The 288358-nt window shown below is 46.1% G+C and overlaps 1 protein-coding gene across 2 annotated transcripts; it reads right to left on the bottom strand.

Moving 5' to 3' along the window:
- Positions 1–28880: 28880 nt before the first annotated feature.
- On the bottom strand, positions 28881–231419 carry KANSL3 (KAT8 regulatory NSL complex subunit 3). Of its 2 annotated transcripts, XM_082256923.1 has the most exons (23): positions 231260–231419; positions 206449–206710; positions 202869–203039; positions 202666–202756; positions 184571–184756; positions 184278–184409; positions 184069–184185; positions 166082–166183; positions 165830–165901; positions 161853–161927; positions 150734–150891; positions 141299–141362; positions 123379–123579; positions 105733–105862; positions 103005–103082; positions 100739–100912; positions 99026–99107; positions 81739–81887; positions 68938–69059; positions 62406–62628; positions 61087–61208; positions 60377–60521; positions 28881–29441 (listed from the first exon to the last, which is right to left on the bottom strand). In XM_082256923.1, exons 2-23 carry the CDS (start codon positions 206688–206690, stop codon positions 28969–28971), a joined length of 3309 nt encoding a protein of 1102 aa, XP_082113049.1. In that variant the 5' UTR covers positions 206691–206710; positions 231260–231419; the 3' UTR covers positions 28881–28968. The 2 variants fall into 2 exon arrangements, with proteins under 2 accessions (XP_082113049.1, XP_082113050.1); XM_082256924.1 differs by lacking the exon at positions 60377–60521 and having other exon boundaries at positions 29304–29441.
- Between the last annotated feature and the right edge of the window lie 56939 nt (positions 231420–288358).

Genomic DNA, 288358 nt, shown 5'->3' on the forward strand with positions numbered 1-288358 from the left:
TGCTCAATTTTAGCAACACATCACCCACTCTTGAAAACCAAGCCTTTTCTGTGAGTTTTTGTTTACATGAAAAAATATTTTTTTTTCACAAGAAAATTACTTTGAACATCCAAACATTATATATTTTTTTTAAAGCAGAGGCCCTACAGAACAAAATGGTGGATGTTGCAATTTTTTTTGTTACACGGTATTTGCGCACACATTTTCCAAACGCAATTTTTGCGTAAAAAAAACACTTTTTTTATTTTTAATGCAGAAATACACTATATAATTCCAAATTGTTTGGTAAAATTTAAAAGATGATCTTATGCCGAGTTCATAGACACCTAACATGACATGCTTTAAAAATTGCGCACGCCCGTGCCGCGGCAACAAACTACGTACGGTTTTAAAAGCCTTTAAAAGTCTTTACAGGTTACCACTTTGGACTTACAGAGGAGGTCTACCACAACAATTACTGCCCTCGACCTGGCGTTCACGGCGATACCTCACATGCATGCTGAAAATGGCGGTTTACATATGACACTAGACCAACGCTTGTGCGCGCATTTGCGCGCAAGCACGGGGGGACAGGGGGGCTTGATTTTTTTTTTTTTTTAATTTGCTTTCTTATGTTATTTTGACACCTTTTCTTTCATTTTTTTTTCTTTAATCATTTTTATTGTTATCACGGTGAATTTAAATTTCCTCTATGATAGCAATCTGTAGTGACAGGTACTCTTTTTAAAAAAAATTGGGGTCTTTTATACTCTAGATCTTTCCTCTGACCTTAACGCATCTGACCATACCAAAATTGGTGTGATAAAATACTTTCCCAATGGCGCTGTTTATTTCTGGCGAAACAGAAGTCATGAAATGCTCGTAGCCTCCGGCATCTTAGGCCATAGAGATGATTGGAGCCATTCTCATCTCCAATCAGCTCTATGGTTAGATAATTGAACCACCGGCTGCACTCTCGGGTTAACCGGTGGGACAGGAGAGCCCGAGAAAAACCGTGGAAGGCAGCGGAAGGCGGCAGGAGGGGGGGGGGGTCCCCTCCCACTGCATGTAAAAGCAGTCTAGCGGCCAATTATCCGCTAGGATTGCTTTTACATGTAAGCCGACCGCTTGCTGTAAAAAACGATACCAAGATGATGCCTAAATCTGCAGGCATCATCCTGGTATAACCACTCAAAGTCCAGCAACGTACCAGTACATTGCTGGTCTTTGTTTGGCATATAGGTTTTTTTTTTTTCATGCAGCCTGTGGGCTGAACGAAAAAAAAGAGAACCTATCAGAAATCAGCACAGGAATAATGCGTAGTATTACTCATCATTAACCGCCCAAACAACCACCCACTGAATTTAATGATGGGCAGGGCCGCTGATAAGGCAGTACAGCCAGCCCTCCTGTAGGGGGCCCGAGCCTCATCAGTCCAAAATGGGGCCCGGGCACCTGCAGGAGAGGAGAGCGGCTGTACTGTCTTGTGACTCCTGTGAAACCCCCGGCACTGCTGCTAGCTTTCTCCCTCTGTTCTCCAGTCACTTTATTTAACCAGCTGTTCTATGCTGGCTTTGTTCTCGGGCTGCATCCCGATTTTGGAGCAGTGGGGACAGCTAGACTATCTCTCTCTCTCTCTGCATTTGCCTTGCAATTGTTACACTGCTGGTGCTGGGTCCTGCAACTTCCCCTCCCCCTGTGATCGGTAATGTACTCTTGCAGCGAGGAAGAAGTCTTTTACCTGCCCCTCCTCCTTCCTGAATCCCGAGCTCTGCTCTCCTGACCTCACCATGCACTTTGTGCACTGTAACCTGCAGTGGCTGAAGGGCTTGAATGTTGTATGTATCTGCTGAAAACGGGGTGAGTGGGGGGGGAGGGGGTGAAGATGAAAAAAGTTCAGAATTCCTGCTGATGCACATCTCCACCAGGCCATTTCTATAAGACACCCCTGAGATCCCATTCACACTAAGCAGAGCAGGAATGCATGTTACCGCTCATATATATATAATTATTTTTTTTTTTTTTAAGCTTGTTTTTTACACATAGGGAAGCCCATTCACTTGAATGGGCTGCCCTACCTTTTGACAAACACACCATAGAAGGTCTAGAACATTTTCAGGTGTGCGGCTTTGCAAGTTTACCACATGATTAAAAATGAATGGCACCACAATCACTATGTGATTTTGCATTACATTTTTAAAATGCGTGAGAAAACATGCGTTTCCCATACACATGTTCAGGAAATGCAGAGTGTTAATGCAGCCTAAGGACTCTTTTACATGGGTGGCTGAGCCATGGATTTACTGCCACCCCTGGCTGTGTATCCGAATCCTAACAATGCAGTCACATAGGGCTGTACACATGCTGTGGCTGAAATGTTTTACTACACAGCTGCTGCAGAGTTGGACATGTAGCACCACCTATCACACTGGGTTCACACTGTTGTGTGGAGCGGCTCACAATAGGGGATCTAGTCCGTTCCTGTTCTCCATTTCAGGAATGAATCAGGCCCAAATTCTTGGCTCAATTCAGACCTGAAACAGACCAGAAAACGCACAGGACTCTTCTGCAAACCGCTCTGCAGCCGCCCCAGAGCTTTGTGAACTGGGTGCATTAAGAGCCAGTCACACTCTCCTGACATACGAATTGGATGCAGAAAAACCCACGTCCAATTCGCATCATTGTGAACCCAGCCTTACCCCCCTTTTCAGTTAAAAGGGGCTGATCTGCAACTGCAAGCCAAACACCTGACTCAGTTGCAGCGTGGTTTCGCAATGTAAAATTACCATTCAGCAATTTTAAAAAAGTATAACAAAATACAGGTGCCAGGAAGCAGAGTTAGCAAGGGTATGATTTCTGTCATGGCTGCAAAACCGCATTGTGACCATGGCATTTTAGCAGAAATGAAATTTGATATTTTTTTTTGGGGGGGGGGGCCCTATCAGGTAGGCTGTAGGGGGCCCCGTAATTTCTAACAGCAGCCCTGATGATGGGTATACACGACACTATCCACGTATACCAAAATAGGATTTTAACTGCAGTGCTGAAATCAGAAAAAATGGATTTTTGTAAGATCTTACCGTAAAATCCTTTTCTCTTAAGCTCATTGACAGACGTAGTCTTCTTGATTCTCAAGAGCTGGGTTATGTTGTCTCCGCAGGAGTAGGACTAGGCAGAATGACAAAACGTTCTGGCTCCACCCTAGGGGGCAGTCCCTGAGGGTATATCCTCCCTCTCTCTGCTACAGGGAATCAGTTCTGTTTAAAGCAGTACAGAGAAATTAACCCAACCCAACTCAATGATAGAGGGGCGGGTACTACGTCTGTCAATGAGCTTAAGAGAAAAGGATTTTACGGTAAGTTCTTACAAAAATCCATTTTTCTCTATCGCTCATTGACAGACGTAGTCTTCTTGATTCTCAAGAGCTGGGACATCCAGAAGCAGTGCCACAAATGAGGGGTGGGATTGACAAATCAAATCCAATCTAGTAGGCCCAACCGGTGCCAAACTAGAAGTTTTAAAGGCTCATTATAAACAAAGAATGAGACTAAAGAAAAAAATTTCCAACGGAAAAAACCCTCGAGGTAGACCACTGGTCTCCTCAAATTGCGGCCTGCAAAACCTTGCGGCCAAATGAGGCATCAGACGATGCCATTACATCAACCTTATAATGTTTTGAGAAGGTATGCACCGACGACCAGGTAGCCGCCTTGCACACCTGGACCACTGACGCCTGATGGCGAAAGGCCCATGACGCACTAAGTGCCCGAGTGGAGTGCGCCTTAACAGGGAACGGGGGCTCCCGACCCTTAATAGAATAAGCCTGCACTACCGTCTGTCTGATCCATCTGGAAATGGTCGCGGCAGATGCAGGCAACCCCTTTTTGGGTCCATCTGGGATCACAAAAAGTGAATCCGTCTTGCGAAACGAGTCTGTCGTTTTCAAGTATACCCTGATCGCCCGGACCACATCCAAGGAGTGCAAAGCAAATTCCCGAGGATGACTGGGCTTAGGACACAGGGAAGGTAATACAATTTCTTCATTCAGATGAAATTCTGAAACCACTTTTGGTAGGAAGGATGGATTCGGACGAAGAACCACCTTATCTCTATGAACCACCAGATATGGTGAACGACAAGATAATGCGGCCAGCTCTGACACCCTGCGTGCAGAAGTAATAGCCACCAAGAAGGCCACCTTCTGGGACAACGTGGGTAGAGGAATCTCCCTAATATCTTCAAAGGGAGGTTTCTGAAGAACCGACAACACTAAATTAAGATCCCAGGGGGGTAACGGCGCGTGCACTGGCGGAGCCAGATGTCGCACCCCCTGGATGAAATTCCGCACCAAGGAATGAGTAGCCAAAGGCTTCTGAAAGACGATGGCTAATGCTGAGACCTGACCCTTGATAGTACTCAAGGCCAGTTTCTGCTCAACCCCTTGTTGCAGAAAAGCCAATATTCGACTAATCGAATAAGACCGAGGACGGAACCCCAAAGGTTCACACCATGCAATGTAGGACTTCCATGTGCGATGATAAATCTTTCTGGAAGTCGCTTTCCTTGCTTCAACTAGAGTAGGAATAACTGAAGCTGACAAACCTTTGTCCTTCAGCACCTGGGTCTCAATAGCCAGGCCGTTAAAGCCAGCGATCGTAAAGCAGGATGGAAGATCGGTCCCTGAGACAGTAGATCCTCTCTGAGAGGAAGTCTCCACGGGACGTCCGCCACCAGTCTGACCATGTCGGCGTACCAAGCTCGACGAGGCCAGTCCGGAGCTACCAGGATTACTGGGATTCCTTCCTCCTCTACCCTGCGAAGAAGTCTTGGCAGTAACGCGAGAGGAGGGAAGGCATATATTAGCTGGTATTGCCCCCACGGGGCGATCAGTGCGTCTGCGGTTTCTGCTAGAGGATCGCGGGAGCGAGCCACGAATCTCTGAACTTTCCTGTTGAATCGTGATGCCAACAGATCCACATCCGGGGTGCCCCACCGTAGGCACAACTGGTGGAAAACGTCTGGATGGAGGGACCATTCCCCCTGATCCAGGGTCTGACGGCTGAGATAATCTGCCTGCCAATTCTCCACCCCCGGAATGAACACCGCAGAGATTGCTGGAACAAATCGTTCCGCCCAGCGAAGAATGCAAGCCACTTCCTTGGCCGCTCGGACACTCTTGGTGCCCCCCTGGTGATTGACATAAGCCACGGCCGTGGCATTGTCCGACTGGATCCGAACCGGGCTGCCCTGGAGCTGCTCGGTCCAGTGAATCAGACAAAGTCTGATCGCTCTCAGTTCCAATACATTTATCGGTAATCTGGATTCTTCCGGGGACCAAAGTCCCTGGGCAGATAATTGACCGAGAATTCCTCCCCATCCGGATAGACTGGCATCCGTGGTCACTATCGTCCAATATATTGGCAGAAATGACTTTCCCTGGCTGAGCATTGGAGACCGAAGCCACCAAACCAGAGACTCTCTGGTCTGTTTGCTCAATCGTATCTGATTGTCCAGGGATTCCGGATTCCGATTCCATCTGAGGAGAATCTCTTGCTGAAGAATTCGGGTATGGGACTGGGCAAATGGAACTGCTTCGAAGGAAGCCACCATCAACCCCAGAACCCTCATGCAAGTCCGAAGGGAAGACCAGTTGTTGGACAGTAACAACTGGACTGCTGATTGAATCTTTCGAAGTTTCCCTACCGGAAGAAACACTCTTGTCCTGACTGTGTCTAGAATTAGACCCAGATATTCGAGCCTCTGGGTGGGAACCAGAAAAGACTTTTGCTGGTTCACCAGCCACCCGAATTCCTGTAAAGAAATCATAGTAATTTCTATGTTTTGTAGCAAGGTCTGAGGAGACTCTGCATGAAGCAGAAGATCGTCTAGGTAACCTAGAATCGATATACCTCTTTGGCGCAGAAGTGCCAACATTGGGGCCAACACTTTTGTGAAGACCCGCGGAGCCGTGGCGAGACCGAAAGGTAACGCCACAAACTGATAGTGGTTCTCCTCTACGGAAAAGCGTAGAAAACGCTGATGTCCTGCGAAAATGGGAATGTGAAGATAGGCGTCCTTGATGTCTATGGACGCTAGGACATCCCCTGGATGCAGGAAGGCTGCTACCGTGCGAATGGACTCCATTCTGAATCTTCTTATGTTGACGAAAGAATTGAGTGCTCTTAAGTCCAGAATTGGACGCACTTTGCCCTCTTTCCTGGGTATTGTAAACAGGTTTGAATAAAACCCTTGAAACCGTTCTGTCCAAGGAACGTGGACTACCACTCCTTGTTGTAGTAGATCTGTGACTGCTCTCCGCAGATCTTCTAGACGATCCGGAGATAGTCGGATATTGGAAGGGAAGAATCGCGCCGGTGGGAGAGATCGAAACTCGATCTTGTACCCTGACTTTATGACTTTGCAAACCCATTTGTCCGGGATTCTGGAAAGCCATGGATCCGGGAACCGGCGAAGACGTCCCCCCACCCCAGTTATGGGTGGGGGCGCACCTTCAGGCTTTGGATGGTTTATCTTCAGGTCTGGAGGGGGCGGGCTTTTGCTTGCCCGACCAACGACCCCTGACGCCTCCTGTAGGAACCTTGGAGGACTTCGTTTTTTCACCCGCTGGACGAAAAAACCTCTTGTGAGCAGAAAAAGAAGGCCCTCGTCTTTGACGAGTTCCTCTACCTTTAAAATTTTGCGGTAAAAAGGTGCTTTTTCCACCGGTGAGATCCTTAATGATCTCATCTAAGTTGGCTCCAAATAGACGTTCTCCTGAAAAGGGGATATTAGCCAATGCTTTTTTGGAACCTTGGTCGGCTATCCAACCTTTTAGCCACAGTGTACGCCTGAGAACCACTGCTGAGACTGATGCTCGCGCCATTAATGGAGTGGCGTCTAACGCCGCATCACATACAAACTGTAACCCCTGTATCATTTGTTCCAACAAATCTGATACCGCCTGAGGGACTTCTTCTAAGTCCCGGCGTAACCACTTGGTCCATTCAGTTACAGCCTGCGAAACCAGACCAATAGCAATTATTGGCCTGAAAGCTGATCCAATCAAGGAAAACATGGTGCGAGACATAGCTTCTATCTTGCGATCCACTGGATCTTTAAAAGACGGAGCGTCTTCTAAAGGAATAACCGTGGCTTTATTCAATCTAGCAATTGGTGAATCCACCACAGGTGGTTCTGTCCATTTCTTAATAAGGGTTTCCTCAAACGGATAACGCCTGTCAATGCGTTTGGAAATATTAAAAGTGCGTTTTGGCAGACGCCATTCTTCATCGATTGGATTGCCAAAACATTTGGGCAATGGAAAAACCTTTGCCACTTTGATGCGCTTTTTAGTCCCAAAAGGGATCTCAGTTTCAGCTATTTCTGATGGAATACCCTGTAACCTTAAAGTCTCTTGAACAGATACAATGAGTGCGTTTACCAACGCTTCCTCTCGGGCTATGGCAGATGCCGAAACATCCTCCTCACTGTCTGAAGAGACAGGACCCGAGACACCAATACCAGATGAAGTACCTGCAACTGCAGAAATAGGCTCAGAGTCTGAATCCGAGGTTTCAGATAATAAGGGGTTAGGCGGGGGTCGCTTTCTTGCGCCCTGTCCCTGACAAGCCACTTCCACCCGGGACACAAAAGTTTCCATAATGGCTGACAAAGATTCAATTGTCAATGGGGTGCTGGAGGATCCCGCAGACCCCTCGAGGGGATCCGGAGGAGATACATGAGTGGCAGGGTCCATGTTAATACAGGACACTTTTTGCCAGCAATAAACAAAAAAACTCTTTTTTTTTTTTTTTTTTTTTTTTGTGTGTCTCCCCCTAGCGCAATAGCGCCCCTCAGAGTACCTGCTTCTCGATCCCAGAGAGAGAGAGAGGGACCCCCAAGGCTCACCAACCGATGCAGTGCAGTTTCCAACAAACTGCAGCCAGCGTCTGTCTTACACAGACTGGAAGGAGCTGTTTGCTTTTTCCCGGGCAGAAGGCGTGGCTCCGCCCCCTGTGTACGCCTTCGGGCGTTCCCAGCCCTCCACGAGGAAGCTGGGCTCACAAAACATGGCCGCCCCCATAGAAGAGACATAAGACTCCAAAAACATGGCGGCCGGCGTGACCTGAGGACATACATACATTCGGTCTACGGCAAAATGGCGGCGGACCGCCGATATCGTCTTCCCAGCACATCCACCTGCACTCTGCTGAGAGGTGACATATGGATCTACAGAGATACACTGCACATAAGGTAGGATTATACCTCCTATGTTTGCTGTAATGTTACAGTCTGCTGGGTAGAGTGTTAGCTCTTGAACCAAGTCCACTTCCCACAAACACATGCTGTATTACAAGGGGGACTTGTAAGTGTCAGATATATACTGATCATATATGGAGGGGCCCATAATATATACTGCCTCATAAATGAGGAAAAAAAGGGAACGTTTTACTCACCATACCGAACCGACAGGCACCCTCTCTTCATAATACCCTCTCCACCGAGGTGGGGGTTTGTGGACGCCTCGACTCTCTGGTCCTGGCGTCCAAGCGAGCTTTTAACTCGCAAAGTCAGTCCCTTTACTGGGACTCCGTCGCGGCCGACTCAGCGCACTGGTCTGCACGCGTTTTTAGGCAGAAACCGGGGTGACCACTGGATCTCACATCCAGCCCGTCGCCCGGCCCCGCATACTTACTTGAATATGTCGCGGCCGACCAAGCGCAATGCCTGGTCTGCACGCGCTCGTAGGCCGGCTGGGGTGACCACAAGTGTCGCCCAGTCCGGGATTTTTGCTTGAAGATCTCACAGGAAAAAAACACTGGAGAAAACTACCTAAAAAATGTCTTTTTCTTAAAGAAAAAAAGTCTTGCCAGGACCAAAAGATCCCAGCAAGGAACTTAGGTCCTTACTCCTGACTAGACAGAAAAAAACTGATTCCCTGTAGCAGAGAGAGGGAGGATATACCCTCAGGGACTGCCCCCTAGGGTGGAGCCAGAACGTTTTGTCATTCTGCCTAGTCCTACTCCTGCGGAGACAACATAACCCAGCTCTTGAGAATCAAGAAGACTACGTCTGTCAATGAGCGATAGAGAAATCACCACAGCTGCTATCAGCAAAGGTATCCATATATGCTGAGCGCAAACACGGTTTGTGTCAGAATATATAAAATCAATGCATGGTAGCCGACGAGTACCTGCAAGAGAAACAGGTCACAAAAGAATGAAAAAACAAACAAAGTACATTAAAAAAAAGTACATTAGGAAGAGTAGGACATATGAAATGACTGACACAACAAAAGTTTTTGGATTCTCATCATTAACCGCCCAAACAACCACCCACTGAATTTAATGATGGGTATACACGGCACTATCCACGTATACCAAAATAGGATTTTAACTGCAGTGCTGAAATCAGAAAATCACCACAGCTGCTATCAGCAAAGGTATCCATGTATGCTGAGCGCAAACACTGTTTGTGTCAGAATATATGAAATCAATGCGTGGTAGCCGACGAGTACCTGCAAGAGAAACAGGTCACAAAAGAATGAAAAACAAACAAAGTACATTAAAAGTACATAGGAAGTGTAGAAGAACATAAAAAATGACTGAGACGACAACTATTTTTGGCTTTTATGTATTTTTTTTTTTTTTTTCTTCAAACGTCGAGTTCCAGGTTTGGGTCTCTCAAAATGACGATAGCCATCAAACATCTTTTGAGACCCTGTGTAAATGTGCCCTAAACTGTGCCGTGCTGTACCCTATGCTAATAATCCACTAGTGTGTGGTAGCGACGGAAACAGTCACCGTGGCAAAGACCAGGTCGGTCAGGACAGTCGGGACAATAATTCCGGGTGTCACGCCTAAATCCGCGCTTGCTGCAGACACGGCATCTTTTTTGGGGGTATCGTTTGGTAGGGGTACTCGGGAGGTATTGCAGAAAATGCCTCTCATGCAGCCGGCTCACTGCATCTGGTTGGGGAAGTTGGGCAGGAGCACCAGCTGAATACAGAAGGGCTCTGATTACCTCTTCTTGGAATTGAAAGAAGGATAATGTTCCAGCAGACGCTTTGTATAAGACAAAAGCGTTGTAAACAGCCAATTGAAATGGGTATACAGACACTTTTTTGTACCAGCGTCTGGCCTTACGGGCAATTAAGTACGGTCCCATCATCTGGTCGTTGAAGTCCACCCCTCCCATTTTACGGTTATAGTCGTGGACACAGAGGGGTTTCTCAACAACAACACCGGTGACCGTAGTAATTTGGACTGCCGTGTCTGGGTGAATGGAGGACAGCACGTAAACGTTTCGTTTGTCCCTCCACTTCACTGCAAGCAATTCATCGCACCTCAAGCAGGCTCTCTCCCCCGAGCTCAGTGGGGCATTCACTAGCCGTTGGGGGAAGCCCCGGCGATTAGATCGCACGGTGCCACAAGCGCCAATTTGCAATTGATAGAGGTGTCTAAAAAGTGGCACGCTTGAATAGAAATTGTCCACGTACAAGTGGTACCCCTTTCCGAATAAGGGTGACACCAAGTCCCAAACTATCTTGCCGCTGCTCCCTATGTAGCCTGGGCAGTCGGGGGGCTCCACAGTGCTATCTTTTCCCTCATAGACACGGAAATGAACTGTATAGCCTGTGGCCCTGTCACAAAGCTTATACAACTTGACCCCGTATCTGGCACGCTTGCTGGGGAGGTACTGTTTGATAGCAAGGCGACCAGTAAACTTAATCAGGGACTCGTCAACGCAGACATCTTGTTGGGGGGTAAACAAGGCTGCGAACCGCTGATTGAAGTGGTCTATGAGGGGCCGAATTTTGTGGAGCCGATCATATTCAGGGTCTCCCCGAGGACGACAGAGTTCATTGTCGTTGAAATGCATGAACCGAAATATTTGTTGGTATCGAGCCCTGGACATAACAGCAGAGAACACGTACATTTGATGAATTGGGTCAGTGGACCAATATAACCGCAATTCATTCTTTCTTGTAATGCCCGTGTTGAAGGAAAGGCCCAGATAGGTTTTAAACTCCTGAATCGTAATAGGATTCCAGGCGAATGGTCTGGCAAGGGGTGAATTTGGGTTGGCGGCGATGAATTGTTGAGCGTACAAATTTGATTGGTCCACAATAGATCTGAAAAGATCTTCAGTGAAAAACAGCTCAAAAACGTTTATGGGATTAAAACCAGCTGTTTCCACTTGGATTCCGGGTTGGGCGGTGAATGGGGGAAGTACTGGCGCTGTGGAATCTGTGGGCTGCCAATTAGGATATGCCAGCGCTTCAGGGAGGACACTATGGGCTCTACGGGCCTGTCTTCGGATACGTGGTGGCTGCGGGCCACTACTCGTGCTAGCCACCGCACCAGCTTCAACTGCACTCAGGTGACTCGCCACGTCACCAGGTGATACTGCAGTGCTGGTTGAAGGTCCAGGGTGTACTAGGCCGCTCGTGCTTGCCAGTTCACGAGAAGTGTGAGCGGCACTAGTACTGGCACTCTGCTGCATACCAGAAACCTCCAGTTCTTGCAAGTCAACAACTCCAGAATGGGGTCGGGTACGCCTGACCCTAGCAGGGACCCCTCTGTCGGAGCTATCTGTCAGGGAGCCGCTGCTGTCATCTGGTTCGTATACTGACCCTGATTCTGACAGTGAGGCTTCCCCATCGCTCTCACGTGCCGCGGTCAGCATTTCGTAGACCTCTTCACCACTGTACCAACGTTTTGTCATTTTAGTAACTAAATTTACCGGTACAGTAGTGCGACTACTAGGTAATAAAAGCACCTGGTTGTCGAGGACTATTTGGTCGCTACAAAGAAAAACTGCTAGTGCCAACAGAGATCAGGCCTGACTCTGCTAACGCAGCGGTTTTGTGTGATGTGTTTTTTGGAAGTGTCAGTAATCTATTGATTACTACACTTGCCTGGGTAAGGTGGGCTGGGCAGGGGGGCTAAACGCAGGTGCTAGCAGGAATCAGTGCTGATTGTGCAAACACTGCGTTTGGGGAACACTAAATTATGAGGACGCTAGTATAGTTCTGATCAGATCAGATATTGATCTGTTCAAACACTATACTAGTAACGGTGGTGTGTGTGTGTGTTAGTGTACTTGACTCTAACTGACGCTAAGTAACGGTGGTGTAGTGGGACCCTGACGCTAACTAGCTAGCCTAAGTTGTGTCACCCGTGACGCTAATACAGTGATCGGTAATCACTGTATATAGTGAACACTGTGACAGGGAAGTGAAGGGGTTAAACTGGGGGAGATCAAGGGGTTAAACCTTTATAGAGGATAGATGGCGGGTGGCCTAAACCTATTCGGGCCTAGCGCAAGCGCAAATTAGGGTCACCAGTGACACTAAATACAGTGATCAGTAGTTATCTGATATACTGTATATATTAGTGCACTGTTTTATATGGAGTGAAGGGGTTAACTGGGGAAGATCAAGCGGTTAAAAGTTTATTAGGGAATAGGTGGCGGGTGCCCTAACCCTATATGGGCTTAGCGCAAGCGCAAATTAGGGTCACTAGTGACACTAAATACAGTGATCAGTATTTACCTATATACTGTATTTAGTGCACAGAGTAATAGGTAGTGAAGGGGTTAACTGGGGCTGATCAAGGGGTAAAAACTTTATTAGGGGATAGGTGGCGGGTACCCTAACCCTATTTGGGCCTAACGCAGGCGCAAACTACGCTCACAAGTGACACTTATACAGTGATCAGTAAAATATCTGTATACCACTGTATATAGTGTTCACTGTGAGGGGTTTGGGGGTGATCAGGGGGTGATCAGAGGTGATGAAGGGGTTAAATGTGCCTATGTGAGGTGTGTCAGTGTAGTGTTGGTGGAAACTCACGTTTTTGGTGTGTCTCTGTCTCTCTCCTGGAACCGAAAGGACTTCAGGAGGGACAGTGACATCACTTCCCCTGTCTGTGTTTACATTACACAGACAGGGGACAGATTGCCATTGGTGGGGACCGATCTACAGACACTGACCAAAAATCATTGGTCAGTATCTGATGATTGATCGGTTCCCTACCGAATGCCATCGGGATCGGGACCCGCGGCGCTCTGGAGCCGCGATCGCGCATCACGTTAATACTACGTGGCTGAGCGGTATCGTGCCGCACTGCCGCAGTAGTATTACCGCGCGCGGTCCTAAAGTGGTTAAAAAAAACTGAATTTTTGTAAAATCTTACCTGTAAAATTCCTTTCTCTGAGTCCTCCGACAGTCGCCGCCTCCTCTAAGTCATCACTATTGGGTATTGTCCACCTATTCATAGGAATAGCTAGGCATATAGACTTCGTCAAAAGACAAAAGGCATTAGCATATACACACCCACGGGGGCTGTCCCATCTGGTCAATAACCCCCCTGCATCACCACTCCCAACTCAGTTTGGTAGCATAGCAGTAGGTAATAAGAACCCCAAAAGAGGGGCGGGGGCGGCGACTGTAGGAGGACTCAGAGAAAGGAATTTTACAGGTAAGATTTTACAAAAATTCAGTTTTCTCTTACGACCTCCGACAGTCGCCGCCTCCTCTAAGTCATCACTATTGGGATGTCCCAAAGCAGTATAGACATGAGGGGTGGGAGACGCAACCGTAGAAAAGGCAACGCAGTACCCACATCAGAGAAAGGAATCTTACATGCACCGTAAGAACCAACTGGGCAACAGAAAAAAACAATGCTCAACAGGAGCAACAGCCCAGAAAAGCAAATGCCAACAGCCAGGGACCCAGAGAAGAAAATGCAAGGGTCCATCATGGCACAGCCGCACTGAGAACTTTGCGGCCAAAAGAAGCATCAGCTGATGCCAGAACGTCTACTTTGTAGAACTTGGAAAAAGTGTGCACCGACGACCAAGTCGCCGCCTTGCACACCTGGGTCACCGAGGCCCGATGCCAACAGGCCCAGGAAGTACTCAAAGACCTGGTAGAGTGCGCCTTAACAGGGAAGGGTGGAACCCGTTCCTTCAAGGCATAGGCCTGCTCACTGGTCTGTCTGATCCACTTGGCAATAGTCGCTGCCGATGCAGCCATGCCCTTCCGAGGTCCCTCAGGAAGGACAGAGAGTCCGCCTTCCGAAAGGATTCCGTAGACTTCAGGTAAACCTTGATCGCCCTGACAACTTCCAAGGAATGCAAAGCAATCTCCTTTGGATGCTTAGGCTTTGTACAAAGCGAAGGCAAGACCATTTCCATATTAAGGTGGAACTCAGTGATCACCTTGGGAAGAAAGGACGGGGGTGTTCTCAACACCACCTTATCCTTGTGAATTATCAAGTAAGGGGAGCGGCAAGACAACGCCACCAGCTCCGACACTCTGCGAGCCGAAGTGATCGCCACAAGAAAAGCAACCTTTTTCGACAGCAGAGGCAACAATATCTCCCTGATATTTTCAAAAGGAGCACGCTGCAACGCGGACAGGACAAAGTTCAAGTCCCATGGAGGTAAAGGCTCCTTCCTAGGAGGAGCCAAATGTCGCACACCCTGAATGAATGTGCGCACCAAGGAATGAGACGCCACAGGGCGTTGGAAAATGACCGCCAGTGCTGACACCTGGCCCTTTATAGTGGCCAGCGCCAGGCGCTGATCCACTCCAGACTGGAGGAAAGCCAAGATTCTCGACACCGAGTAAGAACGGGGGGGGGGGGGGGGAACCCCCTGGACTCACACCAGGTGAAGTAGGCTTTCCAGGTACGGTAATAGATCTTACCAGAGGAAGATTTCCTAGCCTTGATCAGGGTAGGGATAACCTCAGAAGATAGACCCTTGTCCTTCAAGACCTGGGTCTCAACAGCCAGGCCGTTAAAGCCAGCGACTGTAAAGCAGGATGGAAGATCGGACCCTGAGACAGGAGATCTTCCCGCAGAGGCAGACGCCACGGAGGCGCCACTGCCAGGTGAACAACGTCGGCGTACCAAGACTGAATCGGAGGAAAGGCGTACATCAGACGATACTGATGCCAAGGGGCCACCAACGCATCCGAGGCGGCCGCCAACGGGTCGCGCGTTCTTGCCACGAACCTTTCGGTTTAGCCGGGATGCGAACAGATCCACGTCTGGGGATCCCCACTTTGCACACAGCATCTGAAAGACCTCCGGGTGTAGGGACCATTCCCCCTGGTCCAGGGTCTGGCGGCTCAGATAGTCTGCCTGCCAATTCTCCACACACGGAATGTGAACTGCCGAAATCGCCGGGACATGAGTCTCGGCCCAAGACAGGATGTCGGTCACCTCCCGGGCCGCTCAAGCACTCCTGGTGCCCCCCTGGTGGTTGATGTAAGCCACTGCGGTGGCATTGTCCGTCAGTACGCGAACAGGCAAGCCTTGGAAACGGTCCGACCACTGGAAGAGACAGAGAGACAGTTTTATCGCTCGTAGTTCCAGCACATTTATCGGGAGGGAGGATTCCTCCTCCGACCAAGTGCCCTGGGCAGACAGGGTGCCCAGGACTCCACCCCAGCCCGACAGGCTGGCATCCGTGGTAACCACTGTCCACACCAACAGGCGGAAGGACTTGCCTTCCGCCACCGACGGGGACTGGATCCACCACAGAAGAGCCAATCTGGTCCGGCGACTCAAGGAGACCTCCAGATCCAAGGACTGAGGAAGTCTGTCCCACCTGGCCAGGATCTCCGTCTGGAGAGCCCGTGTGTGGAACTGGGCAAAGGGAATTGCCTCGAAGGCTGACACCATCAAACCCAGGCCCCGCATGCAGGCCCTGAGTGACGAGGACGGATTGTCCCTTGCCTGAGCAGAGTCCAGAACCATTCCCAGATAGGGAACGCTGATTTTTGAACGCTGAAGGTCCACCCGAACTCCTGGAGCGTCTGTACCGTGACGGACAGATCGCGCACAAGGTCCTGACTGGCACGCGATCTCCGAAGCAGATCGTCCAGGTACCCCAGGACCGCAATGCCCTGGGCCCGCAGGAGGCCCAGAACCGGTGCCAACACCTTGGTAAACACCCTGGGTGCCGAAGCGAGACCGAACGGTAATGCCACAAACTGGTAGTGGTCCTCTGCGATAGCGAACCGAAGGTACCGGTGATGACCCTCGAAAATGGGGATGTGCAGGTTACGCAGCCTTCAGATCTATCGAAGCCAGGAATTCTCCTGGACTCAAGGAGGCCACAACCGACCGGAGAGACTCCATTCGAAACTTCCGAACACGCACTAAGCGGTTAAGCGCTTTTAGGTCCAGAATAGGACGCACTTTGCCCTCCTTTCTGGGCACAGTGAACAGATTCGAATAAAACCCCCGAAACCTGTCCCGATGAGGCACCGGGACAATCACCCCCTGAGCAAGCATGTCCTGCACCGCTTGATGCAAGTCCTGCAGACGCCCCGGAAGCAGCTGGAGATTGGAGGGAAAGAATCAGTCCGCCGGCCTGGAAAGGAATTCGATCTTGTAACCTGATCGAACGATTTCCTGGACCCACATGTCCGATATCCGGAGCTCCAAAGGTTGGAGGAAACCGCGCAAACGTCCCCCCACCCCAGAAATGGGTGAGGGCGCCCCTTCAGGCAGAGGCGGAGTGTCCCGCCGAACCGGCATTGCCGGACTTCTGCTTACCCGCCCAGGGTTTCTTCTGGTTGCCCTGGGCCTTGAAGGGCTTGCCCTTGGATTGGTTCCGAAAGGCACGAAAGGACCCCTGAGTAGATCTAGGCGCAGAACCCCGCTTGCCACGGAAAGACTTGTTCTTCGGGTTCTGGGGTAGCATAGTGCTCTTACCCCCCGTGACGCCCTTCACCAGGGTATCCAACGCCTCGCCAAAAAGGCGAGAGCCAGCATAGGGAAAATCAGCAACAGTTTTCCACGAGGACTGGTCAGCCGACAAGCTCTTCAGCCATATCAGTCGCCGGTTAAGTACCGCGACACTCGAGAGGCGAGCCACCAAGGGGGCCTCATTTAGGGCTGCATCACACAGATACATGACTCCTTGATGGATCTGGTCCACCATTTCCAGTCGTGCAGGCGGCACGTCATCGGACACTAGGTTGCTTCTAAGCACCTTAATCCAATCAGCCACCGCCTGAGCCACCATAACTGACGCGAAAACGGGTTTGAGCAACGAACCCGCCACCGTATAGGAATGGCGGGCTAGAGACTCCAACCGCCGGTCCGTGGGATCCCGGAAAACCGGGGTATCCTCAGTAGGAACCAAGGTAGCCTTGTTCAGCACGGCCACAGTGTGATCTACCTGTGGAGGCACACACCATCGCGATTCCGTAGCCGGCGCAAAAGGATAAAGCAATTTGAACCGACTAGGTACCAGGAATGGACGTTTTAACGTGCGCCACATTTCATTAACAGTGTAATCGAATTCCGCTGGGCAGGGAAAGACCTGCGCAGACTTGCGGGTCCTGTGCGTCCCAAATGAGGACACAACGCCCGGAGGACAGGGCTCATCCTCTAAATGTAAGGTTTCCTCAACAGAAACAATCAACTCATCCATGGTCGCCCGTTCTTCGGGTGACCCTGGGGAGGATGTATCAACACCCTCCACCTCAGCCTCCCCCTCAGACCCCGGGGGGTCCAAGGATGAGCGGGACCCTGAAAAGGGCACGCTTGCAGCAGCATCCATATCCCCATCTGAATCAGACGAGAGAGACAGCCTTGGCCGTTTTCTCGCAGCCCATTCAGACATCAGCATTTCCATATTTGCCACTAAAGTCGCAACCACAGCAGCCAGATCAGGTCGCAGCGGGGCCACAGGAGAACTGGGGCCCCCCACCAAAGCTGGAGGAAACTTGCTTTCCTGAGAATCCATGGCTCCAGATAAAAAAAAACCTACAGTGCAAAAAAGTAATGTACTGTCCCCTTAAATAGCGCTGCGGAGTGCGCAGCCCACCACTACTGTCACTGTCATGAAGACCCCCAAAAGGAGAAAGAAACTGAGCCAGAAGCAGTATGCAGAAGAAGACAGAGATACACTGCAGAGCCTGCAGATCGTTGCTACCTGTGCCGTCCGAGAGGAAGAGGAAATGCTGCTGGAGGGGGCTGGCCAAAAGCCAGACCCCAGGGAAAATGGCTGCCCCATAGGGATGCATAGGAGGCTATGCCAAGATGGCCGCCGACATGCGGCCGAACCGATCGTTCCACCGCCCACAAAATGGCGGCGGATGGCGCCAAAATGAGCTGTATACTCGCCCCAGAGGGGCTATACGCTTGTGCATAGTAAAAAACATGGCGGACCGCGCGATTTTTCCCCCGCAGCGGTCGCCGCAGAACACACAAGTCTGTACCCCCAAACATGCACCTAAGGTGATACTGGGACAGGGACCCCCGGCAAACATACAGATCTGCACACAGCGAACTCCGCAGGGATCGCACAGGGAGTCACACAGGCACAGTCATGGGGACACACAGCAACACAGACTGCCACCCCAGGCAGAGGCCCCACACAGAAAGTACTTGCCTGTACCCGATGGCGTGGGGGAGCCTCTATGCACGGATAAACCTCTGTCCTCATCTGACAGGGAGTGCCGTGAGCCAGGGACATGACGCTGCAGCACCGCAGACAAGTCCTGTGAGGTAGCCACGGCTGCATCCCTGCAGCGAACAGGGATGGGTCGTTCTTAATGCCAGGGCGAACCATAGCTGAACGCTCGATGGCGGGCTGGGGGTCCATCTGACCCTCTGTGCCCTGGAGAACCAGGGCGGCCAGTCCGAATCCCAGCACCGCATGATCCATCTTCATCCGAAGAATAAACTAACACTAGAGCTGGTAAAATGAACAGCTAGTAAAGTGAGAGAAAAAAACTGACATTTAAAAGAAAATCAAATAAAAGATTTAGGAAGGCTGAGACTGAAGCCCCAGCACAAGGTAGCCTGACTATTCCTAAGCTAGGAAAACTAAAACTGAGTTGGGAGTGGTGATGCAGGGGGGGTATTGACCAGATGGGACAGCCCCCGTGGGTGTGTATATGCTAATGCCTTTTGTCTTTTGACTAAGTCTATATGCCTAGCTATTCCTATGGATAGGTGGACAATACCCAATAGTGATGACTTAGAGGAGGCGGCGACTGTCGGAGGACGTAAGAGAAACATTTTTTTAATTTGATATTTCAATTTTTCCTTTTTCACACATTTAAAAACAGTTCTAAAATTCTGTTTTCACGTTGTCATTATGGGGTACTGAATTTAGATTTAGAAAAAAAAATAAGATTTTTTAAGGATCTTACCGTAAAATCTTTTTCTCTGAAGTCCATTGACAGATGCAGCCTCATCTTTATCAGCTCTATGGGTTATGCTGACGCCTGCAGGAGTAGTCTAGGCAGGAAATAATTTACATGTACACGCCTACGGGGCTATCCCCACAGGCATAACCCACACACCCTCAGCTCAGCAAACCAATTGAGTTGCAAGCAGTGAAGAAAAAAACATCCCCAAATCAGAGGGGTGGGTGCTGCGTCTGTCAATGGAATTCAGAGAAAAAGATTTTACAGTAAGATCTTACAAAAATCTTATTTCTCTATCGTCCATTGACAGACGCAGCCTCATCTTCATCAGCTGAATGAGACGTCCCAAAGCAGTGTAGGCATGAGGGGTGAGAAGAATGCAATCAGAAGTAATGTAAATTCCCTTAGGCTAAACTTAGCCAACTGGGTAACATGAAGCTCAACCAAACAACAGGAGCTCATCCAAAAAAAAAAACCCTAAGAGAAATACATTGTTCACTCTGGCTGTTTTGTTTTAACTGGTCTCTCGGTGTTTTTCTCATATCATTCCCTCCTTTGGTGAGAGCTACATGTTTCCATTTTATGTCATTATTTCTATTTCTTACCTGGGTCTACTCTTACTGACCCTCGGTCCTCACTATATCATCAGATGTGCACTATTTACATTGATATATATTTTATTACTCTCCACAGAATGTCCTTTCAGGCACATTTAGCACCATTTTTAATGGGGACCCCACTCACATGGGAGTCTATTCACCATTGTCTGTGTTGTTTTCATGCCGCTGGCCACTGCCACAGCTCCCGGAGATGAGTCCCCCACCATGTCTTCGGCTTCCGGAACCTCATTTGGAACATTTAGCTGACCTGTGAGTCACCAGGGGAGGTTCCTCTCCCCCTTTTCACTTCTTTATCCCTTTTTTTTTTGTATTTAATACTAGACTAAAAATATACTTTATTGCAGATACAAGCATATTTACCCTGCATCGGCTCCTGATGAGTGGAAAGAACGCACGAAACGCGTAGAGCCTTTTTTGATGCTATGCAATCACTACCATCTGATGTTTTACTTGTTTATACAACCAATATCCATCAATGCATTTTGATAGAGAAGTCTAGGTCAACTTATAACACCACCCCAGTGGTGTGGCAATATGTCTTAGTGTGTGTGTGTGTGTGTGTGTGTGTGTGTGTGTGTGTGTGTGTGTGTGTGTGTGTATATATATATATATACATACATACAGTACAGACCAAAAGTTTGGACACACCTTAGCTGCTTTTTTCTTGCCATAATACAAATTCTAAGTCTATTCAGTAGGACTATCAGCTGTGTATCCACCTGACTTCTGCACAACACAACTGATGGTCCCAACCCCATTTATAAGGCAAGAAATCACACTTATTAAACCTGACAGGGCACACTTGCGAAGTGAAAACTATTTCAGGTGACCTCTTGAAGTGTGACTCTACAATTTTCACAGACATGAAAATAAAGAAAACTCTTTGAATGAGAAGGTGTGTCCAAACGTTTGGTCTGTACTGTATATATATATATATATATATATATATATATACACACACACACACACATATATTATATATATATATATATATATATACACACACACACATATACATACATACTATGTGCTATTAATGAGCAATACTATTTATTCATTGTATTTTGAAACGACTCAATATATGTATGTGTATAAACATATTTTACATTGATTTTTCACCACTTTATAGCTGTGTACTTCATTTAAAGTCCCAAACCTCCCTCCTCATTTATCTAAGAGAAACAAAACACATTCTTACAAAAACAGCAGCCTGCAAAACCTTGCAGCCAAAAGAAGCAACCGAAGATGCCAACAAATCCACCTTTTAGAACTTGGTAAAGGTGTCCACAGACGAACAAGTCGCTCGCTGCCTTACAAACTTGTACAACAGAGGCCTGATGGCGAAAAGCCCAAGAGGCCTGAACGACTGCCTGATCAATCTGGAGATGGTCGCAGCAGACGCAGCCAAGCCTTTTTGAGGACCGTACGCATGGACAAAGAGTCAGATTTTATAAAGGACTCAGTAACCGTCAGATAAACTCCTATCGCCCGAACCACATCCAAAGAATGCAAATCAATTTCCTTGGGATGCTTAGGCTTAGGACATAAGGAAGGCAACACGATGTTCTCATTAAGATGAAAATCGACACCGCCTTAGGAATAAAAGACGGATTAGGTCGGAGGACCACTTTATCCCTGTGTGAGTAATAGCCACTAGAAAGGCAACCTTCTGCGACAAGGAAGGCAGAGAAATCTCCTTAATATTCTCAAAAGAAGGGTTTTGAAGAACAGACAAATCCAGACTGAGATCCCACAGAGGCAACGTGGATCTCCTCAGAGAAGCGAGATGACGCACTCCTTGAATAAAAGTGTGAATCAAGCTATTAGTAGCCAACGGACGTTAGAAGTAAATGGCCAAGGCCGACACCTGACCTTTGACAGTGCCCAATGCCAAGTTCTGCTCAACCCCTTTTTTTCAAAAAAGCCAAAACCCTAGCTATAAAAAACAAGCGAGGGTGCAGCTGCAGCGATTCACACCATGAAATGTACGATTTCCACGTACAATGATAGATCCTACTAGATGTCAACTTTCTTCATAAGGGTAGGAATCGCTGAGTCAGAAAGACCTCTATCCCTCAATACCTTGCTTTCAACAGCCAAGCCATTAAAGCCAGCGACGGTAAAGCAGGATGGAAGATCGGTCCCTGAGACAGCAGATCTTCCCATAGAGGAAGCCGCAATGGAGGATCCGCGACCATTCTTGCCAGGTCTGCGTACCAAGACCGCCGAGGCCAGTCTGGTGCCACCAGAACGATCGGAATGCCTTCAACAGCCACCCGGCTAAGAAACCGCAGGAGGACGAGCGGAGGGAAGGCATAAATCAGGCGATACTGGCTCCAAGGAGCCACCAGAGCTTCTGTGGCATCAGCCAGAGGATCCTGAGACCTGGCCACAAACCGCTGGTATTTTCTTTTGAGGCGAGATGCAAACAGATCCATCTCCGGAGTCCCCCACTGGGCACACAGGAGGTGAAACACCTCCGGATGAAGGGACCATTCCCTTGATACAACACCTAACGACTCCGGTAATCCGCTTGCCAATTCTCCACACCCGGAATGTGAACTGCGGAAAGAGCCGGAACATTGGCTTCCACCCAAACCAGAATCTCGGCCACCTCCATGGCCGCCAGGACACTCTTGGTGCCCCCTTGATGATTGATGTAAGCCACAGCCGTGGCATTGTCTGACTGTATCCGAACCGGTGGACCGCGTAGCCGACTCGTCCAATGGAAAAAGCAAAGCTTGATCGCCACCCTCAGCTCCAGAACATTGATTGACAAGGAGGACACTTCTGTCGCCCAAGTCCCCTGGTCACAGAGCTTCCCCAGCACTCCACTCCAGCCAGACAGGCTGGTGTCTGTGATGACCAACGTCAAGAACATTGGTCGGAAAGACTTGCCCTGACACAGAACCAGTGACTGGATCCACCAGTAGAGAGCCGAGTTTGTGAGATGGCTCAAACAAATCTTCAGGTCCGTTGACCAAGGATCCCTGTTCCATTTTGTCAGAATCTCTCTGCAGAGGTCTCGAGTGAGCCTGAGAAAACGGGACCACTTCAAAGGTAGATACCATCAGGCCCAGGGCCCTCATGCAAGCCCGCAAGGAGGACTGATCGGTTTCCATCAGCAACCTGATCGCCGTTTGCAACTTCTGAAGCTTTTCCAAGGGAAGAAAGACCCTCGCCAGAGCAGAGTTGAGAGTCAGCCCCAGATAAGTGACCAGCACGGATGGCGTCAGGGCAGATTTCTTGAAATTGATCGTCGACCCGAATTCTTGAAGGGTCTGAACTGTAATAGAGATGTTGGTCAACAGATCCGAATGAGAGTCTGCTCGCAACAGGAGATGATCGTCCAGATATCCCAAAACTGAGATGCCTCTCTGACGTAAAAAGGCCAGCACAGGGGCCAGGACCTTGGTTAAAAACTCTGGGAGCGGAGGCGAGACCAAAGGGTAACGCCACAAATTGAAAGTGCTCCTCTGCCACCCCAAAGAGAAGGAATCGCATCTTTGATATCGATGAAGGCCAAAAAATCCCCCTGATCCAGGGATGCCACCACCGACCGAATGGGCTTTAATCGAAACTTCTGCACCCGCACAAAGCGGTTCAGAGCCATGAGGTCCAGGATTGGACGCACCTTGCCCTCTTATCTAGGCACTGTAAACCGGTTTGAATAGAATCTGGAGAGCGTTCCTGCGGATGAACCGGCACGATTACGCCTTGAGCCAGGAGATCCTGCACAGCTTCTGGGTACGGGAGAGGGAGACCGGGCACAAGGGCCAATTACCCGACAGGCCAGGGGGATCTTCTAGGAGGTACAGGTCCCATTATCCCCAGGAGAGGGTCCCCCCAAGGGCAAGGGGGGGGTCACATTTACTCACCATACCATGGATCGGGTGGGCTCCGCTCCGGGCAGACCTCCTCCCAACCGAAGTGGTGTGCTGCCAGCCGAGGGGTACACTGCGACTCAGGGCATTCCAGGTCATCGCGTCTTGGCGAGGCATCCGCTCACAGGCTCGTCCTAGTGCGTGACTATAACCTGCTCATGATCGTAGGCCAGGCTGGGAGGACCATAAGGATCTAGATTATCCAGTGCGAAGCCCCAGCCGGCATTGCTTGTAGATCACCAGGAGAATCCCCCTGAACACTAACGAGCAAAATTAGTAAAGAGAAATAAAATATTATGAAAATAATAAAAAAACTGAGACCGGAGTCCCAGCAGGAAACCTAGGTCCTACTCCTTCTCTAGGCAGAAACAAACTGGTTTGCTGAGCTGAGTGTGTGTGGGTTATGCCTGTGCGGAAATCCCCATGGGCATGTACATGTAAAGTTTTTCCTGCCTAGACTACTCCTACAGGGGGGTAGCATAACCCATTTAGCTGATTAGGATGAGGCTGTGTCTGTCAATGGAAGATAGAGAAAATGGATTTTTGACTTACCGAAAAATCCTTTTCGCTGAAGTTCACTGACAGACGCAGTTCCATATTCTTCATGACCATTCGGTTATGCTGCTCCCTATAGGAGTAGGACACTAGGCAGGAAAGAACTTTACCATGCCTATGGGGCAGTCCCTGAAGGCATACACCCACACACTCTGCTATAGCCTTCAGTTTTGTTGCAAGCAGTGTGTAGAAGAAAAAAAAAAAACATACCACTCATAATTAGAGGGGTGGGTGCTGCGTCTGTCAATGAACTTCAGAGAAAAGGATCTTACGGTAAGTCAAAAATACAGTTTTCTCTATCGTTCATTGACAGACGCAGCTCCATATTCTTCATGACCATTGGAACATCCCAAAGCAGTATTTGCATAAGGGGTGGGAAAAAACGCAGAAAAGAATATAATTCCCCAAAGTCTAAACTTAGCCAACCATTGAACATGGAGCTCAACTAGAAACTAGAGCTCACCAAAAAAACATACACCCTGAAAGAGAATATTTTCACTTTTTTGGGTTCTGGTAATGGCTGTGGGATGGCCCCCCTAGTGGCGTGCTGAGGTACAAAAGCCTTTTTGTATTAACCTGATAATTATCTGCCTAGCCTGCTCCTGCAGAGTGTGCCATTACCCATTAGTGAAGGCTAATACCATCGGGCGGCGACTGTCAGAGGATGTAAGAGAAAAGGCCCCAGTCTATTACACGGTGACTTGCCCTTGGCAGATTGAGGAAGAAGAGTACACTTCCCGCCTGTGAGCCCTTTGGTTAACTTATCCAATGAGGAACCAAACGACCTCCTGAAAAGGGGAGATCGGATAGAGCCTTTTTTGAAGCCTGATCTGCAGACCAGCTTTTTAGCCACACCATGCGTCTAGTAGCTACCCCCACCTCAGACACTCTGGCTACCAGGGGGGCTGCATCTAGTGACGCATCACATATAAATAATAGCGCTTGGACCATTTGGTCCGTTAGCTCCGTCAGACCCAGAGAGAGCTGTTCCGTTTCCAAGTCACTTTTTAGTAACTTTGCCCATTCCGTTATGGTCTGGGAGACCAGTGATCATGAAGATCGGTTTAAGTATTAAGCCTGCTATCATGTGTAAGTGGCGGGACAAAGACTCAATCCGTCTATCCACAGGGTCTGTCAAGACTGGGACCACAGTAAATTTGTTCAGTATGGAAACCGGATGGTCCACCTTCGGTGGTACGGTCCATCTTGCGGACACTAACATCTGTTTGATGAGCCCCCACTGTTCGTTAACAATTTTGTCAAAAAGTTTTGGACAAGGAAAAACCTTGCCCGACTTCTGGGATTTGCATGTGGCAAAAATTTTTTAAAAGTTTCCTGCACGGCTGCAGACGAGCATATATCGTACTCGCCATCCGAGTGCGATGACGCAGGTCTCTCAGGATGACATGCATCCGCAGTGGCTATACCTACCTCAGAATCTGAGGATACAGGGGAGGGCGCTTTTTACTAGTGGAATTTTTGATAATCACATCCACTTTTGACACCAGATTTTCCAAAAACTGCCGTCAAAGCAGACAGGTGTTGCGACCTGGAGGGCCCCGCAACCGCAGGGAGGAGATCAGTAGGTGAAATTTGTTCCTGGGTCTCTATTTACCCTGGAAAAATGCAGCATCACTTTAAGAAACTGCAAAAAAACGGACCGCACCGCTGCACCAGCGATACTACAAGTCCCAGCAACTAACACTGCAAATAGCAAGGTGAGTGAGGAAGACCTACAGGGATCCCAATAGACATACCACCAATCAATATGGAGGAGGACAGGATCGTTCTGCCATGGTGAAAAAACAATCTTCACAGCAAGAGAAAATACCTGGGTCATCACTAGAGTAAAGGCCTAGCTGCTCCCTGCTGTCCAGCAATCGCGGACTCTCAAGAAAATAGCCGACCAATGCATTCCTATAGGGAAACCACAAAAACATGGCCGCCCATGCATTTCAAAGGGGAAAAACTTATAATGAGGCAGGACGATTCTACAGGAAAATGGCAGCACAGACTGCGCGCCATGCGGTTTTTAGGACCCTATAAGGGGTCCAAAAGATAAGTGGCATCGGGGTGTCCCCGGCAGGGACCACCACCAGGATTAACCCCCCCAGCGGATCCGCATAGCGGCCCTGGTGTGTCCATCCCCCGGGGCTGACTGAGGTAGGTACCCTCTATGACTGATGGGAAGGGAGGCCTTGGGGAAGCCTGGCACCTACCTAGAGACAAGGGGATATGAGGGGTACCCGAGGGTCCGACTTTCCCAGGGAGGGGCCCATGTCCACCCTGAGACAGCCAGAGTTATGGGGGGGACACTTTCCATACCAATGATATCAGGTGGGGGTGCTAACGCCAAGGGGTACACTGGGACTCAGGCCAAATCAGGTCAAGTGCGTTCCGGCGAGGTGTTTCACTCGTGGGCCTGCCCCCGTCCGTTGGGGCTCTGTCGTGGCGAGGCCTAGTGTGACGGGCTATAACCTGGGCACGCTCGCTGGCTTGGTTGGGAGACCTTAAGGATCTAGGATATCCAGTCCGAAACCCAGGCCGGCTGTTGTTTTCAGTTCTCTCAGGAACGTAACTAGCTAAAAAAAAAAAAAAACGAAACTTTTAATAAAGGTTCCCTTTAAAAATAACAGAACAAGCTAAGACCCATGTCCCAGCCGGGAACTGGGTCCTACTCCTAAACTAGGCCGCAACAAACTGAAGGCTATAGCAGAATGTGTGGGTGTATGCCTACAGGGACTGTCTCATAGGCGTGGTAAAGATTTTCCTGCCTAGTGTCCTACTCCTGTAGGGGGCAGCATAACCCAATGAAAGACTTTGGAGCTGCGTCTGTCAATGAACGATAGAGAAAAATTTATTTAAACAATTGTATCAGGCTGCAACATAACAAAATTTAAAAAAAAATTATGGGGTCTGAATACTTTATCAATGTACTGTATATGTTCATGTACATATATGTATATATGTACCTATACCACATGCATTTTCAGACTGTTGTGGGTCACATGACCAGGTTATATAAACACAGTGTGAAAATTAACATTTGATTAAATTCACAAAACATGAACATGTTAATGTAAAAATTTTATTTTTCTCTCCCAAACAACAAATAATTGCTAATGAAATGGAACTAGGCCAATATATTTCCAACTCCACTATATTAAATTGGGATGAACTGGTTTATTTATAAATATTTACATTATGCACAAAGCAGTGTAACATTACATACATATAGAAAAAAAGTATTTGATACAAGTTTGGAAATCTACATTCTGAACATAGTTTACACACATCTACAACCAGTCTTTTTTTTATACAGTACATTTTCATTTAAAGGCCATCAAAACCAAGGGCTCAAATTGCTAAGTCATGAGGCACCAAGGACCACAAAATGGCAGTTTTTAGAGCACCCACTTGTCATTCCCAGATTTAGTCTTCAAACCAATACACCAACTGTTGATTTTTTTTTAAACAAATGAATAACACTTATTTACAGTCACACAACACAGAGCAAAGAATATTAAACTCAAAACCAAAAATGTAATATCTTGCAGCTTACAAATCATTAGATGTGGTATCTGCATCAGTTTTCTGGCCAGTAACAAACCTCCTACATTAGTGTGCCCTCACTCTGGATGAATGAACATGGGGACACCATCATTGTCAAACTAGGGGAGGGGAGTGTTAGATTTACTAGCAGATTTAAATACATTAACATATTAAAGCCAAACGACCAGTAAATACTTTATAGCACTTAGGCTAACCAAACATTATACAATACTCTTGTACAACTTTCCTTTTCGATTTACCAAAACCATATCATTTAAGGTCAAACCTAAACACTTTCAATTTGTATGCATTCAGGCAGGCCCTTGCACTACATAGTAGCAGGTAAATCTAAACGAAATTGAATAAAAAAATTGTATATTGCATGGCCAGCCTTGGAGAAAACATTTTTTCCTGCTGGGTTAAAGGTTTTACATAAATAAAAGCTGACCATTGTAAGCACGCCTGCCAGTGTTAAATGGTTTGTCTCACCTATATAACTGATATATTCTGTTGGAAAGCTTATTCTTTTGAAAAACAACAGACTTACTGGGCAGCCAACAGATGAAAATAAAACAAAGCCTAAAAAAAGAAAATGATTACAACCATTACATTTAAGAAATGGTAAGCTGCAATATAATAAATGTTTGCTTTTGGGTTTAATATCACTTTAAAGGTGTTGCCATATTGAGTTGTGATTTTTTCTAGTGCAGATATGAGAAAGAAAGAGGAAAATTACTGGTTTCCTTTCCTCAATTACAGAATGTTGCTAAGAAGCACTCTGTCTTTGGCTGCAATAACGTCATTAGATCCTGAGAAACAGATAAGCTGCTTGTATATCAACAAAATGACTACCTCTACCATTAGTAGGTAACATGGAAACTTTAGTATCTTGCAGCATTGCTTAGTCACTCCAAATACATCCTCTATTTACAAAACACAATGCTTTGTTTTGGATGTCAGAACTACCCAAAATACAACATGTAATGTTTGTTGTGCTTGTCTGCTGGTCATGGTCTGCTCTATACTTGCTATGCTTCCCAAAATGCGACCTATACCCCGTTTCCTAATGCCGTCTATACATTAGTCAGTTTCTCCTCAGTCAGGGACAGTCATTCCTCTGCTGTAGTTTAATATGGGCCAATCAGGAGGATTGACTGTGTAACTTTTCCATAGTTTATGTTTACTTCCAAAATCACTGTGGTTTTTGACTAGCAGGTGTTACTGTGTTTTGCACCATATTGCTAGTGCTAGATAGGGCTATCAGAGCAGGCTGCAGTAGCTGCCTGTTCACCAGGGACTCTCGGCTGTGAATTATTGTGCTGCCCTCGTCAACCACAGATGGCACTCTGCCCAGACTCTCCACAGAACCAATCAAGTGATTTCCAGATGACTTATCATTTGAATCAGTTTTTGCTAAGATAACAGTTTTTGGAGAAGCTTGCAGAACTGGACCAATCTTAGACAGCACCACCGTACAGGTTGTGTTTGATGTGTTAGCTAGTGATGGTGTTGTAAACGTCACTGCTCCAGGGGTGACAGCAGATGAACTTTGTAAGGCCATTGACTTCAGCGGTAAAGATGCAAATTCACTGCCAACAGACTTGGTGAGTGCAGAAAGCTTGGCATCCGACATGACATACAACGTCTTCGGTGGGCTAGTAGTCACTGGGGGGATATAAAAATCAACAGTAAATAAACTGATGCAGCATATCACTAGGATAACTAGGCTATTTATACTTTAGAGGTTTTAAAAAAAAGAAGACAATCTAGAAATCAAACTTCAGTCTGACAGCAAAAATACCGGTGGGCTAGTGACACCAACATGCATTTTCTTTAAATGTTTATTGGGAGACAAAGCAGACCCCCGGGCATTGCTAATACCCAATAAAACTACTTATGGTAAATTGAGGTTAACATTAAATATAATTTTTAGGGGCAACAGAAGTCTTGTGCCGTTGGGTTATGCTGCCATCTACAGGAGGAATGGGCACTGACAAAAAATTGTAGACGAGTACAGAATAACTTCTTATACTTCCAGTACACCTCACATGGCAGTACCAAGATTTTGTTCATGAACACAGAGGGGTGGGATTCGTGTTCCTCAACTGACTCCAAGAAAAGCATTTACAGCACATACAAAAAATTTGATTTTTGTAAGAACTTACCATAAAATCATTTTCTCTGAGTCCTCTGACAGACGCAGCTCTCAATGCTTCTTCACTATTGGGACGTCCCAAAGCAATGTAGGCATGAGGGGTGGGAAGAACGCAACCAAAAACTGTCAATGTATTTCCAAGACTAAAACGTAGCCAACTGGGTGACACAAAAATGCTCAACCGAAACCAACAGGAGCTTACCCCAAAAACAAAAATTGACCCCCGCAAAGAGAAAACCAAGTCTTTTTGTCAAACAGCAGCCTGCAAAACCTTGCGGCCAAAGGCAGCATCCGAGGATGCCAACTAATCAACTTTGTAGAATTTAGTAAAAGTGTGAAAAGACGACCAAGTCGCCGCTTTACACACCTGAGCAACTGAAGCCTGATGGCGAAAGGCCCAAGAGGCACTCAGCACTCTTCTAGAATGCGCCCTCACAGGGAAAGGAGGAACCTGACTCTTCAAGGAATAGGCCTGAACAATGGTCTGCCTGATCCATTTTGATATGGTCCTAGTCCTAAACTAGGCAGCAAGAAACTGATTTGAGAGCACAGTGTGTCTAGGGTTATGTTGTAAGGGACAGCCCCTATCGGCATGTCGAGTGAAAACTTTTACCTGCCTAGTCTACTCCTGTAGATGGCACATAACCCAATAGTGAAGAAGCATTGAGAGCTGTGTCTGTCAGAGGACGATAGAGAATTCTATCTTCTTTCTCATCCACTCAGGGACACAAGAAGTCTTGTACTGTTGGGATGTTTAAAAGCAGTCCAACCTAGGGTTTGGCAATAGCATACAAAATGCTAAACGGCCCAGAAAAAAAAAAAATGAAATCCAAACTTGGGGCTGCCTGCAGTTCAAAGAGCTGCCTGAAGGACCGTATGCCTGAAGATGGCATCAGGTGAGGCCTGAGCATTCACCGGATAAAATATGTGACCAGTAGACCACGTGAAAGCCTTGCAAATCTGAGAAACAGATGCCAAATGCTGAAGAGCACAAGAAGCACTTAACGATCTAGTGGATTGTGCCTTGACAGGAAAGGGTGAACATTATCCTTTAGACCAGGCATCACTAAATGGCGGCCCGCGGTCCGTTTCCGGCCCCCCTCCTTCCCCCTCCCGGACCGCAGCTGTCTCGCCATTTATCAGCCTGCTCTCCTTTCAGCTGTGATGATTTCTTTGCAGAGCCGACAGCGTGAGGCAGGACAGCTCTGAAGGGAGGGCGGGAACTGCCCGAGGTAAACAGCCAGTGATTGGTTGCCAAGATGAATGGCAGTCTAAGCAACCAATCACCATCTTGCAGCTTCCTTCCTCCAGACCTGCTGTGCCTCGAGTTCTCCTGGCTGTGTAAGGTAGGGGAGACATAATGTAGGAAGGGGGAGAGACACTGAGTACAGCAAAGAAGAGTACTCTAATGTGTGTGGGGGCTATGTACTCTAATGTGTGCGAGGGCTGTGGACTCTGATATATGTGTGGGGGGGCTGAAGACTCTGATATGTGTGTGGGGCTGAGGACTCTGATATGTGTGTGGGGGCTGAGGACTCTGATATTTGTGTGTGGGGCTGAGGACTCTGATATGTGTGTGGGGCTGAGGACTCTGATATGTGTGTGGGGCTGAGGACTCTGATATTTGTGTGTGGGGCTGAGGACTCTGATATTTGTGTGTGGGGCTGAGGACTCTGATATTTGTGTGTGGGGCTCAGGACTCTGATATTTGTGTGTGGGGCTCAGGACTCTGATATTTGTGTGTGGGGCTCAGGACTCTGATATTTGTGTGTGGGGCTCAGGACTCTGATATGTGTGTGGGGCTGAGGACTCTGATATGTGTGTGGGGCTGAGGACTCTGATATGTGTGTGGGGCTGAGGACTCTGATATGTGTGTGGGGCTGAGGACTCTGATATGTGTGTGGGGCTGAGGACTCTGATATGTGTGTGGGGCTGAGGACTCTGATATATGTGTGGGGCTGAGGACTCTGATATGTGTGTGTGGGGGCTGAGGACTCTGATATATGTGTGGGGGCTGAGGACTCTGATATATGTGTGGGGGCTGAGGACTCTGATATGTGTGTGTGGGGGCTCAGGACTCTGATATGTGTGTGGGGCTGAGGACTCTGATATGTGTGTGTGGGGGCTGAGGACTCTAATATATGTGTGGGGGCTGAGGACTCTGATATGTGTGTGTGGGGGCTCAGGACTCTGATATGTGTGTGGGGCTCAGGACTCTGATATGTGTGTGGGGCTCAGGACTCTGATATGTGTGTGGGGCTGAGGACTCTGATATGTGTGTGGGGCTGAGGACTCTGATATGTGTGGGGGGCTGAGGACTCTGATATGTGTGGGGGGCTGAGGACTCTGATATGTGTGGGGGGCTGAGGAGTCTATGTGTGGGGGCTGAGGACTCTGATGTGGGGGGAATGGGGGTTAAGGCTGAGTACTCTAATGTCGGGGGGGGGGGGGGGTGAATACTGTAATGGGGAACTGAGGACAATGTGGGGGAGCTGAGTACTGTGATGAGGGGCTGAGGATAGTAATGTAGGGGAGTGGGGTTCTGTAATGAGGGGATAAGAAGGGTGTTGATGTTAAGGCGGTATGATAACACAAAGGGGATCTTGGTGAAGGGAAGGAAACTGTGATGTGCAGTGGACAATGTGGAATAGATGTAAGGATGGGATTGTGATATGGGGCTCAGTGTCACAGGTAGGTCAGCCCATTCATTTTAATGGGCTGCACTACCCATGTGAAATGCAGGAAAACAAGTCCCTGACCTTTTTTAAATTGCACAGTACCAAGCTGTGCTGAAGTGTGGCGTGTTCCTCTGTTCCTCTGCGGGCCGGGAACATGTGCAGTTTCACCTGCATTCCCCAGCTGCAGAGATGGGACCGCCTAGGAGAGGGTGCTGTAATGTAAAGGATCTGAATCAAATCACAAACATGATTCGGACCTCCGCTAGAAGAAGATTTTACTAAGCGGACCTCCATGAATTTTAATTCAGTACCCCTGCTTTAGACCATAAGCTTGAAGAATGGTCTGAGTCACAGAGAAATGGTGGAATGAGAAAGTGTTGTCACCCTATATGGTGACCAGCAGAACTGACAATTAGACAAATGAGAGTGTCAGTCTTTCTGAAGGAAACCATGGTTGCGAGAAGCTCTAATTAAATCCAGGCAATAGAGGGAGCCTGCTAGCTCAGAAACTTGACTTGAGGTGATGACAACAAGAGACAGAGTGGGAAAGGGGAATATCCCTGGCTCAAATTGCAGGAGTGTCGAGAGAACCAAATGCAGATCCTCAAGGAGCCAGATGGGAGACACCCAAAAGAAAAGTCATGATCAAAGGATGTACTGATCCCACTGAGTCATCAGAGCATCCACTGCTTCTGTTAGAGGACCCCTGTACTTGGGGATAACTCTGCCTAGTTTGTTGTTGAACTTGGAGGCCAAAAGGTCCACATCTGGCATCCCCCAAATGTGACACAGACCCTGCAACACTGCTGGCTGAGAAGTCTGTCTGTCAACTGTCCATGCCTGTATTGTAAACAAGGACAAGGGTGAAATGTAAAGTTCTACCTAGGACAGTTTGCGCTCTACCTCTCTTTGGCAAGGCTTTGGATTCTCCCCTGATAGTTGATGTACGCCACTGCTTTGGTGAAAAAATGTGGATCAGATAACCCTCCAGTCGGGAGGTCCAGCGTTGCAGGGACAGCCAAACCACCTGAAGTTTCAGAATGTTGATCAAGGGATGCGATTCCTCAGATGTCCAAAATTCCTGCACCAACAAGGTGCCCAGGACTCCTCTCCAACCCCAGAAAAAAACTCTTCTTTTGTAAATATATTATATCTTTTCATGTGAAAACACTGAAGAAATGACACTTTACTACAATGTAAAGTAGTGAGTTCACAACTTGTATAAACGTGTAAATTTGCTGTCCCCTCAAAATAACTCAAGGCACAGCCATTAATGTCTACACCGCTGGCAACAAAAGTGATTACACCCAAGTTAAAATGTCCAAATTGGGCCAAAAGTGTCAATATTTTGTGTGGCCACCATTATTTTCCAGCACTGCCTTAACCCTCTTGGGCATGGAGTTTACCAGAGCTTCACAGGTTGCCACTGGAGTCCTCTTCCACTCCTCCATCACGGAGCTGGTGGACGTTAGAGACCTTACTCTCCTTCACCTTCCATTTGAGGATGCTCCACAGATGCTCAATAGGGTTTAGGTCTGGAGACATGCTTGACCAGTCCATCACCTTTACCCTCAGCTTCTTTTGCAAGGCAGTGGTTGTCTTGGAAGTGTGTTTTGGGTCGTTATGTTGGAATACTGCCCTACGGCCAAGTCTCCGAAGGGAGGGGGGATCATGCCCTGCGTCAGTATGTCACAGTACACATTGGCATTCATGGTTCCCCAATGAACTGTAGCTCCGCAGTGTCAGCAGCACTCATGCAGCCCTAGACCATGACACTTCGAACACCATGCTTGACCATAGGCAAGAAACACTTGTCTTTGTACTCCTCACCTGGTTGCCACCACACACGCTTGACACCATCTGAACCAAACAATTTTATCTTGGTCTCATCAGACCACAGGACGTGATTCTAGTAATCTATATCCTTCTCTGCTTGTCTTCAGCAAACTGCATGCTTTCTTGTGCATCATCTTTAGAAGAGGCTTCCTTCTGGGACTACAGCCATGCAGACCAATTTAATGCATTGTGTGGCGTATGGTCTGAGCACTGACAGGCTGACCCCCCACCCCTTCAACCTCTGCAGCATTGCTGGCCGCACTCATACATCTACTTCCTAATGACAACCTCTGGATAGGACGCTGAGCACGTGCACTCAACTTCTTTGGCCGACCATGGCAAGGCCTGTTCTGAGTGGAACTTGTCCTGTTAAACCGCTGTATGGCCTTGGCCACCGTGCTGCAGATAAGTTTCAGGGTCTTGGCAATCTTCTTATAGCCTAGGCCATCTTTATGTAGAGCAACAATTCTTTTTTTCAGATCCTCAGAGAGTTCTTTGCCATGAGGTGCCATGTTGAACTTCCAGTGACCAGTATGAGAGCGAGCGTGTGATAATACCAAATTTAACACATCTATTTACCATTCACACCTGAGACCTTGTAACACTAACGAGTCACATGACATTGGGGAGAGAAAATGGCTAAGTGGGCCCAATTTGGACATTTTCACTTAGGGGTGTACTCACATTTCTTGCCAGCAATTTAGACAATAATGGCTGTGTGTGGAGTTATTTTGAGGGGTCAGAAAATTTACAATGTTATACAAGCTGTACACTCACTACTTTACATTGTAGCAAAGTATAATTTCTTCAGTGTTGTCACATGAAAAGATATAATAAAATATTTAAAAAAATGTGAGGGGTGTACCCACTTTTGTGAGATACTGTATTGTTGAGTGCTGGTCTGTCCCAAGGGTTGGACCTGTGCCAACTGTCCCTTTATCAGGAGGTTGTCCAGATATCCCAAAATAGAAGTGTCCGGAGAATTCAGCAAGGTGAATATTTGGGACAGCAACCTTGGTGAATATTCTAGATGCAGAAACTGGAAATGTAGAGGACCCACAGCAAAGTGTAGGAGCAGATGAAAAAATTGTGGAATGCAAGTCCTTGATGTCCACAGAAACTAGAAAGTCTCCCTGATAGTGGAAGGCTATGACAGAGATGGTGGATTCTATTCAGGATTTTCTGGGCCCATGTAAAGACTTTTAGTATCTAAAATGGGCAGATACCTACTTTTGGCTTGGGAACAGTAATTTGCTTGGAGTAAACCCCTATACGGTTTTGCCACAGAAACTGAAGCAATGACACTTTGTTCCAAAAGACCCCCTAGGGCTGCATGGAGAGGATGATGATGGTGATGCAGACAGGTTGGAAGTGATGAACCAAGAAGGGGACAGGGAAGAAAACTCTGGCTTGCAGCACCTGGAAACCACTTTCCGCACCCAACTCTAAGATTCAAGTTGTCCAAGTGTCTGCAAAGGCTAACAGATGCACATGAACTGTCTTCATGCTATCGAAGATTTATCTGAGGGTTTGGGGGCTTGGAATCTCAAGGCTTGTGAGTGAACTGTATGCCAGAATTGGGTTTCAAGCTTATGAGTTAGAGCTCATGGAGCAAGGAAAAATTAAATTTTGGACTTACCGTAAAATCCATTCCTCTGAGTTCATTGACGAACACAGCTTCTCCATTATTCAGAACCATAGGGTTATATTGCCACCTGCAGGAGTAGGACACTAGGCAGAAAAAAGGAACTTGGCTATGCCTATAGGCGGTCTGAGGTGGTATACTCCCCCTCTCTGCTATAGGTCCTCAATTTTGTAACAAGCAGTGTCAGAAGTAATACAACTCCATAGAGGGTTGGGTGCTGTGTCCGCCAATGAACTCAGAGAGATGGATTTTACGGTAAGTCAAAAATCCCATTTTCTCTTTCATTCATTGATGGACAGGATTCTGAACAGTTCGGATGTCCCCAAGCAGTGCCAAACGTGAGGGGTGGAACAAAACAAAAAAAAAAAAAAAATCCCAAGGCTATCACAATAGCCAACCAGGTAAACAGGAGCTCAACAAAAAACAACTGGGGCCCAACCTGAACAATATACCCCACCAAAGAGGGAACAGACCCTCTAAACAGCAGCCTGCAAATATTTGCGGCCAAAGGAAGCATCCGCAGATGCCAACACATCCACTTTATAGAATTTAGTTAAAGTGTGCACCGACGACCAAGTGGCTGCCTTGCAAGCCTGGGCCACTAACGCCTGATAACGGAAGGCCCAAGAAGCACTAATCTCCCGAGTAGAGCGCACCGTGACAGGGAAAGAAGGAACCTGACCCCTGATCAAATAGGCCTGTGTCACCATCTGTCTGATCCATCTGGATATGGTCGCAGAAGAAGAAACAGCCTTTTTCTTGGCACACCTGTGATCACAGTGAGTCTGACCTCTGAAAAGACTCCATAGCTGCCAGATACACCCGAATCGCTCAAACCACATCTAGGGTATGCAACGCAAATTCCTTAGGATGTTTGGGCCTGGGACACAGGGAAGGCAATGTAATGTCTTCATTCAAATGGAAATCAGAGACTACTTTAGGAAGGAACAACGGACATGGACAAAGAACCATTTTATTTTTGTGGACAACCAAGTAAGGGTACGACAAGATAGCGCCGCCAGTTCCGATACCCTGTGAGCAGAGGTGATAGCCAACAAAATAGCAACCTTCTGAGACAGCATAAGCAGGGGAATCTCCCAAATATTCTGGAGAACTGAAAGCACCAAGTTCAGATCCCACGGCGGTAGGGGTGACCGCACTAGTGGAGTCAGATGCCAGACCCCTTGAACAAAGGTTCGCATCAGAAAGCGCATGGCCAGGCGTCGCTAAAAGAAGACCACAAAGGCCGGCAGCTGGCCCTTTTTGGTACTCAAGGCCAATTTCTGCTTAACAACCTGCTGAAGGAAAGTCAAAAACCGAGCCACCGAAAAAGAACGAGGGTGAACACCAATCGACACCACGAAATGTACGCTTTCCATGTACTATGGTAGATCTTCCTAGAGGTAGACTTCCTAGCCTTCAGCAGTGTCGGAATCAGGCAATCCTCTATCTTTCAGCACCTGGTTTTCAACAGCCAGGCCCTCAAAGCCAGCGACTGTAAAGCAGGATGGAAGATTGGCCCTTGGGGCAGGAGATCCTCCCAGAGAGGCAGTCCTCAAGGGACGTTGGTGACCAGCCACACCAGGTCGGCGTACCAAGACCAGTGAGGCCAGTCCGGGGCCACTAGAATGACTGGAATCCCCTCTGCCCCGATTATGTGCCGTGGCAGAAGAGAGGAGGAAGGGCATAGATCAGATGATACTGGCCCCATTAGAGGATCTGTGGTATCGGCCAGAGGATTCCGTGACCTTGCCACAAACCTCAGTACTTTTCTGTTGAGCCGGGACGCCAACCGATCCACCTTAGGGGTGCCCCACCGGAGACATATCTGTCACGTCCAGATAAAGGGACCACCCCCCTTGGTCCAACGCCTGAGATAGTCAGCATACCAGTTTTTCCATTCCTGGAACGTGTACGGAACGAACCGCTCTGCCCACCGGAGAATGCCGGCTAATTCCAGGGCTGCTAATACACTCTTTGCTCCCCCCTGGTGATTGACATATGCCACTGCCGTGGCATTGTCCAACTGAATCCACACCGGAAGTCCAACCCTCCCCCCCGGAGTAGATCAGTCCAGTGATCCAGGCACAGCCTGATCGCCTGGAGTTCCAAGACATTTATCAGCAGTCTGGACTCTTCCAGTGTCCAAAACACCCTGAGCAGAGCTCAGATCCAGGACACCTCCCCACCCGGACAGACTGGCATCCATGGTGACCACTGTGCAATACAAGGGGAGAAAGGATTTTTCCTGTAGAAGAGCCAGAGAGCGAAGCCACCAGACCAGAGACCCCCTTGGTTTCCTGCTCAGCCAGGTCGGATTGTCCAGAGACTTTGGACACTTGTCCCATTTGACCAGGATCGCACTTTGAAGGGACCTCGTAAAGAACTGTGCAAACGGAACTGCCTCAAAAAGGTAGATCTCTTCAGGCCCAGCAACCGAATGCAAGTCCGGAGGGATGACTATCTGCTGAACAGCAGGAGATGAATCGCAGCATGCAACTTCTGGAGTTTACCCAGATGAAGGAACACTCTGGCTAAAGCTGAATTCAGAGTCAGACCCAGAAAATCCAATTTTCTGGATGGAATCAGAGCAGACTTTTGGTAAGTTAGAAGCCAACCAAACTCCCTCAGGGTCTGTATAGTGATCTTCAAGTCGTCCATCAGTGTAGCAGAAGGCTTCGCTCGCAAGAGGAGGACGTCCAGATAGCCCAGCACTTCAATTCCCCGCTGATGTAGCAATGCCAGAACCGGGGGCCAACACTTTCGTGAAGACCTGAGGAGCAGAGGCGAGACCAAAGGGTAATGCCACAAACGGATAATGCTCCACTCCTATTGCAAAACAGGGGAAGCGCTGGTGATGGCACATATTGGAATGTGCAAGTAAGCATCCTTGATGTTGATAGAGGCAAGAAAATCCCCCCCGATGTAGGGATGCCACCACTGTGCGAATGGACCTCGTTCTGAACTTCTGTACCCACACAAAGCAGCTAAGGGGGCTTGAGGTCCAGAATAAGACGTTCCTTCCAGGTTTGAATAAAAGCCCCAAAACTGTCCTGAGGCCGGAACCGGGACGATCACACCCTAAAGCAGCAGGTCTTTTACCGCCCCAAAGAGAGCTAACAATCGGTCCGGGGACAGAGGCCCATTGGAAGGGAAGAACCTTTCCGGAGGATAAGAACTAAACTCGAAGCCAGACAGTATCACTTCATGGATCCATTTGTCGTTTACCAAAGAGGTCCAAGGGCCCGGGAACCAGCGAAGACGTCCCCCCCCACCCCAGTGAGGGTGCACCTTCATGCTGAAGGAGCCTTGCCTGTGGGTCTAGAGATTCCAGCTCTCAGCTTGCCAGATCAGGGCCACTTGGAACCTCCCCAGGAGGACTTGAAAGGTTTTGAACCCTTGTCAGTGGATCCTGAGGGATGAGCAAACTTCCTGTGAGCCAGGAAAGACATCTGGAACGAGGTTCCTTACCCTTTCCAGTCTGTGGACAAAAGGTACTCTTCCCCCCGTGCGACTCTTGATGATGTCATCCAGGGTAGCCTCAAACAGGTGATTGCCCTTAAAAGGTTATTCAGTCAGAGCTTTTTTTGAGGTCTGGTCCGCAGACCAACACAAGCCAGAATACACGCCTAAGTACCACTGCCGAAACAGACAGCCAAAACATCAGGGGCGCAGCAAAGAGGGATCACAGATAAACTGCAGCCCCAGGAACAACTGGTCTGCCAGTTCAGCAAAGGCTTGGGGAAGCTGCTCACCCTCTAGGTCACGGCTATACAGTTTAGCTCACTCGGTCAGAGTTTGCGACACCAGGGCAATGGTGAAAACTGGCCTAAGCGCCAAACCAGCAATAATGTACATATTGCAGGCCACATCCTCCACTTTTCTGTCAGCCGGATGTTTAAATGCCAGCGATTCCTCAACCAGAATCATGGTTGCCTTATTCAACCTGGAAACCGGGGGGTTCACCCCCGGTAAAACAGAACACTTTTAAGGAGGGACTACTCAAAGGGGTACCTCACCGCAAATCGTTTGGGAACCACAAGGGGACATCTGGACACTCACACTCTTTTGCAACAAATCTGTCAAAATAGGAGGAATAAGGAAACACTTTTGCTGCGTGAGATGGAAAAGGGGACAGCCACCTCCACTGCAGCTTCAGCCTCCATTTTTAAAGTTTTGTGCACAGATACAATCAGTGCCTCCACCAGCGCCTTCTCGTGCGCAGCTACAGGTGTGGAGGAATCATCCTCACTATCCGATATTTTATCCGATAATTCAGGAAGCATGGCAGCACTCCCCGCAGGGTGATGACCCACAGGGACCACCATATTCAGGAGTGTCTGATGGGAAGGAGGGCAACCCCCGGGTTGACTGCCTTAGGGAGGGGCCCGTGTCCAACCCAAAACCCTACTCCTGTAGGGGGCAATATAACCCAATGGTTCAGAATCCTGGAGAGCTGTGTGTCAATGAACGAAAGAGAAAAGCCTTTCTGGGGCCTCTAACAAGGGGTGAGTCTTTCCAAACTGAGCCTTAGGCTTCTTGGGCTGAGAAAGGAGTACTCTTGCAATGGGTACTATTCTTGACGAAGGGGAACCTCAGAAGAGGCATGCGGAACAAGCAATTTTAAGAGGTAGTCGAGCAAAAAAGCCCTTCTCATATTCACTGACAGGAGATTAATACATGAAGTTTAGGCTCAATGCTGCGGGGCTTCCAAATGCAATCGTGATCAGATCCCTTCTGATCAGTCAATCTGGGTTTGACAAATCATAGGTCACGGCTAAAATAGGTTGCAGTACAAGACCTGTCAGGGTGAATAGAGCCCTAGAAAGGGGCTCCAGTCTTTTGTTGGTGGGGTTATTACAGACCGGTGTACATCCCCCACAGGAATAATAAACTGCTAAAGCCACGGAGGGGCAGCTGACTTTTTAACAAAGACCTCCTCAAATAAGTGGAGGACTGATAGGTGCCCGGAAGATACAAACATCTTGTAAGGATGTTTCCAGTCTTCATAACGGAAGACTGCAAACAGCGGGAGCACCAAGAAGATTTTGGCAGTTTTAGGAGCACTAAAGAATCCCAGGCTGGTGACAGTGCTAGTGGCAACAGGCGTTTTGAGTGGTTTATACTAGAGCACTTAAGAGTTAAAAACAGTCTTTCTTCAGAGTCACGTTCGTCCATCAAGGACTGCGGAGACTCATTGTCAAACAGATGCCATCTGTCGGCGGTAGATGGCATCTGCGGCTGCAGACAAATCAAACAGCAATCCTGCGACAGAAGGAGCAAGAGTGTGCTTGAGGCCTTTGCAGTCAGGGTCAGCAAGAATCTGTGCTTTTTGATCCATAAATCCCTGCAAGACTGCAGCACCCTCACATATTCAAAGGCCAGAGGGGTGTCGGAATCTGGATTTGGCTTTTCACAGTCAGGCTGTGGCAAGGCTGATCTAGGTAGCTGTCATGTAACACAGTTCAAGCTGCAATGAAGCAGGAATCTCGTTTAAAGAAAAAAGCTAGTAAAAGGGTTAGTCTTTTTGCGGCAAAGCTGAAGAAAAAACATGTTCATCCTCTTAAACACTAGCAAAAAAAAATGAAGCATGCTGGGAGTGAAAGGGTTATTGTGGGCTACCATATAACTGATTGTTTCTCAGTGTCCAATATTCCTGTAGGTAGCAGTATAAGTTCCCGTATCCCTCAATGAATGAGAAAGAACCCCTTTTTGCCCTTTTACTGGGGGGGGCGCACAGGAAACATTTGTGTTATAAGCCCTACCCAATGGTCTGCTATGTCTCCCAGTTGACTATTTGGGAAAAGGATACAGGTTAAAAACGCCTGAATTAGTTACGCCATGACTAAAGATCTGCAATACTAGATTCAAATTATATTTTTAAGTTGCTCAAAAGAAGCCAGGACAGATCGATTATGTACTCAAGAGCTGACCCTTGATTCTATCTGGTCTGTTCAAACAGGCCTGTTATTAGGAGAGTGGAATCCACAGTTTATGAAGACACAGGCTGGCAGCTATGCTGACCCAATAGCTTCAATATATTCTGGGTCACCAACCTGGAACAAGTAGATCAGGAAAGTCAGAATAAAGTCCTTATCTGCATACATGGTAACTAACATTTTCAAAAGGAGATGTCAACCTCTGTATTTTTTTTTTTTTAACTATAGGTTTTCTTTACACGATGCTTAACCTTCCTCTAAAAAAAGGTCTCCTTTTTATTTAAACAGCAAACTAAATAATGTCCTTCAGCTATAGATAATTACCAAATATTTAGTGTAGCTGTCCCTTTAAGTGTATGCAACGCCCATGGATCAGATTAATAATGTGCAGGTGTTTCACTTCTATCAACACACAACATTCATCAAATAAATACCACAATGTGACTGTTTGCAGTTGAACCTGCAAAAAAAAAAAAAAAAAAAAAAAAAGAGGTTCAACTATACACGATAAATGTCAAATATCCCAGCACGAAGTGAAAAAATACTGCGCTTGCGATTCTTCTTTCCTCTGCTGTGTCCGTTGGCGAACCTCAGAGAAGGATTTTACGGTAAGACAAAAATCAATTTTTCTCTTTCGTTCACTGATGGACACAGCTACATGTCTTCAGAGACCCTGGGATGTCCCAAAGCAGTGTCAATATGTGGGGTGGGAAAAACACAGCAAGCAATATAATTCCCAACAAGGGTTAAACATAGCCAACCAGGTAAACCAGGAGCTAAACCAAGAACAACTGGAGCTCAGCACCAGGAAATATACACCCTCAAGAGGCAGGAGCCTCCACAACCGCAGCCTGCGAAACTTTGCTGTCGAACGCAGCTTCCCAAGATGCAAGTACAGCCACATTATAAAACTTTGTGAATGTGTGTACAGACAACCACATAGCCGCCTTGCACACCTGAAGCCGCCTTGCACACCTGAACCACAGACGCCTGATGACAGAAGGCCCAGGAGACACTAAGTGCCCTTGTAGAATGCGCCTTAAAAGGGAAAGGAGGAACCTGACCATTAATAGAATAGGCCTGCACCACTTCCTGCCTGATCCATCTGGAGTAGATGCGGCCTGCCCCTTCCGAGATCTATCCGTAAGAACAAAGAATCGTATTTCGCCAGGTACACCCTAATTGCGCAAACTACATCCAGTGAGTGTAGAGCAATTTCTTTAGGATGTTTGAGCTTAGGACACAAAGACGGCAAAACAATATCCTCATTCAAATGAAACCCTGAGACGACCTTGGAAAGAAATGCCTGACAGGGTTGTAACACCACTTTGTCCCTGTGAACCACCAGGTAAGGTGACCGACAGGACAACGCAGCCAACTCAGACACCCTACGCGCAGAAGTAATAGCGACCAAAAAGACCACCTTCTATGACAGACTGAGCAGAGGAAGTTCACAAATATTTTTAAAAGGAGGCTTTTGAAGTACCGACAGTACAAAATTGAGATCCCACCGGAAGAGCCAGATGGCGAACCCCCTGCACAAAAGTGTGAACTATGGCCAAGGCGGAAATCTGGCCCTTGATGGTGCCCAGAGCCAAACGTTGATCTACACCTAGTTGTAGAAACTCCAGCAGGCGGGACACAAAAAAGGAATGGGGAGAAACCCCCCCCCCCCCCGAGACTCACACCGCGTAATGTATGACTTCCAAACTCGATGATAAACCTTCCTAGAAGTAGGTTTCCATGCTTTCAACAGTGTAGGAATCACCAACTCCGACAACCCTCTGTACTTCAGCACCTGGCTTTCAATAGCCAGGCAGTTAATGCCAGCGACCGTAAAGCAGGATGGAAGATCGGTCCGAGGCAGAAGATCTTCCCTGAGAGGAAGTTTCCAAGGAACATCTGCTACCAGCCTTACCAGGCCTGTGTACCAAGACCAGCTAGGCCAGTCTGGCACCACCAGAATGACTGGAAACCCTTCCATCTCGATTCTGCGCAACAGTCTCGACAGAAGTTGTATTGGAGGAAAAGACTAATTGACTATACTGACCCCAGGGGGCCACCAGGGCCTCTGCGGCATCGGCCAGAGGATCGTGAGACCTTGACACAAACCTATGCACCTTCCTGTTGAGACAGGAGGCCAACAGGTCCACAGCGGGAGTCCCCCAATGGAGACACAGTTGAATGTGCACAGCAGAGAGGGCTGGAACATATAGTTCTGCCCACCTTAGGATGCTGGCTACTTCCCGGGCCACCAGGGCACTTCTTGTGCCCCCTTGAAGATTGACCTATGCCACGGCTGTAGCATTGTTCGATTGTATCCTCACCGGGCATCCCTGCAGACGATCCGTCCACTGGGACAGAAAAAGCCTGTTCGCCTGAATCTCCAGGATGTTGATTGGCAGACTAGACTCCTCTCGAGTCAAAACACCTTGAGCCTAGTAGACTCCCAAGACACCTCCCCACCCAGACAGACTGGCATCCGTGGAAATCACTGTCCAATACAGGATGAGAAAGGACTTCCCCAGGCGAAGAGTCGGAGAGCAGAGCCACCATCAGAGACCCTCTCGTACTCTGGCTCAACAGGATCAGATTGTTTAGCGACTGCGGATTCTTATTCCATTTGGCAAGAGTCTCACATTGCAGAGGTCTGGTATGGAACTAAGCAAACAGAACCGCCTTGAAGGAAGGTGGAGACCATCAGACCCAGCACTTGCATGCAATTCCTGAGCGGAGCTAATGAAGACTCTGCACACAGAAGAAGATCCCCTTCTGCCTGAGCAAGGCCAACACTTTTGTGAAAACCGAGGAGCTGAAGCAAGACCAAAGGGTAACACCACAAATTTATAGTGGTCCTCGCCCACGGTAAAAGCAAAGAAAACGCTGATGCCCCCACATATGTTGGAATATGAAGGCAAGCGTCTGATATCAATAGAGGCCAAAAAATCCCCTTGATGAAGGAATGCCACTACCGTGCGAATGGACTCCAAATCCGAAATTTCTGAACCCGCACAAAGTGGTTCAGAGTCTTGAGGTCCAAGATCCGGCGCACCTTGCCTTCCTTCCTGGGAACAGTAAAAAGATTTGAATAAAAGCCTTGAAAACGTTCAGACTCTGAAACCGGCACACTAACTTGTTGTGCTAACAGGTCCTGCACTGCCCTTTAAAGACCCTGCAGCCAATCCTGAGACAGGCAAATGTTGGAAGGAATGAACCTTGTCGGAGGCAAGGACCGAAACTCAATCTTGTAACCAAACCAAATCAGTTTGTAGACCCATTTGTCCTGAATGACCAAGTTCCACGGATCCGGAAAGAAGCGAAGACATCCCAGATACGGGTGAGGGCGCCCCCGAGGAAGGCTTGTCTGCGGAACCAAAAGGGCCCGCTTTTGGCTTACCATTTCAGGGTCCCTTGGAGCCACCTGTGAAAGTTTGAGTAAGTCTTGAATACTTTTCCTGCGATTAAGTGGGAACGAAAGGGCCGATTGTGAGCAGAGAACCACGCTTACGACAGGATGAAGGGATGCCACCACAGTGCGAATAGGTTCCATTTGAAATTTCTGAATCCGCACAAAGCGGTTCAAAGCCTTGAGGAGCAGAATGGGACGAACCTTGCCTTCTTTCCTGGGAATCGTAAACAGGTTTGAATAAAACCCCTGAAAGCGTTCCGATTCTGGAACCGGTACAATGACCCCCTGTGACAGCAGATCCTGTACCGCCCCAAGAAGACCTTGTAGACGTTTTGGGGACAAATGCAGATTGGAAGGAAAGAACCTTGCCGGAGGCAAGGACTGAAACTCGGTTTTGTACCCAGACCGAATCAACTCGCAGACCCACTTGTCTTGAATCCAGGAGGTCCACAGATCCGGAAAGAAGCGAAGACATCCCCTCACCCCAAGTACGGGTGAGGGTGTCCCTTCAGGCAGAAGCGAGCTTGTCTGTGGTCCCGGAGGGACCAGCTCTTGACTTACCTGGCCAGGGCCACTTGGAACTAGCTGCGGGGTTATGGGTGGATTTTGGTCCCTGGTCCTTAGATCACGAAGGACGAAAGGACCACTTATAGGCCGAGAAAAAAGGACCACACTTGTGATGAGTCTCTTTACTCCTGGCAGGCTGCGGAAGTAAAGTACTCTTACCTCCATGATCTTCTCCATAGAAGCACCGAACAGACACTGCCAAATCATGCGGCGAAGGATCACTGTCGTCACAGATACTCTGCCAGCCAAAGGGGCCGCATCCAAAGATGCATCACAAATGTACTGTAGCCCCTGGATCAACTGCTCTGTAGGATGTTGATCCCCTTCCAGAGCCTAGCGTAACATTTTTGGCCATTCCGTTAAGGTCTGGGATACCAAGGTGATAGCAAACACCGACCTCGAAATTGAACCCGTCACGGTAAAAAGATATTGAACCAGAGCCTCAGCTCTCTTGTCCACAGGGTCCTTAAAGGATGGAGAATGCGCCACCGGTAAAAGTGTGGCCTTATTTATCTTGAAACCTGAGAGTCCACCGACGGTGGAACCGTCAGCTTCTTCAAGAGAGACGCCTCAAAGGGATCATCTCCTAGTGAAATGCTTCGGTATTCCAATCACGCGTTTCGGGGATCCCCACTGACTAAAGACAATCCCGTCAAAATAGGCAGGAAAGGGGAACACCTTAGTCACCTTGGAAGATCTGCCGGTGCCTAACTGCACTGGCGTTGCCAACTCAGCAACAGCTGAGTCCTCCAACTTTAGGTTTCCTGCACTGACACAATCAGTGCCTCCACCAGTGCATTTTTTTGAGCGGCTGCAGTGGAAGAGAATTCATCCTCACTGTTAAAGCACTCAGGGTGCATGGACGCAGACCGCACCAGCAGCGCTGTCTATAGCAGAGGGAGGACTGTATACCCACAGGGACTCACCACCATGCACCCATAGCACCAAACTGCAACACTGTGATCAGAAAGGAAGAGGAAGAGCTGACACTGTCATTAGCGCTGACACTGTCATTACAGCCGCCAGTCACTGCACTGGACTTCAAGAAAATGGCCGCCGCATAGACTACCATGGGAAACCCCAAAAACATGGCTGCTGGACTACACAAAAATGGCAATCGAGGCTGAATACAGCCATCCATGCCAAAATGGCGGCACCTGGGACTCATGGGAATTTGTAGTCCACCAGGGGGGGAGCCCCCCAGGGACCCCTCCCCCTCGCAATAAATGCAGGCACCCCTAAAGCGGCACACTCCCACCGCCCTCCAGCCCATCACCTAAATAACACCCCCACCCAGGAACACCCATGCACCCCAAAGGGGGACTAAGGGAGAAGGATGAGGGCAGGTGATGGCGACCATTACAGGGAAAACCCCGCTGGGGGGGGGGAGCCTACCACCCCCAGGAAGGGCCCACGTCCGCCCCAGCATTTCCCAGAGAAAAGAGGGGGGGACACGACTTACCACACCTGGGAATCAAGCGGGTCCCACTCCAGGCAGTCCACCGTGCCATCTTGAAATGGGGGTGCTGCAGCCAGAGGCTCGCTGCTACTCCGGTCGTCACTGTTGTCGTGACCCGGGCTATGGGACCTCGCGAGGGGTTTCACTCGCCGGTCAGCCCCCGTCCAATGGTGCTATGTCGTGGCCAACCTAGCGCGGAGCTAATAGTTGGGTTGCGCCCGCAGGCCAGACTGGGAAGGCCGTAAGGATCTATGATATCCAGTGCATTGCCAAGTCCGGTGGTTCATTGTAGTTCACATAGGAACAGAACTGATTGTAGTTCACACAGGAACAGAAAATAACAAAGGAAGAGAAGAAAATCCATGTCCCATGACCCATGTCCTTACTCCTGACTAGGCAGAAAAAACTGAAGTCCTAAAGCAGGAAGTGATGGTATACCCCCTTGGACTGCCTCAGGGGCGTAGCCAAAATTGTTTCCGCCTAGTCCTATTACCGAAGAGAGCGCAGCATAAGCCCAAAGGTCGACGAAAGAGAAATGCTGACTATTACCCTAAGAACACATCCCCTACAGTCAAGCACGGAGGTAGAAACATTATGCTTTGGGGCTGTTTCTCTGCTAAAAGGTACAGGCCGACTTAGCCGCATTGAGGGGCCAATGGACAGGGCCATGTTTTGTAAAATCTTGGATGAGAACCTTCTTCCTTTAGCCAGAACACTGAAGATGGGTTGTGGATGAGTTTTCCAGCATCACAATCATCCAAAACATACCGACAAGGCAACAAAGGAGTGGCTCAAGAAGAAGCAAATTAAGGTCATCGATTGGCCTAGGACCTTAATCCTATAGCAAATTTATGGAGGGAGCTGAAACTTCCAATTGTCAAATGACAGCCAAGAAACCTTAGGGATTTAAAGAAGATCTGTTAGGAAAAGTGGACCAAAATCTCTCCTGAGATGTGTGCAAACCTGGTAACCAGCTACAAGAAAGGTCTTACCCTCTGTGCTTGCCAACAAGGGTTTCTTCCCCAAGTATTAAGTCATGTTTAGCTTGGGGATCAACCTAAACTCAATGTATACCATTTGTATCATGTGTTTTTTTTTCTGGATTTTTGGTTGATAGTCTGTCTCTATCATTTAAAAAAATACACCTATGATAAAAATTAAAGACCATTTATTTGTTTGTAAGCGGGGAAAATCAGGGGTGCACTTGTGCATAGAAACCAATCAGCTTCCAGGTTTTATTGTAAAAGCTTAATTGAACACATCAAGTTAGAAGCTGATTGACTACCATGCACACTTGCACCAGATTTTTCACTCTCCAGTTTTAGTAAGTCAACCCCATAGCATTACATTGTGGACTTTGTTTAACCAGTTCCCGACCACCCGCCGCCTTTTTACTGCAGCAGGGTGGCTGGTACAGGCAAAACGAAGTACATCTACGACGCTCGCCTGGGAGGAGCTAGGGGGCAAGCGCGAGCCACTGCCGGCATGCTCCCACCCCCGATCGTCAGCGGGGAAGCCGATGCTGCTGTCAGGCGGCTCTGATTGCCGCCTGACACCCACAATCGCTCCCCGCTGAGAGAGAAAGACGGTCGGCTGTTGTAAAACACAGCCGACCATCCTTCTCCCTGAAATAATCACAGAGCTCATGTGATCCTTCTATATAGGATCACATGTCTCTGTGGTATTTCTCAGAAGCCACGCCCCCCACAGTTAGGCTCACTCCCCTAGGGTCTCATTTAACCCCTTGATCACCTTTACTGTTAACCCCTTCCCTGCCAGTGTCATTATTACAGTAACAGTGCATATGTTTAGCACTGATTACTGTAGTAATGCCACTGGTACCCCCAAAAGTGTCAAAAATGTCAGTTAGGGGTCCGATCTGTCCGCCGCAATGTCACAGTCCCGCAAAAGAAAAAAAAATTGCAGATCGCCGCGATTGCTGGTAAAAAAAAAAAAGAAACAAAAAAAAAACCAATAAAAATTACATAAATCTTTGTCGTAGTTAGTAGACGCAATAACTTTTGCACAAACCGCTTATTGCGATATTTTTTTTTTTTAACAAAAATATGTAGCAAAAAACAAATTGGCCTAAAATGTTAAAAAAACAGAATTTTTGTAAAATCTTACCTGTAAAATTCCTTTCTCTGAGTCCTCAGACAGTCGCCGCCCCCTCTAAGTCATCACTGTTGGGTATTGTCTTCCCATCCGCAAGAATAGCTAGGCATATAGACTTAGTCCAAAGACAAAAGGCATTAGCATATACACACCCATGGGGGCTGTCCCATCTGGTCAATACCCCCCCTGCATCACCACTCCCAACTCAGTTTGGTAGCATAGCAGTAGGTAATAAGAACCCCAAAAGAGGGGCGGCGACTGTCGGAGGACTCAGAGAAAGATATTTTACAGGAAAGATTTTACAAAAATTCAGTTTTCTCTTACGTCCTCCGACAGTTGCCGCCCCCTCTAAATCATCACTGTTGGGATGTCCCAAAGCAGTATAGACATGAGGGGTGGGAGACTCAACCGTAGAAAAGGCAACGAAGTACCCACATCAGAGAAAGGAATCTTACATGCACTGTAAGAGAACCAACTGGGCAACAGAAAAAACAATGCTCAACAGGAGCAACAGCCCAAGAAAGCAAATGCCAACAGCCAGGGACACCAAAAAAAGTCAAGGGTCCATCATGGCACTGCCGCACTGAGAACTTTGCGGCCAAAAGAAGCATCAGCTGATGCCAGACCATCTACTTTGTAGAATTTGGAAAAGGTGTGCACCGACGACCAAGTCGCCGCCTTGCACACCTGGGCCACCGAGGCCCGATGCCAATAGGCCCAGGATGCACTCAAAGACCTGGTAGAGTGCGCCTTAACAGGGAAGGGCGGAACCCGTTCCTTCAAGGCATAAGCCTGCTCAATGGTCTGTCTGATCCATTTGGCAATAGTTGCTGCGGACGCAGCCATGCCCTTCCGAGGTCCCTCAGGAAGGACAAAGAGGGAATCCGTCTTCCGAAAAGACTCCGTAGACGACAGGTAAACCCTGATCGCCCTGACAACATCCAAGGAATGTAAGGCAATCTCCTTTGGATGTTTAGGCTTCGTACAAAGCGAAGGCAGGACAATGTCCTCATTAAGGTGGAACTCAGAGATCACCTTGGGAAGGAAGGATGGGGGTGGTCGCAAAACCACCTTATCCTTGTGAATTATCAAGTAAGGGGAGCGGCAAGACAACGCCGCCAGCTCCGACACCCTGCGAGACCCGAAGTGATCGCCACTAGAAAAGCAACCTTTTGACAGCAGAGGCAACGATATCTCCCTGATGTTTTCAAAGGGAGCACGCTGCAACACGGACAGAACCAGGTTCAAGTCCCATGGAGGTAAGGGCTCCTTTCTGGGAGGAGCCAAATGTCGCACACCTTGAATGAAGGTGCGCACCAAAGAATGAGATGCCACAGGGCGTTGGAAAAGGACAGCCAGTGCAGACACCTGGCCCTTTATCGTGGCCAGCGCCAGGCGCTGGTCCACCCCAGACTGGAGGAAAGCCAACACACTCGACACCGAGTAAGAACGAGGGGAGAACCCTCTGGACTCACACCAGGCGAAATAAGCTTTCCAGGTACGGTAATAGATCTTACCAGAGAAGGACTTCCTAGCCTTAATCAGGGTAGGGATAACCTCAGGGTAGAGACCCTTGTCCCTCAAGACCCGGGTCTCAACAGCCAGGCCGTTAAAGCCAGCGACCGTAAAGCAGGATGGAAGATCGGACCTTGAGACAGGAGATCTTCCCACGGAGGCGCCACTGCCAGGTGAACAACGTCGGCGTACCAGGACCGGCGAGGCCAGTCCGGAGCCACCAGAATCACCAGGTGCGGTTTCCGAGGCCAACTTGCGGAGGACCCTGGATAGCAACTGAAGCGGAGGAAAGGCGTACATCAGACGATACTGATGCCAAGGGGCTACCAACGCATCCGAGGCGTCCACCAACGGATCGCGCGTTCTTGCCACGAACCTTTCCACCTTTCGATTTAGCCGGGATGCGAACAGATCCACGTCCGGTATCCCCACCTCGCACACAGCATCTGAAAGACCTCCGAAAAGACTTGTTCTTCGGGTTCTGGGGCAGCAGAGTGCTCTTGCCCCCCGTGACGCCTTTCACCAGGGTGTCCAACGCCTCGCCAAAAAGGAGAGTCAGCATAGGGAAAATCAGCAACAGTTTTCCGTGAGGACTGGTCGGCCGACCAGCTCTTCAGCCATATCAGTCGACGGTTAAGTACCGCGACACTAGAGAGGCGAGCCACCAAGGGGGCCTCATTCAAGGCTGCACCACACAAGTACATGACTCCTTGGTGGATCTGATCCACCATTTCCAGCCGGGCAGGTGGTACATCATCAGACACGAGATTGCTCCTAAGCATCTTAGTCCAATCAGCCACCGCCTGAGCAACCAGAACGGACGCGAAAACGGGTTTGAGCAACGAACCCGCCACCGTATAGGAATGGCGAGCTAGAGACTCTAACCGCCGGTCCGTGGGATCCCGGAAAACCGGGGTATCCTCGGTAGGAACCAAGGTAGCCTTGTTCAACATGGCCAAAGTGTGATCTACCTGTGGAGGCACACACCATTGCGATTCCCCAGGAATGGACGTTTCGACGTGCGCCACATTTCATTAACAGTGTAATGGAATTCCGCTGGGCAGGGAAAAACCTGCGCAGACTTGCGGGTCCTGTGCGTCCCAAACGAGGACACAACGCCCGGAGGACAGGGCTCATCCTCTAAATGTAAGGTGTCCTTTACAGACACAATCAACTCATCCATGGTCGCCCGTTCTTCAGGCGACCCCGGGGAGGAGATATCAACCCCCTCCATCTCAGCCTCCCCCTCAGACCCCGGGGGGTCCAAGGATGAGCGGGACCCAGAAAAAGGCAAGCTCGCAGCAGCAGCAGCCATATCCCCATCTGAATCAGAAGAGAGAGACAACCTGGGCCTCTTTCTCGCAGCGCGTTCAGACATCAGCCTTTCCATATTTGTCACCAAAGTCGCCACCACAGCAGCCAGATCGGGTCGCAGCGGGGCCACAGGAGAACTGGGGCCCCCCACTAAAGCTGGAGGAAACTTGCTTTCCTGAGAATCCATTGCTCAAGTTATCAGAACAAACTACAGTGCAATACAAAGTACTGTCCCCTGTAAGAAATGCTGCGGTGTGCGCAGCCCACCGCTACTGCAACAGTGATAAAAGACCCCCAAAAGAGAAAAGAAACTGAGCTAGAAGCGATAGCACAGAGAGAAATTGAGAGTGATAACCTGCAGAGCTCGCAGAGCGTTGCTACCGATGTCCTGCTGCTGATGGAAAGGAAGCACTGCTGGAGTAGGCTGGACTATATGCCAGACCCTGGGAAAATGGCTGCCCCATAGAGATGCATTGGAGGCTACGCCAAAATGGCTGCTGACATGCGGCCGGACCGATCGTTCCACCGCCCACAAAATGGCGGCGAATGGCGCCAAAATAACATGCAGGATCGCCCCAGAGGAGCTACACATGTCAGCCCATAGTAAAGATGGCGGACCACGCGAAAATTCGCCGCTGCGGTCGCCACACAAACAGAAACGTCTGCACCCCCAACAATGCACCTAAGTGACACAGGGACCCCCGGGCACACACAGTATCTGCACAAGCGATCCCCACAGGGAGCGCACAGGGAGTAAACACAGGCACAGACATGGGGAACACACAGCAACACAGACTGCCAGCCCAGACAGAGGCCCCACACAGAAGTACTTACCTGTACCAGATGGCGTGGGGAGCTTCTAAGCACGGAAAGCCTCTGTCCTCATCTGACAGGGAGTGCCGTGAGCCAGGGACATGATGCTGCAGCACTGCAGACGAGTCCTGTGAGGTAGCCACCTCACGGCTGCATCCCTGTAGCGAACAGGGATGGGTCGTTCGTAATGCCAGGGCAAACCATAGCTGAACGCTTGATGGCGGGCTGGGGCTCCATCTGACCCTTTTGCTCTGGAGAGCCAGGGCGGTCAGTCTGAATCCCAGCACTGCATGATCCATCTTCATCTGAAGAGAAGACTAACACTTAGAAGCTCACAAAATAAACAGCTAGTAAAGTAAGAGCAAAAACTGACATTTTCAAAGAAAATCAAATAAAAGATTAGGAATGCTGAGACTGAAGCTCCAGCACAAGGTAAGCCTGACTATTCCTGACGCTAGGCAGATTAAAACTGAGTTGGGAGTGGTGATGCAGGGGGGGGGTATTGACCAAATGGGACAGCTCCCATGGGTGTGTATATGCTAATGCCTTTTGTCTTTGGACTAAGTCTATATGCCTAGCTATTCCTGCGGATGGGAAGACAATACCCAACAGTGATGACTTAGAGGGGGCGGCGACTGTCGGAGGACGTAAGAGAAATTTAGATTTTTAATTTTTTTTTTGGGGAATGTTATATAGCAGAAAGTGAGAAGTATTTTTTTTTTAAATTGTCGCTATTTTTTTGTTTATAACGCAAAAAATCGAAATCGCGCAGGTGATCAAATACCACCAAAAGAAAACTCTATTTGTGGGAAAAAAAGGACGTACAAATGGATTTTTGTAAAATCTTACCGTAAAATCCTTTTCTCTTAAGCTCATTGACAGACGTAGTCCTCCTTGATTAATATCAACTCGGGTTATACTGCCCTCTACAGGAGTAGGACTAGACAGGAAAGAAAACGTTCTGGCCACACCCTAGGGGCAGTCCCAGAGGGTATATCCTCTCACTTCCTGCTACAGCAAATCAGTTATGTCACAAAGCAGTGTTTAGAGAATTTAATCCAACCCAACTCAAAAACAGAGGGGCGGGTACTACGTCTGTCAATGAGCTTAAGAGAAAAGGATTTTACGGTAAGATTTTACAAAAATCAATTTTTCTCTGTCGCTCATTGACAGACGTAGTCCTCCTTGATTAATATCAACTCGGGACGTCCCAAAGCAGTGCCACAAATGAGGGGTGGGAAAATGGAAATCAAAATCCAATCTAGAAGGCCCAACCGGTGCCGACTAGAAGTTTTAAAGGCTCATCAATCACACGATGAGACTCAACTGAAATTCCAACGGAAAAAAACCCTCGAGGTAGACCAACGGTCTCCTCAAATTGCGGCCTGCAAAACCTTGCGGCCAAATGAGGCATCCGCCCATGCCATCACATCAACTTTATAAAATTTTGTAAAGGTATGAACCGACGACCAGGTAGCCGCCTTGCACACCTGGACCACTGACGCCTGATGGCGGTAGGCCCAGGAAGTACTGAGTGCTCGAGTGGAGTGCGCCTTAACAGGGAACGGAGGATTCCGACCCTTAATAGAATAAGCCTGTACCACCGTCTGTCTAATCCATTTGGAGATAGTCGCGGCAGATGCAGGCAACCCCTTTCTGGGGCCATCCGTGATCACAAAAAGTGAATCCGTCTTACGGAACGATTCCGTAGTCTTCAGGTATACCCTGATTGCCCGAACCACATCCAAGGAATGCAACGCATATTCCTGAGGATGATTGGGCTTAGGACACAAGGAAGGTAGCACAATATCTTCATTCAGATGAAAATCTGAAACCACCTAAGGAAGATAGGATGGCTTCGGATGAAGAACTACCTTATCCCTATGAACCATAAGATATGGGGAATGGCATGATAATGCAGCCAGTTCTGACACCCTGCGTGCAGAAGTGATAGCCACCAAGAAGGCCACCTTCTGGGATAATGTAAGCAAGGGAATCTCCCTGATATTTTCAAAGGGAGGTTTCTGAAGAACCGACAAACACCAAATTAAGATCCCAGGGCGGTAAGGGTGCGCGCACTGGCGGAGCCAAGTGCCGCACCCCCTGGACGCCAAGGAATGAGTAGCCCAAGGCTTCTGAAAGAAGATTGCTAATGCTAATGCTCGGAATTTCCAGGATAACTGGAGTTCCCTCCACCTCTATCCTGCGGAGAAATCTCAGCAGCAATTTGAGAGGGGGGGGGGAAGACATATAGTAGCTGATACTTTCCTTTCAGCGTGTCTGCTGCGTCCGCTAGAGGATCGCGGGTGCGAGCCCTGTTGAGCCAACCTACCAACAGATCCATATCCGGGGTGCCCCAATGAAGGGACAGCTGGTGAAATACCTCTGGATGAAGAGACTATTCCTCTTGATCCAGAATCTGATGGGTGAAATAATCTGCCTGTCCACCCCCGTGATAAATATCGCGGAGAGAACTGGAACAACTGTTCCCCCAATAAGAATGTTGGCCACTTCTATGGCCGCCAGGGCACTCTTGGTGCCCCTTGGTGATCGACCTAAGTCATGACCGTGGCATAGTCCGATTGGATCCGAACCGGGCTGCCCTGGAGCTGCTCGGTCCAGTAAATCAGACAAAGTCTGATCGCTCTCAGTTCCAACACATTTATCGGTAACCTGGAATTTATCAGGAGAAATGACTTCCCCTGGCTGAGCATCGGAGACCGAAGCCACCAGACCAGAGCCTCCCTGGTGCGCTCACTCAATCGGATCCGATTGTTCAGGTAATCGGGATTCCGATTCCATATGAGAAGAATCTCCTCTTTGGAGAATTCGGGTATGAGACTGGGCAAACGGTACTGCCTCTAAGGAGGCGACCATCAATCCCAACCAGTTGACGGACAGCAACATCCGAATCATTGACTGAATCTTCTGGAGTTTCTCCGCATGGAGAAACACTCTTGCCAAGGATGTATCCAAAATTAGGCCCAGATAGTTCAGTCTCCTGGTGGGAACCAGGGATGATCTTTGGGAAAAGCAACGAAAACGCTGATGTCCTGCAAAGATGGGGATATAAGGATAGGCATTCTAAATGTCTATGGACGCCAGGAAATCCCCCTGATGCAGGGAGGCCACCACTGTATGGATGGACTCCATCTCTTCCAAGACCAGAATTGGACGCACCTAGCCCTTTTTCCTGGGCATTGTGAACAAGTTCGACTAGAACTCCTCCAAGGAATGGGAACTACCACTGCTTGTTGTATCAAGCTGTCCCCCGCAAAGCTTTTAAGCGACCCGGGGATGTCGACTATTGGAAGGGAAGAATCGCACCGGTGGAAGTGATCGAAACTCGATCTTGTATCCCGACCATATGACCTTGCGAACCCCTTTATCCGGGATTCTGGAAAGCCCTGGATACGGAAACCAGTGAAGACGTCCCCCCACCCTAGAGATGGGCCCCCATTCTGTCAATCCAACGGGATAACAGTGGCTTTATTTAGTCTGGAAATCGGTGAGTCCACTATTGGTGGTACCGTCCATCTTTGTAATGAGGGATTCCTCAAAATGATAGCGCCTAGCCATGCGTTTGGAAATAGCAGGGCTCATTTACGGACGACCCTATTTGGGCAAGGGAAACCCTTCACCATTTTGGTAGGCTTGCTAGTACCAAAAAAGTAATACGAGTCTCAGCTACCTCTGCCGGTGTAACCTCAAGATTTAAGGTTTCCCGGACAAACACAACTAGTGCTTCCACCAACGCTTCTTGTGCTATGGCGGAGGCAGAAGCGTCCTCCTTACTGTCTGAGGAGACCGTACCTGAGACAACAACCCCAGAAAAGGGACTGCAATGACCAGCTCAGAATCCGTATCTGAGGTATCAGATGACATAGGGGTAGGCGGGGGTCGCTCTTCTTGACCCCCGTCCCTGACAGGCTACCTCCACCCGGGATACCAAAGACTCCAAAACTGCTGATAATGCATCATCACAAGTGGGGTACTGGAGGGTCCTGCGGCCACCCTGAGGGGATCAGGTGGGGATACATGTGTGGCAGGGTTCATGAAACAAGACACTTGCCAGCAAACACAAAAAAATTAATTGCAAGAAAAAAACTTTTTTTTTTTTAACTTAGTCCCCCAGCGCAGTAGCGCCCCTCAGTCTACCTGCTTGGACCCCTCAGAAAGAGAGAGAGAGAGAGAGACCCCAAGGCTCACCTGATGCACAGAAGTTTCTTATCAACCTGCTTCCAGCGCTGTCTGTTACAGACAGGAAGTCTTTGGCTTGCTTTCCCTGGGCCAAGGAGGTGGCTCCGCCCCTTTACACGCCTTCCGGCGCCTCCCAATTACTCCACGAGGTGTTTGGTCACCTCAAACATGGCCGCCCCCATGCTGGAGACACGAGGCTATGCCAATATGGCTGCCTTGTGCGATCTGCAGGAAAATGGCGGCGGCCTGTGTAGGATAGCGGCGGCTTGCAAGTTAGCAGCGGCCTGCGGGATGTGTGCATTCGGCCTGTGCGGCCTGCGGAAGTGCCTCGGCCTGCGAGAGGTGTCCTCGGCCTGCGGGAGGCTGTGCGGCCTGTGGAAGTGACCGGCTTTCTGGAGGGATGGTGATCTGTGGCTGCAGTAACTCAGGCATAGGCATCGGCCTGTGTACACACTAGACAGGTAGGATACCTCTATACCTCAATAGTAATGCCTTTTAGTAGTCTGCCACTGACTTCAGTCACCCTTACAGTCATATAGTGACTTTAGATAGTCAGCTCCCAAACCAAGCCTCCTGGTTTCTATTCACAAAAATCACACTCAAATTGGGGGATCTGTGACCTGTTATAGGATAGAGGGGAGACCCAGAAACTGAGTGTCCGACCATCCCAGAGAGGGGCCCGCGTCCACCAACAAACCCGACAGGGGGAGAGGGGGAACATTCTACTCACCATACCGGAACCAGGCGGGCGCCAACTCCTGACAGAACCCCTCTCCACCGGGGTGGGGGGGCTGTCGACCAATACGGACGCCGTGACTCTGTTGGTCATTGGCGTCCAGGCGAGACGTTTAACTCGCAGGGTCAGTCCCCGTCCAGTGGGACTATGTCGCGGCCGACCCAGCGCGGAGCTATGGCCTGCACGCACTCGTAGGCTGAACCTGGGGTGACCACTGGATCTCAACATCCAGCCCGTCGCCCAGTCTCAGCGTACTTGCTTGAAGATCTCACAGGAACACTGGAGAAAAAAAGCTGTCTAAAAAAAGTATTTCTAAAAAAAATCCTGCCAGGACCGAAGATCCTAGCAAGGAATCTAGGTCCTTACTCCTAACTAGACAGAAAAAAACTGATTTGCTGTAGCAGGAAGTGAGAGGATATACCCTCTGGGACTGCCCCTAGGGTATGGCCAGAACGTTTTCTTTCCTGTCTAGTCCTACTCCTGTAGAGGGCAGTATAACCCGAGTTGATATTAATCAAGGAGGACTACGTCTGTCAATGAGCGACAGAGAAATTTAGTTTGGGTACAGCGTCGTACGACCGCGCAATTGTCCGATAAAATAACACGGTGCCGAATCGCAAAATAGGGCCTGTCTTTAAGGGGGCAAATCCTTCCGGTCTTAAAGTGGTTAAGGCCTCTTTCACACTTGTGCGACCTTAAAGTTGCGCGATTTTACTGCATTTATTTTTGCAGCGATTTTGACTGGACTTGAAGCAATGCCTATGTCTATGGACCTCAAAACACATCAGTCAGACCAAAGTAGTGCAGAGACTACTTTGAAGTCGTTGCAACTTGAAGTCACACAGATGCAAACAGTACTCGTTGGAAATCATGGAGTACGACTTGTCATGTGACTTTGCAGTCCCAAATCACAGGACAAGTCGCACACATGTGAAAGGGGCCTGACACATAAAATCACAATATGGTATATAGTTGATGAATGTTATGTGTTGATGATAGAAGTGCCTGCTCTTTTTTAATTTAGAAAATCTGGAAATTGAACAGCAGTGCTTCCTTGTTTAAATATGCTGCATGTCTGAACAACGTCTTCTGCACCTTCCTTAGAGGCAGTACACCACCAGTCTATACCAAGCAACAAGTGAAAACATTCAGTAAACTACTAATGTAATCCAGAATGATAAAGTTTACGCGATTGCCTTAATCTAAATTCTCGGTAACCCCTTTCAGAAATAGCAAACAAGGCTCCTTTGAGGGTCAGTAGGAGTGTGCTTTGAGGCCTTGGCTTTGTAACCTTTACTCTGCTTTTCAGATCACCAATAACATCACAACTTCTAAGACAGGTTAAATCTCACTGGGAGTATTCACATCAAGCTGTGTGTGACACACAACCACAAGTGCTTTCGAGCATCATTACACAGCTAACAAAGAGACTGAGGAGGACTGATGCAGCACAGCGATGTCTGAATAAAACAACGGATTAGCTGGTAGACTCTCTGCATCTCAAATTTTACTCCTCAGTTTACAATGTTTAGATACTTGAAATATCTACCATGTAGATCCATCTTCCCTCTTGAACTTAACTATATGTGATCATGCAAGAAATTGAAATGGCTGTTTAAAAGACCTGTAGTAGTATCTGTTCCCCATACTATAGTTTAGGTCATGTAAAGTATAGGTCATATGTTTCCGAGAATGTTGCTACAATTCAGTAGTCACTACTTCTTTAGAGTTTACTGTCTTAGTGAGCACAGCCCCTCATGCTACAGTGAAGTCGCTATTTCCTAATGAACAGAGCACTGGCTTGGATCACAAATCACCTGCATTTTGCGATGGTAAACTAGGAGGCAAAAGCTCTGCGGTTTGGCCACACACTATTCTAACCCTGCTGCTGGAGGTAGATTAAAGAAAAAACTGAGAAAGCAAAGAGTCTGTTTCCCAAAACTTACAACCCATTTCACAGCAACCTAAGAAAATGTTGCATATAAGTTAAAATGATTGCTTAGTTTTTCTTAGGAAAAGGAGGATTCCAGCAGTCATTAAGTAAATATGCTGTCTGAATTGGCAACAAACAAATCTAACAGATCCCTAGTGGCTACATGTTGAGACTTATGTGGCTGGGATTTCAGGTTCAGAACTAATAACTATTATCAATCCTCACTTCACTAGCTTTCTCAAATCACCTCAATTGATTATAGCAGGTGTAAAACCGGGCTTCTCACCTGCTGGAGGGGTTACCGCACGCACTATGGATAAGGACTTTTCTCCCGGAGTCCTGTCGCTGGCTGTTGCTACCTTGCACTGTTCTGCCACAGTAGGGGGGAGGACTTTACTAGCAGAGACCATGGTGGAAGAGGAGTCTGATGCCTGAAGATCACAGCAGAGACACAAGGTCAGAGACCAGTTCATGCAGAGTATACATGTCTTCCCAGGAAAAAATACATCTAGACATGTACAGCAGAACATGCTCATATGAATTTCCTTTCTTTATGTTACCTCAAGTTTCACCTACAGAAGGCCTTTGCTAAGCAACACACAACTAGTAAAAACAAGCAAAGTATATGAATAAAACCTTTGTTGGTCAGTGTAAAACAGCTATAAATAATATGAGAACCAAACATCAACAAATATGACCCTCTGACCCCCCAGGAATATGGTCGTGTATACCAGTACACACAATTTTGGGGGAAGAGTAGAAATTGGCAAAAATCTGATTATTCCAGATTTAGGGGAGCTATTTTTCAACAACTTCATGTTACAAAGGCTTCCTTTATAGACCATGCAAGAAAATATCCTGTGTCACACTTCGGAATTTTCTGTATTTTCCAGACAATAAGGAAGCTGAACCAAGCAAGGTTCATTCACACACTGATTTACCTTTTTCATAAAAGAACATTAGGTAAGCAGCATGGAGAGCTGCAAGTTTTCATACCTGTTGAGAGGCATCATCCTGTTTAGCATGGGCCCCTGCTCCTATACTGGCTTGACTCAGTGTTGTTACACGGCTGGGTTGGCCACGTAGAGTAACAGTAATTGTGGTAGGTGCCTTCAAGCCTGTGCAGAAAAAGGGAAATGTTACATATGTTGGAATATGGCAGTTGTAAAGGCCATTATTAGCTGGGTTACTTCTAGTTGGCCTAAAAAGTCAGTAGGTGTAAACTAAGAATTTCTGTTTTGGATTCAGTTAAGTTCAGTGGGGTTTAAGTATGCAGAGGGTTAACAGGCAATGAGTTTTATGCACACACCCCTTAAGATATTAAATCATGTTTTTAAAGCTGAAGTTGAGCAAAAATAAAAGGACATCACTACAACTTCAGTCACATCACTTACCTGTAACAAAGTATGGCCCACGTTGTACAGGCAGATTGATCCTGGAGCAGTCTTAAGCTACTACTATAAAATCCAAATCCACTCTGTAATATAAAACCAAGCGCTCCTGTGCCTGTCTTAAAGAAAAAATATGCAGATCTGTACCTATATCAGAGCGGCTCCCGGCGCTCAGCTGACCCCCCCCCCCCCCCCCCGGCTCTCTTCTCTGCCCGGCGGAGGAGGGGAAGAGAGGAGAGAGAGCAGAGTGGTCACGTGATCGCTGGGAGCCGCTCTGATATAGGTATAGATTGCCACATTTTTCTATAAGACAGGCACAGGAGCACTTAGTGTTATATTACAGAGTGGATGGGAATACTTTATAATAAACATAATAAGAGCAGCAGGAGTGGAGGGGCAGGCTTTGACATGAGCAGAAAGGCAGGGAGGGAGGGGGAGAGGAGGACAGAGAGACATGTAAACTGACCACAGTGTCAGGGCTCAGCAGCCATGATACACTGTGGTCAGTTTACAGGGGGGAGGGTAGAAAATGGCAGGATCAGCCAGGTTTTTTAGGCGTTACAGGGGGCCAAATGACACAACACAAGCACTGTGCTGTATAAAATGCTTTAATAAACCGCTTTAATAAACCGTATCCGTTTTTTTTTTTTTCTTTTGGGTAACAAACTCTTTAAATACAGGGATGCCTGTTCTCTTCATGTCTCTGAAATTCCAGCACTGCAATGGTAAACAGCTTTGGGTCTTCAGGCAGAACAGCAGTACAGACTGTCCAGCAGGGACATTCTTCATTACAGTAAAGTGATGTGACTAAAGCTGTATGGATTGTATTTCTTTTTTAGCTAAATGTCAACTTTAATGTAGAATTAACTGCATGCATTACAGTAAGCAGAGGGCTAATTATGGCAAATAAACAAGCTGAGATACCTGTAGTTGGGCTGGATAACTGTGCCAAGCCAGGAATACTACTAGCCAGTTTTGCCAGGCCACCATTTGTGAGTAGCTGATGAATAGCAGTGGGTTTGCCACCAGCTGATGCCACAAGGGATGAAGAAGCAGTCACCACTGGGATGGTTCGAAGGATTGTCCCGGTTCCTGTGGTCATTGTGCCCAAGCTTTGGAGAGGGGCAGGCGCTTTAACTGCCACGGTCTATGAAGGAAAATAAATTTACTATCAAAATTCCTTTTTAATATTAAAAATATAAACACCGATAGATACAAACAAATTATATTCAACACTCAGTAAGCTGCCTTGCTTTTTAACTTTCACTAATACTTTACTCTGCCTACTCAGCAAAGTTGACTGGATTGGGTGGCTATCATTACCATAAACTTTAAAGAGTAAATCCACTTTTGGTGAGAGAAAAAAAAACAAAAAAAAAAAAAAAACGGAATTTTTGTAAAATCTTACCTGTAAAATTCCTTTCTCTGAGTCCTCCGACAGTCGCCGCCATCTTCATATTCGTCACAATGGGGTATTAGACTTTTCTCCGTAGGAGTAGCTAGGCAACAGAATATGTCAATATTAAAGCTTTTAACATATCCCCACCCCAGGGGGTGGTCCCCTCAGTCTATACCCTCCTGCTTCCTGTTTCCTGCTTCAGTTTCAGTGGAATAGCAGTAGAGTACCTAAACCCCAAAAGAGGGGCGGGGGCGGCGACTGTCGGAGGACTCAGAGAAAGGAATTTTACAGGTAAGATTTTACAAAAATTCCGTTTTCTCTTACGTCCTCCGACAGTCGCCGCCATCTTCATATTCGTCACAATGGGGACGTCCCAAAGCAGTGCAAACATGAGGGGTGGGAAACGCAGCCGAGCCTAAAGGCAACGCAGTCTCCACATCAAGAAAAAAACCTTACCAAAGGAAGGAAACCAGCTGGGCAACACAAGAAAAATTTTGCTCAAACGGGAGCAATAACCCAGGAAAAAAACAAATAACCCAGGGATACAAAGAAATCCCAAACAGCCCAAAGGACCAAAACCAGGGACCCTAAGGGACCGCCGCACTAAGAACCTTGCGGCCAAAGGGAGCATCTGCCGATGCTTGAACATCCACTCTGTGGAACAGAGTGAAGGCGTGCACGGTCGACCAAGTCGCCGCCCTACACACCTGGGCCACAGAAGCCCCATGACGACAGGCCCAAGACGTACTCAGAGATCTGGTAGAGTGCGCCCTCACAGGCATAAGGGAAACTTTTCCCCGCAAAGCATAGGCCTGTTCAACGGCCTGTCTGAACCAATTGGCGACGGCAGAAGCCGACGCCGCCACGCCCTTCCGAGGACCCCCGGAAGGACAAATAAAGAATCCGACTTGTGAAAAGATTCAGACGATTTTAGGTAAACCCTAATCGCCATGAACAGCATCCAAGGAGTGCAACACCACCTCCTCCGAATGTTTAGACTTCGCGCAAGGCGAAGGCAAGACAATGTCCTCATTGAGGTGAAATTCCGAAACCCTCTTCGGAAAAAAAGAAGGGTTAGGTCGCAAGACCACCTTAACCAAGTGATTGACCAGATACGGACAATGGCAGGACAGGCTGCCAGCTCCGACACTCTGCGAGCCAATTTGATCGCCACCAAAAAAGGTGACCTTCCAGGACAACATAGACAACGAGATCTACCCGATCCGTTCAAAAAAGAACCATGTTGTAACACGGAGAGAACAAGATTCCAGTCCCAAGGAGGCAGAGGCACCCTCCTAGGAGGGACCAGATGCCCCCGAACAAAAGTGCCAAACAAGGAGATAGATGCCATAGGACGTTGAAAAAAGAACAGCCATCGCAGACACCTGACCCTTGATCATAGCCAGCGCCAAACGCTGTCAACACCCTTTCGAAGGAAGGACAACACCCCAGACACCGACCACGGGCGAGGTGAAGACCCCCTGAACTCACACCAGGCAAAATAGGCCTCCGAAATACGGTAAAAGACCTACCCCGAGGAAAAAATTCCTCGCGTCGATCAAAGTGTGAATGGCCTCAGGGGAGAGACCCCTATCCCTCAGGGCCTCGGTTTCAACAGCCAGGCCGGCAAGGCCAGCGACTGCAAGGCAGGATGAAATATCAGCCCTTGAGACCGGAGATCTTCCCGAAGAGGCAGACGCCACGGGGCGTCGACCGCCAAATGCACGAGGTCTGCGTACCAGGACCGGCGAGGCCAGTCCGGTGTCACAAGAATCACCGTGTTTTGGTTCCCGAGACCAACCTGCGAAGGAACCTGGGCAGCAATTGAAACGGTGAAAACGCATACATCAGTCGGTACTGATGCCACGGAGCTACCAACGCGTCTGACGCGTCTGCCCGAGGATCGCGTGGCCTTGCCACGAACCTGTACACCTTGCTGTACAGACGAGACGCGAACAGGTCCACCTCCGGAAGACCCCACGTCGCGCACAACATCTGGAGAACACCCGGACGGAGGGGCCATTCCCCCTGGTCCAGGGACTGGCGGCATCAGATAATCCGCCCGCCAGTTCTCCAACCCCTGGAATGTGAACCGCCAATATCGCCGGGACATGCGTCTCGGCCCAAGACAGAATGTCGGCCACTTCCCGAGCCACCCGGGCCCTCTTGGTGTCCCCTTGGCGAATGACGTAAGCCACCGCCGTGGCAATGTCCGTCTGCACCCGAACCGGACAGCCCTGCAGCCTGTCCGGCCAACGTTGAAGGCAGAGAATCATTGCACACAATTCCAGAATGCTGACCGGAAGGGAGGATTCCCCCTCCGACCAAGTTCCCTGGGCGGACAGAACGCCCAGAACACCACCCCAGCCCGACAGGCTGGCATCCGTGGTGACCACCGTCCATGAGAGAGAACGAAAAGACTTGCCCCCTGACACCGGCGGGGACAGGAGCCACCACAGAAGAACCCTTCTGGTGCGATGGCCCAACGAAATCCGGATCCAGAGATCGCGGTCGCCCGTCCCACCTGGACAGGATCTCCGCTTGGAGACCCCGCGTGTGAAACTGGGCGAAGGGAATCGCCTCGAAAGCTGAGACCATCAATTCCAGACATCTCATGCACGTCCGAGTGGACGAGGACGGAGCGTCCCTGAGGGACCTGACTTCCTTCCTGAAGAGTCCTGAGTTTGTCGTCCGGTAGGAAGACCTTCGCCTGGACAGAGTCCAGAACCATTACCAGGTAAGGGAGACGAACCGATGGGCACAGTGCTGACTTTGGAAAAGTTATCGTCCAACCAAACTCCTGCAGAGACTGCATCGTAACGGACAGAGCCTTCTCCAGACCCTGGCTGGTCGCAGACCGAACCAGAATATCGTCCAGATACCCTGGGACAGAGACGCCCTGGGCTCTCAACAAAGCCAAAACCGGTGCCCGCACCTTGGTGAACACCCGTGGAGCCGAGGTGAGACCAAAGGGCAACGCCACAAATTGGTAGTGATCCTCCGCTATGGCGAATCGAAGGTACCTCTGGTGACCCTCAAAATTCGGGATGTGAAGATACGCATCCTTCAAGTCGATGGAAGCCATGAACTCCCCCGGAACCAGGGCAGCCACCACCGACCGCAGAGATTCCATGCGGAACTTGCGCACCCGCACAAAGCGGTTCAGCGCCTTTAAGTCCAGAATCGGACGCACCTTGCCCTCCTTCCCGGGCACGGTGAACAGATTGGAATAGAACCCCCGAAACCTGTCCCGATGAGGCACCGGGACCACCACTCCCTGAGCCCTCAGGTCCTGCACCGCTAGATGCAGATCCCGCAAACGCTCCGGGGACAGTAGAAGATTTGAGGGAAAAAATCTGCGCTCCGGCCTATAGAGAAACTCGATCTCGTAGCCAGATCGAACGATTTCCTGAACCCACCTGTCCCGAACCCGGGACAGCCATGGCCGAAGGAAACCGAGCAAGCGTCCCCCCACCCCAGAGTCGGGTGAGGGCGCCCCTTCAGGCCGCACTGTTGTGGGCCGCTGAACCGGACTGGCCGGACTTTTGCTTACCAGTCCACGGCTTCTTAGCCGTCTTAGCCTTGTGGGATTAGGGTAAGAGCGTGGTAAGGCAGCAGGAGGACAAGGTTCATCCTGTAAACGCAGTGTTTGCTTGATAGAAGCAACCAATTCATCCATGAGTGCAAGCTCTTCAGACGAGCCAGGGGGAGAAATATCAACCCCCTCAACCTCAGCCTCCATTTCTGACCCTACAAGGTCCAGGGAGGAACGGGACCCCGACAAGGAGACCCCAGCAACAGCAGCCCCATCACCAACACCCTCTGAATCAGAGGAAATTGATAACTCTGGGCCTTTTTGAGGATTGAGTAGCCATCAGCAATTGCACCCGAGTCGCAAGGCTAGCCACCATCGCAGCCAAATCCCCCCCCGAGGGGGAAAACCGCAGTCCCCTGGCTTCCCACCAATGTGACAGGAAATTTGCTTTCCTGAGAAAACCATGCCCCAAAATGAGTAAAATAAAATGGGTGACCGCTCCTTTAAATAAGGCGCTGCGAACGTAGCCCACCGCCACACAAGCACACCCACACCAGGGACCCCCACAGGGAGAAGTTATACTCAGGCAAGGATACAGAGAATAGAGGGAAAAAACCTGGAGAGACCGCTGCTGCTGCTGGCCAGATCGGTGCTCCTGTAGAAAAGGAATTGCTGATATTCAGGGCGCTCCATTAAAGCCTATGGGAGGCTACAAGAAAATGGCCGCCATGCATGTGTACCATGCGTCCGGAGCGAGTACAGCCAAAATGGCGCCGAAACCGCCACTCCCCCACCTCATGAATGTGGAATAAAAATACACCACATAGTTATAAAGAACATGGTGGACCGCCGCAGCGGCGCTGTAATGTGCCCCAAACATGATAGCATCAAGTTCCACAGCACACAGCCGTTCACAGACTCAGACTGACACAGAAGTGCAGCACAGCCCCCCCTCCTTGCAGCCCACAGCATGCAGTGTGAGAGATAGGGAAACATCAATAGTGTGAACACAGGGCAAGGTAACACAGTCCCAGACTGACACCCCCCAGACAGACAGGTCCCCACATGAATACACTTACCTCTTACATGGCGTGGGGGACCCGCACAGGCGAACAAGCCGCTGTACATGAGACAGGGAGAGTCGCATCCAGGACGCAGCAGAAGGTGGGTTGAGAAACCGCACAGCGTCCAGTGAGGTAGCCACCTCACCCTAGCATCCCTGCACGGAACAGGGATGGGTCGTTCAGAAAACTCAGGAGCGGTACCTGACTGAACGCTCGATGGCGGGCTGAGAAGCCACTGACCCACAACCTGCGACCAGGGGAGTCAGCCCGAGACGCAGCCCGCATTATCCTCTTCATCCGAAGATCTAACTATTGCTGGTAAAAATAACAGCTAAATAAAGAAAGAGAGAAAAAACTCAAATAAAATCAAAAAAGAGAGAAGGCTGAGACAAAATGCCCCAGCATAGAGACATCCAGCTACTCCTGACAAGCTAGACATTGAAACTGAAGCAGGAAACGGGAAGCAGGAGGGTATAGACTGAGGGGACCACCTCCTGGGGTGAGGATATGTTAAAAGCTTTAATATTGACATATTCTGTTGCCTAGCTACTCCTACGGAGCAAAGTCTAATACCCCATTGTGACGAATATGAAGATGGCGGCGACTGTCTGAGGACGTAAGAGAAAAAACATTCCCCTCTGGGTGATCTATGTACATTGCAATGATTCTAACAAAATATGTTGTAGAGTCCTGCCTTATGTTATTCTGGAAATAACTGTTTGTTTGTCTGTGTCCATGTAGTAAGTGAATCTAATGGGGGTGGTTTTATAATTGTCAGTCAGCTGCTGCACCTGCAGGGCTCTAATAAGCAAAGTTGCATCCCTTTAGATGTGACTACCTTTAGGGAGTATCCCACCAAAAAATGCAATTTTTGTTGCAAGGGATGCTGAAAATCGGATTTGTATCTTAGTGCAGACATCTGGGAAAATCAGTAAGCCAATCACACATGCATAAAATGAAATATCTGGGGGGCATTCTGTACACCATCTGTGTACAGAACACCTCCAGGTAGCCATATTGCATTTTACACAAAATTACAGCTCTGCAGATTGAAAAGGAAAGGTAATTTTTAATAAAATTCAATTACAATATGACTTGTGTTGCAAGTGTATACGCTATATTTTTTTTTATTTGATAATTTTTTTTTTACCACAAAAGTGGAGTTACCCTTTAAGTCCTTCTAAACGGACATATACACCAACATGCAAGCATTCAGCAGTGTGTATTGAACCACAAACAGTGCCAACTAATTTTATTCAGTTTGTGGCCCATTTGACCAAGCAAAAATGATTCATAAACATAATATATGATCAGTATATTTGAATAGGGCTTAGAAATATGCAAAACTGAGAGCTTTCATGAATATACCTATAGAATTTATTTTGTCATTCAGAATTCCAACACAATTGCCAGACACCTCTGTTGTTCTGTGTTTTGCTACTAGTAAAGTATAAGTACCTGAGTGGTGGATCCAGAGCTGCCACTAGTGCTCGGAAGAGTACTAGATTTACTTCCTATATCTTGTAAGCTGAAACTTAATCCTTGAAGGAGACTGCTGGCTGAGGCTGCAGAGTTTGTTCCTGTAATCAATCATATAATCAAGCATGTAAGCATTAGCAGAAAAATGAAAGTAGTAAAGAAAAACTATTATTTTGGGATTCATTTTCATGTGCTTTTATAAATTAGGGACTTTTGCACAGTGCAGCTTTAAAACAGCACCACCAAACTTAAAGTGACAAACTACAGTATTAGTGATTCAACAACAAAGTTCCACAATGTCCAAGATATATCCATGCGTGAATAAATAAAAAAAATGGTGCAACAGTTTCAATGAGTGCAGGTGCAGTATTTGGAACCATGTCCAAGTCACACTCCACCACTTCAGCTAAAGTGCAAATTTACCAGAAATAATGGCTGTCTTGACATAGAAATCCTTAATATACATAGAAATCCTCCTGTAAGCGTGACAGCGTTGCATCTCCACTGGTACCATGAAGCAGACTCCCACTTAGGATAAATAAAGCACACCAGGAGCTCAGATGGATTTTCCCTAGTGTATGTTTAATCTCAAATAATATCCATATACAACGATAAAAAAAAAAAAAAAAAACTCACTTAGTTGGTTGCTGGCAAACCCTGAACCGCTCAGCGGCGAGATGTCAGCATCTATTATCTCGCCCCTGATGTGAGTTTTTACTTGTGTTTTTATTGTTTTATGTGGATATTATTTGAAATTAAACATACCACACTATGGAATATCCATCTGGGCTCCTGGTAAGCTTTATTTATCCTACGTGGGAGTCCGCTTCAAGGTACCAGTAGAGATACAACGCTGCCACGCTTACAGAGGGATTTCTATGTATGTTTAAAGGCGCACATGCTGCTGTCACGGAAATCATTATTTCTGGTAAGTTTGCACTTTAGCTGAAGGTGGTGGACTGTTACTTGGATACGGTTCCAAATACTGCACCTGCACTCATTGGAGTTGTTGCACCAGTTTTTTTTTTTCTATATTCACGCACGGATTTACCTTGGACATTGTGGGACTTTGTTGTTGAATCACCAATACAGTAATTTAATTGTCACTTTAAAATTGCCATTGCACTTGACACACAAGTTTATTCAAGGCCGCTATACTGCCTTTGGTGCTAGCTGCTCTGACTTGTTATTTTTTTTTTCATTGTTTAAGCACAGCACAGATGTCGTCCTTCATTTGCCTAAAAACAGCGTTTAAGCATAAAGGCTTTTTTTTTTTTTTTTTACAGATCAAAAAATGGAGCCGTGGTTTTCAGTGTGCCTGTACACACACAGGTGCGTAAACATGCACTGCGTAAATAAAAAGTAAAATAAATACAGAAATCTGTGTTGCCAGACAATATTTTCCATGCCTATATGTAAAATGTTAACTTGTAAAGGTCAGAATTGCATTCTGGGAGATTGAATTTATTTTATTCGTGTACGCGCAAAATAAACACCTGTAATTTTGGCCAAGAATACTGATGTTAAAACATCTGTACCATGTGCAAGTACCCTAAATCTTTATTTTACAAATATTTAACTTGGGGTGCATTCTGTTTTTTCTAAAGAGACCACAGCTTCTCCTGAGAGCTTCTTTAACATCACAAAGAATACTACAAAGAAAAATGTAAGAGGGAAATGGTAACTCTTTTGAAACTGTTAGCCGTATGTGTAATCTGATTATCAGGTATTCATTTCTGTAAGCATGCTATTTTCAGCTAAGCAGTTAAGATTAGCCTGGTACCCGTTTCAGATGATTGCCAAATATGCAAACTGTGTGGCCAGACAGTGGGGTAAGCAAAATCTGGGGTGCATCACTCGAGGGATCACCAGCAGACATAAGGTGGTCCTGAATGCCCTAGAAGGATCTTTATTTCGACCTCCTTTAGAATACTGTGTCTAGTTCTGGAAACCTCACAGAAAGATATTAAGATAGAAAGATAAGATATCCACCATGGGGGGGGGGGGGGGGGGGATTTACTAAATCTGAAGCATGCAAAATCTGGTGCAGCTCTGCATAGAAAACAATCCGCTTTCAGGTTTTATTTTCAAAGCTTAATTGAACAAGCTGAAATTAGAAGCTGTTTCACTACCATGCACAGCTGCATCAGAATTGGAGTGCTCTGATTTTAGTAAATCTCCCGTATGAGTCCATAGATGTGCAACAAAAGTGATGAAAGGTTTGGAGGAATAAACCATTATGTGAGATTCCATACCAACAGCAGCAAAGCAAAGAAACTCAAAAACTCCAAAAAGAACAAGGGAGAAAAACACCACTACATAGCCACCTGCCAGACCTTTCACCAAACCTGGCATTTGCAGAGATGAGAACATCTTACCTAACAAAACTTAGTAAAGGGTAAAGAAAAACAGGTAACAGCCATACAAACTTGATCAACAGATGCCTAATGCTGAATTGCCCAGGAAGCACAACACTCCTGGTGGATTAAGACTTGACAGGAAAGGAGGGACCTTGCCCTTCAGACCATAGGCCTGGGAAATTAGATGACGAATCCAAGCTGACCCTTAGTTCTGAATACTTGCCTTTGCAGGGTGAACTATGCAAAGGTCCTCCCTACCTGAAATAGACATTTGGAAGCCTATCCCTTCACCTCCTTTTTGCCTATGCAGTGGCATAATTTACAGAGGGATAATAGTTGTAACCCCTATATGGTAGTGGCTATCCAGCCAAACCAGACACCTAGTCCCAAGTGACCCACATCAAAATCGTACCAAAATACTTGTAAAGGGAAGCACTAGCAGAAGATGATGACCACTGTGCTTGGACTGGGGATCTGTAGGCCCAGAGGAGAATTCCTTAGCGGTGTGCGATACACCCTGCAATGTCATCATTGCCCAGCTCCGCTCACTTTGAACACCACTGTAACTGCACCACATGGCAGTACAGCACAACACAGAGCTCCAACAGTAGAGGAAACATGGGGGTTACCACACCTTTTGGGATTCTACAGGGGCATTGATTGTTCAGGCCTGTGTGCTACTAGGCCCAATCTACACCTCTCATCGTAGGCATGCTCAAAAGGGCCTTTAGAAAAACCACCTCCTCCTCAGGTGATCATTGCCCTGGACCTGTAAAGCACCCTGCCAACAAAGTCACTGGATACTGGGTACCCTGGTGATAGATTGCATGCAAGGTCCAGAATTAAATGGTAACATTACAGGCTGTCCCTGTTCTTTCATAGCAGGGTCTGGGTAGCGTTCTTGGCCCAAGGGTGAAAGGCGACTGATCTGGATGAAACCATTTCCTCCCCCAGCAGATGTCTACAGAACAAGAAGTTCTATCACCCACAGAGAGTAATCTTAAGATATTCCACTATAACTTATCCACCTTCCAACTGTCCACTCCTGGGATGTGAACAATAGGAAGAGATCACTGGACAGTGTTTTTCAGTTGCTGAGACGATCTGGCTTGCTTCCCTCAAGCCCCTATGACTCCAAGATGTTGATATGGAGCTTGGCTTCCTCTGGTGACCATGTTCCTTGAATTGTGAGGGAACTGGATCATTCCTCCCCAGACATACAGAGAATGGCATCTGTTATCACCTGTTATATGGAAGAAATGACTTTGCCTATGTGAAGGCAGGGTTGGAAAAATCATCAAAAGTATAGAGTTGTTTGCTTGGCTGGATAGAAGCATGGGCAGGTTAAGGGAAAGAGCATGCTTGTTCCATGCCAACATGTTGTGTTGAAGGGGTCTCTAATGAAATTAAGCAAACTGAACAGCCTCTACGAGGCTGCCACGAAGCACGGAACTCTCATGGATAATCTCACACAGGGGTGCCTCTTTGATCTAAGCTCCCGAGAATGAGTTCTAAGAGAAAGTTTTAATTGGGCTTGTCTAAAATTAGGTCCAATATTCTAGGAGATGGTTGGAGAGCTGATTTTTACCCAACCAATCAAATGCCTGATACATTTGAATTGTCTTGTGTACGTTTTCAGAAAGTCATCTAGGTAGCCTGTGACATGGATGCTCTGAGTTCTTAGAAGAGCAAGAAGTGGTGCCAAAAGGCAGTCTTACAAACTAGAAGTGATGGCCTCCTACTGCAAAGGGCAGAAAGCTCTAATGGGTTGGATAAATAGGAATATGCATATTGGTATTTTGGAGGTCTACAAATGCCAAGTATTTCCCCAGGTCTCAAAGGAAATAACTGACCTGAATTTGATCTGGAATTTTTTGTTTTCGTGAGTTTGGGTCCAGGATAGGATGAATACTCCCATTGGAATTTTTTTCTTACCATGAACAGGTTTGGATAGAATCTTTTGAACCTGACCTGTAGAAGCACTGGAAAAACCACTTCCAGAGACAAGATACGATTCAGGGCTACAAACTTGGCTGCCCTGGGCAGATTTTGGTTGATTGAAAGAAGAAAACTGGTGAGAGGGTAGAGTTTGGAACTCTATTTTGTACTCCATGAAACCACCGATATAACCTACAGGTCTGGGAAGTCTGTAATCTCAGGGATAGGCTGTTGGCAGGTAGGTTGTTCTAAACATCTTGGAAAAGTAACTACAGATCTTCAGTGGACGTAGGCTGCCTCCAATCCTCCTGTCTCTTTGTGTAATCCCAGACAGACTCGATGTTGACATCAGAGCATCTGTAGGGGCCAAATCATAACTTCCAAGACGCTTTGTTCTTCTTTACACTGAAGATTCTTTTAGTGACATTGGCTTTATGCTTGGGGTCACTGTTCTGCTGAAGAATTAATCTGAGGCCAATCACACGCCTCCCTGATGGCATAGCATGATGAATAAGTATCTGCCTGTATATCTCAACAACATTTCATATATCATGGGTTACAGGTTTTTAACTTCAAGTGACTGGACACTGGCAAGCTTTTAAAGGACAACCCCCCCCTCCCCTCCCCCACTACCCGACCCTGAGTCCTCTGTTTTTTTCAAGCAATGAAAACCAAAAAATTACACCACACTTACTCAAAGATGTCTATGATCACAAGTGGTGCAGTCAAGCACTAAGGTGTGTTCAACAACAGTAAAACCTCAAACTAAAATGCAGTGAAACCACATCTGTGCTAACAATACATTTAAATAAATCAATCTGTGCAAACAATGATATACCTCATATAAAAATCTATATCTTAAAGTGATATATATATAGATGTTAAAACATACTGAAAAAAAAATAATCTTAAAACAAAACGTGAAATATATAATTAAATATAAAAGTGAATCCAAAATCCACAATGAGTGTCCTTATGTGCAAAAATCTGCAAAGTGGGAAATAAAGAAGAAAATCTTGCATAAAAGTAGTCCTCCAAGAACATCAATCAGGGTTCATACACATTTTCACCAATGAAATTCCATGACTTTTCCATGACTTCACGTAAATATTCATGACCTAATGTTTCATGAAATGTCTATGTATACGTGTTAAAGAAGAAGAAAATCTATGTCACACCCAGCATGTGTCACACCCAGCACACCCAAAATGCAGCACAGTAATCTTTTAAGGCCCAAGCGACAGTTATAAGGTGCAGGCGGACTGGTATGGATGGCACAGACAGTGAGATGCACAAAATGCAGCACAGTAATCTTTTAAGGCCCAAGCGACAGTCATGAGGTGCAGGCGGACTGGTATGGATGGCACAGACAGTGAGATGCACAAAAATGCAGCACAGTAATCTTTTAAGGATCAAGCGACAGTCATGAGGTGCAGGCGGACTGGTATGGATGGCACAGACCGTGAGATGCACAAAATGCAGCACAGCAATCTTTTAGGCCCAAGCGACAGTCATGAGGTGCAGGCAGACTGGTATGGATGGCACAGAGAGTCAGATGCAAAAAATGCAGCACAGCAATCTTTTAGGCCCAAGCGACAGTCATAAGGTGCAGGCGGACTGGTATGGATGGCACAGACAGTCAGATGCACAAAATGCAGCATAGCAATCTTTTAGGCCCAAGCAACAGTCATGAGGTGCAGGCAGACTGGTATGGATGGCACAGATCTGATGGTGCACAAATGCGGCACTTACTTTTGGGAGAAAGAACAGTGGTGCTCCTGCTTGCCCAAATAAAACTGTTCAGGTGGCAGTGAGTCATGAAGGTGCAGCTGGAAAAAATGCGGCGCTTACTATTCTTAGGCCGAACCTAACAGTCCCATGAGGCAGAAAAGAGTTCTCACAGAAACTAAGGCGACTCAGGATTGGATGCTTAATTATTTATTTACATTTATTTTTAACATTCCCGTAGGTACAGTAGGTGCTCGCAGTTTGCCCTACGGTCGGTCACTGGCCAGCAGCAGCCGAGGAAATGATCGTGCACCAATGACAGGCAGCGGGGAGGGCCGGGCCGCGGTTTGCCTGTATGTGGCCAGCAGCAGCAAACCAATCACAGGCAGCGGAAGCGTCACTGGAGAGCGGGCCGGCCGCATGAACGTGATGACGCGGGGGTGCGGTAACTGAAACGGTTACCGCCCCCTTCCGCGTCATCATCACGTTCATGCGGCCCGCCCTCCAGTGACGCTTCCGCCGCCTGTGATTGGTTTGCTGCTGCTGGCCAGTCACACCCAGGCAAACCGCGGCCCGGCCCTCCCCGCTGCCAGCGATTGGTGCTTGGTGTATGATCTACTCCTCGGCTGCTGCGGACCCGGAAATGTGCACAAGCATAAAATAAAATAATTATACATTAATTTGCAATAAAAAAGTTTTAAGCATTCGCTCCCCCCGCCGCTGCCTGCCGCTTCCTCCCGCTCCTCCCCAGATTTCCATGACTTTTCCAAAACATTTGTAAAATCGTACTTTTCCATGACCTTTCTAGGCCTGGAAAGTGTCATCTCAGAATTCCATAACTTTTCCAGGTTTTTAATGACCGTACGAACCCTGATCAATGCAATCCTGCATGAAGAGAGTGTTTAAATCAATGTCGTGCACCACAGTGTACCTCCCACTCTGGCCCCTTACCTCAATGATTAGACCTATGCAAAGGTAAGGTCTAAAAACATTAGTCCCAATAATGGGTGTATATCCACAGATGTCTTCAGCCCCCACTGATATGGTATGTACAATCTCTTAAAATGGCGAGACTCCCATCAACACAAACACATGTAAAGAATGGGGAGACCATCATGGTGCAGTACCAAAAGCATCATAATTTATTTTAAAAAGTTGAAATACTCACAAAGATAGTGCACTACGGACATCCAGAGCACTTGATGGTAAACATGCAGCAGCAATACTAAAACTGAAGGTCTCCTTGAGGATGAGTGTCCCTGGATAGATGCTAGAGTTGGCAGACAAATGGCTGCAATGACATCACGTGGCTCCGTCTATTGACGCGTTTCATCACTGAATCCTTATTGCACATTAAGGACACTCATGGTGGATTTTGAACTTTAACATTTAATTATATATTTTACAATTGTTTTAGGATGATTTGTTTTTTCAGTATGTTTTATTATTTACAGTATATATATATATATCACGCTTTAAGTTATATATTTTTATGAGAGGTATATCATTATTATTGTGCACACAGATTGATTTATTTATTTTATTGTTAGCACACATGTGGTTGTGCTGCATTTTAGTTCAAGGCTTGTCGCAAGCAGCGCGGAGTAACAAGGAGAGTTTAGGGAGTGTGTCCCGTACTGTACTCCAATATATGGAATTTACAGCTAAGTCAAAATTCCTCTTCTCTTATTCAGACAGTGCAGGACACAGGCAACTTGTTCATATTCCATGGGATGTCCCAAAGCAATGAAAACCAGGGTGGGCAAGAACTGTGCCAACAAGCTCTAAAACAACATGGATGAACGATACAGGTTTAAAGTGCTGCTGTAAGAACCTCACAGATGAAAGCTGAATCAGCAGATGAAACATGCACCCAGTAAAACATTGAAACGGTATTACCAGAAGACGAGGCCACAGCCTTACGGGGTTGGGAGACAGAGGCTTGGTGCCTAAAAAATGGATTTTTGTAAGATCTTACCGTAAAATCCTTTTCTCTTAAGCTCATTGACAGACGTAGTCTTCTTGATTCTCAAGAGCTGGGTTATGTTGTCTCCGCAGGAGTAGGACTAGGCAGAAAGACAAAACGTTCTGGCTCCACCTTAGGGGCAGTCCCTGAGGGTATATCCTCCCTCTCTCTGCTACAGGGAATCAGTTCTGTTCTAAAGCAGTAACAGAGAATTTAACCCAACCCAACTCAATGATAGAGGGGCGGGTACTACGTCTGTCAATGAGCTTAAGAGAAAAGGATTTTACGGTAAGATCTTACAAAAATCCATTTTTCTCTATCGCTCATTGACAGACGTAGTCTTCTTGATTCTCAAGAGCTGGGACATCCAGAAGCAGTGCCACAAATGAGGGGTGGGATTGACAAAAATCAAATCCAATCTAGAAGGCCCAACCGGTGCCAAACTAGAAGTTTTAAAGGCTCATTATAAACAAAGAATGAGACTCAAAAGAAAAATTTCCAACGGAAATAAACCCTCGAGGCAGACCACTGGTCTCCTCAAATGGCGGCCTGCAAAACCTTGCGGCCAAACACGGCATCAGATGATGCCATTATATCAACTTTATAATGTTTTGTAAAGGTATGCACCGACGACCAGGTAGCCGCCTTGCACACCTGGACCACTGACGCCTGATGGCGAAAGGCCTATGACGCACTAAGCGCCCGAGTGGAGTGCGCCTTAACAGGGAACGGGGGCTCCCGACCCTTAATAGAATAAGCCTGTACTACCGTCTGTCTGATCCATCTGGAAATGGTCGCGGCAGATGCAGGCAACCCCTTTTTGGGTCCATCCGGGATCACAAAAAGTGAATCCGTCTTGCGAAACGAGTCTGTCGTTTTCAAGTATACCCTGATCGCCCGGACCACATCCAAGGAGTGTAAAGCAAACTCCCGAGGATGACTGGGCTTAGGACACAGGGAAGGTAACACAATTTCTTCATTCAGATGAAATTCTGAAACCACTTTTGGTAGGAAGGATGGATTCGGACGAAGAACCACCTTATCTCTATGAACCACCAGATATGGTGAACGACAAGATAATGCGGCCAGTTCTGACACCCTGCGTGCAGAAGTAATAGCCACCAAGAAGGCCACCTTCTGGGACAACGTAGGTAGAGGAATCTCCCTAATATCTTCAATGGGAGGTTTCTGAAGAACCGACAACACTAAATTAAGATCCCAGGGTGGTAACGGCGCGCGTACTGGCGGAGCCAGATGTCGCACCCCCTGGATGAAATTCCGCACCAAGGAATGAGTAGCCAAAGGCTTCTGAAAGAAGATAGCTAATGCTGAGACCTGACCCTTGATAGTACTCAAGGCCAGTTTCTGCTCAACCCCTTGTTGCAGAAAAGCCAATATTCGACTAATCGAATAAGACCGAGGACGGAACCCCAAAGGTTCACACCATGTAATGTAGGACTTCCATGTGCGATGATAAATCTTTCTGGAAGTCGCTTTCCTTGCTTCAACTAGAGTAGGAATAACTGAAGCTGACAAACCCTTGTCCTTCAGCACCTGGGTCTCAATAGCCAGGCCGTTAAAGCCAGCGATCGTAAAGCAGGATGGAAGATCGGTCCCTGAGACAGTAGATCCTCCCTGAGAGGAAGTCTCCACGGGACGTCCGCCACCAGTCTGACCATGTCGGCGTACCAAGCTCGACGAGGCCAGTCCGGAGCTACCAGGATTACTGGCATTCCTTCCTCCTCTATCCTGCGAAGAAGTCTTGGCAGTAACGCGAGAGGAGGGAAGGCATATATTAGCTGGTATTGCCCCCACGGGGCGATCAGTGCGTCTGCGGTTTCTGCTAGAGGATCGCGGGAGCGAGCCACGAATCTCTGAACTTTCCTGTTGAATCGTGATGCCAACAGATCCACATCCGGGGTGCCCCACCGTAGGCACAACTGGTGGAAAACATCTGGATGGAGGGACCATTCCCCCTGATCCAGGGTCTGACGGCTGAGATAATCTGCCTGCCAATTCTCCACCCCCGGAATGAACACCGCAGAGATTGCTGGAACAAATCGTTCCGCCCAGCGAAGAATACAAGCCACTTCTTTGGCCGCTCGGACACTCTTGGTGCCCCCCTGGTGATTGACATAAGCCACGGCCGTGGCATTGTCCGACTGGATCCGAACCGGGCTGCCCTGGAGCTGCTCGGTCCAGTGAATCAGACAAAGTCTGATCGCTCTCAGTTCCAATACATTTATCGGTAACCTGGATTCTTCCGGGGACCAAAGTCCCTGGACAGATAACTGACCGAGAATTCCTCCCCATCCGGATAGACTGGCATCCGTGGTCACTATCGTCCAATATATTGGCAGAAATGACTTTCCCTGGCTGAGCATCGGAGACCGAAGCCACCAGACCAGAGCTGAGACTGATGCTCGCGCCAATAATGGAGTGGCGTCTAACGCCGCATCACACACAAACTGTAACCCCTGTATCATTTGTTCCAACAAATCTGATACCGCCTGAGGGACCTCTTCTAAGTCCCGGCGTAACCACTTGGTCCATTCAGTTACAGCCTGCGAAACCAGACCAATAGCTATTATAGGTCTGAAAGCTGATCCAATCAAGGAAAACATGGTGCGAGACATAGCTTCTATCTTGCGATCCACTGGATCTTTAAAAGACGGAGCGTCTTCTAAAGGAATAACCGTGGCTTTATTCAATCTAGCAATTGGTGAATCCACCACAGGTGGTTCAGTCCATTTCTTAATAAGGGTTTCCTCAAATGGATAACGCCTGTCAATGCGTTTAGAAATAGTAAAAGTGCGTTTTGGCAGACGCCATTCTTCTTCGATTGGATTGCCAAAACATTTGGGCAATGGAAAAACCTTCGCCACTTTGATGCGTTTTTTAGTCCCAAAAGGGATTTCAGTTTCAGCTATTTCCGATGGAATACCCTGTAACCTTAAGGTCTCTTGAACAGATACAATGAGTGCGTTTACCAACGCTTCCTCTCGGGCTATGGCGGATGCCGAAACATCCTCCTCACTGTCTGAAGAGACAGGACCTGAGACACCAATCCCAGATGAAGTACCTGCAACTGCAGAAATAGGCTCAGAGTCTGAATCCGAGGTTTCAGATAATAAGAGGTTAGGCGGGGGTCGCTTTCTTGCGCCCTGTCCCTGACAAGCCACTTCCACCCGGGACACAAAAGTTTCCATAATAACTGACAATGATTCAATTGTCAATGGGGTGCTGGAGGATCCCGCAGACCCCTCGAGGGGATCCGGAGGAGATACATGAGTGGCAGGGTCCATGTTAATACAGGACACCTTTGCCAGCAAAACAAAAAAACTTTTTTTTTTTTTTTTTTTTTTGTGTGTCTCCCCCTAGCGCAATAGCGCCCCTCAGAGTACCTGCTTCTCGATCCCACAGAGAGAGAGAGGGACCCCCAAGGCTCACCAACCGATGCAGTGCAGTTTCCAACCAACTGCAGTCAGCGTCTGTCTTACACAGACTGGAAGGAGCTGTTTGCTTTTTCCCGGGTAGAAGGCGTGGCTCCGCCCCCTGTGTACACCTTCCGGCGTTCCCAGCTCTCCACGAGGTAGCTGGGCTCACAAAACATGGCCGCCCCCATAGAAGAGACATAAGACTCCAAAAACATGGCGGCCGGCGTGACCTGAGGACATACATGCATTCGGTCTATGGCAAAATGGCGGCGGACCGCCAAAATCGTTTTCCCAGCACATCCACCTGCATCTCTGCTAAGAGGCGATATATGGATCTACAGAAGATACACTACACATAAGGTAGGATTATACCTCCTATGTCTGCTGTAATGTTACAGTCTGCTGGGTAGAGTGTTAGCTCTTAAACCAAGTCCACTTCCCACAAACACATGCTGTATTACAAGGGGGACTTGTAAGTATCAGATATATACTGACCATATATGGAGGGGCCCAAAATACATACTGCCTCATAACGAGGAAAAAAGGGAACGTTTACTCACCATACCGAACCGACAGACACCCTCTCTTCACAATACCCTCTCCACCGGGGTGGGGGTTTGTGGACCACTCCGGACGCCTCGACTCTCTGGTACCTGGCGTCCAAGCGAGACTTTTAACTCGCAAGGTCAGTCCCTCCACTGGGACTCCGTCGAGGCCGACCCAGCGCGGAGCTCTGGTCTGCACGCGCTCGTAGGCAGAAACCGGGGTGACCACTGGATCTCAACATCCAGCCCGTCGCCCGGCCCCGCATACTTACTTGAATATGTCGCGGCCGACCAAGCGCAATGCCATGGTCTGCGCGCGCTCGTAGGCCGGCTGGGGTGACCACAAGTGTCGCCCAGTCCGGCATTTTTGCTTGAAGATCTCACAGGAAAAAAACACTGGAGAAAACTACCTAAAAAATGTCTTTTTCTTAAAGAAAAAACGTCTTGCCAGGACCAAAAGATCCCAGCAAGGAACTTAGGTCCTTACTCCTGACTAGACAGAAAAAAACTGATTCCCTGTAGCAGAGAGAGGGAGGATATACCCTCAGGGACTGCCCCTAAGGTGGAGCCAGAACGTTTTGTCTTTCTGCCTAGTCCTACTCCTGCGGAGACAACATAACCCAGCTCTTGAGAATCAAGAAGACTACGTCTGTCAATGAGCGATAGAGAAATTTTGTTTACAATCAACTATTAGTTAAATTGATTTCCTTTTGCACCTCCTTTTTTAGGAATGGGAAAATTCCCCTTCATGATATTAGCTGCCTGATACTTCACAGATAAATTATTATGAGTTAAACCAGTTTTACCTGACAGGGTACCAGTCTGTTGGTTCTGCACTCCAGGAGAAATGCTGGATACCAGCCGACTCTGGATAGAGTGGAAAGCACTAGGGGTTGATGCGCTGGGGATCAGACCTGAAACAGCGGAGCTTGATGAGGCATTTTCAGAAGCTAGTCTGTGAACATAATTATAGCATTTTATTAAAGAAAGAAAAAAATATACTTGTTGAAAGGGTTTAACAAAACAGCTAGCAAAGACAAAACCTTTACTAAAAAAAGCTTAAACAATATCTGCGGGCATGATCCAGAAGCAGCAAATAGGCACAGACACTAACCGCATGACATTCCTTTTGCTGCATTTTTGTTACAAGATGGCTTGAAGCAGAGAATACTTAAAAAGTGAAACAAGTTGAATGAGTTATTCACAGATAACCATATTCTAAACCTCATGATTAAGCTTGTGAAATATTTTCTGATGATTGATTGGTGAAGGAAATCTAAAATAGCCTATAAAACAAAATTTACATTTGGAGAATAGTATTGTCACTCCTACACATACTATAAGTATTTTATGATGTAAGCAACATCAATCACTCAAATTATGGAAATGCCTATAATTTACCTTAGGGCAGGAGAACATTGTCTTAGCGACTTAAAATGTATCCAGATCATGAATTTGTGTCAGTGCTGGAGGTTCTTTATTTCTGTATATAGGTACACTGCTTTCACGAACCATAAGAAACACACGGCTGACTTTAAAAAGGAAAACTGAAAAGCTACACTGGCTTGAATCCCTAACCTGGACAGAAAACTCAGTGGGCATCTCAGTGTCAGTAGCAGTATCACAGCATTTTAACTGCTTTACGACCGCCCACCGCAGTTGTACTGCGGCAGGCAGCCGCTCCTGCGCGAACTGCTGTAACTATAGGTCGGTCGCGAGCAGGAGGCGAGCTCCCGCCCCCGCTCGTCAGCGGGGAAGCCGATGCAGCGGGCAGGCAGCTCCGATTGCCGCCTGACACCCGAGGTCGTTCCCCGCTGAGAGAGAAGAATGGTAATGGTCAGCTGTTGTAAAACACAGCTGACCGCTTTTCTTCCAGGAATGATTATAGAGCCCCTGTGATCCTTCTATATAGGAACACAGGTCTCTATGGTCATTTCACAAGCCACCCCCCCCACAGTTAGAATCATTCCCCTAGGCTCACATCTAACCCCTTGATCACCCACAATGTTAACCCCTTCCCTGTGTCATTACTACAGTAACAGTGCATATTTGTAGCACTGATTACTGTAGTAATGTCACTGGTCCCCCCAAAAGTGTCAAAAATGTCAGTCAGGGGTCCGATCTGTCCGCCGCAATGTTGAAGTCCCGCAAAAAATCTCAGATCGCCCGACATTACTAGTAAAAAAAAAAAAATGACAAATCTTTCCCCGTAGTTAGTAGACGCAATAACTTTTGCACAAACCAATCAAAATATGCTTTTTTACCAAAAATATGTAGCAGAAAACAAATTGGCCTAAAATGTTAAAAAATTTTGATTTTTACATTTTTTTCTTTGGGAATGTTATGTAGCAGAATGTGAAAAAATAGAATTTTTGTAAGAATTTACCATAAAATTATTTTCTCTGACAGTCGCAGCCCTTCCACATGTTCTTCACTATTGGGTAATGGCGCCCTCTGCAGGAGCAGGCTAGGTAGTGAAAACTTGATAAAAAAGCTTAAATAGGACACACCTTTTAGGGGCTGTCCCTCTCGACGTTACCCTCAGACACACAGTGCTGCTAATCCGTTTCGTAGCAAGCAGTACAGGAAGACAACCAATCCCCAAAATAGAGGGGCGGGGGGCTGCGACTGTCAGAGAAAATAATTTTACGGTAAGATCTTACAAAAATTCTATTTTCTCTTACATCCTCTGACAGTCGCAGCCCTTCCATATGTTCTTCACTATTGGGAAGTCCCAAAGAAGTGCAGGTGTGAGGGGTGGGAAAAGACGCAACCAACAGAACGGTAACGTGCCAACAAGGCCAGAAAAAAAAAACATGGCCAACAGGGCAACAAAAGCTCAACCAACAGGAGCTAACCCCAGAACAACAAATTTACCCCAAGAAGAGAAAAACTTGACTCTTCAACAAACCACAGCACTCAAAACTCTGCGGCCAAAGGAAGCATCTGAGGATGCCGTCATGTCAATCTTGTAGAATTTTGTGAAAGTGAGCACAGACGACCTGGTCGCCGCTTTGCACACTTGAGCCACAGAAGCCTGATGGCGAAAAGCCTAAGAGGCACTCACGGCTCTAGTGGAATGTGCCCTCACAGGGAAAGGAGGCACCTGCCCCTTTAGTGAATAGGCCCAAACAATAGTCTGATCCATTTGGAAATGGTAGCAGTGGAAACAGGGAATCAGACTTCCTAAAAGACTCCGTGGCAGACAGGTAAACCCTGACCGCCTGAACTACAGCCAACGAATGCAAGGCAAATTCCTTGGGATGCTTAGGCTTCGCACATAGCGAAGGCAAAACAATATCTTCATTGAGGTGGAAAGCAGACACCACCTTAGGAAGAAAATACGGATTGGGTCGCAGGACCACTTTATCCCTATGAACAACCAGACAATGCAAACGGCAAGAGCCACCAATTAAGACACTCTGCAAGCAGAGGTGATAGCCACCAGAAAGACCACTTTCTGGGACAACACAGGCAGAGCTATTTCTCTGATGTTCTCAAAGGGAGGCCGTTGCAAAACAGACAAAACCAAACTCAGGTCCCACGGAGGCAAAGGAGCCCTCTGCGGGGGAGCCAGATGACGCACCCCTTGAATAAAGGTGCGAATCAGGGAATTCTTTGCCAAGGGACGCTGGAAGAGAATGGCTAAGGCCGCCAACTGACCCTTGATCGTGCCCAGCGCCAAACGCTGTTCCACACCTTCCTGCAGGAAGGCCAAAACCCTCGCCACCGAAAAGGAGCGAGGATGAAACCCTTGCGACTCACACCTGGCAATATACGCCTTCCAGGTACAATGGTAAATCTTCCTGGAGGTAGCCTTTCGAGCTCTCAGCAAGGTAGGAATGACAGCATCAGAGAGACCTCTGTCTCTCAACACCTAGCTTTCAACCGCCACAATGTTAAAGCCAGAGACCGTAAAGGAGGATGGAAGATCGGCCCTTGAGACAGAAGATCTTCTCTCAGAGGCAGCCGCCAGGGAGGCTCGACGACCATCTGCACGAGGCCTGCGTACCAAGACCGACGAGGCCAGTCTGAGGCCCCCAGAATTACCTGCACATGTTCCAACGCCAACCTGCGGAGGAACCTGGACAACAGCTGAATCGGGGAAAGACATAAATCAGCCGATACCGGTGCCAAGGCACCACCAATGCGTCTGTGGCGCCTGCCAGAGGATCTCGGGCATTGGCCACGAACCTTTCCACCTTTTGTTGAGGCGTGATGCAAACAGATCCAAGTCCGGCGTCCCCCACCAGGCACACAGAAGACGAAACACCTCCGGATGCAGGGACCATTCACCCTGATCCAAGGACTGAGGACTCAGATAGTCCGCCTGCCAATTCTCCACTCCAGGAATGTGAACAGCGGAGATAGCTGGAACGTGTGCCTCTGCTCAGGTTAGAATCTCGGCCACTTCGTTGGCCGCCCGGGCACTCCTGGTGCTCTCCTGGTGTTTGATGTAAGCCACCGCTGTGGCATTGTCCGTTTGAACTCGAACCGGGCGACCGTGCAACCGAGGCGCCCAATGGAGCAGGCAAAGTTTGATCGCCCTGAGCGCCAGGACATTTATTGGCAAAGAGGATTCCTCCGCCGACCATGTCCCCTGGGCACACAGGGTGTGCAGTAATGCACCCCAGCCTGTCAGGCTGGCATCTGTGATGATTACTGCCCACAACAGGGGCAGAAAGGACCTGCCCTGGCTCGGAGCGGGTGACAGGAACCACCATGAAACGGCTCAAACATATCAACCTGTCCAGGGACTGTGGATCCTTGTTCCATCTGGCAAGGATCTCTGCTAGCAGAGTCCTTGTGTGAAACTAAGCAAACAGGATTTCCTCGAAGGCCGAAACCATCAGCCCCAAGGACCTCATGCAGGCCCACAGGGAGGAGAGACCGTTGTCTCTGAGAGACCTGATCTCGCCCTGCAAGGTCTGAAGTTTTTCCTCTGGGAGAAAAACATTTGCATGAGCGGAGTCCAAAACCATACCCAGGTAATTCAGACGGACTGACGGGGTGGGGTCAGTGCCGACTTCTGGAAGTTGATGGTCCAATCGGAACTCCTGGAGCGTCTGAACTGTGACTGTCAGATCGCCCAACAGAGTGGCACACGAGCTCACCCTTAACAAGAGGTCGTCCAGATAACCGAGGACCGAAATCCCCCTCTTGCGCAGCAGAGCCAGCACTGGGGCCAAAACCTTGGTAAAGACCCTGGGGGCCGAGGTTAGACCAAAGGGTAATGCCACAAATTGAAAGTGGTCCTCTGCCACTGCGAAGCGGATATACTGCTGATGACCCTCGTAGACAGGGATGTGCAGATACGCATCCTTTAAGTCGATGGAGGCCAGAAAATCCCACTGACTCAAAGACACCCCCACCGACTGGATGGATTCCATCCAGAAATTTTGCACCCACACAAAGCGGTTCAGAGACTTGAGGTCCAGAATCGGATGCACTTTGCCCTCTTTCCTTGGCACCGCGAAGGAACCGGTACAATAACTCCTTGAGCAAGAAGATCTTGCACCAGCCCCTTGAGTTCCCTTAAACGATCGGGAGACAGAAGGAGATTTGATGGAAAAATCCTGTCTGCGGGGCGAGATCGAAATTCGGTCTTGTACCCTGAATGAATCAGTTTGTGAATCCATTTGTCCTGAATTTGAGACAACCAGGGTTCCTGAAAGTAACGCAGACGTCCCCCCACTACTGAACTGGATGAGGGCGTCCCTTCAGGCGGAGGAAGACTGGGCCGCAGCACCGGACTGACCGGCCTTGGGCTTACCAGACCAGGGCTTCTTGTTATCGCCGGAGGCCTTGAAGGATTTACCATTGTCCTGCGCCCCTGAGGCACGAAAAGGCCCCCAATGAGCCTTGAAGGAAGGACCCCGCCGCGCGCGGGGTGTTTTACCCTTTGCAGATTGGGGCAGAAGGGTAGTCAACCCCTGTGAGACCCTTGACAATCTCATCCAAGGAATTCCCAAAGTCTTTCCCCCAAATAAGGGATATCAGATAGTCTTTTTTGAGGAATGGTCAGCCGACCAGCTCTTCAACCACACCCTGCGGCGGAGTGCGATCCCCACCGCAGACAACCTAGCAACCAGAGGAGCCTCGTCCAGGGCCGCATCACACAGGTACACAATGGCATGGGCCATTTGGTCTACCAGGTCAATGAGAGTCGGAGGGACCGACTCAGCCACCAAATTGCGTTTAAGTACCTTGATCCATTCCGTAACCGTCTGAGAAACCAGCACGGAAGCGAACACAGGCTTGAGGAGCGAGCCCGCCACCTGATATGTGGCAGGAAAGTGACTCCACGCGCCTATCCATCGGGTCTCTAAACACCGGGGAGTCCTCCACGGGTGCCACCGTGGATTTATTCAACCTGGACACAGTGTAGTCCACCCTAGGTGACATCGTCCAGCGATAGTTAACGGGGTCTGCGAAGGGGTAGCGGCGTTGAAACCATCAGTACGTGCTTAACGCGTCGCCACTGTTCGTCCATGATATTGTGAAACTCCTCGGGACAGGAGAAAACCTGACCCGACTTCTGTGCTTTGCGGGACCCGAAGGAAACCCGCTTACCTGACTGGGTGGGCTCATCAGTAATATTCAAAGTCTCCCTGACGGAGCGAATAAGTGCTTCAACTAAAGCGCGTTCCCGTGCTGCAGCGGATGAGGACTCATCCTCCTCACCGTCTGAGCGTGAGGACTGGGAACCCCCAGGGAGGGCATTGTCCGTGGCAACCATATCAGGCTCTGAATCAGACGACAGAGGGCATTGGCCGTTTTTGAACATTACCTTGCGACATCATAAGATCAACTTTGGACACCAAAGTTTCAATGGCTGCAGTTAAAGAAGCTAGAGCAGGTGCGCCGGATGTCTCGGAAGCACACACAAGATCAGTGGGGAAATTGTTATCCTGGGACTCCATTTTGGCAGAATTACAAAAAATGGAACACTGGCCCTTTAAATTCGCGAATTTTGTGGTCTTCACCGCAAACCCGCACTGCCGCCGGAGTCCCCCTTTAGAATGCTAGATATACTGAAATAGCACTGTTGCTAAGGATAATGCCCAAAGTATTAAGGAAAAAAGCCCCCACAGTGTCAGAGAGAAAGTGAAACAAACCGCTCTGCTGCAGGAAAAGGAAGATGGCAGGAGGAAGTGACTTAATCCACTTGAGGCTGAACAGCGCCCTGAGCCACACAAACATGGATGCCATAGAAGTATATGGGGAAAAAAAATCACAGGGAAAATGACCGCCGCCCTTACTAGGCGGCCACCCACATCAAAGATGGTTCCGGCGGCAAAGCACGTTAGCAAAAATGGCTGCTGCCCTTACAGTGAGTCAGCCAGGCTTGCCCTCACCCAAAATGGCGTTTGAAAAAACGGCGCTGACAGTCAGTAGCACAGGACCCTGGCCACCGCGGGAATCCACAAGGAAGCCCCCACCCCCCCCCAGGACAAGGTAATCGCCCCCACACCCCTCACGCAGCGGGTGCCGTTAGGGCGCCCCCAGAAGGAGCAGGGACCATCCAGGGGGGACACCACAGAGATGGCATGTTTTGACATCCCTATGGAGTGGGCCCACATAACCCCTACAGATGACTATCCCAGGGACACGGGGGGCAGCATCACTCACCATACCATGGACCGCGGGCTCTGCTCCGATACGGGTCACCTCCCACCCTGAATTGGGGTGCCATCAGCCAAGAGGGGATGCTGTAACACAGGGCGTTCCAGAGTTGAAGCGTCCCGGCAAAGAAAACTTCTCCGCAGGCTCGTCCCCATCCGTCGGGGCACCGTTGTGGTGAGGCCTGGGCGGACCACAACCTGCGCACGCTCGCTGGCCAGGCTGGGACACCATAAGGATCTAGATTTTCCAGTGTGAGGCCCAGCCTGGCTGTCGCTTGTAGTTCTACAGGAGGATCCCCCTGAAAGAAAAATAAAAACTGAGACAGGAGTCCCAGCAGGGTATCCTAGTCCTACGCCTAAGCTAGGCAGCAAGAAACTGATTAGCAGCACTGTGTGCCTGAGGGTAATGTCGAGAGGGACAGCCCCTAAAAGGTGTGTCTTGTTTAAGCTTTATCAAGTTTTCACTACCTAGCCTGCTCCTGCAGAGGGCGCCATTACCCAATAGTGAAGAACATATGGAAGGGCTGCGACTGTCAGAGGATGCAAGAGAAATATAGATTTTTTTTTTTCAGAATTGTCGTTCTTTTTTTTGGTTTATAGTGCAAAAAATAAAAATTGCACAGGTGATCAAATACCACCAAAAGAAAGCTCTATTTGTGGGAAAAAAAAGAACGTAAATTACGTTTGGTTACAGTGTTGCCCAACTGCGCAATTGTCAGTTAAAATCACGCAGTGCCAAGTTGAAAAAAGTGGCCTGGTCATTAAGGGGATAAATCCATGCGGTCTTAAAGTGGTTAAAGTGTTGGTTGTGTGAACGGTCTCTCAACATAGGAAGAAAACAGGCTGGCATCCTTTTTGTATTTGCCTGGAGTAGGGGTTTAGAGAGACCTAGACACTAGACTGGGTGGAAGGTGCAGCAGCAGGTAAAAACAAAATTGAGTGGGTCAAGCAGCAGGAAACAGCAAACAATTGGTGGAAATTGCAAAAGGGAGGACCAATAGTCTAAATGTGACAGGAGAGACTAGCTGGCAGGGATTACCACCAGCCTATGAGCAACATGCAGCACAGAGTACCACTAGACTGGCTGTCAACTGTAGCATGAAGGAGCAGCAGACTAGGTGCAATTTGTAATAGGATGGCCAAGGTTAAGAGAGATCTTCTAACCTTTTTTCCACAAGGACCTTAAAAACATGGACTTCAACAGGTACGGATGAGGTTTTGTTAAGGCAGGAAATTGTAGGGTCCATTACAAGTTTACAGGGAAGTTGAGGCATCATTAGTGAACTTGGTCTGGTAACCTTTGGCCGTGTCAGTGCAAGTTGCTTTAAAACAAAGTAAGTGTGTACTGCATCAATAAGGATTAAAATTGTATCCTTAAGCCTGGGGAAGATGTCAGCTTATTGGGAAAGCAGTCAGGACTAGCAGAACTTGACCTTGCAGGGGGGATGGACCTCCCACCCTATCGAGCCATTAGTTGAGCGCGAGCTGGCAAGGCTCCTGACCCATTTCTTTGTGATGATCCACCATCTGTTACGAAGTATATCCCCAAAATGGGTACTCACGGCCTGTACTGCATAGCAGAAAGAGTTAATCCTCTGTGGCCAGTCACTGTAGTAGCATAGAGCATTCAAGGATTGCTGTGCTGAAACCGAGCAATGCACGAAGGAGCAACCAGATTACGAATAAAGGAGGCTGGACAGGCACACTAATGGCTCAGAGACTGACAGTGTAACAGAAACGGCGCAAATTTAAAAAGGTAAAAAAAAAGCTGGCCATCCCTTTCACAGGCTGCAACTGAATATGTCACAGAACAGCACTCTATAGTTAATCTAGATGGGACCAGAGCCAACAGTTCCAAGTCCCATCCAAATCTTCACCCTACCTGTAGGCATACCCCTTAAGGTGACGTCAGGGACAGGATTCCACCAATCGGATGGACCAAAGCCCTAGACATATATAGAATCCTGTAGCCAACTCATCACATTGCACTACATTCCTAGGTGAGCGTCTAACACAGAATCCAGTGCCTAAAACAAGATTACACATCAGCTCTGTGTCTTCTACATGACAGGATCCAGGTACGGTCTCCCAAGGCTCAGCTGAGTCAAATAACTCAGAAAGGTGCACAACGAGAGTTCCAGTAGCTAACCAGCATCTGGGAAACTTGTAAGAAGTATCATGAAAAAGAAAAAAAATTGTTTTACTTCTCTGAGTAGAAAGATGATGTCTGTTCACCTAAGGACACAAAAAATCTAAAGATTGCTGGGAGTGGGAGAAATTACAGTCCTTAAAGCCTTTTTTGCAGTGTACAATCACCTGAAGGCAACTGCATAGCCCTCGGTATTAGACTGTGATCCTGTGTCCTGTAATGTACGATTAAAAAATCCCTCCAAAGCACTACAAATAGAAACAACTTTGATAAACAAATGGAGTTTTTAAACAACCAAAGCACAATACTTGTAGCATTTAGGTTTTCATAAATGAACGTTGGGCAAATTCTATTTCATAATACCAAACAATCAAAGACCATTGTTTAATATTTATTTAGTTGCGCCCAAGCTCCAGTGACATTTGTAAGCATTTTTACATAAAAGTAACTACTTTTCCCCATGTGCTAAGACAATAATGGAGACATTTTCCAACAGAAAATGGAAAACCTAACATTCCCCTCTCCCCCAAACTCCCGCTGTTTTCACACTATTTAGCAGCTAGGAGATTGCTATCACTTTTTTGGCTTGACCATGCACTTCCAACCCATTGCTTTTTAAAGTGCGCTGCAATCAAGCCAGATAAACAAAAAGCATTTCCCTGTTGGGCTGAAAGCAATATGGATCCAGGTAGTAGAAGATTTGGAGCTACTTGCCAACCCTGAAAGATTATTACTTTCAGTTTACCTGTAAAATGCTCTACTTAGAGTATATCATGGAACGCAGGTTTTCTTCCTATTCATGACTATTTGGGTTATTCTCCTACAGGTGGATGGACACAGGCCAATAAAAAGCAGGCTTCCCCGCCCAAGCATAATACCACCAGCAAAGGACAGCCTCGGTTTTGTAGTAATCAATGAGGAACCATGGAAGAGGGGAGGGGTCCCTTTGTCCTGTGAGGAGAACTGCAAGAAAAGGTTTTTTACAGGTAAACCAAAAATCCTAACTTTTTAAAAAAATCATACATCACAGGAAATCGTTTCTGACTGTCAGACTACTTGGGATGTCCCAAAGAAATTGAAAAAGGAAGGGGTGGGCAACACTGCAACAAACCCTAAAACAGAATAGGGAAAAACCCCACTGCAGAGCTGCCTACTGCACCTTCCACCCAAAAAAAGATATCCACATAGGCAAAAATGTCTACCTAATAAATGTAAAACTTATTACCTTAGGTAGCAGCATTACAAACTTAAACAGCTGAAGCTTGATGCTGAATTCCCCAGGAAGCACTGATACTCCTGGTAGAATAGGACTTGAAAAGAGAAGGTTGGACCTTATTCTAAATTACATAAACCTTAGAACTGAGTTACTGAATCCAATGACAAATAATGGATTGGGAAGCAGCCTGTCTCTTACAAGACCAAACAGAATCAGATTATCTAAACAAACCCGCAGCATTCAGGTAGGCCCGCACAATGTGGGACCACATCCAAGGAGTGAAGAAATTTCTCTTTAGGGTGTCTGGAATTCTGACAAAAAAGTAAGTAACACAGTGACCTGGTTCTGGTGAAAAGAAGACACCACCTTAGGCACAAAAAGATGGTTGAGGCCTCAATACTACCTTATCTCAGTGGAAGTCAAGATGTTCCTTACAAGAGAGTGGAGCAAGCCTTGAGACTTGACAAGCCAAAGTAATGACCATCAAAAAGACCACCTTGTAAGAAGCTCTAAAGAAATATCCTTAAAGTGTTCAAATGGAGCATGCTGTAAACCAGACAAAACCAGATTGTGATAAAGCAGGGGCATCAAAGACCAGACAAGTGAAACAATCTGCATGACCCCTGGTACAAACATTTCATAATGTCATTGTGGCATTATTGGAAAGCTAAGTTTATCAGCAAGGTCTGCTCCTCCACTGAATGTTCACTGTCCCTTCTGGTTGTCCAGAACACCTCCCAGACCGTCAGGCTGGCATTCACCGTCAAAAACCTTCCAAGTTATTGGAAGACATGTTTTCCTCCATCCAACATCGGAGTAGATATCCAACAGATGCACAGACAGATCCAGGGACTCTTGTACCAGGCTGAAGGAATATTCAGTTGTAACCCCCTGGAGTAGAAACGGCATACAGAATTGCATTGAAAGCAGATACCATCATTCCCCAGGACTCCCATGCATAAATGACCTTTGGAGAATTGTAGTCTGGAAGAGGCAGCCTAAAACAAAGCTCACCACACACGTTACAATCTGGTTGCACAAGATCCTTTAGAGCTACCAAAAACTCTGTAGTGCAAGGGCCCACAGGATTCAATACTACTCAGTAAGATTACAGGCTGTCCCAGATCTTCTGCAGCAAGGCCCAGTGATGTGGGTGACAAATCCAGGTAAAACCTGTCAGTTCTGTACACACATCAGGGGTGTGTACAGAACAGGCGGTCAATTATATAGGTAAATGCTTGATGCCGCTACCCCCATTCTCCCCCCCCCCCTTTCCGATATTTGGTAAGTACCTCTGATGAAGCTGGTATAACTGGTTAAACCAGTTAGACTACCCTACATTCCATCTTTTCATCTCTACCAGGGGGGAGAGCCTTTTTGACTAGGCAACATAGCTGTGGGTTTGGACCCTACTGACAGCATTCCACTGATAATATACTAAAGTGGAATATGTAACAGTGCTAGCTCCAACAATTCTATCACTAAATATAAACCATAAATCATATCATCCAGTTAGGATTATCAAAATAGATGTGTAAAAAAAGCATGTGCATCAAATTATAAAAAAAATAAATAAATATGTGCAACAATTTATTAATTACATAAATCATGTTTAAAAACCTTCCAAATTGAGCATATACAATAAATTCTTAAAAAACTTATACAAATGAGGATGAGGGGTACTTTCACTTTTAGGTCTGCTTTAAACAAAAAAGGACAGCGCTAACCATTTTCGGCATTATGCTGCTGCACAGCCTCTGTGGCTGTGTACAGAGATTAAAAGCGTATGGATAGGTACATCAATAGACAAGGGAGGCAGAAGGTTATCGGCACAGCAGATACACAGTTGAGACCAGAGGAGTTGGGAGGGTGTTGGGAAATTTTAAAAAGCTTTTAATGTAAAGGTGTAAAAAAAAAACCTTTAAAAGAAAGAATAATATTTATTATTTCACAAAATTCAGTGATAGCCCAGAGAAATACAAAATTAATATACCCAGAGCAACAGCTGCAAAGGTTTCATCACATTAAAAAAATACCCTTATGACAGACATTGAGAATAGCAGTTGAATTACCATTCTACATAAAAAAACTTGATTTTTGTCTTACCATAAAATTATTTTCTCTGATGTTTTATTGACTGACACAGCTCCATTTCTTCTTTGACCCTTGGGTTATGCTGCTCTCCATAGGAGTAGGACTAGGCAGAAACAAATTTGACTACGCCCCTAGGGCAGTTCTAGGTGGTATACTTCCCACTTCCTGCTATAGGACTTCAGTTTGTAACAAGCAGTGTCAGAAGAAAACCTAAACAACAACAACTCAACAGAGGGGTGGGTGCTGTGTCCGTCAATGAACATCAGAGAAAACTGGATTTTTGACTTTCCGTAAAATCCTTTTCTCTGAAGTTCATTGACAGATGTAGCTCCATATTCTTCTTGACCATTGGGTTATGCTGCCCCCTACAGGAGTAGGACACTAGGCAGGAAAAATCTTTACCACGCCTATGGGGCAGTCCCTGAAGGCATACACCCACACACTCTGCTATAGGATTCAGTTTTGTTGCAAGCAGTGTTTTGAAGAAAAAAAACCCCAGCCCACTAATAATTAGAGGGGCGAGTGCTGCGTCTGTCCATAATTTTCAGAGAAAAGGATTTTACGGTAAGTCAAAAATCCAGTTTTCTCTATCGTTCATTTACTTCCGTAAAACTAAGAGGGGTATATGCTAATGCCAGGAGCCTAGCTAATAAGATGGATGAGTTGGACATGTTAGTACATGAGGAGGACATAGACCTTGTGGGAATAACAGAAACTTGGTTCGACCCCTCACATGACTGGCTGGCAAATATCCAAGGGTATTCTGTGTACCGGAAGGACAGGGTAGGAAAAAGAGGGGGAGGGGTATGTCTCTATGTCAAGAACAATATAAAGGTGCTAGAAAGGAGTGACATTACGGATGGGATGAGCATGGATTTAGAATCTGTGTGGGTTGAACTCGATAGGGAAGAAGATAAGGGAAAAGTAGTTGTGGGGGTTTGCTATAGGCCACCTAACCAAGGGGAGGAGGTAGAGCTGGAATTTTTAGCACTAATAGGTAAAGCGGCAAAACTGGGATCAGTCATCATATTGGGGGACTTCAATTATCCCGACATTGACTGGGAAGAGGGGACTGCACACTCGCATAAGGCCCGTCTATTCACGGAAACCTTACAGGATAACTACATGTCACAGTTGGTGGATTCCCCTACTAGAGAGAATGCAATCCTGGATCTATTGATCACTAATGACCCAGACATAATCTCGGAGGTAGGAGTCCAGGACAATCTGGGCTCTAGCGATCACAGGATGATCACATTTAGTATAAATAACAATATAAAAAGGCAAGTGGGGAACATAAGAACCCTAAACTTCAGAAGGGCAGACTTTCCAAAATTGTACTCAATGATGGAAAGGGTAAACTGGGACCAAACCCTGGGATCCCTGACCACTGAGGAAAAATGGGAATGCTTTAGGAACATATTAAGCAAAGGCATCTTGCAGTGCATTCCTATGGGGAATAAATTTAGAAGAGACAAAGCCAAACCTGGCTGGCTAAACCGTAGCGTTAAAAAACTTATTAGGGGAAAAAAATTGGCCTTCAAGAAATATAAATCAGAGGGCACAGTATCGGCCTTCCAGCAATACAAGGAGGAAAATAAGAAGTGTAAACACGAAATCAAGATGGCTAAAATCAACTTTGAGAGACAAATAGCGGAGGATAGTAAAAAAAACCCAAAGAAATTCTTTAAATATATCAACAGCAAAAAAACTAGGGCAGAGCATATTGCACACATAATTAACGATGATGGGAGGATGGTTACAGAGGACACTGAAAAAGCAACCGTGCTGAATGCTTTTTTCTCGTCAGTCTTTACGCAGGAAAAGGAGGGGTACACTGACCATGACTGTATGGTTAGTAGTAATACACAGGACTTGCCACTATGGCTAACAGAGGGGGAAATCAGGGAAAGACTGGATAAACTTAACACAAACAAATCACCAGGCCCGGATGGCGTACATCCGAGAGTGCTCAAGGAACTCAGTATGGTTATATCTAGACCACTGTTCCTAATCTTTGCTGACAGTATTAGGACAGGAGATGTACCAGGGGATTGGAGGAAGGCTAACGTGATTCCGATATTCAAAAAGGGCCAGAGACATATCCCGGGAAATTATAGGCCTGTCAGTTTGACATCAATAGTATGTAAACTTCTGGAGGGGATGATAAGGGACTATATCGTAGAGTATGCTAAAGACAACAACATCATCAGTAGTAACCAACACGGGTTTACAAATGGGCGTTCTTGTCAAACCAATCTCTTAGCATTCTACGAGGAAGTGAGCTGTGAGCTAGATAGGGGCAGACCAGTGGATGTGGTGTACTTGGATTTCGCTAAGGCGTTTGATACAGTTTCCCACAAGCGCTTAATTTATAAAATAAGGTCTGCAGGTATCGACAGCAGGGTTTGCTCTTGGATACGGAACTGGCTAAAAGGCCGTGTCCAAAGGGTGGTAATAAACAGCGCATACTCAGACTGGGCTGAGGTAGTAAGCGGGGTGCCCCAGGGCTCAGTCCTGGGACCAACCTTGTTCAATTTATTCATAAACAGCATTGAGGACGGGATCAGTAGTTCGTTATCAATTTTTGCAGATGACACAAAATTGGCCAGGGCAATAACTGCACAGCATGAAGCAGATATCCTACAGAATGACCTGGACAAAATTACGGAGTGGGCAACGACATGGCAAATGAGGTTTAATGTGGAGAAGTGTAAGGTTTTGCACTTGGGGACCAAAAACATAAAAACACAATACATGTTAGGAGGGGAACCCTTGGGGGACTCAAAAATGGAGAAAGATCTGGGAGTCTTGGTTGATGATAGATTAGGCAACAGCATGCAATGCCAAGCGGCAGCTTCCAAAGCCAACAGAATATTAGCATGCATAAAGAAAGGGATGTATTCCAGAGATAAGACTATAATCCTTCCACTTTATAAAACTCTGGTCCGACCGCATCTGGAGTATTCTGTCCAGTTCTGGTCGCCAGTCCTCAGGAGGGATGTGTTGGAGCTGGAGAGAGTCCAGAGAAGGGCAACTAAACTAATTAGGGGATTGGAGGACCTTACCTATGAAGAGCGGCTGCAATCGCTCGATTTATTTTCCCTGGAGAAGAGACGTCTGAGAGGGGACATGATAGCAATTTATAAATATCTTAATGGGGATCTCAGCTTAGAAAAAAAGCTGTTCATTCGAAGGAATTGCATGAGGACTCGAGGACATACAATGCGATTAGAGGAGAAGCGTTTTAACCTCAGGCAACGTGGGGGGTTCTTTACTGTTAGGGCTACAAGATTGTGGAATTGTCTACCACAAGAGGTGGTTTCTGCGGGTAGTATGGTGACTTTCAAAAGACTCTTAGACTTACATCTCAAGGATCAGGAGATAAAGGGCTATGTTAGATGATTACAGTCACACACACCTACACAGGTTGAACTGGATGGACTATTGTCTTTATTCGGCCTCACCTACTATGTAACTTGACCATTGGGACGTCCCAAAGCAGTATTTACATGAGGGGTGAAAACAATGCAGAAAAGAACGTAATTCCCCAAAAGGCTAAACTTAGCCAACCAGGAACAACTGGAGCTCACCTAGAAAAAACATACACCCTCAAAGAGAATATTTTCTCTTTACACAGCAGCCTGCAAAACCTTTCAAAAACCTTGCAAAACCTACTTTCAAAAGGTCAAAATCCTAGCCAGGGGCTCCATGGTTAACCCGGAGATCACCCGCAACATGTGAACAAAAATTGCAATAAAAACCACCTTCACCATTGCAGTGGTAGTACTACAAACCCCAGTGGCGCTGCTATAGCAGAAAGAGGGAGTTGTACACCTGCAGGGACTCCCCACCACCAACTTAGGGAAGGATGCAGAACGCCCAGCTTGCCTTGCAGCGATTAGAGAGAAGGAGGAATCGCTGTCACTAGAGACCCACCGCTGCAGCACTGCTCCAAAGGCTGCAAGAAAATTTGCCTCCACATTGATTTCAATGGCAAACTCCGAAAAAATGGCTGCCGGACTACACAAACATGGCCGCCAAAGCTACAGAACGGCCATCCACAGAAAAATGGTGGTGCCACGCTGCACAGCGTGGTATCCAGGTCTCCATGTAGTCCGCCAGGGGGGCTCTAACAGGAACCCCCACCCTGACCATATAAAGGGTTTTTTGTAGCCGCCAGCGTCGCACTCCCTTCCCTCCCCCACCCAGCCCAACATCGCATGACCCCTAAAAATAGCCAGGCCACAACAGGAAGGGGGGACTAAGGGGGGTAGGTGAGGAGGAACACCAGGTGGGGAGGAAGGACACATAGGGGGCCTACCAACCAGATGAAAAGGGCCCACATCCGCCCCAACTCTTTACTAGAGGAGAAAGAGGGGGTACACTACTCACCATACCAGGGAACCGAGCGGGCACCACTTCAAGCAGTCCACTGCACCATCTTAGAATGGTGGTGTGGAGGCCAGAGGTACGCTGTGACTCAGGTAGTGATCTGTGTCGTGACCAGGGCTATGCATCCTCGCAAGGCATTTCACTCGTCGGGTAGCCCCTGTCCAGTGGGGCTATGTCCCGACCAGCCAAGTGCAGAGCTGAAGTTGGGTCGCACTCGCTGGCCAGACTGGGAAGACCGTAAGGATCTAGGATATCCATTGCATCCCCCAGTCCAGCAGTTGGTTGTAGTTCTCACAGGAAATAAAAAAAATAAAAGAAGAAAGAATTACATTTAAAAAGGAAAAAATGCCAGAACCAGAGATCCCAGCAAGGAACTAGGTCCCTACTCCTGACTAGGCAGAAAAAAACTGAAGTCCCATAGCAGGAAGTATACCCTAGGAGCGTAGTCAAATTTGTTTTCGCCTAATCCTACTCCAATGGAGAGCAGCATACCCAAGGGTCAAAGATGATATGGAGCTGTGTCCGTCAATGAACGAAAGAGAAACATCCTTTACTAATTATTACAGACAACATTTGAGTTAACACTAATGACAAGGTAGACACACAAAACATACTTAGATGAAGTAAGCAGACTGGAGATGTCTTTTGTACCGACTGTAGACTGGCCAATCATTGGTGAAGATGTAGACTTTGAGGCTGCATTAAAAAAAAAAAATGATGTTTTGAAGTACATTTATGTCTTTAAATATCATTGGTTTAACTTAACTTAACATCTGACAATAGCCCATTTCGAAAAAAAAAAAAAAAAGCCAGTTGCAGGTGCACATTCTCACTGACTGTGTTGCAGAATACAGCTTATGGATTTAATCCAATCAGAAGAGAAAAAAAATACAACACATTCCAATGGACATCCAAGTACAATGGGAAGCTTTTTAAGTATGTTAAATGAAGAATCCCTGTTTTTGATGAGTCGTTAAGGCCTCATGCACACTGGACTTTTTTTCAGCTGCTCCCTGGGGCGTCTTGCTTTTTCTTTTTCCTGCCTCTAAACACCCCTGCATGTTAGCCTATGTGTCCACGAACACAAGCTTTTAGAGTAGTTTAGAAGCAGGAAAAAAAAAAAACACTGTCAGTGCATCTGGGAGCAAAAGTGTTTTGGCAGAAAAAAACACTTGACTCGTGTTATTGCATCTAAATGCACATTTAGCGCCAGGGGCGTTAATTCATTTTAATAGCCTGAATAAATGATTCTTCTGGTCATTGAAATGAATTAACACCCAAGCGCTTGACACCTATAAACGTGCCTAAACGTGTACACACTTTTACAAGCATCTTGTGTTTTTTCAGACAAAACGCTGGTGCCAGATGGAAGGAGGAGTTTGCAAAACATCCTGTGTGCATGAGGCCCAACAATTTTCAATCACAATGAGTGGCCGTAAAAATGTTTTTGTCATAAATACAGAGGGGTGGAATCTGTGTCCCACCATGGACTACAAGAAAGGGATTTTTACAAAATTCCAATTCTCTTTCTCATCCAGTAAGGAACACAGACATCCTAAACCTCCAGTAAGCCCAAAAGCAGTCCAAATGAGGGGTGGAGAACACAGCAAACAAATGCTTACAGGCTCTGGGGAAAAAAAAAAAGAGAAGGTTCGGAACGGTCTGCAGCTTTAAACACCCACCTGAAAGACCTTACGCCTAAAGCTTGCATCAGATGGGGCCACAACATCCCCCTGAGAGAACATGACCAGGTGGCAGCTCTGTAGATCTGGGAAATTGTTGCCTAATGTTGAAAAGACCAAGAAGCACTTAAAGGAAAGAGCCACAATGGTCAGAATGGTGGGGCAAATGCAAAAACTCTGGTAGTTAACTACACCTTCATTATCTGTAAACTGAGGCAGTCTTAAAACTGGGGCAGCTGAACTGGCTGAGCTGGGCAGCACTGCTTACAAAATGTCATCAACTACTCAGATCTAATTACAGGAGATGGGGGAAGGCAGTTCTGTGCTTCCTGCTATTCATCTTACGGATACAATACAATTTCTGCAAAAGTCAATCTGGTTTCCATGATTACTATGTCGTGTGCTCAGTGGCGAAACTCTGTTAGCATAGAAAACCTTGGGCTGCTGATGAAAGCAAAAACAAGAGGCTATTGGACCAATGCCCATATTCTCTAGGAGGTCAGTGTCAGGAGAACAGTTCAGTTGGTTAGCTAAGAAGCCTCATTTCCTGTACCTCTTTTACTAGGAAACAGGTGTGTGAAGTAACACAAGAGTTAGGCAAGAAGCACGTTCGCAGCAGACAGTATATTAGTCACAATCACAGACCTTCCTGTGAGCTAGAGGGGCCTCCTCCTCCTCCTCCGTCACCATGAGAGACAATGGTCACTTTGATTTTTGGACGCTTGGAAGCTTTCATTCCAGAGCTGTTTCCAGGGCTGGGAGGTCTCTTCAGTTGCACTCGGTTGTCGTCCTTATCATCTGTTTCTGAAGAGACTGGGACTGGACACAGAAGTGGATAGTTAGTTTAATAAGGTATATAAACACAAAGCATGCCCTTTTATTGTTTGCAGTGGGATCACAACCAATTTTTAGGATCCTGCATAGGTCGGTCAGTGCTTTAGGTTTTTTTTTTGTGGAACTAATTTTACTAGGTTTCCACGACAGCAGGAACCAATTTTTGAGACAGGTACTGTTAGTCATTTGGCAGAGTGTTACGTAAAGCGCCATTATGCCTTCGTTTTTCCTTAAATTAAAATAACAAACATGTTATAATTACCTGCTCTGTGCAATGGTTTTGCACAGAACAGCTACAATTCTCCTTTTCTGGGGTCCACGGCTGGTGTTCCAGGCTCTTCAGTGAGTTCCCCCCCATTGAAAGCTACTTTCCATGGAGGCAGAAGTGCATGCTCATTCTCATTCCCAAGCCTTCCAGTCTGCGTCTATTGACACAGAGTGGGTGACTTGGTCCTGCCCAAAGGCTGCCGCTGCTATCAATCTGCTCAATGAGGAGGGAGACAGCAGCGAGAGAGCTGTTGCTCTTGTGCACGTCGCTGGATCGGATTAGGCTCAGGAAAGACTAAGGATGAGGAGGGGGGGTGCTAGCAGTGTTTTTTTTTTAACTTAATGCAAAGAATGCACCAAGGTAAAACATCCTGAGGCTTTACAACCACTTTAAGACTGCAGGTGACCTCCCAGGGTCTAAAGCCGATATCACATAGAATAATTTCAGCTGAAAAAAAGGGTTAAAAATTCATTTTCTAAAGGAAAGCTTATCATTTAGGATACTTCGTACTTAATATTAGGATCCTTTAGAAGCCCAATAAGAACGGTTTCTCTTAGCAAAAGAAACTTACTGTAATCTCAAGTAAGGATCCTTTATAAAGCCTAACCCTTATGCAATAGCAATACATTTAAGTGTAGAAACAAAACAAACAAGAAATAAGTAACATGAAAATAAAAAAACTCATACATATCCCTGCGAACATAAGAGTGAATGCAATAATTCTAGGGCCATCATTCATGGTTAACACTAAACTCATAACCTTTAATTTAAAGCATTGCCTATGGACATCTTTGGGTACCAAGTTTTGTTGCCATTTCACTGGCACACGCAATTTTAGGTCTTCACATGTTCGGTAAGTATTTACTCTTTGCTACCTCATTTTTTTATATTTTACAAAAAAAAGGGTAATATTTTGTGTTTTTGTGCACCAAGGTTAAAATTAGTATGTTCTTTACTAAAATTATGCTTTTGTTAAACGTGTGTTTTAATATCATGTGACAAAAAAAAAAAAAAAATAATAATAAATCGCATCTACCGCTATTTTATTTTTAGGGTCTCTGCTTTCAGAAAGTATACAACACTTGGAGGATTTAACTAACTTCAGGCCTAACATGAATTTTAAGGCCCCTACACCAAGCAGGCTGCAGATGGACAGGGCTGAATGTTGTACCAAGTGGTACTTGCTTTCTGGGCATTTGTTCCTGAACCCATATGGGCCTAAACATGACTAACACTTGGGTACAGCATTCAGCTGCAGCCTGCCATAGACTTTGAAAGGGTGCAGGCAACAGAGCTGGATGCTGCACCCATGCCTCCCAGCACTCAGAAACTACTGTGCGCAAGGAACCTATAATGCAAAATCTGAAAAAATGGCTATGAAATATTAGCAACACAATCAGACAGAAATCAGGCTGTGCGCTAGTTAGCAAGGTCTTTGTGACACTTTTGTTATTTGTATTTGTGACCAGTGCTACCTTTATTTTGGGTAGCCAAATGAGACAGTTTTGAGGTCTGAGCCAGATTGTAACACACTACACATGCAAAATGACGAAGTGCAAAAAGCAGGTTTTAGTCTGTTACTGTGCTACTCCAAAGATGCAGAGGGAGGAATTTATATGAGAAGCTATATATTTATAATACATTTGTCTTGCTCCTGCTTAGAGCAGGAGCAAGACAAATGTATTATAAATATATAGCTTCTCATATAAATTCCTCCCTCTGCATCTTTGTTTTTTCCCCTTAGTTACACAAAGCCCCCGAGTAATTATTTTCTGTGCAAAAAGGGGGCATTCAAATGAGAAGACTCACCAAATACACAAGAGGATGAACCTGCAGAGAGGGACTTCCTCACCAGCATGTTTTGTTTCAGGAAAGCTGCAAACTGGGCTGGAAGACAAAATGCACAATAGATAAAGGGAGGAGAAAAAAATAAAACATGCAATTCATTTCCAACCTCATCTTGAAACAGATTCTCAACTGGAAGTGGTCTGCCAAACAGAGTGGAAAAACATTGATATCCTAAAGGAAGCACTAACAGCACCCACCCAGCACAGATTTACTGAAATCCAGGCGCAAAACACTTTACAAATCTCATCACAGAAAAATATTGCTGTAGGCTGAAAAGTTTGATGAGAAAAATCTTGTCTAAACCAATTATTTAGAGTGTATTTCATACCTTGGATATAAAAGGAATAGGGGTGATGGCGCTGCCTGTGTAATTTAGATATAATAAAAAGCTGTGATGCAAAGTGACTTAAGCTAAAAGCAATAATGTGTAATATTCAAACAATAATATATTCCATAAAAACTTCAATTAAGTGCAAGTGCAAGGTATAAAAGTGCCTGCAGAAAGATTGGAAAGTGACTGGTGCAATAATTGTATGAGCAATAAATAGTATTTAACATGCAATATTAATGTGCTAAAAAATGTGATACTATATAAAGTGAGCTGTTCCACTCATACCACGTGTTGGTATGGGGAATAAAAAAGTGCCAACAGAGCAAAAATAGAAAAAAGTTATTATTTTAAAAAATACAGCTTGCAATGTCCAATAAGGAAAGATCCAGTAGAAAAGTCTATATCATGTGCGGTGACTTCAAAAGCAATAAAGGTGACAACACTCGGAACAAACCGACACTCAGGTGAAAAGGTGACCCCGTGGTGGGTGGTAAGGTGCTGGGATTCCTTTGATAAAATTGCACACTTACCAGAGACACCCACCCCACACAGGGGTATAGAGCGGGTGTATTTATGGGTCTGGCAACCTAGCGGTATCCTCCTATCCCTGGGTGGAGGGCGTGTGCCGAGGATCAGGCTGGTCCTGGTGTGGATGTACCCTAGGATGGTCCCCTGTGTGCCTTCCTGCCTAGGTATGTTCCGAGGGATCCACTCAGCTCCACTCCCGATATTTAAAGATTCCAAAGGTCACCTTTGCCGGTCCAATGTGAATATCCAAGTTATCCCCTCGGAAGAGAAGTAGGGGGGTTACAGGTACATTCCTCAGGTCTGTATGTATCCTCTGGATTCCGGTGTTCCCAGATTCTGCTCATACAATCCAACTGAAGAAGTTGCAAAGCAGGCGAGGTGCTCAGAGGTGAAGTTTAGTCCAGCAAGGGTGTCTTCAAAACCCAGCTCATTCATTGGTGTCAGTGCAGCACCCAGCAGATCACAGAGGGGATCTGATCTCTGTCAGACAGCTCAGTGTTTGCTGGAGATACATTGCTCTGTCTGGAGATCAGATCCCCTCTGTGATCTGCTGGGTGCTGCACTGACACCAATGAATGAGCTGGGTGTCACTATGTAAGGAAGGACACCCTATCCTCCTCTTAGCTCAGCACCCTGAAGGTTGTCACCCACCTCTCATTGTGGACTATCACAGCCCATCCTGGGTTTTGAAGACACCCTTGCTGGACTAAACTTCACCTCTGAGCACCTCGCCTGCTTTGCAACTTCTTCAGTTGGATTGTATGAGCAGAATCTGGGAACACCGGAATCCAGAGGATACATACAGACCTGAGGAATGTACCTGTAACCCCCCTACTTCTCTTCCGAGGGGATAACTTGGATATTCACATTGGACCGGCAAAGGTGACCTTTGGAATCTTTAAATATCGGGAGTGGAGCTGAGTGGATCCCTCGGAACATACCTAGGCAGGAAGGCACACAGGGGACCATCCTAGGGTACATCCACACCAGGACCAGCCTGATCCTCGGCACACGCCCTCCACCCAGGGATAGGAGGATACCGCTAGGTTGCCAGACCCATAAATACACCCGCTCTATACCCCTGTGTGGGGTGGGTGTCTCTGGTAAGTGTGCAATTTTATCAAAGGAATCCCAGCACCTTACCACCCACCACGGGGTCACCTTTTCACCTGAGTGTCGGTTTGTTCCGAGTGTTGTCACCTTTATTGCTTTTGAAGTCACCGCACATGATATAGACTTTTCTACTGGATCTTTCCTTATTGGACATTGCAAGCTGTATTTTTTAAAATAATAACTTTTTTCTATTTTTGCTCTGTTGGCACTTTTTTATTCCCCATACCAACACGTGGTATGAGTGGAACAGCTCACTTTATATAGTATCACATTTTTTAGCACATTAATATTGCATGTTAAATACTATTTATTGCTCATACAATTATTGCACCAGTCACTTTCCAATCTTTCTGCAGGCACTTTTATACCTTGCACTTGCACTTAATTGAAGTTTTTATGGAATATATTATTGTTTGAATATTACACATTATTGCTTTTAGCTTAAGTCACTTTGCATCACAGCTTTTTATTATATCTAAATTACACAGGCAGCGCCATCACCCCTATTCCTTTTATATCCAGTGCATAGTCTCCGGACTATCATCCAGGGAGGCTGCAGCCTATTTTTAGATATATCTATATATATATATATATTTTATATTTCATACATTTACTACATATTTTTTATTTATTTATACACATTTTTTTCACTTAATTATTCACTTATCTATCCACTTAATCCATAGCGCGGAAGTTCTTATTTTTCTTATTTCATACCTTGAGTTTTTGGATTCACAGTGGTTCCTGGCCTCATTGTGGTCTTCAGTGGTAAAGTTGTTTGCCCTGGTTTATGGGGGGCAGCTGTTAATTTAGTCTTAGGACTGGATGTAGGACTGCTAGACATATCCTTAAAGAAATTTAAATTAAAAATAAATACGGTCATCCAGCACAGAGCAAGGAGAATTTCAAGTTAATAAACATTATAGAATACATGAAAATTCTAACTAAACTATTTGTAATTTACTATACTTCAAATGAATGCACTCCTCAAGATATACTAGGGCTGCAATTTTCACTTCACGTTTGGCGCACACACATTTGGAGTGGGTTTTTGCAGTGTAACACATTGGAGGATTCCTCCTTGTGGTGGATGGAGTCACGTGAGGACTTTTAAACACCTTAACCACTTAAGGACCGGGCCTATTTCTGACACTTGTTGTTTACAAGTTAAAATTATTTTTTTTGTTTTGTTAGAAAATTACTTAGAGACCCTAGAGAATAAAAAGGAGATTGTTGCAATATTTTTTATCACACCGTGTTTGTGCAGCGGTCTTACAAACGCAATTTTTTGGGGGAAAAAAATTCGGATTTTTGTAAGATCTTACCGTAAAATCCTTTTCTCTTAGCTCATTGACAGACGTAGTCTTCTTGATTCACAAGAACTGGGTTATGTTGTCTCCGCAGGAGTAGGACTAGGCAGAAAAGAAAAAACGTTCTGGCTCCACCCTAGGGGCAGTCCCAGAGGGTATATCCTCCCTCTCTCTGCTACAAGGCATCAGTTCTGTCACAAAGCAGCAACAGAGAATTTAACCCAACCCAACTCAATGATAGAGGGGCGGGTACTACGTCTGTCAATGAGCTAAGAGAAAAGGATTTTACGGTAAGATCTTACAAAAATCCGATTTTCTCTGTCGCTCATTGACAGACGTAGTCTTCTTGATTCACAAGAACTGGGACATCCAGAAGCAGTGCCACAAATGAGGGGTGGGATTGACAGAAATCAAAATCCAATCTAGAAGGCCCAACCGGTGCCAAACTAGAAGTTTTAAAGGCTCATTATAAACAAAGAATGAGACTCAAATAAAAATTCCAACGGAAAAAAACCCTCGAGGTAGACCACTGGTCTCCTCAAATGGCGGCCTGCAAAACCTTGCGGCCAAACGAGGCATCAGACGATGCCATTACATCAACTTTATAATGTTTTGTAAAGGTATGCACCGACGACCAGGTATCCGCCTTGCACACCTGGACCACTGACGCCTGATGGCGAAAGGCCCATGACGCACTAAGTGCCCGAGTGGAGTGCGCCTTAACAGGGAACGGGGGCTCCCGACCCTTAATAGAATAAGCCTGTACCACCGTCTGTCTGATCCATTTGGAAATAGTCGCGGCAGATGCAGGCAACCCCTTTTTGGGTCCATCCGGGATCACAAAAGTGAATCCGTCTTGCGAAACGAGTCTGTCGTTTTCAAGTATACCCTGATCGCCCGGACCACATCCAAGGAGTGTAAAGCAAACTCCCGAGGATGACTGGGCTTAGGACACAGGGAAGGTAATACAATTTCTTCATTCAGATGAAATTCTGAAACCACTTTTGGTAGGAAGGATGGATTCGGACGAAGAACCACCTTATCTCTATGAACCACCAGATATGGGGAATGACAAGATAATGCGGCCAGTTCTGACACCCTGCGTGCAGAAGTGATAGCCACCAAGAAGGCCACCTTCTGGGACAACTTAGGTAAAGGAATCTCCCTAATATCTTCAAAGGGAGGTTTCTGAAGAACCGACAATACTAAATTAAGATCCCAGGGTGGTAACGGCGCGCGCACTGGCGGAGCCAGATGTCGCACCCCCTGGATGAAATTCCGCACCAAGGAATGAGTAGCCAAAGGCTTCTGAAAGAAGATAGCTAATGCTGAGACCTGACCCTTGATAGTACTCAAGGCCAGTTTCTGCTCAACCCCTTGTTGCAGAAAAGCTAATATTCGTCTAACCGAATAAGACCGTGGACGGAACCCCAGAGGTTCACACCATGCAATGTAGGACTTCCATGTGCGATGATAAATCTTTCTGGAAGTCGCTTTCCTTGCTTTAACTAGAGTAGGAATAACTGAAGCCGACAATCCCTTGTCCTTCAGCACCTGGGTCTCAATAGCCAGGCCGTTAAAGCCAGCGATCGTAAAGCAGGATGGAAGATCGGTCCCTGAGACAGTAGGTCCTCCCTGAGAGGAAGTCTCCACGGGACGTCCGCCACCAGTCTGACCAAGTCGGCGTACCACGCTCGGCGAGGCCAGTCCGGAGCTACCAGGATTACTGGAATTCCTTCCTCCTCTATCCTGTGAAGAAGTCTTGGCAGTAACCCGAGAGGAGGGAAGGCATACATTAGCTGGTATTGCCCCCACGGGGCGATCAGTGCGTCTGCGGTCTCTGCTAGAGGATCGCGGGAGCGAGCCACGAATCTCTGTACTTTCCTGTTGAATCGTGATGCCAACAGATCCACATCCGGGGTGCCCCAACGTAGGCACAACTGGTGGAAGACTTCTGGATGGAGGGACCATTCCCCCTGATCCAGAGTCTGACGGCTGAGATAATCTGCCTGCCAATTTTCCACCCCCGGAATGAACACCGCAGAGATCGCTGAAACAAATCGTTCCGCCCAGCGAAGAATGCAAGCCACTTCCTTGGCCGCTCGGACACTCTTGGTGCCCCCCTGGTGATTGACATAAGCCACGGCCGTGGCGTTGTCCGACTGGATCCGAACCGGGCTGCCCTGGAGCTGCTCGGTCCAGTGAATCAGACAAAGTCTAATCGCTCTCAGTTCCAATACATTTATCGGCAACCTGGATTCTTCCGGGGACCAAAGTCCCTGGACAGATAACTGACCGAGAATTCCTCCCCATCCGGGTTAGACTGGCATCCGTGGTCACTATCGTCCAATATATTGGCAGAAATGACTTTCCCTGGCTGAGCATCGGAGACCAAAGCCACCAGACCAGAGACTCTCTGGTCTGTTTGCTCAATCGGATCCGATTGTCCAGGGATTCCGGATTCCGATTCCATCTGAGAAGAATTTCTTGCTGAAGAATTCGGGTATGGGACTGGGCAAATCAACCCCAGAACCCTCATGCAAGTTCGAAGAGAAGACCAGCTGTTGGATAGTAACAACTGGACTGCTGATTAAATCTAGCGGAGTTTCCCTACCGGAAGGAAAACTCTTGTCCTGACTGTGTCTAGAATTAGACCCAGATATTCGAGCCTCTGGGTGGGAACCAGAAATGACTTTTGCTGGTTCACCAGCCACCCGAATTCCTGTAAAGAAATTATAGTAATTTCTATGTTTTGTAGCAGGGTCTGAGGAGACTCTGCATGAAGCAGGAGATCGTCTAGGTAACCTAGAATCGATATGCCTCTTTGGCGCAGTAGTGCCAGCATTGGGGCCAACACCTTCGTGAAGACCCGAGGAGCCGTGGCGAGACCGAAAGGTAACGCCACAAACTGATAGTGGTTCTCTTCTACGGAAAAGCGTAGAAACCGCTGATGTCCTGCTTAAATGGGAATGTGAAGATAGGCGTCCTTGATGTCTATGGACGCTAGGACATCCCCTGGATGCAGGAAGGCTGCTACTGTGCGAATGGATCTTGAATTTTCTTATGTTGAGAAAGGAATTGAGTGCCCTTAAGTCCAGAATTGGATGCACTTTGCCCTCTTTCCTGGGTATTGTAAATAGGTTTGAATAAAACCCCTGAAAACGTTCTGTCCAAGGAACGTGGACTACCACTCCTTGTTGTAGTAAATCTGTGACTGCTCTCCGCAGATCTTCTAGACGATCCGGGGATAGTCGGGTATTGGAAGGGAAGAATCGCGCCGGTGGGAGAGATCGAAACTCGATCTTGTACCCTGACCTTATGACTTCGCAAACCCACTTGTCCGGGATTCTGGAAAGCCATGGATCCGGGAACCGGCGAAGACGTCCCCCCACCCCAGTTATGGGTGGGGGCGCACCTTCAGGCTTTGGACGATTTATCTTCAGGTCTGGAGGGGGCGGGCTTTTGCTTGCCCGACCAACGTCCCCTGAAGCCTCCTGAAGGAGCTTTGGAGGACTTAATTTTTTCACCCGCGGGACGAAAAAACTTTTTGTGAGCAGAGAAAGAAGGCCCTCATCTTTGACGAGGTCCTTTACCTTTAACATTTTGCGGTAAAAAGGTGCTCTTTCCTCCCGTGAGATCCTTAATGATCTCATCTAAGTTGGCTCCAAATAGACGCTCTCCTAAAAAGGGGATATTAGCCAATGCTTTTTTGGAACCTTGGTCGGCTAACCAACCTTTTAGCCACAGTGTACGCCTGAGAACCACTGCTGAAACTGATGCTCGCGCCAATAATGGAGTGGCGTCTAACGCCGCATCACACACAAACTGTAACCCCTGTATCATTTGTTCCAACAAATCTGATACCGCCTGAGGGACTTCTTCTAAGTCCCGGCGCAACCACTTGGTCCATTCAGTTACAGTCTGCGAAACCAGTCCAATAGCAATTATTGGTCTGAAAGCTGATCCAATCAAGGAAAACATGGTGCGAGACATAGCTTCTATCTTGCGATCCACTGGATCTTTAAAAGACGGAGCGTCTTCTAAAGGAATAACCGTGGCTTTATTCAATCTAGCAATTGGTGAATCCACCACAGGTGGTTCTGTCCATTTCTTAATGAGGGTTTCCTCAAACGGATAACGCCTGTTAATGCGTTTAGAAATAGCAGAAGTGCGTTTTGGCAGACTCCATTCTTCTTTGATTGGATTGCCAAAACATTTGGGCAATGGAAAAACCTTCGCTACTTTGATGCGTTTTTTAGACCCAAAGGGGATTTCAGTTTCAGCTATTTCCGACGGAATACCCTGTAATCTTAAGGTTTCTTAAACAGATACAATGATTGCGTTTACCAACGCTTCCTCTCGGGCTATGGCTGATGCCGAAACATCCTCCTCACTGTCTGAAGAGACGGTACCCGAGACACCAATCCCAGATGAAGTACCTGCAACTGCAGAAATAGGCTCAGATTCTGAATCCGAAGTTTCAGATAATAAGGGGTTAGGCGGGGGTCGCTTTCTTGCGCCCTGTCCCTGACAAGCCACTTCCACCCGGGACACAAAAGTTTCCATAATAGCTGACAATGATTCAACCGTCAGTGGGGTGCTGGAGGATCCTGCAGACACCTCGAGGGGATCCGGTGGAGATACATGAGTGGCAGGGTCCATGTTAATTCAGGACACCTCTGCCAGAAAAAACAAAAACTTCTTTTTTTTTTTTTTTTTTTTAAATTAAAAAATACCTCTTTTTTTTTTTTTTATGTGTATCCCCCTAGCGCAATAGCGCCCCTCAGAGTACCTGCTTCTCGATCCCCACAGAGAGAGAGAGGGACCCTCAAGGCTCACCACCCGATGCAGACAAGTTTCCAACCAACTGCAGTCAGCGTCTGTCTTTACAGACTGGAAAGAGCTGTGTTAGTTTTCCCGGGTAGAAGGATGTGGCTCCGCCCCCTGTGTACGCCTTCCGGCGTTCCCAGCTCTCCACGAGGTAGCTGGGCTCATCAAACATGGCCGCCCTACATACAGGAGACAATAGACTCCAAAAACATGGCGGCCGGCGTGACCTGAGGACATTCATGCACCCGGTCTACGGCAAAATGGCGGCGGACTGCCAAAATCGTTTTTTCCAGCACATCCACCTGCATCTCTGCTAAATGGCGGTTTATCGATCTGCAGGAGGTACACTACAATTAAGGTAGGATTATACCTCCTATGTCTGCTGTAATACTACAGTCTGCTGGGTAGAGTGTTAGCTCTCAAACCAAGTCCACTTCCCACCAAACACATGCTGTATTTACAAGGGGGACTTTTAGTGTCAGACAGATACTGACCATGTATGGAGGGGCCCATAATTCATACTGCCTCATAACGAGGAAAAAAGGGAACGTTTACTCACCATACCGAACCGACAGGCACCCTCTCTTCACAATACCCTCTCCACCGGGGTGGGGGGTTGTGGACCACTCCGGACGCCTCGACTCTCTGGTTCCTGGCGTCCAAGCGAGACTTTTAACTCGCAAGGTCAGTCCCTCCAATGGGACTCCGTCGCGGCCGACCCAGCGCGGAGCTCTGGTCTGCACGCGCTCGTAGGCAGAAACCGGGGTGACCACTGGATCTCAACATCCAGCCCGTCGCCCGGCCCCGCATACTTACTTGAATGTGTCGCGGCCGACCAAGCGCAATGCAATGGTCTGCGCGCGCTCGTAGGCCGGCTGGGGTGACCACTAGTGTCGCCCAGTCCGGCGTATTTGCTTGAAGATCTCACAGGAAAAAACACTGGAGAAAACTACCTAAAAAATATTTTTTCTAAAAAAAAAAATCTTGCCAGGACCAGAGATCCCAGCAAGGAACTTAGGTCCTTACTCCTGACTAGACAGAAAAAACTGATGCCTTGTAGCAGAGAGAGGGAGGATATACCCTCTGGGACTGCCCCTAAGGTGGAGCCAGAACGTTTTTTCTTTTCTGCCTAGTCCTACTCCTGCGGAGACAACATAACCCAGTTCTTGTGAATCAAGAAGACTACGTCTGTCAATGAGCGACAGAGAAATACACTTTTTTGAAATAAAAAATAAGAAAACAGTAAGCCCAATTTTTTTCTATAATGTGAAAGATAATGTTACGCCAAGTAAATAGATACCCAACATGTCATGCTTCAAAATTGTGAACACTCGTGTAATGGTGACAAACTGGTACTTAAAAATTCTCATGGGCGACATTTTAAAAATTCTACAGGTTACCAGTTTAGAGTTACAGAGGAGATCTAGGACTTGAATTATTGCTCTCGCTCCAACGATCGCGATGATGCCTCACGTGTGGTTTGAACACGGTTTACATATGTAGGCGCTACTTGTGTATGCCTTCGCTTCTGCATGCATGCATGCTAACGGGGACGGGGCACTTGAATTTTTTTTTTCCTATTTATTGTATCTTTTATTTTTACATTGTCCTTTTAAAAAAAAAAATGTTGATCACTTTTATTCCTATTACAAGGAATGTAAACATCCTTTGTAATAGAAATAGGCTTGACAGGACCTCTTTAATGTGAGATCTGGGGTCAAAAAGACCGCAGGTCTCACATCTACAATAAAAAGCAAAAAAAAAAAAAAAAAAACTGGATTTTTGACTTACCGTAAAATGCTAAAATGCTTTGCTCTTAAGTTCATTGACGGACCCTCTCTCTTCCTGCATAGGATGCCAGTTTTGTATCAAAGCAGTGTCAGAAAAGTAACACCAACCCAACTCAAAATAGAGGGGCGGGTACTGTGTCCGTCAATGAACTTAGGAGAAAAGGGTTTTACAGTAAGTCAAAAATCCAGTTTTCTCTGTCGTTCATTGACGGACGCAGTTCTCTTTGATTCATATCAGTAGGGACGTCCCAAAGCAGTGCCATAAAATGAGGGGTGGAAACAGCAGAAAAGAACAAGTCCCCAAAGCCAAACATAGCCGACCAGGCAATATAGGACTCATCGGCACAAAAGAGGAGGCCCACCTGAAAACAACAGTAAACACCCTCAAGGAAGGCCAAAAGCCCTCCAAACAGCAGCTAGCAAAAAACCTTGCAGCCGAAAAGAGGCCTCTGCAGATGCCAGCGCATCCACCTAAACGTGGTAAAGGTGTGAACAGACAACTAGGTAGCCGACTTGCAACCTGGAGCACAGATGCCCACAAGGCACTAGGTGTCCGAGTAGAATACGCCGAAACAGGGAAAGGTAGGACCTGACCCCTAATTGAATAAACCTGCACCATCTGTCCGATCCATCCAGGAATAGATGCAGAAGACGCAGGCAGTCCCGTTCACGGGCCATCCGTAAGTACAGAGAGCGAGCCTGACAAAAATACTCGGTAGTTGCCAAGTACACCTGGAGTGCCTGCACTCTAAACAGAGTAAGCAATGCACATTCCTTAGGATGTGAGGGCTCAGGACACAAGATAGGAATACAATGTCCCCGTGCAAGTGAACACCAGAAACCACCTTCGGAGAGAAGGATGGATCTGGACGAAGTACCACTTGGCCCCATGATCAACATATAGGAGAACGACAGGACAATGTCGCCAGTGCCGACACCTGCACGCAGAGTGACAGCAACCAAGAAGGCCACCTTCTGTAATAAGGTAGGCAGGGATACCCTCAAATACTCGCAGAGTGTCTAAAAGACCCGACTGCACCAAATTTGGGTCCCAATGGGTGACGGAGGTCGCACCGGAAGCGCCAAGTGTCGCACCCCCCTGGAAGAAGTCACGCACCAGGGCACAGGCGGCCAATGGCCTTCGGAAGAAATTTGCCAAAACCGAAACCCGACCCTTGACAGTACTCAAGGCCAACTTGTGATCAACACCCCATTGAAGGAAGCCAAGATCCGGGCCACCGAGTAAGAGCGAGGGGGAGCCCACGCAATATACTACTGTCTCGTATTATGATGAGACAGTATAACAAAAATCACCCTAGAAGTTGCTTCCCACGCTTCAAGCAGGGTGGAAATCACTGGAGCAGCCAAACTCCCGTCCTTCAGCACCTGGCATTCAACAGCCAAGTCGGCAAAGTCAGCGACCGAAAAGTCGGATGGGAGATGGGCCCTGCAAACAATAACTCCTCCCTAAGAGGAATTCTCCAAGGAGCGTCTGTGGCCAGCTCGGCGAGGTCCGTCCTGAGCCACGAGAAAAAAATCGGAATCCCTTCGGCCTCAATCCTGCGAAAAATTCTTGGCACCAACTTGGGAGGAGGAAAGGCAGACCACAGCTGAGACTGACCTTGGCCCATCCGTGAGCACGCACACACAACCATGCCGGCGGCAGCCATGCGCAGGTAACCATGCTAAACTCCACGGCATCGTTCAAGTTGAACCTAGCGAATGTTCTTGCCCATGACAGGACCCATGGTGTCACCATTGAACCCGCCAGAAGGACCCGGGTGCGGGCCACAAACGCAGCACTATCCTGTAGATGCGACGCCAACAGGTCCACGTCTGGAGTGCCCCCAACGAAGGCATAACTGCAGAAACACCTCCAGATGAAGGGACCATTCCCCTGCATTCAAGGCCTGTCGACCGAGGCAATCTGCCTGCCAAGGTTTCCACACCTGAAAAGGGAACAGCGGAAGAGCTGGAACAAGGCGCACTGTCCAACGAAGAATTGACACATCCAAGGCCGCAAGGAAACCCTTGGTGCCCCCTTGGTGAATGACATAAGCCACGGTCGTGGCGTAGTCGATTGAACGTGCACCGGGCAGCTGCAGGTGCCTGATCCAATGAACCAGGCAAAGCCGGATCCTCCAGGGACCATACTCCTGAAGCAGAGAACCTGCCGAGGACTCCTTTCCACCCAGACAGGCTTGCATCCGCGGTGATAAGTGTTCAGGAAAAAGGGGAGGGAGGATTCCAGCTCAAGACTCCCTGGTCAGTCAGCTCAGCCGGATCGGAAAGACCAGAGAGTTTGCATTCTAGTCCCATTCGAGAAGGATCGCCTTCTGGGGGATCCCCGAGAGGGATTGAGCGAAAGGGACCGTCTTGAAAGACGGCACCATCAGTCCCAGAACTCGCATACAGGTCCGAAGGGACAACCATGTGCGGGACATGAACCGCAGTCTGAAGTTCCAAGAGTCTTTTCTCCGATGGGAGAAAACACCCTGACTGAGAGCCAGTCCAAAGTCAGGCCCATATAGTCCAGTCTCATGGAAGGGACCATGGATGACTTTTGAACGTTCAGAACCCACCTGAACTCCTTTCAGAGTTCTCGTGGTGGCTTCCAAATCCGTTTGTCAGCACCATAGGAGACTCCACACGAAGAAGCAGATCGGTCAGAAACCCCGGACCGATACGCCCTGCTGCTGCAGACCCGCAACAGCGTCAGGACCGGAGCCACACCTTTGTGAAGACCCTAGTAGCATAAGCGAGACCCAAGGGAAACGCCACAAACCAAAAGAGATCCTTCCCCACGGCAAAAAAGACGGAGAACCCGTAGGTGTCCCGAACATAACAGAACGTGAAGGTAGGCAGCTTAATGTCTATGGAGGCCAGGAATCCCCCTGATGCAGGGAAGCCACCGCCCGTGCGAACCGATACCAACTTGAATTTTTTTTTTTGCACGGAACCATCAAAGGACCAGTTGGTCCAGCTTGTTGAACCAGAGCCTGAACTGCCCCACAGAGCGCCAGTAAGCGATCCGGGGAAATCCGTACATTGGAAGGTAAAAAACCTTACCGGAAATAAACAGATCGGGACTCGATCTTGCAACTGGACCGCATGACCTCCTAAACCCAGCAGCCTGGGATCCGGGCCAGCCGCAGATCCTCGACCGGCAAGGACCTCCCCCCCCCCACGCCCTAGATGGGTGAGGAAGCACTTTCAGGCCGAGTAGGCCTAGTCCGCAGGTCTGGAAAAAACAAATCTCATGTTCTCCAGACCAGGGTCGTTTGGAACCACACGCGGAAGTCTGGAAGGACTTCGTCACATCGACCATCCCCGAGGGACAAAGAAACTGTTTGCGAGCTGAAAGGGAAGAACCCTGACTGCGACGAAGGCCCTTACCCTTGTTAGCCTGTGGAAGAAAACACTCTTCCCCCCGTGAGACCCTTATATAATGTCATCCAGGGAAGCGCCAACAGGCGATCCCCCTGAACAGGGAGATCCATTAAGACCGTCGTAGAAGTTTGATCCGAAGGTCAACACTACGGTCAAGTAGACGCTGGATAACCACCGCCGAAAAGGACAAGGTGACCCATACAAGGGAGCCTCGACCAGCGCGGCATTGCGAACAAATTGCAGCCCCTGCGCTAGCTGGTCAAACAGCTTCCCCAGGGCAAGAGGGACATGCCCCACACCAAGTCACGGCGGTGGAACTCCGCCCATCAGGCAGAGTCTGCGTGGCAAGGGAAAACAAACACTGTTCCCAGTGCAGACTACTCCAGGGAGTACAGATCGCAGGCCACGGCCTGCGCCATCCTATCCCCCAAGTCCTTACAGGACGGGGAATCCTCCACTGGAACAACAGTAGTCCCATTCAGCTAGAGACCATACGTCCACCAAAGGCGAAACAGTCCTCTGTACCAAAGACTCCCCAAAAGGGCAACGTCTAACGGCTGCTTAGACACCCCAGGGGAACGTCTCAGGACGGCCCCCTCCTACATGAGCAGCCAGCAAAGAGAGCAGCTCCAGATGGCATGTGAGCCACCTGCGCCCCAGGCGCAGCCGCCGCTGTGACCCCCAAATCGCAGGGTGTCACGCACCGAAACAGCCAGTGCATCCACCAGCGCCTGTCGCGGCAGGGGAGGTAGAAATGTCATCTTCATCATCCGAGGAGACAGGGTGCGAGGCAACAGACTCGGCAGGAAGGCCCCATGTCTGCGGCCGCTGAGCCAGACTCAGACTCTGAGACATCAGATGAGGCAGGGGTAGGCGGAGAAATGTCTCAGCGCACCTACCACCTTCACCTGGGCCCAAATGCTTCCCGAACTGCCGAAAAGGCATTGACGGACAGTGGAGATCCGGGAGGCCCTGTGGTCTCCGTTGGGGGGGTTAGGTGGGAATAAATGGCCTGCAGGGTCCATACTGAACCTGAGGAACCCGCCAGCAGCTTTAAAAAAAAAAAAATTAAATTTTTTTAGAAAACGGCCCCACAGTGCTACAGCTCACCCTGGAGGTCAGGCGTGCGCTAACAGACCCCCACGGAGAGGGAGAGACCACCCTCATGACACACTGTCCTCCACAGCAAAAAATCTACCGCAAAATGGCCAAAAACGGGTGTACCAAGATGGCTGCTTCCATAGAAGCAGACAGAGGCCACAACAAAATGGCGGCCCCAGGGGAACGCCCATCCACAGCCGAAAAACCCCACCAAGGCCCCCCCCCCCCCTGCAGGATTGGTCGAGCGCCGCGGACAGCGCACTCCCCACGGCCCCCCATGCGGCCTGCACACTAGCCCTTCACCTCAGGTAGGCTCAAACAGTCCCCCATGTGGGAGGAGGGTAGGGGTGGTGGTGGAGAGGAGGGGGGTTACAACAGGACAGAGGGAACCCTGGAGTGTGAGGGTCTGACCATTCCAGAGAGAGGGCCGGCGTCCACCCCAAAATCCGCAGGGGAGGGGGGGGGATGTTTACTCACCATACCGGGAACACAGGCGGGCACCATCTCATGACAGGACCCCATGCCACCGGAGTAGGGGGGCTGTCGGCCAAATAGGAACGCTGCGACATCAGCCTAGATCCTGTCGTGTGCGTCCTGGCGAGACGTGGGCCAGTCCCCGTCCAGCGGGACCATGTCGTGGCCGACCCAGCGCGGAGCTAAGGCCTGCACGCGCTCGATGGCCACACTGGGGCGACCACTGGATATGGGGGTCCAGTCTGTCGCCCAGAAATCTACATAGACTTCTATGCCAGGACCAAAGATCCCAGCAAGGAACTAGGTCCTTACTACTGACTAGGCAGATTAAAACTGGCATCCTATGCAGGAAGAGAGAGGGTGTACCCTCCGGGACTGCCCATAAGCGTAGCCAGAACTTTTTTCTGCCTAGTTTCCTACTCCTGCAGGGGGCAGTATTACCCTACTGATATGAATCAGAGAGAACTGCGTCTGTCAATGAACGATAGAGAAAAGTAATTTTTTTTCATGATAAAAAAAATGGGCTCTTCAAACCATTCGGAGGAAGTGACATATGACGTTGCGCCGGTCCTCCAGGGCCATAGAGTCGAATGGGGGGCCATCTTGCCCTGAGAGGAGAGTGGACTAGATCGTTCCCCCCCACTACCGACGGCTCCGGTAATCGGGAAAAATTACCCCTCCCGTCACACATAAAGGTGAATCCACCGCTAGGAACACCCTTATGTTAAAGCGGACCATTCGCCGTTTAAAAAAACACAGGGGTCATGGCAGCTATCTGCTGCCATAACCCCGGTATTTAACGTCAAAGTACCAATGTAAATAATACACGGTGGGCGGTCTGTAAGTGATTAAACATGGAGATTGTTACTGAAGGACACTTACATTTATTGAAAATGATCATAGTTGTGCACATTTTATCATTATTTGAGATTGCACAGCACTAGTGTTTATATTTTCAATACAAAAAAATAAACAAAAAACACTTGGACCCCTGCAGAGTGGAGTGCTGGTTCACACTTGTGCGATGCGGGAAGGCTGCGAATTCGCAGCCTGTTCCCGCATAGCATCCGCACAAGAGGCAGTTCACACTGCCATATGCGATACGCAGGGGGTGTCAATTAAATGTTAATGACAAGCCCAGTTTGATCGCATATCACATTGTGATCTGACAGTTCGCACAGGATCGGATCGCACAAGTGTGAACCACTGTGCGATCCGATCCTGATGCGGCTGAAAAAATGCCTCCTGTGCGTCTTTGCTGCGGGTGCAGTGCGAATTTCAGCCATACAAAGTGTATGGTTGAATTTGCATCCGCACAGGAGATCGCATGTAATGAAGGAGCAGTGCGCTTCAAATTACATGCGATCTCCACAGCCGCACATATGTGAACCGGCACGGAGTCAGGAAAGTAATGCAGCCTTACATTAAACCTCTTTAAAGACCCGATTCACACTAATCCGACTTGTCAGGCGACTTGGTCGCCTGACAAGTAGCTCCCAATGAATGTGGTGCAATGGAACCGTTCTAATCAGAACGACTCAAGTCGCTCTGACTTAGAAAAAGGTTCCTGCACTATTTTTTTGCAAAGTCGGAGCGACTTGCATTGACTTCTATTATGAGAAGTCATTTGCAAGCCACGATGAAGTCGCGCTGCAAGATTAGTGTGAACCGGCTCTAAGGGTCCTTTCACACGGGCGGTCCGTATGTCCGTTTTTCCTCCCATCCGTTTGCGGATGAAAAACAGACATAATGTATGTCTATGGGATTGCGGACGTTATCGGATGATCATCCGCTGACATCCGTTTTGCGTCCATTCCATTCAGTTCCATTTTTTGAGACGGAAGAGAACCCTATTTTTCTTCTGTTTAAAAAAACGGAACAGATGCAAAATCGGATGTCAGCGGACGTCCGCAATCCCATAGACATAAATGTCAGTTTTTCATCTGCAAACAGATGGATGAAAAATGGACATACGGAACGTACCCTACAAAAGTGCATCCGTGTCGGTTAAAAAAAAAAAAAAAAAAAGTGACTGAACAGATAAAAAAACCGAACTGACCGTGTGAAAGGACCCTTAGGCTTAACAGGCATTTAACCCTTGCAGTGCAGTTTTATCGCAGGCAGCACCAGTAGTATGGTTTGCCCTCGAAAGGCCGGTTGTATCTGAGGTGCACTACGTACATAGTGCAGAATTCAGGGGTGTACTATGAACAGAATGCAGAATTCAGGGGTGTCCTATGCACAGAGTGCAACACCAACCCCCTCCCCTCCCCCCACCTCCAAGCTTCCTTGCATCACTCTCTAGTACCACCCTACTGATTCCAGTACTCACTCTAGTACCTCTCTGTGTAGGTAAGCTCTGATTTTCCTTGCAGGGAGAAGATGAGAGGTGTAACAAACAAGGTGGGGGGTGGAAAAACCACGCAGACATCCCTGAGGCCAGGGGGAATTCAATGGTAAATGTCAGCAGAGGCAAATTTAACAGAACAAACCTCCTGTATAGCTCAAGACAGACGATGCCAACTTGGGCAGGGGTAGGCAAGCAAAAACCTGCGCTTGAGGTCACAAAGGGTGTTCATACTAGTGGCCAAGCCTCAAGCCGCCCAAAAAGTATGGGGGGGGGGCAACCCCGCGAAGAGCCCAAAAATACTCCATAAAAGAGCTGAAAGAAGTCCTCGCAGGAGAGCCAGGGACATAATTTGAAGACTCAGTAGTGACCCAGGAAACTCAAGCAGGTATGCCACTAACAAAGGATGTCCTTGTAGAGCTGCTAGGACAGCTGGAAGTCTCACTGAAAACCGACATTACAGAAGCTCGGGCGGACCTGGGACAGGTTCTTAATCGAGTGGTGGCGGCAGAGGAAAGACTAGATATACGATCAAGCCCTGGAGAAGATGCAAGAGAAGGTGAAAACCTTACAGAGCGCATAGATCCATATAGTACAAAGTAGAGGATCAAGAGAATCGAAGCCGGCGCAAAAATCTGCGCATAAAAAGTCTTACCGGAGAAATACGGCGATGGAGATCTACCTGTACTGACGAAAGGAAAATTCAATGCAATATTGCAGAGTCAAACATCAGAAAACACCAAAAAAAAAAAAAAAAAAATCGATAGTGTAGAGTGAGGAGGCCTCGAAGCCAGACCACAGAGATACCAAGAGATGTTATTGTGGGGTTTCATTATCCGGAAAAAAAAAAAGCTATAATAATGGAGAAAACATGACGGTCATCTGGAATCACTTTTGAAGAAGTAACTTTACAGATTTATGCGGATCTGGCAGTAAAAAAGGTGACAAGAAGAAGGCTTCCCAAGCCATTGACAGAGCAAATGTGCCTAACCATATTCAATATTGGTGGGATTTTCCATGTCTTAAAGGAATAACGGATGGGCATACGGCAGTGCGAAGATTCCCAGAGGACTTGCAAGACTTTTGCACCAAGCTAGACCTGCCTCCTCCAGCTTTCCCTGGAGGGGAGGAGAAAGGAGATGATTTACCCCCTTAGGAAAAAAGCGGTGGTCTCTGTGGTGGGGAGAAGGAAGGAAGGAAGGAAGGAAGAAGGGAATTAAGGTTGGATGACAGAAAAAGGGACTTTGGACTCTAGAGTTCTTTTTTTCTACGTTTTTTTTCTCTTTAGGAACCTCCTCCTTCCTTTCGAGGAAATTGATGGAAGGGAGAGTGGAGGGGCCTAAAGTCATGCTTTTGAAACATAAAAATAGGAATATTCAGGATGGGGAGAGTCATTGGGTGGAGAATATCTGGGCGGGTGGCGGGAGGGTGGACAGAAGTGTAGGTAGAGGTACCCCCCCCCCCTCAGAGAGTATGGACAAATGGCAACACCAAGTAGTGTAGCCAAAGCCAATAATGACCTGGAAGTGTGCCCTACCAATTTCCTTTTTTTTTTTTTGCCTTCTCCTTTATGGTTCCCACACAAGAAACAGGCAGATGGCTGGTTCACTAGTCGAACATGGCCCTGGTAAATTTGGTGACTTATAATGTCTGAGGCTTGAATACCCGTAGCAAGAGATACAAGATCAATGGAGAATTACATCAATACGCCGCAAACATAGAATTTCTGCAAGAGACACATATCTCACATGCTTCTAAGTGTAGATTGCCATCCCGATACTATCCTACTTAGTTACATGGAGACTCGACCTCGAATCGTTTAAGGAGGGTTGCCATCGGATTCCACAGTATCAGTTCGTTCACAGCAGAGGGGCAGCTAGCAGACCGTGAAGGGTGGTTTTCATTAAAGGAAGATTGATCAATATGAAATGCATGTTTGCCAATATTTACTCTCCCAATGGAGAGCCAAATAAGTTCCTGAAAAAAAAAACACTGAAAAAGGTAACGGAATTTAAAGATTCTTCCAGATCTTTCTGCCTAGTCAGGAGTAAGGACCTAGTTCCTGGCTGGGATCTCTGGTCCTGGCAACTTTTTTACTTTTAAATGGAACATTTTCCTATCTTATTTTGTTCCTGTGAGAATCTTTAATAAAATTTAAATAAAAAAAAGTAAATGATTCTTCCAGATCTTGCATATGAATGTGCAAGTAAAATGTCCAAAAACAAACAAAAAAAAAAGGGATTGTAAAATGTACCATAACATGCAAATAATAATTTACATAATTAACATTAGCAAACCAAGTTGCTGTATATGTGTATATGTATAAAAGGGCTTTTGTTCCCTTGGGTATTAACATGCAGAGGGCTACAGGAAGATGCCATGTCATACAAGTGTGATTGGAACTTTAACGGCTAGTAACAGAGTTTTATATAAAATATAACAATTTATTGAATACAAAGAAAATAGAAGGCAGGAAATTGCCCCCTTGATTGCATATGTTTCACTGAAAATATTTATTATAATTGCAGATATGGGGAATAATCCTGGATAAAGGCATACCATTGTAACCAGCCGAAATGCGTTGGATTTTCAGGATATTCCTTCTCTGCAAACTCCAAGCTGGTCACCACGCATGGAACAGCAGAGAACAATATTCAAATAAGTCACCATATCACCTTGTCACCAATTTTTTAAACTTACTCACTTTCACCAATGGGTCTCTAACCCAACACACCCCAAGTGTGTGTAATAATTTTACTCCTGCCTTCTATTTTCTTTGTATTCAATAAATTGTTATATTTTATATAAAACTCTGTTACTAGCCGTTAAAGTCCCAATCACACTTGGCCTGAGGCACCAAACCTCAACCTATCCATATCTAAGGGATGTTGGCAAAACAAACTACCTAGGGTTTTTTTTCAGAGAATCCAAACCCTTTACGCCATGTCATACAAAGGTATATATAGAGTCATGCATTTGGGCCTTTGGAAAATATAGGGGAGTGACAATTTAACACTGTGGTCGACATGCACATGTAGCCAATTTTAATGAGCTGTGTTCCACTATTGTCATATTACTGGTATTTTAATGTCAAGATGACAATGTTAACTTATTTCCTCACCTCAGAGCCAGAAGGGGAGGCAGGAAAGCGAGCACCAGGTGAAGCTGGCCTGCTGATCCGCTCAGGTAAATCTAAAGGCAGTTCTCTCCTCAGGAAATCTCTGGACTTCTTCTTCTTCTCTGCATCAAGATCACGAGGATCAGAACCAGAATGACCCTCTGTTCGATTTAAGACCCCAGTGAGAAAGTCAGCAATCTCGTCCTGTGGAAAGAGAAGAATTACTGAAATTATAAAAGCCCCATATGCATTTCATATCAATGAGGCTTTGCCAACAATGGTTGAAGGACCCTTTACATGTTTACATTTGAATAGCACAAGAGTACTAGCTATATCGATCATCTTTCATTTGTATATATTAAGTTACATAAAACTGCAGGGATAAATAATACAGCCAAATACAGTTCAAGTTTTAAATTTAAAGTGACACTAAACTCTGAATGTTGATTATCTGTATATGAAGTGTGAACAGGCCCGAGATAGGCACTTGATGGTTGATTAACGAAAACTGCAAAATCTGGTGCAACTCTGCATAGAAACCAATCAGCTTCCAGGTTCTTTTCAGTAAAGCCAAAGAAACGCCGCTCTAGGCGAGTGACCAACTCTCACTCGTTGTGAACAGGAACCCAGGGTGCTGCACAGCAGGTCTGTGAGATTCAGAGAAATGCAAATACCAGGAATATTGCTGCACTCCTTGGTAGCTTTATTGAAGCATTAAAATCACATCACATCACAGGCATGACAGGAACATAAAAGGTAACGCGTTTTGCACTAAAGTCAGCGCTTAATCAAACCTCATATACACATACATTGCATAAAAAAAAAATATATATGACACAAGTAAGCATGGTATGGCAATTAAGCAATTGAACAATTAACCAAGAAACCAAAGATGCACTCCCACTACACTACTGAGAGTCTATGCTCCTTGCCTTCCCATACTACCATGTCATATAACACATAAATAAAAAAAAAAAAACACAAGCCACAGAAATCTCCTCCAACCCATCACCCACCAACACAGATCCTGAAGCCACTACTCGATGACCGTGCAGGAGATAGTCAGCCAAGTCAGCCAACTACAGCAGGACACCCTCACAAACTAAGTGCACATATAGCCACAATGTGAGGGATGCACATAATGTTTCCTCCTCTGGCAGGCTGTGTGGCTAACAAGCCATTCACAGCACGCCAGACAGACAATGATGACCTATAACCACGTAATGCAACCGTTTGGAAAACAACAAAATATGTTAGATGAAATAGAGTGTCCAAAAATTCAAAAACAGACAAAAGAAAATTAATAAAAACAACTTATGGATAAAAGATCAAAGAAAGAGTAAATAGGTTTGGTATTTCACCTGTGTTTGATTTATACAAGGATCATTCCTTTTTGTCCAACTGTACCATTTCTTTTGTCCAACTGTACGTTCCCAGGGGCCTGTTTTTCGTTGGATTATTTTTTTTTTTATATTATATATTTTTATTAAATTTTTCAAAACACATACAAAAGAAATGGGGAAAGAACCCAAAAAATTCTTCTCTCTTTCATTCCTAACATTTTCAATTATAAAAACATTGCCTCTTCCTTCCTCCCCACCCAACCTCATATGTTCTCCATATTAGCCATCAGTGAATTTCATTAACAATCTTTGGAGAAAATATTCTCCCTCCCTCCTCCATCATATTATCGTGAATTATACCCCTAAGTGATTAATTCATATTATCAATCATTAAGGGGAGATATCTCCCATCTCAAAAACCTTTCTACACCCCAGTGTCATGATTCCCCTGTATTGAGGGGAAAATAAAAAAGAGAAAAAAAAAAAAAAAAGGAACCCCAATTTTTCCCTTTCCCATTATCGTGAATTACACTCATATGTTATTATTTCTATTATCAGATATCAAATCATAAGGGGGAGATTATCCCCTAAACCAACCAATACCATAATTTGTGATACATACAGTGAAAACAAAAAAAAAAAAAAAAAAAAAGGGGGGGGGGCGAGGGAGGGAAAGAGAAAAAAAAAGAAAAAGAGGAAGAAGAAGAAGAAGGGGAAGGAATTTATACTTATTGCCCAAATACTAGTCTCACAAAACTCCACTCTTCAATGTCTGAGAGCGTCTGTTAATCTATATTTAAACGGATCCTTTAATTACCTCTAATTTCATGTCAAAGTGAAAGAAGGAGAAAAAGGGAAAAATAAAATAAAAAAGGGGGGGGGAGAGAGAGTTTCCCCTAAGGAGTGACCACCCCCCTAAGGGACCCCCCATTTTATCCTGAGCATGCACCTCAAGTATAAATTATAAGAATATTGACGATATCACCTCCAAGTCCATAGTCTATTTCCAATCATGTTAAATGTCAATTACTTCCTCTGAGTATAGCCTCCAACCCGCCCATATTTCTTGAAAAAGAGACTGCTGACCCCGGGAGACCAGCACCCTCCTCTCCGCCTCCATGATCCCATTAACCTCTCGTTTCCATTCTCCTGGAGTAGGAGTTGTAGACTGCTTCCAGTGTCTGGGAATCAGACACTTAGCAGCATTCAGCACAAACGGAATAATACTCCGCCTGTATCTCTTTACAGAGGAAAGCGTATCATGGAAGAGGTATTGTAGGGGGGTGCGGTCCAACGGGGCCATGGCCAGTTTCTGTACCCAGGGATGAATATCATCCCAATAGGATTGAATACCTGTTGGATTATTTTGATCTGTTATCTATATTTTGTTTTTCTGGATTCTTTTGACTGTTTTTGAATTTTTGGACACCATTTCATCTGACATATTTTGTTGATTTAACGGTTGCATTAAAGAGGTAGTATACTCATTCATTGTACTTTACATATTTAAAATCGTATGTGTGCATATAATATTTTTACCTTTCTCCTTTGCCACTCACTTTTTCCGTTGCTTAGATATTTTGCTTGTAATTTCTAATGACGTCACCCACGCATGCTCCGTTCATCCAGATTTTCCAGCAAGTTATTGCTGCTGCCGGAATAATGCAGGGTCTCACACGGGGGCTGCGTCATTTCCTTTACTAGACTTCAGCCCCGTGCTCTTGTGAGACTCTGTCCGTCCCCATTCAGGCATTCCTTCACTACCCCATGTGACTTGCAACGTCACAGGGGAGTGATAGTGGAGACAGCCGAAAATGCGAGGAGAAACTGTGGCTAGTGCGCATGCGCGGGATTTCTTAACAGACCGAACACTGAGGGCGAAAATACATCACAGAGAAAAACAGGGAAACAACAGTAAGGATGGCGGCGTTAAACATGAACAAAAACGCTGCAGAACGGGATCAATAAGAGATGTAAGGATGATTTTTTTTATCATTTGCTTTACAGGCTATGTGATTAACAATGACTTATTACAGGCTTTAAATTGAAATTGAGAAAAAAAGGTCTGAGTATACTACCGCTTTAAGTGGTTATAGGTCACCATTGTCTGTCTGGCGTGCTGTGAATGGCTTGTTAGCCACACAGCCTGCCAGAGGAGGAAACAACATTATGTGCACTTCGTTTGGGAGGGTGTCCTGCTGTAGTTGGCTGACTATGTCCTTCCCTGTGCTCTCCTGCACAGTCATTCAGCAGTGGCTGCTGGATCTGTGTTGGTGGGCAATGGGTTGGAGGAGATTTCTGTGGCTTGTTGTGTTTCTGATTTTTTTTGCTTTTTGATTTATGGGTTATATGACATGGTAGTATGGGAAGGCAAGGAGCATAGACTTTCAGTAGTGTAGTGGAAGTGCATCTTTAATTGATTTATTGGTTAATTGTTCAATTGCCATACCATGCTTATTTTATATATACATATACACACATACACACATACATACATACATACATACATACACATATACACACACACACACACACCACATTTATTTTTTTTTCATGCAATGTATGTGTATATGCGGTTGGAGTAAACGCTGACTTTAGCGCAAAATGCGTTACCTTTTATGTTCCTGTAATACCAGTGATGTGATTTTAATGCTTCAATAAAGTTACCAAGGAGTGCAGCAATATTCCAGGATATTTTCAAGCCTCTGAATCTTACAGGTTCTTTAGTCAAAGCTTAATTGAACAAGTTGAAGTTAGAAGCTATTGCTCGGAGCCTCCTCCGACTCTCCAGAATTCTGCTGCTGTGATCTGACTTCTTGTTAAAGGGTGGTTTGTTCTCCATGGTCCCACTGTGTGTATGAAAGTAGCGCACCCTCTCTTTCTTGCTCCCGAGATGGACTAGGAACTTTTCGTGTACACAGGCACAGCAATGCACATGACTGCAACATACTCTACTTGTTTCAAAGAAACAGAAGTGAGGAGATGATTTATTGAAAAATAAATTACAAGGCCATTAAGCAGGGGATGAATATAGATTATTTTTTGAGATGGAGGATAATGTTTAGTGTCACTTAACAAATCAAGGACAACACAGAATAAAGAGGCAAATATTATTTTCACTGGCAGTAATAATGTTTATACTGGAGAGATAAGCACAAAAACATTGTCTCTAGTGCAGGAAGACTTCCTCCAAAGAGACCTTCTGAACCTCTAGCCAGTGCATCGCAAAAACGTAGTTACTGATCATAATCAGTAAAGAGCCCAGGTCCTGCTGCGTTGTTGAAGGGGATTTCCAAGATAACACTGCTTTTAGAATTATGTGGAGGAGTCCATTGTTAAGCATCTATCCTACTGTGTAAACCCTTGAAATTCAGATTTTGCCTGCAAAGGTGCTACATTGAGCTCGAATAATGCAGTCTAACCCTTCAAATATTTAATTGTGTTGTACAAGTGTTATATTTGAAAGAGCAAGCATAATTCACTGGAGAGTTAGTGGAACAGTTCAAAAAGGCTCCAAGAGAAGATTAAAGATCAATTTAAGACCAATTCTGAATCAAAACATTCAAATAATTACATCTATAATGCATATGTACGTATATTTAGTAAACTTAAAAAAAAAAAAAAAAGTGACTTTTGTTGCGCTTTGTAAAATCCCTTTTTTTGAATTCATTGACAGACACAGCTCTTCTGATTCTTGACCACAGGGTTTCATAGTGTCACCTACAGGAGTAGGACACTAGGAAGAAAAAAAACACAACCATGCCTATGGGCAGTCCTAGCTGGTATAATAAACCACTTCTCTGCTATAGGAAAGCCAGTTGGTCACAAAGCAGTGCAAGATAGATAGAATACTCAAATAAAGGGTTGGGTGTTGTGTCTGTCAATGAGCTCACAGAAAGGGATTTTATGGTGAGTAATAAAAAAATCTGCTTTCTTTTATGTTCAGTGATGGACACCGCTCTGATTCCTAAACATAGGAATGTCCCAAAGCAGTGCCTTAATAAGGAGTGGGCAAACAAAAATAGGAGCAAACATGCCAAAACATACCACCCAAGGGGAAACAAGGAACCTCAAACAGTGGCATGAAAAACCTTGTGTCTAAAACAAGCATCCAAAGATGCAAACACATCAACTTTGTAAAAAAAAAAGTGTGCACAGATGACAAGGTAGCAGCTGCCTTGCAACCTGAGGCATAAACGCTTGACATCAGAATGCCCAAGAGGCACTAACTGCCCTGGTGGAGTGTGCTATAATGGGGAAGGAAGGAACCCAACCCTTAATGGCATACGCCTGAACAATAGTCTGCAGAATCCATCAGGTAATAGTTGCAGAGGAGGGCCCCCAGGCCTTTTTGTGGGCCGTTTGTGACCACAAGCAGAAAATCCAACTGCTGAAAGGTAGCCATAATAGACCGGTATATACAGACTGCCCGTACCACATCCAAGGAGTGCAGCACAACCTCCTTAGGGTGTGGACACAGAGAAGGCAAGACAAAGACCTCATTCATTTGGAAATCTGACATCACCTTTGGAAGGAAGAAGAGACACGGAAGGAGAATCACCTTATACCTGTGTAAGACCAAAGAAGACTTACAGGATAAGACCGCCAGCTCTGATACCCACTATGCAGAAGCGATGGCGACCAAAAAGGCAACTTTTTGAGACAGAGTAAGTCTGAGAATATCCTGAATACTCTCAAGGCAAACGTGATCAACTCCCCACAGCCGAAAGGCCAAAACCCAATCCACTAACAAGAAGCGTGGCTGGACACTCAGAACCTCACACCAGGATATATATTTTCAGAGAAGTAGACTTGCGCATCTTAAACATTGTAGGGATCACCAAACCCCCTCTTTCAGGAACCTGGCTTTTTAGAGCCAGGCCATCAAAGCCAAAGAAGAAAAGGCAAGGTGGAAGATCGGTCTTTGGGACAGAATATCTTCCTGAAGGGTCAACCTCCAGGGAGCGTCCACAACCAGCCGCACCACATTGGCATACCAGGGTCGACGAGGCCAGTCTAGAGCTACAAGAATGTCCAAAATCCCATCGGCAGCTATCCTGCACAGCAGATGAGAGAAGGAAGATCATAAAGGAGCATCTGTCGTGGGGGTCCATCGCTCTTACTACAAACCTCAGCAACTTCCTGTTGAGGTAAGACAGCAGAAGATCCGTCCAGGATGCCCCAGAGTAGGCAGATCTGACAGAACAGTGGAAGGCTGGGTCCATGGTGGATGAGCCTGAAATGGAGGGAGAAGGCAGGGGGCAAGCAAACAGCAGGGAGCATTTTGCTTGCCTTGCTCTCGAATGTCACCTCCACCCAAGAAAAAAAGGCCTTTAGGACCACGACAGTGCTTCTAAAAAAGGTACAGAAGGCACAGAGGAACCTGCCGCCTCCAGGCGGGGATTGGGAGGCAAAGCATGCATCTTAGACTCCATAAGGAGCGCAGTCACTGTCGAGGGAAGCCCACTAAGAAGAGACTCCAAAAAAAACAAACAAAAAAAAAACAAAACCCTGAGCAATCACAGCCGAGGGGGGTAACCCAAAAGGACTGACCACTGACCAAGAACCTGAACTGCTGAGGAGTGCTGAGAGCTGTTTGCACATTCCTGAGGCTGGAGACCGTATGCAAAGCATGCCAGTCAGACTGGAGGTAACAGGAAAACATTATATTGGCACACCAAAAATGGCCAGTACACTCTGGAAATATGACTGCTGCCTGTCCAAAGCACATAGAGGCCTCATGTCCCCACAAGCCAAGCGATCACTCCCCACTGTCCGGAGCCTACCCATAGGTGGTGCTGTATTCTTTTCTGCCCGGTGTTCTACTCCTATAGGCAGAACTATAATACCTTGTGATCAAAAACATCAATAAATAAGCAAAAAGTGCTATATTTATTTCTTTAGGTGGATCCAACTTACTGTTAAAGCAGCAATAATAAGGAAAAGCAACACCTGGGTGACTGGACAATTTACAGTAGTTTTATAAGCCCTAGGAGTCTGCGGTGCAAGGATGCCCTGAAATCTATTTTAAATTCTATAAAAGGCACCTTTGATTTTCAAATAATGACTGGTAAAATGACCTTTTATAAGTAGTCAGTACAAGACTGCTTAAAGGGGAATCTTCATGGGGGGCGTGGCCTGAAGCTGCATGAGATAGGATGTATCTGAGCTGAGCTCTCCTGGCGATCTCATCTTTCAACTATCCTACTACCTCCAAGCCGAGATATTTCAACTGATATACTGACACCCGACACTTCCTTGCGACAGGTTTCCCCCTCACAAAGCTTCAGAGTCAGCCGCAAAACTTGACAAATTCCGTCGGCAGGACAAGAATGAGCTGACCAAAGATGGCGGCGCCCTCCCATGCACATCGTGCCCGCCGGCTGCGGGTAACAGCAAGATTCTGGAAGCGATTTCTGCCTGTCAAACTACACTCACCACTAAGGAGGAAGAGGTTAAAATTGACATCTCGCTGAGGATTTCCAGAAGCTGTGGGATCATGTGGAGGAATCTGAGCAGCGACTAGGCCGTGTGGAAGATGTCGCCTCTACTCTCCAGGACTCGGCTATAGCACAATTACAACAGAAACAAGATGACCTAGAAAATGATATGCGGCGCAAAAACTTGCGGTTTATTGGTCTGCCAGAGGACTCGGAGGGTAACTGTCCTGCAACCTTTCTGGAATAATTGCTCATTTCCACCTATGGGCGAACAGCCTTTTCACAGGCCTTTGTGGTGGAACGTGCACACCGCATGCCAGTTAAGAAACCACCACCAGGCGCTCCCCCACGGGTCTTCATAGCTAAATTCCTCAACTTTAAGAATCGAGATGCCATTCTCCGCTTGACGAGGGAAAAGGGCAATATTCACCTACATAACCACCATATCCTGGCATTCCCTGACTTTTCAGCGGAAACCCAGCAACAGCGTAGCAGATTTACAGACTTAAAAAAGCACCTGTGGATCCGCAACCTGAAATATTCTATGCCATTTCCTGCCCACCTGCGTGTAGTGGGTGAAGACCGTGTTCATTTTTTTCAGGAGCCTAAAGTAGCATTCGCATGGTTGGACCGACTGTACAAATTACATTTTTTTATTTTTTTTTACCACCGTTCAATACATGGAGACCTACTCATGGTGATTCGTCTTCCTGGGTGTGAGACATGGAGGAACCCCCGAGTCTGGATACAAGTTTTATCTCCCAGTTTCTTATCCATCTCCGATTTTATAAATTGTTTTTCTTCTTTTTCTTTTTACTCCTGCCTATTTTTTCATTTTTGTCTTTCAAGTATCTACATCTTGTCACTGAATTAAGTATGCTATTGAATTCTAGCCCTTACTCGTGCCTCATAACCACCAGAGAGCTGGCACAGCTCAGTGCATTGACAAATTATGTTACCCCTGGTTGATAATGCGTCCTATTGCTCAGTTTGTATCTCAAAGGATTTTCGTCCCCCTTGTGATAACTTTAAGCAATTGCTTCTTTCTTCAAGTAATGTACCCCAGCTGGAGCTCTACTGTCTTTTTTTGACTGCAATGGCTGGTGCTGGATGTGTATATATTTCTTCAAAACTCAGTTTGGGACATATGCTCACACAAGTTTGGGTGCATGTAGAGCTGGGTGGGATGGGAGGGTTATGGTCGTTATGGTGACTATTCGGTATGATCTTAAAATGAAAAAGAAACTATCCAAGTTGTCATTGTCTAATGTATTAACAGTTTACTGTGCCGATGCGTGGGTTGGATGTGGGGGTCCTGTGCCTCCTGGTCCAACAAGTCATTTTAAATTTTCAACATGGCCCACTTGAAGATTCTAAAGTGGAATGTGCTTGGCATGCGTGACAAGCTAAAACGTACGGTTCTCCTATAGTTTCTGAAGGAGCGGCGTGCAGACATTATTGTGCTTGTGGAGACACATGTAGAGGGCTCCCTCCAGAGGGCGCTGCGGCGCCCCTGAATCGGCTGGGCGCACCATGCCATCCACACCCCATATTCCAGAGGCATGTCCGTACTTATTACTAAATTGGTTCCTTTTGAGGTCTAGGAGGTGGTGATGGATCCCTAGGGCAGATATGTGCTCTTATATGCAAGAATCGCTTGTAGCCCTCTGTTGATATTAGCTTGGTATAGCTCTGCTGTGCTTGGAGAGGGTTTTGCTTTCATGTCCAAATACCCATCGATTCCGGCAATTTGGCTAGGAGACTTTAACATGGTAACTTACCCATACTTAGACAGATTGAGCCCGAACCCAGAAGTCTCCCGCCCGGACCATGAGACTGGGTTCGGTCGGCTGACGAAAGGTTTTGCCCTGGTAGACACCTGGAGATACCTTTACCCTGACAATCAGGCTTACTCCTGTTTTTCAACTTCTCATTTAACCATGTCCCGTATCGATTTTATTTGGGTCTCTCGCACCCTATTACCAAAGTTACATATATCGGGATTTAGCCCTGGTATACTATCGGACCATGCTCCCAACTGGATTAAGCTGGCACCTTTTAGTACCCCTCCGGAGCAGAATTGGAGACTGAACCCTTTTTGATTTTTCTTTGCCTCCAACTCTGATATGGCTTCACCGCTGATGGTGTGGGAGGAGTTTAAAAAGCATGCCCGCCTACTAATTACAGAATCTATTGCTAGATTCAAGAGATCCTCCAGGTTTGCCTACCAGCAAGCTATTACTCAGATAGCTACTTTAGAAAACCAGTATTTAAATTCAGCCTCTCAGGTACTGCTGACACAGTTGAAGCTTCAAACTAGAATGGTTGATCAGTTATGTTACGAGAGGGCCAATCACAAGCTGTTCTTTAGTAGGCAGAAAAGTTTTGAACATGGGGAAAGGCCAGGCAAATTATTGACCTATTTGGCCCATCTGGACTCGAGACCCCCAGTCGTCATTACGCTACATTCAGTTGGAGCGGGTGATCCCTCAGACCCTGAGGCGATCACTAGAGAATTTGCAGCCTTCTTTAAAGTGGTCTACACAGCTAGGGTCAGCTTCTCACAACAAGACTTATCCAACCTTTTAGATGCACATGATTTCCCTAGGTTGACCAATAAACAGGTAAAAGTGTTGGAAGCCCCTATTACTGCAGAGGACATAAATCTTGCTCTAACCCAATTTGCTAAGGCTAAGACCCCTGGCTCAGATGGCCTACCCATAGAAATTTATGTCCGATTCGCTGACGTACTGGTACCTTAACAACTGTTAACCCTGTATAGTTCTATATTCGATGCGTCTGTCCTTCCCGAGTCTATGCGTGAAGCTCTCATAGTCCTTATCCTTAAGCCTGGGAAGGACTCACACCAACTTGAATCATATAGGTCTATAGCAGTTTTGCAAACATATTAAAAAAATTATCCAAAATTCTGGCCCTGAGATTGAACAAAGTTATCCTGTCTCTTATACACTCGGATCAGACGGGCTTTATGCCGGGTAAAAATAGAGCCTTCAACACCAGGCGTTTGTTTATGAACCTACAAGCTTCCCATAATCAAATCGGCTCTGGAGTGGTCATGGCGCTGGATGCAGCTAAGGCCTTCAACTCGGCGGAGTGGCAATATCTATGGCAATGCTTACATAAATTTGGCTTTGGCTCAAACTTTATCAAATGGCTTACCATCCTATACCATTTGCCACAGGCTAGAGTGGTGGCCAATGGCCATATCTCTGAGTCCTTTCAATTGTCAAGAGGGACGCATCAGGGCTGTCCTATCTCGCCACTTCTCTATGCATTAGCGGTTGAGCCTTTGACGATCGCACTAAGGAGTCACCCAGAGAAACATGGATCGTGCTCTGGATCTTTGGTGGAGAAGATAGGCTTATATGCAGAAGACATGATGCTGTACCTGAACGAATCTGGCCCTTCTTTGTTCACAGCCCTACAGATCATTGAAGACTTTGGTAGGTTTTTGGGGCTAAAAATAAGCTGAGATAAATCCCAAATTCTGCCCTTAGGTCTATTCCCTTCATCGCCCGAACAAGCTGCATTACCTTTGGTCAGGGTTAGTGTTGTGAAACATCTAGAGATCCAGGTGTCTAGCCTTGGCAGATTATATCCCGCTAAACATAGATCCCCTTTTTTAATTGATCGAAGACAAAACTCAGGTATGGGCCAGATTAACATTGGGTGTGATGGGCCGAGTGGGCTTGGTCAAAATTATCTTACTGCCTAAAATTCTTTATGTACTATGGCACTTGCCTATATATATATATATTCCCTTTAAATATTTCAAAATCATGAATACTTTGTTACAGTCCTTTATATGGGGACCCAATAGGCACAAATTGTCATGGAAAACCTTGCAGAAACCTGTCGCACTGGGAGGCCTAGCTGCCCCAGATTTTGGTGCATATTACCTGGCTGGGCAGTTATCACACTTTTATCATATCAATAGGGGTGATTGATATAGATACCTCTCTTTGGTACGCGGTTCTGTAGATGGACAGGTTCCGCACTCCTTCTGCGATCTTCTGCGGGGTGTGGGCGGTACACCTGGTCCTCTGGAACGCTCTGGCCTTCTCTTTCAGCACAAGAGGGTTTGGGATCTAGCTGCCTCCAAAATGAACTGCCCTGAGCTACACTGCGACAAGCCATTGTGGTACAATAGGCTTTTACCTGAACTTCTCCAGGTTCTGGACCCTGTACCCTAGACTCTAGAAAATGGTAGTGTTAAAACTTTTGACCAAATAAAAACGGAATTTAATCTCCCCAACTTTGTTTTTTTCGGTATTTACAATTGCGGCATGCTTTCCACTCTCAGTTTGCAGGCACCTGCCCAACCTTATCCCCTTTGGAGGTTTTGGAAGTACTAAATGGGAATGAACCACAACAGCTCATATCCATCTTATATGATATGATAATTACCCCGGCTGCATACCTTCTTGCACATTCTATTAAATCTAAATGGATGGGGGAGGTTTGTGAAATGGATGAAGACGCTTGGACTGAAGCCCTTGAGACCTGTAGAAATGTATCCTCCAAAATGTCTGATAAACTTACACAAATATATATTGCGCATAGAGCATACCTGACACCTGAGAGGTTGGCCAAATTTGACCCCTCTCACGGTTCTGAATGTCCTAGGTGCCTTGTGTCTATTGGCACTTTTGGTCATCTGGTCTGGCAATTGTCCTCGCATCCGTGGGTTCTGGGTGCAGGTCGTCCAGTTCTCGCATGATTGGATAGGCTCACCAGTGACTATGGATCCGGCTCAATGCCTGTTAGGTATCATCCCTGACTCGGACGCTGATAAATATACACTTTAACTTCTACATGAAATCCTATTTGGGGCAAGAAAGGTTATAGCTAGATGCTGGATCCAGGATACACCTCCAACCTTGGTGGTATCCCCATCCGAGGGGAGGCATACATACGGTCGCTGAATTGGTAGCATATATGCCGGAATACACCTGGGTCTTAGGCATATGAGGTGCATCCACCTCGCCTGCCCTTGTTTGGTTCTGCAGGCCAGGGCTTTCCTTTCCTTTGGCCGCTTTACACAATCCCTTTTTGGGATCGGACTCGCATAACAATGAGCCCTCATTTCGATCTATACCCATGTTATATGAAGTACCTTGTCTTATGTTATTTCTGGCAATTGTATTAGGCAATCTGCTCCAACTACAGCGTACCGACCCCCCTCGTTATCTTCTCTAGCCTTCCAGGCTTGATTTATTACAAGGTTCTCTCACCTGAAATTTTCCTCAGATGTTTGTTTTCACCATATGCTCCAGAAGAAGCTTACTAGGTTAAGTGAAACATGTAGGGCAGCTGGGATTCAACCTAACATCTGTGTATCCATTCTGTACAGACGACCTTTGGAGACGGTCATATCCTTCTCTAGGGCCGCCTTATGAACACAGGCTATTCTGTAATACATGCGATTGTTGTTACAACTATTAGTACTTGACAGGCTATGCGATTTGCACACTGTTTTGAGGCTTTGCCGCCTTATTGCAATTTATGTATATTGTATGTTGGTCTTTTTATATCCCTCTTCTTTTGTGTTTTTGTTATTAATGTGTTCTTGTGAATTTTTCAATAAAGAATATACAATTTTAATACTGGTGCCAATAAAGTCCAATCCTTCCCTTTCATTCTCTCTACTTTGTAACTCAGGATGTGGCACCCCTAATTACCCCTCCTTTTTTGTGTGCCTAGACACCCTGCGACCTAGGAGCGCACATACAAACCATTTTGACACCTCCAACCTTGGCAATGTGGATAGCTGAAATCAACAATACCCAAACATATAAAAAATTAATTGATATCAATAGGGGATGCCTAGGTAAGTTTGATAGAATTTTGAATATGTGGTTACAGTCAGCTTCAACTTGTACTCTATAATATTGAAAATAGAATGCTATAGGGTACCACTCCTGTTTATGATAGATCATGTGGTGTTTGACATGACTCAATATATGGTTCCTCGGGCGGGATGCCGGATCGGCCGGTCTACTGGTACTTTAACAACTCACTATGTTATCTATGAAGTTTGTGTCATGTCATACGAAAAGTTTTTTTTTTGTTACCTATGTTTACTGAGTTATGTTTTCCTATACCAGATTTCTTTAGGTGTGTATCAGTGTTAATTTTGGCAGCAAATTTCAATTTAGTTTTAGTCTTAGGACTAAAATGGCATTTTAGTTTTAGTCCCATTTTAGTTTTCTGCAAGTGTTTTAGTTTTAGTCGTCTAAAACGTCCTACATTTTAGTCGACTAAAACGTCCTACATTTTAGTCGACTAAAACGTCCTACATTTTAGTCGTCTAAAACGTCCTACATTTTAGTCGTCTAAAACGTCCTACATTTTAGTCGTCTAAAACGTCCTACATTTTAGTCGTCTAAAACTCATTTTAGTAATCTAAATGGTCATGGTCAGGTCAGAGAGGAGGCCTGTAATGCTGCTGCCTGCAGTCAGTGCAGTGAGTGCACACAGTGCTGCTCAGAGTGCTGGATGGGGGTCTCAGGTTTAAGGGTGGTCTCTGGTCTGACTCTGAACTGAAGTTGTTGAACAGGATGGGCCGGACGGGCCTCAGCGGCCTATATGCACGCACACAGTCCTGGATGGATGGCGAATTCTGATGCCAGTGGTGACTGGTCTGAGGGGACTCAGGGAGGCAGTAATAGCTGGCTTGGCTGTTAACTCACAGTGGGTGCTCTGCTCTGGATGTGGTGGTGGCCGGGTGCCAGTGCCGTGTGATGAGTCGGGGCTGGCGCGTTTGGCTGTAGTCAGCAGCTGCAGTGCTCTGGTGAGGACAGGTGACTGGTCGAGTCGACTCTCTTGTAGTAGTCCACTCCTCACGTCGGACGTCACGGGGCACGCCAGACGCCACACAGGCGGAGCTCCGTGAAAACCGGAAGTTGGTTAAACGTCCCTGCCTCACATTCTCAATTAGTTTTCGGTCGTTGACGAAAACGGATTTGATTTTCGTCATAGTTGTCGTCATTTGATGAAAATGTGCTATACTTTGCGTCTCGTTTTCGTCAGTTGAAAAATGCCGGTGACGAAAACGTTTTCGTTGACGAAATTAACACTGCTGTAAACTCCATTGGCTGTAATGTAATTTCACATATTACCAACATTAAATATTAGGGAAAAATATAAGAAAAGCCTTTTTCTTAATTGTTTAGTTTTCAGCAGCTTAGTAGATGCTCCTTAATTATGCGTATGCGGTGTTGCAATACATGTTTAAACTTTAATTATTACATGCTCTGGATGGAATTGTGTTGCCGATATAGAAATGGTCAGCAGAGTGGTAATTTTGATGATGTCAATTTTTTATTTAGTTTCAGTTATAGTCTTATGACTAAAATGCCATTTTAGTTTTAGTCGTATTTTAGTCTTAAGACTAAAATGCCATTTTAGTTTTAGTCATATTTTAGTCATCTGAATTGTTTTAGTCCTTTTTTAGTCGACTAAAATTGTGTTAATTTAGTTGACGAAAACGTTTTAGTCGGTTTTAGTCGACGAAATTAACACTGGTGTGTATTATGTTGTGCATAACACTCAAAGTTTATTTCAGATAAAAAAAAGAAAAGGTAATTTATAAATTATTTTTTAAATAAAGTTGCATTTTAAACCCAAAAGGGGATCTTCACCCGCTGAAAAAACTTCCCTCCAATCCACCCCTCCACTAAATAAATAGCGTGGTTAATCTCCTAGGTGAATGACGTACACAGTGCTCACTGAGCCTCCAGGGATATGCACATCACATGAGTTATATGCACTTTCTGTAGCAGGGAGCTATCCCAGGAGGCCTACCCCTTCATTCAGAAAGGAGGTACTGGGCTTGCCTGAAGCTGCGTCACTGGGAGGTGTACCAACTTAATCCGGAGGAGCAGGGCTTTTGATGAAGTCACAAGCAACATAGCAGCATAGGAACGAGCGGTGGCAGAGGACAAGAGGATCTCAGCGGGAGAACCCTGGATCCTCTGGGTGTGCAATTATCTAAAATGTGCACAACAGCAGAGGGCAGGTGAACATCCACTTTAAGGTGGACATTCACCCTGAGTAATGTTATGTTACCCCACCTCCTCTCCCCTCCCTCTATTACCAATAGACATTTTTTATTTGTGGACTTTATTTAGGCAAGATTTTCTCCCCACCCTCTGCATGTGCACAGATGTACTGCAGGGCTCAGGTCACGAGAGAGTCCTATGGCCCATTTGAGCATTTCCCAAGCAAGTGCAAAGACTGCTACTAGGAAGTCCGAAATCCTCCCTGTCTTTGAAAGTGCATGGAAAGTCCCCTGCGGATGCCCCCCAATGACGGAATTTGGAGGTGAATTGAAGCTCGGCTTTAGGAGCTCGTTCACATTATTTGTGCTGACCTGCATTTTTCGCACTGGATAAAGGTAGGTCCCTGCTAGGGCACATAGAAAATAATTGTTTTCTATGTGCCTCATTCACACCTCAATGCTGGAGTTATGTGCAGTCTGATAAAATGCAGTGTGTAAAAATGCACTACTGTGTGAAAACATCTGCCAAGTCCCTGCTGCCAGCTATTGATCTTACCCGATTCCAACTGATCTGTTCCAAGGATCCAAAGTGAAGAAATTCAGAAGTTTATGCATCAGTATTAAAAGCCTATTGCATTATTCTGCACACTTGGAAAAAGTTTGAAAATACATTCACTCAGACACAATTTTAAAAAGCATTAAGCCATCCACTGTGACCAGATTGGTTCTCTTGTTTAGAGTTTAGGATGACACCTGAATACAAACCTTCGTAATGCATCTTGAGCAACGTAATTTTTTTTAGTAAATATAACCCGCGAAATACCTTTTCTCATAAGCAGTTAGAGCAGTCTTGTGACTTGAATCAGTGTCTGGTTAAAGCTTGTAGGAGGAGTTTTCATTCTCCTTTGATTGTCCAATGAGGATGCAGGACCCCTGACCGACTGTCTGGACAGTGCTGATCAGATGTACACTCACTCTCTCTCAAAAAAAAAAAAAAAAAGCAATACAAACCAAACTGAACATGTACAGCCTGTCCCCTAGCCTCTGTACTATCTGTAGATGGTTTGGGGACTGCAGAAGGCGGCGTGGAACAGAAGAGACAGGATCAAACAGCATTTTTACCCAATGCAGAGGATAACCCCTTAGGTTCCACAGTAAACATGACAAGCATGCTTTACTGCATATACACACTGATTTTACGGTTGTGGGTTTAGAACACTTTAAAGGATCAGTCCACCCTAAGACTAAAATCCCTTCATCTATAGACCTTCTTGATCCAAGGCTAACCTATCTAGTCCTGTAAAGAAGAAATGGATTATACATACCTTTTCTGAAGCAGATCTGACCCGATTTTCAGCGGTGGAAGCTCTGCAGAGGACACAGCCGACAACAGCTGTGAAATGAATGGCAAGTGACGTCACCCATAGAGTTACTATGGGACTTCCGTTGTCGGCCGTGTCCTCTGCACCCGCCTCCACAGCGAAGCTGCGGGTGACAGCTTAGCGTGGGATCGGATCAGCTTCAAAAAACGTAAGTATACTGATTTCTTCTTTACAGGGCTAGATAGGCTAGTCTTAGATCGAGGCGGTCTATAGATGCAGGGATTTTGTAGTTTAGGGTGGACTTATCCTTGAATCTCAAATCTCACACTGATACAATGTTTATGCCTTTTTTACCCCACCTTCGCCAAACCGGTTACCCAGAATTTCCCGTCTGCCCAATTTTGTTCATTTTATTCTCCAGCTACTTTTCTTTTCTTCTTACTATCACTCATTTCTTTAAAAATACATAATGTAATCAGATAAAGAGGCTAACTAGGCTAAACAACCTAATTTAACATGACATTAACAACAAAGTGTCAGTTACAGCTGTTTGTTCTGATCTGTATTACTGTTGAAAGTCCTATGATTATTTAGATTATGGAACTGAAAAACTACGTTCACATTAGCATTTTGATAAAAGGTACACCATAGGGCACTACAAAACAAAGACTGTCAAGAAAATATTCTCTACACAAAATGACACTATCACCCTGCATTTAAAGCAAGTTATGTGGTACTTACCATAGCTGAAACATACAACTACATAAACCAATACAGAACCTAAGTTTATCTTACCTGAATGCACCTGTCTACCATACTTTGGGTCAGACTATCTGTTTTTTTCTTCATCTTGCTTATCCTGGGAGAAAAGATTAAAACAGAAGGACAATTGCAACTATTAATAAAATATTTTTACTGGAAATTACACAACCTGAAAAAATGTTTTGTTCAATGCAATATTTTTTTCCGCAGTCCCACTGTAATCATTTTCAAAACAAATAAGGGCATTGCTAAAAGATCTCACCAAGCAATTCTAGTCAACAAGCAAAAAGCAATCAGTGCCCTACTAAAGCTATCCAGGAAAACACTGACGTTTATGGTTGTGGTTTTGTTTTATTTAATTTTTTTTTTTAAATAAACTTTTTTTTTTTTTTAAAGACTATTTATTGTTCTGTACATTTGTTTCATGGGCGTCCATAATGAAAAAAATAAAATATGTACAACCCACTACATTATCCCTATGAGTAATGCAGATTATTCAAGCTTTATTATCTACAAGTTTTTTATATGTTTATATTTGACTTCCCACAAAATCTTTATTTTGCAACATTTGACACAGAGTAGGTCTATAATAATTTCCTCGTAGAGCTTGTTAAACTCTCTAAAATGCCAGCCCAGCAGTGTTTCCTCCCTTGTTTCATGGTTCTTTTCACAGTAGAAATACTGGACCCTAAAAGCAAACAGATGAGGAGATGTGTGCCCACCTAACTTATTTAGGTATGTGTGCTGAAGATCAAACTGCATTCTTTTGGAGTTAACAGACTTTAGAGCTCCACCTACTGCATTTAAGTTGTAAAACATAATTTTTGTACTCCATAAAAATTGTTTTCTTTATTGTCAGTTGAGGGACATAGGAAATCATATTGTCAGCATGTCCAAAAACAGTCCATCTGAGGGGTGGGCAACAGCTAATATGTCCAAGATGAACAGGAACTGGGGACGGCACGCAGCTCAAGAGAAAAAAAGCCGAAGCTGACACCAGATGAGGCCAAATGCTGATAGATATCGATCGATCTATCTATCTATATATCTAGTGCTGTCTAAAGGAGGATTGGACACTGGCAAATAGAAAAAATTGTAGGCCAGTCCAGGATAGCCCTCCTACTATAAGCACGTGGTACTTTTATACTATAAAACTGAGGCACACATGCCAGTTGTAAGATAAGAACAAAACCAGGTGGTATTAGCACAGGAACTAAGCCTGATGTTAGAAGACCAAGAATACTCACACTACTGTGGAGACATAGCATGTTCAAAAATGCATTTGTTTGCCCCCCAGGCTCCATTAGAACCATGCTGATCCTCATCTGCTGCACAGTTCCCTTTAATATGTAGCTGCCAATCCAGTCTATCTATAGATGAATAAGTACACTGCTCAAAAAAATTAAAGGAACACTTTTTAAACAGAGTATTGCACTAAGTCATTTAAGTTCCTGGGATATTGATCTGGTCAGGTAAGTAGCAGAGGAGGTTGTTAATCAGTTTCAGCTGCTTTGGTGGTAATGAAATTAACAGGTGCACTAGATGGGTGGGCAACAATGGGACAACCCCCAAAACAGGAATGGTTTTACAGGTTGAGGCCACTGAAATGTTATTTCCCCTACTCATTTTTTCTACCTGTTTTTTTACTAGTTTTGCATTTGGCTAGGGTCAATGTCACTACTGATAGCATGAGGCGATACCTTTGACCCTATAGAGGTTGCACAGGCAGTCCAACTCCTCCAGGATGGCCGACTAATATGTGCAATTGCCAGAAGGTTTGCTCCGTCTCCCAGTCTCAAGAGCATGGAGGAGATTCCAGGAGACAGGCAGTTACTCTAGGAGATATGGACAGGGCCGTAGAATCTCTCCTTTGTGCAAGGAGGAACAGGATAAGCGCTGCTAGAGCCCTACAAAATGACCTCCAGCAGGCCACTGGTGTGAATGTCTGACCAAACAATCTATAAACAGACTTCATGAGCGTAGCCTGTAGGGCTGCAACTAACGATTAATTTGTATGTCGACTAATCTATCGATTATTTTTACGATTAGTCGACTAATCTAACGATTATTTTTATTTTATTTTTTTGCTTAATTGAGTGTTTTTTTGATTAGCTAATTAATCCTGTAATTAATACAGACCCCTTAGTAAGCCCCCTCCCAGTACAGACCCCAGACTGGGATGGGGTCACTCTGCGATGGTGGTGTCATTCAGGGATGGGGTCACTCTGGGATGGTGGTGTCATTCAGGGATGGGGGTCACTCTGGGATGGTGGTGTCATTCAGGGGATGGTGGTGTCATTCAGGGATGGGGTCACTCTGGGATGGTGGTGTCATTCAGGGATGGGGTCACTCTGGGATGGTGGTGTCATTCAGGGATGGGGTCACTCTGGGATGGTGGTGTCATTCAGGGATGGGGTCACTCTGGGATGGTGGTGTCATTCAGGGATGGGGTCACTCTGCGATGGTGGTGTCATTCAGGGATGGGGTCACTCTGGGATGGTGGTGTCATTCAGGGATGGGGTCACTCTGGGATGGTGGTGTCATTCAGGGATGGTGGTCACTCAGGGATGGTGGTGTCACTCAAACTTCAATAAGGAAAGGTTTTACATAAAAAGGTCATTAGAATGTTCATAATGGGGGGAGGGGCACCAGGGAAAAGCAAATGACAAGCAGATGACACTTCAGCTATAACACTAATTGCAATGAAATCATAACTGCGCTCCTTAGAATGAATATCTGCTGACATGCAGGGTTATCCTGGTATCCCCGGTATAAGCAGCTCACTGTAATACTTGCCTGTCCCAAGCTCACAGAAAGTGCGGCGCCTCTTCCCTGACCACCCGTGCGTCTCACCGCCGATTTGCGTTCCACTCATAGCAGCTCTCCTATTGGCTCAGAACGCCCAATTCCATCTAAAAGCCAGCCAATCCTCGCCAGCAGTTCTCCAGGCGCCAGAAGCTGTAGCGGAGTACGGGGGAGCAGGAGACGGTCAGTGCTCACCTCGGTGTGGACGGAGCCGGCGGGGGGGGGGGGGGGGGGGGGGGGGGATTTCACCCGGCCGGCAATACTTCAAGCAGCGCTGCAGCCGGCCAGGGGGCGTGTGACGCCACGCATTGACGCGTCAACGCCTTTTACGCACGTCAACGATTTTTTGTAGTCGACGCGTCGTGGCAGCCCTAGTAGCCTGAGGGCCTGACATCCTCTAGTGGGCCCAGTGCTCACTGCCCGGCACCATTGAGCGCAATTGGCATTTGCCATTGAACACCTGAATTGGCAGGTCCACCACTGGCACCCTATGCTTTTCACAGATGGGAGCAGGTTTCCCTGAGCACATGTGACAGACGTGAAAGGGTCTGGGGAAGCTGTGGAGAACATAAGGCTGTCTGTAACATCGTTCAGCGCGACCAGTTTGGTGGTGGGTCAGTGATGGTCTGGGGAGGCATATCCATGGAGGGACACACAGACCTCTACAGGCTAGACAATGGCACCCTGACTTCCATGAGGTATCAGAATTAAGTCCTTGGACCCGTTGTCAGACCCTATGCTGGTGCAGTGGGTCCTGTGTTCCTCCTGGTGCACAACAATGCCCGGGGCCTTAAGTGGCGAGAGCATGCAGCCAGTTCCTGGAGAATGAAGGAATTGATGCTACTGAGTGACTCCTACGCTTGCCTGACCTAAACCCAATAGAACACCTCTGGGACATTATGTTTCGGTCCATCCGATGCTGCCAGGCTGCACCTCAGTCTGTTCAGGAGCTCAGTGATACCCTGGTCCAGATCTGGGAGGAAATACTCCTGGACACCACCCGTTGTCTCATTAGGAGCATGCCCCAACGTTTTTAGGCAGACATAAAAGCATATGGGGGGCAATACAAACTACCATTTTGAGTTGCTGCAATGAAATCTCAGCAAAATGAACTAGCCTGCTAACTCATTTTTTTACGTTGATTTTGGGGGTGTGTTTGAATTCGGCCCTCTGCAGATTGATAATTTTCAAACGATGTGGCATTCTTTTGTTCCTAGCACATTACCCAGTCCATATCAGTATAGATATCCAGCATGAGATGTTTCCCCATTCAGTTCTGATGTGTGTTCAAAGTGTTCCTTTAATTTTTTTTGAGCAGTGTATATTACAGCACTATGCAAGTGGCTGCTACATTTATAACCAGCTTGCTTGGACTTGTGGTATTTTTTTTGCTGAATTAGCCTGCTACATACATTATACACATTTGGCTGCATCTCTCTCTGCTGCAATCAATCTGCTGGGACTGAGCATGCCAGTCTGCTGAGACTATTGATACATCTGCTGACTCACTCAATTCATGGATAGTTAAAGTGGTTGTAAAGTGTAAAGGTTTTCACCTCTTGCATTCTCTGCATTACCCACCTAGAGCGACCGTTACCCCAACACTTCATATTCCTCATATTCCTGATTAGTGCCTGCTGTACCATGTACTTGTATGGGAAAGTATTGTGTTCTCTTTGTATTGCTTACTTTATGTGAAATCCCTGGTGTGCCTGCTAGTCCCCTTGCTTTCGTATTAAATACTGACGACACCAAGGAGGAGAGCACACCATGGTCAGTTCTCCAGCTGTGCTGGAAACTAAAGCCCCGTACACACGATCAGATTATCGAAAGATCTGTCGTCCGTTTTTTGTGGCACGCTAGTCTGATGTGGAAAGTGAAGAGGTTGTTTTCATACGAATTTTCCCGTACGACAGAATTCTACTTCAGAAGTGATGCCATGTGCTTGTTTTGTATGTGTTCTTTCGTCTCTGAGCATGCCTAGTCTTGCTCTTAAGATTTTTTTCCGTCAAAATATGTACTAATGAGACGAACATCGGACGTTGTTTTGACGGACGACAAAAATTATATAGCCTGCACATCAGGATTTTGTCAGCCGAAAAGTCGGAGTCGGCTGTCAAAAGCACCATACTAACATTCCGAAAATCGTCAGATCGGTCGTCGGAACGAATTTTCCCTACAGATTTTCTTATCGTGTGTACGGGCCTTAACTATGCTCTCCTCCAATGATCAGATTTGTCCTGGCATGCCCCTGCTGCACAGCCATTCACTGTGAAGCTCAGTGTGCTGCCCCCCCAGCTCCTATGCAGCTGAGAACAGGGGGATGTGATCACTTATAAAAAAGTGAAAAAAGGTATTTATATTTTTTTATATGTCTATACACAAATGTTTTGCCTTTTATTTCAATTTTAAACTGAATGGAGGGGCGGGGTCAACTGCCCATGGGATCACTTTTATCGTAAAGCCGCCCAACTAAGGTAAAATAGGATACCAGAGTTATTGCATCTAGCTGCAGCCAAAACCCTGGTATTTAACATCAAAATCATGACATACATTCCCAGTTAGACCCCTTTGACACAGGCATTTCGATCCGGTCCACCTGTCAATTTTTCAGGCGGACCTGATCAGATGCTCCATGCAGCCCTATAGAGCAGCGGATGTCAATCCTGTCTGTTAAATCTGGACGGATGGAAACCCTATTTTCCATCTGTCTGGAGGATTGGATGAAAACTGACAGGCGGTCCATTTTCATCTGATCTCCCATAAAGGAGAGCGGGGCTCTAACAGCTCTGTCTCTGCTAAGTAAGCGGAAACTGAGCTGTCATCCGCCTGCTCAGCGGGGATCGGAGGATCAATCCCCGCTGAGCAAAACAGAGTCTGTAGGGGCGCACCGTCCGTGTGAAAGGAGCCTTAGGTGGTCCGCAAGTGGTTAAGGTAAAAAAAACGCTTAGGTGAAGCTCCCCCCAACCTTCTAAATACTTACCTGATCTTGGTCCAGCAAGGTAGCACTCTCATCCTCCTCACTGGACTCATTGAGAGCAGCGGGAGCCATTGGCTCCTGCTGCTGTCAACCAATCCAGTGACAAGGGAGTGGGGGCTGATGCCAAGCTGCACTGCTTGTGTCAAAAGACGCACACATTGCAGCGCAGGACAGAGCCCACAAGAATACTCCCCTAGCAAGCAGCTTGCTAGGGGGGGGAATTTGAAGACAGGTGAAGCCAGGAGCGCCAGCGGGGGACCTCAGAAGAGAAGGATCACGGCTGCTCTGTGCAAAACCATTGCATAGAGCGGGTAAGTAGAACATGTTGGTTATTTAAACAAAAAAGATAAAAAAATGTAAAAATCACTTTAAGTACAATATATTACTATGCAAACAGCTGCTATAGCTATACAAGTGTGTAATAATTAGCTTGCAGCCTTTTACCTGTATTTCTTTCAGATAAAATGAGCTTGCTATAATGCATGACACACCTGTGCGGCTAGATCATTAGCTACTTCAATCAATCTGCTAGGACTGAGCATGTTGGCTTGCCAAGACTTGTGATACATCTAACTCGTTCAATCCATGGATGGATGAAGTATAACTAAATGCAAAAATTGGATTTTTGTTTTACCGTTAAATCCTTTTCTCTGAAGTTCATTGACGGACGCAGTCTCGGTTCTTCATAACTGTATGGTTATACTGCCCCCTACAGGAGTAGGACACTAGGCAGAAAAGAAGGTCTGGCTACGCCTATGGACAGTCCTAGGGGGAATACCCTCTCTCCCTGCTATAGGATGTCAGTTTTGTATCAAAGCAGTGTCAGAGAAAACAATACCAATCCAATTTTCTCTATCGTTCATTCACAGACGCAGTCTCTGTCCTTCATAACAGTAGGGACGTCCCATAGCAGTGCCTTAAAGATGAGGAGTGGAAACAGCAGAAATAAAACAAGAGACACTTTGTTGACTAAATGTGAGGGGTTGATTGTATTATTTAGATATGCCTTTTTATATAAAGTGCAATCTAACAACTTGCCGACCAGGCCATAGCCGAATGACGGCTTACGTGCGGTCAAGCTTATTGTGGGAGGGCGTACAATGATGTCCTCCCAGAATCGCACCCCCCCTTGGGAGCGCACATAGAAGTGTCCGTGCTCGCCGGCTCCAAGAGACCCGGCGCATGATGGATCGTGGTAAAGGGCCAATGACAGTGGCCCTTTACCACGTGATCGCTCCGTCCAATGATGGAGCGATCAGTTGTCAACAAACCAGCACATGTCTGGTTCAGTTCTCTCCTCTCCTCGCACGCTGTACACAACGATCGGTACAAAGTGCTAGGAGAGGAGGGAGGCTGCAGCTGCACTCATCCCCTGCCTCCTCCCTCCATGCCTTGATGATACCTCAGTCATGCCTCATCCATGCCACATTTATGCCATGTCAGTGCATGTACATACCACGTCCGTGCCATGTCAGTGCCACGTCAGTGCTCATCCGTGCCACATTCATGCCACGTCAGTGCTCATCAGTGCCTCACAAAATTGTAATTGGAAGTCTCTGTATGTGGCTAGGCTGTGTAAAAGTCTCACACGTAGTACTGCCATACTCTGGAGTAGCAGAATGTATTTTAGGGTGTCATTTTTGCTATGCACATTCTACGTGTTAGAACTATCTTGTTTTTGGAAAACAAAGTTGTCCATTTTATGTGTGGAAAAAAATGACATGTTCAAAAGAAGCATTATGCCTCCTAGATTATGTGTTGGAGTGTTTACTTTCCTAAATGGAGTCATTTTGTGGGTGTTTCTATTGTCCTGGTGCTCCAGGGCCTTCAAAAGTGAGATAGGTTGACAGGAAATTATGTGTGGGATGTTGGGCTTCTGTATATGGCCAGGCTGTGTAAAAGTCTCACACATGTGGTATCACCATACTCAGGAGGAGTAGCAGAATGTATTTTGGGGTATAGCTGAAAGTATGCCTACACAGTGTGTGAGAAATAACTTGGTAATTTGACCATTTTGTGAAAAAAAATGTTTCAAGTCTTCAAAAAAATCTTCAAGACTTGTGGAAATAAATTGCAACTTCAAAAAACTCACCATGCCTCTTACTAAATACATTGGAATGTCTGCTTTCCAGGTAGGTCATTTGGGGGGTATTTGTACTATCCTGGCTTGTTAGGGTCTCAAGAAATTAGATAGGCTGCCAGTACATCAGGTGTGATCAATTTTCAATGATTGGCACCATAGCTTGTAGACTCTATAACCTTCACAAAGACCAAAGAATATACACTTATTTGGGTTATTTTTTACCAAAGATATGTAGCAGTATAACTTATGGACCAAATTTATGAAGAAAAGTTACTAAATTTGCAACATTTTAAAACCGAAATGAAGAAAAATGCATTTTTTCCCCCAAATTTTCGATCTTTTTTCATTTATAGTGTATAAAATTAAAAACCCAATGTTGATTAAATACCACTAAAAGAAAGACCTATTTGTGTGAAAAAAGGATGAAATTTTCATATGGGTAAAGTTTTGCATGACTGAGTAATTGTCATTCAAAATGTGAGAGCACTGAAAGCTGAAAATTGGTCTGGTTAGGAAGGGGTTTTAAGTGCCCAGTGGGTACTAAGTTATTTGACTGCAAGCTGAACGAGGCTTGGTTGGCGTCCACCTGGGCACTTGGGATCCAGACCGAGCCTTGGTTGTGTATTATGCTATATTAGGCGATGGCGTAGCACGTCTCCTGTGCCCCAGGATGATGTCAGTCTATGATGAAACGCATAGGGCGGACGACGTGCTAACATCATCACATACCACCAAAAGTGCAGGTGTTCGTTTTATATGCCAGCTGGCGAGATCTATTGCGTGCTTTTTAGCCTTTGAAACACGAGTGTATTGTCACTATCTTCATAAAGTGTTCCTGGATGTTATGCTATGTGGAGCATTTCTTGTTTTTGAGCTCAAACTACATGGACACTCTAATCGGATGATTCCTTTTATGGCCTAATGAGAGTCTGCAGGAACACCATTTAAACAGCCCTGGCAGGGTAATCGACCAAAAGCATTACTGGTCTTTTTTAAAGAGGTCCAGTACTGCTGGTAAGCAGGCACTTTTTCTTTCATTTAAGGTGGTGGCGTCTCTGGTGGTCAGCTGCACTTGTTTTTATACAAGTTACTCCCATAGCCTACCCTGAAACTACAGAGGCTCAAAGCATGATGGGACATGTAGTATTAGGACTGGTAAAGGAAGGAAACAGGAAGTCCGAGAACTTTGAAATTCAATCCTTTGAGGAGGAGGAGGAATGACATCACAGACACACACTTGCTTTTTACAGCTAAAGTCGGTAGGATACAGTTAGAAGGACAGTGGGGTTCGCGATTAATGTACGTGCACAATGCATTTGTTGTTTTTGGGAGGAAAAGCTGGAGTTCTGCTTTAAACAAAGATGCACTAAATCAAGAATGAATAAACACAATATAAAACTTCAGTCAATAATTTGCCGCAGAAAAGTCACTATTGTCCTGCACAGATTTCAAGCAAGAGTGGTGCCATATAGCAATCGTAAAAGTACATAGCCCGCAAACATTTGCTATTTGATGGAATACTATCACTGAAAATAACTGCATGGCAAAAATGTAAATAGCGAAGGAAGAACAAAGCATTTCAAGTCCTCTTGATTCTTACCGAAGATTATCATCAGCTCCTCCAACAATAACAAGGCTGTTATCAGCTCTTAGCTTCTCCCGAAAATCTTCCATTGCTTCTGGATGACACTGCAGTGAATTCTGACCAATCACAAAAAGTACTGGGGTCTTCATATCAATGAGAGGGTCATCAACATCCTGAAGAAGCAAGCATTTAACTTAAAAGCTTTTTCTAACAGCCACAGTAAAAAATTATAAAGAATCCTACAGCTTAAATATAATTTGGAAAAAAAAAACTGTAAATAGATTATACATTACATAGCATTATTTGTTAAAGGCAAAATTCACTTTTTGGGGCAGATTTTCACAATAATTCCAATTTTCTTATCGCCCCATTACCTTATCCAAAAACGGTTTGAAATTTTAGGTTTCAGTCTTCTGTTTTAAAACATTCTTTCTTGTTGCATCACATTCTGTAGATGAGCTTCCATCATTCGCTTTGTTTTTGCACCACAGAAAATTGTGTGTTAGGGCATGCATTACTAGTCTGGACCACACCTCCCTCATTACAATACCACCACCCACTATTTCCCCTAAGGTGACCATACACATTACAATCTGATTGTATAATCTCCTTTAGATGTCCCATCAGCTATGTAGTGCAAGGGCCTGCCTGATTTAATAGATTGTTCAGGGTGGGTCCTCCTATTCCATGGTTCTAGTAAATCTAAAGGAAATTATAGAGAGTTATAGAGATTGTACGATCAACCATGGCGTTGTCCGAATAAATCCTTACCGGACACCCCTGCAGACGATCTGTCCACTGGGACAGGTAAAGCCTGATCGCCCAAATTTCCAGAATATCGATCGGCAGACTGGTCTCCTCCCAAAACCAAACTCCCTGGGCCGATTCCGTGCCCAAGACACCTCCCCATCAGGACAGGCTGGGGTCTGTGAAAACCACCGTCCGTTAGGGGAAGAAAGGACTTTCCCTGCTGGAGTGCTGGGGAACTGAGCCCCCACAGCAAGGATCCCCTCGTACTCCAGCACAACAGAACCAGATTGTCCAGGGACCGATTTAGCCAAAAATCTCCTTATGCAGAGGTCTGGTATGAAACTGAGCAAATGGAACCGCCTTAAGGTGGAGACCATCAAACCCAGCACTTGCATGCAAGTCCTGAGAGATGACCAGCGGTTGGATACCAGGAGCCGAATCGCATGCTGCACCTTCAGCAGTTTTGTTTCTGGAAGAAACACCTAAGCCGGGGCTGAATCCAGAGTCAGGCCCAGGTAGTCCAATTTTTTGGATGGAGTCAGAGCTGATTTTTGAAAATTAAGCCTCTAACTGAATTTTTGCAGAGTTCACACAGTGATGTCCAAATCGTCCTGTAGGACAGACAGAGACTCTGCTCGCAGAAGATCGTCCAGGTACCCCAGTACCGCAATCTTCTCTGCCTGAGCAAGGCTAACACCGGCGCCAAAACTTTTGTGAACACCTGAGGAGTTGAGGCGCCACAAATTGATAGTGCTCCTCGCCTATGGCAAAGTGAACAAAACACTGATGCCCGACATATAGAGGCCAAAAAAAACCCTTGATAAAGGGATGCCACTACCATGCAAATGGACTCTATTCTGAATTTCTGAACCCGCACAAAGCAATTCAGGGCCTTGAGGTCCAAGATTGGACAGACCATGCCCTCCTTCCTGGGGACAGTAAATAGGTTTGAATAAAACCCCTAAAAGCGTTCCGACTCTGGAACTGGTACAATGGACTCCTTGCAAGAGCAAATCTTGAACCACCCCAAGAAGGCCCTGAAGCCGATCCGGGGACAGGCACAGGTTGGAAGGAAAGAACCTTGCCGGAGGCAAGGACTGAAACTCGATCTTGTAACCGGATCGGATCAACTTGTGGACCCATTTGTCCTGAATGAAGGAGCTCCAAGGGCCTGAAAAGAAGCAAAGGCGTCCCCCCACCCCATGTACGGATAAGGTAACCCCTTCAGGCAGAGAAGGACTTGTCTGCAGGGCCAGCGGAGCCAGGTTTTGATTTACCAACCCAGGGTCTCCAGGAACCTCCCGAGAATGTACAGGAAGATCTTGAACCCTTGTCCTGCGACCCCGCGGGACGAAAGGGCCGCTTGTGGGCCGAGAAGACAAGATCACGTTTGCGGCAAGGCTCTCTGCTTTTAGTAACCTGCGGAAGCAAGGTGCTCTTACCTCCCATGAGACCTTTAATGATCTCTTCCATATAAACTCTGATCAAGCGATCCCTCACAAGGGGAAGATCCGTCAGCACCTTTTTGCAGACCAGCATTTCAGCCAAATCATGCGGCGAAGAGTCACCGCTGTCACAGACCCGCTGCAGGCCAAAAGGGGCCGCTTCCAGAGAGGCATCACAGATATACTGTAACCTCTGTATCAACTTACCATCTAGCTCCGCCAGCTCAGGGGGATGCTGACCCCCTTCCAAATCCTGGCATAAAAGCTTTGCCCATTCCATCAAGGTCTGGGAGACCAAGGTTATGGCAAACCCTGGCCTCAAAAATGAACCTGCCACGGTAAAAAAGGTAGCGGACCAGAGATTCCGCCTTCCTGTCTACAGGGTCTTTAAAAGACAGGGCGTCCCCCACTGGTAGTAGTGTGGCTTTAATTAACCTAGAAACCTGAGAATCCACCACCGGTAGAACTGTCAAGTTTCTTTAAGAGGGACTCCTCAAAAGGATACCTCCTAGCGAAATGCTTAGGTATCCCAACCATGCATTTTGGGGGAAGCCCACTGACTAGCGACAATCTTGTCGAAATAGGCGGGAAAGGGGAACACGTTACCTTGGGTGGTCTGCGGGTACCAAATTGCACCAACGCAGCAGTAGCTGTGTCCTCCATTTTTTAAAGTTTTCCGCACTGATGCAATCAGTGCCTCCACCAATGCCTTTTTTTGCTACATGTAGTGGGAGAGGAATCATCCTCATTGTCAGAGCACTCCAAGTGCGTGGACGCAGACCCCGTGGGCTGACTCGCGTCACCCAAATCAGCCTCAGAATCTGAGGATGCAGAAGATGCAGGTGAAGGCTTTTTTGCAAGGTCTTTTCTCAAGAGCCATATCTAATTTGAACACCAGGGACTGCAGGACCGCCATCATGGCCGTCAGGGCGGACTGAGACCCAGAGAGTCCCGCAGCTTCTGAGAGTGGGTCCGGTGGTGACATGCTCTAGGGACTTCATAGTAACCTGGGGACTGCCAGCAATAGATGTACAAAAAAAGCTGTAAAAACACTGTAAACCCCCCCCCCCCCTCCCACCACTGCACCGATGACACCACAGGTCCCAGTGCACCATGCAGCGCTGCTATAGCAGAAGACGTAGTATGTACAGCCCCAGGGATTCACCACCACCGACTTAGGAGGAGAGAAAGCGCCAAGCTGCCTGCTGCACACCGATCAAAAAGGAAGAGGAAATGGTACCCACACTAGAGGCCCACAAGCGAGCACTATTTCATTCAGCTACAGGAAAATGGCCGTCGCATTGATTTATATGGAAAACCACTAAAACATGGCGCCGGACTACACAAACATGGCCGCTGAGCTCCCATGCAGTCAGTCATGGGAAAATGGCGACCCTAGAGACCCTACAAGTACTTAAACCCAGCAAGGGGGGCCTAGCCAGGGGACCCCCCCAGCACATTTCTTCCTAAATAAATGGCAAATGGAACCACCGTAGCATGCTCCCTCCTCCCCTTCTAGCCACAGCTCACTTGTTGCCCCACACCCAGGACAGCACAGCCGCTCAGAAGAGGGGACTAGGGGTGGAAGGGGAACTCCGCTAGTGAGGAGGGGGTGCCAACCCGAGAAGGAGCCCGCGTCCACCCCGAAATTTCCCAGAGGGGAGGGGAGACACTACTTACCAGCGGGCACCACTCCGGACAGATCACCTCCCCATCTTGGAATGGGAGGTGCTGCAGGCCAGAGGTATGCTGCGACTCCAGGTCGTGTACGTCCTCGCGAGGTGTTTCACTCGCAGGCCAGCCCCTGTCCAGTGGGGCTATTTCGTGGCCGACCTGGGGCGGAGCTGCAGTCTGAACGCAGTCGCTGGCCAGACTGGGGAGACCGTAAGTTGATTGTAGTTCTCAATGGAACAGACTTGATTGTAGAAAGAAAACAAAAAGGAAAAAAGTTCAGTTTAAAAAGGAAAAAATGCTAGGACCAAAGATCCCAGGACAGAGCTAGGTGCTTACTCCTGACTAGGCAGAAAAAAACTCAAGTCCTATAGCAGGAAGTGGGAGTATACCCCCGGGGACTGCCCTATAGGCGTAGTCAATTATTTTCCACCTAGTGTCCTACTCCCAGGGCGAGCAGCATAACCCAAGGGTCAAAGAAGATATGGAGCTGTGTCCGTCAATGAACGAAAGAGAAAACGGAATTTTTGTAAAATCTTACCTGTAAAATTCCTTTCTCTGCTTCCTCCGACAGTCGCCGCCTCTCCATATTCGTCACAATGGGGTAATTGACCTTTGCTCCGTAGGAGTAGCTAGGCAACAGAATATGTCAATATTAAAGCTTTTAGCATATCCCACCCCCAGGGGGTGGTCCCCTCAGTCAATACCCTCCTGCTTCCTGTATCCATACCTCAGTTTCAGTAGAATAGCAGTAGAGTACATAAACCCCAAAAGAGGGGCGGGGGCGGCGACTGTCGAGGACTCAGAGAAAGGAATTTTACAGGTAAGATTTTACAAAAATTCCGTTTTCTCTTAAGTCCTCCGACATCTCCATATTCGTCACAATGGGGACATCCCAAAGCAGTGTATGCATGAGGGGTGGGAAAACGCAGCCGCGCCTAAGGCAACGCCGAACCCATATCAGAGAAAGTAACCTTACCAAAGGAAGGAAACCAGCTGGGCAGCATGAAAAAAAACTTTGCTCAACAGGAGCAACAACCCAGGAAAAACAAATAACCCAGGGATAAAAACATCCCAAACAGCCAAGGGCCCAAAAACAAGGGACCCTAAGGTATTGCCGCACTAAGAACCTTGCGGCCAAAGGAAGCATCTGCCGATGCCTGAACATCCACTTTGTAGAACTTTGAGAAGGTGTGAACGGACGACCAAGTCGCCGCCTTACACACCTGGGCCACAGAAGCCCGATGATGACAGGCCCAAGACGTACTCAGAGATCTGGTAGAGTGCGCCTTCACAGGCATAGGGGGAACTTTTCCCTTCAAAGCATATGCCTGCTCAATGGTCTGTCTGATCCATTTGGCGATGGTAGAAGCCGACACCGCCATGCCCTTCCGAGGTCCCTCAGGAAGGACAAAGAGAGAATCCGTCTTGCGAAAGGACTTTGTCGATGACAGGTAAACCCTGATCGCCCGAACAACATCCAAGGAATGTAATGCCACCTCCTTTGGATGCTTAGGCTCTGCGCAAAGCGAAGGCAAGACAATGTCCTCATTGAGGTGAAATTCCGAGATCCTTTTCGGAAGAAAAGAAGGATTAGGTCGTAAGACCACCTTATCTAAGTGAAGCACCAGATACGGAGACCTGCAGGACAAAGCCGCCAGCTCCGACACTCTGCGAGCCGAAGTGATCGCCACCAAAAAGGTGACCTTCTTAGACAACCAAGGCAGTGAGATCTCCCTGATCTTTTCAAAGGGAGCATGTTGTAACACTGACAGAACAAGGTTCAAGTCCCACGGAGGCAAAGGCTCCCTCCGAGGAGGGACCAGGTGTCGCACCCCTTGAACAAAGGTGCTGACCAAAGAATTAGACGCCACAGGGCGTTGAAAAAGAACGGCCAGCACAGAAATCTGACCCTTAATCGTGGCCAACGCCAAACGCTGGTCCACACCCGTTTGAAGGTAAGACAACACCCTAGACACCGAGTATAAGCGGGGGGAATATCCCCTGGACTCACACCAGGCGAAATAGGCCTTCCAAGTACGGTAGTAAATCTTCCCCGAAGAGGCCTTTCTAGCGTTGATCAAAGTATGAATGACCTCCGGGGAGAGACCCCTATCCTTCAGGACCTCGGTTTCAACAGCCAGGCCGTCAAAGCCAGCGACTGTAAAGCAGGATGGAATATCGGTCCTTGAGACAGAATCTTCTCGAAGAGGCAGACGCCATGGAGCGTCGACCGCCAGATTCACGAGGTCTGCGTACCAAGACCGGCGGGGCCAGTCTGGCGCCACCAGAATCACCGTGAGCGGTTCCGAGGACAACCTGCAAAGGAACCGGGATAGCAACTGAATTGGTGGGAATGCATACATCAGTCGATACTGATGCCACGGAGCCACTGACGCGTCTGCCCGAGGATCGCGCGTCCTTGCCACGAACCTTTCCACCTTGTTGTTCAGACGAGACGTGAACAGGTCCACATCTGGGAGACCCCACTTCGCGCACAACATCTGGAAGACATCCGGGTGGAGCGACCATTCCCCCTGGTCCAGAGACTGGCGACTCAGATAGTCCGCTTGCCAGTTTTCCACTCCCCGAATGTGAACCGCCGTGATCACCGGGACGTGCGTCTCGGCCCAAGACAGAATGTCGGCTACTTCCCGAGCCGCTCGGGCACTCCTGGTGCCCCCTTGGTGGTTGATGTAGGCCACCTGAAGCCTGTCCGTCCAACGTCGAAGACAGAGATTTATCGCCCGCAATTCCAGAATGTTGATCGGAAAGGAGGATTCCCCCTCCGACCAAGTACCCTGGGCGGACAGAACGCCCAGAACACCACCCCAGCCCGACAGGCTGGCATCCGTGGTGATCACCGTCCATGAAAGCGGACGAAAAGACTTGCCCCCCGACACCGCCGGGGACTGTAGCCACCACAGAAGATCCCTTCTGGTGCGAGAACTCAACGAGATCCGAAGATCCAGAGATTGTGGTCACCCGTCCCACCTGGACAGGATCTCCGCCTGGAGACCCCTCGTGTGGAACTGGGCAAAGGGAATCGCCTCGAAAGCCGAGACCATCAAACCCAGAAACCCGTCCGGAGGGATGAGCATGGAACGTCCCGAAGGGACCTGACTTCGTCCTGAAGTGTCCTGAGCTTGTCCTCCGGTAGGAAGACCTTTGCCTGGACAGAGTCCAGGATCATTCTCAGATAGGGAAGACGAACCGACGGGCACAGCGTCGATTTTTGGAAGTTTATCGTCCAACCAAACTCCTGCAGAGTCTGCATCGTGATGGACAGGTACTTCACCAGACCCTGACTGGTCGCAGACCGAACCAGAATGTCGTCCAGATACCCCAGGATTGATATACCCTGGGCTCTCAATAGGGCCAGAACCGGTGCAAGCACCTTGGTGAACACCCGCGGAGCCGAAGCGAGACCGAAGGGTAACGCCACGAACTGGTAATGATCCTCCGCAATGGCGAATCGAAGGTACCTCTGGTGACCCTCGCAAATGGGGATGTGAAGATACGCATCCTTCAAGTCGATGGATGCCATGAATTCTCCCGGGAACTAGAGAAGCCACCACCAAGCGCAGGGATTCCATGCGGAACTTGCGAACCCGCACAAAGCGGTTCAGAGCTTTTAAGTCCAGAATCGGACATACCTTGCCCTCCTTTCTGGGCACAGTGAACAGATTTGAATAAAACCCCCGAAACCTGTCCCGATGAGGCACCGGAACCACCACTCCCTGAGCCCGCAGGTCCCGCACCGCCAGGTGCAGATCCCGCAAACGCTCCGGAGACAGCTGAAGATTTGAGGGAAAAAATCTGCCCACCGGCCGAGAGAGAAACTCGATCTTGTATCCAGATCGAACGATTTCCTGAACCCACCTGTCCCGAACGCGGGCCAGCCAGGGTTGAAGAAAACTGAGCAAAACGTCCCCCCACCCCAGAGCTGGGTGAGGGCGTCCCTTCAGGCCGCGTTGTTATGGGCAGCGGACCCGGACTGGCCGGACTTCTGCTTACCTGCCCATGGTTTCTTTTGGGAGCCTTGACCCTTGAAGGGCTTGCCCTTACAGTGCGACCGAAAGGCACGAAAGGACCCCTGAGCGGGCCTAAACGAAGCATGCTTCTTACCTTGAGCGCCCTTAGCCTTGTGAGATTGGGGCAAGAGCGTGCTCTTACCCCCAGAGATCCCCTTAATCAGCGTATCCAGGGAGTCGCCAAAAAGGCGAGATCCCGTATAGGGCAAATTAGCCAAAGTCCTGCGAGAAGATTGGTCCACAGACCAACATTTCAGCCAAATCAAATAGCGTGTCAACACCGCCACGCTGTGCACACGTGCAGCCAAAGGAATTACATCTAATTCCGCATCACACAAATACATGACACCCTGATGAATCTGATCCACCATAGCCAATGTTGTCGGCGGGGCAGAATCAGCCACCAGGACGCGCCGGAGTACCTGCGTCCAATCCGCGACAGCCTGAGCTGCCATAAGGGAAGCAAAAATAGCTTTTAGCATGGAACCGGTAACCGAGTAAGTATGGCGGGCAAGAGACTCCAGTCTCCTGTCCATAGGTTCCCGGAACACCGGGGTATCCTCTGCCGGAATCGCAGTGGATTTATTCAAAACCGCCACCGCGTGATCCACCGGAGGTGGAACACACCAGCGTTCATCAGTGGTGGGCGTGAAAGGATAACGCAGCTTGAACCTACTTGGCACAGCAAAAGGCTTTTTTAGATTGCGCCATTGTTCACTAACCGCGCGCTGAAAATCCTCAGTGCAAGGAAAAACCTGCGATGTTTTGCGTCTCCGCTGTGTCCCATAAGAAGCCAGAACAGCAGGCGGACACAGTTCATCCTGTAAATGCAACGTTTGTTTGATAGAAGAAACCAATTCATCCATGATTGCAAGCTCTTCAGACGAGCCAGGGGGAGAATCATCAACCCCCTCAACCTCTGCCTCCCCTTCCGACCCTGCAAAGTCCAGGGACGAACGGGACCCTGATAAGGGGACCCCAGCCATAGCAGCCCCATCACCTTCGCCCTCTGGATCAGAGGAGATTGAAACTCTGGGCCGTTTTGTGGATTGAGCAGCCACAAGCATCTGCACCTGAGCAGCTAGGTTAGCCACAACCGTGGCCAAATCGCCCCCCTCAGGGGAAACAGCAGCAGCCCCAGCAGTAAAGTGGGAGGAAATTTGCTTTCCTGAGAATCCATGCCCCCAGAAGTGTGCAGGAGAAAAAAGGGTAACTGCCCCTTTAAAAGCGCGGCGAGCGCAGCCCACCGCTCACACACACCAGCACAAGTCGACCCCCACAGGGAAAATTACAAACTCAGGCAAGGAATACAGGACTAAAGAGGATAAAAACCTGGAGAGATCACTGCTGCTGCTGCATCGATCGGTGTGCTCAGGGAAAAGGAAGTGTTGCAACAGAAGCCGCTCCTATAAAGCCTATGGAAGGCTACAAAAAAATGGCCGCCGGGGGAGGAAGCAAATGCAGTGCTACATGAGGCCGGAGCGATTGCCGCCAAAATGGCGGCGCTTGGCGCCAAAAACGCCGCTCCCAGCATACAGAAGAAGCCCTCATATGCCTGCAGCTATTAATAAAATGGCGGACCGCAGCAGCATGTCCTACAACATACAGCATGTCACACAGAAAATCACACAGTTTGAAACACAGAACAGTGTATGACAGCCCCCCTCCTTGCAGCCCACAGCAGCATCCAGACAGGGAGCCCAACAGTGTGAATAGACATGCAGGGCTACACAGTCCCAGACTGACACCCACTAAACAGACAGGTCCCCACACAGAGTACACTTACCTTCTGAATGGCGTGGGGAACCCGCACAAGCGATCAAGCCACTGCACATGGGACAGGGAGAGTCGCAGCCAGGACGCAGTAGAACTGCGGTACGAAACCGCATGGCGTCCAGTGAGGTGGCCACCTCACCACAGCATCCCTGCAGCGAACAGGGATGGGTCGTTCACATATGCCAGGAAAAATACCTGACTGAACGCTCGATGGCAGGCTGGGAAGCCACTGGCCCACAACCTGCGACCAGGGGGGGCCAGCCCGAGACCCAGCCCGCACGATCCTCTACATCAGAAGAACTAACTAATGCTGACAAAAGTAACAGCTAAGTAAAGAGAGAGAAAAAAACTCAAATAAAATCAAAAAGAAGATAAAGGCTGAGACAAAATACCCCAGCACAGAAACAGCCAGCTAACTCCTGAAAGCTAGACAATGAAACTGAGGTATGGATACAGGAAGCAGGAGGGTATTGACTGAGGGGACCACCCCCTGGGGGTGGGATATTCTAAAAGCTTTAATATTGACATATTCTGTTGCCTAGCTACTCCTACGGAGCAAAGGTCAATTACCCCATTGTGACGAATATGGAGAGGCGGCGACTGTCGGAGGACGTAAGAGAAACAGTGTTTTTTGCTAATGTCCAAATCTCCTGAGGTTACCCAGCTTTAACTCATGGTCTACAAAGACAAGTTCTGTATCTTGTACTGTTTAATTAGGATATACTGTAGATGTTACTTACCACTCCCAATTTAAGTTGTAATGAACAGAAATAGTTGCCTGAATCAAGCAAGCATCTTTAGACTACAATACTCTAGGGAGTGTTGGATTCCTGAACACACACTGAGCTCTGTGGCTCCCTACGATGGCCCCTACGTCACTACAGGACACAATAGTGCAGTAAGGGCTGGGGGAACAGAGATTGCAGTGTGGGAAGAGTTAATTATGAATGCAAGCTTTGAGAGGAGGACTTATTTCACATACATATATTAGGAAAAGAGTAGCTTAACAAAGACTTGTAAAGAGGGCACAACAGTGGAATAATATTGAAGAGGATACAGACCTAATGACCCAACCCCACTGAAAACAGTCCTTGTGGATGGTTCACATAAATATTCACTAAAGATGCACATACTCCACAGCAAAGTATTCACAAAAGACTGCTGGGTTGATTGCTGAAACTAGAGCAAAACTAAAGCTGTTGCCCATTTCAATGAAGTTCCTTGTTTCGTTTATTAATGGAATGACAGATGACACCTAGCAGACTAATAAAGGAAACCAATCCACTTTTCACAATCTACCCATCTGTGCTATATCACCTTTAATGAGGAACCAAACCCAGGTAAGTAGGATTAAAAAAAAAAAAAAATTCCATACTTAATTTAATGAATACAGAGCGGCATTAATTAGGGTCTTCCTGGAAACTTTTCCTAAAGTTTTTTTTACTAGTAAGCACTCACCCCTCTAGGTCCATCTATAGTCAGCAAAGGAAATCCCAAGCACACCACAGCTGTCACATATTCCATCAAAGACACCTAAGCAAATGAGAAATAAATGTTGCAGTAAACACCATAAACAAGGAGACCAATCAAAATGAATACATTTGGCACTACATCCTTCAGGCAAACCAGTATTCGGAGGTATATATATTATATATATATATATATATACATACATACATACATACACACACATATTATATTATATATATATATATATACATACACACACATATATATATATATATATATACATACATACATATACATACACACACCTTGTGCACAAGCACACATTCTCAGTGTGCAAGGCATACAGGCAGGCAATGGATCTTTTTTTTATTGCAGTTTTACAGCAGCATACAGGAATATATACTTGAACAATCATCATCATCAGAAAATTAGCAATATCTAGATGCAATTTCAATAAATTCAGCATCTAGGTTTCAAAGAAAAACAAACAATGTCATATGGCAATACATATCAAATAACATTATAATAAATTGGTGAGCACCAATAGTATCCAAATATCGGAACTGTAAAGAAGTGTTAACTGAGACCGGTCTCTGTCTCACATCAGGCGGTCCTGATCATATAACTGATTCAATAACCGAAGTAATGTAAAAGAAAGAGATAAAAAAAAAAGAATAGAAAGATACACAGTAGTGTAGGATAAAATATATCCCATCAGTCTGAGCCCCCCCCCCCCCAACAGTATGACTCAGCGTTCAGGGAGCCTGAAAATATGCAACCCAGGGATTCCACACTTTCTCAAACCTGGCTTGTCTGTCTCTGCGAATACTGGTAAGTTTTTTGTTAATCATAATCCAAGATATTTTAGGTTTTACCATCGTAACATTGAGCACCGGTGATTTCCATGCACGCGCTATGGTTATTTTTACAGCTAGGAGAATAAAGAATATAAGGGTACCTAGATGCCTGGGAATCCTCTTCTACAGGTCAGTAAACAGCATTGTTTTGGCAGACCTGGGAACATTCTGCCCCATCACCGAATGGATCAGATTGAACATCCTGATCCAGAAACGCCGGACCTTCGGACAGGACCACCAGATATGGTACACATCACCCTCCTGTCCACATCCTTGAAAGCATAGGGATGAGCCACCAGGATACAGCTTTGCCAACCTTGTTGGGACAAGGTACCAGCGAGAGATCACTTTGTAGCTTGCCTCTACCAAGGAGGTGCTGAGAACACCCCTGTGCACCATGGTCGACCATTTTAACCACATCTCCTACTCAATTGTTTCCCCCATCCATCCAATTGTTTCCCCCTTTACCATGCCGTTTGATATGAGGGTTTGTCACCCTGAATGGTGAACAGGGAGTATAGTTCCATAATCCCCTCCTCGGTTCCAACCCACGAATGCACCTGTTCTTGAACAGGGTCCTAGAAGTTTTATCAACCTGAGCTCGTTAGAGTTCGCAGGAAATGGGTAATTTGGTATAGACGATAAGTCTCCTCCGGTGGCATCTGTAGCATTTCCTTAAAGTAGCTATGTGGCCTTAGCCCCTTATTGTTTATAAAGTGTGCTATTCTGTAAAGACCTTTGTTAATCCACCAAGTGAACTGGTAAATCTGTTGGCCTGAGGGAAAATGAGGGTTATTAAAGAGAGGGGCCACCGGCAAATGGGGGACTTAAAAGTACAAATATCCATGCTATGTCCAACAACCGTAGGGAGTGAGATAAGGAAGGGCACAGCACTGTCCTCCGTTCCTTCACGGGTAACCACATCAAGAGATCCAGGGGGAGGGCTGGACTAGCCTGCGCTTCCAGGCGGATCCAGTCGGGCTTATATGTCTCATTGAAAATTTGGTATAATTGGACTAGTTATGCCACCTATAATAGGGCAAAAAATGAGGAACTCCCAGCCCCCCTCTCCATTTAGATGGATACAAAGTAGACCAAGCTACACGACAGCTACCCTTATTCCAAATAAATTTATAAATTAGAGACTGTAACTATCGGAAAAAAACAGGTGACACAGGAATTGGGAAGGATCTGAAATATAGTATGTGTGGAAGAACAGTAATTTTAACTGCCGAAATTCTACCCATCCAGGAAAGACCATAGGCCTGCCAGGTCTTCAGGTCACGTTCTGTAGTCATATAGAGGTGTGTAATTTGCAGGAAACAGTGTGGCAATGTCGGATGTCAATTTAACTCCAATATACAGAAGGGCCTGCATGCACCATTTAAAGGAGAATGATGGCTGTATAGAATTTAGAATTAAGTCTTGAAGATTGAGGTTTAACGCCTTAGATTTAAGTTGATTGACCTTTAGCCCTGAAACAGTTTCGAAATTGGTCAGTAAGGCAAATAAATTGGGCAGGGTCGTAACAGGATCCGTTATGAATAGCAGCACGTCATTGGCAAATAGGCCACATTTATTGGTTCTGCTTTACACTCCGTGTATGTTGGGGTTGGATCTAATAGCTATAGCCAGCGTTTTGTTAGCTATCAAAAAGAGGAGCGGCGAGAGAGTACATCACTGCCTATTTCCTCCACGGGTTTGCAGCGGATCCAAGATATGCCCATGCCCCACAATATTAGCGGACGGGTTTGAGTACAGAGCACTCAGAAGATCGAGAAATTTCGGTCCACAGTTCCATTTCCTCAATATATGGAAAAGGAAAGGCCAGGATAGGGAATCAAAAACCTTATGTGGGTCCAGTGATAAAAGCATACCCTGCCTTGGACTCTCGCCATCCCAGTTAGATTGCATCACGGTGATAAAATCTATTGCTCTTCTGATCTGATCGGCGGCCTGTCTCCCTGGGACAAATCCAACCTGATCAACGTGAATATATTGTGTCAGGAAGATATTCAACCCGTTTGCATATATTTTGGTTAGAAATTTCAAGTCATTAATGATCAGGGATATTGGGCGATAATTAGCCACATGTATGGTCCTTGTCCAGTTTGGGTATTAAACATAGATTAGCTCTGTTAGAGTCTACGTCAAGGGCCGCGCCATCTCGTATCGCCCTAAAAAACTGAAAGAGGTGGGGCGCCAACTGTGCTGCAAATTTTTTATAATATGCGGCGGATAAGCCGCCTGGGCCTGAAGCCTTCAAGGGCCTAGCTTGTTTAATCACCTCCAGTACCTCCTCTATTGTGATCTCCCTCTCCAAAGCCTCCCGGTGAGAGGCCGAGAGAGAAGGGAGAGCGAGATCGAGATCTTTAAGAAAGCTATCCATGGCCCCAGGCGGCTGATCCCCTTGGTCATCGTACAGGGAAGAATAATAGGCATGAAAAAAATCCATGACAGCCTGTGGATTCTGGATCAGTGTACCATTCGCTTGTCTAATCTCGGCAGGTAATGGATTTTTAATGCAGGAGACATAGTAGGTCTTTCCTGCAATAAAAAAAAAAGAAGGACGTAAATTTTTTTCTTTGGGTACAGCATTGGATGACGTGCAATCGTCAGTTAAAGTTGCGCAGTGTCAAATTGCAAAAAGTGGACGAGTTATTGAGGGGGTAAATCCTTCTTGTCCAGAAGTGGTTAATACTTTTAGTCATTCCCGTAACTGAGGTCTTCCAGTCACATTTTAGCTTGGTTGCCCTTCTCTGGACTCTCCCCATTTTCAACACATCCTTCCTGTGGATTGGGGACTAGAACTGGACAGCATATTTCAAATCTGGCCACACCAGAGTTTTATAAAGTGGCAGCATTATAGTTTTATCTCTTGAGTTTAAACAAATTTTGAAATGGAAATTAAAAGGAGCTTTAAAAACAAACTTTTGAAAATGAATAGGTAATGGGAATATTTTACAGAGTAATGAATACAATGTCCATGACATAAATATTTAAAATATAAAAGTGCTTATACAGTTTACAGATAAAACATGTTATATATACATTACATTTTTAAAATAGAAGTGCAATAAAACCATCACTCAAGTAGTCAATACTCACATGACACGCAATTAATGCTCCTGTATTCCATCCAAGCAGAATGACAGGCTTGTGAGGGAAATGATTGTGAATCTATAAAGAAAAAAAAACGCACTTCCTTCAGTTCATGCCTTAGGACAACAATTATGCAAGGCGTACAGGAACTAAGAAGATGTAAGGTTTGTTACAAAATAGGCGATCCATTGTGCTTCAAGTATATTATGTGTGACAAGGATCCCCTTATTCTCTTAATTTCCCATTACCTTTACATACCTCAACTACTTTGTTGCGCAATCCAGCAATCATATTTTCTAGGCACTGTAAGGAAGTCACTCCACTGCCACTGTTAGCCAGCTGAGAACCAACAGGAATGACCTTGAAAAGACATAAAAATCATTTTAATACTGTAGAACAGTAAAATGGTTTCTAATAAGGGTTTTTTAAGGTGAAGATGGCAAACAAATTTGTTTTGGAATATAGATATTTTCACAGGTTTAAAGCTGAACTTTTGTATGTAGAACAGCTCTGTATTCTTTAAAGCCGAAATCCAGGAATGATCCTTATTGCATACTTACATTGGTCCAGCTTGGCACAAAGAAAGAATGCATATATCATACCGGATTAGCTGCTGGGGAAACTAAAAACGTGGATTTTTCCTACAGCTTACCTGTAAAACTGAATTTTTGTAAAATCTTACCTGTAAAATTCCTTTCTCTGAGTCCTCCGACAGTCGCCGCCTCTTCATATTCGTCACATATGGGGTATTAGACTTTGCTCCGAAGGAGTAGCTAGGCAACAGAATATGTTAACATTAAAGCTTTTAACATATCCCACCCTCAAGGGGTGGTCCCCTCAGTCAATACCCTCCTACTTCCTGCAACCATATCTCAGTTTCAGTGGAATAGCAGTAGAGTATACAACCAAACCCCAAAAGAGGGGCGGGGGCGGCGACTGTCAGAGGACTCAGAGAAAGGAATTTTACAGGTAAGATTTTACAAAAATTCCGCTTTCTCTTACGTCCTCCGACAGTCGCCGCCTCTTCATATTCGTCACATATGGGGACGTCCCAAAGCAGTGCAAACATGAGGGGTGGGAAACGCATCTGCGCCAAAAGGCAACGCAGTCTCCGCATCAAAGAAAGGAACCTTACCAAAGGAAGGAAACCAGCTGGGCTACAGGAAAAAATAATTGCTCAACAGGAGCAACAACCCAGGAAAAGACAAAGAACCAGGGGATAAAAAACTCATCCCAACAGCCAGAGGTCCCCAACAAGGGACCCTAGGGAATTGCCGCACTAAGAACCTTGCGGCCAAAGGAAGCATCCGCCGATGCCTGAACATCTACTTTGTAGAATTTTGTGAAAGTGTGTACGGTCGACCAGGTCGCCTCCTTACACACCTGGGCTACAGAAGCCCCATGACGACAGGCCCAAGACGTACTCCGAGATCTAGTCGAGTGCGCCTTCACAGGCACAGGGGGAACCATCCCCTGTAAAGCATAGGCCTGTTCAATGGTCTGCCTGATCCATTTGGCGATGGTAGAGGCCGACGCCGCCATGCCCTTCCGAGGACCCTCTGGAAGAACAAACAAGGAATCCGTCTTTCGAAAAGACTCAGTCGATTTAAGGTAAACCCTTATCGCCCGAACAACATCCAAAGAATGCAGTCTCACCTCTTTCGGATGTTTAGGCTTCGCGCACAGCGAAGGCAAGACAATATCCTCATTAAGATGGAATTCCGAAACTCGCTTCGGAAGAAAAGAAGGATTAGGTCGCAAGACTACCTTATCCAAATGAACAACCAGATACGGAGACTTGCAGGACAAAGCCGCCAGCTCCGACACTCTGCGAGCCGAAGTGATCGCAACCAAAAAGGCGACCTTTTTGGACAACATAGACAACGAGATCTCCCTGATCTGTTTAAAAGGAGCACGTTGTAACACAGATAAAACGAGATTCAAGTCCCAAGGGGGCAGAGGATCCTTCCTAGGAGGAACCAGATGCCGCACTCCCTGAACAAAAGTGCCAACCAGGGAGTTGGAAGCCACGGGACGTTGAAACAGAATGGCCAGCGCAGACACCTGACCCTTTATCGTAGCCAGCGCCAAACGCTGATCGACACCTGTTTGAAGGAAGGACAGCACTCGGGAAACCAAGTACGTGCGGGGTGAAAACCCCCTGGACTCACACCAGGCAAAATAGGCCTTCCAAGTACGGTAGTAAACCTTCCCCGAGGAAGACTTCCTCGCGTTGATCAAGGTATGAACGACCTCCGGGGAGAGACCCTTCTCCTTCAGGACCTCGGTCTCAACAGCCAGGCCGTCAAAGCCAGCGACTGTAAAGCAGGATGGTATATCGGCCCTTGAGACAGGAGATCGTCTCGAAGAGGTAGACGCCACGGGGTGTCGACCGCCAGATTCACGAGGTCTGCGTACCAGGACCGGCGAGGCCAGTCCGGCGCCACAAGAATCACCGTGCTGCGTTCCGATTGTAACCTGCGAAGGAACCTGGACAGCAACTGAATCGGTGGAAACGCGTACATCAGCTTGTACTGACGCCACGGGGCCACTAACGCGTCCGACGCGTCTGCCCGAGGGTCGCGCGTCCTTGCCACGAACCTCCTCACCTTGTTGTTGAGACGAGACGCGAACAGGTCCACATCTGGAAGACCCCACTTCGCGCACAACATCTGGAAGACAGCCGGGTGGAGAGACCATTCCCCCTGATCCAGGGTCTGGCGACTCAGATAGTCCGCCTGCCAGTTCTCCACCCCCGGAATGTGCACCGCCGTTATCGCCGGGACATGAGTCTCGGCCCAAGTCAGAATGTCGGCCACTTCTCGAGCCGCTCGGGCACTCCTGGTGCCCCCTTGGTGGTTGATGTAGGCCACCGCCGTGGCATTGCCTGTCTGCACCCGAACCGGGCAGCCCTGCAGCCGGTCCGTCCAGCGATGAAGACAGAGATTTATCGCACGCAATTCCAGAATGTTGATCGGAAGGGAGGACTCCCCCTCCGACCAAGTTCCCTGGGCGGACAGAACGCCCAGAACACCACCCCAGCCCGACAGGCTGGCATCCGTGGTGATCACCGTCCACGAGATAGGACGAAACGACTTGCCCCCGGACACCATCGGGGACTGGAGCCACCACAGAAGGTCTCTTCTGGTGCGATGACTCAACGAGATTTGAAGATCCAGAGATTGAGGTCGTCCGTCCCACATGGACAGGATCTCCGCTTGGAGACCCCGCGTGTGAAACTGGGCGAAGGGAATCGCCTCGAAGGCCGAGACCATCAATCCCAGACATCTCATGCACGTCCGCAGAGACGAGAGCGGAACGTCCCGGAGGGACCCGACTTCCTCCTGGAGAGTTCTGAGTTTGTCTTCCGGCAGGAAGACTTTTGCCTGCACCGAGTCCAGGATCATTCCCAGGTAGGGAAGACGAACCGACGGACTCAGTGTCGACTTTGGAAAATTTATCGTCCAACCAAACTCCTGCAGAGTTTGCATCGTGACAGACAGGTCCTCCTCCAGACCCTGGCTGGTCGCAGACCGAACCAGAATGTCGTCCAGATACCCCAGGACAGAAATGCCCTGGGCCCTCAATAATGCCAGAACCGGTGCAAGCACCTTGGTGAACACCCGCGGAGCCGAGGCGAGACCAAAAGGCAACGCCACGAACTGGTAGTGATCCTCCGCAATGGCGAATCGAAGGTACCTCTGGTGACCCTCGAAAATGGGGATGTGAAGATACGCATCCTTCAAAATCGATGGAGGCCATGAATTCCCCCGGAACCAGGGCAGCCACCACCGACCGCAGGGATTCCATGCGGAACTTGCGAACCCGCACAGAGCGGTTCAGAGCCTTCAAGTCCAGAATTGGACGAACCTTGCCCTCCTTCCTGGGCACGGTGAACAGATTGGAATAAAACCCCCGAAATCTGTCCCGATGAGGCACCGGAACCACCACTCCCTGAGCCCTCAGGTCCTGCACCGCCAGGTGCAGGTCCCGTAAACGCTCCGGAGACAGCTGAAGATTTGAGGGAAAAAATCTGCTCTCCGGCCGAGAGAGAAACTCGATCTTGTAACCAGATCGAACGATCTCCTGAACCCATCTGTCCCGCACGCGGGCCAACCAGGGTTGAAGAAAACCGAGCAAGCGTCCCCCCACCCCAAAACTGGGTGAGGGCGCCCCTTCAGGCCGCACTGTTATGGGCTGCGGATCCGGACTGACCGGACTTCTGTTTCCCAGACCAGGGCTTCTTTTGAGAGCCTTGACCTTTGAACGGTTTGCCCTTGTAGTGCGACCGAAAGGCACGAAAGGACCCCTGAGGGGGCCGAAAATTAGCATGCTTCTTCCCAGAAGCCCCTCTAGCCTTGGGGAAATGGGGCAAGAGAGTGCTCTTACCTCCGGTGATCCCCTTAATCAACACATCCAAGGACTCCCCAAAAAGGCGAGACCCATCAAAAGGCAGATTGGCTAAGGTCTTACGTGAAGATTGGTCCACCGACCAACATTTCAACCAAACCAGACGGCGAGACAACACCGCCACGCTGTGCACACGTGCAGCCAACGGAACTAAGTCCAAGTCCGCATCACACAGATACATGACACCCTGGTGGATCTGATCCACCATATCCAGGGTCGCCGGCGAGGCCGAATCGGCCACTAGGACGCGCCTAAGCATCTGCGTCCAACTTGCGACAGCCTGGGCCGCCATGAGAGAGGCAAACAGAGCCTTAAGCATAGAGCCCGTAATAGAGTAAGTATGACGGGCAAGAGACTCCAATCTCCTATCCATGGCATCACGGAACACCGGGGAATCCTCTGCAGGAATCGCAGTAGATTTGTTTAAAACCGCAATTGCGTGATCCACCGGGGGTGGCACACACCACCGTTCATCAGTGGAAGGTGAGAAAGGATAACGCAGCTTGAACCTACTTGGCACAGCAAAAGGTTTGCGTAGATTGCCCCATTGTTCCTTAACAGCGCGCTGAAAATCATCATTGCAGGGAAAAACCTGCGGCGTCCTGCGTTTTCTCTGCGTCCCATAAGCCGCCAAGGCAGCGGGGGGACACACTTCATCCTGCAAACGCAGCGTTTGTTTTATGGAAGCAATCAATTCATCCATGATTGCAAGCTCTTCAGGCGAGCCAGGGGGAGAATTATCAACCCCTTCAACTTCAGCCTCCACCTCGGACCCCACTAGATCCAGGGAGGAGCGGGACCCCGATAAGGAGACCCCCGCCATAACAGCCCCATCACCTTCACCCTCAGACTCAGAGGAAAGAGAAACTCTGGGTCTCTTGGTAGATAGAGCAGCCACCAGCATCTGCACCTGAGCAGCAAGGCCAGCCACAATAGTGGCTAAATCCCCCCCTGGGGGGGAAACAGCGGTCCCCTGGCTATCCACCAAGGCGGTAGGAAATTTGCCCTCCTGAGAATCCATTGCCCCAATATCAAAATGCCGGATAATAAAGGGTTAGCTGCCCCTTTAACAAGCGCGGCAAGCGCAGCCCACCGCACCACACACAAGCACAATGAGACCCCCACAGGGACAATAAAACTGACACAGGCAATGGATAAGAAGGATATAACCTGAGGAGACCCTCGCCGCTGCTGCTGCCTCGATCGGTGTACCCAGGAGAAGAGGAAGTGATGTGACCAGGGCGCTCTGTTAAAGCCTATGGGAGGCTACAAGAAAATGGCCGCCATGCATGTAGAACATGCGGCCGGAGCGAGTGTAGGCAAAATGGCGCCGTTTGGCGCCAAAACCGCCGCTCCACAGTACAGTAATGCACACATTTAGCCATATATAGAAAAACATGGTAGATCGCCGCAGCGATCGCTGTATAGTGCCCAAACATGCCACAAAACATGCCCCACAGCACACAGCTTCTCACACTGACAAAGCTGACACACATAGTGTCACACATTGTGTAACCTGCCTCTGTTCACACTGTTTGTCTCCCTATCACTCGGCTGCATGCTGTGGGCTGCAAGGGGGGGGCCCTTGCAGCCCACAGCATGCAGCCGAGTGATAGGGAGACAAACAGTGTGAACAGAGGCAGGTTACACAATCCCAGACTGACACCCCCCCCAGACAGACAGGTCCCCACATAGATACACTTACCTCTCAATGGCGTGGGGGACCCGCACAGGCGAACAAGCCGCTGCACATGAGGCAGGGAGAGTCGCATACAAGACGCACAAAATGGGGGTAAGAAACCGCACAGCATCCAGTGAGGTAGCCACCTCACCAATCATCCCTGCACCGAACAGGGATGGGTCGTTCACTGTGCCAGGAGCGTTACCTGGCTGAACGCTCGATGGCAGGCTGGGAAGCCACTGACCCACGACCTGCGACCAGGGGGATCAGCCCGAGACCCAGCCCGCATGATCCTCTTCATCAGAAGAACTAACTAATGCTGACAAAAAGAACAGCTAAGTAAAGGTAGAGAGAAAACTCAAACAAAAAATCAAAAAAGAAGAAAGAGTCTGGGGCACCAAGCCCCAGCACAGAGAGAGCCAGCCACTCCTGACAAGCTAGACATTGAAACTGAGATATGGTTGCAGGAAGTAGGAGGGTATTGACTGAGGGGACCACCCCTTGAGGGTGGGATATGTTAAAAGCTTTAATGTTAACATATTCTGTTGCCTAGCTACTCCTTCGGAGCAAAGTCTAATACCCCATATGTGACGAATATGAAGAGGCAGCGACTGTCGGAGGCCGTAAGAGAAAATCCTTTTCTTGGAGTACATCACGGGACACAGAACAGACATAATTACTATGTGGGTTATGCGCCACTTACAGGTGAATGGACACTGGCAGATCAATCAAACAGGAAGTCCTTCCCTATATAACCCCCCCTCCACAGGAACTACCTCAGTTTTGTAGCAAAGCAATGAATATCCCAAAAAAAGAAGAGGGGATGGACCTCTAAGTCCCATGATGTACTCCAAGAAAAGGATTTTACAGGTAAGCTATAGGAAAAATCAAATTTTCTTTATCGTACATCACGGGACACAGAATAGCCATAATAATTACTATGTGGGATGTCCTAAAGCAATGCTCTTGAGGGGAAGGAGACACAATCACAGAAACTGTCACCTGAGAACATATTTTGCCGCCTGTAACATACTGTGGCCAAAGCAGTATCCTCAGTGGCTTTGATATCTATCTGGTAGAATCCTGTGACTGTATGAATGAAAGACCATGTAGTGGCCTTAAAAACCTGAGCCACCAACACCTGATGGCAGATGGCTCAGGATGCCCCCCCACACCTGGTAGTAAACGCTCTTATCAAAAAGGAGTGGGGACCTTGCCCTTTCAAGCCATATGCTTGAATAATTAACTGGCGGATCGAAATAAAAAAAACAATTGGTAATTTGGATGCCTCCTGCCCTTCCAGGTCTGTGCTGGCAGCACAACCCAGTATTCAAGTAGATCCTGACCACCTGACCTGATCGGCCTTACCTCTGCATCTATCCACTTTGGACTCCCGTCCAACCACAGTGCGTACTACACATACAGATGCCATTTTTGTTTCAGATTGTCCATCTGAACTACTAATGATACCTGTATGCACCCCCCCCCCCCCAGGACACCATTTCAGGCCTGGTGCCCTTCCCCTAATTGTTCACATTTTTTAGTGTCCAGTCCTCTTCGCCTCCTCCCAAAAGAAAAGAAAATTCACAGGAGAGGTTGTCGAGGAGGAGGAAATAGATCCCAACACAAACCTACTCAAATCCCGCAGACTGTGAAAATATATAACCTGTCTTCCCATGCTCTGTCTGATGCAGATATCTCCCTTCTAAGTCGAGGACTAAACTTTGTCCCAATAAACAAACCCAACCCCTTTCTCTTATTTAAAGATCTTAACAGATACATTAGGAATCTAACATTAAAGAGATTTCCTCCAAAAACAAGGCCAAAATCGCACCACAAACCATCACTAAGTCCCCCCCCCCCTCCCCCAAAGTTGTCTTTGAATTTCATACAGACAGCATGGATACCTTCAATACATTTTCCATTGAGGATGTTTCCCTGAGCCTATTTACACATCTGGCCAACTCTCCACTCATAGTTTCCACATCTCTCAAACCTAAGTCCATTTTTTATCCAGCACACGAAAAAGGCCCTTATCTAGAGAGTTTTTATAAGGTAGTCTATGCTGACTTTCTAAAACTCTGTCAACGCCCCTCCTCCTCCACTCCCAAAATGAACAATTTATCCAAATCAGAGAATATGGCTCTCAACCTTCTAATGTATAATTAAGATATTGTCATTAAACTAGCAGACAAAGGTGGAGGGATAGTTAAACAAGACAAAATGGATTACGTGGCTGAGGCCAACAGACATCTGACAACACAGTATATCTCAAATTTAGAAAAAAAAACATCACTGACTTCACCCGGGAAGCCAAACTATTGGTGAAATCAGCAGTAGATAATGAAATATTAAATAAATCTGAGGCTTAGTTTTTTCAGAAGGATTTCCACCAGACCCCATACATTTATCATCTCCCCAAAAATCCACAAAAATCAAACCCACCTCCCCGCCCGCGGTAGACCAATAGTGGCAGCCATGGACAGCATCACTACCAGCTTCAGTCAATACATCGACCAATATTTACAGTTCAACTCCAGTCCTATATTAGAGATGGTACACATCTCTTGAAGCTATTATCCCCCTACCGGTGGGAAACCACGTGTGCGTGGCTGTCCCTGGATGTCAACTCTTTGTACACATCTATCTCCCATCATTTTGGTCTGCAGGCCCTGGAATTTTTTCTAGCTCAAGACCCGCTAACCAACCCTAGACAGGCAGCTTTCATATTGGAAACAACAAAATTCTGTCTAACACATAACTATTTCAGTTTCGAAGGAGAGTTCTACCTACAGCTACATGGCACAGCTATGGGGGCCAATTTTGCACCCTCATATGCAAACCTAGCCATGGGCTTTTGGGAAACCAACTATATCTAGCGAAAAAAACCCTACTCAGCCAACATTGTCTTCTTCGGAAGATATATAGATGACATTAATCATCATATGGGATGGACCCACTAACCACATTAACTCTTTTGTGGAGTATTGTAACAACAATTCCTATGGGCTATCATTTATGTATGTGCTGGGCGTTGACACCTTAGTCTTCTTAGATTTAGAACTTGGCCACTCTAATAGTATAAAATATGCTAACAATTATACTAAGCCCACTGCCGGTAACTTCTTTCTGCACTACAATAGCTGTCACTACCCTAAATGGATTCGCAATATTTTTAATGGACAGTATTGTAGACTACGACAAAATTGCAACCGGGATATAGATTACATAGAACAGAGTAACACTCTTAAAAGAAAGTTTCTTGATAAAGATTACCCTGAACCCCTAGTTAACCAAGCTTATGAACTTTACTTAAAAGCAAAACTGCCCAAAAGAGGTCATGAATCTCTGGACCACTCTACCAGATTCCCCACCACCTTCCATTTTCAACACAAGAAAAAGAATCTTGGCTCAGCACTGGAACATATTACTAGAGGACCCACACTTAAAAACCATAATCCATGACCGCCCTAGAATTACCTACCGTAGGGCCCCTAACCTCAAAAACAAAATAGCTTCCAGCAAAATAAAGTCCTCCGCTCCAGCCACTACTCAACCAGTCCTTATACTCCTGGCGGGGATATATCAATGCCGTAAAGCTCTTTGTAAAATGTGTCAATTTATTGATCACGGACAAAAGACCTTCCAAATTAAAGATAAAACCTTCCAAATCGATAATTTTTATAACTGTTCTTCTAAATTTGTGATCTATGGACTTTCCTGCCCCTGTGGATTGATATATGTAGGCCGAATCAATCGCGCCCTAAGGCGGCACTTTGGTGAACAAAGACGCTTTATTGAACTGGAAAAAGACAAAGACAGTGTCCCACACCACTTTGCTGAATTTCATTTAAAAATCCACTGCTGGACTTCTAGTATGGGTGATTGAACATATACCCAGATCCCTTCCGGAGGCAGAACAGTACAAGAGATTATGTGCCAGATAAACTTTCTAGATTTATTCTCACGATACCCTCTTACCAGTGGGCCTCAATGAAGGGATAGAAATTGCCACTATTCTTTAAATCCCCTTCTTCTGCTTCTGTACATACATGTGCCTACCAGTGATGTAAGTACATACGTGGGAAGTTTGTGAGCCAAAATGGCACACATATAAATACATATATATTACATACATACACATCGACTAGCCATTGCTGATACTAGTAAAGAGCATTTTATAATTTTAAACATGGACATTTGTATACATTTCCCTATTCCTACTCTATATGTTTTTTTTTTTTTTTTTTTTTAGCTCATTTAATGTTTTACATTCCTCCTGCTGTTGTTCCCAAGTAAAATATGTTTTATGTGATCTCATGAGGTAGTATCCTCTGTGCATCCTTACCCCCAGTGGCCTATTTAGGCCTCAGGCATATCGGTGTAGTTATGCTTTGAATAAGGAGCGCGTCTGCCGCAATACTTGCAGTGCGCATGCTTTAGAAACGTGTCGTGCCTCAGTGACATCACGATCCTGCGCCGCTGAAACCATCCACGTCCCAAGCCTAGATCTGACCAACATCCACCGCTCAGCCGCCTCTCAGAGTGACCAGCGAGGCCTTACCGACACTGCATCTTCTTGCAGGATGCCGCCAGCGTATGGGATTAAAGCCTACCGAGGATCCCTTGATCTACTATCATGATGATGTGCCTGTTTTTATCCACTTTGATTTGAGGTGAGTTGCCTATGTTTTTATCTGGATTAAATTGTTTTAAGTCTACACTTAGAGGCACCTCTCTCTCTCTCTCGTCTTTTCCAGAGTATGCAGCGATCTTACTCCTGCCAACTGAGGATTAGAAAAGAAAGGCAAGACACTGTCTTGATTCAAGTGAAAACTAGAAACCACTCTAAGCAAAAAAGATGGATGAGGACGCAACATCACCTTATGATGTTAGGCCAAGAATAGCTCCTTGTATCAGAGAGCTGTCAGCTCCGACACTCCACTTGCTGAAGTGATAGCAACCAAAGAAGCCACCTTCTGAGTCAAAGGAATAACTGTTTCTCAAGATGGTTCACAAGGTGGCCTCTGCAAGGACAGTAAAGAACAGGACACAAGGGTGGCAGGACAGGCGGAACTGTCTGCGTTACACCCTGTATGAAGTATGAATCAAGGAGTGAGAAACAATGGCCTCTAGAAAAAAATGTTTAGGGATGAATCTGACCCTTAATGGTATTTACCACTTGCCGCCCGTCCACCGTCAAATGACGGCGGAGCGGCTCTCGTTCTGGGATGACGTCATGTGACGGCGCCCCAGAACTGCCGTTCTTGCACGCCCGTGGTGCAGCGATAGTGGCCGTGCCATGTTCCTAGGACACGGCGCGACCCCGATCTTGTTAAAGAGTCAATGACGTGGCTCTTTACCCATGTGATTTGCTGTGTCCAATCACAGCCGGTCACATGTAAATGAGGAAGTGCCATTATTCATGTAACGGAAGTGGGACAGAATGCACATGGAGAGCAGGAGTGCCAACAAAGCCTTTTATTGAATGGTAGCGGGTAGGCTCACAAAGAAAGGGGCCAAAACAAAGGTGCCCAGGGTCAGACCCAACGTGGGTAGGACAGAGTTCCATATAGCAGGGGTAGTCCCTAACAGGGGCTCCCGATAGAACGGGCATAGTCCTGGCCAGTGAGGGATTGGGCCACACACAGGTCCGGGCAAACAATGAGGTGACAAAGTCCAGGCAAAGTTCTGGTAGGCCCAGGGTTAATCCAGTAACCAGCAGGCAGGTACAGGGTTAATACACACACAGGGTTGGAGGCAGGTATAGACTAAAGCCACACTTCAGGTTGCAGGCAGGGACAAGGTAAATCCACACTCCAGTTTGCAGGCAGGGACAGGGTAAAATCCACACTCCAGGTTGCAAGCAGGGACAGGGTAAAATCCACACTCCAGGATTGCAAGCAGGGACAGGGTAAAATCCACACTCCAGGATGCAAGCAGGGACAGGGTAAAATCCACACTCCAGGATGCAAGCAGGGACAGGGTAAAATCCACACTCCAGGTTGCAAGCAGGGACAGGGTAAAATCCACACTCCAGGTTGCAAGCAGGGACAGGGTAAATCCACTCCTGAGGATTGGCTGCAGGATTGAAGAGGCCCGCAGGAACCAATAGGAGAGTCTGTGTTCTCTGGCCGCAGCCCAGGGACACACAGTTTGACCAACAGAAGAGAAGGACACAGGAGGGACTCTCGCTATGCTAAATATCTTAGGAGCTGCGCTCCAGCAGGGGGCCAGGCAACTCCCATCTGGCGTCGGGTACCTCAGCAACCAGCCCCGCCCTCCTCTACTCAAGCCCACACAAGGAGTGTGTTCTTTGTCCACAGGCAGCATGAAGGCGGAGAAGCAGATTTTCTGGCACCTGGCCGGGTAGAAGAGAAGGACAGCACAGTGGGGGGCAGGCAATGGAGTGAGCAGCCAGGGGGAGGAAAGAATCCCATGCTGGGGAAGATGGCAAAGTACTGAGGGTGCAGGAAAGAGGTGGGGTAGTAGGGCAGTAGGGCCCATGACAATTCAGCTCTCCTCGTCAGGAGAGAGGATCAGCAGCTCCTCCTCAAAGGGGAGTACAAGACAAGTAATCAGGGCACTGATGATCAGTGCCCTGATTACAACACAGTAAAATAAATGCACAAGAATGACATAAAAACATGGCACATAGTTAACCCAATCAGTGACCCCACTCATTGCCCATTAGTGATGCCAGTCAGTGCTCATCTGTGTTGTCCATCAGTGTCCACCAGTGCGGCATATTAGTGCCACCTCATCAGTGCATATCAGAAGGAGCAAAATTACTTATTTACAAAATTTACTTACATAAACTAAGTAAAAATTGTTTTGTTTTTTTTTTTTAATTTTCCTTTTTTTTCGCTTTCTTTTTTTTAGTAAAAATAAAAAACCCAGCTGTGATTAATTACCACCAAAAAAAAGCTCTATTTCTGTGAAAAAAAATGATAACATTTTAATTTGGGTACAGCATTGCATGACCGCGCAATTGTCATTCAAAGTGTGACAGCGCTGAAAGCTGGCCTGGGCAGGAAGGGGGTGAAAGTGCCCTGTATTAAAGTGGTTAAAGCCAATCTCACCTCCCTTCCCGATTGGAGAAAGGAAAAAAACAGCCACTCTCCTATCTGCGGGTACCACTTCCTGGTTTCACCCCAGGCATAAAATATTTCCAAGTCCTGTAATTGAAGCTCCCTGAAGCTGGCTTCCAGGCACTCAACAGAGCGGAGATAACAGGACTCAAGACCATTAGGTTCACCTGAACTGGAAGTGTCAAAGGCTATGTCAGATTACCAAGCCCTCCTGGACTAATTCAGCTAACACTATTATCAGTGTTACCACCTCCAGGATTTTTCGCAAAAGATGCAGTAGTTGTAGACACAGAGGGAAGGCGTCATTTAGGGAGAACTGGTCCCTAAGGTGTTACCAGTGCATCTACCCCTATTTCCAGTGGGACTCTCGTCCCAGGCACAACCTGTCCAACTTATTGTAGAACTTGGAATCCAGCAGATACACCTGCAGATTTCCCCAACAATGGCAGATTGCCAAAAAATGTCTCAGGAAGCAGGGACCGCATTAGTTGCTGATGACTGGAAAACTCCAATGTCCTTTTTCTATACCTGGAATATGTACTGGCGACAGGACAGCACCTATTGTTCTGACCCAGACAGAATGTGGTTCCCTTCTAGAGTTGCACGACTTCTGGTGCCGCTCTGGTGGTTAATTATATGCCACTGTGGAGACATTGTCGGATTGAACCTACAACTGGTTCATTCAATAACCTAGAGCTAGGTGTACTGGCCAAAAGTTTCAAGATATCGATGGGCAGTAGTTTTGCCTGTGGAAACCAAGTCCACAGAACTGTAGCCTCCTTCAAACCAACTGGAGCGACTTGCCTCAGTGGTTATGATCTTCCAAACCCCTGAAAGGATACATTTCACCCCCTCCAGATTCCGAACCATCAACCAACAATTTTAGCTCTGCAACACCCCAGGAACAGAACCCTCTGATAATCCAATGCTTGGATCATCATGTTCCAGATAGAGGGAATAATTCTCCACCAAAAAAAAAAAGAAGAGTAGGACTGTCCTTAGGGAACATGCTTTGACCTTGATACAATTTTCTCCTGCAGAAATGTAGCGAAAGAAAACCTGAAACGGACTGCTTCCTGAAGGGGTGGCAAGGAGGTAAGTGGCACTGCCAAAAATAGGCATAAAGGGACAGAAGAAAATATGTGCCTATGTGTCCACAGTGTAAGAACTTATTCACAGATATGTGTACAAATAATAAGTAAACATCAAGTGAAATATGATGGTTAATACATCAGAAAATTGACAAATAAATAATCAACTGAATTAATATCCAAATAAGTGACTGGTACAAACAAGAGATACACTTGTGGAAATAAAGTGCATATAGATAAGGTGACTGAGTGCCACAGTGATATAAATAATTCAGTAGATCAAAAATAATTGATAAGCCAAAGAAAGGTGCAAAAAAACAATTAAGGTGCAAATGTAAAGTGCTACAGTGACTATATGTGCGTATACTCCATACAGGGCAAGCCCCACAAAGAAGGGCCAAGTGCAAATGTATACTAATCAGTACCCAAAGAAAAGAACGGTGTTTTATGAAAATGACAGTGAATGGTGAAATAAAATGCGATTCCAAATCGCATATGTGGCAGAAGAGGTGGAAAATTCCAAAAAAATACACAATATAGTTTCAATCACTTATAGAGTAAGGATATTCTATGATAATAGTCCCAATCGCACAAAAGGTGCTACAGTGCAGGATTTTAGATCAGTGCAACTTTGGTGTTAATGTAATAGACCCAATCACATGACAAAAGTGCTCCAGTGCAGATTTTTATCAGTGCAGCTTCACAACAGGGGTGACTTGTGTGACTCCAGTGACTCTTCAAGTGTGGCCGGTATGATGGGTCAAGGTGCTCCCCTCACTCCCAGGACCCCACTTACCAGAAGGGGGAACCCCTACAGGGGTAATATGCCTGTATTCCAAATTAGGTGTGGCTCCAATATCCCTCAAAAGGTCATCTCTTAGTTCCTCTGGTTATGGCGTCAATGGAGATCCTATCACCCTTGGATAGCTGGGGAAACCTCTGGGGGGTCTTATGGTGAATGCTCTTAATGGCCAGGTATAGTATAAACAATGCAAGCTCTTGTGGTCTACATGTATTTCTGAGTTTCAGGATCATAAGATGATCCCGCGCCCCCTAGTGGCTGGGGGAGACACTGCAGTCCAAAAAATAATTTCAGCCAAGCGCTCACTCAACAGAGGAAGCGAGCTTGACTCCCGAAATGCGTTAGCGGTCGCAATTTCCAGGACATGCTCCAACATACGTGTGACGGGAATTTGTAACACGATTTCTATTCTTCATGTTTGCGAGTATGCATTCAGCATTTTATTAAATAATTTTAAACAGTACCACGGGTAATGCACTAGGTGTTTGCGCCTCCTTTTCCTTTCTTTCATACTGCAGTCCAATACTCCTGAGAAGTACTCAGGGCATGAACAGTGCACTGCCCCCAGTAGCCACTGGGAGAAAGACCAGATCGACAGATCTCTCTTGGAAAAGAAAAAAAAAAGCGTAACTGCAAAATGCAGACTTATCTTTTCTGCTGCAGGACCCTGAGCTAACAGGAGTCCAATCTTCCCCCATCACGGCAGGCTCAGTCGTAAAAGACCTTCAAGGACTGGGTCCCCAATAATCTGGGGTCCACACCCCTGGACCTGTATAGCACCCTGCAGGAAAACACCTTGGTCAGAACAAACATTGCACAGGATTCCTTACACAGGGTCCAGCGCCATAAGGCTACATTACAGGCAAACCTTGAGGAATCTTCTCCTATCCAATGAGGCTCGGGTACCATCCATTTTGGCTGTAAGCTTTTTTGAATGATCCGATTGAAGTCCTGATTCTTAACAGAACTGTCCAGACCTCTAAGTATGCTCTAAGAGCACATGTTTCACATCAGTGACCACCACCTTTACAGACACTGGCAAAAAACAAACAGAGGTACTTCCTGTGTAGGAAGGGTTATATTGGGGAGGACTTCTTGTTTGACTGATCTGCCAGTGTCCATTCACCAGCGCTACTACAGTGATAGCCCCGATCTTCCAGGTCTTGATTCGAGCAGCTTCTCCTCTGCACACTGACCACAGAAGGGGTCGCTCATTGGTACTAGTGCCATTCATAGAATGCCTTTTAATTTATTCAGTGAATACAAAGTGATCGCTGATTGGACGAGTTGGAGATTTTGATGTCACCACTCCTTTCTACTTCAATCAGGAAACACCTCATATTTATTTATTTTTTTTATGGTGGCAGGGTGTAGAGGGGAAGCTGCTTGCACAGAATCCCAGCAGGACCTGGCAGATGAAGCTATCACTGTAGTAGCACTGTCTACTACAGTGACTGTCAGCTTCCCCAGCAGTCAGCTTCTTCAGACAAGAAGCAAAAAAGGGCAGCACTGGCAGCCAATGAGGTGTGTTGTAGGCAAATGTGCTGATAAGAACATGTTGATAGAAGGGCTGCTACTCTTTCACTGTCCAGTAAGTAGCTAGGGGGAGGAGAGAGGATACCAATTCCTCAGAAAGTAGTATCTATTTCCTGACTGTGCAGTCTGGCAGGGCTCTATAAACCTCGGGACTAGATGAACAGAATAACAAATCCACTTGTAGGAAAAACAGTTCCCTGTTATGCCATGTATATTAAGGTTGGAGATTTTAAACAAGTGGTCTTTCTAAACACAGATACAGTATTAGTTGGTAAATTTGTAGTGTGTAAACAATCAGATTTAGTTTTCTCTGTACCAAATAAAGATGATGGCTACTTATTACTTCAAAAACTCTTAATACCCATTCCTAATATCATTCCTCATTAACTTACTTTTTTTTTTTTTAGGTAAGTGAAGTGGGTAACTTTTTTTTGTATTATTAGTGATAACCATCGATAACACGAGATCATTGATCTCTGCAATCTTGTATACAGATCTCTGTATTTTAGGTTAGTCATATGTAAGACCATTTTTCCACATATTTGTACATTGTACATTTTTTAAAAACTAAAAAAAAAACCATTAAACAAGCTGGCACTTTAGTTATGAATCAGAAGAGGCAAATCAACAATAAACTTTATAAAGTGTTAAACTATACCTAAAGACAAAACTTTTTTTTTTTCCTTTTGGATGGAGTGGAGATGGATTAGAATGCTTGTCAGTTTGTATTGCTGACTGTGCCCTCATTAGGGAGATTCCCCCTCTCTATTTGTCCTGTTTATCTTTATCATTGAAAGTGAAAAAAAAAAATCTGAAGGTTTGGGTTGTCTCCAGAAAAGGAATAGAGGGGAAATCTTCCTATGGGGACACCAATTTGGATGACTTGGGGGGGTCCCAAAGGAATTCCATTAATTTTCAGGGATTTCCTCACTTCCCGTTTGGCTCTGGAACAGGAAGTGAAGGGAAATCTCTACAATGGGACATAGATGGCAAAATAAAAATCTGACAGGGGTCATAACCCTCCCTTGCTCTATCCAAAATGAAAAAAGTTTTGCCTATAGTTCTACTTTAAGACATATTGTGCAACACAATTATTCATTCTTCCTTTTTTCTTTAAAAGGGAATATTCCCAAAATAATTAAGATACATTATAGCATTATACAAGTACTTTCTTAAAGTGGTTGTAAAGCCTTACATATAACTCCGTGAAGTGACTGGCGTCAGGGGGACCTTTTTATCTGCAGTCTTCTCTTCTCTGCATCCAAAGTGCAGAATTTAAAATGCTTGTTTCAGCATTCCCAAAAACAGGGGGTGGAAAGCTGAAGTTACATGCTACAGAGCTCAGTGAGGAAAGCTCTGACAGCTGATTGGCGAGAGGGGACACACCCCCCTTCACACAGCACACAGGAACAGATCTGAGGCTGCCAATCTGCTGGAGACCCCTCCAATCGACTTTTTTCTCTTGGTGTCAGAAGTGTTTCATGCTGATAGCAGAGGAACAAAACAGCAGACTGAAATTATACTTAGTGCTCTTAACTGAGAAAAGTACACCCTACAGAGGAATATGCTTTGTTCATATTTCACGTCTGAGTTTTACAACCACTTCAAGTAATAATCAGTGCACTAAAACAAACCTTAGCTAAACAGGAGAGCTGGGATTGCCAGAACCGGTGTCGCCGCGAAGTGGGAAATATTGAGTTGGTTGGCCCTGATGGAGCAATGAGGATGAGAGGGGAACCTGGGAGTTTACTCTGGGGAAAAAAAATTAAGATATAATGAAAAAAAAAAAAAAAAAAATGTTGGAAATAAAAACAGAGAAATTAAAAGCAGTGGGTATATTTACAGGCTTGTTATGGGATAGTACTCCAACTGCTGGATCCCATGGTCTCTTCAGCAGTAGAGATAATGCTTCTGCACTGGCTCCTCCCGCTTTGACAGTCGTGGCTAGTAGCATGCGATCAATAAGAGCTGGTACCTGTAGAGAGCCACAAGACATTATTTCCTTATTAGACACACTGGATGTCCAGCCACATGCAACAGGACCACAAACACAGCCAAATCTTTATCTTCCGATACCACAATGTGTGGAAAGACAGTATTTAAATATATTGCTACTCATGCCAAACTAAGCAGTACCTTGCCTTTCAATGTCTGTAGAGCATCCAGATATGCAGCAAGCAGTGGTAGGCTTAGTGTGTCTACTAGTGTGCTATGCAGCCACTGCACTAGTTTGGTGTCCCATCCTGCTGAGGCTAGAGCTTGACGTACCCGTCGGGCACACTTGTCCACAGCAATTCTTCTCAGCACAGGCTCATTGGTTGCCTGAAGGGGCAATAAGAAAAGACTGATTTCATTATACACATTTAGGACATTTAACTGCAGATTTAACAGCTAAAATCTGGCCTGGTCAAAGTGCAATACAAATATACAAGTCAAAAGATAAAAAAAATCTTGATGTACTTTACTTGAAGCCTCAACCCCCCCCCCCCTTTTTTTTTCCCCCCCCTTCTTTTTTTTTTACCTCCTACTCATTCTTCTCTCTCTCTTTTTCATCTCTCCCCTTCCTCTAATCTCTCATCTCCACTCACTTTCCTATCACCTATCTGCTTACCTGCAATATTTCAAACACCACCCCACAATATTTGCACTCTCTCCATATCCCTCTATGTGCAGGATGCATAGAGGTTCTCTACGTGATATACACACCATCTCCTACGATCCCTTTGTTTCAAACGGTGTTTACACCCAGGCCATCAGACCTATACTACCCCTTTGAATAAGTTTTTTGCATTTAACCTGACCGAAATTGTATACTTACATTTTCTCTTATCGTTTACAGTTTTCATAGGTCTACTAGGATCTCTCCATTGTTAAAAGGATGTTTTTACATTGTGTGATAGGTTGTATATTTCTCCTGTGTAAAGTGATTGTACCTATTGTGGTTTCTGTATATCACCACTTTATACCGAATAAACTTTATGGGATCCTCTAGATTACCAACAAAATATAGTAAAGAAGACTACAGGTCCACAAGAAAATCATCAGGGAGGAGTCAACCTGTATATTAATAAAGAGCTTTATTGAAAATACAAAAATTGTCTATATAAAAAATGTGAGTACACCTCCAACATGGCATAGGATTAAAATAAAACCATTGTCATACTGGACAGACAGCAGCTGCAGACACTCATCCACGCATACATCAGAAGTTCACATGAACCAGAATATGATCAATGGCAGCACTGATAAAAAGAACTACAAAAAAAAAAAAAAAATGGGATTTTTGACTTACCGTAAAATCCACTTCTCTAATGTTCATTGATGGACACAGCTCCTGATTCTTCTTAACCATTGGGTTATACTGCCCCCTACAAAGAGTAGGACACTAGGCAGCACAAGCTTGACTATGCCTATGAGCAGTCCCATGGGGTATACACCCACTCTCAGCTATAGGCACTCAGTTTTGTTACAAGCAGTGTCAGAAGAAAGTCAACTCCACAGAGGGGTAGGTGCTGTGTCCATCAATGAACATCAGAGAAATGGATTTTATGTTAAGTCAAAAATCCTATTTTCGCTTTCCTTCATTGACGGACACAGCTCCTGATTCTTCTTAACCATTGGGACAATCCAAAGCAGTGTTAAACATGAGGGTGGTAAAAAAGTAGAAAAAAAAAGTCCCAAGACTAACCATAGCCAAACAGGTAACATGGAGCTGAACCATAAACAACTGGAGGTGAAAAAAACAATACACCCTCAAAGAGGACCATTCAAATGAAAGTCAGAGAGAACATTAGGAAGGAATGATGGACAGGGGCGAAACACCACCTTATCCTTGTGAATCACTGTAACGGACCCTGAACTCAAGAAGAGTAGGTTCGCCGCATAAGCTTCCCTTGCCTGGTACCAGCACGAGCCAAGATCCCTTAGCCCACCCAGTCGAGACATCAGTGTAGGGTGGTAAAAAAGCATAAGACTGTTTATTCAAACACAGGCACAGAGATATACACTCTGGGAGAATCCCCCCTCCCCTTTAGCAGCTAACCCACATACACATATACATCCCATGATAGGTTGATCCCAAGGCAGACAGAAACAATAGAACAATGGTATACAGACACTTGCTCCACCCCACCTCAAACTATCTAGCAATGGTCTGAGAGACACTCCTACAATATTCTTTCAACATAAACCCAAGATAACGGGTAAAACGAAATGCTGAGTCCGGTGTGGTTGTACAGCAAGTCTGATTAGTGCAGATCCAACTGGGGTTCTTGGTCACCCTGTGCCCCTAATAGACACAGGGTGACTTACACATAGGAGGAGCAGTTCATCCAGAGTGATCATGGGCCTCTTGGCTGCATCTCTGATCAGTCTTCTCCTTGTATGAGCTGAAAGTCTAGAGGGACGGCCAGGTCTTCGTAGATTTGCAGTGGTCTGATACTCCTTCCATTTCAATATTATCGCTTGCACAGTGCTCCTTGGGATGTTTAAAGCTTAGGAAATCTTTTTGTATCCAAATCCGGCTTTAAACTTCTCCATAACAGTATCTCGGACCTGCCTGGTGTGTTCCTTGTTCTTCACGATGCTCTCTGCGCTTTAAACGGACCTCTGAGACTATCACAGTGCAGGTGCATTTATACGGAGACTTGATTACACACAGGTGGATTCTATTTATCATCATTAGTCATTTAGGTCAACATTGGATCATTCAGAGATCCTCACTAAACTTCTGGAGAGAGTTTGCTGCACTGAAAGTAAAGGGGCTGAATAATTTTGCACGCCCAATTTTTCAGTTTTTTATTTGTTAACAAAGTTTGAAATATCCAATAGATTTCGTTCCACTTCATGATTGCGTCCCACTTGTTGATTCGTCACAAAAAATTAGTTTTATATCTTTATGTTTGAAGCCTGAAATGTGGCAAAAGGTCGCAAAGTTCAAGGGGACCGAATATTTTCGCAAGGCTATATATATTTTTTGTTGCCTTTTGTTATGTGTACCTGTGCATACACCCCAATTATTGTAGTAGCATGCACCTATACACATCTAGATCCAGAGAGATCTTTACACAAAAGAGGTAGTTCAATCAGCAATACACATTTATTGAAAGGGTTACATAATTATTTATATATATATATATATATATATATATATATTATATACACACACATACACATACATATACATACATACATACACACTAAACAGTATTTACAACACATTGTTAGCCAAGGGATCTGTACTTTCAATGTTATTTACAAATCACCCACAATTGCCCTATTTACAATACCATGTACGTATTGAGCATGGAGTTAAGTTACCTTTTCACTTCAGGCATGGTGCCTGCCGTGTGTATTCAAACACTAAAGAGAAAAAGCATGTATACATTCTAAGTGTGAGAAGTATAGTCTATATTTACCATCCCCAGTAGCTTCATCCTAGTCTGCTTGCAAGAGAGTGAGCTCTCTCCTCACCTATATTAATATATACCCATCTCGCCTTGTTCAGAGCCATTCTGATTGGTGTAGCAATCTTACCCTTCTCCTCCCTTTGGGTGTATATTATTCAGAATTGGGCAAATTGCCCATCCCTGAACCGACTATCACCTTCATTGCATATCTAAAGACTGAGTCTTTGAATTAGAGGGTGAGATAAAGGAATGACCTGTCATGGACGATTGTCAATTATTTTCTGGCCCCGTAATGTCTGGCTAACAGGAACTTAAGCACAGAATGGTACTATTCTGCATATCAGTTTGTTTACTAGTGCAAATAGAACTGGCATTTCAAATGGACTTGTTAAAGAGGTTGTAAACTCGTTTTAAAAATTTTTTTTTTTTTTACAACCTGCAAGAGAAAGACATAATGAGCTAGTATGCATCGCATACTAGCTCATTATGAAATACTTACCTTAGAACGAGCCCCCGCCGTGCCGCTCTCTTACCTGTATGACGGGCGACATGACATGTCGCCCGTCTTCCGGGATCGCGGCATCCGGCCATCTGATTGGCCGGAGCCGCGGTGACGTCACTCCCGCGCACGCGCGCGGGAGCCGACGGTCACGGCACGGGGCTCTGAAGGAACGGCACGATCAGCCGTTCCTTCAGAGCGCATGCGCCAGTGACGTCACTGGCTCAATTAAAGGTAAATATCTCCTAAACGGTGCAAGTTTAGGAGATATTTACAGTACCTATAGGTAAGCCTTAATATAGGCTTACCTATAGGTACAACTTCCTGAGGAGGGTTTACTTCCTCTTTAAGTTGTTAATCAAGTTACTATTGCCTGCAGACTGAAGTCACACAACTTCATATAATTGATAATCACATATCAACTAAATGTAAGATCAAAACTCAATATCTTGTACATATATATTTACACCCATCTATATACAGTCTCTAATGGGGATTTATACATAACTCCTCCTCAGGCCACAGTAATGGAGATTACACATAAACTCATAAGGCAACAATATATAATCTCACCTGAGGGCTTGCAGTCCTTGCCCTTGTGCTCCAAAGTGCATCACTGGTAGCAGCCTTCTGTTCTCTGTGTTCCTCAGTGAATAACCTGGCTTGGTTGACAACTTTCCTGGCTCTCGATTCAGCATCTGCAGAAGACTCAGTATCGGCAGACTACCCACTACTGGACTTGACCCCGGCTTGGATGACTACCCGCTTCTAGACTCGATCCCGGCTTGGATAACTAATCGCTTCTGAACTTGACACTGGCTGTTCCTGATTTCGCTCCTCCCTCTTGCTGTGCATTTATTGTTGTTGCCCTAATAAACTGCTTTATTTTACTTGCATCTTCGCATCTTGTGGTCTGGTTTCCTAGCACCCTGACAATCGGTCCTTGGGACAGAAGATCCTCACTGAGAGGAAGTCCCCAGGGAGCATCGGCGACCAGACATACCCGATCGGCATACCAAGATCAGTGAAGTCAGTCTGGATATAATACCTTCTGCTTTGATCCTGCACAGGAATCATGGCAGAAATTTGAGAGGGCTGGAACGAATCGGTCAGCCCACCTTAGAATGCTGGCTACTAACCTAGCCGCCAGGACACTACTTGTTCCCCCTTGGTGATTGACATTGACCAATGGCCGTGGCATTGCCCAAATGAATTCATACCGGCCTGAAGACAAATTATCCAATGAACCAGACAAAGCCTGATCGCTCGGATTTCCAGAACATCAGAATCCATACCCCCATTAATAAGAATCCAGACACCCCTGAGCACATCTGTGCTGAGGACGCCTCCCCAACCGGACAGGCTGGCATCCGTGGTGACAACTGTCCAGTACAGGGGGGAGAAAGGATTTTCCCTGTCAAAGTGCCAGAGAACCTAGCCACCTCTAGAGACCGTGGATCCTTGTCCCATTTCACCAGAATCTCTGTAGCAGAGACATTGAGTGGAACTGTGCAAACAGACCACCTCAAGGGTGGACACCATCAGACCCAGCACACGCATGCAAGCCCAGAGAGATGACCATCTGCTGAACAACAGAAGCTAAAATTGCCTCCTGCAATGGAGTTTTTTTAGAGGAATAAAAAACGCTGGCTGAGGCCGAGCCCAGAGTCAGACCCAGATAGTCCAGTTTTAGTGGACAGAACCAAAGCAGACTCCTGAAGGTTCAGAACCCAACTGAACTCCCTCAGAGTTCCCAATCTCCAGTTATCCAGAGCAGTCAGAGACTCTGCTCGCAGAAGAAGATCGTCCAGGTAAACCCAGTACCGCGATCCCCCGCTGACAAACAATGCCAGCCCCAGGGCCAACACTTTTGTGAAGTCATGAGAAGCAGAGGCGAGACCAAAAGGTCCACGCCACAAACCAATAATGCTCCTTGCCCGCGGCAAAACAGAGGAAGGGTTGGTGACTGGCACATACTAGAATGTACAGCTAGGCGTCCTTGATATCGATAGAAGCGAAAAGAAATCCCCCTGATGTAGGGACACCATTCCCTTGTTAATGGACTCCACGCGGAACTTCTGTACTTGCACAAGCAGTTTAGGGCTTTGAGGTCCAGAATTGGATGTACCTTGCTTTGCTTCCTGGGAACTGTAAAGAGGTTTGAGTAAAAACCCCTTAAAACGTTCATAAAACCAGAACGGAACAATCACCCCTTGAAGGAACAAGTCTTGCCCTACCCCAAAGAGACCTAAGTGATCTGGGGACAAGTGCAGGTTGGAAGGGAAGAACCTTTCCGGAGGATAAGACCAAACTCAATCTCGTAGCCTGACCGAATAACTTTGTGGACCTGCGTGTCCTATATCAGGGAAGTCCATGGATCCAGAAACCAGCTAAAACGTCCCCCCACCCCAGATACGGGTGAGGGCACACCTTCATGCAGAGGCAGCCTCTTCCCCAGGTCTGGAAGAGCCCGCTCGTGGCTTGCCAGACCAGGTCCTCTTGGAACCTCGGGAGGAGGCCCTGACTTTTGATCCCTTGTCTTGAGACCGAGGAACAAAAGAAATTCTTATGAGACGACGAGAATGGCCCACGTCTATGACGGGGCTCCTTGCCCTTGGTAGCCTGCGGAAGAAGAGTACTCTTACCCCCTGTGAGATCCTTAATGATGTAATCCAAGGAAGCTCCAAACAGGCAATCCCCTACAAGGGGAGGTATAGAGAAGTCCTTTTTACAAGTCTGGTCCGCAGATCAGTATTTCAGCCAGATAATACGCCAAAGGATCACTGCTGATACAGACAGCATAGAAATCAAAAGGAGCCACATCCAAAGAGGCATCAGAGATAAACTATAACCCCTGGACCAACTGATCTGCCAGCTCCGCATGACAGGGGGAAGCTGTTTCCCCTCCAGGTCCCGGCATAAAATGCAACCCCCAGGGTGGCAGGGAACTCTGCTCAACCCCCGGTTGCGCACCAGGAAAAACCTGGTCAGCAGCAACTCCAACCAGCTCCCCTTAAGAGCATGTGGCAACAGCCAGCTTATAACCTTATCCAGGAAGGGGGGGGGGGGCAAAAGTGACCACCAAAATTTTAGTGGGGCTGGGGGAGGGGAGGGGCCCATGTCCACCCCCTCAAGGAGTAGAGGGGGAACAGCTACTTACCATGCCAGGAATAGGAAAAAAAATCCATTTAAAAATAAAAAATAAAAATCTCCAGGACCAGAGATCCCAGCAAGGAACTAGATCCTTACTCCCGACTAGGCAGAAAAAAAAACCGAGCGCCTATAGCGGAGAGTGGGTGTATACCCCTTGGGACTGCCCAGGGGCATAGTCAAGCTTTTTCCTGCCTAGTGTCCTACTCCCGAGGGAGGGCAGTATAACCCAATGGTTAAGAAGAATCAGGAGCTGTGTCCATCAATGAACGAAAGAGAAATAGGGGTTAGTCCAAGGCTGACTATGGTAGTCCTGTACTTGTGGATTATCAGTTTGGAGCACCAGAGCAGTATGTAGCCAGAAATAGTCTGGAATAAACTGGGTATGGATGAATTGACCAGCCCACTGTGACAGAATCTGTCAGTTATTTATGTATGTGAGGGAAGCTAGGAGTCAACAAATAAAGAGCAGAATGGAATCTAAATGATAAACTCCACAGACACGACATGGTTCTGCACTCAGTACTTTATTTTCTCCTCCACACTAACTAAACAGGAAGGGGAAATACATCATAGAATAGGAGGGAACACTGAAAAAGATGCAGTAACCGAAATGACCACAAGATGGCAGTATATTAAACAACTATATCCCTTGTACATGAAGTTAACAATCTCACTCTCTTCTTAAGATAAAAAAAAAAAAAAAGAACGGGTGAGTTTGACATAAAACATTGTCACACAAAAATGATTTTCAGAACACAGTAGCATTCAAGTGAGTTTGCGTATTTAAACAAACAAAATAAAAATACCAAGATATATGCTCAATGGACCAGATTTTACAGTTTCCATACACCCTCATACAGCGCTTTAAGAAGCATAAGAGAGGAAGCACCTTTTTTTGTCAAACAGTCAGCAAGTTGTGACTTGGCTGTTGACCAACGCACTTCTTTGATTTTATTAGCATGTATGAGCTCTTTGACACCGCTTATTTCTAATCTTAGTCTCTTCTTTGTGACCTGTTTTGTAGACTTAAGAGCGTCAAACAGGGAATGGTTATCAGTAACACAGATAAGAGGAAGAGCATTAAGATCAGCTTTACCAGTAGTGAGTTCAGAGTAGAGCATAGCCAAGAACATAGCATTGTCAATACCATCTGACATGGCAAGGGTTTCTCCTGCCAGTGTGCTTCTTACCACACGTCTAATTTTTTTAGATTGCCAAAACAGTGGGGAGAACTTTCCTGATTTTTCCATGAGGGCAATTAGAGCCCCACCCTGTGTACCTCCATCTGGAAGATTGCCCAGTGAAGCATCACTGAATACTACCAAACTCAAATCCTCACTGTTACCCAAGTATTGAAACTTAAGTGTTACCTTCTCTGACTTAAGTTTACGGAGCACTTTGTTCACTTCATGTATGGACTGAACAGTAGCATTCTTAATGTTGGATGCTAGGCTACATGTGTCAAACATAACATCTGGTCTTGTTTGTTTAGCAACCCACAGAACCTGTCCTATTTTGGATCTGAGTTGTTCTCTTTCTTTCTCATTCAGTGGGGCCTCTCTCTGTACAGCACGTGTTGCCTGCAAATTAATTGGTTGTAGGTTTTCAATATAACTGTGCTGATGCACCTGTACTACACCACCCACAGTAGCAATGTTCATCCCCACATATGAAAAACTCTCACACTCTTCACGACCCACGTGAAATGCAGATTTAAGCACAGGGATGACATTGGTTACAAAATGCTCTGAACCTGCCCAAAAAAAATCATCCACATGGCATGCCAGTACTCCTGTCACCTCAGACTGCTCATTCTGCCAATAAAACACTGCAGGATCAACCCGTGACATTTTACCCCCACTTTTCAGCATGAGTTCTTTGACCTTGTTGTACCAGTAGAGGGAAGCATCTGCAAGTCCATACACACATTTCTTTAGTTTCCACAACACATTGTCCACGCTCGCTTCTGGTGGGGGACGAATGTAAAGGTCTCGAGAGTTCCATTCCCTGCAAAAAAGCAGACTTAATATCCAGAGTTCACTTGCCATTTGTTTTGACAAATAACAGCTAACAGGAGCCTGAGTGATTCTGATGCACATGTGGGAGAAACTTTCTGTAATTCATGCATATTGACTTCTTCAAAACCTCTCGCCACAAGGCGGGCTTTGGGAACACCACCACTAGAAGTTTCCTTTAACGTACAGACCCATCTAGTAGAGATACATTTCTGACCTTTGTCTGTGACTTCTTTGTAAACATTATTATTTTGCCAGTTGTCAATCTCTTGCAGTTTAGCAGCATCAAAAGAGATGTCTTTGGTAATAAGTACATCGCCATCGGTGTTCTCACATTCAGTGAGAAGATCATCAACTTGTGACATGTCTAAAGCTTCCTTTTGACCCTCGTTGCCATTTGGTTCAAGATACTGCACATTGTACCAGTTTCTATATTGGCCTTTTGCTTTCCCTGCTCTGCCTAAAACTCTGGCCGTGTGTTTTGTCTCATCATTTCTGTTTGTAAATGTCACTGTCTGACCCGTTTTCAGTTTGACACCCGTGGAACCCACTGTATTAGTAGCATCCCTCTCATTAGTTTGTCTCACATCTTCTCTATCATCTGTTTCTGTGTTTTCATGGATTTGCACTTCTCTATTAACACTCATTTCATCATCTGAATTTTCTGACATATCAGTGTGTATTACATTTTCTTTTTCTGTACTATCTCCAGGAATATCAGGTAGTACAAGTGTATCCCCATCCTGTGCATTAACTTTATTCAGCCTGGACTGGTGTACTCTGACAAGGATACCACCATGTCTGACAAACACTACAGAGCCATCTTGACAGATAACTACAGCAGGACCTTTCCACTCTGTACTGTCTGCTCGTTTGTAGTACACTCTGTCTCCTGTCTCATACTTTTCATTTGTAGGCCTAAGCTGCTTTCGTAAAGCTCTTTTTATTCTTTCTGAGCATTCCACCTCTGTGAATGCTCTTCTGGAAGCATGCAATGCTGCTAGGTGCTGTCCTACTCTAGTACTCATAGAAGTGCCTTCTAGAGCAGGCAGTTTATTAACCAAAATGGAGGGAAGATTAGGACTGTGACCAAACACCAGCTGGTGTGAACTATAACCATGCACATTGATCATACTGTTCTTGGCCATTAAAGCCCAGTCTAGAGCAGTCTGCCAGCCACACCCGTTTTCCCTTTTCACCTTCAGAAGAATCTCAGTCAGAGTCATGTTGTGTCTCTCCAGCAGCCCGTTGCTCCAAGGACTGTATACCGCTGTGGTCTTCATCTCAATGTTGAATTTTTCTGCCATTTCTCATCTCCTCATTATTGAACTCACCACCGTTGTCAGTGTATATCCGTTTTGGGGCACCATGAACACTTATCCACGAGTGAATGAAAGAGTTGACAATTTCAGAGGCTTTCTTTGTTCTCACAATGTTTCCACCCCTGAAGCGTGTGAAATGGTCGATGATGTGGAGGTACCATATGCCAGGTTCCAGCTCATGTAAATCCATTGCCACCGTCTCATTGTACTCTGAGGCTAAAGGCAAACCCACAGCAGGCCTGGGCTTGGTCCTATTATATCTTTGACATACCTCACAGTCACGGATAATCTCTTGCAGAATAACTGGATAGTCTTTGTCAGTATTTCCAGAGCTGAGGATAAGCCTCTGCAGCCGGTCTGCAGAGGCATGGCCAAACTGTTTGTGAAGCTTCAGGAGAATTTTACGCTTCTCTTTTGTAGACATCTCTGCTGTGATGACAAGAACTTCACTTTCATTGGTGTCCACTTCAGTATTACCATCTCTAATGTCGACACAGTAGTGTCCCGAACTAGTGAGCTCAAGAGGCACTGGTTGCTTGAACATGACAACTTTGTCATTCTCCATGTCTAAAACAGTTCCTGCTCTCTTTAGAGCCATTTTGCTCAGCAGTAAAGGGATAGCAACAGGAACAACTTCCGTTTCAATGTGACATTTTGTTGGTCCGATCTTAGCGGGAAGCTTTACCTTTCTGTAGGAGTGTATCACCTGACCATCACCAAATCTGAAAGGTCTACAGCTTGAAGATTCTGTTTGCATCAGTTTGTTTATTTGGCTTTGGCTCAGGTCTTTCATGTAACTATCCAGCCACTTTTCACCACAAACAGTACGTGTGCATGCTGTGTCAATGATAGCTGATCCCAGTGATTCAGTTAGGAAGATCTCAGAGTCCGTCATAACTTTTGTAAACAGTGTAATGTTACACTCTTCGACATTTTCATCTTCTGCTAGCTTTACTTCATTTCTCTGATGAGGACAGTCTTTGGCCCAATGGTACGTGCTCTGACAAATTACGCATTTTGTTCGCTTACCATATTTGTCGAGCGGGTTTGTACCTTGCTGTGGCTGCCACTGTCTATTCTGTGACTGGCTGTTGTTCCGTCTGAATTTACCTGGTGGCCTCTGCTCCGTGAAAAACGCAGCATCTTGAGTCAAGCTGCCTCCACTTGCTCCACTGGTTTTTCCTCCGAAAATCCGTTTTAACGCTGACTTCATGGATGCAAATGTTAAATCCGTGCACGCTGTAAGTGCTAGCTGCCTACTCTTCTCTTCAAGACAAGCCGTGTCCAGTAGTTTAAATGCTAACACAGCGCCAGGCAAGGTCATGTTGTATTTCTTCATGCGGTTGTATCTCTGCTCAAAGTCTATGATGTAGTCTGCCATGGACATCGCGCTGTCTTTGGAAATCGAGTCGAAATGAGAGTACGCTTCATAAGCGCGGTCTTTTTCTTCTCTCAAGAATACAGAGTCCAGCTTAGCTAACAAGGTTTCCATACCATTGTCTTCATTCAGATCGCTCGCGGGTATTTCCAAAGCGGTCTCTCTGGCTCGCCCCTCGAGCCCTAACACCACCGCTAGTGCCTGCTTCTTGTCCAAATCCGTAACAAGTTTCCAAATACTAATTTCATTTTTCCAGCACTCGTATGGTCTGATTTCGTCAAACTTAGGTGGTACTCTATAGTTGGAAACCATCCTCTGCTACCATTGATAAACTCCACAGACACGACGTGGTTAGGCACTCAGTACTTTATTTTCTCCTCCACACTAACTAAACAGGAAGGGGAAATGCATCATAGAATAGGAGGGAACACTGAAAAAGATGCAGTAACCGAAATGACCACAAGATGGCAGTATATTAAACAACTATATCCCTTGTACATAAGTTAACACTAAACACCAGTGGTGTAGTGAGATCCCAACAGCTAGCCTGGCTGAGTGGACCGGTCTTAGGGCGGATGCAAACAGGTGAAGTAAACGTGCAATAATTGTACTAGGAGAAGGGCTGCATGTGGGTGATTGAGTGTTCTATGGACGGTTGTAAGCAGTTGGAATTGGTAAAGTCTCACCACTCCCCAGCAGAGATGATGTTCTCCTATGACTCATGGATTGGAACAACTTCCATATAGGTTCCTCTTCTGTGGACCCCTCATTATTGCTTCTCCGCACATGCGGTATCTCCCAGCTGCTGAGTGGTGTGGGTATGGGTGTCTGCAGAGTCCAGTCTAGAGTTGGACATCACAAACATGATAACGTCATGCTGACGTGTTTCGCTCGTCACGCGAGCTTCTTCAGCAAAGAAGAAGCTCGCGTGGAGTGCACGGAAGACGAACCTATATGGAAGTTGATCCAATCCATGAGTCATAGGAGTACATCAGTGCTGTCAGGGAGTGGGGAGTCTTTACAGATTTCAACTGCTCACAACCGTCCATAGGACACTCACTAACCCCCATGCAGCCTTTCTCCTAGCACTATTATTGCATGTTAACCCAGGGTTTCTCAACCTGTGTGCCGCGGCACACAGGTGTGCCGTGAGGAGTCCCCAGGTGTACCGCGACCAAATGTCCCAAATGTGCATCAATCTTATGAAATAAATATTTTCCTTGCAGATATATTTAAAGACTACAGTTCTACATACTGATTGTGGCAGACGGGACGGCTAAATTCCGTTCCCGCTGCCATATACGATCCGGAAGCTGCGCTGTCCTCCCGACAGCGTCTATGCCAACCGATGACGTCATCGGTTGCTATGTGAGGATCGGCAAGTGCTTGCTGGGAGAGCCGCGGTCCCGGGAGCTGCTGCTGGCGCGCTATTCAACTCAAGTTCAGGCAGAAGAACAGGAGTGGCTTTGTGAGTTATTAATTATTATAACATGAGAATATTAATAATGGATGGACTGTCACCTGTTTTTTTTTTTACCATTTCACCAATATAAATATACAGGGGTTTTAAATGTTGTATTAATGTTAATAGAAACTGCATTTCTTTTTTATGTTGTATTCCGCTTGCACATGTGCTTCTGATTGCAACAACATTAAAAAAGAAGTGCAGTTTCCATTAACAATAATACAGCATTTAAAACCCCCATATCTTAAATATGTATATTTATTTTTCATAAAGAGTAAAAAATTGGTGATTGCTTTTTTTTTTTGCTTTTAAATGTAATCACCAATTCTTTACTCATTTTATGTAAAATAAATATACATATATAAGATATGGGGGTTTTAAATGCGGTATTATTGTTAATGGAAACTGCACTTCTTTTTTAATGTTGAATTCCGCTTACACATCTGCTTCTGTTTGGCCGCAGTGCAGGATACCCGCAGTTTTCATGTGCGTTTCCTGTGGTTTCCTACTTCTATTATGTCCCTCATTTTTTGTGTGCTTTCAGAAAATGCACCAAAAATGTAGGACATAGTAGAAGTTTATGAGAAGCCACAGGTAACGCACATGAAAACAGCGGGTATTCTGCGCTACATCTGTGCTGCGGCCAAACTGACGCAGATGTGCAAGCAGAATACAACATAAAAAAAAAAAAGACATGCAGTTTCCATTAACAATAATACAGATGATTACATTTAAAAGCAAAAAAAAAAAAAACAATCATCTGTATTATTGTTAATGGAAACTGCATGTCTTTTTTTTTATGTTGTATTCTGCTTGCACATCTGCGTCAGTTTGGCCGCAGCGCAGGTGTAGCGCAGAATACCCGCTGTTTTCATGTGCGTTATCTGTGGCTTCTCATAAACCTCTACTATGTCCTACATTTTTGGTGCATTTTCTGAAAGCACACAAAAAATGAGGGACATAATAGAAGTAGGAAACCTCAGGAAACGCACATGAAAACCGCGGGTATCCTGTACTGCGGCCAAACAGAAGCAGATGTGCAAGCGGAATACAACATTAAAAAAAAAAGTGCAGTTTCGATTAACAATACATTTGCACATCTGCTTCTGTTCCGTTACATAAAAATTGCTTTTTTTTTAATTAAATTTTTTGCTTTTAAACTTTTTGACCCCAGATCTCTCCATTAAGCCCCGGTTCACACTTGTGCGTGTGCGGGGTTCGCATGTAATGTCGGAGCGCACTGCTCCGACATTACATGCGATCGGCTGTGCGGTGCGAATTTAGCCATACAGTTTGTATGGCTAAATTCGCACCGCAGCCGCACCAAACACGCACAGGGACCCTTTTTGGCAGCCGCATCAGGATCGGATCGCACAGCGGTTCACACTTGTGCGATCCGATCCTGTGCGAACTGCACGATCGCACTGCGATATGCGATCAAACTGGGGGTGTCGTTAACATTACATTGACACCCCCAGCGTATCGCATATGGCAGTGTGAACTGCCGGGGGTGCGTGTGCGATGCGGGAACAGGCTGCGAATTCGCATTAGTGCCGGTTCACACTTATGCGATATAAGTGTGAACCGGCACTAAGAGGACATGTCATCCTTATTTCTATTACAAGGGATGTTTATATTGCTTGTAATAGCAATAAAAGTGATAAAAAAAAAAAAGGGACAGTGAAAAAAAAAAAAAAAAAAAAAGACAAAAAAAAAAAAAAAAAATTAAAGCACCCCCCCCCCAACCTTCCACGCTTGCACGCTGAAGCCAATGGATTCGTAAGTCGCCAACGCATATGTAAACAGTATTTGCACCACACATGTGAGTATCACCACACATGTTAAAGAGGAGGTCTAGCAGTAGAATTATTTCTCTCGCTCTAACTCTAAATAGGTAACCTGTAAAGGCATTTAAAGTGTCGCCTATGGAGATTTGGAAATGGAGTACCATAGTTTGTAATTATTTCGCGAGTGTGCGCAATTTTAAACGGCGACCTGTTAGGTATCTATTTACTTAGCTTGACATCATTTTTTATTAATATTATACAAAAAAATCGGGGTATATATTGTGATTTGTTTCTACTCATTAAATTTTTTGTTTCCAAAAATAAATGTGTTGGCAAAACCACTGCGTAAATACCATGTGGCAAAAAAATTTGCATCGATCGCCCCCCTAGAGTCTCTGCTAAATGCATAACTGCTACTTTCCCTGATCTGTGTTTGTAACTGCTAAACTCTGAATGCACAGTTTGCAGTTTAAAATTTTGTAACGTGAAGACGTCTCTGCCTTACAAACTACTGAACTCTGTGGTACAACGTACTGAACTCCGTACTCTGCATTACAGAATACAGAACTCTGCGGCTACAAACTACTGGATGGTCTAGCATGGAACGTTTTTTGCAAAGAAAGGCTCCAGTACCCAGCTCTGAATCTGGGCCATCAACTTCATCATCCACAAGTACCTCAGCAGAGAGGGTAGTGGAGGCCAGCATCAAGACAAGGAAAAGACAGTATGATGACAAATACTTATATGGTTTCATCTGTACAGGGGATTCATCATGCCCTCTCCCTATGTGTGTGATATGTGGTATGAAATTATCAAATGAAGCAATGGTTCCAAGCAAACTTAAAAGACACCTGACAACAAATCATCCTTCACTAGCCAGCAAGGCACCTGAATATTTCATTCGTTTGAAACGTCAACACAAACGACAAGAGCAAGGTCATGATAAAGAGTACAAAAGTGTCAGAGAAAGCACTGGAGGCTAGCTATTTAGTGGCCGAGATAGTAGCCAAAGCTAAGAAGCCACACACAATTGTGGAAACAGTTATTTTGCCAGCATGCACAGCAATCGTCAACACAATGCTAGGCCCACAAGCAGCAAAAGAAATTGCAAAAGTGCCACTGTCTGATAGTACGATTGGAAGGCGAATCAATGACATGTCTGCAGATATTGAAAACCTGGTTTTTGAAAAAAATCAAATCTACTGGGAAATTTTCCTTACAAATTGATGAATCCACTGACATAAGTGGGCATGCTCAGCTCTTGGCAAATGTTCGATTCATAGATGAGGACCATATCACGGAGAATTTTTTTTTTTGCAAACCGATACCTGAGAAAACCACTGGAGAGGAGATTTATCGTGTGACAACAGAGTATCTTGAACAGGGCGGATTAGGCTGGAAGAACTGTATCAGTGTCTGCACTGATGGCGCTGCTGCCATGATGGGTAGTGCCAAGGGCTTCATCAGCAGGGTCAAAGTTCAGAACCCCAGTGTGCGAAGCACTCACTGCTTTCTTCACAGGGAGGCACTAGTTGCAAAGACCCTGCCAAAAGAACTGTCCGATGTACTGGATGGAGCAGTGAACATTGTCAATTATATCAAGGCACGGCCCTTAAAGACACGTCTCTTTTCAACTCTGTGTGCAGAAATGGGAGCAGAACATCACAGCTTGTTGTTACACACCGCAGTCCGCTGGCTTTCACGGGGAAAAGTCTTGGACCGAGTATATGAGCTGAGAGAAGAAATCAGAACATTTCTAATAGGACAGAATTCTACATATGCAGAATTGATGGAAGACACGCAATGGTGTGCAAAACTTGCATACCTGGCTGATATTTTTAGACATCTGAATGAACTAAATGCTAAAATGCAAGGTAAAGAAGAAAATCTTCTCACCTCGTCTGACAAATTACGTGGCTTCATATCCAAGCTGACACTCTGGCGCTCCTTTGTAGAACAGGGCAGTCTTGAGATGTTTCCCCTGTGCAATGCACATTCAAACGGCAGCACACTTTCTGATCTTATTTCTCAGCACTTAAAAATTCTCAACGAAAGGTTTAGTCACTATTTTCCATTAGAAGCTTTTGCAGAGTTTGACTGGGTCCGTAACCCTTGGAGTTCATGTGCACTGGAAAGCTCAAAAGACTTGCCACTAGCGGCACAAGAGCAACTGGCAGAGATCAGGGAAGATCACACATTACAAATAAAATTTCAAGATGTGGCTTTGGATAAATTTTGGATATCGTTGAATAGTGAGTACTCAGTAGTTTCAAGTACCGCCATTACAATTCTGCTACCCTTCTCTACTACGTACTTGTGTGAACTGAGCTTTTCAAGCCTAACCTACATCAAGAACAAGTACAGAGAGCGACTTAGGGCTGTGGACCAGGAGCTCCGTGTTTGTCTCTCATCTATTCCTGCAAGAATAGAGAGGTTGTGTGGATCGTCCCAGGCTCAAGTATCCCATTGACTGGGGGTGTAGTTAAGCTCCCCTGGTATGGCTCCAATGGACTGGATACTGGATCGCCTGCTGGTTTTGTACTGGGGGGGTTGCTGGGATGTTGTTCTGATGCACATGGTTTGATATGTTGATTTTGGCTTTGGCCTATAGTTGAATTCCTGAATTCAGGCTGTTACATACTTTGTTTTGTTACTTGTTGACTGTGTACAAGAAGTATGCTTTTTTTTTGTGTGTGTCTTCTCAATAAACTTCTTTCTTGATTCAAGTATCCCATTGACGTAAGTAAACATTTAATTTTTTCTACATTTTTGGTTGGTGTGCCTCGGGATTCTGCCAGATTGTAAAGGGTGCCTTGGGTGAAAAAAGGTTGAAAAACACTGTGTTAACCTCACCTGCTTGCATCCGACAGTCAGCCTTGGAATAACCCCTATTTTTTAGTTCTTTACACCAGTGCCACAAATTGATCATATTCTGGTTTGGGTGAACTTCTGATGTATGCATGGATGAGCGTCAGAAGCTCCCGTCTGTCCACTATGAAAACTTTGTCATTTTAATCTTTTGCCATGTCGGAGATCTCACATTTTTTATATTGATCATTTTTTGTATTTTCAATGAAGCGCTTTATTAATATACTGGTTGATTCCTCCCTGATGATTTTGTGGACTTTTAGTCCTCTTTACTTTAAAGTGCAATACAAGATCAGTGAAAAAAAAAAAAAAAAAAATAACGGCACATGTACTTACACCATCATTAGCAAGTCGAGCAAGACGGTCAGCTTGTAAAGCTTTCAGAACCTTGTTAAAAAGCTTATTCTGCGAGGTACTCCAACCAATCCTAACAGCAATTGATAATAAAACCACAATAAAAAGGATGAGAACTACAAGCATCAACCAAAATATGCTTAATCATTTGAAAAATTTGCTTTGATACAACATCAAAGACTAACCTATTAAGGTGATCTTCCCAGTCATCAGGTGGTGGAGGAGCTTCAGTGTCGGTTCGCACGAAGATTACATGACGTTCACACTCATTCATGACAGTGCGAGCCTTCTGGTTATCATATAATGGCATGGAAATGGGAGTGACAGTCTCAACATCAATTGGAACATCTGCCTCACTGCAAAGTGGTAAAAACAACATGATCACAATTCAGGCCAACACAATGACAACTATTAGAATCCATACTATTTCGGTATATTGTCTTTGCCACAATTTAATTTAGAGTGGCAAAAAATGTATGTGAACCTCGTGGAAATAACTGGTTTTCTGCAGTAATTTACCATAAAATGTGCAGGAGGAAAAAGTAAGTGAACCATAGTGGGTTAATAGCTGGTATAACCTCCTTGACAGCAAGACTTCAAGCAAGCACTTTCAGTAGCTCTGGATCAGACCTGCACAATGTTCAGGAGGAATTTTGACCATTCCTCCTTAAAAATCTGCTTCAGCTCAGACACATTGTAGTAGGGCTGAACGATAGTCGATATGATATCGACAATCGTTCTGCAGGCGTGGGCGATATTCATATCGCCAAAGACGCGATATTTACCATTAGGCAGGGAGAAGTCGGGGGAGGACTCACAGTGCTGGCAGTCGTCCCACACGTTCAGCGGTGAGCAGCGTGCCGTAAGCAGCTGCACAGCTAACCAATCACGCGTGCCTGCACATCTGATTGGTTCCCTGTGCCGCTACCACGTGATTGGTTCGCTGTGCCGCGCTCACCGCTCCGTCAAGAGAACTAGCTCCAGGAGGGCGGCAGAGGGAACGTGTGGGACAGATGTCACGTCGGGCTGTGTTTTTCTACCTCCTGCCACAACTGTAAGTCCCAACTCTGCCTAATCCGTCTTCTGCATTAAACAAAGAGAAATATCGCGATATTTATCGTTGAAAACGAAATATCGCAATGTTCTTTTTTCCCCAATATTGTGCAGCCCTACTTTGTAGGATGTCTGGTGTGAACAAGACTGACTGGACCATTCCATTTTTGTGAAACCAGTGGCCATTGTCCTGCTGCACCACCAAACTTCTACTAAGCTTCAGCTGGGAGACAGCAACCCAAACATTACCTTGTAGGATATTTTGGTAATCTTGGGAATTAAATTTCCCCCTAATGATGGCAAGTGGTCCAGGCACTGAGGCAGCAAAGTAAGCCCAAATCATGATGTATGATGTTTTGATGCTGGTAAGCTGTGCCCTTTTTGTGCCATACATAGTGCTGAGTATTCTGCCCAAACAATTAAACTTTTGTTTCATCAGTTCACAAAAAATGTTCTCAGCAGGGTTGCAGTTTGCCAAGGTGCTCTTTAGAAAACTTCAGGTGCACAGTAATGTTTTTTTTTTGTAGAGCAACGGCTTCCTCTGTGGTGTTCTGCCATGTACACCATGTTCAAAGATGTACATATGGTAGATTCATGAACAGGAATGTTTGCCAGTTCCAGTGATGCCTTTAGCGGTTTTGCAATGTATGGTTCACATCAACCGATGCTTCTTATGAACAAAGTTTCTAAAATGTTTGAATGTCTTCTACCAAAGTAAAGCTGGCCATACATTAAACTGTACAATTTTCGTATTGAATTTCCTTTAGATTTACTTTCAACTATGTAGTGCAAGGGCCTGCCTGATTACATAAAAATTGAAAGTGTTTAGGTTTGACCTCATATTACAGTAAAACCTTGGATTGCGAGCACAATTCGTTCCGGAAACATGCTTGTAATCCAAAGCACTCGTATATCAAAGCAAATTTTCCCATAAGAAATAATGAAAACTCAGATGATCCGTTCCACAACTATTTATTCATAAGTCTTTCAGTTTATAGTCTATATACAAAGATTATAGCAATGTGATAGGTTGTGTCATCATAAAATGTCCATCCACAAATGGCAGCCTCCACAAGGGGATTAGAAGCAAAATCCAGCAGGAGCTACAGAGTATAAAAGAGAAGAGAGGCGCCTCTAAGTGTAGCAGTATGGGGACATTTAATGAAGGTACAACATTTAGCAACTCACATGGCTGATGATTAAAGCGGCACATCTAAGTATGCAGGCATCCGGGGTAAAGCTGTCCACATAGACCATCTTCTGAACCACTGGCTCTCACCGATGTCAGTCTGCAATTGTGATTGGGAAGACTACCCTGCAGTAGAGTGATCTGAAAGCGAGACTTTGGAGCGCAGCGGCGTGGAAGGGTGTGATGAAGATGGCAGTATGGAGGATGGTCTATGTGGAAAGTTTTACCCCGGATGCCTGCATACTTAGATGTGCCTGTTTTAATCATCAACCATGTGAGCTGCTAAATATTGAACCTTCATTAAATGTAACAATATTGCTACACTTAGAGGCGCCTCTCTTCTCTTTTATACCCAGTTGTGACCTAACGCTACTTGTATATCAAGACATCGCTTGTATATCAAGTCAAACTTTTTTTTTAAAAATTTGCTTGTTTTGCAAAGCGTTCTCAAACCAAGTTCCTCTCAAACCAAGGTTTTACTGTATATGGTTTTGACAAATCTAAAGGAAAATTGTACAAGAAAATTGTATAATGTATGGCCAGCCTTATTTTCAACCACATATTTAATGTCCTTTATTAATTGGATTTCAGGTGTGCAAAATACGAACTCCAGTCAGCTTTTTTTTTTTTTTTATATCGAATTTGAATAAATAACGATTTTAAATTACATTATGTGCCTGGAAAATCCTTCCTTCCCAGTCTTCCATGTTCTCTATCCAGTCAGCTTTTGTTGAAGAAATTAGTCTATGGGTTCACTTAGTTTTTCCTCTAGAACTGTAATTGTTTAATGGGGGTGTTCAACAAGTACGTGAAAAAATAGATGTGGTTGTGTGTTATCAACTTAAATACAATGGAGTAGATTTACCTAAACTAGAGGGTGCAAAACCTGGTGCAGCTGTGCATGGGAGCAATTCAGGTGGTTATTAAAACTATGCAAAAAAAAAACTGGAAGCTGATTGATTTCTATGCAGAGCTGCACCAGATTTTGCATTCTTCAGTTTTAGTAAATCAACCCCATTGTGTTTTTCTATTGTTGTGACTCAGATGAGTGTCAGATCACATTGTATGGCAAATTACTGCAGAAAACCAGTTAATTGCAAAGGGTTCACACACAGTACATAAACCTTTTAACCCTTTCCCACCCAGCACCGGTGTACCTGTAACTGGGTCTTTATGTCCAGGGGACGGAAAGGACTTCCTGATCAAGTGACCGCTGTCACATGATCGGGAGCCAGCCATGCCAGCTCACAACCATTATGAGAGACCAGGAGTTGTCCGACAGAGCTTAGTCATTGTGCTGAGAGTGTGAAGGAAGTGTGCTCTCAGCACAGGACCCTTGGCTGCCCATGGGCACATATGTGCAGCATGTAGGTATGAAGGTCCACCATCTTTGCTGCTGCACATATTTGTTATGTCAGCAGCAAGAGGTAAAATAGAATATATTTTTCTAAAAAAAGTTGAAACAAACCACATTCATTCTCAAACTGTCTTCTTGGAATTATTACAAAGAACGTAAAACTTACATGGCACTTTCCTGCTGTCTACGAGGAGTGATGAAAAGGGTACGTGTGGGACGGGCATTGCTGGCATCAGGGTGGGCACTCCAAGGCTTGGCATAGCTGTGATCAAGAAATACCAAGTCCAACTCTCGTTCATGCACAGACAACTGGAAAAGAAGGGATGTGCCCATTCTACGCGCTGAAGACTGCAGGTCTCGCTCACTTGCCCTGTGTGACATTTTTGCCACACCACAGACCCCAGGCATGGGACACAGTATAACAAAACCTGTAAATGAAAAGAGTATATACACTTTGTTATGCGATCGTACCGCTAACTACCACTTCTCCCAAATATGGCTTGGATATGGAAATCATATCTCATCAGCTAAACAGAGTTCATACCTGCTCAACTTACACAGCTAAACTTTACATCCATGCAGATCGTTGCTCCATTCAACTGCTGAGAACAAGGAAAGGGAGCACAGTATAAATGCTAAGGCTCTTATACCATACCCACATCAGCCGTATGTTCCTCCAAATCCAAAAGTACCAGGCATTTTTGCTACACCAGGAGGCTGAACAGAGCATTGCAGGAATATAGGAAAAGCAAGCATTTGCGCATCTTTAAGATTCAAATGCACTATAGTAAATCTAGATCCAGCCAATTTTATCCACTCCACTTTTGTTGAGAAAAAAAAAAAAAAAATTCCCCTCTGGGTAATCAATGTACATTGCATAGATTTTAACAGTTTTTTTTTTTTTTTTGCAGGTTCCTTACCGGTTTCTGCCCTTAAGGAAAAGCTCTTTGTTAAAGGATAAGTTCACTTTTTGAAAAAAATAATAAAACGCCTGTTTTTTTTTTTTTTGCAGGTAAAATAATGTGTATTTTTTTTTTTTTTTGGAGCCTGTAAAGCATTGCATCAGCGATCAACAGATTGCTGGTGCCATGCAGGTCTCCTGCAGATCTGCCAGTGTATCTGCTTCCTCCTACATCGCGCATAGAAAAGCAGATACAAGACAGGAAGCATGAATGAACTATAACGGCGCTTCATAGCGCCATAGTAGTTTATTGAAAACTATAAGCCGACAGCTGAAAAGGCTGCCGAACCTTGTTGTTTTCAATGCACATAGCCCTGTCAATCAGTGACGCTGCCGGGTGGGCGAACCCGCACTCTGCCACATTTTTTAAAATTGTGACAGCTAGCAGGGAGGGAGAAGAATTAATTAATAAAGGAACTAACACGCAGGATATGTAGTAGGCCTTTAACCAATAAGGGTACACTATCAGAGATGCAGCCACTAAACCATAGCATTACTATGTAAGTAATAATTAAGGATTGAAATAAGTGCAATATCTGTAATATGTACTCCTGTTTAACTATAAATTCTGATTCAAAAACTCTTAGTAGTGATGGTTATTAAATATTGAAGTGCTAGACTTGTATTGTGGAGTGATTAAAACTCATGTGTGAACTGATCAAAAAAGTGCTAGTGCTGAAAATGTGCTGAATTAAGGTGAATATATAAATAGCAACAATTAAATTGTATAATGATACTACTACATATGTAATATTATGTGTTTGTGCTAATCTGCAAATAATCAATTAATATTGTGCAACAAAATTGCAACCAAACTTCCTCCAACAACAAAGTGCAGGTGCAATAAACATTGAAAGAAAAAAAAAAGTGCTCATGTAGTTCAATAATTTACATAAATTGTAACAGATCCCCAATACTTGGACCAAGTATTTCTGTCTTAGGTCTCCAGAATCTCACGTGATGCAGTGACCTGGCCCCTCAATTCCCCCCCAAACATCAGCCTAAGCTCAATGAAGGGTAAAACAAAAGACGTCATTAGCATCTCTTTAGTCTCTCATTGTGTGCAGAAGTCCTCTGCTGCAACAGGCAGCTTTAGGCCTGTAACATTGATCCCAGTCTAAGAGTCTGTATCTTGGGGTGACATGGACCCGAGTCCAAAGCAACACCACTCCCACGGTCCTCCAGCATATACCCCCACACAGAGGTGCACTCCCCTACAAGCCAGGGCCCATAGTCCGTGGGCAGGAGTTTGGCCTCCACACACCTCCAGTAGCCCATGGCGAACGTCCCAGCAAATGGGCGTTCGTCACATAAATATTATCAAAAATGATCCGCAACCAATGATAGATTATACAGTAAATATGTGAATAGAAAATTCATTAAAAATAAAGTTCATATTGCAATCCTCCAGTGACAAAGTGCAAGCAGTGCTAGTCATCAAATCATAAAGTGTTCGCAGTGTTCAGAGGTGAGGATCCTTCCACCAGCGCTCAATGATTCTGCTTAGGTAAAACTCACCAGATATTCTGCTGGTCAGATCATGATATGAACCAGCAAACAAGCATAAACTGCAATCAATATCAGCCTGGAATCCTCTATCCTTTTCTGTTGCTCAATCACCGCAGAATGGATATTCATTCATGATGGGCCACATGAGGGAATATAGAAAGGGATACCACACATAGCGTAATACTGTATGATATTTCTTTATTGAAAAAAAACAATAATAGAACACTCACATTTGGTAGTGTCTGCCAGAGACTAGGAATTTGCACATGAGAAAGCCATCCACTGCTCGGATCCTATTGCAGAGACTCACGAGCTCCACTCCACTGTATCCCTGCTCGTGAGTCTCTGCAATGGGATCCGAACAGTGGATGGATTTCTCATGTGCAGATTCCTAGTGTCTGGCAGACACCACCAAATGTGAGTGGTCTTTTTTTTTTTTTTCAATAAAGAAATATCATACAGTATTACACTATGTGTGGTATCCCTTTCTATATTCCCTCATGTGGGCCATCATGAATTAATATCCATTCTGGGGTGATTGAGCAACAGAAAAGGAGAGAGTATTACAGGCTGATATTGATTGCAGTTTATGCTTGTTTGCTGGTTCATGATCTGACCAGCAGAATATCTGGTGAGTTTTACCTAAGCAGAATCATTAAGCACTGTGGTGGAAGGATCCTCACCTCTGAACACTGCGAACACTTTATGATTTGATGACTAGCACTGCTTGCACTTGGTCACTGGAGGATTGCAATATGAACTTTATTTAATGAATTTTCTATTCTTCACATATTTACTGTATATTCCATCATTGATTGCGGATAATTTTTGATAATATTTATGTAAATTATTGAACTACATGAGCACTTTTTTTTTTTCAATATTTATTGCACCTGCACTTTGTTGTTGGAGGAAGTTTTGGTTGCAATTTTGTTGCACAATATTAATTGATTATTTGCAGATTAGCACAAACACATAATATTACATATGTAGTAGTATTATTATACAACTTAATTGTTGCCATTTATAGATTTATTGCACCTTAATTCAGCACATTTTCAGCACTAGCACTTTTTTGATCAGTTCACATATGAGTTTTAATCACTCCACGATACAAGTCTAGCACTTCAATATTTAATAACCATCACTACTAAGAGTTTTTGAATCAGAATTTATAGTTAAATAGGAGTACATATTTCAGGGAGGGAGAAGAACCCCATTAGTTGCCACAGTTGGAATCGGGGAGGTGTGGGGACCAGTCCGTTCTTAACATGTTACACCCTTAATATGGGTGTAACAACGTTACACCCTTAATATGGGTGTAACATGTTACAATAGGTGAACTTATCCTTTAAACAATGTCTCAAGCAGAGTGTTTCTGAGTGGGACTAAGTAATTTTAATCAGCTGAAGCACATTAGGTGTCCCGATGGGAAAAGTTGCAGTGTCTGCATCTCTTTAAAGTGATAAACCCTTAGGGGGTATCTCACAAAAAATTACATTTATAATACAGAGGATGCCTAAAATCTCACTTGTGTCTAAAGCCTCGTACACACGCATCGATTGTTGGCCGACCAATTGGCCGTCTTTTGTCCAGTGTTGTTGTGTTGGTTGAAATGTGCTCTAGACAGCACACTAATTTTGTCGGCCAACAACAACCAACTGCAGAAGTGATGTCATGTTCTGGTTTACTTTCCGTGTGTTTTTTCTTCTCTGAGCCAGCCCAGTCTTGCTCATCTGATTTTTGTCTGCCGAAATCTGTACTGACTGACGAACAATCGGCCGTTCTGTTGACGGACAACAAAAGTTTTATAGCATGCACACCAGATTTTGTTTGGCCGAAAAGTCGCAGTCGGTTGTCGGAAGCATCATACTAACAAGCCGACAATCGGCCGATCGGACGTTGGCCGAAAATTCACGGCCAACAATCGGTGCGTGTGTACGAGGCTTTAGTGTAAAGTGTTTCAATCAAGCAGGAAATTACATTTTTGGAGGCATTCTGTAAACCAATTTTCTACAGAATGCCTCCAGATAGCCATTTTGCATTGAATATTATTAAATATTGCAGAAAATAAGCGCTTCCGGTTTGAAAAGGAAAGGTAACGTTTATTACCATTACATTTCAATATGGCTTACCTAGCAATTGTATATGCTATTTTTTTTTTTTTTTGCAAAAATGGAGTTACCCCTTTAAATATGTGACAGGTCAGGTATGATTTATAGGCTACTTACAGTGTGAATACTGCAATTGCTAAAGGACAAATTTTTTTTTTTTTTTTTTTAAATCTACTGCACAGTTTCTCTCTGGAAAGCGATTTCCGTAACCGTCTTTGGGTGCATAAAAATTCAAGTTAGACTTACCGGTAACTTGTTTTCCAATAGTCTTTCAGGACAGCACCTTAGAGAGATGGCTCCTCCCTCTCCTCATCAGGAAACACCCCATCCACCAGATTTTAAAAGGAGGCTTCTCCCACCATTCATCAGTTTGTAGAAGAGTACCTCCGGCCCATGCTGGAACACATAAACAGATATGGTTAATCACAGCAATACATTTTATACAATAGGGCGGGATCCTCCTGCTGTCCTGAAAGACTATTGGAAACAAGTTACCGGTAAGTCTAACTTGAATTTTCCCTAAAACGTCTTTCAGGACAGCACCTTAGAGAGGATTATCGAGACTTACTCAATTTAGGGAGGGACCACAGCTTGCAGGACCTTTCTGCCAAAAGCCTGATCTTCAGCTGCCAAAAGGTCCAACCTATAGTGTCTTGCAAATGTAAAGTAGCTTGACCACGTAGCCGCTTTGCAGATTTGCTCTGGAGTGGCACCAGCTTTCTCTGCCCATGTAGTGGCTAACGCTCTAGTAGAGTGAGCTCTGATCCCCTGCGGGGGAGACAATTTCATTTGGGAGTAAGCCTCTGAAATAGCGGATCTGAGCCATCTGGCTATTGATCCTTTTGATGCCTGGCGACCTTTTTTGTTGCCAGAGAAAAGAACAAAAAGAGAGTTTGATGATCTAAACTCTTTAGTAACCTCCAAGTAGTGTATAAGAACCCTTCTTACATCTAGGTAGTGAAAGCTTTCTTCCTTATCTCCTGATGGATTAGGGCAGAAGGTAGGTAACACAATTTCTTGTGAGCGGTTTCTCGTTGAAGCTACTTTTGGGAGAAACCCTGGATCCGTCTTGAGAATTATCCTGTTTGGATATATGGACAAGAAAGGTTCGATAGCTGATAAAGCATGTAATTCACTGATTCTTCTTGCTGATGTTATTGCCACCAAGAAGACCGTCTTGAGGGTAAGGTTTTTTAGTGTAACCGTTTCTAGTGGTTCAAAAGGTTCCTTTGTGAAGGCCTGAAGGACCACCGACAAGTCCCATTTGGGGAAGCTTCTGACAGGCACTGGTCTGGAGCGGGTAAGGGCCCTGAAGAATCTGATGATTAAAGATTCTGAAGAAATGGGCCTTTCCAAGAATACCCCCAGGGCTGTAACTTGTACCTTGAGGGTACTTACTGCCAAACCTTTTCCTGCGCCCTCCTGTAGGAACTCCAAAATTGAAGTAATACTGTTCAATTTTTGATCTTTCGATTCACACCAGGTATTATATGTCTTCCAAACTTTTGCATATATATTCCTTGTGACTTTTTTCCTACTGGAAAGTAGAGTAGCAATTAATGCGTCTGAAAATCCTTTCCTTTTCAGCAGTTGCTCCTCAGATACCAGGCGGTGAGCTTTAGCTTTTCCACTTCTGGATGATAGACTGGACCTTGAAGCAGTAGGTCTTGACGAAGAGGGAGCTGAAAAACGGAATTTTTGTAAAATCTTACCTGTAAAATTCCTTTCTCTGAGTCCTCCGACAGTCGCCGCCTCTTCATATTCGTCACATATGGGGTATTAGACTTTGCTCCGAAGGAGTAGCTAGGCAACAGAATATGTTAACAATAAAGCTTTAACATATCCCACCCTCAAGGGGTGGTCCCCTCAGTCAATACCCTCCTACTTCCTGCAACCATATCTCAGTTTTAGTGGAATAGCAGTAGAGTATACATTCAAACCCCAAAAGAGGGGCGGGGGCGGCGACTGTCGGAGGACTCAGAGAAAGGAATTTTACAGGTAAGATTTTACAAAAATTCCGTTTTCTCTTACGTCCTCTGACAGTCGCCGCCTCTTCATATTCGTCACATATGGGGACGTCCCAAAGCAGTGCAAACATGAGGGGTGGGAAACGCATCCGCGCCGAAAGGCAACGCAGTCTCCACATCAAAGAAAGGAACCTTACCAAAGGAAGGAAACCAGCTGGGCAACAGCAAAAATAAGTGCTCAACAGGAGCAACAACCCAGGAAAAGACAAAAAACCAGGGGATACAAAACTTATCCCAACAGCCAGGAGTCCCCAACAAGGGACCCTAGGGAACAGCCGCACTAAGAACCTTGCGGCCAAAGGAAGCATCCGCCGATGCCTGAACATCTACTTTGTAGAATTTTGTGAAAGTGTGTACGGTCGACCAAGTCGCCGCCTTACACACCTGGGCTACAGAAGCCCCATGACGACAGGCCCAAGACGTACTCAGAGATCTAGTAGAGTGCGCCTTCACAGGCACAGGGGGAACCTTCCCCTGCAAGGCATAGGCCTGTTCAATGGTCTGTCTGATCCATTTGGCAATGGTAGAGGCGGAAGCCGCCATGCCCTTCCGAGGACCCTCTGGAAGAACAAACAAGGAGTCCGTCTTTCGAAAAGACTCAGTCGATTTAAGGTAAACCCTAATCGCCCGAACAACATCCAGAGAATGCAATCTCACCTCCTTTGGATGTTTAGGCTTCGTGCACAACGAAGGCAAAACAATATCCTCGTTAAGATGGAATTCCGAAACTCGTTTCGGCAGAAAAGAAGGATTAGGTCGCAAGACCACCTTATCCAAATGAACAACCAGGTACGGAGACTTGCAGGACAAAGCCGCCAGTTCCGACACTCTGCGAGCCGAAGTGATCGCCACCAAAAAGGCGACCTTTTTGGACAACATAGACAACGAGATCTCCCTGATCTGTTCAAAAGGAGCACGTTGTAACACAGACAGGACTAGATTCAAGTCCCAAGGGGGCAAAGGATCCCTCCTAGGAGGAACCAGATGCCGCACACCCTGAATAAAAGTGCCAACCAAGGAGTTGGAAGCCACGGGACGTTGAAACAGAACGGCCAGCGCAGACACCTGACCCTTTATCGTAGCCAGCGCCAAACGCTGATCGACACCCGTCTGAAGGAAAGACAGCACACGGGAAACCAAGTACGTGCGGGGTGAAAACCCCCTGGACTCACACCAGGCAAAATAGGCCTTCCAAGTACGGTAATAAACCTTTCCCGAGGAAGACTTCCTCGCGTTGATCAAGGTATGAACAACCTCTGGAGAGAGACCCTTCTCCTTCAGGACCTCGGTCTCAACAGCCAGGCCGTCAAAGCCAGCGACTGTAAAGCAGGATGGTAAATCGGTCCTTGAGACAGTAGATCGTCCCGAAGAGGCAGACGCCAGGGGGCGTCGACCGCCAGATTCACGAGGTCTGCGTACCAGGACCGGCGAGGCCAGTCCGGTGCCACAAGAATCACCGTGCTGCGTTCCGAGTGTAACCTGCGAAGGAACCGGGACAGCAACTGGATCGGTGGAAATGCGTACATCAGCCTGTACTGATGCCACGGGGCCACTAACGCGTCCGACGCGTCTGCCCGAGGGTCGCGCGTCCTTGCCACGAACCTGTTCACCTTGTAGTTGAGGCGAGACGCGAACAGGTCCACATCTGGAAGACCCCACTTCGCGCACAACATCTGGAAGACAGCCGGGTGGAGAGACCATTCCCCCTGATCCAGGGTCTGGCGGCTCAGATAGTCCGCCTGCCAGTTCTCCACTCCCGGAATGTGAACCGCCGTTATCGCCGGGACATGAGTCTCGGCCCAAGACAGAATGTCGGCCACTTCTCGAGCCGCACGGGCACTCCTGGTGCCCCCTTGGTGGTTGATGTAGGCCACCGCCGTGGCATTGTCCGTCTGCACCCGAACCGGGCAGCCCTGCAGCCGGTCCGTCCAGCGATGAAGACAGAGCCTTATCGCACGCAATTCCAGAATGTTGATCGGGAGGGAAGACTCCCCCTCCGACCAGGTCCCCTGGGCGGACAGAACGCCCAAAACACCACCCCAGCCCGACAGGCTGGCATCCGTGGTGATTATCGTCCACGAGATCGGACGAAACGACTTGCCCCCGGACACCAACGGGGACTGGAGCCACCACAGAAGGTTTTCCCTGGTGCGATGACTCAACGAGATCTGAAGATCCAGAGATTGAGGTCGCCCGTCCCACTTGGACAAGATCTCCGCCTGGAGACCCCGCGTGTGAAACTGCGCGAAAGGAATCGCCTCGAAAGCCGAGACCATCAATCCCAGACATCTCATACACGTCCGCAGAGACGAGTTCGGAACGTCCCTGAGGGACCTGACTTCCTCCTGAAGAGTCCTGAGTTTGTCTTCCGGCAGGAAGACCTTCGCCTGCACCGAGTCCAGTATCATTCCCAGATAGGGAAGACGAACCGACGGACTCAGTGTCGACTTTGGAACATTTATCGTCCAACCGAACTCCTGCAGAGTTTGCATCGTGACAGACAGGTCCTTCTCCAGACCCTGACTGGTCGCAGACCGAATCAGAATGTCGTCCAGATACCCCAGGACAGAAATGCCCTGGGCTCTCAATAATGCCAGAACCGGTGCAAGCACCTTGGTGAAGACCCGCGGAGCCGAGGCGAGCCCAAAGGGCAACGCCACGAACTGGTAGTGATCCTCCGCAATGGCAAATCGAAGGTATCTCTGATGACCCTCGAATATGGGGATGTGAAGATACGCATCCTTCAAATCGATGGAGGCCATGAATTCCCCCGGAACCAGGGCAGCCACCACCGAGCGCAGGGATTCCATGCGGAACTTGCGAACCCGCACAGAGCGGTTCAGAGCTTTCAAGTCCAGAATCGGACGAACCTTGCCCTCCTTTCTGGGCACGGTGAACAGATTGGAATAAAACCCCCGAAATCTGTCCCGATGAGGCACCGGAACCACCACTCCCTGAGCCCTCAGGTCCCGCACCGCCAGGTGCAGATCCCGCAGGCGCTCTGGAGACAGTTGTAGATTTGAGGGAAAAAATCTGCTCTCTGGCCGAGAGAGAAACTCGATCTTGTAACCAGATCGAACGATTTCCAGAACCCATCTGTCCCGCACACGGGCCAACCAGGGCTGAAGAAAACCGAGCAAGCGTCCCCCCACCCCAAAACTGGGTGAGGGCGCCCCTTCAGGCCGAACTGTTATGGGCCGCAGGTCCGGATTGGCCGGACTTCTGTTTCCCAGACCAGGGTTTCTTCTGAGAGCCCTGGCCCTTGAACGGTTTGCCCTTGTAGTGCGGCCGAAAGGCACGAAAGGACCCCTGAGGGGGCCGGAAATGAGCATGCTTCTTCCCAGAAGCCCCCTTAGCCTTGGGGAAATGGGGCAAGAGAGTGCTCTTACCCCCGGTAATCCCCTTAATCAACACATCCAGGGACTCCCCAAAAAGGCGAGACCCATCATAAGGCAGATTGGCTAAGGTTTTACGTGAAGATTGGTCCACCGACCAACATTTCAACCAAACCAGGCGGCGAGACAACACCGCCACGCTGTGCACACGCGCGGCCAACGGAATCAGGTCCAGGTCCGCATCACACAGATACATGACACCCTGGTGGATCTGATCCACCATGTCCAGGGTCGCCGCCGAGGCCGAATCGGCCACTAGGACGCGCCTAAGCATCTGCGTCCAACTTGCGATCGCCTGGGCCGCCATGAGAGAAGCAAACAGAGCCTTAAGCATAGAACCCGTAACAGAATAAGTATGACGGGCAAGAGACTCCAGTCTCCTATCCGTGGCATCACGGAAAACAGGGGATCCCTCTGCAGGGATCGCAGTGGCTTTGTTCAAAACCGCAATAGCATGATCCACTGGCGGAGGGCACACACCACCGTTCATCAGTGGCAGGCGAGAAAGGATAACGCAGCTTAAATTTACTTGGTACCGCAAAAGGCTTGCGCAAATCGCGCCATTGGTCCTTAACAGCGCGCTGAAAATCAGCATTGCAGGGAAAAACCTGCGGTGTCCTGCGTTTTCTCTGCGTCCCATAAGCCGCCAAGGCAGCTGGGGGACACACCTCGTCCTGCAAACGTAGCGTCTGCTTAATGGAAGCAATCAACTCATCCATGATTGCAAGCTCTTCAGGCGAGCCAGGGGGAGAATTATCAACCCCCTCAACTTCAGCCTCTACCTCAGACCCCACTAGATCAAGAGAGGAGCGGGACCCCGATAGGGGGGTCCCCGCCAGAACAGCCCCATCACCTTCACCCTCAGAATCAGAGGACAGAGCAACTCTGGGCCGTTTAGTAGATTGAGCAGCCACCAGCATTTGCACCTGTGCAGCAAGGCCAGCCACAATAGTGGCCAAATCCCCCCCTGGGGGGGAAACAGCGGTCCCCTGGCTTTCCACCAATACTGTGGGAAACTTGCCCTCCTGAGAATCCATTGCCCCTGTATGCCAGACAACCAAGGGTTAACTGCCCCCTTACAGCAAGCGCGGCAAGCGCAGCCCACCGCACCACACTCAGGCACAATGAGACCCCCACAGGGAATATACAGACTGAATACAGGCAATGGAACACAGGAATAGAAGGATAAAACCTGAGGAGACTCCGCTGCTGCTGCTGCCTCGATCGGTGCTTCCAGGAGAGAGGAAGTGATGCTGCCAGGGCGCTCTATGTAAGCCTATGGAGGCTACAAGAAAATGGCCGCCGTGCATGTAAACCATGCGGCCGGAGCGGGCGCCGGTAAAATGGCGTCGTTTGGCGCCGAAATCGCCGCTCCACAGTGCATAAAATCACACACAATATTATCCCATTATATGGATACATGTTAGATCGCCGCAGCGATCGCTGTATATGCCCCAACATGCCATTAAAAACATGCCCCACAGCACACAGCTCCTCACACTGCCCAGCCTGACATACTCAGTGTCATACAGCTCCCCCCCCCTTGCAGCCCACAGCATGCAGCCGAGATATAGGGAGACAAGCAGTGTGATTAAAGGCAGGTTACACAGTCCCAGACTGAGACCCCCCCCAGACAGACAGGTCCCCACATAGATACACTTACCTCACATGGCGTGGGGAACCCGCACAGGCGAACAAGCCGCTGCACATGAGGCAGGGAGAGTCGCAATTCAAGACGCACACAATGGCGGTTCAGAAACCGCACAGCGTCCGGTGAGGTAGCCACCTCACCAATCATCCCTGCACCGAACAGGGATGGGTCGTTCACCGTGCCAGGAGCGTTACCTGGCTGAACGCTCGATGGCAGACTGGGAAGCCACTGACCCACGACCTGCGACCAGGGGGATCAGCCCGAGACCCAGTCCGCATGATCCTCTTCGTCCGAAGAACTAACTAATGCTGACAAAAATAACAGCTAAGTAAAGGTAGAGAGAAAACTCAAACAAAATATCAAAAAGAAGAAAGAGTCTGGGACAAAAAGTCCCAGCACAGAGAGAGCCAGCCACTCCTGACAAGCTAGACATTAAAACTGAGATATGGTTGCAGGAAGTAGGAGGGTATTGACTGAGGGGACCACCCCTTGAGGGTGGGATATGTTAAAGCTTTATTGTTAACATATTCTGTTGCCTAGCTACTCCTTCGGAGCAAAGTCTAATACCCCATATGTGACGAATATGAAGAGGCGGCGACTGTCGGAGGACGTAAGAGAAAGCAGGTTTGACTGATAGTTGAAGGACAGTCGAAAACCAAACCCTTTTGGGCCAATAAGGTGTGATCAGAATCACTGAGGCTCTTTCCATTTGGATTTTTCTCAATACCAACGGAATGAGCTGGAAGGGGGGGGAAGGCATACCCCAACCTGAACCTCCAGGGATGTGCCAGGGAATCTACTCCCAGAGAGTTGTCGTTTCTGTGGAGTGAGAAGTAAAGTGGAAGTTTTGCGTTTTCTTTCGTTGCAAACAGATCCACCTCTGGCTTTCCCCAAGTCTTGGTTATCAACATAAAGACTTCTGGGTTCAAGTTCCATTCTGCTTCTCGGATCTTCTGCCTGCTTAAATAATCCGCCACACTGTTTAGTGTACCTTTTAGGTGGATTGCTGACAAGGAAAGTAACTGCCTTTCCGCCCATTGCAGAATTTCCGTTGCCAAAAGCTGTAGGGTTTTGCTTCTTGTGCCCCCTTGCTTGTTTAGATATGCCACTGTAGTGGCGTTGTCTGAAAGGACTTGAACATGAGTCCCCTGAAGATTTTGAGAGAAGGCAGTTAGGGCTAGGCCGACTGCCTTTAATTCCTTCCAATTTGAGGATTTTCTTGTCTCGGTCTGAGACCAAACCCCCTGTGCCAGGTTTTGGTTCCAGTGGGCTCCCCACCCCCACCTGCTGGCATCCGTTGTTAACCTCTGGTCTGCCGGGAAGGACCAGGCCAAACCCTGAGACAAGGTTATCCGATTTCTCCACCACCAAAGGGACCTCTTGACCTTGGTGGGGATTTTTACCTTTAAGTCCAAAGTCTCTGGATTGTGATCCCAGATTCTGAGGAGGAAATATTGGAGTGGTCGAAAATGCAGCCTTGCCCATTGGACAGCTGGAATTGATGCAGTCAGGTTTCCAAGGACTGACATGATCTCTCTGATCGACCACCACTGATTTGTTTGTAGCCTTGCTACCAAATTCTGTATTTTGACCTGTTTGTCTTCTGGTAGGAAGATTCTTTGTTCCACAGAGCATAACTGAAACCCTAGGAACTGAACCCGCTGAGCCGGTGTGAGATTCGATTTCTTGATGTTCACTATCCATCCCAGAGCTTCTAGATGACCTCTTGCCTTGTGCAGGTCCTCTTGAAGTTTTTCCTTTGACGGGGCAAAGAAAAGCAGGTCGTCCAGGTAAGGCACCACAGAGATTCCCTGAAGGCGGAGGGGAGCTAGACACTCTGCCATTACCTTCGTAAAAATACGAGGGGAGGATGATAGCCCGAAAGGGAGTGCTTTGAATTGGATATGGAGCATTTCCTTTCCCAGATTTACTGCCAACCTTAGGAATCTCTGTGAGCGAGGGGCAATAGGGATATGTAGGTAAGCATCCCTTAAGTCGATTGATGCCATGAAGCATCCTTTTGTTAACAGGGTTCTGACTGTAAGAATTGAGTCCATTCGAAACTTTTTGTACAGAACTGACCTGTTTAATGGTTTCAGATTCAGTATAAGACGAAAATCCCCCGATGGTTTCTTTATCAAAAATATGTGGGAATAAAATCCCTGATGTTGTTCCTCCACTGGAACTGGACAGACAACTCCCTGTCGCCTCAGGTCCTTTAACAGGTCCATCATAGCCAGGGCTTTTTCTGCATCTCTTGGGAGGTTTGTGACAAAGAACCTTTCGGGTGGCGTCTCTGAAAAATCTATGTTGTAGCCTTGGGACAGCATACCCAGAATGTATTGATTTTCTGTTATGGCTGCCCAATAGGGGAGGAATTCCCTCAATCTTCCTCCCACCGGCAATGTCTTGTCATTGTGTTTTGTTGGTTGACACAGGAGGATGGAAGAGAACACCTCCTTTCCCTTTGGGTTTTTGTGTCGACCAGTTTCTTCTCTTCTCCTGGGGTCTGCTATTTTGCTGAGCTTTTTGAGGTCGAAAAAGCTTCTTTGCTGCCTGTTTCTTCTTCACAGGAAAAGACTTCTTTTTGTCTGCTGTTCTATCTAGAACAGAGTCTAGCCCAGGCCCGAATAGTAGATCCCCTTGAAAAGGAAGTCCACACAGCTTATTTTTAGAAGCTGTATCTCCAGGCCATGTCTTTAACCAAAGAGCCCTTCTGGCTGAGTTGGATAAAGCTGCAGATCTTGCTGTCATCTTCACTGACTCTGCTGAAGCGTCAGCAATGAAGGCTATGGCCGTGGAGAGCGTGGAAAAGGAATCCAAAATTTCCTGTTTAGGTGAGTCTGCTGTGATGTGTGCTTTTAGCTGGCTAAGCCAGTATTCCAGATTCCTGGACACACAGGTTACTGCCATGGCAGGTTTCAGACTCCCCATGATGGATTGCCAGGATCTCTTAAGTTGCTGGTCCATCTTCTTATCCATGGGATCCCTCAGTATTCCCATGTCTTCAAATGCTAGGTCTGTTGACCTAGAAACCTGGGAGAAGGCTGCATCAATCTTTGGCATCTTATTCCAGGGAGCTCCTGGGTCCTCATCAAAAGGAAATCGCCTTTTAAAGGCTTTAGGGAAGAAGGTTTTCTTTTCCGGATCAGCCCACTCATGTTTTATTGCATCTGAGATGGTCTGATGCACTGGGAAGATACGGCCCTTAGGCTCTTCCAAGCCTGCATACATTTTGTCATGTAGGGACAGTTCCTTCTTTTCCTCCTCTAGACCCAGGGTGATGTAAACTGCCCTCAGGAGACCATCCACGTAAACTGCCCTCAGGAGACCATCCACTTGCTCTAAGGATAGTTTGTATTTAGTGGGCCTGCTTTGTGCCCCTCCCTCCTCTTCTTCCTCTGAATCCTCCTTGGAATGTGAGGGGGAATTATCTCCTTGGGTGGAAGGAACCCCTTCTGTCCCCACCGAAGGAACCAATTGTGAACCCTGAGAGGACAGTGAGGCTGATGGCTGACTCAGGGCAGGGTCCTGTAGGGATGACCGAAAAGATTGGATGGTAGCATCCAATTCCTTCCTCACAGATGCGACTAAATCGCCACAAACTGTAGATGCTTCTTCCTTTACTAGTGCATCAATACATCCCTGGCAAAGTGTCTTTTTCCAACTTTCCGACAACTTTGCTTTGCATGAAGGACACTTTCTCTTGAAAACAGTTTCAGAGCTTTTAGCCTGGAAGACATGAATGGGAAAACATACACATGCTTCTTAAAAGTCAGCCTGATTCTCAGGGCCACCAAAGGTGCACAGAAAGACATTTAAAGGGAAGTCCCATGTGCCCTGACAGGCCCCCAGCCACCGGGGGGATAGTAAAAGGGATGTTCTTGTCCATCTAGGGACAAATGACCTGGCTTGCAATGAAATGTCAGAGGTGAAAAAATCTTTTATCACACTTGGAAATGACATACAGCATTTTGCATCCACCATTTCATTTTCTGAAGTTCTGCCTGTGCATAATGTTCAGAATGATAGGCAGAGGCGCATAAAGGAGTTCAACATATGGCTTAGTAAATGGTGTCAAGAGCAAGGATTTGGCTTTGTTTCTCATGATAGCTCTACTTGGAATAGAAAGGAACTGTACAAAAAAGATGGTTTGCACCTTTCTCTCAAAGGAACAAATGTACTTAGTGAACAACTCCAAGAATTTGCGAAAGAGTATTTAAACTAGGAAGGGGGGGGCAAAAGAGTGAAAATACAAGAGTCCAATTGCCCCCCGAAACAATGCCAGAACAGGTCAGAAGCACAGAGGTTAAGAAATGATAAGCTCAGAGTCCTGTCTACAAATGCTCGCAGTTTAGGTAAAAAAATCAATGAACTTGGGTCAATAATGGAATCTGAGAATGTAGATTTAGTGGCTGTTACGGAGACATGGTTTAATGAAAGAAATGACTGGGACATAACCATACCAGGGTACTCTTTATACAGAAGAGACAGAGTAGGCAAGAAAGGAGGAGGAGTGGCCCTGTATGTGAAAGATAGCATTAAATCTAACCTAATACAAGTTGGTGAGGCCAACATAGAGTCAGTTTGGGTTACGTTGCAGTTTGCTAATCATGCAGTAACTCGTGTAGGTGTGATATATAGACCACCTGGTCAAGTTAAAGAACTAGATGATCTACTAGTTGAAGAAATAGCTAAAATGACAATGAAAGGAGAAGTTATCATTATGGGAGATTTCAATCTTCCAGATATAAACTGGAAAACCAAAATAGCAAGTTCTACCAGGAGTACAGATATTCTAAATTCCCTACTGGAGTTGTCTCTGCAACAAGTGGTTGAGGAGCCAACCCGGAGGGAGGCCATTTTGGATCTGGTATTCACAAATGGGGATTCGGTATATGATGTCATTGTAGGCGAAACCTTGGGATCTAGTGATCACCAGTCAGTGTGGTTTAATATAAGAACTGTGAAAGAGTCACACCACACAAAAACAAAAGTTTTAGATTTTAGAAAAACAGACTTTTCAAAAATGAAATTAGTCATAAATGAGTCCTTATCAGACTGGAACGGATTACATGGAGTCCAGGAGAAATGGGACTACTTAAAAGGTGCATTATTGAAGGCAACAGAAAATTGCATTAGACTTGTCAGTAAAAGCAAAAAAAGGAAGAGACCACTGTGGTACTCAGCAGAAGTGGCCCAAATCATTAAAAATAAAAAGCTAGCATTTTGTAATTATAAAAAAACCCAGAGCAATGAAGATAAGGAAATCTACAAGATTAGGCAGAAAGAGGCCAAGCAAGTTATAAGAACTTCTAAAGCGCAGGCAGAAGAAAAACTAGCTCAGTCTATGAAAAAGGGGGATAAGACATTCTTCAGATATATAAATGAAAAAAGGAAATTAAAACAAGGAATAACTAAATTTAAAACAAAGGACGGAAGGTATGTAGAAGAAAATAAAGGGCTAGCTGACTGCCTTAATGAATACTTCTGTTCAGTTTTTACAGAAGAAAAAGAAGGAGAAGGACCTCCACTTGAAAGGATGACTAATGAATCATTTGATGCATGTGTCTTTACAGAGGAAGACATTCTAAGATTGCTGTCTAAAGTGAAGACAAATAAGTCACAGGGTCCTGATGGGATACACCCAAGATTATTAAAAGAGCTTAGTGGTGAGCTGGCAAAACCATTAACAGATCTATTTAACCAATCATTAGTAACAGGAGTCGTCCCGGAAGACTGGAAATTGGCAAATGTCGTGCCCATTCACAAGAAAGGTAGTAGGGAGGAATCGAGCAACTATAGACCAGTGAGTCTGACATCAATAGTAGGCAAATTAATGGAAACCCTATTAAAGGATAGGATTGTGGAACATCTTAAATCCCATGGATTGCAAGATGAAAAACAACATGGGTTTACTTCAGGGAGATCATGTCAAACAAATCTTATAGATTTTTTTGACTGGGTGACTAAAATAATAGACGGTGGAGGTGCAGTAGACATTGCATATCTAGATTTTAGTAAGGCTTTTGACACTGTCCCACATAGAAGACTTATCAATAAACTGCAGTCATTGAGCATGGACTCCCATATTGTTGAGTGGATTAGGCAGTGGCTGAGTGACAGACAACAGAGGGTTGTAGTCAATGGAGAACATTCAGAACAAGGTCATGTTACCAGTGGGGTACCTCAGGGATCTGTACTGGGACCAATTTTGTTTAATATCTTCATAAGTGATATTGCAAAAGGCCTCGATGGTAAGGTTTGTCTTTTTGCTGATGACACAAAGATATGTAACAGGGTTGATGTTCCTGGAGGGAAACGCCAAATGGAAAAGGATTTAGGAAAACTAGAAGAATGGTCAGAACTCTGGCAACTGAAATTTAATGTGGATAAGTGCAAGATAATGCACCTGGGGCGTAAAAACCCAAGGGCAGAATATAGAATATTTGACACAGTCCTGACCTCAGTATCTGAGGAAAGGGATTTAGGAGTAATTATTTCAGAAGACTTAAAGGTGGGAAGACAATGTAATAGAGCAGCACGAAATGCCAGCAGAATGCTTGGATGTATAGGGAGAGGTATAAGCAGTAGAAAGAGAGAAGTGCTTATGCCGCTGTACAGAACACTGGTGAGACCTCACTTGGAGTATTGTGCGCAGTACTGGAGGCCATATCTCCAGAAGGATATAGATACTCTAGAGAGAGTTCAGAGAAGAGCTACTAAACTAGTACATGGATTGCAGGAAAAAACTTACCAGGAAAGGATAAAGGACCTTAACATGTATAGCTTGGAAGAAAGAAGAGACAGAGGGGATATGATAGAAACATTTAAATACATAAAGGGAATCAACTCGGTAAAGGAGGAGAGCATATTTAAAAGAAGAAAAACTACCACAAGAGGACACAGTTTTAAATTAGAGGGGCAAAGGTTTAAAAGTAATATGAGGAAGTATTACTTTACTGAGAGAGTAGTGGATGCATGGAATAACCTTCCTGCAGAAGTGGTAGCTGCAAATACAGTGAAGGAGTTTAAGCATGCATGGGATAGGCATAAGGCTATCCTTCATACAAGATAGGGCCAGGGACTATTCATAGGATTCAGATATATTGGGCAGACTAGATGGGCCAAATGGTTCTTATCTGCCGACACATTCTATGTTTCTATGTTTCTATGGAGAGAGACCCCACAGTAAGATAGGCCATATAAAGATACCCCTTACCTGGGCCTTACTGGTGCCTGTGCCTGTCCCACTCGCTGAAGAAGCTTCCATCGCTTGGCAGCGGTATCACCCGTGGCTTCGGTACCGGTTCCGGAGACCAAAGCGCACCTGCACTGGACCGGATCCGGAATAAGGCACCAGCTTGCTCCTCCCTTCTTCCTCTGCGTCCGGCGGAAATTACGCCATACGCCCCCTGCAGAAAGCTGCCCTTTCCGGAAACCTCACTTCCGGTCCGGACGAGCGTCACTCGATCCGGAGAAATGGCGGCAAATTTGAAAAAAAAAGGCGGCGGAAGCCTAAGAAAAATCGTTCCGCTCCTCCAAGATGCCTTCCCAGGGCTGTGCTCTGCGGGGTCCTGACTCAGCCTAGAGCACTGAAGAGGAAGAAGGAGCCCATGCACTGCAGTCGGTCGCGTGAATGGGAGAAGCAATCGTCTCCAAAAAAGGGTAGGTGGACGTAGGAAGCCCGGTCTCTCAGGATAGCACCTTAAGAGCCCAGCTCCCCACAGAGGTGTTCCTCGGCCGGAGGAAACACAAAAACTGATGAATGGTGGGAGAAGCCTCCTTTTAAAACCTGGTGGATGGGGTGTTTCCTGATGAGGAGAGGGAGGAGCCATCTCTCTAAGGTGCTGTCCTGAAAGACGTTTTAGGGAAACTGACCATATAAAATCAAAATTCAGATTCAGATAATTAGCCAAATGTATTAACTCGAGTCATCTTTGAAAAGAGATGAAAGCAGAAGTCCAGACAAACTCTTTTTTCATAGCTTTCTATGGACAGAATGGGTTAGAACCTCTTTTTCAGGTTTCAATCACTGCCTGTGTCCCTGTTGGAGAGATTCACCAGTTCTCATAAAAGATTACCGTACTTTAAAGCGACAAGCAGCACTGTCATTACAGCAAACCTAAACTCTCTATAAAATCAGTCTCATTTTCTATTTCTTGCTGTCCTAACACAATCTTCTACTAAAACACTCTTAGGCCCCTTGCACTCTGCTGCCTAAAAACACTCAGTTTTCAGGCCTACAGGGTATAAATGAAGCACAATGTTTTCAATGTGGGGTCCATAAACACGCTCTGAATGTGCAAATACTCGCAAATGCCATGCTTCCTGCTTGTGTGCGCATACTCACAAATACTTGTGATGCACAGCCCATCCTAGCATTATTTCTGTCAGGGATGTCTGATGGTCATACATCAGTACACTGTGCAAGAGCCCTAAAGGGAATACATGTTACAATCTGCATGCATAATCTCCTCCGGCTTTAGCAAGGCCTACCTAAATCTTCGTAAACTCAACTGCACAGTTCTGATATCAGATCTGACAAAAAAATTTACCTTGAGTAGTTAGTCTAAAGCAGGGTACACACACAGAGTTTTTTTTAGTTGTTAAACTAGTGAGATGAACAAAAAAAAAAAATCTCCGATCTCTGCATCCACATAAGCAATGTGGATTCAGGGATCTCTCCCATAGTGCTACTGTATTCTGACAGTGGAGACTCCCTCCCCTATCAGAATACACAAATCAGTGCTGTAGCCATTGGCTGCAAGCACTGATCGAACTCTGGTTTTCCAGCAGGACAGTTTGACAGAAGCCATTCGTTAGACCGCCTTCAGTTGAATAGACAGTGGTACACACATTCCAAAGATTCTGTATTACCAGCTTAACCACTTGCCTACCGGCCAATGTATATATACATCCTCCGTTTAAACCTAAATACCGGTGTTATGGCAGCAGATAGCTGCCATAACCCTGGTATTTTTTTAAACGGTGGGCGGTTGACTTTCCGATAAGGGTGGTCCCAGTGGCGGATTCCCTGCGGGATCACCCTTCTGGGGCGGCGGAAGAGGTGCCCCCCCCTCCCACCACGTCCCGGTCCTTTTCCCCGATTACCGGACCCGCCGGCAGCGGGGAAAAGATCCGGTCCTGGATCCTCACAGACAGGATGTCGAGTGAGGGCAAGCTTGCCCTCACTCGACTCTATGGTCTTGGAGGACCGGAGCGACGACAAACGTCGTTGTCTAGCAACTGGTTTAAAGGTCCTTTTTTTTTTCTTCATCTTTTAGTGTACTTGTGAGATCTGAGAACTTTTTTACCCCAGATCTCACAAAAAAGAGGTCCTGTCGTGCCTATTTCTATTACAAGGAATGTTTACATTCCTTGTAATAGAAATAAAAATGATAAATTTTTTTTTTTAAATGGTGTAAAAATAAAAAATAATAAATAAAAAAAATTAAAGCGCCCTGTCCCCGTTAGCTCGCGTGCAGCAGCGAACGCATATGGAAACCCCGCCCACATATGTAAACGTGTTCAAACCATACATGTGAGGTATCGCCGTGATCATTAGAGCGAGAGCAGTAATTTGAGCCCTAGACCTCCTCTGTAACTCTAAGAGGGCAACCTGTAAACATTTTTTAAATGTAGCCTATGGGAATTTTTAAGTACCAAAGTTTGTCGCCATTCCTTGAGCGTGCGCAATTATGAAGCATGACATGTTGGGTATCTATTTACTCAGCGTAACATTATCTTTCACATTATGGAAAAAAATTTGGCTAACTTTACTGGTTTATTTTTTAATTAAAAAAAGTGAATTTTTTCCAAAAAAAAAAATGCGTTTGGAAGACCGCTGCGCAAATACAGTGTGATAAACAAATATTGTAATAATCTCCATTTTATTCTCTAGGGTCTCTGCTAAAAAATATATAATGTTTGGCGGTTCTAAGTAGTTTTCTAGCAAAAAAAATAAAAAATTTTAGCTTGTAAACACCAAGTGTCAGAAATAGGCCTAGTAGGCAAGTGGTTAAGTGATCGTGTTCCCAGTAGGTAAATTATTTTACAGACACATGTAAAGTCTCGTTCACACAATAAAGGGGACCATAAACTCAAGAAATTCACTTTCTGAAAAAAAGAAAAAAAAAAAAAGGGGGTCATGGTTGAACCTCCCACCACTGTTTTCTCCCCAAGCAAGAAAGATGTAAACCCTCTCCTGTAGCCGCCTGAGATACCGACATCACATATCCCAGGAGGCTTCCCCACAGCACCAGACAAATAATTTATCTAGTGTAGCCTCATCAGAGAGCTGGCTGCAAGATCCCAATAGAGACTGTCAGCTCCTGACAAAGAAAACAAAGATGGTGGCATGGAACGTGCAGCTGAACAGTACCAAGGGAGAAAATGGCAATGCAGGATTCACTAGATTTGGGAGTATGTTTCTCTCAGATAAAAGACTTGCTTCCGTTTACAACCACCTACCTCCCAACTGATCAGGTCTACTAAAAACAAACAGAAGTAGATCTGTCCCCCTCAATCTAGGCAGATCGGATCCAAAGGCAGTTGGGTGTAAACTGACAGTAGATTCCGTTTATACCTACCGCTCCATAGAGCATAGAAAGCTCTGTCTGTGTACGCTCTGCATAAACTGAGTGGGCATTGACCTTGTCATCTGCCCACATTGTTTAGATCAGCAAACAGACCCTCTGTTGATCTAATCATAGTCCGCCCTGTGTGAAAGGGATCTTCCTGGCCAGATCACCAAGTGAAATAAAAGGGAATAGGCTTAAAGTAGTTCTAAAGGCTTTTTACACTCATACATTCTTTGCATGAAGGTAAAAAAAACCTTCTGTGTGCAGCAGCCTCCCCCCAGCTCCCTCCAATCCAGCAATGTTCAGGACAGCCTCAGCTGTCCCGGGACTCTCCTTCCTCATTAGCTGAGACAATAGCGGGAACCCATTGACTTCCACTGCTAAAAAATAAAAACTTTAATACCATTTTGGAAAAAGAAAAATGATGCAGCCACCACATCCAATGATTGGTAAGCTGCAATATATAACATTTGGGGTTTTGGTTTTCATACCGTTTTAAAGGTAAAAAAATGTTCCAGTAGCAGTATCACCCCCACACACCCCTAATACTAACCTATGGGTGCTTTCACCATTGACAAAAATGTATTAAAAATGCATATGTGTTTTTGATGTTTTTTCTGGTGCTGTTTCTGGGTGCCTGATTTCCAACATGCACCTGTGAAATATGGAAATGCGCCTTAAAAAAAAAAAAAAAAAAAAGGCACCAAAAATGCAAACGTGGTGCGTTTTATATTCATTTCAATGGAGAGCTGCATGTTTGATCCGATTTGAAAAGTTCACCAAAGATGCAGCAATTTTTTAAAACACAAGGCAGTGGTGTGAAGATTCCCATGGGATTATCTTGCACTTTTCTTGCAATTTTAGCAAGGTATAAACACAGCAAAAAGTCCTCACCTAATTCAACGCTGTAACGGCTCTCTCTATGCATACAAAAGACAGAGTGGAAGCGGCGGGAGCCATTAGCTCCTGCTGTCAATCAAATCCTGAGAGCAGGAGGTGGGGCCAAGCCACACTGCGTGTGTCTATAGAAGCACACACCTGGCTCTGAAGCGAGCCCGCACGTCTGCTCCCATAGCAAGCAGCTTGCTATAGTGGCATACCCAAGAAAAGAGGAGGACCTGAGAGAGCCAACAGGGCGACCCCAGAAGAGAAGTTCTGGGGCCACGCTGTGCAATTCCAGTGCACAAAGCAGGTACAGATAACATGGTTATTATTTTAAGTAGGGTTGCACCGATATTAGGCATTTGCACGGGTACTTGTGAAAATGCACTCATATCCAAAACCTTCTGGTTAGGTTCTTTCAGTTAGCAGCTGAAATGTAAAGAAAAGAATGCTGGCAATTATTGGTTGTTAGGAAGCGGGTCCGCCGCGTCCTTAACAACCGATAACATTTCATCTGTCTGCGGGATTCCTCTCCCTGCCAGCTGTCACCCTCCTGTCCTGAAGGACAGAGACAGCAGCGTCATCTAAGTGCAGTATGACTTCAAATTATTGTATAAAAAGGTAAGAAATACACTCACAAGGTTAAAAACAATTCCAGCATAAATGATGAACGTGGTGTTCATCTGCTCTTGGATGGTAGCTGCTGGTGGCCAGAGGTCCGGGGGCTCTCAGTGCTTCCTGGTAAACACTCCCTCCTACACCTCGTCCTCGCTTACCCCCTACTCCACCCTGTCCTCACTTACCCCCTTCCCTAATCCTCCCTCTCCACCCTATCCTCACTTACCCCCTACTCCCCCTTCTCCAGCCTGTCTTCACGTATCCCCTACTCCACCCTGTCCTCACTTACCCCCTACTCCACCCTGTCCTCACTTATCCCCAACTCCCCCTTCTTCACCCTGTCCTTACCTCCTACTCCCCCTTCTCCACCCTGTCTTCACTTACCTCCTACTCCCCCTTCTCCACCCTGTCCTCACTTACCTCCTACTCCCCCTTCTCCACCCTGTCCTCACCTCCTACTCCCCCTTCTCCACCCTGTCCTCACCTCCTACTCCCTCTTTTCCACCCTGTCTTCACTTACCCCCTACTCCCCCTTCTTCACCCTGTCCTCACTTACCCCCCTACTCCCCCTTCTTCACCCTGTCCTCACTTACCTCCTACTCCCCTCTGTCCTCACCTCCTACACCCCCTTCTCCACCCTGTCCTCACTTACCCCCTGCTCCCCCCTGTCCTCACTTACCCCCGTCCTCACTTAACCCCCCCATTCTCCCTTCTCCACCCTGTCCTCACTTAACCCCGCCCACTTACCCCCAACTTACAAACCACCCCTCTACCTACTCTTTCTAGGCGATAGGTATCAGGAATTGGTATCAGCGAGTACTTAGTGTAGAAAAGTACTTGGTGTTAAAAAAAAAAAATGGCATTGCTGCATCCCTAATTTTAAGGGGGTGGGGTGGCGCACAGTTTATAACCGCTTTAAGCCGGATATGGTAAAATGTATTAGAGGGGTCTCCGGGAAGGGACTACGGCTGTGACTATCACTGGAATACACCACTGGTTACCTGGACACCGTCTGTGTGCAGCTGCTGTGCTTTTTTTCCTGTTTACAATAGGAAAGTCAGCATTCTATATTAGCAAAACGCCATAAGAGTGTACAAAGCAGCAGGCACACTGTACATGGGCTGCGCTCCCTGCACCTCCACATTCAGCCAGGGCTGTATTGGCTCCACACAACAGTGTTGACATGGCAGTGAATTGTGCTCTGTCACAGCTCCACCGCCCGCATAGCCGAACTCACCCGTCTCACGGCTTCCTGATGTCTCTATATTTATCCTTTATCATCGTCCCCGCTACCGTCCTGGGCTCCGCCCACTCCACTCCTCTCCGCTCTGCCTGCTCTCCGTTTCCCGGTGTCTCAGGCCTACAGCGTGCTGCGTACGTGCGCGCCTGTGTCTGCGCGTGCTCGCAGCATCACGTGATTAGTGAGCGGGAAGTGGGGGGAGTTGATGACGTACTGCTAGTTGTAGAAATGATGCTGATGTTGGTACCAAACAGTGACAGGACACATGGTGGTAAGGGGGAGTTCTTAGTATCCAGCTTCTCAGCTATGGGAAGAGATTCTCTAATTATTATCACATTTAAAGGTGAATATACAAGCTAAAGAGTTTCTTACCCCAACATTTCATATTCCTGATATGTGCATACTGTTCCATGCACTTGTATGAGAAAGTATCCGCTTCTCATTGTATTGCTTCCTTTGTGTGAAACCCCTGGTATCCCTGCTGGTCCCTCTACTTTCTTATTAAAAGCTGACCACACTAAGCAAGAGAGCACAGTGTGGTCAGTTCTCTAACCCAGACCTTCTCTCCTCCAGATTTGAGTTGATCAGACTTGTTCTGGCATGCCCCTGCTATTCACTGGAAATATCAGTGTGCTGCTTCTTCTCCTCCCCCAGCTCTTATGCAGCTGAAAACAGAGGGAATGTGATCACTTAAAAAAGGGAAAACAATTAATTCATAATGTATTTTATATTTATTCTATACAAAAATGTTTTGCCTTTCATTTCTTCATTTTTAACTGCTTAGCGACCGCCACACGCAGATATACTGAGACAGGACAACCGCTCTATGCCAGGTACGTGATCTGACACTTCCGGGTCTGGGGCGCGCGCCACCAGCGACCCACTCTCGCTGTGATTGGACACAGCTGCAGCCAATCAGCGGGTCCGGCGATCGTTCAGGAGAAAGGCAGAACGGCGGTTTGTGAGAGGGGAATGTGCTGATCCTGTGTTCCTGCTAAGCAGGAACACAGATCTTTACATTCCCACAGTTAGTAATCACTCCCAGAGAACACAGTTAAAGCGGAGTTCCACCCTGGTTATACATTTTTTAATAAAAAAAACCCCGGGACAGTCAGGGCTAGCACATTCCACAATGGCTAGCCTCTGATCTGTCCCGGTTTGCACTTACCTTTTGGGAGAAATACTTACCTTGAAAATGTCTTGTCCAGCGCTGCCATCTCAGGTGTGGGCAGCTTGAAGCCAGCGCGATCCTCTTCTGCGTCCTCTTCCTTCTTCTTCGGTCCCCCGATGCACTGCACCGGCCCGACGTCACTTCCGGTGCCGCAGCGTCATCCCTGCACAGCTTCTGGGCATGCCCAGAAGCTGTTTAGAAGGGAATGACGCGCCCGCCCCCCGGAACTGACGTCGGGGCCAGTGCAGGCGCAATGATTCCTGGGAGCGATGACGTTCAGCTCCCAGGAATCATTGCAAAAGCCAGGAAGTGACGAATCGCCGCGGCCGCCGAGGGGAGGAAGAAGGAAGTAAGGTAAGTATATTTTCTCTACAAGGTAAGTAAAAAAAAAAAAAAATTGCGATTATCCATTTGTTTTTCAGGTGACCCGGAGCGAGAAGATGGAGGTAAGTATAAATTTAGGGTGGAACTCCGCTTTAACTCTTTGATGACTCCTGATGTTAACCCTTTCCCTGCCAGTGTTATTAGTACAGTAATAGTGTATGTTTTTTTTTTTTTTAGCACTGATCACTGTATTGGTATTTCTGGTCCCCAAAAAGTGTCAGGTGTCTGCAATATCGCAGTCCCGCTATAAGTCTCTGATCACCACCATTCCTAGTAAAAATAAACCATAATTTGTAGCCGCTATAACTTTTGTGCAAACCAATCAACATACGCTTATTGGGATTTTTTTTTTTTACCAAAAATATGTAGCAGAATACATATTGGCCTTTATTTATATATTTTTTAAATTGTTAGTTTTTTTTGTATATAGCCCAAAAAATAAAAACCGCAGAGGTGATCAAATACCACCAAAAGAAAGCTCTATTTGTGGAGAAAAAAAGGGCATACATTTTATTTGGGTGCAGTTCCGCATGACCATGCAATTGTCAGTTAAAATAACGCAGTGCCATATCACTATAAACCTTCCAGAGCTGAAGTGGTTAACCTGAATGGGTTGTTTTACAAGGTGATTGTTTACAATCACTTTAATATTTGAGGGGGTTTTGTAGCTGTGTAATGTCTGTAACCTGATTTGGGATCATTGCCCCCGTATTGGACACACCAGTATTTCCCAACCTTTATCTAGTCATGACTCCCTCGAAAAGTGTTTTTAGTCTTGTGGCACCCCAGTCTAAAGGCCCGTCTGTACACACAATCACTAAACCGCACTAAAATATCACTTTAAAAGCGATCGTACAATATTTTGCTCGTTCGTACACCGCTTTCGAGAGCCGATCACGACAATTTATGCAATATTATCAGATGGGACAAGCACACAAATCTTTCTCATACAATTCCAGAGCATACAATATTTGTTTAATCAACAACATATTACATAATTTCCAAATTTTTATTCTGTACGAAGTTCGTAACTTTAGTAAGCTCATCATTTTCGATCTGGAGACTAGCTTGCAAAAAAAAACAGATGATCATTCATCTGATAATCTTATAGTGTGTACCAGGCATAAGGCTTGGTTCACAGTACAGAGTGTTGGGTAATCCGCACAAAATTCTGACACGCAGATGGACAGAGGTGTCGTTAGTTTCCTAATAGAACCTCCACGCATTGGAAAACGCAGTGCCCTTTTGGTGTGGCACGATTTAAAATAATAAAGGGTTGGGGACTTCCTAGTGTTTCTGTGGGCAGGGCAGCCAATTAAATAAATAGTGTGAACCAAGGGTTTGTTCACGTGTGAGGTTAGAGGATGGTGAAACCACAAAGTTAAGCCAGATTTGTACACCCCCATCTGCTCCCCATTTAGCTGCAGAGGCAGCAGCCAGGGTTGTAGTTATATGGGTTGTGCTGCCACTCCGCAGTGCATTGAATACGGTTGCAGTATGGTGATGCTGCATTTAGGGGATTAAAAAAGGCAATGAGGAGGCTACATATTGCATCTTTACTGCCTGTCAAATGCCTCTCAAAAGCAATTTGAATATGGTTGCTTTTCAGAGGAGTGTCATTCTTTGCTTCCTCGTTGAGTGAGCCCTAAAATATCAGTTTTGATCAGACAGGATTAGGGGTCAAGATTAAAAGTAATGTAGATACATACGCACACAAATGCACATACACAGACAAACTCACATACCCGCACAGTCTTTTTAAAAACTACTTGCACTCACACAACCAGGTACCAAACTGTAGGGGGTTGCAGAAAGATGCCTTACCCTTTCACTGCTTCTCACTTCACTGTCACAGAGCTCCTGCTTTGACCATGTACAGTTTGGCTGTGCAGCGGAAGCTTGGTCTAACATGAATGCCTTTCTTAACCAGGATGCCATGCCAACCCTGACTACCTCAGGTGGCGATGCAGTGTGCCACAGCACCTAAGTTGAGAGAGGCTGGGATACACCAAGGGAACGTTTATATCTGTGCATTGTAAAATGCAATATCCTTTTTCCATAAACGTCTTTCAGGACAGCACCTGAGTGGCTCCTCCCACTTGCCAACAGGGAACGCCACTTCCACCAAACTTTAAAAGGAGGCTTCTCCCTTCATCTTCTCAGTTTTTGTGTTTCCTCCAGCAGGGGAACACTTAGTTGGGAGTCAGGAGCTCTTAGGTGCTTTCCTGAGAGACTAGGCTTCCTGCTCCATTGTTACCGTTTTTTCCTCAGAGAGCCCGTTCCTCCCATACCGGCCGTATCCAAGGTGGCTGATAGATAGGCTCCTTCTCCCTTTTCAGTGCTTGGGGAGAGCCTGTACTGCTCTATGAAACGCCGTTCCTAGGCAGCGGCAAGACGGGAGGCGGTATTAGTTCCCGGGGCCCCTTTTTGTACGCGCAGGTGTCACTGCCATCTTTTGGATGGCAGAGTGGAGACTTGCCCTGCCAGAAGTGAGGTATCCGGCAGGGGGCGGGAGTCCATGGAACAGGCGTGCAGTGTCGCTTCCACAGGTATAAAAGCGCAGGGCAAAGAGAAAGGAGCGGGACTGGTGCCTATATCCAGTTCCAGTCTGACGCAACGGCGCTATTGGAGCCTGGAACTGCCATTTCCAGCCACAAATGAACACTGCAGCACTGCTATGGAGAACACGGTTGTGACAGCAAGTGGGACAGGCACCAGCAATGCCCAGAGAAGGGGTTAATGTGTGAACTTGCCCTGATTACTGTGGGGTCTCTCTCTCTCTCTCTCTCTCTCTCTTTCCCCCTGGTGGCTGGGACCTGTCTGGGCACATAGAGTTTGTTTACACTTCCTGTGCACCTGTGGTGAGCCTGTTGAGAAGTTAGGTTGACTTACTGGGATGGTTTGTTTTGTATTTTTTGTCTCGCTATGGCAGGCTAAGAGCTCTGAACTGTCAGGTAAAAAGAAACGCCCTTTATGCAAAGAAAAGATCTAAGGGTTAGATGAAGGCTCTATGTCAAACATGCATTAAGGCTCCATGTACACGGGACGTTAGAAAAAACGTCCTGCAAAGCTATTTCTGATGCCGGGAAAAAGCAGCTGTTAAACGTGCTTTCAGTAGCTTTTTCCATTTGCGTTATTGCACGTTTGGCCACGTTGCTTTTAGCAGCGTTTTTCTGCCTCCATTCAAAATCAATGGTTCCCGGATCCGACTTGCGGTGCGACTTCCATTCAAATCAATAGGCTCCCATAGGGAACCATTGATTTTGAATGGAGGCAGAAAAACGCTGCTAAAAGCAACGTGGCCAAATGTGCAATAACGCAAATGGAAAAAGCTACTGAAAGCACGTTTAACAGCTGCTTTTTCCCGATGTCAGAAATATCTTTGCAGGACGTTTTTTCTAACGTCCCGTGTACATGGAGCCTTAATGCATGTTTGACATAGAGCCTTCATCTAACCCTTAGATAACTTTTCTTTGCATAAAGGGCGTTTCTTTTTACCTGACAGTTCAGAGCTCTTAGCCTGCCATTGCGAGACAAAAAATACAAAACAAACGGGCGCGACCTGCACTGTGAGAATCTTGAGGGGGAACTCCACCCCAAAAATGGGAAAAAAACTGCCTGGGGGTCCCCCCCCAGGTTCCAAACCAGGCCCTTCGGGTCCGGTATGGAATTTGAGGGTAGCCCCACGCCGAAAAAACGGCGTGGGGTCCCCCCCAAAATCCATACCAGACCCTTATCCGAGCATGCAGGCCAGGAAAGGGGAGGGGACGAGCGAGCGGCCCCACCCCCCCTGGACCACACCAGGCCACATGCCCTCAACATGGGATGGTGTTGGTGCTTTGGGGCAGGGGGAGCTCTGCACCCCCCACCTCAAAGCACCTTGCCCCATGTTGATGAGGACAAGGGCCTCATCCCCACAACCCTGGCCGGTGGTTGTGGGGGTCTGCGGGCAGGGGGCTCATCGGAATCTGGAAGCCCCCTTTAACAAGGGGGCCCCCCAGATCCCGGACCCCCTCCCTATGTGAATGGGGTACACTGCACCCCTACTCATTCACCACATAAAAGGCAGTGTATGGAAATAACGACAGGAGACGTTTTGGAAAGTTTATTTAAAATCTTTATCCGGCTCTTCTTGTCTTCTCCTCTCCGGGGGTCTTCTGCTCTTTTGCTGTCCGCTCCTCTCCAGGGTCTTCTGCTCTTTTGCTGTCCGCCCTTCTGCTGTCCTCTCTTCTCTTCTTTTCTTCTCCTCTCCGGTCTTCTGCTCTTTTGCTGTCGGCTCTTCTTCTTCCTCTGGTCCTCCTCCGACAACGTCTCCGGTGATTATGCCGGTCTCCGGTCTCTGCAGCTTATTATATAGCCATTAGGGGCGTGGCCCCTGATGATGTCATTGGGAGGCCCCACCCCCTCATGTCACAGATGACAGCCATCTACCTGAGAATCCTCTCAGGGCTCACAGTTAATCCCAGCAGTGGGGGCTGAAGTGGGTCCTTTTACTCAAGAGCAGGGGTGGCGAACAAGTTCGACTAAAGGAGCCAAAATTTTAAACTGTGAGAGTCAGAGAGCCACACCACGCAGTGACCTGCCAAAACAGACAAACACTCACACAAAAGCATATAACTTTAACAATAATATATTAAACACATAATATAACATGCTCAGTCAGGTGTTTTTTGTTACCTTGTTGAAATGATGGGATGATAATCTCAGTGGGATTTCTGGCATCTTTTGTTTCCAGTAATCTTTTGCAAATCAGGTTTGTATTCAGTTGTAGCCATGGCACAAGTGATGGAATAGGCATGGCACAAGTGATGGAATAGGCATGGCACAAGTGATGGTACAGGCATGGCACAAGTGATGGAATAGGCATGGCACAAGTGATGGAATAGGCATGGCACAAGTGATGGAATAGGCATGGCACAAGTGATGGTACAGGCATGGCACAAGTGATGGAATAGGCATGGCACAAGTGATGGAATAGGCATGGCACAAGTGATGGAATAGGCATGGCACAAGTGAGGGAAAAGGCATGGCACAAGTGAGGGAAAAGGCATGGCACAGATGGTATGGCATGGCACAGATGGTATGGCATGGCACAGATGGTACAGGCATAGCACAGATGGTATGGCATGGCACAGATGGTACAGGCATGGCACAGATGGTATGGCATGGCACAGGTGGTATGGCATGGCACAGATGGTACAGGCATAGCACAGATGGTATGGCATGGCACAGATGGTATGGCATGGCACAGATGGTATGGCATGGCACAGATGGTACAGACATGGCACAGGTGGTATGGCATGGCACAGATGGTATGGCATGGCACAGGTGGTATGGCATGGCACAGGTGGTACGGCATGGCACAGATGGTATGGCATGGCACAGATGGTATGGCATGGCACAGATGGTACAGGCATAGCACAGATGGTATGGCATGGCACAGATGGTATGGCATGGCACAGATGGTACAGGCATGGCACAGATGGTATGGCATGGCACAGATGGTACAGGCATGGCACAGATGGTACAGGCATGGCACAGGTGGTATGGCATGGCACAGGTGGTATGGCATGGCACAGGTGGTATGGCATGGCACAGATGGTATAATAATGGCACAGGACAGGTGATGGAATAGGCATGAGGAGGAGGAGGACTCACTTACCGGGCTGCTGACTGGTTCCAAATGACCTCCTCACGCTGCGCCTAAGGCCTGGTCTGGATCCGGTCTCTCTGAAGTGCCGACTCCCGCCGAGTCCTGGTCTCCGTCCGCTCCGGTCCTCCTGGTCGACTCGCGACGTCTTCTTCTCTCCGCTGCTGCGCACACTGTGCTCGGGCGGGAAGGAAGGTGGAAGGCGGAAGATGATGTCCTACTGTGATTGGTCCAGGCTGGAGTCTGGACCAATCACAGCCCGGACATCATAAAAGTGGGAGTGTCCCGCTGAAGAGCGCCAATCGGCGCCCCTGCTGGATTTTGACTCCACCCCCCCATACCCAGGACACTTTACGGCGCCCGCCAATGGGCGAAAATTTTACAAATTTTTTTTTTTTTTTTTTAAATCTCATCTCTTCACGAGCCACAGTATACCATAAGTGGCAAAGAGCCAAAGAGCCGCAATCAGTTCGGCGGGGAGCCGCATGCGGCTCGAGAGCCGCGTGTTCGCCACCCCTGCTCAAGAGGGACATCCCCCCTCTCATTCCAAAGAAGGTTCAGAGTAAAGTAGGAGGAAGGGGTACAAGATGCGCCCTCTAAATACAAGTTGTCTTTAGAGCAAGTAGATGGTCTGTTAAAGACAATTTATGCTACATTGGGCTTAGGAGAAGAGAAAAAAGGATTATCTCTGCATGACCGGATGTATGCAGGTCTTAGTGAGCCTAAAGGTCGCACCTTTTCAATACATTCAGTAAAAAGGAGTGGTCGGAACCAGAGAGAGAGCTTTTCTTCTCAAAGGCCCATAAAAGATGGTTTCTTTTTGAAGAAGCACTTTGAAATAAAGTTCCTAAACTCGATGCAGCCTTTTCCCAAGTTTCCAGATAACTGACCTGGCATTTGAGGACATCGGAATCCTAAAGGATCCCATGAACAAAAGGATGGATCAACAACTTAAGAGGGCTTGGCAATCCATCATGGGTAATCTCAAACCGGCTATGGCAACTACTTACGTGTCTAGAAATCTGGAATACTGGATAAACTAGCTTAAGGCCCATATTACAGCAGATTCACCCAAACAAGAGATCCTTAATTCTTTCTCGACCCTATCAACCGCTGTGGCTTACATTGCAGATGCATCAGCGGAATCTATAGAGATGACAGCAAGATCTGCAGCCCTAGCTAACTCGACTACGGGAGCTCTGTGGTTGAAGACCAGGCATCCAAAAGTAAACTTTGCAGTATTCTATTTATGGGGGATCTATTATTCGATCTTGATTTAGATTCTGTTCTAGAAAGGACAGCTGACAAAAATAGATCATTCCCTTTTAAAGAGGTTTTAAACCTCCCAAAAAAAGATGTAAAAAATAAAAACCTGAATGTCAAAGGCATAATGAGCTAGTATGCATCGCATACTAGCTCATTATATAATACTTACCTTAAAACAAAGCCCTCGCAGTGCAGCCCGCACAACATTTACACAGCCAACATGTTAACCTGTCTTCCTTCCGGGTTCGCATCCTCCGGCCATCTTATTGGCCAGAGCTGCAATGATGTCACTCCCACACATGCGCACGGGAGCCGCAGTTGAAGGTACAGGGCTTTGAAGGAACAGCGCGGGCCGGCCGTTCCTTCAGAGCACACTACACTCCCTACAGGAGGACTAGTGCCCCCCCCCCCCCATCAGTGGCTCTGCCCCTCAGTCCAAAAAGTTCCTGAGGTTAACTATGAATGGAAGTTCTGCATCCACAAAAGTGTTCCTACAACCGCTAGTCAAAGACACTGCCTCTTACTTGAAAGACACTAAGCACACTTTACAATTGCTGGATAATTTAGTAGTTGACCAAGATACTATTATGGCAACGGCAGATGTGGCGTTGCTTTACACGAACATAAGCCACAAGGGAGCACTGGAAGCTGTTACATGGGCGCTAGAAAAATCATCGATTACTAATACGAAATTGAAGAGATTTATCCTGAAATGCCTAGAATTCAGCTTAAGCCACAACTACTTTTGGTATAGTAATATATACTACTTACAAATAAGGGGCGTGGCTATGGGAGCCAGATTCGCTCCTAGTGTGGCGAATCTGTACATGGCGAAATGGGAGGAAGGCTGGCGCAGCTCCGTGCAAATACCACAGATCACCATGTACAACAGATTTATAGATGATCTAATCATAATAGCAAAGGGAGATCCCCTGGAGATGGAAAATTTATTCAAGGAGCTAAATAAGAACGATCAGAATATATCACTTACCTGGACCATTAGCAAAAAACAGATTTTCTTCCTAGATCTAGAAATTGATATTATATAGACCAACAAATCCGAACAAAGACCCATTTTAAAAAGACAGACAGGAATTCTTACATTCCAATCAATAGCTGTCATTTTAAACCATGGATTTTAAATATACCAAGGGGTCAATATATATACGTTTAAGGAGAAATTGCACAAATATGGAGGACTTCAAGGCACAGGCAAACAGACTCACGTTAATGTTTCAAAACAAGGGCTGTCAAAACGAATTTTTAGATGAAGAGGTGAACCGGGTTAAAACGATGGACAGACGGAATCTAGTATATGCTGAAAAAGCTAACAATGAGATAAACCATAAAGAAATCAAACTTGTATTAGACTTCAATATACAACACAAAAAGGTTGAACAAATCATAACCAAATACTGGCCAGTATTAAAACAGGACAAGATCCTGGGTCCGTTATTGAAGGACAAACCAGATATCGTGTATAGGCGCGCCCCGAACTTGAGGGATAAAATTATCAAAAATGTAATCGAGCCCCCCTCCAGACCATCCATGTTCGGATGGAATTTTAAGGGATTCCATGCATGTGGGTGATGCTACGGATGCATGAGGGTACCTAATAATGCAAGAAAACGACTAACATTTGAAAATCCCAAAAATAATAAAAAATACGATATTAGGGATTTTATTAATTGCGATACGGAGGGAGTGGTTTATGTCATCAAATGCCCCTGTGATAAGTTTTATGTGGGGCACACGAAAAGACGCTTGAGGGAAAGAATCAAGGAACATGTTTACAACATTAATTCGAAAAACACTACCTCTCTATGCACTTTAAGGAAAAACACAAAAAAAGTTGTAAGGGCATGTCCTTTTTGGGAATTGAAGCCCCCAAAAACACTGGCGAGGGGGCAACTTTGTCAGGGAACTTAGTAAAAGGGAATCCTGGTGGATACACCAACTAGGATCCCTATTCCCAGGGGGGATAAATAAAGAGTTTGATTTAGGTTGTTTTATTAGTAATTATTAAATGATTATATATGCTTTTATAAATATCTGGTTTTAATATTTATGGATCATGTTTTTATGGATAAAGGCACAGACTGTAGAATTTTATTTACTATATGATTTTATGATAATTTTAGGTCCTTGGTTATAATAATTCCTAAGAAATTATCCCTATCTTGATTTTAAATCTTATGTTTTTTTTTTTTTTTTTTTAATTCTCTTTATTTCAATATGTGCATAAAAACAAACATTCCAAACGTCCTTTCAACAAAGGGACAAAACAATATAAAATAAAAAAGTTATACAATATCCAAATAATTATCTGTTTACTTAGTATTCATAATCTCTTTATGCCAAGGTATATCCATTTAGCTTAATTGATTGCCGTTGTCCTGGTGTGCCCCAACCCCTTGCTCCATTGCATTCATAGATTTATTTCCTCATCATACTATGTGCATCCCTCTATATCCTCTTAGTTATCTCCTTATATTCAACCATTGGTTAATGTTGATTGACTCCAATTATCCCAAATTTTATTATATTTCGTTGAGCATCCTCTATGCATATACAATACTTTTTCAAATGGTAAAATCTGATTTACCGCTCTTATCCAGTTCTTAACAACAGGGGGCTTCACTTGAATCCACTTAACTGTGATTGTTTTCCTTGCCATAAACAGCATTTCTCTAAGCATTATCTTGTGATATCTAGACCATGTTATTTCATCTAATATACCCAGCAAACAGGTTTCTGGGATCAAAGGTACAGGCATATTCAGGACAGAGGATAATATTTGAATTATTTCCTGCCAGAATCTTGATATCACTGGACAAAACCACATAATATGTATAAAGTCTGCCCGCTTAGCACTGCATCTCAAACATTTAGGAGATGCAATGCTTTGCATAGCATAAAGTCTACTTGGAGAGAGATATGATTGATGTAGCATATATAATTGTATTAACCTATTGTTTGCTGCTGGTGATACATATAAATGGGATGAACAGGCTTCTTTCCAATCTTCATCAGTTAAATTGGGAATTATTTCCTGCCATTTTGTTCTTATTGCCAAGGGATTCATTCCTGAATTAACCCTGGTTAAATGTGCATATATTTTAGAGATTAATCCTTTAGGGCCCTGGGACCTAAGGATACCAATCATTGGATATCTAGAGATCCCAGGTCCCAAAACTCCAAATTGCGCTTGTAATGCATGTCGCAACTGTAGGTATCTATATAATGAGGTATGTGGTAAATCATATTTCATTTGTATATCTGAAAAAGAGTACATATGTGTTATGTCATATATGTCTGCAAGGACTGATATCCCCTTTTGTTCCCAGAACTGATACTCTACCAATTGTTTCAGTTGATTGAACATTGGGTTTCGCCATAGTGGGAGATCCATGTTTATTTGTGTGTTTCCCTCTATACGTTTTGCCTCCCTCCATATTGTACGAGCTAATGTTAACATTGGTATTTGCTTATATTTTAATTTATTCAAAGGTGCTTCTAGGGCTATAAGTAAATTATCGATTTGTAAAACATGAGCCAGGTGTGATTCTACCATCTGTAGTGTTACTGGTACTATCCATCCTGTGAGATGTTTTAAGCTGTCCAGCGAGATAGTATCTGTATATATTAGGAAGTGCCATACCTGCTTCTGTTTTAGCTCTCTGAAGTGTGGTTAACTTTATTCTATTTCTACCCTTTCCCCAAATAAATGTGGTAAATAGGGCATCTATTTTTTTAAAAATAGTTTTAGGGACTATAACCGACATATGTGAAAAAATGTATAAACATTTCGGTAATAGGACCATCTTGATTAAATTTATTCTCCCTGCAACTGAAAGTGGTAATTTAGCCCAAGTAGCTAATTTAGTTTTAATTGTTGTCATGAGTGGATTAAGGTTAGCCTGTAAAGCTGCTTGTGGTAATCTTGTAATATTTATTCTCAGGTGTTTGAAAGAGGACACTACCTTTAATAAACTTGAATCCTTGCTTAGTGTGAGTAGTTGTGGTTGCAATGGCATAAGGGAGGATTTTTGCCAATTAATTTTAAGGCCTGAATAAGAACCAAATAGTTCTATTATATGCATAGCTGCTTCCAATGATCCATGTGCATCATTTAAATATAAAACAAGATCATCAGCATATAATCCCACTATATCTATCCTTTCTGCCAATGTAATGCCCCGCACAGAAGGGGTTTGCCGAAGTCGAAGTGCCAAAGATTCAATAGCTACTGAAAACAAGAGTGGTGATAGAGGGCATCCCTGCCGGGTGCCTCTATATAATTGTATGGCCTTGGTTAAAAAAGCCATTTACCAACAGCTGAGAAGTTGGATTTAGATACATTATTTCCACCCAAGTACAGAATTTCTCCCCAAATCCAAATGCCCTAAGCACTGCCTGCAAAAAGGGCCATTCAATAGAATCAAAAGCCTTTGCTGTATCAAGAGAGGCCAAGACACTTGAGTCTGGTAGTTGATCTCTAAGCTGAGCTATAAGTTGTGTTCTTCGAAGATTTATAGATGTGGATTTTCCTGGCATAAATCCAGTTTGATCTGGATGTATAATATTAAGTATTACATTGTTTAATCTATGGGCCAAAATTTTTGCAAGAATTTTGTAGTCTGTATTTAATAATGATATGGGTCGGTATGAAGCACAGTCTGTTAAATTTATATCTGGTTTTGGAATTAGTACTACTGTAGCTAAATACATGGATTCAGGAAGTCTTTTTACCCTGAAAGCTGCATCAAATACTTGAACTAGCATTGGGGCAAGAATATCCACGTATTTACTATATACTTCTAACGGAAGTCCGTCTGGTCCTGAAGCCTTTCCTATGGCTAGACTTGTTATTGCTCTTCTTACTTCTTCCTCGCTTGGATTTTCCTCTAATGATTTAACCTGCTTGGTCGTTAAGGCTGGAAAGTGTATTTCAGAATGGAGGCGATGGCGCTGCTTATTCTATAAAGTGCAAATAGGTGCTAAAATATAGAAATATGATGTAAACATGTATTATGAAATGAAAAAGATATAAAAATGTATGATGATAAAAATATGAAAAATGGCCACAAGGTGGCGTAGTGCAAAATGCAAAAGGTGCTACAATAAATAGATACCTTCGTATATGTGTGCAATATTAAATGACAATTGGAATAAATAATCCACAAAATAAATACAAATTAGACAGCCTTAAATAGATAAATAAGTGAATGGGTGAATAATTACTATAAATGAGGTAACAAATGGTGCCAGGTGAATCCAATCTCTCAATGATAAAAAGGTGCGGGAAAGTATTATACAAAATAAATAAATGTGCAAATATGCAGGAGAGTTTTATACAAAGTGCGACAAGAGGTGATATTTACACTTCATATATAAAAAATAAGTCCGTGAATGGAGAATGTGCAAAAAGTAAATGTGCGGGAAACTTTTTTATACAGAGTGCAACAATGAGTGATAATCGATCAGTTCATATGCTGGGATAAATCCATGAATTGGTGAATGTGCCCAGTGAAAATAGGTGAGCGGTATCTTACTGTGACCCCCAAGGTGGGTGACTGGTGAGCTGCGGGATGGCTCCTATTAAAAAACCTACTCACCAGATGTACCCACCCCACACAGGGGTATAGAGCGGTTACTGTGGATATGTCTCGCTGGTCCTTGCTCTGTGTGGTGGTTCCCTTCCTGGGGGAGATATAATGTGGGGTCCGCGGGATTTCCCAGGTATCCTAACTTGTAGTAGGGTCCTATCCCAATGGTACTGTATCCAATGTTCCGTGGAGGGATCAAGTATGGCCACTCAAGGGTATGTAGATGGGAGGGTCATAGGAAGTGAAAAAAGCTTGATAGTGTGATATCGTAAAGATTATTTTATTCAGCAGCACAAAAAAATGGGTACTCACAATCAATTAGTTGATAAACAGCGTGGTATTGGCGTCCCGGAACGCAATGCGTTCCAACTGGAGACCGGAACCGGAAATGACGTGATGGCGCAGTTTTACGCGTTTCGTCATGTGACGTCTTCTGCAGCGTCGCATCATTTCCAAAGCAAGCCCTTTTGTATACGGTGGTTGCTAGGCTACGGGACTCGTTATGGAACATAACGAGTGTTAGATGTAAGCTAATGCCGTGGATCGTATTCAAATGTATGGAGCAGAACTTATGCAATCCAGTGAAGAAAAACGGATATTTCTCTTACGTCCTCCGACAGTCGCCGCCTCTTCATATTCGTCACTATGGGGTTATTGACCTTTGCTCCGTAGGAGTAGCTAGGCAACAGAATATGTTAATATCAAAGCTTTTAGCATACCCCACCCCTAGGGGGTGGTCCCCTCAGTCAATACCCTCCTGCTTCCTGCATTCCTACCTCAGTTTCAATTGTCTAGCTCAGGAGTTAGCAGGCTTATCCTGTGCTGGGATTTCAGTCTCAGCCTCTATTCTCTCTCTTTGATTTTATTTCAAGTGTTTTCTCTTCTTTATTTAGCTGTTGTTTTTCAGCACTAGTTTAGTTTCTTCTGATGAAGATGATCGTGCGGAGCTGGGTCTCGGGCTGGCCTCCCTGGTTATCCGGGGTTCAGGGCCAGTGGCTTCCCAGCCTGCCATCGAGCGTTCAGCTCAGGTTTCCCTGGCATATATGAACGACCCATCCCTGTTCGCTGCAGGGATGCTGCGGTGAGGTGGCTACCTCACCGGACGCCATTTGCGGTTTCGCACCGCAGTTCCACTGCGTCCTGGCTGCGACTCTCCCTGTCCTTAGTGCAGCGGTTTGATCGCTTGTGCGGGCTCCCCACGCCATCCGGATGGTAAGTGTATTCTGTGTGGGGACCTGTCTGTTTTGGGTGTCAGTCTGGGACTGTGGGACCCTGCATGTCTGTGTAAAAACGTTGAGCTCCCTGTCAGTAATAGCTGCCTTTCTGTGGGCTGAAGAGGGGGGGGGGGGCTCTCCTGCTCTGCTCTGTGTAACAGGCTGAGTTTTCTGTGAGACATGCTGTATGCTGTATGTGACATGCTTGTGCAACATTTTTGGGCATACTGTGCGGCGACCGCTGCTGCGGTCCGCCATTTTTTTACAGCGAGCTATGGTGGCCGGTCCTGTGTGGAAAGAGCGGCGTTTTTTGGCGCCAAGCGCCGCCATTTTGGCGGCGATCGCTCAGGCCTCATGTCAGCGCTGTTCTGTATCTGCCTATGGAGCCTCAGCCAGCGGCCATGTTTGTGTAGCCTTACATAGGCTTCATAGGGGCGGTCAGTCTTGCATCACTTCCTTTTCCTCTGGGACAGCGATCGGTGCAGCAGCCTGTGTGATCTCTCCAGGTTTTACCTTTCCTTATTCCTGTATTCCTTGCCTAGTATTCCTATCCCTGTGGGGGTCAGTGTATTCAGTGAGTGCGGTGGGCTACGCTCGCCGCGATCTTAAAGGGGCAGTACTCCTTTTTTTCTTAAGTCTACTGGGGCATGGATTCTCAGGAAAGCAAGTTTCCCCCCACCTTGGTAGGGGGCCAAGGGGCTGCTGCTTCCCCCGAGGGGGCTGATCTGGCTACTATTGTGGCTAACTTAGCTGCTCAGGTGCAGATGCTGGTGGCTGATCGATCCACAAAAAGGCCCAGAGTGTCAATTTCCTCTGATTCAGAGGGCGATGGGGATGCTATGGCTGGAGTGCCCTTCTCAGGGTCTCGCTCATCTCTAGACCTCGCGGGGCTGAAGGGGAGGCTGAGGTGGAAGGGGTTGATGTTTCTCCCCCTGGCTCGTCTGAAGAGCTTGCACTCATGGATGAGTTGGTTGCTTCTATCAAGCAAACACTGCATTTGGAGGATGAACCATGTCCTCCAGTTTTGATGTCCTCTTACGGGACGCAAAGAAAGCGCGAAACGTTGCAGGTTTTTCCTTGCTCTACGGAATTTCAGCGCGCTGTTGATGAACAATGGCGCACTTTGAAGAAGCCTTTTGCTGTGCCGAGTAGGTTTAAGCTGCGTTATCCTTTTACTCCCGCCACTGATGAGCGTTGGTGTGTGCCGCCTCAGGTGGATCACACGGTGGCGATTTTGAATAAATCCACTGCGATTCCTGCTGAGGATACCCCGGCTTTCCGGGACCCTACGGACAGGAGGTTGGAGTCTCTGGCCCGTCACTCTTATACGGTTGCGGGCTCTATGCTGAAGCCAATTTTTGCTTCCATTATGGCAGCCCAGGCTATTGCAGATTGGACGCAGGTGCTCAGGCGCACCCTGGTGGCTGACTCTGCCCCGCCGTCAACATTGGCTATGGTGGATCAGATTCATCAGGGTGTCATGTATTTGTGTGATGCGGACTTAGATATGGTCCCTTTGGCTACACGTCTCCAAAGTGTGGAGGTGTTGAACCCTCGCCTGATATGGCTGAAATGTTGGTCTGTTGACCAATCTTCTCGCAAAACTTTACCTAATTTGCCCTATGCGGGCTCTCGCCTTTTTGGCGAATCTTTGGATACTCTGATAAAGGGTATTTCTGGGGGTAAGAGCACTCTCTTGCCCCAGAATCACAAGACTAAGTTTGTTCGCGGTAAGAAGAATACCTCGTTTAGACCCCCTCAGGGGTCCTTTCGTGCCTTTCGGTCGCACTATAAGGGCAAGCCCTTCAAGGGACAAGGCTCCCAGAAAAAGCCGTGGACGGGTAAGCAGAAGTCCGGCCAGTCCGGGTCCGCTGCCCATAACAATGCGGCCTGAAGGGGCGCCCTCACCCGGTTCTGGGGTGGGGGGACGTTTGCTCGGTTTTCTTCAACCCTGGCTGGCCCGCATTCGGGACAGGTGGGTTCAGGAAATCGTTCGATCTGGATACAAGATCGAGTTTCTATCTCGGCCGGCGAGCAGATTTTTTCCCCTTAAATCTTCAGCTGTCTCCGGAGCGCTTGCGGGATCTGCACTTGGCGGTGCGGGACCTGCGGGCTCAGGGAGTGGTGGTTCCGGTGCCTCATCGGGACAGATTTCGGGGGTTCTATTCCAATCTGTTCACTGTGCCCAGAAAGGAGGGCAAGGTACGTCCGATTCTGGACTTGAAAGCTCTGAACCGCTTTGTGCAGGTTCACAAGTTCCGCATGGAATCCCTGTGATCAGTGGTGGCTGCCCTGGTTCCGGGGGAATTCATGGCGTCCATCGATCTGAAGGATGCGTATCTTCACATTCCCATTTTCGAGGGTCACCAGAGGTTCCTTCGATTCGCCATTGCGGAGGATCACTACCAATTTGTGGCGTTACCCTTTGGTCTCGCTTCGGCTCCGCGGGTTTTCACCAAGGTGCTTGCGCCGGTTCTGGCTTTATTGAGAGCCCAGGGCATCTCGGTCCTGGGGTATCTGGACGACATTCTGGTTCGGTCTGCGACCAGTCAGGGTCTGGTGAACGACCTGTCCGTCACGATGCAGACTCTACAGGAGTTTGGTTGGACGATAAATTTTCCAAAATCGATGCTGTGTCCGTCGGTTCGTCTTCCTTACCTGGGAATGATCCTGGACTCTGTTCAGGCGAAGGTATTCCTGCCAGAAGACAAGCTCAGGAAGCTTCAGGAAGAAGTCAGGTCCCTCAGGGACGTTCAGTGCTCGTACCTCCGGACGTGCATGAGGTGTCTGGGATTGATGGTCTCGGCTTTCGAGGCGATTCCCTTCTCCCAGTTTCACACGCGGGGTCTCCAAAGGGAGATTCTGACCAGGTGGGACGGGCGACCGCAATCTCTGGATCTCCAGATTTCATTGAGCCATCGCACCAGAAGGGACCTTCTGTGGTGGCTCCAGTCCCCGGCGGTGTCAGGGGGCAAGTCCTTTCGCCCTTTCTCGTGGACGGTGATCACCACGGATGCCAGCCTGTCGGGCTGGGGTGGTGTTCTGGGCGTTCTGTCCGCCCAGGGTACTTGGTCGGAGGAGGAATCCTCCCTTCCGATCATCATTCTGGAATTGCGAGCGATAAATCTCTGCCTTCGGCGTTGGTCGGACAGGCTGCAGGGCCGTCCGGTTCGGGTGCAGACGGACAATGCCACAGCGGTGGCCTACATCAACCACCAAGGGGGCACCAGGAGTCCCTGAGCGGCTCGGGAAGTGGCCGACTTTCTGTCTTGGGCCGAGACGCACGTCCCGGCGATAACGGCGGTTCACATTCCGGGGGTGGAGAACTGGCAGGCGGATTATCTGAGCCGTCAGACCCTGGACCAGGGGGAATGGTCCCTTCACCCGGATGTCTTCCAGATGTTGTGCGCGAAGTGGGGCTCACCAGATGTGGACCTGTTCGCGTCTCGTCTAAAAATCAAGGTGGTGAGGTTCGTGGCAAGGACGCGCGATCCTCGGGCAGACGCGTCGGACGCGTTAGTGGCTCCCTGGCATCAGTATCGTCTGATGTATGCCTTTCCACCGATTCAGCTACTTTCCAGGTTCCTTCGCAGGTTGGTCTCGGAGCCGCACACGGTGATTCTGGTGGCGCCAGACTGGCCTCGCCGGTCTTGGTACGCAGATCTCGTGAATCTGGCGGTCGACGCTCCGTGGCGTCTGCCTCTTCGAGAAGATCTCCTGTCTCAAGGGCCGATATTCCATCCTGCTTTACAGTCGCTGGCTTTGACGGCCTGGCTGTTGAAACCAAGATCCTGAAGGATAGGGGTCTCTCCCCTGAGGTCATTCACACTTTGATCAAGGCTAGAAAGTCCTCTTCGGGGAAGGTTTACTACCGTACTTGGAAGGCCTATTTTGCTTGGTGTGAGTCCAGGGGGTATTCCCCTCGCTCATACTCGGTATCAAGAGTGTTGGCTTTCCTTCAAATGGGCGTGGACCAGCGTTTGGCGTTGGCCACGATTAAGGGTCAGATTTCTGCGCTGGCCGTTCTCTTTCAACGCCCTGTGGCGTCTAATTCTTTAGTTAGCACTTTTGTTCAAGGGGTGCAGCATCTGGTCCCTCCTAGGAGGGAGCCTTTACCTCCATGGGACTTGAATCTTGTTCTGTCCGTGTTGCAACATGCTCCCTTTGAAAAGCTCAGGGAGATCTCGTTGTCTATGTTGTCCAAGAAGGTCGCCTGTTTGGTGGCGATCACTTCGGCTCGCAGAGTGTCGGAGCTGGCAGCTTTGTCCTGCAGATCTCCGTATTTGGTGGTTCACTTGGATAAGGTGGTCATGCGACCTAACCCGTCCTTCCTTCCGAAAAGGATTTCGGAATTTCATCTCAATGAGGACATTGTCTTGCCTTCGCTTTGCGCGAAGCCTAAACATCCAAAGGAGGTGGCTTTGCATTCCTTGGATGTTGTTCGGGCGATCAGGGTTTACCTGTCATCGACTGAATCCTTTCGCAAGACGGATTCTCTATTTGTCCTTCCAGAGGGGCCTCGGAAGGGCATGGCGGCGTCGGCTTCTACCATCGCAAAATGGATCAGACAGGTAATTGAACAGGCCTATGCTTTGAAGGGAAAAGTTCTCCCCATGCCTGTGAAGGCGCACTCTACCAGATCTCTGAGTATGTCTTGGGCCTGTCATCATCGGGCTTCTGTGGCCCAGGTGTGTAAGGAGGCGACTTGGTCGTCCCTTCACACCTTCTCAAAATTCTACAAAGTGGATGTTCAGGCATCGGCAGATGCTTCCTTTGGCCGCAAGGTTCTTAGTGCGGCAGTGCCTTAGGGTTCCTTGTTTTTTCTTTTGGACCCTTGGCTGTTGGGATGTTTTTATCCCTAGGTTATTTGTTTTCCTGGGTTGTTGCTCCTGTTGAGCAAGTTTTTTTTATGTTGCCCAGTTGGTTTCCTTCCTTTGGTAAGGTTCCTTTTTGGTTTTTTTTTTTCTGATGTGGGTACTGCATTGCCTTGGGCGCGGCTGCGTTTTTTTCTCCCACCCCTCATGTCTACACTGCTTTGGGACGTCCCCATAGTGACGAATATGAAGAGGCAGCGACTGTCGGAGGACGTAAGAGAAAACTGAATTTTTGCAAAATCTTACCTGTAAAATTCCTTTCTCTGAGTCCTCCGACAGTCGCCGCCCCCGCCCCTCTTTTGGGGTTTTGTTTATGTACTCTACTGCTATGCTACTGAAACTGAGATAGGAATGCAGGAAGCAGGAGGGTATTGACTGAGGGGACCACCCCCTAGGGGTGGGGTATGCTAAAAGCTTTGATATTAACATATTCTGTTGCCTAGCTACTCCTACGGAGCAAAGGTCAATAACCCCATAGTGACGAATATGAAGAGGCGGCGACTGTCGGAGGACTCAGAGAAAGGAATTTTACAGGTAAGATTTTACAAAAATTCCGTTATTTAGTATTGTATACAATGGATAATTCAATAGATATAATAATTTATAGAATAAGTATATATCCCGTGCCAAAAAATGGTATGAACCACCGTATATACATTCAGGGAGAGAATACTGTATATTTAAAAACATGATACACAATATTTAATAGACATATAATAAAATGAAGAAAAATAAAAAATAAAAATAAAACTAAAAATCGTATTCGGAGAAATAAAATAAAATGAAATAAAATCACGTATAGTACGCCATCTAGTGGATAGAGGTATATATGGTATTTGCAAGTGGTGTGGAAGATATATGTTATTGCAATTATTAATAATTGAAAGCGATATCAGAAATAGAAGATATTATGGTAATAAATATAGCATTAAATTAAATGTGTGTTAAGAAATATATGGAAAATCAATGTGAATAAAAAACGGTGTAAATAATATATATATAAAGAGGACATCTAGTGGGTATGGTGTGTACTACTCTAAAAATATATATATATATATATATATATATATTTAAATAAATATATAAATATGTGGAATAAGAAGGATATGTGACAAATGAATAAGATCTGATGTTGATAAAATATAGTACGTTATATGTTAAATGTGAATAAAAAACGGTGTAAAAAATATATATATAAAAGAGGACATCTAGTGGGTATTATGTGTACTACACTGAAAATATATATATATATATATTTAAATAAATATGTGGAATAAAAAGGGTAATATAAATAATTAGATAGTATATGTGACAAATGGATAAGATCTGATGTTGGTAAAATATAGTACGTTATATATTAAACAACATATGAATTAATGATGGATAAAGGAAGATGGAGTTGATAATATAAAAAATGTATATATGATGGAATGGATAAAAGACAAACGATGTGAAATCTGTAAAAAGTATGTAGAAAAAGGAAAGTGGAAGGAATTTAAAAATTAGAAATAAAACAATTGAGGTCTATGTCCAGATTTAACCCCTTGGGCTGGAGAGTATTGAGCCGATATATCCAGCTGATTTCATTTTTGGAAATTTTAATTTTTTTTATTTTCGCCGGCAGGGGCACTCTATCAAGTAAGTTACATGGGTGGTCTGACACGTAATCAATTTATTAATTTTGAACTCTTCTCCACTCCATCTAGATTTAAAATGTAATGTCTTCCTAGGTTGTTTATTCGTGGTTTTACAAGGTAAACACCTATTGCATTGAGTAAACCCTTTTAGATCAGGGAACATTTTCACTGGTTTGCGGGGATCAATTGCATTATGAACCAGTTGGTTTCGTAGGTTAGGGGCTTTCCGGTATATAAATTTCGGTTGTCTGGGTAGCAATCTGGACAAAGTTTTATCGGACTTCAATATAGGCCAGTATTTTTTCACGATCTTCTCTGTCTGTCTGAAGTTTTGATGGAATCCCGTGATGAATGCTATCTCATTGGGTTTTTTTGGCGTGTTTTTCTTGTGTAAATATTCATCTCTGTCTGTATTTAATATTTTATTTCTGGCCGTAATTAACTTCTGTCTATCATATCCCTTTTCCTCAAATCTCGTTATTAAAATGTCTGTTTGTAATAGATAATCTTCCGGGTTGTCACAGTTTCTTCTGATCCTAACGAATTGACTTTTTGGAATTCCTTCTTTCCATATAGGATGGTGGCAACTGTTGGTAGGTATGTATCCATTCCTATCTGTAGGTTTAAAATAAGTCCTACTTTTGAGTGTGTTGTTTTCTTTAAAAATGTTAAGATCCAAATAATTTATCTGATTAAAACTCCAATCTCCTGTAAACTTGATACCGTATGTGTTCTCATTCATTTTTAAAAAGAAATACTTTAAAGATTCTTCTGTCCCCTCCCATAAAATGATGATATCATCTATATATCGTCGGTAAAGTTTTAATTCTGGAATATTCTGGGTGTAGATGGTCTTTTCTTCTAGGAGATCCATAAACAAATTTGCTACGCTAGGTGCGTAGCGAGCTCCCATTGCAACTCCCTTTGTTTGTAGGTAATATTCATTCTTATGCCAAAAGAAGTTGCTACTCATGGTGAGTTTTAAACTATCCAGGATATATTTGATTTGAGTTTGTTTTAACTGGGTGCGTTCATGTAAGGCAACGTCTACCGCTTTCAATCCATCCGTTTGTTTTATGCTGGTGTAAAGGGAGTTGGCGTCTATTGTAGCCAGGATACATTCCTCTGGTAACTGTACATCTTTGAGCGCTTTTATCAACTCTGAGCTGTCTTTGAGATAAGATTTTCCCATTTTTACAGCTGGTTGTAAATATCCATCCAGATATTCACCCAGTCCACACCGCTCACGATGGGTCTCCCTGGAGGATTGACAGGGTCTTTATGTATTTTAGGCAAATAATACAGTACTGGGATCTTACTTGACTCGGGTAGTAAGTATTGGGCTTCCTTCTCATCCAATATTCCTAATTCTTTAACTTTATTAATAAAATCTTTAAGTTTCTTCCTATATGTCTTGGTTGGATTCTTTCTCAGTTTTTCGTAGGTATCTTCCACTCTTAATAAATTGTTCATTTCTTCTTCGTAATCAGTCTTATTTAGAATCACTAATCCCCCTCCTTTGTCTGCAGGTCGGATTATGATTCCTTTTCTGTCCTCTAATTGTTTGATTGCTGATTTTACCTTATTGTATTTTTTATGTGGTTTCTTAATTTTCCTCAAATCTTCTTCTACCATTTTCTTGAAGGCGCTGATACACTCTCCTCCGGGGACTTGTGGGTTAACAACCGAGTTGTTCCTGAGACCTGAGTTTTTAAAATTGTGCCTTCAAAAGAAGATAACATTCATGAACTCGAAAGGGACCACCTTATAATGGACCTGACTAATCAGAAAGCTGCAAATAATCAGTATTATGCTAATATTATGCTTATGACGTACTAACCTATGACACCGCCTACTAACTATATAATATACTGTCCATTAGAAATAAAAATAGTATCATTTACCTGAACAATGTGTGTCAGTCTATGATATCCCCGTGCATGCACTCTAATTACCTATTTAATCAGATCCAGCAGCAAGAAATCTATTTTGAACCTGATTGAGGTTCCTTAACCTTTACAAAGGGCGCCCTGAACGTGGGGCCCTCAGGTGTTCGTTTGACGAAAAGCCGCGAAGGAGGTTTGGCGACTGGATGAGACAGACCAAGAGGGACTTGCGCACCCCTGAGAGTACGGTAGGTACTTTTACCTTACCACTGTACGACTTGTTTCTGTCTTATCTTAATCGCAGATCTCAGGTGCTTTTCGAAAGACGTTTCAAAAGGTGGGTAATCCTCACCTGGGGCTGTTTTTATTAACCCGCCTTAAGATTTCTGCTGGCTGTATATTGTTTGTTCAGTGTCTGCCATCCTGAGTGAAGTGTGTCTCTGCAGGCTGGAAGGTTGCATTTGTGTGTCCGTGTATTGCACTGTCTGTCTGCTGTCTATTGGATTTATGGAGAATAAAGGAGTCCTAAGGATTTTTATTTAACATCTTTGAGTGCGGTCTCTCTCTTTTGGATGTCTGCATTTGTGTGTCACCAAGTGAGCTGTTTTGCCCTTGGATTCAAGTGAGCTGTTTTGCCCTTGAATAAGACGGATATTTGCAACGTACGTCCCTCGGGACGGGTAACTTAGGGGATTGACTGATTTGAAGGATCCTCTGAGGGGAAAGCCCGGCTGCGGGTGGATGCCCTACACTAGGGGAGGCAGGAGTAATGTCTTCAGTGTCTGTCGTTTTGCTTGAAGTGTGTCTCAATAGGCTGATACACTAGTTGTAAGCGTGCCTTGGATTCAAGTGAGCTGTCTGCCCTTGAAAAGATGGACCTTACAACATACGTCCTACGGGACGGGTAGGAGGTTGACTGATTCGAAGGATCTCCTGAGGGTTAAACTCAGTTGTTGAGGTCACATGACAAGAGAGAGACGACAGGAGTTATGTTTTGTTCTGTGTGTGTTGTGAAATGAAACGTACATTGTTACACAGATAAATCCAGTCAGGTTTGAGGTTGCTACGGGCAACAGAGAGAGAGAGACAGAGAGGAAGGGGTTACGTTTTGAGTTTGTTTTTTTTTTTTCAGTTCAACCCCCCTCCTTCTCTTCTGTGCGTCCCTGACAGTTTTTTTTTTCTCTTCTCTCTGAGACTTGCACTGTGCCGTTAGCTGGTAAACCCCCACGCATGCAGCTGGCATACTTTTTTTCTCCTCGTGAGAAAGAGGGAGGGGGTCACTCCTTGTGCGGAGTTTGGAGGACAATAAGCCTCAGCATAACCAGATATATGCAATTATTACTTTTTTTTATGGAATTAGAGATAATGAGAACTTACATTTTGCAAATGGGTCCCTATATAAAAGGAAACTCTGGGACAAAATTTTTTGAAAATTGGCTACTTACCAAGGGGGGGGGGGGGTTCAACTGTGAATATTTATTTATTTATTTTTTGTTCCTGAAATAGTTATAGAATTTATTTTTGGACAGAAAGGGTTACCGCAATTAGTGTGACCATTGAACCCTATTGGCACTGAGCCAAAAGTTTCAAATTAGATTAACTCTATATCTGCTTATAATATTTGAGAGATATTTAGGGGGCATCCTCTATTCTAGGAGGGGAATCTCTGGTCAGCTCTGGTCACCCCTGGTCTGAGTTTTGAAAATTGGCACACAGCCAAAAGTTTTAAATCAAGTTAAGCGATTGGTTACCAGTACTGACCCCTCCGGCCGTCAGCTGAGACAGCGGCAAGAGAACAGAAAAGAGTGAGGGACCTTGCATTTGAGCTGGATAGCCCGAAGGGGGGGAGAGGAATATGGGTCAGCATATTAGCAAGCCAGAGAAGGGAATGTTTGCATATGATATTGTGAAGCGTAGGGAAGGGAGTGAGGCTGTTAAACATTTATCCAAGATTGCAAAAGTCTGCAAATTAGAAGATCCCGTGGAGAGGCTTCAGCCAGAATTCTGGCGTGTACTAATCAGGGATTACAGAGGAATTTTGTGTGATAAGGGCTTGTTGACCGTGGCAACAGCCTGGTATAAAACCGCAAAAGCTTTGCATTCTGAAGGATGGCTTGAAGAGACAATCAAGGTTGGAAACTCTACGATGTATGTATATCATAAAGTAGATCGTAAAGACAATAAGCCCCCGCCCTATAATGGCGTCTGGAGAAATAAAGGGGAGGGTCCTTACTCTCCGCCTGCCGCCCATTATCTTCACACCACTCCTACTCAAACGGAACCCACAGGGACAGTTCCTGCAGACGGCCATCTTGGTGCAGCCAAGTCTTCACTTCCTGCCCCGCCCAGTACAGTTCCTGCAAACGGCCATCTTGGTGCAGCCAAGTCTTCACTTCCTGCCCCGCCCAGTACAGTTCCTACAGACGGCCATCTTGGTATACCCGGAAGGCCTAACAAAGGTCTATATCCAATTCTCCCTGTTTTAACACTCCCATCCTCCCTGGATTACAGGTCCATTATACTAGTGATAAAGACACATCCGACTGGGACGACCAACCGCAGGTGACAAGCGCACCCGACAAGTCTGCCTGACCCAGAAACACAGCCAATGCCCCTATACCACAGGATAGTACAGCTACAAGAAATTTACCTAGTCCTCTTACTGAGCCAATCCAAGTGGGGACATTTCTTGATTTGCTTGCCAGATTTGTGGTGTCTACATGCCCCTTGCATCTGCTAGGAGCTGATTCGCTGTCCGGACTACAGGCCTCAATTATTTTTTTTTTACGCCCGAAGGAGGAGTGAAGCTACATACTCCCCTATCCTTAGAAGACTCATCTGCCTTGTGTTCTCTGCCTCTCATGAAGACACTTCGTGAAGCGACAACTCCAAGTTCAGTACCACTGAAGTACTTGGCAGGATCCCTGCATGCCTATGGTCCACTGAACCGGAAGACATTGATCACTTTAAAGTACCACCAGTCATGGTGCAACTAAAACCTGGGGCACTCCTACCTAGAAAAACACGCCTCCAGAGAGACTGGACCAGTTGAAGCTAGCTCAATCCAAAGCTATCTCAAAACAGGTTGAGACCTTTGTGTCTAATGGTGCTTTGATACCCTGTACTTCTGAATGCAACACACCTTTGTTCTCAGTGAAGAAACGGATCCCAAAGGTGAACCAGAGAAATACAAAATGGTCCAAGATTTCCAAGCCAATTTGCCAAAGCCATAACCTCTGTTCCTGATACCTAGCAACAGGAACAACCTACAGTGACTCTTCTCCTCTATGCAGAAGACTACCCCGCTGCTGAAGAAACTTCAGAAAGTCTTCTATGCTACCTTGCAGAACAAGGCTGTAAGGCCTCCAAAGAGAAAATACAGTGGTGTTCCAAGACTGTCACCTTTTTAGGACACTGCATTTCTAAAGGCACAAGACATATCACATTAGACCGAGTGGCTGCAATCCAGGATATTCTTCCACCAAAAGCAGCTAAACAACTGCATGCCTTTCTTGGACTCCTATCTTACTGCAGGGCATGGATCCCTGATGCATCCATCCTCATGCAACCACTCTATGATGCTCTCAAGTCCGTGCCATTTACCCTGTCAAACGAGGCCCTGGACAATTTTATTCTGCTGAAGCAAGCAATATCCACAGCTCCTGCTTTGGGCCTTCCAGATTATGAGAAACTTTTCAAACTGTTTGTGTCGGAGAAGAATGGCCACGCCACAGGGGTCCTGGCTCAGGAACACGAGGGCGGACTAGACCCATTGGTTACTACTCTTGCCGTCTTGACCCCGTGGCTAGAGGTGGTCCTTCCTGTCTAAGGGCTGTCTTTGCTGCCCAAGCACTCTTAGACAAAACTTCAGACCTTGTCTTAGCACACCCCCTGCTTCTTCTGGCACCACATGACATTGCTGCCATCTTAAATCAAGTGCAACTCCGACACCTGTCCACGGCCAGACATCTACGGCTGCAAATCTCCCTCCTACTTCCGGAAAACGTGACCCTCCAAAGGTGTCTCACTCTCAACCCGGCCACCCTTCTGCCGTTTTTCGAGGGGGGAGAAGGAGAAGGTGAAGAAGGAGACCCTCATGACACTCCACATGACTGCCTTGAAATGATGCGCTTGGAAACCTCATATCTCCCTACAGTGAGTGAAATTCCTCTGGAAAACCCTGACTACATGCTTTTTGTGGATGGCTCTAGATATGCAGATGAAGGAGGCAAGTACCACACAGGTTATGCTGTGATTTCTGAATTTGAAATCCTACAAGCAGGAGCATTACTACCAACTGTATCTGCCTAAGAAGCAGAGCTTCAAGCCCTCACTGCAGCGTGCAAGATAGCAGAAGGCAAAAGAGCCAACATTTACACAGACTCAAGATAAGCCCTTGGAGTAGCTCATGATTTTGGTATCATCTGGAGAGCTAGAGGGTTCCTTACAGCGGCCGGAACACCGGTGAAACATGGTCCTGCCATCAAAGATTTAATGGATGCACTACTTCTACCGGAACAAGTGGCTGTCTTGAAGGTTAAAACACATGGCAAGCTGAATTCTCAAGAAGCCAGGGGAAACCACTTGGCGGATAAAGCTGCCAAACCAACGAAAAACGGCCGAAGCGGCTGAAGAGCAGAGTGAATCCTCAGTGCAGATGCCTTTGGCAGTGCATGTGCCATCTGACAGGCTATACCTAGCTTCTATGCAAAGGCAGCCTACACAGATGAAAAGCTGGAATGGATCGACAAAGGAGAAGAATACGAAAGACGGGGAGGACTGAAAAGACACCGCAGAAACTTTTGGAGAAACCCTTACGCAGTCACAAACATGACAGCTAGAACCACGGCAAAAAGAAAAAACGACTTAGTGAGATAGTATGTAGATTTGGGGTCCAAGAGGTGATAGAGAGCGATCAGGGCCCAGCTTTCACAGCAACCCTAACAAAAAGAGATTTGGGCAGCACTGGGAGTTCCGTTGGCTTTACGCACCCCATACCACCCTCAAAGTAGTGGTAAGGTAGAAAGGATGAATGGGATTCTAAAGAACAGGATGTTAAAGATGGCCCAAGAGACTAACATGAGTTGACCAGACAGTTTGCCTATTGCCCTGTTCAGTGTCAGGCACACCCCCCGGGGGGGGGGGGGACATGCCCTGTCTCCCTATGAAATTTTGTTTGGTTCAGCCCCCAGACTTGGCTGTTACTCCCCACAGCAGTCGCAGTTACAATCTGATATGTTAACTTGTTATGTTACATATTTGTCTAAAGCCTTAACTAATATCCATTCTCGAGTATTTTCCTCCATTCCAGATCCAGAAACAGACTCGGGAACCCACAGTCTTCAGCCAGGAGATTGGGTGTTAGTGAAGAAATACACAAGGAAAAATTCACTTGATCCCCGATACTGTAACGCTCCTGCGTTTTATGTATGGTGTGGATTTTCAGCTGCAGAAATATTCCACTTCAGTAGTCATGTAGAGAAACGCTGAGACACCATTCCCAACTCCCAATGACTCATCATGTGTGGAGGATCTCAATTCAGCAAGTAAATACACACACTCAATAAGATGTTTCCTAGAGTGACTTATGTATATAGTAACACAGTGATGATAGGCTGAAGAGACAGGTTGGGTAGAGATGGTAGATGACAGACACTTGAAAGGAAATGTTCTTGAAAGTAAGATAGTAGCAGATGGATGCAGATAGGTTTAGCAATCATGTATGGTAGCAGATGACAGAGTAGCAGGTGGACATACAAGAGAGATCAACCCAGTGCAAGAACAGGTGGTAGTAGGTTCAAGAGCTAGCAATCTTAGATAATGCAGATGTAGTAATAGTCCTTAGTATGCAGAGCTAGATAGTGTAAGCTTCAGTATGAAGGTTATAGAGGTTTCCCCTATGGGGTACTTATCACTAATAGCAATTTAGCAGAGGAGAGGTTCGGCAAGAGCGGATGATCCGGTAGCGGGATACAGGGATCAGCGCAGCGTGGTTCCGACAGCGAGGTATGCTTGCAAGCATGAGAGCTTCAAGACAGGTTAGCATCAAGGCACAAAGCAGTTTGAACGAACACATGTGAGTGAGAGCCGGCGATCTAAATAGCCATCAGTCCGGCGCTCAGTGATGACAGCATCAGTCTTAAAGGTGTATGCGCACCTTACCAAAAGAGAATGGTGGGGCGCATACACTTAGGAAAAGAGTAATTAGGGTACCCAAAGGTACCAGAACATTACAGATACAAAGCACCTGGATACTCGCATTTCACTGCAAGAAAGCCCAATCTCCTGAAGACAAGATCCTGCTGGCAGCACAATGATTGTGCTGTATATCCTTTTTTCTTACAAGTTTGATAAAAGCTCAGCAGGTGATTATCACCAAAACAGGTACTCAAACGGGCGGCCATCGCTAAGACAAATGGTGTCGCTACATTTTGGTACAATTCATCCAGCACATAAGTGGTTACGTTTATTTATTTATTTATTTATTTTTTGATCTTTGTAGTATAATACCCCTGATAAATACACTGACTCAGCACCCAACCACCACAGGAGGAAGCAAGCAGCTCCCTCTGGAAGCTTTGATCCTCATGTGTACATAGATGCCATAGGGGTCCCAAGGGGGGTCCCAGATGAATTCCAAGCTAGGGATCAGGTAAAAGCTGGTTTTGAGTCTTTGCTCCCCATAATAACCTTCCTGACAACACTGGTCCAAATGGTAAGGTTACTCTAGCTATCAAGAAATTGGAAGATCTGTCGTTTGAGTTGAAGAAGAACTCAGGTATTACAGACCCTTGGGATCAGTAATTTAGCTGGATGAGTGGGTGGCAGAAGGTGCTCGCCCAGATAGGAGTAACAGTACTAATAACCCTAGTTCTTTTAGCCCTGATTGTATGCTGTATTCAAACATTTGTAAAGAAGCTAATGAGCAAAGCTGTAGACAATAGCACACCTACATTTCTCCACCAAGAAGAAGAAGACCGCCTTATGATGGAAGAGGACAAACCCTTTACCCCTCTACAGTCACTCCCTGTTCATACTTTCACAGTTCTATAGGGTTATAGGGATCCTGTTTGCCCACCCGGGAGGCCTATATATTGATCATTTCTTGCAGCCCTTGGTGTCAAGAATGCCATCCTATTTGCGTGATTCAATGCACGTCATGAATGAACTAAAAGGGATCCAATGGAAAGAGGGATACATCTTGGCGACAGCGGACGTGTCGTCCCTATATACAATTATTTCGCATAATCATGGCCTTGAAGCTGTTTCCTATTATTTAGGACAGGATATCCCTCTAAGCTTCCAAAAGGATTATTTGATCTCCCTTTTGAGTTTCGCTATGAGCCATAATTATTTCTGGTTCAAGGGAGATTTTTATCTCCAAAATAGGGGTGTGGCCATGGGAGCAAAATTTGCTCCCAGTATGGCCAATCTCTTCATGGCCAAATGGGAGGAGGATGTCATCACAGGTGTGCCTAGGCCGGAGCTTGTGCTCTGGCGTAGGTACATTGATGACATCCTCCTCCTGTGGGATGGCTCTCCTGATTCCCTTAAAGAATTTATGGTCACCCTCAATCAGAATGATAGAGACATTCAATTACAATATGAATTTAGTACCTCTGAGATTCATTTCTTAGATTTAAAGATAATGGTGCGAGAGGGCCATATTCTGACATCTACATTCTTTAAGGGCGACTGACAGGAACGGATTCATTGATACCACCAGCTGTCATCATGCTGCATGGTTAGAGTCCGTTCCTGTCAGTCAGTTTCTGCGCCTTAAGCGTAATTGCTCATTGAGGAGTGACTTTCTCAGAGAGGCTTCCATCCTGAAAGAGAGGTTCCTTGAAAAGGGCTATAAGGAACAACTCTTGGACGAAGCCATAGCGAAGGCTGATGTGCGGAATAGGGAAGATTTGTTACAACCAAGGACGAGGGAGAAAAACGATTCCTTTGGTTTTGCATTTTTGTCATCCTACTCCACTCAGCACTTTTCTGTCAAAAAAATTATGCGCCGACATTGGCACGTTCTTAAGAGTGATGGAGTATTGGGTCCTCTCCTTCCTGATCAACCCCAGTTGGTTTTCAGAGGGGTTCCACCATTGAAACTCCAGGTGGCTCCCAATGTGAGGGACCCCCCTAGAGTCACGTCCTTTTTTCAAACCATGGGTGGCTTTTTCCCTTGCAGGAAATGTGCCATTTGTCAGCTGAACCACAATAGGAGTAGGCGAATCTGTTCATTCACCTCCAGTTCTACAGGCCAAGATTTCAAGATCAAGCCTTTTATATCTTGTACTACGAGATATGTAGTATATCTGTTGAGGTGCCCCTGTGGGCTTGACTATGTTGGCCGCACCATAAGGGAGCTCCATGTAAGACTCAAGGAGCATGTGGCCAACATAGTCAAGGGGTTCCCGAAACATAGCGTTTCAAGACACTACGACCAGTGCCATCAGAGGGACCCAAAGGGAACCATTTTCCTTGGCATAGACAGATTCACTAAAAACTGGAGAGGTAGTAACTTGACCCGGGGGGTCTCCAAGCTAGAAACCAGCTGGATATATAGGCTTAAGTCCTATACCCCATTGGGTCTGAACATAGAATGGGATGTGAATGCGTTCATTAACAATTCTTGATATCACCCCATTACTATGTTCCCCAGTTTTTATATATTGTGTTTTGACTTGTTTTGGATATGGTTTTTGGTGTTCTATAAGATTCTGATTTAGAGTGCCAACAATAAGAATTGTATTCATTGCCCAATTTTTCAACTTTCTTAATTTTAAATTATGTGTTATAATGTTTTTATATTTTGTTTTGCTCCGCTATGTGAAGAGAGTGTTGTTTCTTTTCCTCCTCCTGTGGTCTATAGTGTGACCACCAGAGGGCGCTGTGATCTCTGATCAAGTAGCGTGTTGACTTTTGGTAACGGTAGTCACTGTTATAAAAGTCTAATATTCAAAAGGCTTTTTTCCTCTTTTTTGCCTAAATCGATCCCATATTATGTGGTGATCGGAGTGATGGGGCTATTATGCCTCTATGTCTATCCTTACAATTCCCACATCCGGGCGGTGGAGCGCAAGCTGGCCGGTTCCGGGTGGTGGTGAATTGGATTACCTCCGCCCGTCTCAACCCTATATATATGGCGTCGATGCCGTAGGACCACACCCCTAGACGACGTCAGCTCTGACGAAACGCGCCACACGAGGAAGAGACACGGCGGCCATTTTTCTGGTGGGATGCGCGAGCACCCGACCGTACGGAGGTGGAAATAAGCAACGCTCTCTAATTGCGGCTGTCGAGTAAGTGTAATTTTATCCTTTAGGGACAATAAAACCTTTTAGCAGTGTACACTATGTGTTGGTATTTTGTTTCCTCACATGGGGACCCTGCAAGGACTTAACGACTGCCCGCTTGGTGGATAATATCTAATGAGGAAGAGTGAAGGATCCCGGTTTTCCAGGGCTTGTGCCATTAGCATTTTTGACCTTTGTGATGAGGGTCACTGGGATCTGGTAAGGAGCAGTGTGTGCGGGTACCTGGTGGTGGTTTCCCTCGCTGAGGATCTTCACTTCTCTCCCCTTCTTTTTGAAGTTTTCATATATCCATGGGAAAGAATTTGAACTGTTGCCTATTATCCACTAATTATCAAGGATTTTTCTTTTATTAATTTTACAAGATTAGCGCCACATTTGTATTTCTATTATAGGGATAGATAGCACCTGACTGCCCTCTCCAGGCTGTATCGAGGGGGGTAGTGAACTAGTTACTGCTCTTCTCTATGTACAGCCCTAAAAAAGTTCCGGAGGAGTTTGGGCCAGGTGAGTAGGCACTTTAGTATGAGGGACAGAAGAAAAATAGCCATTTTATCGGGGCTTGTGAAGGAATGTGATGAACACTTGTGAATTAAGCAAAATGTCTATTTTTCTATGTGTATTCTTCTCTACATGTATATATATTTTTCCTCTGTCGTCCTTACTCAAAATGGCCGTTACTAGATACCTACTCGCCCCCATCCACCGAGATGGAACGTGAAAAGAAAGATGGAGCCTTGGCACAGTGCCTTCAAAAGAAGATAACATTCATGAACTCGAAAGGGACCACCTTATAACGGACCTGACTAATCAGAAAGCTGCAAATAATCAGTATTATGCTAATATTATGCTTATGACGTACTAACATATGACACCGCCTACTAACTATATAATATACTGTCCATTAGAAATAAAAGTAGTATCATTTACCTGAACAATGTGTGTCAGTCTATGATATCCCCGTGCATGCACTCTAATTACCTATTTAATCAGATCCAGCAGCAAGAAATCTATTTTGAACCTGATTGAGGTTCCTTAACCTTTACACAGACAAAGGAGGGGGATTAGTGATTCTAAATAAGACTGATTACGAAGAAGAAATGAACAATCTATTAAGAGTGGAAGATACCTACGAAAAACTGAGAAAGAATCCAACCAAGACATATAGGAAGAAACTTAAAGATTTTATTAATAAAGGTAAAGAATTAGGAATATTGGATGAGAAGGAAGCCCAATACTTACTACCCGAGTCAAGTAAGATCCCAGTACTGTATTATTTGCCTAAAATACATAAAGACCCTGTCAATCCTCCAGGGAGACCCATCGTGAGCGGTGTGGACTCACTGTTCTCCAGACTGGGTGAATATCTGGATGGATATTTACAACCAGCTGTAAAAATGGGAAAATCTTATCTCAAAGACAGCTCAGAGTTGATAAAAGCGCTCAAAGATGTACAGTTACCAGAGGAATGTATCCTGGTTACAATAGACGCCAACTCCCTTTACACCAGCATAAAACAAACGGATGGATTGAAAGCGGTAGACGTTGCCTTACATGAACGCACCCAGTTAAAACAAACTCAAATCAAATATATCCTGGATGGTTTAAAACTTAAAAGTAGCAACTTCTTTTGGCATAAGAATGAATATTACCTACAAACAAAGGGAGTTGCAATGGGAGCTCGCTACGCACCTAGCGTAGCAAATTTGTTTATGGATCTCCTAGAAGAAAAGACCATCTACACCCAAAATATTCCAGAATTAAAACTTTACCGACGATATATAGATGATATCATCATTTTATGGGAGGGGACAGAAGAATCTTTAAACAATTTCTTTTTAAAAATGAATGAGAACACATATGGTATCAAGTTTACAGGAGATTGGAGTTTTAATCAGATAAATTATTTGGATCTTAACATTTTTAAAGAAAACAACACACTCAAAAGTAGGACTTATTTTAAACCTACAGATAGGAATGGATACATACCTATCAACAGTTGCCACCATCCTATATGGAAAGAAGGAATTCCAAAAAGTCAATTCGTTAGGATCAGAAGAAACTGTGACAACCCGGAAGATTATCTATTACAAACAGACATTTTAATAACGAGATTTGAGGAAAAGGGATATGATAGACAGAAGTTAATTACGGCCAGAAATAAAATATTAAATACAGACAGAGATGAATATTTACACAAGAAAAACACGCCAAAAAAACCCAATGAGATAGCATTCATCACGGGATTCCATCAAAACTTCAGACAGACAGAGAAGATCGTGAAAAAATACTATCCTATATTGAAGTCCGATAAAACTTTGTCGAGATTGCTACCCAGACAACCGAAATTTATATACCGGAAAGCCACTAACCTACAAAACCAACTGGTTCATAATGCAATTGATCCCCCCAAACCAGTGAAAATGTTCCCTGATCTAAAAGGGTTTACTCGATGCAATAGGTGTTTACCTTGTAAAACCACGAATAAACAACCTAGGAAGACATTACATTTTAAATCTAGATGGAGTGGAGAAGAGTTCAAAATTAATAAATTGATTACGTGTCAGACCACCCATGTAACTTACTTGATAAAGTGCCCCTGCCGGCTCCAATATGTCGGCAGGACCACTAGACCTCTTTATGTACAAATCAGAGAGCATATCAAGAATATAAGAAAGGGATCTCCAAAACATAGCCTCCCGAGACACTTCGCAGAGGTACACAACAAGGATCCAAGGGGACTTACTTTTGTTGGCATAGACTCCATTGCAGGACATTGGAGAGGCGAAAATAAAAAAATTAAAATTTCCAAAAATGAAACCAGCTGGATATATCGGCTCAATACTCTCCAGCCCAAGGGGTTTAATCTGGACATAGACCTCAATTGTTTTATTTCTAATTTTTAAATTCCTTCCACTTTCCTTTTTCTACATACTTTTTACAGATTTCACATCGTTTGTCTTTTATCCATTCCATCATATATACATTTTTTATATTATCAACTCCATCTTCCTTTATCCATCATTAATTCAAGTATAGAAAATATCAGCGCACAGAAAATGCAAATAAGTTTGAAGCTGCTGAACACTCAGGCCAAACTATAAAACCAGTAAGCAGGAAAAAATAATAATAAATAGTGCAGCGCTGAACAATCAGACCGAAAACAGAATACTAAAATGACTAAATTAATAGAAAGGGGTCCATGCAATAGGATCAGTCCATACAATGCCCGTGTGATAAAGGGTGAAAAAAGAGGGATCCTAGATGGAACAGTTGGTGCTCTCAGTGCACTAAAATCCACCACCTGCAGAATTGGCCTCTCACCTTCAAAACACTGGAATCAAGCATAAACTCCTTGTGCAGACTGCACAGACTGTGTTCCCAAAACGAACTCCCTCTTAGGCAGATACACCAATCAGCAAGCACTCCAAATCAGTATACACTTCCTGGGTCCACTTATCCCTTATTGGCTCCGCTCATACACATATATGAAAATACAAATGGGCAGAACCATAGCGTAATACTGATAACTTTTATTCAGAATGCATAAAAATAGACAGCCTCTTACTTGTAAATGGATGGAAAAACGGCATATAATTAACAGGTTTTCGGCGAGTCCTCCTCGGATCTCACCACTTTCCAGATGGCAGCGGGTGACGTCAGTAGCTCCACCTTCCCCCCGTACGCGTGGCGTCTCCCAATGGGCGGAGACTTCTTCAGCGGTATTCATTAATTCATATGTTGTTTAATATATAACGTACTATATTTTACCAACATCAGATCTTATCCATTTGTCACATATACCATCTAATTATTTATATTACCCTTTTTATTCCACATATTTATTTAAATATATATATATATTTTCAGTGTAGTACACATAATACCCACTAGATGTCCTCTTTTATATATATATATTTTTTACACCGTTTTTTATTCACATTTAACATATAACGTATTATATTTTATCAACATCAGAGCTTATTCATTTGTCACATATCCTTCTTATTCCACATATTTATATATTTATTTAAATATATATATTTTTTTTTTTAGAGTAGTACACACCATACCCACTAGATGTCCTCTTTTATATATATATTATTTACACCGTTTTTTATTCACATTGATTTTCCATATATTTCTTAACACACATTTAATTTAATGCTATATTTATTACCATAATATCTTCTATTTCTGATATCGCTTTCAATTATTAATAATTGCAATAACATATATCTTCCACACCACTTGCAAATACCATATATACCTCTATCCACTAGATGGCGCACTATACGTGATTTTATTTCATTTTATTTTATTTCTCCGAATACGATTTTTAGTTTTATTTTTATTTTCATTTTTTATTTTTCTTCATTTTATTATATGTCTATTAAATATTGTGTATCATGTTTTTAAATATACAGTATTCTCTCCCTGAATGTATATACGGTGGTTCATACCATTTTTTGGCACGGGATATATACTTATTCTATAAATTATTATATCTATTGAATTATCCATTGTATACAATACTAAATATATCCGTTTTTCTTCACTGGATTGCATAAGTTCTGCTCCATACATTTGAATACGATCCACGGCATTAGCTTACATCTAACACTTGTTATGTTCCATAACGAGTCCCGTAGCCTAGCAACCACCGTATACAAAAGGGCTTGCTTTGGAAATGATGCGACGCTGCAGAAGACGTCACACGACGAAACGCGTAAAACAGCGCCGTCACGTCATTTCCGGTTCCGGTCTCCAGTTGGAACGCATTGCGTTCCGGGACGCCAATACCACGCTGTTTATCAACTAATTGATTGTGAGTACCCATTTTTTTGTGCTGCTGAATAAAATAATCTTTACGATATCACACTATCAAGCTTTTTCACTTCCTATGACCCTCCCATCTACATACCCTTGAGTGGCCATACTTGATCCCTCCACGGAACATTGGATACAGTACCATTGGGATAGGACCCTACTACCGGACCCCAAGTTAGGATACCTGGGAAATCCTGCGGACTCCACATTATATCTCCCCCAGGAAGGGAACCACCACACAGAGCAAGGACCAGCGAGACATATCCACAGTACCCGCTCTATACCCCTGTGTGGGGTGGGTACATCTGGTGAGTAGGTTTTTTAATAGGAGCCATCCCGCAGCTCACCAGTCACCCACCTTGGGGGTCACCGTAAGATACCGCTCACCTATTTTCACTGGGCACATTCACCAATTCATGGATTTATCCCAGCATATGAACTGATCGATTATCACTCATTGTTGCACTCTGTATAAAAGTTTCCCGCACATTTACTTTTTGCACATTCTCCATTCACGGACTTATTTTTTATATATGAAGTGTAAATATCACCTCTTGTCGCACTTTGTATAAAACTCTCCTGCATATTTGCACATTTATTTATTTTGTATAATACTTTCCCGCACCTTTTTATCATTGAGAGATTGGATTCACCTGGCACCATTTGTTACCTCATTTATAGTATTTATTCACCCATTCACTTATTTATCTATTTAAGGCTGTCTAATTTGTATTTATTTTGTGGATTATTTATTCCAATTGTCATTTAATATTGCACACATATACGAAGGTATCTATTTATTGTAGCACCTTTTGCATTTTGCACTACGCCACCTTGTGGCCATTTTTCATATTTTTATCATCATACATTTTTATATCTTTTTCATTTCATAATACATGTTTACATCATATTTCTATATTTTAGCACCTATTTGCACTTTATAGAATAAGCAGCGCCATCACCTCCATTCTCACATACTTATATAGCCTTCGGCTATAGTTCAAGTGAGGCTGCAGCTTATCAGTGCACATTAATTTATCCTTTGATTCCTTAGCGCGGATTTAATTATCTACTTATGGAAAGTGTATTTCACTCAGATAAGTTGAAATTTCATCTGCATTATACGTAAGAGAGGTGGCATACATATCAGTATGAAACGAGTGAAAGCATGACATAATAGTAAACCATAAGAGTGTAGCGCTAAAAATATTGATGATCAAAAATTGAAAAATGGTGTCCAAATAAATGGAAGAAAACCACTAATCACAATAATGTTTGTAATCGAGAAAAAAGTGTCCAAGTGAATAAGTCCCAATATAAATGATATAAAATGAAATCATGAATCCACGTGCACAATGTTGCAAGAAGTGATTCAGCCCGTGACGCCCAGGGTATGGGAAGGAAGGGAACACCTCGGTGGTGGGATATATTAAGCAGCTTACCAGATTTCCGTGGCTGTTCAACTTAATGAACCAGCCTCTCCCAGCTAGTAATCAAGACCGTTGACGATCCGGTGTTCAAGGGATGCTTAATTGATGCAAATAAACCACTTCTCAAGAAACATATAACGGATCAGTGCAGGATTCGTACTCCTCAGTATTTTTCACCAAACATAAATGAATATGTGGGAAGAAAAGAAAGCGAAGCCCATAGCGTAATCCCATTTAAAAACAGTATTCCATTTTATTAAAAAATATTACTCACAATATCTCAAGAACAAACAGGCTTGTCAAATCATTAAACCTGGGGATGAAGATGCGGCGTCCCGCGAATAATCCCACGTGGCAAAGGATGATGGAGGCCGGCTATTTTCCAGGGGGCGTGTGGATGTTGCGTCTGGAGTCGCCTTTTTTTTTTTTTTTTTTTTTAAATAATATTCCATTTTATTAAAAAATATTACTCACAATATCTCAAGAACAAACAGGCTTGTCAAATCATTAAACCTGGGGATGAAGATGCGGCGTCCCGCGAATAATCCCACGTGGCAAAGGATGATGGAGGCCGGCTATTTTCCAGGGGGCGTGTGGATGTTGCGTCTGGAGTCGCCAACGTTTCGTCTCAATAGACTTCGTCTGGGCGTGACCCCAGACACAACTCACACGCCTAAAATAGCCCCACATCTCCGCCTATTGGTCCCACACCACGCCGTAGTGTGTCTATAATTAGTAATGTCGTCCTACGTCCACCCATCCGCAATCAGCGGAGGGGACGCTCATTAACCAATCAGGTGCAGCTTGAGCCTTGGAATGGTTCCGAACGCCTACCAATCCGCAATCGGCGGAAGTGGCGTCCACCAATCAAGAGCGCCCAACGATGACAACGAACTCCCGCCAATTTACATATGAAGTGTAAATATCACCTCTTGTCGCACTTTGTATAAAACTCTCCTGCATATTTGCACATTTATTTATTTTGTATAATACTTTCCCGCACCTTTTTATCATTGAGAGATTGGATTCACCTGGCACCATTTGTTACCTCATTTATAGTATTTATTCACCCATTCACTTATTTATCTATTTAAGGCTGTCTAATTTGTATTTATTTTGTGGATTATTTATTCCAATTGTCATTTAATATTGCACACATATACGAAGGTATCTATTTATTGTAGCACCTTTTGCATTTTGCACTACGCCACCTTGTGGCCATTTTTCATATTTTTATCATCATACATTTTTATATCTTTTTCATTTCATAATACATGTTTACATCATATTTCTATATTTTAGCACCTATTTGCACTTTATAGAATAAGCAGCGCCATCACCTCCATTCTCACATACTTATATAGCCTTCGGCTATAGTTCAAGTGAGGCTGCAGCTTATCAGTGCACATTAATTTATCCTTTGATTCCTTAGCGCGGATTTAATTATCTACTTATGGAAAGTGTATTTCACTCAGATAAGTTGAAATTTCATCTGCATTATACGTAAGAGAGGTGGCATACATATCAGTATGAAACGAGTGAAAGCATGACATAATACCAGCCACATCCCTTACGCATTCCCCGTCAGGGCGTTGTATATTAGTTATAACTAAACTTGTACTTTGTTGCTTAGCCATATGTGCTAAAAGACGACTTGAAGTATTCCCTTGTTCAAAGTACTTCTGTTGATATTCAAATTGTTTGTATTTAGCTATTGCTGCTATATGTGTAGTATATTTTCTTACTGTCATTTCCCATTTTTCCCTATTTATTTCAGTTGGGGTTTTCAAAAACGCAGCTTCTGTATCTCTACATTGCTCTTCTAGATCTTCCGTTTCCTGCCTGGTGGCTCTTTTAATATATGATATTGTTGATCTAAGTGCCCCCCGTAGATATGCTTTCAAGGTATCCCAAAAGATCAAATCTCTTTGGGATCCATGCGTTTCTAAAAATATCTGCAATTGTTCAGGTATACGATCGTGCGTTCCAATCTGTGATGATAACCAATATGGCTGAAATTTCCAGTTTTGCTTCATTCCCTCAATTCCTATTGCTATATTTACCAGGAGTGGTGAGTGATCAGACACTCCTCTAATCAAATATTCAACAGAGACAACCCTAGAAATAATTTTATCATTTCTCAACGCCAGATCTATTCTTGACAGACATCCCCTTCCTGGGATGGCCCAGGAATAAGCCCTGGTCTGGGGATAAAGCATTCTCCACAAATCTCTCCATCCAAATTCTTCCCCTAACTCACGAAACATAAGTGGTCTTTTTTTTTTTAAAAAGAAAAATCATCATGCACATATAGCAAAATTTTGACTAATAGGTCTTACTCAAAAAAAAATAACAATGGGACATTGCCCGAGCATACAAACATTTGCATGCAAGGACAATATAGCTGCGGCCTCCACTCAAGCTCCCACCTTACTCTCAGAAAAATTTCATGTTTTTCTCTAAGAAATAAAAAAGGAATTTTACTAAGCCATCAAAAAAAAAAAAAAACACGGCTCAAAGAATTACCAGTGGTGGGAGGAGGGAGGGAGGGGAAGAGGAACCCCGAAAAAAAAAAAAATAAATAAAAAATAACACACACAAAAAAAACCCCATAGTTCCTTAACTCCCAGTCCCTCCACTTCCCCCGCCTCGTCATTCCATCATCCACATGCTCCTTTTTTTTTTTTTTTTTTTTCTTCTTTTCCCTTTTTCTTGTATCCTTCACCAGGAAAAAAGAAAAAGTTTTCATTACAAGGAAAAACAAAAAGGAAAATAGCAAGATTCTTCTTTCCATTCACTTTATAGTTCCTTTCAAACAAAGCCATTCTTGTACACTCTCCGGGGTATTGAAGAAATATATTTTCCCATCTTCCTCCACCTTCATCCTCGCAGGGTATGCCATGGAGTAGCTAATGTGTCGCTCTCTTAATTTTTTTTTAACTTCAAAAAAGGTAGCTCTCAATATTTGTAGATCTATTGAAAAATCAGGGAAAAAAAACACTTTTTTTTTGCGTTTTCATATTGAATGGTGCCCTTTTGTCTTGCTTTCCGTAGTATAAGATCCCGATCTTTACAATTCAAAAATCGTGCAAGTAAAGGTCTTGCAGGGGCTCCAGGGGCTGGTGGTTTTGCAGGAATTCTATGGACTCTTTCTACTGCAAATACTGTGGAGAAAGTAGTATCAGGAAATAGGGTTTTAATCCATGTCTCCACAAAATCTCCAGGGTTCTTCCCCTCAGCCCTCTCCGTAAGCCCACAAATTTGATATTATTACGTCTTAATCGGTTTTCTAAGTCATCAACTTTTTGATTAAGGTATGTTACTTGCTTTTCAGCTGCTAATATACGATTTGGCACTGGAGTGTAATTATCCTCTAATGAGGATATCCTTTTTTCAGCCTCTGCCATCCGCTCTCTCACAGCCTGCAGATCATGGTGTATTAAACCAATATCCATTCTAATTTCCTCCATTTTACCAGTCAACTTGCAGTTATAGCAGCCATAAGTTGAGAATGTACCTGTTCAAGTGAGAGTTTTGCTGGTTTCTCCGCCGGCATGTTGCTCTGTGTATTGCTGCTTCTTCCTCCACTACGTGTGTTTGGTGGGCTCCGACCTGCTTCCTGCTTCTCGGTCCGCACAAACTCCTTCAAACGTTCTGTTGCCGTAGCAGGACGTTCCTTACTTGTCTCCTTACTCATATTGCCCGGTATGTATCGCAAGCTGCCGCAATACTCGCATGGATGTCTGGATCAAGGTGGGTATCAAGGTGCACCGCATGGAGCTCGAGTGGAGGCCTGCAGAGCTTCGATCACATGCAGCCAGCCATCTTGCTGGCTAGCCACGCCCCGAGTGTTATTTATGTTTTTATTATGTTATACATCGCTGCTTATACATGCACTTTATAAATTATATATACGGATACCCGAATGGTTGTATGGGAGACACTATGAGACAGCCAGCTCCTGTCCATCCTTTTATATTTCTATGCAATGTTAAGCGATTGCTGCACTATACATCGTTGTATTGGTGTCCTCAATGTGGATTGAACTCCAGTAATATGGCGCTGATCTGTCCTATATAAATCATTAAGCAACCCGCCGTCCAATCAAATCCCCCTGAGGAAGACACTTGGTCCCTTGTGTCGTCACGCGTAGGGGAGGGGCAAGGACGGACGGAGCGCTACGCAGAGCATCAGTGAGATTATCAGGCTGTCAGGATAGGAAGAGCACACAGCCGAGGCATCTCCCACTGTACCACCACGGTATCTGAAAAGCTGTTATATCCACGTATAAATGGCGATCTAAAGGTGCATGGATGCACCATAACATGTAAGTGAATCAGTATATGTTTATTGCAATAAAAGTCTTGAAGGATATAAGCACTATTCAGGGTTCGTACGGTCATGAAAATCCTGGAAAAATCATGTGTCAGCAACAGGTGTGACCAGAAATGTGTGGACTGACACAGAGAACATTAGACATAATTAAGGTGTAAAGAATATAATTTATTTAAAAATAAGTGAATAACACAAATGTAAACGCACCTCCAGAAAACTATAACTGTGTAAATCCAACCAGATAACCAAACAATAGTGACACACAGCAAACAACTGCTCAAACCAAATATATACAAAACAGGATAAATGAATAGTAATAGTAACAGAGCCGGGGTCATACACGGGAGATCAAGCAGAGGGAGCTGGGAGCAAGACAGAACAGAGAGAGTTGCAGGAGACGGAGTAAGCAAACAGGAAGGAAGGAATCAGGCTGCAGGGTCAGGATCAGGATACAGGGACACAGGAATGCAGGTCAGGCGCACATGGAGACAATACCAAGGCAGTGAGAATAAGCATACACAGGGTTTAAATATACTTCCTGCAACCAGCATCAGGTGATGACTGATTGCATGAGATGTTCGCTTCTGACTACTGAGAGACACCCGCTGGTGGACACTGGAACTGCAGCCTATGGATCTGGGAGCTACAGTGCCACCAGCAGGTGAGGTCTTTCCTGACAGTACCCCCCCTCTAAGGAGTGGCCTCAGGACGCTCCAAAAAACCCTAGCTAAACCAGTCCATAAAAGACAGTCATTTGCTGCACAAATCCAGAGCAAAAGTTCCTTGTAGGCTGAAGTGCCGGGTTCCAAGCGAGATGCCCCATTGCCAAGATCCAACAATAGGCAAAGTGTCCCACCGCCTGGGTCAGGTGACTGACTGGGTATCCCACCGCTGAGGTCAAGCAACTGGCTGGGTGTCCTGCTGGCCAGATCCTCTGACATGTACAGAATTTGATACTTCAAGTCCCTCAGAACAGCAGGTACCCCATTGCTGGGGTCCCACGAGTTGTCTGCAGACTTAGCCATGGGGTCATGTGACAATACCAGAACTCTGACACAGAAGTGTCTCGCCATAACCAAGTAGCTTGCCTGGTTTCCAGGACTTACTCTGCACTTCAAAAGCCACCTAGGTATCTCTGAGGCACTGGTTACCCGACCCGGGTCCCCTAGTGCACCCGAAGCTGGGGCAAGCGCATCCGGATCATGGAGAGGCACAGATAGTACCCCTCCATTCCCCAGGAGCTTACCATGACCAGGGCCATGAAGGCAAATGCAGCTACTAGTTACCATGGGCATGTCCGGACCACCAGGCTTTGGAGCCATAGGAACAACACTCTGCCAGAGGGACTCAACCGAGGCAACCGACAAACGAATCTCAGGCCAAACAGGTAACCCATATAAAGCATGCGAGGATTCAGAGCTTTCAAACCCATTAGCAGGTGAACACTTTGTTTTTGCATGACAGTCCAACCGAACAGCTGGTATTGAGTCAGTAGAACCCGGCTGGGTGGTAAGTAGAAGAGAAGTAAGATCAGGCTGGTCAATGGTAAAAGGATCATCAGATGCATGCTGGACATCAAGCATGGGATCATCAGGCTGGACATCTGGCACCAGATCAGAGGCAGAAGAAGGCAGGTTGTCAGACAGCAGATCACTAGGGGTAGACTTGTCATCGAGCAGCAGACCATCAGAGGCAGGCAGGTTGTTAGGGACAGGATGTCCAGAGACAGGCTGGGCATTGGGCACCTGCCCCTTTGGCTGGGCAACAGGGACCGAAACTTCAAGCTGGGCAACAGGGACCGAAACTTCAAGCTGGGCAACAGGGACCGGAACTTCAAGCTGGGCAGCAGGGACCGGAACTTCAAGCTGGGCAGCAGGGACCGGAACTTCAAGCTGGGCAACAGGGACCGGAACTTCAAGCTGGGCAGCAGGGACCGGAACTTCAAGCTGGGCAGCAGGGACCGGAACTTCAAGCTGGGCAGCAGGGACCGGAACTTCAAGCTGGGCAGCAGGGACCGGAAATTCAAGCTGGGCAGCAGGGACCGGAACTTCAAGCTGGGCAGCAGGGACCGGAACTTCAAGCTGGGCAGCAGGGACCGGAACTTCAGGCTGGGCAAAAGTGACCGGAACGTCAGGCTGGGCAACAGGGACCGGAACTTCAGGCTGGGCAAAAGGGACCAGAACTTCAGGCTGGGCAAAAGGGACCAGAACTTCAGGCTGGAGCAGATCGGCTGGCGTGGAAGCAGGCTGGAGCAGATCGGCTGGCGTGGAAGCAAGCTGGAGCAGATCGGCTGGCGTGGAAGCAAGCTGGAGCAGATCGGCTGGCGTGGAAGCAGGCAGATCGGCTGGCGTGGATGCAGGCAGATCGGCTGGCGTGGATGCAGGCTGGAGCAGATCCGCTGGCGTGGATGCAGGCTGGAGCAGATCCGCTGGCGTGGAAGCAGGCAGATCCGCTGGCATGGAAGCAGGCAGATCCACTGGCATGGAAGCAGGCAGATCCACTGGCGTGGATGCACAATTGGATAGTGGCAAGATTTTGCAAGTTGGGAAAAACTTTCGTTTCGTTTCTTTTTGGGTTTTGCCACTGAGGTTCTGCATGTGAACACAGGGCTGTGAGTAGGGGGAGCAGCTGGTAGCAAAGAAAAGCTGGGGGATTTTGAAAAAGAGGGAGCAGTAACTAAGGAGGATTTCTGAAGGATTGGTGCAGGCAGTAGAGAAGAGGTAAGCTTCAAGGAGTTAAAGGCAGGGTAGGTGCAGCAAGTGGGAACAGGGTACTGACATATGGTTGGTAGAAGGGTATACTGGGCTGCAACTGTGGTTGCTGTGGGTGACGGAGAGAGAGATGTTTGAGCAGGCAGGTGTCTAGCAGTAGGAAGGGGTTGTTGCAAACTGACTGAAGCTGAGTGCAATATATCTGACCATGCTTGTAGTAACGGTTGAACAAGATTCAGTTTACACTCTGCCGGACTGACAAAAGACTGCACTGCATTAATACACTCCACTAGCACCTGTTGGGAACATGCTGAATAGTGCTCAAAGAAATAAGAGGAGTCATCCTCCAATAACCATACCAGTGATTCTACCTGAGCCATACTAAAGGGGGGAGAAAAGTCATCACTTTCTTTAGGAATACTGGACAAAGCCAACTCTGCACAAACTTGAATCAATGGCTGAACATCATCAAACAGCATCCTGCCCTGATCAACTAGGGAATGAGCAAGACGAATGCATTCTAACAGCTGGTCCCTGGCCCACTCCTTTAATATCTGGCAGCAGTATTCTTTTTCCTCTGTCACCAGCAAAGAAAAGTAAATTACCTCCTCAAGATGCATCTTGCAACAAACAACAGAGCCTAGATGGCTTCTCTGTGCAGCCACTTCTGGTCAGAACTGGCCTTGGTATTCTGTCAGCAACAGGTGTGACCAGAAATGTGTGGACTGACACAGAGAACATTAGACATAATTAAGGTGTAAAGAATATAATTTATTTAAAAATAAGTGAATAACACAAATGTAAACGCACCTCCAGAAAACTATAACTGTGTAAATCCAACCAGATAACCAAACAATAGTGACACACAGCAAACAACTGCTCAAACCAAATATATACAAAACAGGATAAATGAATAGTAATAGTAACAGAGCCGGGGTCATACACGGGAGATCAAGCAGAGGGAGCTGGGAGCAAGACAGAACAGAGAGAGGGTTGCAGGAGACGGAGTAAGCAAACAGGAAGGAAGGAAGGAATCAGGCTGCAGGGTCAGGATCAGGATCAGAGTCCAGGATCAGGATACAGGGACACAGGAATGCAGGTCAGGCGCACATGGAGACAATACCAAGGCAGTGAGAAGAAGCATACACAGGGTTTAAATATACTTCCTGCAACCAGCATCAGGTGATGACTGATTGCATGAGACGTTCGCTTCTGACTACTGAGAGACACCCGCTGGTGGACACTGGAACTGCAGCCTATGGATCTGGGAGCTACAGTGCCACCAGCAGGTGAGCTCTTTCCTGACATCATGGGATTTTGACTTGACACTTTCCAGGCCTGGAAAAGTCCTGGAAAATGAGTAAACTTACTAAGTTTTGGAAAAGTCATGGAAAAGTGTTGTGCAACTATTTAATTTTGTCTTTGGGCCCCCTGTATTCTGTGGGAGCGGGGGACAGTAAGTGGACTATTTTCTCTGTTTCGGGTTTAGGGCGGATTAATCAGCTGCACTGCACAGCTGAAGCCTGATCACTGGTCTCTTCAATATGAATAGACCGTGACAGGCTGGGAACTCTGCGGCGGATTGATCCACTGAAACTGAGAAATAGTGCATTTACTGTCCCGCTCTCAGGGATGTACCAGCGGGGGGGGGGGGGGGGGCACGTGCACTGGGGGGTGTCAGGCTGGTGTCCGCCGGACCGCCCGCATCTCCGCACTGGGGGGGGTGTCAGGCCGGTGTCCATCGGGCCGCCCGCATCTCTGTGTAAAGAAGGCAGCGGCAGAAGGAAGGTCATTGAGGAGTCTCGTGTGCTGGATAGGAGGGGGATGGGATGGGACAGCTGCATAGAGAGGAATTAAACTTTCATATTCCTCATGCCTCATGTCGCTGAATGTTGTTACTCCTCCTCTCAGAAGCTGCACTAGGAATATGGAAAGTTCAATTCATCTATATGCAGCTGCCCCATCCCCCTCCTATACAACTTCCTTTGCTGGCCCCCCTCAGTGCTATTAACCCCCCCAATGCTCTTTTAGCCCCCCCAGTGCTCTTTACCTCCCCCCTGCTCTTAGCCCCCTCCGTGCTCTTAGTCTGGCTCCCCCAGTGATCTCCACCCCCCTGTGCTCCCTGGCTCCCCCCTCAGTGATTTCCTGTTCCCCCCACCCCCCCCAGACGTGCTCTCCAATTCCCCCCCTCCCCCTGTGCTCTCCATCCCCCTGGTTTTCCCTGCCTGCCCCCCCAGTGCTCTAAACTCCCCTGCGCCTTCCAACCCCCCTGCAATGCTTTCCAAACCCCCCCTTAATTCTCTCTATTCCCCCCATGCCCTTCAGCTCCTCCAGTGCTCTCTGCTTCCCCTGTGCTCTCCGGCCCCCCCTAGTGCTCTTCTATCTTCTATCATGTCCTCAGTCTCTGACTATCTTTTGTATCGCCCGCGGTCTCTGACCATCTCTTCTACCATGTCCGCAGTCTCTGACCATCTCTTCTACCATGTCCGTAACCTCTGACTATCTCCTGTACCATGTCTGCAGCCTTTGACCACCTCCTGTATCATGTCCGCAGCCTCTAACCACCTCCTGTACCATGTCCACAGCCTTTGAAAATCTCCTGTACCATGTCCGCAGCCTCTAACCACCTCCTGTACCATGTCCGCAGCCTCTAACCACCTCCTGTACCATGTCCACAGCCTTTGGAAATCTCCTGTACCATGTCTTCAGCCTCTAACCACCTCCTGTACCATGTCCGCAGCCTCTAACCACCTCCTGTACCATGTCCGCAGCCTCTAACCACCTCCTGTACCATGTCCGCAGCCTCTAACCACCTCCTGCACCATGTCCGCAGCCTCTAACCACCTCCTGTACCATGTCTGCAGCCTCTAACCACCTCCTGTACCATGTCTGCAGCCTCTAACCACCTCCTGTACCATGTCCGCAGCCTCTAACCACCTCCTGTACCATGTCCACAGCCTTTGACCACCTCCTGTATCATGTCCCTAGCCTCTAACCACCTCCTGTACCATGTCCACAGCCTTTGACCACCTCCTGTATCATGTCCGCAGCCTCTAACCACCTCCTGTACCATGTCCACAGCCTTTGACCACCTCCTGTACCATGTCCGCAGCCTCTAACCATCTCTTCTATCATGTCCATAATCTCTGACCATCTCTTGTCTTTTATCATGTCTGCAGTCTCTGAGGGGGTCTGGAGAGGAGTCAAAAGTGGGAGTGCTGTCGGGATGGGGATCACAGGAGAAGTCAGACATGTGTGGACTGGGGAGAGGAGACTACAGGATAAAACCAGAGCATGGTGCACCTAAGAGGAGGTCAGTGACAGTGCTGCCCGGCCAGTCTGAGGGGGGGGGTCACTGATGTAAGGGGGCACTGTTATAAAGGTTCCTCCTTATATCAGAACCCCACCCTCCCTTCCTTAGTGCATTCACTCTGTGGAAAGTGGTCTCTGGTCACCAGAGCCCCCCTACATCAGAGTTCTCAGCTTTTTCACCCGTGCGCCTGAAGTGACACCCGCACCCAGCTGCGGCAGTGGTGCTTCCATACTGTAAAACAAGGGACCATTTTGAGTCGCGCTGTATCCAGAAACGAAACCCTTACTGCAGAGGTACTGTACACTACAAAGATTGGCATTTATTTTAGTAAAAATATGCTGGATGTGACAGGGATTTTCTTCTTATTTAACATGTATACATAGACATTTCATGAAACTTTAGGTCATGAATATTTACGTGAAGTCATGGAAAAGTTATGGAATTTTATTGGTAAAAAGGTGTATGAACCCTGACTATTTAAACCTTTTTTACTTGCATGGTACGCATATTACTACGGTGAAACCTGCTGTTAATTTGTGAGGTGATTGCCTGGAAGAGCTATCCATAGATTATCCTACATCCGGGTCTGATTGAATGTACCTTGAGGTGATCTCCTGGAAGAGCTATCCATAGAACAGCCTGCATTTGGGTCTAATTGAATTTACTTTGAGGTGAGCGCCCAATCACAAGACACGGCTTAGCAAGGATCTGTGACACTCTGGTCACACACTCTGGCTGGGAACACTGCCACATCAGATGGCCTGAGCACTTATAGAGGATTGGTTTTTAATCACCCTGCACTATTTATCACAACAGACTTTTTTCTTAATAATAGATTTTTATATGCTAAGTGGATTATTTAATATATGTATTTTAACACTGTCAGCACTCAACAATAAATAGTTTTTATATTGCATGTACTTATTTATATATAAATTTAGCACTGGGTTATAGTGTAACAATTTATTGATGGTTCTGCACTTTGCACTTTTTGCCTTTTTTTAATATTGTACTATAATTAACCCATTTGCACAAATTTGTGACACGCACTTTAATATTATTTGTATTTATTTCTCAGCATTGGATTCTATAAATAATGTAGTGTCCTATGTCCATAGGCTACATTACCGCAAGGGCTGAGACCCACATGTATTCCACATCTATATTTATTTTTACACTATTTTCATAGATTTTTATTTTTGCGCAACACTATTATTTTATGTTTTTGGCACTGTGCACTTTCTGAGAAGTGAAGTGTTTGCTGCTGTCAGGAAAGAAAGCACCGCTCAGCCACAATAGCAATGCGGGAGGCGGGTGCGCATGCGCGGGAGCGCGCCGGCGCGTGCACGTAGGCATGCCGGCGCGGAGCGTGTGCGTCATCACGCCCATCCTGGCACTATTTAAGACATTCTCTGGCCTCACTCTGGTGCTGGTTTATCATCAGCTCTAGTACCCATGACCTGTTGTTTACCTGTGATCCTGCTTTTGACCCGGCTTGTTCTTTGACCCATCTGCACTTCTCCTTGTTTGACCTCGGCTTGCCTGACCACTCTTTGCCTGAACCATACCTCTGCTGGATATTCTGTGTACCGAACTTGGCTTGGATTCCACGGACTCCCTCCTTGTCTGACCCCTCTGTACCTCCATTTCCTCGGACTGATTCACTGTGCATGACCCTCGGCCTGGCATTAACCTTTTGTCTCTTGTTTCAAGCATCTGTAGATCCTCTGGAAACGGTTCTGTGAGTCCACACCATACCACTCGTCATACGGAATCCATCTGCATCCAGTGTTCCTTGGGACGTGTCATCTCCTGTTCCACCTCCAGGGGTGATCTGCACCGAGCTGCAAGGGAAGCCCTCTCAGCACTTCGGCCTCCACCAAGGTAATTGACAGCATAAACCAGCCATGTCAGAGGCCAACAGAGGTGCTTCCCAGCTCGAAGCTCTATGCCAGCAGGTTTCCGCCCTGACCCAAGCGGTGCAAAGGCTACAAGATGGGTACTTCCAGCTAGAGGGTCGAGTACTCAACCTAGCCAGCCCTCCTCCTCCGCCTGACCCGAATCAGCCTACCGCTAGCTCTCTGCCGGCTCCGGCCCAACCGGATCAAGCTAGCTCCGGCCATTCGGCTTCAGCTCTGCCCCCGGAACCGCGGGTGCCCACACCAGAACGCTTCCGTGGGGAGCGTAGGAAATTCAGGGCCTTCAGGAATGCTTGTTTATTATACCTAGCCCTTCAACCTAGGACCTTTTCCTCTGAGTCCGTCAAGGTGGGATTCATAATTTCCCTACTGGCCGAAGAACCCCAGACTTGGGCACACAATCTCTTGGAACAGAAGAGTCCAATCCTGAATTCCGCAAACTCTTTCTTTGAGGCTATGGCCCAATTATACGAGGATCCCCAGCGTACGGTCATGGCAGAGTCAGCCCTGCATGCCCTGCAGCAAAACAAACGCCCGGCCGAGGACTACACGGTAGACTTCCGTAGATGGGCAGCCGACACGGACTGGAATGAGGCAGCATTGAAATACCAGTACCGTCATGGCCTTTCGGAAGCTTTAAAGGATGAGCTGGCTCGGGTAGAAACACCTGCATCCTTAGAGGATTTAATCGCCCTTGCCATCCAAATGGATAGGCGTCTGCGGGAACGCCTCTCAGAACGCCTTCAGGGGGTCTCGAGCTACGTGGGTCATGCCAAAGGTTCCATTTGTGGCTTCTCCTCTTCCGGGACCAGCTGTCAATGCCCCTGCAGATGGGGAACCTATGCAAATTGGGCTCATTCGTTCTTCCCTGACCCCCGAAGAGAGACAACGCCGCCGCCAGGCGAACCTCTGTCTGTACTGTGGAGCTACCGGCCACTTCCTCCGCAATTGCCCTGTAAGGCCTAGTAAGTGCTGTTCGCGGTCTGTCCTGAACTGTCAGGTCTCTGAGCCATCCCCTGCTCACCTTATCCTTCCTGTCTCCCTACAGGTAGCAGAAGAGAGGATCCAGCTCACGGCAATTATTGACTCCAGGGCTTGCAGTTGCTTCCTGGATTGTACACTAGCTGAGAAGCTAGGGGTACCCTAGCAAGCCAAGGAGCAATGGCTTCAATTATTCTGGCCGAGGGATCCCTGCCTAATTCCGGACCCGTGACCAGGGAGACCTACCCGGTCCTTGCCACCACAGACTCGGGTCATCAAGAGCTCCTTCGCTTCAATGTCCTATCCTCTCCCTTGTTCCCGGTCATCCTTGGCCTACCATGGCTCCAGGCCCACAATCCACAGATTGATTGGATTTGGAAGAGGATTTCCTTCTCATCCACAACGCAACGGGCAAACTGAAAGAACAAATCAAACCCTTGAACAGTACCTCCGATGCTTCTGCACCAATGCTCAGGACAACTGGACCTCCCTGCTTCCTTGCGCGGAGTTCGCCTATAATAATTCTGTGCACTCCGCAACCAACCAAACCCCATTTTGGGCTAATTATGTCTTCCATCCTTCCTTTCTGCCCAATCTGGATCAGGAAATTACGGTTCCCGCAGTCCATGATCGGCTAGCAGCCATTACAACTAATCTCCAGATGTTACGGGACAATATTCTGAAGGCACAACAGGCCTATAAAAAATTCTGTGATCTCAAACGGAAAGAGAACCCAGCATACAAGGTGGGAGACAAGGTTTGGCTTTCGTCAGTAAATCTAAGATTATCTTGCCCATCCAAGAAGTTGGGGCCCAGATTCATCGGTCCTTTTGAGGTCAAAAGAAAAGTGAATCCTGTAGCCTTTGAGTTAATCCTGCCTGGCTCTCTTAAGATCCATCCAGTGTTTCATGCTTCACTGCTTAAGCCGGCGGTACCAAGCCCCTATCCTGGAAGAGAAGAGTTTCCCGCCTCCTCCAGTTTCAGTAGAAGGGGAGCCTGAATTCGAGGTTGAGACCATCCTAGATTGTCGACAAAGAGGCAATCGCACTCAATATTTAATCAAATGGAAAGGATACCCGCCGGAAGACAATTCTTGGGAACCATTAAGCAACATACATGCTCCTAGAGAAGAGATGGCCGAAGAGAGCCTAGTTCCCCACCATTCTGTAAATGGCAATCAAACCATTCTGGCAGCTTCCTCTCAAACAGGATTTACTGCTTCAAGGCCCAGTAAGTTACCCAGGTGTAGCCAGGCTAAGCCTCGCTGCCTGGTATTGCCTGGCAGCTATTAAAGAGTAAGGGATTTTCAGAACCTCTAGTAGCCACCCTGCTTTCTGGTAGAAAGAAAGTAACTAGAGCTATTTATTCTAAGGTTTGGAAGGTCTACAATACTTTGACAAATTGAACCTTGGAAGATATTGTGTCAGTGTTAGAATTCTTACAGAATGAAGCAGATAAGGGTCTTGCAGTTAGTACTCTTAAGGTGCAAGTGGCCGCCCTGAGAGTGTTACTGGAGAGTCCTGAGAGTGTTACTGGAGAGACCGATATCTTCTAAATCTTTGGTCACAAGATTTTTTAGGGCACTTATTCGATCCAAACCAACCCCTGCTAAACATTTTCCAAAGTGGGATTTGTCAGTGGTTCTGCAAGCCTTCACAAAGGAGTCTTTTGAACCATTAGAATAAATTTCTTTGAGAAATCTAACCTTCAAGACTGTATTTGTTAGCTGCAATTACATCCACAAGAAGAATCAGTAAACTGCACACTCTATCAGTTAAGAAACCTTTCCTGTCCATATACCCAGAGAGGATTATATAAAACAGATGCAGGTTTTTTGCCAAATGTAGCATCAGTTCAAAACTCAGGATCAGTGGCGGCTTGTGCTCAATATTTCTGGGGGGGCGCAAACAGAAAAATGTAGTAGGCATTGCTTTGCTGCAAAAAAACGCTGTAAAAAATTGCGTGACTTTGAGGTCACAAAAGTGTGAAAGGGGCCTTCAGTAATCAAGGTATAGTGTGCCCCCTTCAATGCAGAGTGACAGCGTGCCCCCTTTCAGTGCAGAGAGACCAGCGTGCCTCCTTTCAATGCAGAATGACCAGCGTGTCCCCTTTCAATGCAGAATGGCCAGCGTTCCCCCTTTCAATGCAGAATGACCAGCGTGCCCCCTTTCAATGCAGAGTGACCATCGTGCCCCCTTTCAATGCAGAGTGACCAGCGTGCCCCCTTTAAATGCAGAGTGACCAGCGTGCCCCCTTTCAATGCAGAGTGACCAGCGTGCCCCCTTTCAATGCAGAGTGACCAGCGTGCCCCCTTTCAATGCAGAGAGATCAGTGTGCCCCCATTCAATGCAGAGAGATCAGCGTGCCCCCATTCAATGCAGAGAGATCAGTGTGCCCCCATTCAATGCAGAGAGATCAGTGTGCCCCCATTCAATGCAGAGAGATCAGTGTGCCCCCATTCAATGCAGAGAGATCAGTGTGCCCCCATTCAATGCAGAGAGATCAGTGTGCCCCCATTCAATGCAGAGAGATCAGTGTGCCCCCTTCAATGCAGAGATCAGTGTGTCCCCATTCAATGCAGAGAGATCAGCGTGCCCCCTTTCAATGCAGAGAGATCAGTGTGCCCCCTTCAATGCAAAGATCAGTGTGCCTCCATTCAATGCAGAGAGATCAGTGTGCCCCCATTCAATGCAGAGAGATCAGCGTGCCCCCCCTTTCAATGCAGAGAGATCATCGTGCCACCATTCAATGCAGAGAGATCATCGTGCCACCATTCAATGCAGAGAGATCAGTGTGCCCCCATTCAATGCAGAGAGATCAGTGTGCCCCCTTCAATGCAGAGAGATCAGTGTGCCCCCATTAAATGCAGAGTGACCAGCATGCCCCCTTTCAATGCAGAGTGACCAGCGTGCCCCCTTTCAATGCAGAGTGACCAGCGTGCCCCCTTTCAATGCAGAGAGATCAGTGTGCCCCCATTCAATGCAGAGAGATCAGCGTGCCCCCATTCAATGCAGAGAGATCAGTGTGCCCCCATTCAATGCAGAGAGATCAATGTGCCCCCATTCAATGCAGAGAGATCAGTGTGCCCCCATTCAATGCAGAGAGATCAGTGTGCCCCCATTCAATGCAGAGAGATCAGTGTGCCCCCATTCAATGCAGAGAGATCAGTGTGCCCCCTTCAATGCAGAGATCAGTGTGTCCCTATTCAATGCAGAGAGATCAGCGTGCCCCCTTTCAATGCAGAGAGATCAGTGTGCCCCCTTCAATGCAGAGATCAGTGTGCCTCCATTCAATGCAGAGAGATCAGTGTGCCCCCATTCAATGCAGAGAGATCAGCGTGCCCCCCCTTTCAATTCAGAGAGATCAGTGTGCCCCCATTCAATGCAGAGAGATCAGTGTGCCCCCATTCAATGCAGAGAGATCAGTGTGCCCCCATTCAATGCAGAGAGATCAGCGTGCCCCCTTCAATGCAGAGATCAGTGTGTCCCCATTCAATGCAGAGAGATCAGCGTGCCCCCTTTCAATGCAGAGAGATCAGTGTGCCCCCTTCAATGCAGAGATCAGTGTGCCTCCATTCAATGCAGAGAGATCAGTGTGCCCCCATTCAATGCAGAGAGATCAGTGTGCCCCCTTCAATGCAGAGATCAGTGTGCCTCCATTCAATGCAGAGAGATCAGTGTGCCCCCATTCAATGCAGAGAGATCAGCGTGCCCCCCCTTTCAATGCAGAGAGATCATCGTGCCACCATTCAATGCAGAATGGCCAGCGTTCCCCCTTTCAATGCAGAATGACCAGCGTGCCCCCTTTCAATGCAGAGTGACCATCGTGCCCCCTTTCAATGCAGAGTGACCAGCGTGCCCCCTTTCAATGCAGAGAGATCAGTGTGCCCCCATTCAATGCAGAGAGATCAGCGTGCCCCCATTCAATGCAGAGAGATCAGTGTGCCCCCATTCAATGCAGAGAGATCAATGTGCCCCCATTCAATGCAGAGAGATCAGTGTGCCCCCATTCAATGCAGAGAGATCAGTGTGCCCCCATTCAATGCAGAGAGATCAGTGTGCCCCCATTCAATGCAGAGAGATCAGTGTGCCCCCTTCAATGCAGAGATCAGTGTGTCCCTATTCAATGCAGAGAGATGAGCGTGCCCCCTTTCAATGCAGAGAGATCAGTGTGCCCCCTTCAATGCAGAGATCAGTGTGCCTCCATTCAATGCAGAGAGATCAGTGTGCCCCCATTCAATGCAGAGAGATCAGCGTGCCCCCCCTTTCAATTCAGAGAGATCAGTGTGCCCCCATTCAATGCAGAGAGATCAGTGTGCCCCCATTCAATGCAGAGAGATCAGTGTGCCCCCATTCAATGCAGAGAGATCAGTGTGCCCCCTTCAATGCAGAGATCAGTGTGTCCCCATTCAATGCAGAGAGATCAGCGTGCCCCCTTTCAATGCAGAGAGATCAGTGTGCCCCCTTCAATGCAGAGATCAGTGTGCCTCCATTCAATGCAGAGAGATCAGTGTGCCCCCATTCAATGCAGAGAGATCAGTGTGCCCCCTTCAATGCAGAGATCAGTGTGCCT

This window comes from Pelophylax lessonae, assembly GCF_965119305.1.
Source record: "Pelophylax lessonae genome assembly, chromosome: 4".
In the NCBI taxonomy this organism is placed as follows: Eukaryota; Metazoa; Chordata; class Amphibia; order Anura; family Ranidae; genus Pelophylax; species Pelophylax lessonae.

What these genes read in the sequence shown, in the direction of transcription:
- KANSL3 (XM_082256923.1), bottom strand. Translation starts at nt 206,690, where the DNA reads ATGCCTGGGGTCTGTGGTGTGGCAAAAATGTCACACAGGGCAAGTGAG. An exon ending in AGCTCTCCTGTTTAGCTAAG is followed by an intron (nt 166,184 to 184,068) that starts GTTTGTTTTAGT and finishes TGTCTTTTCAAG; the next exon opens with GTCATTCCTGTTGGTTCTCA. An exon ending in GAGCATTAATTGCGTGTCAT is followed by an intron (nt 161,928 to 165,829) that starts GTGAGTATTGAC and finishes TCATTTGCTTAG; the next exon opens with GTGTCTTTGATGGAATATGT.